Source organism: Ixodes scapularis, unplaced genomic scaffold (assembly GCF_016920785.2).
Source record: "Ixodes scapularis isolate PalLabHiFi unplaced genomic scaffold, ASM1692078v2 PGA_scaffold13__105_contigs__length_92229423, whole genome shotgun sequence".
In the NCBI taxonomy this organism is placed as follows: domain Eukaryota; kingdom Metazoa; phylum Arthropoda; class Arachnida; order Ixodida; family Ixodidae; genus Ixodes; species Ixodes scapularis.
In genome coordinates, this window is record NW_024609839.1 from 48163954 (window position 1) to 48451288 (window position 287335).

General features: G+C 46.5%; 11 protein-coding genes across 12 annotated transcripts; 6 read left to right on the plus strand and 5 right to left on the minus strand.

Annotated features, from left to right (window-relative positions):
- Positions 1-2460: 2460 nt before the first annotated feature.
- Positions 2461-26092, minus strand: LOC8031704 (retinol dehydrogenase 16). The gene is made up of 6 exons (XM_029988562.4): positions 25822-26092; positions 16725-16938; positions 14539-14751; positions 10726-10908; positions 4308-4440; positions 2461-2935 (listed from the first exon to the last, which is right to left on the minus strand). The coding sequence occupies exons 1-6, from the start codon at positions 25861-25863 to the stop codon at positions 2563-2565; spliced, it is 1158 nt and encodes a 385-aa protein (XP_029844422.3). The 5' UTR covers positions 25864-26092; the 3' UTR covers positions 2461-2562.
- A 5065-nt stretch (positions 26093-31157) lies between these two features.
- On the plus strand, positions 31158-63135 carry LOC8031703 (TBC domain-containing protein kinase-like protein). Its single transcript, XM_029988529.4, has 25 exons — positions 31158-31493; positions 31925-32119; positions 32415-32481; positions 32569-32683; positions 32945-33018; positions 33430-33538; positions 33660-33729; positions 35198-35253; positions 35862-35923; positions 38407-38549; positions 41588-41717; positions 43491-43590; positions 45301-45347; positions 48018-48114; positions 48677-48811; positions 49578-49640; positions 52470-52647; positions 54593-54676; positions 55103-55188; positions 56403-56439; positions 57091-57252; positions 58437-58549; positions 59840-59985; positions 60625-60757; positions 62965-63135. Exons 2-25 carry the CDS (start codon positions 31927-31929, stop codon positions 63082-63084), a joined length of 2520 nt encoding a protein of 839 aa, XP_029844389.4. The 5' UTR covers positions 31158-31493; positions 31925-31926; the 3' UTR covers positions 63085-63135.
- LOC8031697 (zinc finger and SCAN domain-containing protein 2) lies at positions 62886-71110 on the minus strand. 2 transcript variants are annotated; one of them, XM_042289887.1, is made up of 4 exons: positions 70736-71110; positions 65802-66101; positions 64487-64627; positions 62886-64167 (listed from the first exon to the last, which is right to left on the minus strand). In XM_042289887.1, the coding sequence occupies exons 2-4, from the start codon at positions 65946-65948 to the stop codon at positions 63091-63093; spliced, it is 1365 nt and encodes a 454-aa protein (XP_042145821.1). In that variant the 5' UTR covers positions 65949-66101; positions 70736-71110; the 3' UTR covers positions 62886-63090. The 2 variants fall into 2 exon arrangements, with proteins under 2 accessions (XP_042145821.1, XP_042145820.1); XM_042289886.1 differs by lacking the exon at positions 70736-71110 and adding an exon at positions 69773-70654.
- On the plus strand, positions 71087-85881 carry LOC8031698 (methylmalonic aciduria type A protein, mitochondrial). The gene is made up of 5 exons (XM_002406877.4): positions 71087-71718; positions 73302-73424; positions 82810-82980; positions 84088-84323; positions 85482-85881. The coding sequence occupies exons 1-5, from the start codon at positions 71415-71417 to the stop codon at positions 85779-85781; spliced, it is 1134 nt and encodes a 377-aa protein (XP_002406921.3). The 5' UTR covers positions 71087-71414; the 3' UTR covers positions 85782-85881.
- Positions 85882-87999: 2118 nt separating this feature from the next.
- LOC8031699 (tRNA-specific adenosine deaminase 2) lies at positions 88000-88780 on the minus strand. The gene has a single exon (XM_002406878.5). The coding sequence runs from the start codon at positions 88778-88780 to the stop codon at positions 88214-88216; it is 567 nt and encodes a 188-aa protein (XP_002406922.4). The 3' UTR covers positions 88000-88213.
- Positions 88781-88811: 31 nt separating this feature from the next.
- LOC8031700 (dnaJ homolog subfamily C member 30, mitochondrial) lies at positions 88812-92481 on the plus strand. Its single transcript, XM_002406879.5, has 2 exons — positions 88812-89546; positions 92028-92481. Exons 1-2 carry the CDS (start codon positions 89360-89362, stop codon positions 92465-92467), a joined length of 627 nt encoding a protein of 208 aa, XP_002406923.3. The 5' UTR covers positions 88812-89359; the 3' UTR covers positions 92468-92481.
- On the minus strand, positions 92474-120446 carry LOC8031701. Its single transcript, XM_029988512.4, has 12 exons — positions 120250-120446; positions 119869-119920; positions 116532-116600; positions 115758-115826; positions 113446-113602; positions 111811-112847; positions 109286-109511; positions 106143-106226; positions 103426-103599; positions 101419-101630; positions 94186-94332; positions 92474-92570 (listed from the first exon to the last, which is right to left on the minus strand). The coding sequence occupies exons 1-12, from the start codon at positions 120275-120277 to the stop codon at positions 92564-92566; spliced, it is 2262 nt and encodes a 753-aa protein (XP_029844372.3). The 5' UTR covers positions 120278-120446; the 3' UTR covers positions 92474-92563.
- A 13766-nt stretch (positions 120447-134212) lies between these two features.
- Positions 134213-168592, plus strand: LOC115327343 (HHIP-like protein 1). The gene is made up of 5 exons (XM_029988358.4): positions 134213-134320; positions 154346-154492; positions 155345-155492; positions 164993-165129; positions 168447-168592. The coding sequence occupies exons 3-5, from the start codon at positions 155356-155358 to the stop codon at positions 168590-168592; spliced, it is 420 nt and encodes a 139-aa protein (XP_029844218.4). The 5' UTR covers positions 134213-134320; positions 154346-154492; positions 155345-155355.
- An 8336-nt stretch (positions 168593-176928) lies between these two features.
- Positions 176929-179504, minus strand: LOC8036062 (carboxylesterase 5A). The gene is made up of 2 exons (XM_002411649.4): positions 177989-179504; positions 176929-177880 (listed from the first exon to the last, which is right to left on the minus strand). The coding sequence occupies exons 1-2, from the start codon at positions 179458-179460 to the stop codon at positions 177448-177450; spliced, it is 1905 nt and encodes a 634-aa protein (XP_002411694.3). The 5' UTR covers positions 179461-179504; the 3' UTR covers positions 176929-177447.
- Positions 179505-244887: 65383 nt separating this feature from the next.
- Positions 244888-247479, plus strand: LOC8036061 (carboxylesterase 5A). Its single transcript, XM_002411648.4, has 2 exons — positions 244888-246401; positions 246525-247479. The coding sequence occupies exons 1-2, from the start codon at positions 244930-244932 to the stop codon at positions 246949-246951; spliced, it is 1899 nt and encodes a 632-aa protein (XP_002411693.3). The 5' UTR covers positions 244888-244929; the 3' UTR covers positions 246952-247479.
- A 1875-nt stretch (positions 247480-249354) lies between these two features.
- On the plus strand, positions 249355-252855 carry LOC8036059 (carboxylesterase 5A). The gene is made up of 2 exons (XM_002411646.5): positions 249355-250856; positions 251276-252855. The coding sequence occupies exons 1-2, from the start codon at positions 249385-249387 to the stop codon at positions 251721-251723; spliced, it is 1920 nt and encodes a 639-aa protein (XP_002411691.3). The 5' UTR covers positions 249355-249384; the 3' UTR covers positions 251724-252855.
- The last annotated feature ends 34480 nt before the right edge of the window (positions 252856-287335 follow it).

The following is a 287335-nucleotide window of genomic DNA, read 5'->3' on the forward strand; positions in this document are numbered from 1 at the left end:
GTTGCGAGTCAGCGCTCTGTCCTGTCTGGTGTGTCTGTTCCTATTTCTATCTTCGCGCTGTTTTATTCCATTATGTTGTGAACTAATCTTCGGGAAAACAAGGTGGGGGGGGGGGGGGGGGGAGCACACACCCGTAGGGGAGGTGTAGGGAAATCACTGGTGGACGGCCATGTTTCGGCACTGCCGAGGTCGCGGCCGACGGTCCAGCGCGCGCTCTCGTGAAGTGACCGCGCCGCGCTCAGCTCGGCCGTGCAGCCTCTGCGGAGTTTGCCCGGGCGGGCTGTGGGGCCAGGCTTGCACCGCCGCACCTCACCGGGCCGCTGCGTGCGCTGCGCCACCATGGAGACGGCTTCTCTGGTGGCGGTTTTCGAAGCTACGCCGCACGAAAGCCAATGAGAGCCTCGTTCCTTGATGACGCGCGCCAGCCACTGGGAGCCAATCCATCAGAAATCGGCTTCACTTCGCTCCTTTTGGAGAGGTAAATTTAGCTGCCGTTTTGCGTGGCTTTTTGCGCGGATTCAAAGCTGGAGGTTTCAGATTCTGGCTTCACTTCCCTCCATTGGGACAAGGGAATATATCTGCCGTTCGACTCGGCTTCAAAGCTGGGAGCCTTCAGATCGCGGCTTCACTTCACTCCACTGTGAGAGGAGAGTTCAGCTTCCGTTTGGGGCGCGGCTTCAAAGCTGATGACGTCGGCTAGCTCCATGGGACAGCTAATGCTTTCGCATTAAAATGTCCTTCTCCGTTGCCCATGGGGGCGTTGACGCTGGTGGCGTTAGGGACGGTATCCATCTGAAGCCCCTTGATGTGTTTGCGTCCGTCTTGCAAGTATAGCGTCAAATGCGCCAGTGCACAAAGCCCGTGTCTCGAACGGCCGTTGCAAGCAAATGGCGGCGCAGCACTGAAACGAGCGGCCCTTGGAAGCGAATGGCGGCGGAGTACCCGCTCGTGCCACGTGTCTTGCGCGTTTCCACAACAATGGTTGACGGTACTTGTAAAAATGCCTTTATTGAGGGGCTTTATATATTCCCTCACATACTCCCGTGCCAGCAACAGAGAATAACCGTTTTCGAACGCTGCTCTTCCGTGTAGCTTGTCAACTTATAGATCTAAGAACGTTGGGTGTATGCGCATCATGATGATAAGAACTGTGACTAAATTACGCTGACAACGACAAATTACTTGGTGTTCAAAATTAATATTCACTCACGGCCATAGCTGTTCGCGCGACTGCTGAGCGCGTGTTGATGGCGAGCTTCTACACACCCTCAAAAAAAAAGGGTGTAGAAGGGTATACCGTTACACCCTTTGTCCCATATAATACACCCCAAAAATTCATTTCGACGTACAGAGCCCTAAAGTCGAACAGACGACCCCAAATCTTACGAGGGGCTTGATAACGGTGCCATATAACTTTTTAAATAGCTAAAGTACGTATCAAAGACGATAGAAAGAAAACACCGAGTTTTTACAGTAAGGCCGAGAAAATCCCGATTCTTTTTTTGTTGACAGTAAAACGTACATTAGCTATTTTAATAATTTGTACCTCATGGCTATAAAGTCCCTCTTAAACTTTGGGTCCGCCTGTTCGACTGTAGGCGTCGAATTGAAGTTTGGGGGTGTATTATATGGGACAAAGGGTGTAACGATACACCTTTTGACACCATTTTTTCGTGAGAGTGCAGTTCTTTTGTAGCGTGCATTCTACATCAAGATGTTAGCATTCTATTAATGTCAGCACGTTTTGAGCATACGCTCTAAGCAGCGCTCTTAAATATGGCGTCCAGTGAATGCCCCCTGCACAGGAGGGTGACAGTGTTGAAAGAGAGCAATAGTCTATCCGCTAGAAGCGACTTGGCCAGTCGACACAACTGGCATGATCACTCGGCATTATTCACATTGCAACGTTGGTGTCTTTTTATTCTCTTCTTAAGGGCGCAGCCTTTAGGAATGTTCGCCTAACGACACACGCACATAAAAAAGCAATGTACATAAATTGTCACCACCAAAACTCCACTCATTTGGATCACAGCGGCGAACACCAGCAAATTAATAGAATTGAGATCATTCAGCCTTGTGACTATCGCAGCGATTCTCATTCACATATTCTCGAATTAATGCACCTGTGGACCGTGCAACAACTGAAATAAACACATCTCATCGCTCTTCCAGTTTGCACGTGAGACTGGCAACAGTTAACTGTAGAGTGGAATATGTTGGTCAGAGTTTCCCTCTTGCAATCCGGCAGCCGTTGCCGTTCCAAGAAAGAACACTGTATGATGTCACGAAAGAAGACGTGTCCACGTTCAGTACATGTAGGTACAGTCTCCCACAATGTGAAAGACCCGTTTGCCACGGCAGTTTATGCGGCGGCTATAAACATTCTTCTGCCACAGGCACTTCATGTTTAAAGCGAGACTACAACAAAAGTTCATTTATTTCCCAACTCCTATGATGTGAGACTGGCCAAGCGAATCCAGCACAGTCGCCCGAAACTGGCTCGTCAAATGAGTCTTTCATATCGTTCGAGACTGTACATACTCACAGAAACATCAGCAACTGTCAAGACCCCTTGCCTGTGTGTCCTCCGGTTCTTTTAAGCACGCCTTTTCGGTCAGGGCTGTAACTGGAGCCCCACGTCATGGCTACCGCCACGTCCGCGAAGAAGCTGGGTAAGCTAAAGAACAGCAGGGTCAGACACCAAGACACTGTGCCGTCGCAGCGATAGTAGCGTTTGGACCTCGTTCTTGACACGGCGTCTGTCATGGCGTCCACAACCTCAGACAGGTCTGTCCGGGAGATCCGCTTCAGGAAGCGGACAATTCCGGAGCAACGATCCCGCGCGTAAAACTCGCTGTACGCAACGCGCACAGACTCCGGCAGCTCTGCGAACTTGCCGAACATGTGTTCTTCTGTCCGGGGGTTGATGTCGGTTCTGAAAAAATACCGGACAAATTTTGATTAAAGCTGTTATAGTTGCTTAAAACAAATATGTAGACACAGGTTTGCATAATTAAGTGCTCAGATTTTGCAAGACCACTCAAAAAACGCCGCGTATCTCGACTTTGCAGTTTCAGTATTTGGACAGTGTTCCCCAACGTCGAGGAGATATTACGACCTTTTGTAAAAACTTTCCCTGCAAGGCGCGCGGGACGTTTGTTTTCTCCATGGATGTTAGAGCAAAAGCTAAGATGTGCAGATGAAGGAAGTCGCCTGGCTTACATCCAGCCTGTTTTCAACAAGCGTGCGATAGCACTTGATTCGCCTTTTAGCGATCCGCACTCTCTATCGTATATGTAGGGGGCTTTCGTAGATCGTTTTCGCTGTCCCACAAGGCCCTCCGCAACCCGCTACGGTACCCGGAATCCTACAACCAATGCCATCGGCGCGCAGGCGCAGTAGCGGCCTCTTCGTTGCGGAGAGCTTAGCGGAGGGAGAAACGCGGTCTACGAAAACTTCCTTATTTCCCCGCTAGATCTAGCAGTGATATTGGGACGTCAGGTCACGTGACGCTCTGACGTCTCATAGCAACATGACGTCACGTGGCACCGTGATGATTTCCCCGCTAAAATTATCGGGAAAATTCATGTCACGTGACAAAATGTCATATGATGTCGGGTAACTTGAGCACGTCATGTTGCCTCACAATTTCCCCGCTAAATTTAGCGGAAATATTGACGTCACAATTTTAAGCCGAGCAGTCACGTAATACCATGACGCCATGTGACGTCAGTTTCCCCACTAACTTTAGCGGAAAACCTAATGTCTCTTGACATCATGACGTCGCGTAACGTTGTGACGTCATACGGTCAGACCAGAACGAAAAACAAAATGAGCTGTGTATAGCTCCCATATTGCTATAAGACTAAGCAACCGTGAAAGTGGTAGAAAACAAGCCTGGTCATGGCTTACTCGAAAGGTCGCAAATTTTATTAAATTGACCGGAAGACCGTGCATTCACTCTAAAAAAAGCCCGCGTGTCTACTTTCCCGCACAATACTCGGAGAGCCAATCACCGCAACTTAAGGAGGCAGCTCAGCGAATGACGATGCCGAAACATATATGTTTAGACCAAAAAACGCAGTCTGAGTTGTGACATTAAGCAATGCAAAACGTCACAACTCAGACTGCGTTTTTTGTTGTTGCTGTTGTTGTCTTTTGTCTAAAAATATGTTTCGGCATCGTCATTCGCTGACTCGCGGAGCTGCCTCCGTAAGTTGCGGTGATTGGCTCTCTGAGTGTTGTGCGGGAAGGTAGGAGTACGGGCTTCTTTTAGGGTGTACATTCAGAGAAAGGATAGGACTTACAGATAGTAGGTAGGTTCGATGGTTGACACAGAGATCTTCCACTTGGCCAGTTCTCGACTCAGGCCGTCGGCTAGAGCAATGATGGCCGCTTTGGTCATGGCGTACGGAACTATCCACATGGGGGCCACACGACCTGCGAAACGCAAGTAGAAGGCGGTCAGAACGCACCTTGCCGTCTTCCAAATTCGTTCTCCAACTCGTCGCTTACAGACAAGGAGCATCTGCTCATGGGACCTGAGGACACATGCAACAGTGCCCGCAACTGCATCCGCTTGTGGTAACTCTTACAAGGAGTTTGGAGTCGGAAAATGCTTTCTGTTGTGAACACAAACGCGGAAGCTTGAAAACATCACAGAAGCGCTACTTTGCATCAAGCAATAGGTTTAAATAACCCCTTCGTGTGAGTCTCGTGGACAAAGAGTCCTGAAAAAAATGGGTCACAGTGTCTCATGACCTCAGGATGTCACGTGACGTCATCATATCACGCGACATCACGATGTTGCTTATATGACCTTCACCTGTGCGTCAGTCTGGCGTAACGCTCTAGTGTAACGTGTCTCTTTTCTCATGAAACCCATCCCTACAGCATATACCGTGTTAACACTGTGGCGCCAGAAGAAGACGAAGACAAAGCTACGCATCGGACGTGTGTTCTAGTCTCCTCTATTTTCATTGAATATTTTGCTTACGTCGAATTTATATCAGCAAGTAGCTTCTCAACGTCATCGGGAGGTCCCTATAGTCCCCTCCAGGGCCTTCTGACTTTTCCATCCGGTTTTTAAACCGGCGAGGTATGGACACCACGACCGCCCCTGCAACTGCCATGGATGAAACACCCGACCCGACCGCGCAGGATGACGCCGCAAGCCTGTCCGACTCGCTGATTGAAGACACTGAAGGTCCCTTCCAGGAAGTGACATGCAGAAAGAAGAGACGCTGCAGCAGCCAGAACTCTGGCTCCAGCGACGCGACCATCGTCACCCTCCCAGAGCCGACAGTTGGTTTGGCGGTTCTGTTCACGCCACTGGACCCAGACGTGAGCATCGACTCCATTGATTCGGTCCGCGTCTCTAATACCCTGGAGACGCTGGTGCCCTCATGCGTCATTGAGGCTCGATTCAACAGGCGAAAAAATCTTCTCGCGGTTGACACCCGGAATGGCCAGACAACGCGGGTGCTTCTAGGCTTGACCACGCTTTGCGGCATGAAAGTTCGAGCCTATGAGCCCCGTGGAAAAGTTTCCAGTGTAGGCATCGTGCGCAATGTTGACATCGCTCTCTCAGACACCGAGATCGTCGGAGCGCTACGGTCAAGTGTAAGCATCCGTTGTGTTCGTCGGCTTGGAAAATCAAGCACAGTTCGCATTGAGTTTGCATCTGCCACACTTCCCCAACACATCTACGTTGGCTTGGTCCGGCATGAAGTCGACCTGTACGTTAACAACCCTCTGCAATGCCACCGATGCGGGCTCTTCGGTCACGTTGCGGCTGGCTGCAAGAGGAAGTTGACTTGCCTCCACTGTGCGCAGCCCCACGCAACTGCGCAGTGTGACGCCTCTGACCTCCACTGCGTAAACTGCAACAAGTCGCATGAAGCAACGTCTCACATATGCCCGTTCTGGCAAGCCGAGCGCACCGTGTGCCGCTATCGCTGCGAGAACAACGTGCCGTTTGCGCAAGCACGAGCAGCATTTGACAAGCCTACTGATGCGCAGGCTGTGCCGGAAGCACAAGCTGCACCAGAAGTCGTCGGCTCTTTCCCGGAACACCCACGAAGGCGAAGACATTCGCGAAGACGCCAGGCGCAACAAAATTGCGCTGATAAATCGACCTCTTCACCTCTCCCCGAGGCATCAAGTGCAGTAAACATCGAACCAGGTACCACGTCGGTCCCCGTGTCCACCGTCAACGAAAACGAGAAACGAAGCTTCAAGGACGTACTGTGCAGCAGCTCTAGAACGTCGGCTCCTCAGGTGCAAATGCGGCCTTCACCAAAGCCTGCACAGGAACTCGCAGACACCGCACCGAAAATCGCAGATTCACGTCCGCCTCAAATTTTCTCCGGCTCCTCTTCGTTCTCTAGCATCGTTCGCCAGATATTCATTGCAGTACGAGAAGTTTTACCATTCATAAAGTACTCATGGGCAGACAAGTTATTGCATTTCATTGGACTGATAGAACCTTTAATCGAAAGCTTCCTGCGATGAAGGTCCTTATCATGCTTAGCATTATCATAATGGCAGTCTGTCCCTCTATTTTACAATGGAACGCCCGCAGCATCGCCTCTAAACTACCTGAGTTGCAATATTATCTTGCCTCTACGCCAGTGCCTATACTTGCAATCTCGGAAGGCCGGCTCCCACCTGCATCTCGAATTCAGCCATATGTTCATTATAGAAGTGCCGTATCTGACCCAAACAGCCTGTCGCGAGCTTCGATTTTTGTTCACTCCACCATTCAACAAGCTGCAGAAGATGTGTCACATCTGTGTACCGAAACAGCAGAGTTCGCGGCTTGCGCTGTCATATTTGGTTCTTTTAGGATGACTATTGTATCCGTGTATATATCTCCTGCGGGTCGCTTCGATGCGAAGAGCATTCAAATTTTACGTCGACAGTTCCCCGGTTCTCTGCTTCTATGTGGAGACTTTAACGCGCATCACCCTTCGTGGGGTAGTGAACGCACGACGCCGCGGGGCACATCCCTTGCAGACGCCATTGAATCTACAGACTTGGTGCTCTTAAATGATGGCTCTCCAACATTTTTCGGCCATCGCGGGAAGCCTAGCGTCCTCGACCTTAGTTTCGCCTCGCCCGATCTTGACGTATATTGGTCGCTGGACGTGGACACGCGCGGAAGCGATCATCTCCCAGTTTTGATGAGTATACCCAGGGTGGGCCGCTTGCCGCGTCGTCTGTACCATGTAACCAGTTGGGACCTGTTTCGGAAAAGTCTTCTGTCTCTCGATCCGTCAGAGGATATCCTAAAAGCCATTCCAAGCTGCCTCGTCCAATCTACAACAAAAATCACACTCAGAGTATCGCAACCTAGCCCGGACTTGAAACTTCGTCTTCGGGCAGCTCGCCGTCGTGCCCAGCGCCGTGCGCTCCGCTCTGGCAAGATCGCCGATTGGGTGGAGTGTCGCCGTATAACGTCAGCCTTACGCCGGCACACCCGAGTACTTCGTCGCAGACAATTTCGCCAGTTCTGCTCGTCACTGACCCCATGTACACCGAAGCCGAAGATCTATAAAGTGCTCAGAGGTATGAGTGGATCTCCGACACCTCGAGACGTGTTCGTTGCTCTTAGTTTAAAAACTGGCTTGGCATTATGTCAACTTGCCGACGAATTTGCGACACGCTTTGTCGTTGCTCCACGCTCTGTAAGGTCATCGCGGCCCCTATCGCTGACTGGCCCATCGCGAAGTCCGCAGAATCTGGACCACCCCCTCACCATGTCAGAACTGGAAGCTGCTCTTCGAAGATGCAAGCGTCACAGCGCTCCCGGGCCTGATCACATAACATATCAAGCATTACGAAATCTCAGCTATCAGTCACGCAGCTCCTTACTCGAACGTCTAAATTCAGTTTGGTCTTCGGGTGTGATCCCTCAAGAATGGAAACACGCATTAGTAACACCCCTTTTAAAGCGCGGCAAGCCCTCCTCGGAGTCGTCATCCTATCGCCTGATATCTTTGACATCATGCGTTGGCAAGCTTTTAGAGCGCCTCCTTACACGCCTTCAGTGGTTCCTCAACGATACTGAAGCTCTTCCCCCTGAGCTCGCAGGATTCAGAAGCGAACGTTGCACCGCTGACTGCATTGCGACTCTCACGTCAGCATTGGAAGACGCCCGTTCCCAGGGACATACAGGCTTGGCAGTATTTTTAGACGTGGAACGCGCATTTGACTCTGTTCCCCATGATGTTGTTCTTGCGTGCTTGAGACATCTTGGCGTAACGGGAAGGATGTTAAGATATTTCGAAGACTTCCTGAACGGCAGGACTATCAGTGTCCGCCTGGGAACGTTTCAAGGTGCTGTTCGCCCACTGCTGCGGGGACTACCTCAAGGTAGCTGTCTAAGCCCGACACTCTTCAACGTCGTAATGGCAACGCTACCACTGTGCATGGACTCATCACCTCATCCTAGTGGTATGATAATTTATGCTGACGACATTTGTTTGTGGGCTTCCCATTCCGATCGCCGTATACTTCGCCCTTTTATGCAAACCTGCCTTAAGCGAGTTGCAAACATGCTGGAAGACCTCGGTCTCTCCATCTCGGCAGAAAAGACGGCTGTGCTCGCATGTTCCCGCCGTCCTCTTCGCCACGCGTTTCCACGTTTAACTTTATCTGGGATCCGATTGCCACGTGTGCGAAACTACCGTTATCTGGGCGTTGATCTCGACTCGCGGCTCTGCTTTCGTCGCCACGTAACTACTCTTGTACGGCAAAGCACGATGACAACCTCTCTTATTCGTAGGCTTCGTGGCCTTGATTGGGGACCAACTCCTCGAGCCCTAACTAACGTGCATCGAGCGCTGAACCTGTCTCGAATTCTTTATGTCGCGCCGTACTTGCCCCCCACTCGCTCTCTGTGGGATCAGCTGGAACGACGTCATCGCGCTGGACTAAGGATGGCCCTAGGACTCCCCTCTTACTCTCGAATAGAGGCAACGTGGATTGAGGCCCAGGAAATGCCAGTATCTTTGCACGCTAAGGAACGGGCTCTTCGCCATCTGGTTCGACTCGCCCAGTCGAGCAGCGGTGGTTCTCTTTACGAGGATATCCAACGGCGGCATTGTTCTCATTATGGCAGACACTGCAACACTTTGATAGAGGCGCTCGGATCTACACCAGCTGTTCAGCGTTCTCCAGCCGATTCACCGTGGAGTGAGCATCCATTCACCGTATATGATGACATCCCTGGCTTTCATGGAAAATCACAGCATTCCTCGCTGGTCAGCCGCGCCTTGACGGAAGACGTCCTGGCGTCCCGCCACGCTTCATTTAAGATCATATCCACAGATGGCTCTGTTAATCTCATTAACGATTCCGCGTCTGCGGCATACCATATCCCATCAGAACACCATTCTTGGTCAGGACGGCTTGATCACGCTGTTTCATCGACTACGGCCGCGCTTTGTGGAATTCACGCAGCTCTTCTTTATATCTTGAAAAGACCACCAGAAAACTGGCTGCTCGCAACGGACTCCCAGTGTGCAGTGCGAAGCATTCGAAGTGGCAGAGGCGTTAATGTCAACATGACTCGTGATATATTTAACTTGGGACGTCTACTTGTTTTCCGAGGCTGTAACATTCGAGTGCAATGGATACCTTCACATGTTGGCATTCTTGGCAATGAAAAGGCGGACCAACTGGCTTCCAACGCTCTGCTCCTACCTACTGCTACTTTACAGCTTCCGACCCAGACTGACTTAAAAATAGCAATCCAAACCTGGATACAGCATAGACATCCGGTTTCAAGAATTGCAGCGCATGGCCCGCCTCCCCCGGCATGTACGCGGGGCTTAACACGCAAGTTTGCTTCCCTTCTTCACCGTCTTAGATCGGATTCCGCTTACACAAACGTTAACTTGTACCGGATTGGAAAAGCGGCCAGCCCTAATTGCCAACACTGTGACCAACAAGAGACAATTGAACACATATTTTTTAAGTGCGAACACTACGCATCCGAACGAATTGAATTCTTGAACTGCCTGAGAGGGCTGGACATTCCTTTCACGCTCGAAGCTACATTATTTCCGAAGGGACCAACTTCCACGTGCATACGGCTGAGAAAATTTGTGTTTTGTTTTTTGGGCGCGTGCGAACTACTCTCAAGACTGTGACTGTGACGTGTAAGAAACTTTAGAACGGTAGCCTATACTTCGTTTCGCCATATCTGCGGGCGGGGCCGGGGCTAAGAGCGCGGGACCAGCGCTTTTAGCGCTTCTCCCCAGCTCGCGTGCTCGAGCAAAGCCTGAGCGCGCGGAGCTTTCGTGCTCGCGCTTCCAGCTTTGCCTTCGCTCGCACGTGGGGTTAAACGAAGTATAGTTAGGTCGATATAAGTACTCTCATCATTTATTTTGTGCTTGCTGGTGCGCGCTGTGGGGTTCTGTCGTGTACAGCATTGTTTGAACATATGTCATAGTTCGTCTTAACGGCCCTAATAATTTTTTTATTATTTTCGCCCACGAAACGTGTTCAGTCATTATTTTGCTAACGCTTCCCTCGTCATCCCCGGACCCCTTCATCACCATATTTCCCCTTCCCTTTCCCCGCATTCACCCTCATCAACCTAAAATAACCCAGGCCCGTGAAACGTGCCCACCGTGAGTGAGGCAAATGTCACGTCTGGCAAACAATACAACCAACCAACCAACCAACCAACACTGTGGCGCCTACTGGCATCCTTACCTGCGTAGCTGGACACGAGGACGAGCCTACCCCTGGACCGTCGGAGGAGCGGAAGGAAAGCGCGCACCACTCGTACCGTTCCATGGACGTTGACATCGAACATCCAGGACACGTCTCGCTGACTCATCCATTCGAACTCTAGGAACAGGTTCACGCCGGCGTTGCACACGACTGCCCATAGGTCTGCGGAACCAAGATCGTTGGTACCGTTATTGGCGATGTGCGTGATCGAAAGCGTCGCTGTGGTCAGCCTTCCACGATTTTCCAAATGCTGACTATGACGTCAGCAAAGGATTTCTCATCGACAGAAATTAGAGTAATGTAAGAACTTTAATTTCGACGGTGTTGGCAGAGTTGGTCTCAGGGCGCAACGATTTCAAGCTTCCACTGCGCCCATTACAAACACCATCGAACTTGTTGTTCGCAGGGTAATGACGTCAAGAGAGGTAACCTTAAGAGGGCGCCACCAAAACATCTCGCCGCTAATAGTCAATGGCAGGGTCAGAACGGCAGTGGGTCTCTGCGATGCCCGGCCTCTAACACGTGCTCCTGGCCTTCCGTCGTAGTTTGAATGCTCGTGTGCGCTCGATGCTCTCAAGACGCCGAAGCGTACTCGAAAGTAGAGAACTCGCGCTGTAGGCGGGAAAACTGAAGGACTTTTCTGCCGATCTAATCCTGTGAGGGCTATAATGCCTGAGTCCCACTAGAACGACAAACAGAAACAAACGACAGCGACAAGCCTCGAACCAGTCTTTCGCGATTTAACACGCTTTGTAGAATAAAGGAGGCTATGCTCAAACAGGAGCATCATGCACGCGATGGTACCGTTGGCAGGCCTGCAATCACTCGTGCTTACTTCACGAGCACCGAACGACTAAACGCCTGCCAAAGGTACCATCGCGAGCACGCTGCATGTGCTGAAGGGATACTACAACGATATTTCGGCGCTTATTTCTTGGTCTATTCGTGTTCACCGGAGCATTATGCCATCAGACACACCAATGTCTTGTTGAAAAGAACACGAAAAGGAATTTTACAACGAATTAAGCGATTAGCAAAGAGCACCTGGTGGATGTCGCTAACGCCTCGTTAGTAATGCCCGTCTAGGAACCTTGACAGGTGGTGACGAAACACAAAATGGACAAACCAAATCCGAAAGCTTACATTTAAATATCTACATACTGGTGATGGGGCTGAACAGACTACTTCAGAGAAAAAGGGGGTGAAGGAGGCAGAGAGGAAAATCTGGCAGGGGAGAGTGCAGGAGAAATCAGCTTCAGCAGTGTACAGGTCACGAAAGCAGGACATAAGAAAGAGAAATCTTTTTGACATTCACTGGGAAGTGCTTTGCTGTTCGAGGCAAGAACGGGAGTTTTGAGGACGATGACGTATAGGGCTAAATTTCAGGCGACAGACACATTATGTGCTGCCTGCCATAACGATAGCGAGACACTAGAGCAATTAAAATGTAATTAAATGAAAAGGTGCAAGCGAGCTGGACAAGAATGATGAAAATCATCCCTGGAGAAGGGGAATAAGAGGGACAAAGAACAAACACAAATCTCCAAACACAGCTAGGTGACTGGTGCGCGACCGAAAAAATCCGCCTGGTCCGGGTATCGAGCCCGGGACCTCTCCATTACAGGTGGAGCGTTCTACCAACTGAGCTAACCAGGGGTTAGGCGCCAGTAGAGCGTGACGGGGATTATTTTCATCATACTAGAGCACTTGGTTTTAAAGTGCACGGGGCTTCGCCCTGCCCTCCCTGAAGGGTAACGGGTTGGGCGGGGCCCTGAGTTTCACTGGCGACGATGGAAGGACGGTAGAGAAAAGGATTACGGTGACAAAGAGACGATTAGAAGATTGGTGGAAATTATCTAGGGAAAATTAAATGATGCACAACTAACTAGCACAGCTGAGAACAGGCGGGACAGAGGAAAATTGGGACTCCCTCCCGCGTGGCTCCGGCCCAAAGTCTCAACCCTGTCTCCCAGTAGGTCCGGTGCTGGGGTAACGCCAAAAAGGTTTGACCAGCGGAAAATTGGCGACTCCCTCGCCGGGGGGAAGAGGCAGGGAAGTGATGTTTTTAGTTTTTTTGCCCGATCCCCCGAAGGTCATCCTGGTGATACCCCGCACTACCTGGTGATAGCTAGAAAGAGAAAAATTGGTCTTAAAAAGGCGGGAGGAATCAAGTTTTTGTCTTTTTAGACTTAGGCTAGGTGGCGCAAGCTACCGCCTGTTACAAAGGGTATATCCATTAACAACCATTCATCCATCCAACTGTCTCGCCTCCGGCCACGACGAGAGAGGAGCTGAAGGAGGAACTTCCCTCTCCCTGAGACTCTCCTTTGTGTGTCCCAGACGTCGCCATTGTCCCTCCACAAGATTATAGAAGAATAACCCGTCACTCAAAATTCTTACAAAGACAGCTTTGGGGTTGCTTGCGGTGGCCCGATCCCTGGTGTGCTTCGACTGCTTTCACGACGAGCCATCGGGGCTTACCCAAGGCCGTGCGAATGTCACGTGACCTTGGAGAGGGGGCGCAGCGACGCGCGGAAAGCGTATCACGGGCTACGTCCACAGAGCGGAATTGGCTGGGATAGCTCGCATCGTCCGCTGCCTCCGAACGTAAGGTCCCGAGACAAACTACGTCACGATTGCGGCGGATGTGACCTGCTCTCCGCTGGCTGCTCTCCGAGCGTTTGCCAGAGTGGGCCGTTTCTAACGAAAAATACAGCCACCAGGCTCAAAATACAAACGCGCGATTGTCATTTACGGATATTGTGGATCATATTCAGCCCATTTGTGAACACGACGGGTATTTCAAATTTCGCTGAAGTATCTTTTTAAGGCTTGTCACTGTCGTTTGCCGCTCTAGCGGGACTCGGGCATAACACAAACAGGCAATCAAAGGATCTCTTCTTGCTATCTATGTACCGTTCGCGTTCTACCCGTCATGGTATTGGCGACGTGTGCGACCAAACGCGTCGCTGTGGCCGGCCTTCCAACGATTGTCCAAAGTACGATTAATCAATTTTTGTATTCAAAGAAACATCAGACTGTCGACTTTGACGGTGTTGGTTTAAGGACGTTATGACCCCAAACTTCCATCGTGTTTTTTTTTTTTTTTTACACGCATTATCGAAATTGTTGTTGGCAATTGATAACCCTGGTCGTGACGTCACCAATGGGAACCATAAGAGGTAGCCACCAAATCATCTCGTCGCTAATTTCCAAGGTGTTATAAATCAATGGGGTCAGTCTAAAATCAATAAAACAAATGGCCCCTACACGTAAGGAACTTAAACTTTAAGCAAATGTGTTTATCAGGGATGGATTTTACTTTGTAGAATTTTAGTGCATAGCTCCGTTCCTGTAAGAATTAAGAGACCTCTGACATTTTCGACCGCAGGATCCTACGCAAATGACCATATCAAGGGTGTTGTAACTTTCCGCTGGAATGAAGCTACGTCTTGAACTTTTACAAACTAAAATCTACCTCTAAAAGATTCCTTAGGTAAAAGTCCGCGCTCGTTACGTACAGGCGCCAACTTTGCAGCCAATTCTAAGGCGAGCTCATCGATTCCTGACACCCTGTTGTAATAGACGACATTAGAGAGTTTTAGTAGACCGTGTTTCCACCTCCGCTAGCCCTCCGCTACGAAGAAACCGCTACTGCGCCTGCGCGTCGATGGCCTTGGCTGTAGAGTTCCGGGTAGCGGAGGGGCTTAGCGGTGGGGGAAACACGGTCTACTAAAACTCGCTATTGCTTCGATCGCGTTCTCTGCGTGCGGCCGATACCGAAGAACTCACGATGTTTGCCCAGCATGCGTTCCAGCTCCTGGACTGCGTCCGTCACCTGCTGGTCCTTGGTGACGTCGAGTGGGATGACGCGGAGGCCCGACACGCTCCGTTCTTCGAGCGCTCGTGCTTCGACAGATTCCGGGAAGAGGCAGCCGGCGAAGACCTTGAATCCGTCCGAGTCCAGACGCCGAGCAAGGAGCTCACCGAACCCACGGTCGCAGCCTTTGGAACAGCGATGTGAAGATCGTGTTAGCACAAACAGCAACGATCTGGCCGGCATGCACGAATCAAAACACGGAAACATTTGATTGAAACGATCGCTTGTATCGTGTGCGTAACTGAACATGTGTAACTTTTTTCCTTTTCGATTTCGTTGTTTTTTTACGAGATGAATTGATGTGGCTTGTGCAATGTTTGCTGTTCTTTGTTGGTTTATTTTATGCATGCGAACTTTAAGTGATCGTATTTTACGCTTTTATACGCACCCTCTCCCCCTGCAATAGTGTCTGTGGCCTTAGCATCCTATATACTGACAAAGCCTGGCAGATCGCCATGAGAAGCTGCCGCCGAAATGGAAAAGATGGAGCAGCAGACAACGGATGAGAGGAGAGCCACGTGACTGGCGCCCCGCTACGGCGAGACGCCGAAACACACTCCTCCCGAGCGAACAAGTGTTTTTCGGGTCCTCGCCGCTGCAAAAGCTGTGCGCTGACGTCCAGGTTCCCAGATAAATGGCTTTTTGATGCTCTGTGGCACCAGATCCTCGCGCTCCAAATCTGCGACCGGGCACTCTAAGGCTCCGTCGTCGAACTGCCAGGCTTTGTGAGAATAAAGGAGGCTATGCTCTGGTGCTGCGGGGTAACCTGAAATAAATAAATATTGATGATCGATTACTGTGGGCAACTGCAGTAGTCTACTGTAAGAGAATCACAATCTACAACAAATGTATGGCAAATTGCTAAGCATTTATGTTGCATTCGTGTAACGTTCTACCAACACAAACGTTTAGCGATACTATGAGTTTCCAGACGGTAGACGCCTACGTTCACGGCGCTCTTCATCAAATAGTTCAACGCGTACCACGTGTACACTTCACAGATGGTCTTAGAATGAAGCGATACTACCGTTAATCGGGCTGATAAACCTGGTGGTCTTCCAGAGCCTTCCATACTCTCGAGCTCCTCTCCCTCAGTGAGCACAGCTGGTCGAGCTCCTCCTCGCATACCCCACTAATCACATGACCTTCCCTTCAGCCAACCTGCGTTGAGCACCTCATCCCTCTTCTCCCACTCAGCAACCAATCAGCGTCGAGCATTGCGGCCACGCTTTTATCTGGGCTTCACGAAATGCCGAACGCCTAGCCAAAGAAAGTTTCATGTTAATAATTTTCCGGCCCATCCTAATAGTTAATGCCAGTCGTGCAGAAGTGTTAGAGAGAAATGTGGGAATCTTATGCAAATATGGAAATGATCCGTGCTATAACCTCCCCTAGTTTTTGGTCTCGTATTTATTTTAAATAATATCAAAACACATATAAAATATGAAGACTAAACTCTGTTTCAGTGCGAGCGTAAACTACAAAAGCAAACTCCAAGCTTTCAGCGACATGCCAATGCCAAGCAAACGAGCTGGTTGCGTTTAAGTATTGTCGAGGTCAACGCATCTGTGCTTGTAGCTTCGGTTTCACTAGCACATAAAGTGGAACAAGCAATGGGCAACATTGTCACGTGACATGGTAGAGTGATGGGAAAAGGGACGGATTCCGTATTTTAGGTTTTCAAGTATACATCAGTCAAATATTCAAATCAAACACGTTGTTGACTGGACATACTTGTAACCATTCATCGTCTCGTCGGTAGTTGATACGACAACATTTTTAGAAGTAAATGAGGGTCATAGACGTGCCTTTCATCATTCTTCAATATTTTTAAATTAAATTATCTCTCAATAAAACACTGGAAACATTTGACAAACAAACAACTAAAACACAAAACTTCACCCCTACATAAGATGCAATAGCATTACTACGGGTCGCAAGTGTGTTGAAGCTAGAAAGAAGCTGGAACGAAGAATATACTTCAAAGGCCGCAGGCTTTCTGAGAGCCTGATGCTTCCCCTTTTCTGCTCTCGATTGTCATAAATTGAGGCACGTAAAACAAGCTGCTTAATATCGTCGAAGGAAATCGGGAACCCACCGGTGATGAGCACCGCCTTCCCCGTGGGATCTAACTTTGGGTTGGGCAGGAACCTCTCTAAAAGCCAGGCCACGGCCAAGGTCAGAGCTCCGAAGGTCAGGATCGTACCGACCCAGCCGAGCAGGAACCTTGCATCTGGCGGCAGGCATCGCCAAAGAATCAGCAGGCAGACGGCGGAGAAGACGTGCAAGACGACATCTCGACGAGCCCTCTCCTGCACGTATGGCCGCATGCACATTTGTAGAGATGCAGTCATCTATTGGAGAAAATATCCAGCCTTCGCACACCATCGGATAAAATGAAAGCTAAACCCGCGGGGAAAACAACAGAAATGATTTGTTTGTCGGGACAGGCGGGATAGAGGAAAATTGGAACTCCCTCCCACGTTGCTCTGTCATAAAGTCTCAACTCTGCAGTGCTAAACTCGTTCTAACCTCAAGAAAGAAAAAAAATGAAATTTTGCGCATTGTTTATACGTTGCGCGAAGTAGTTCTTAGCAAATTTTGTTGTTGGAGGAAGAAGCGATGTCATTGCGTTCGAAATGTGTACGTCTTGATAAAATAGCATATATTTAATCTAAAGTGCACCTACATGTGTTTTATTTCTCTATATAAATGGAGAAATTAGTAATACTCCCGGAGGAGCCGGACGTTTTTTCACTGCAGTTCTTAAGATGCAGAGAAGAAATGGCGACTCCCTCGCCAAAAAAAAAGGGGGGGGGGGGGGGGGGGTTACAACAGGGTTGGAAGCTGGGCTACTTGGTGGCGGGCAATTATGAAATAAAAAGCGCACAAAAAACCAGGACAAAAGGAAAGTAAAGTTTTTAGTTTTTTTTCCCGATCCCCGGAAGGTCACCCTGTCGATACTCCCGGTGATAGTTGGAAAAGTGCAGAGGGATAGCAAATTGGCTTCGAAGGGCGAGGGGAAGAACCATATTTTTTCGTTGTTGTTTCTAGGCTAGGTGGCACAAGCTACCGTCCGTTATAAAAGATACATCCATTCGCATCGATCCATATCCGTTCTGTTGCTGACGACGTAGTTGAACGCTGCGTCAGCATTCGGCCGGGCCTCGTGTTCATTCAGCGAAACACCGATTGAACCCGACACTGCAGAAGGCCATGATTGGAATGGTCTGTAATCGTCTTTTCTTCAGCGCACCACCATCTTTGTCGATTGGTCCATGGAACGCGTTGTGAGCAAGCGCAGAACCTCTCCTCTGCTGACTATCAGAAACTCCGTCCCCCACAACCCAATCCACGGAGACCATATCCAAGAACTTTTTGCCAGGGCGATGAACGCTACACGATCCGATAGAGCCAATCAACCAGCACCAAAAAGTGCATCGTCACGCCGCTCCGCTCGTCGTCTTTTGTGCGTTTGCTATAGCCGTCTAAACGCAGGGCGTGACGAGCAGAGCTGGCCAAATTACTCATATTTTGTAATTAAATTACATTACTAATTACTTTGCTCAAAATTTCTGAAATGTAATTAAATTACATTACAAATTACCACAGCCAGAAAGTAATTAATTACCATTACAAATTACTTTTAAAAGTAATGACATTACTTCCGCATTACTTTTGTATACTTTTACAGGCTGCGCCTACACAGGCACAGCCTGTGTAGGCGCAGTTTCAAACACTGCTGGCGGCTAAATTCTCGTGTTTTCCCACTGCATTTTGTGTTTCATGGTGCATGTATTTTCCCGAGGACATTGGGAAGCATTGTACTACATTTGAAAAAAAAAGCAGTAAACTATTTTTGTTGGGTACGCGCGTGACAGAACGAATGCGACTGGGATGTTAGTTGTTTTTTGTTTGTTTTCTACGGTAAGTTTTTACGGCGCCGTTTGATTAGCCGCGTGTCAAACGACAAAGCGTTTAGCTGTCGAAATTAATTAACAACAGAAGATAGCCGAAAGGCATGCATTTTTCACGCTCACAAATAACATGTTTACCGATAGACAGAAGAACGCACGCGACTGATCCGTTTCCCACCCCAACCCGGACAACTATTTTTGGAGATGTTTGAGGACCCTACGCGGATTATCTCTGGGAGGGGGGAGAACTATTGTCATTGTTCGCAAAATCGCGTCGAGGGCCGTTCCACCAGGGGCCCTAGTTCGACCTACTTCCCCTCCTTCATTTCCCGAGAATGTCGAGCAGAAAAGCTCGAATGGCAGAAACTTACCAGCCCTATTTCTCACAGTGGAAGATAACACAAAGAGGGTACGCAGCATGCATCAGGAAAAGTAAGCGGACACTTTTAAGAGGGGCCAGAAAACGTCGAATGCAAAACCTCAAAACATAGGTAGAGAATCGCGCTGAGCGGGTTTTTACAGTTCAAGAGAGTGGCAGAAAATGTCTAGCTGATAGCGGGCGCGAGAGTCGCACCAGCCGCATTAGCATCAGCAACACAGCGGCGGCCAAAGAGCGTTTTTTGGAAAGGTGTAGAGGAAAAAGAAAAAGTAAAATAAAAAGAAAAGCGTTCTTGTGTATTGTGGACACAAAAAATATGCCTGGTGCGAAAAAGTAATTAGGTAATTTAATTACAATTACCGTCGCTGGAGTAATTCATTACATTACTAAATTACCTGCTACAAAAAGTAATGAATTACATTACTAATTACTGGAACAAGTAATTAAATTACTGTAATTTCATTACAGTAATTACATTACTGCCAGCTCTGGTGACGAGTCCCGGGCATCTTCTTATCGCCCAGCAGCCAATGAGATTGCTGCATTAGCCGATAAGAATATCGACGAGCCAACCACGAAGCGAGAACGGTGAAGATAATAAGCCCCACCCTGCGTTCCTTCGGCTGTCATCAGTGACTATGCGGAGAGCAAGTCGTCTGCTTCTTGCGTAGGAGTTACGGTGACGTCAGAAAGACGCTGAGCTCTGATTTGCCCTAATTGACGGATAGTGGGTAGACCTTAAAGCAAGCTGCCTTGAGGTCTACCCACTATCTTTCATTCAGACCCAATCAGAGCGCGGCGTTTTGACGTCACCACTACCCTCGCAAAAAAGCAGACGAACCCTAGTAAAAAATGTTATATGTATAAGACATTTCTTCGTCCAATAAACTTATATGATCAAATAAGGTTTTATAAGAGCATACAAGAGCAATGAAAGAACAATATACTATTATATAGGAAGCTATAAGAAACTGATAAAAAGTGTCTTGTAACTTCTTATATAATCCTATATCTGTCTTGTGTATTCTTACATGGTTCTTGTATGCTCTTATATAATCCTATATTTTTCTTATATACTCTTACACGGTTCTTAAATGCTCTTATAAGATCTCATTTGATCATATGCGTTTATTGAACAAAGCAATTTCTTATACATATAAGAATTTTTCCAAGGGAACTTGCGCTCCGTATATAGCGCAGGCCGCAAAGCTCTGAGATTAGGGGGAGGGGGTCGATGTTTCCACTTAGCTCTTACTTGAGTTTGTAATCGAAATGTTGTCCGAAGTTTCCAGGAGGTACTTCTTCAAGTTTTCGTTTTTATCTGCTGCCCTCATGTTTGCTTTATTTTATGGTACAACTGCCCTGTCTCAGGAAGTAGTACTTATGAAAGAAAGATTATTAAAAAAAAAGGTATGCGGCAGAAACAAGCAGTTTCACATGTCTCAAAACGTAAGGCATTCTAAAACATACGTTGCCCAAACTAGGAATGTCCGCGTATACTTTCTTTTGCGATATGTTCGCTTTGGCGAAAAGTTAAGGAGAGTAATCTATGGTGAGAGTAAGATATGTGTGGCATCCCTTCCGAGAGAAGAATCTGTCTTGTTACTCACAGGCGCAAAAACCAGTTTTCAGTTATCGGTGAATCATCGACATGTCAGTATCTGGTACACGAAACGATATGGCACCTCGCCCATGCTTTTCCGCCACCACTATCTCATAGAATCATAGTCGACTTTGCGGACGTTTTACGCGCGTTTAAAAGATACGAGAGAGTTTTAGTAGATCCTTCCGATAGCGATACCGGATAACGATACGATGTATGCGCAAAGGCGTCGGTGGAGTATCGGGTATCGTAATTACCGGAACGATTTACTAAAACTACCTACGGTCACAATATACACCAACTCATGTTTACAAACAAACCGGAGCGCCCCTAGTGGACGTCACCGGCGCCGCGCATGCGCCGTGGATGGTGGGCAAGAAGCCCGCCGTCGCCCATAAACAAACCATTGAATTGCGTTGTTGTCGGCGTCGGTGGGAGTCCCCGTGCTCTTTTTCGCGTTGGAATTGTTGATTCTACGTCCTCCTAACAATGTCTGACTACTTGAGCGGCTTCAGCAAAACTATCGAGGCAAAACTTTGCGTGAATAATGTGAGTTGCGGCGATTCATTTCACGTGGACACCGCAGAATGGGCGCTAAAGCCTGACTCCCACGTCGAGATTCTGCTCGCTATTTTCAGTCGCGACGTCGCTCGGACTGCAAAAGCGTGGACCGTAGCTGAGATGGTGGACATCGATACTGAAAACCTCAAGTAGAATCGGGCATTACAAGTCGGTGATGGCCACTGGTAACAATGATCAACAACTTCTTGTATCTGTTTACACTTAGCCGACTTACCCCAACCAACCTTCAAAAGTGTTTTGAGGCCTGCACTTAGTTCTTATCGCAATTACCGGGTCAATGTTTGGTTTACGAGCCGCTGTCGTTTGAACGAACTGACGACAAAAGGCAGCCAAGTTTGAAAGAGCAGACGACAGTTGGAACGCACGCGCAATGGAGTACGGGCAAGAAGCACCGCGTCCCGCGTCAACAAACCATTCGAATGTCACGTTGTCGGCGTCTGTGTGAGTCTGCATACTCTTTTTCGCGTTGGAGTTGTCGATTCTACGTCCTCATCGCAATGTCTTACCACTTTAATCGCCTGAGCGAAATCATCAAGGCTCGTTACGCTGCTAAACTTTGCATAAATAATTTGACGTGCGGCGATGTATTTGCATGACCGCCGCAGAATGGACGTACAAAACCATGATGAGACTCTTCTAGCTATTTTCGGTCGCGACGACCCTCGTGCTGCAAAAGTGAAGAAGGTAGAGGCGATGATCGACGTCGATACTGAAAATCGGAAGCGGGAACAGACAAAGCGTAACAAGTAGGTGATGGCCACCGGTACCAATGATCAACATCTTGTATCTACTGCTTACACCGAGCCTACTTAAGTCTTTCGAGGCCTGCAATTACTTCTTATTGCAATCACCGGGTCAAAGTTTGGTCTACGGGCCGCTTTTGTTTGAACGAGCAGACGACAAAAAGCAGACAACTTTGAAAGAGCAGACGAAAGTTCGAACGATCAGGCGGCCGTGTGAATTTGAAGACGCACTGAATCCGTGGGTGGTCCGGACAACTTGGGGGTTTTCTCTCGGTCATGTTGGAACAAAGCAAATACATCTGGCGACTACAAATTGTGGCCCGCACACGCAATCGTAGTTCGACAGCGTCAGGTTTGCCCTTTTCACGGCTGCTATCGACGTTCTCGGACGAACGGAGGGTGCAAAAACACATGAAAACTTATTTTCAAACCTTCCCAGACTCTCTTTGTAAAGCCCCCATCGCAGCATTTTGACGAGAAGGCAGGTTTTTTGTCTCGTTTCTTCCAAAGGAACACAGGAATGCATGTCTGGCACGGCGACTTCTGTCCACCGCCCCAGACCGGAAGTGCGTCCGGCGCGCCACCACCGCGGCGTGACGTAGGAGAGTTGAGTTGGTGTATATGTTGGCACCGGAGATTTCAACTGGCAACCGAGCACACGACATGAGTGGTAACAGAGAGTTTTTGGTAGATCGATCCGTTAACCACGATAGCGATACCCAATATCCATACTCCATAGGATGCATGCGCGAAGGCACCGGGGGAGTATCGGCGGTCGCTAACGCAGTTAGCGGAACGATCTACTAAAACTCGTTAATAAATCATTAAAAAAAAAAAGAGGAACGAGGACTACTCCACAAACAGGCCGTCTATGCACGCTTATCGGGCGCCTGATCTCCGCTTCACTCATGCCTGACAGACCACTTTCGTAGCGGAGAACAATGCGGTAATAAGGATGGCGCCATCTACCAAACCTCTGAATGCAAAAAGAAAAAAAAAAAACACAAAAAAAACACGTCTGTGAGCCAGCAAGGCACAAGCGACCACTCATTTTTAAAGAAACTTACCGTATTTTCCGGTGGGTAGCAGTCATCAATTGCGCCATAGCTTTCTTGACTGTTACTGTTTCCTCACCTTTGAGGAAGAACTACTTGCAAAGTGGTCGAAACAATGAAAGTCAAACCCAGGTTGCGCTGGTTCATACGCCGCATAGTGAACGCTCTTTATTCCTGCTCGTTCCTTTTTTTCTTTCTTTTTTTCTCCCTTACACAATCACTCAGTAATTAGCCTTGCCACTTTTCTTTCAGGAGTAGAAACTAAAAGACCTTAATCGTTAAACTGGCGCGAAACGGATCTGTTGGATTTTGCAATGTTTGATAACTCCGGAGACGCGACCGACCACCAACCTGAATAGCTAAGCATACATTAGGGTGAGGATGATAAATCAATTAGAATATTATACCTTATCGGTACCGCCTTGAACATACCCGATTTAAAGCCAACTTGAAAAAAAAAAAAAAAAGGTAGTCAAGTATACCGAACGTTATTTTTGAATGAATAGCTAAGCAGAAAGAATTTGTTAAATCTCCAACTCTCTCATTTCGGTAGCACTTGGGCACCATAGCAAGTGACATAAACAAGTTTGGAACACTGATCTCTATGACAATTGCTGGATCGCGCTTCCCCTCTTCGAGCCATTGGGGGAATTGAAGCCACCGGTCGGCCATCTTACGGGTTCCGCGGAAGCGTTGTCAAAAAAAAATTGGGTTGTGTGTGTGTTTATACAGCCTAGAACTTGGTCTGCCTCACAGGGGCGACGAGTCTCCCAGCTGTAGATGAGAAATTTAGCCAGTGCGGTACAGCCGCTAGCCTGGGGTCTTTAACGTGCATCACGCAGTAGTGATACACGACCGCACGCCGAAGCGTTGTCAAGGCGGCGGTTGTCTCTGTTGTCACGTGACCTACACACGGTAACCATGGTAACTGTCTAGGCTTGACAGCGCTAGAGCATATCCCGACGGTGGCTTCATTTTCGGTGCGGGGAAGCGCGATCCAGCAATTGTCATAGAGATCAGTGGTTTGGAACACTGGTTTGGAAGGTTTGGAAGGCTCGCCGAAACAAAACGACCGGAAGTCGCTTGGAATTCAAGACATGGCTTACGTTTGTAAACAAGGAAAGGGTCTATTGGGCTAGCCGAAGCACCAGTCGGCAGGCTTACAATGTTCAACTTTATTGCAGTGGGCGTATATTATTTTATTATTTTGTAACAGCTCAGCAAGAAAGGCTATTTTGTCAGCCAGTTTTTCAGAAAAAGCAAGGCAGACTATTTTGTCAGATAATGCAAGCCTGGCTATTTTGTCAGATTTGTATCGAAAAGAAGCGACGAAATCTTTGTCGCTTCTTTTTTCCAAGAGAACATCGTAAATACTGATATCTGGACGTCGAAGTCCTCTTGCGAAAATTTATTAGGCAGCGTAACAACTAGAACCTCAATGCAGTTCGTGTCCTCCGGGAGACATACGCGTGAAGGTCGAAGCAGTGCTGAAGTTTTTCAACCTGCGTACTAGCGCGTTCGTCAGTGTGGCATCCGATAAGCTTTTAAAATATAATTCGCAGATGTTCCGCGTAATCGAAAATATATATATTTAGCCACCCTCGAGGTCCAGTCCCAGGATTCCCAGAGGAGAACGAGTAACCATAGAAGAGACGACAACCAGAACTTCCTGTTCTCTCGACACAAGTGCGAAAAAAAACAAAGTAAAGGTGGTAAAGGTGTAAGAAAACAACAAACCCGGCGACCTTGGAGTCTAAAGGAAAAAAAGCGACCGAGCACAACAAGGATGTGGTGTCACCATTTTAACGAAGTACTTCCCGCAGAAACGAGGCTGCCACAAGAAGATCCACTGTGTGCAACAGGACAGTAGTGTGTATGATATATGTATTAGCTGCCGCGACTTTAGACAGGATGACTTGCGCGTGAGAAGTCTGTCGGCCGCTATTGCAAGAGGCCAAACTGAATGCGTGTATCTAACTGTATTTTTTTAAATTTATTTATTGTTGATTTTTGTTTTGAGAGCTTGGCTTTCTTTTTCTGCGGCTCCACGGACGGTATCGCTTCAGGTTCCTCGAATTCATGACGATGTTATCTCAAGCCCCACTGTCACGCGCCTGTTGAACTCTCTGCTCTGTAACAGAAGTCGTTGTCTATTTTTCCAGGAGATTATGCTGGGAAAAAACGAAGGATCACTCATCGTATTCTTCGGCGACAAATGTAACGTGAGCTCTTTTTTTTTTTAACACTTAACTGCCATGTTTCGCTTTTCTTTCTTCTTTTTTAAGTAATAGTGAGGCGACTTTGTCACCCTTTCAGAATTAGGGAATTTTCACGCTATCAACCAGATTACCCACAGGCTTGGGCTCAACTGTGTGCACGCTTGCGGCATCGTTGGAAATGCCCACATACTATGTCGTCTCGTAATGTTCACAACTCACTTTTAGTAAAAAAAAAAAAAAAAAAACACGACATTGATTACGTTTTAAAAAAAAGATCTAGAACGCCGACTTCGTTGGGGAGGGCCAAGTCCCACAAGAGCAACAAACGACAAACACTCCAGCAGACATGTCCAACCCAACCTAATACAAACTTTTTTTTTACTTTTGGACTTTTTTGTAGCGTGTTTTTACGTGTGTTTTTTTTTTATTTGTTGTCAAAACAACAGTTAAAGATAGAAATGACGAAGAATATGGAGGCAAGCTGCAGTGAACTTTCTACATCTTAAACATCCATGACTTAGACACAAGAAAGTGAACAACAAAACTCGCGTGCACGCACACAAAAACGCACGCCACGCACGCACACACAAAGTCCACTTTTTTGTTCCAAGTCTCGGGTGTTCGAGATGTCGTAACAATGGATCTTTGTCGGGTCAGTGGAGGCTCTGTCATAAAACAAAGTCGGTTGCTTACATACCAGGGCAGTCAGCAGTCGTTCCGTGGAGACGACCGACAGCATCACAACGGGTGCACACCGGACGGCGCCGGCGCAGTGTTCCTCCCGCGCCACCAACTCCGGTGCGACGACGAAGACAGACGCCAAGCTTGACCTCCAATCCCACACCGACGGCGAACGGAGTAGAACAGAGCCGATCTCTGCGCCTCGTAGCGAACGGCGACTCCGGGATACTGCTCGTCGACGGCTCTGCGGCCGCGCGCTGACGTAATAGCCCGCCGAACTCCTAACCCGCTTCCCCGTTCCATTCGAGGTCAGGGCTGTTCCCCCTCGGCTGGCTTGCTTTCAGATTGCGAGCGGTCTTCAGTGCTAACTCGCTCTGTCCGGTTGTGTGTGTGTGTGTGTGCGTGCGTGGGAAAAGGAAAGAAGGGAGGGTCCTTCGGGTGTCCAACTTATTACACGAACTTTGCATCCGGGCAGTAGCAAGCTTTAGAAGATCGTGGTTGCATGCGCAAAGGCACCGGCGGAGTAGAGTTTTAGTATAGAGTTTTTTTAGTAAATCCTTACCGTTATTGGAGATATCGGAACGATCTACTAAAATATATCTAGTAGATCGTTCCGATGACTCCGATAACGATGCTCCGCCGACGCCTTTACGCGTGCATCTTATCGTTCTAAGGTATCGTTATCAGAAGTATAGGAACAATCAGTAAAACTCCCTAACCGTTATCCTATCCGGGTTTGCGGAATGATCTACTAAAACTCCCCAATGGTCGCAGGTCGTTTCGATATTCAAGTTCGTAAGTACCGTTATTTTTTGTTTGTTTTGTTTTCTTTTCACTAAAAAGGTTTTATGCGAGAGGTCATCCTATTGATTTGCAGTTTATTATTTTGCTGCAGCCGCTGGCCAGTCGCTTAGTCGTAGGTAAATATGTCCACCTTCTCGACATAATCCCCGTGGAGCAGAATGCATTACTCACACCTAAGCGGTACACATTTCGAGTAATCAAATTACCCATAATCGATCACTGTTTGGGGTAATTTTGTAATAATTTGATTACATATATCATTAAGAACTCGGGCAAATCATACGAATACAACGCTTCTAAACTTGTTCATAACAAATATTGATGATTCACTCCTAACTGCTGGTGTTATTGGTGCCACAATCAGTGACCCCTGGCCAATTTATTTGTTTGCCGATCTAAAAAAAAATATATATATATATATATGTAAAAAAAAGTCATCGAACACAAATTACACTTTCCACCGAGATTTAAGAAGACTCAACTATTTCGAAGAGGAAATACAACTTACGAACTGGAGTGCGGTTCTTTCCTGTCACTCACCTGACGAGACATGATATCCTTCTTGAAACGTTTACAAATATCTATAACCGGTGCTTTCCCTACAAGAAGTGTCCAGTGCATCAGAAATCACGCAAGCCTTGGGATACTTCGGAGATAATAAGTATGATGAATCGGAAGAATGCGCTCTATAATAAATTTAAGCACATTAGAGATTTAAGCGCCCTCCGCGAAGTTCGAATTCGAAGGAACATGGTAACAAACGCCTTCGTAAATCAAAACGTGAATCAAAAGTGAACATGTTAGTTAAACCTGACTCATGTAGTGACTCATTTAAAACGATAACTGTAAACGGGAAGTACATAACTGGAGCCGTGTTGGCTTACAGATCCAGTAATGATTTCGCGGACATACTAATAGCGTAGTGTTTTTCTTCTGCCCACTGCCCTGACAGTGAATTAGTATCAGTATTTAACAATTTTAGACACAGTAAAAGTAACGACGTGCATGGCATTCAAATCGGGCCTGTAAAGCGTGTACTTCATATATCGTCCCTTGTTTGACCCACATTTATAACCTCGCCCTTCAGGACGGGGTGTTTCTTCATAGAATGCAAGTGGCCAAGGTGTCTGTCCTCCACAAGGCAGGGGATAAGAACCACGTGGGTAATTACAGGCCGGCGTCTGTACTGCCGGTATTCTCTAAAGGACTAGAAAATATTATGCACATGAGACTATATGCTTTCTGTGAAAAATACTCAATTATTACCCCTTGTCAATTTGGTTTCCGAAGGGGGTACTGGATCGAGTTGGCGTTACTAAAAGAGGAAGAAATGATACTAACCAACATCGAAAACAAACTGCTAACGTTAGGCATATTTATCGATTTTTCGAAGGCATTCGGCGATTGCCTTCAACATTAAACGGTACTGCAGAAACTGGACCTTAATGGCGTCAGGGGTGTTGCTCTGAACCTAATCGAACGCTATTTACAAGACCGTTATATGTACGTTGAAATTGACGGGGAGCGTTCAAACATGCGCCAAATAAAGGCAGGTGTACCTCAAAGAAGTATTCTCGGGCCCCTTCTTTTCAATGTTTTTATAAATGACATGGTGAACTTAGATAACGTCAACTACATAATATACGCAGATGATGCAAGCTTGTTTTTTTCTGGAACTAGCATTGACGTCGTTATAGGAAGAGCAAATCTATTCTTGCAGAGTTTACCCGCAAATTCATTAACAACAAATGCTGCAAAACCTAAGGCAATTATTTTCCGCGCAAAACATACAAGTTGCACCAGCAACCTGCCGGGAGGGCTTTCGCTTGCCTCACGAGATGTGGAAATTGTAAAAAATGCTAAGCTGCTTGGCGTAACTTTTAACGAACATGTGCTGTGGGATGAGACGGTGCAGGACACAACCATAAAGCTCTCAAAGGTTGTAGGCGTTTTGTATAAATACCGTAATATCATACCATCCTCGATAATGCTGCTTATATATCAGGCCCTGTTCTGCTTATATTTCGATTGCTGTTTCCTGGTTTGGGGTACCACTACGAAAACGAACGTTCAGAGGCTTTTTATAATGCAAAAGAGGGCAATATGAATAATGTGTAATGTACGTAGCGGATGATCATTCCACGAAATCTTTATTTAAAAAGCTTGACATGTTAAAAACCACAAATCACTGTAGTTATAAGCTTTTGATGTCATATAAACGATCATTAAACAACTCTGAGAGCGTTTTTAATTCACTCTCATGTTTGGAGCCCCGGGACGCATCATACAGCACTCGTCATTCTCGAAACTGGGCCGCACCGCGCTCCAGAACCAATTATGGTGTCCAGAGACTGGCTTCTACTCTCCCAAGAATTTTAAATAACCTTGAAGCAAAGGAAATTTCCGTGGCGAACATAAGCACAAAAGAAATTCGTGGCCTATTTGAGTGATCCATTGAATAGGTGTTGTCATGTTTTGATGGTATAGACTCTAGAGACAGTTGCGTATATATTTTTGAAAGTCAATGTGCATTATAGTGTGCTCATTACTAAACTCTCGGAGCAAGCGTGTGAAATACTGAATTATGTTAACCTTGTTTAACCCTTTGCATTGTATGTAATTGACACCACTGTCCTGTAAAAACACTCGATTACCTGTCTTTATATATGTTAAATTGTTCATTCACTCATTTGTTGAGCTCCTTCTGCGGATGTAACGGGGAGGCGGGGGCTTCGTCAAGTATCGACATGCTACTTTGTTTTTTCCTGCCTTCCCCTCTCAGATGGAGAGGAAATAAAATTGTTTGATTGATTGATTGATTGATCGATATTAAAATTACTTGTAACCGTTACTCCCCCCCTTTCCCCTCCTTTTCTAATGGCACCCTTTGTTCAGTAAGTCTCCTACCAAGAAAACCTCCAACTAAATCTCCCACGGGAGGATAGATTACGTAAATCGGTGGATTAAGGAGATAAGTAGTTCGTAATTCGGCGACTCTAATCCAGTAATTATTGACACTAGAAAAGACCCATTCTTAAACCGGCAGAACGCTCTGTCGTTTCGAAAATTTGAAGTAATCGGAGAAGTAATGGTTACTTTTTCAAGCAACGGCCTATGACTCTTCGTCTCGAGTAATCAAGTGATCTAACTGAATACCTTTTAAGCAAGAGTGATTGTAATTGTGATCTATTACTCTTTTCCAGCAACGAGTACAAGACCGCGCCTACTCAAATCCTTCCAGTTCATCAGTGACCGCAAAATGGAAGCCTTGCAATTTTTTTTTTTTTTCTTTGTGGCTTTGGTTGGAGGTTTTATACACGACCAAATGTCCGTACAATCACGGCTTATGTGACGAGTCGGAAAAATGGAAGAACCTGACTAGTCGCCAGCCAATCACGGCCTCGCGTGAACGTACGCGACGCCGTGATTGGCTGGTATCAGCCTGGATCGGGTCGTTGGACGTTCTTGTTATCCTTGCAGACAGCCTCAAACCGAAACTAACTCGGCGAAGCGCGCACGTGATGTCATCTCTGCGCTTTACGCTTCCGTCGCACTGCTGACGTCACCTGCGGCGCGTACGCGCGGACTCGTGGGTTCAGGTCGACGTCACAGACGCGCCTCACCTGCCAGTTTCGGTTTGGGATCGTGTCGCCCACTATGAGCTTTATATTTCAAATTTCACTTCACGGCTAGGCTACAATGAGATCAAGCACCGATTCTCCAACTACGTTACGCCCCCAAAAATAAAATAAAAAGGCACACGTTAATAAAAACATTGTAGTCATTTACCTAAAAAAAAAATATTAACCAATAACGCCACTGTTCTAATGGCCCTCACGGCCACCCAAAAAAAAAACGTCCAAAACCGCACCTCTTTGTTGACGCGCGGGTGAATTTCTTCCTTTTTTTTTTTTAGAGGGGAGCTGGCAAGGGGAAAGGGGGGGGGGGAGGGGGAGTGAGGGAGCGGTAGCACATCTTGCCATAGATAACGTGACTGCGCGAGAGGAGACGGCGATGGAAAGTGAGTGATAGCGCGGCAGCGCTGTCACTCACCGCTGTCATTTGGGATTTTGCGTACGATCGCCGCCGGACTTCCGCGGAAAGGTGCTTTACAGCAGTGCTAACAGCTGCTGCTGTAAAGCACTGGTCGCCTGTGTCCTTCTTTTGGTACCTCTTCTCCAAGGTCCTCACGCGTGAATGCCGTATGTGCCGTCGAATGCTGATAGATTTTGTTAAGAAAGGGAAACATTTGTTTTTCATTGTACACAACCACTCTACGCTGTCAACACATGAGTGTCACGGAACGAGGTTAAACCGTGTTCAAAGTTTCGCGCTTACAATTCACGTCATTAAAGGGAGGGGAGGGGGCTTGGTTGAGTACGGGGAGTGGTGAAAAAGTGACTAAAGAATTGGTGGCTAAGGATTCAAAAAGGGGCCACGTAAAACCCACAAGCTAGGTCCCAGACACCATGGGACCGCCTACTAGGACCGCCCATAGAGTTATTGAACCGCCCGAGAGAAAAGCTGCAAATGATCATCATCATCATCATCATTATCGCAAATAATCCATGACAGTCTTCAATCGGGGGCTCACCGGCTCACTTTGAGCAACATTTACTTGTGTAATGAAAGAAAACAGACTAATAACGTGTGTAACATCAAACGCGGCAAACACGCTGAAACAGCTATCATCATCGTTTCATAGTTGATCCGTGCAGATCCAGAATCCAGATAAAGGGGCGTGTAAAAGAGCCGTATCCACCTCCGTAGGACGCGGGCGACGCGGGTGCTGTCAGCTGTCATGGGGATTTGTGAGTCAGTAAAAAGTTTGTTTGGAGTTTGGGAAGTGTAGCACGTGGAGAAAACACCAAACAAGCCCAAGTGGTATGTTTGGGACAACATTGCACTTTCCACCTCACGTAGTACATTCAAAGCTCCGTTTGCTCTTTCTGAGTGACGATCACGCGAAAATACACGATCAATGCGACTGGTTTTGGTGTCTGTAGTATTGTGCGGAGGGCCCTAATTTACATCACTTTTCACATCAAATGTTCATTCTGATGTTTCTCCAAATGTCAAAGCGCACCGTTGAAGAAGATATAAATAGTGACGCTCTCAGGGAATCGTAAACAACTGATACGTGATGAATCTCACTCGTGGACGCTTGAGTGTTTTTGGTCTACGATTCATTGAATGAATCTTCTCAGACGTGGATCATCAAACACCATAGCATGTTGTTAAAGATGTATTGAATGCACAACGATATTTATGAATTTCTTAGAAGTATATATTAGGCATTGTATGTTTCTTATCAGACATGGATTCGCTCAAGAAAACGACACTGGGTGCAAGGACCTTCTTTGCGTCGTGCCATGCCAAGGACACCTGCGGCAATAATGGCCTGCCACTCACACCAAATTCTATCAGGATTCTGGGTCTCTTCCAACTGTTAAAGAAGCTGTCGCACAAGAACCTTTGTACATACTTGGATGTGCTTCGTAGCAAACATGGTAAGACATTTTATCATACATTTTTAAGTCATGCCACCAAAACAGTAATTTATCCAGGATAGGTGTCAGGCTCAACCTGGGCTGAGGGTGATGTTAGGTTGCTGTGTATATGCACGTATGTAAATATTGTGACCACCAACACTATACCTTTTGTTGGAAAATAAAAAAAATCAACCTAAATGTTCGCCACATGCCACCCACGTTCAGCTCAAGCAGTGTGAGCTATAGTAACCACCGCTGACGAATCATCCGCAATAAATATTCCGCCCCAGCCCGTCTCTGTCTTACTTTCCAGAGAGATTGGTGGTCGTCTTCGAGCATTTCAAGACAAGCCTGAAGGATGAAATTCCAAAGAAACTGCCGTACGTTGGATCAACTCTCCTGCTTACGTTTAACCTGTCGAAAGAACGTGACCAGCGAGGATGATCAATCTACATGAATTCTTGCAGGACTGAGGCTATTGGTAGAGTGTGCAGGCAAACACTAGATGCCTTGGTCTACTTGCACGGCCATGGCATTGTACACCATGTCCTGTCTCCAAGCTCAATCCTCCTGGACGATAAGGTGTGAATACACTGTACTTGCAGCTCTACAAAGGCATTTCATAGGCCTGCTTGCTAGAAACACCGTCTTAGCCGAGACCGTGTAAAACAAAGCACTGCCGAAGCTAGTGCACGAGTGCAGTGGCTTGTGAAGTCGAGCTTCATGCATTCACGTGCTCCAGACTCGGCAGGCTTTCTTTCACACAGTCGTAGCTAAGACACTGTTCATAGCAAGCCGGCCGAGGTGTGAATATCCCACGCATAAAGTGTTTTCTTTGTGTAGGGTCATATCAAAGTTTCCAACTATGGACTCTACCACATGACCGAGCATGGCAAGACCATTCCGTTCCCGCTTGGGTGAGACGGTTCGACTTTTGCACAGCATGACTGGCTTTTGGCATTGGGTATTAATCTAGCTGAAGAATCACCTTAAAGGCTGGGTTCACACATTTGTGTTTGACTGTGATCGACTGCGTTACGACCACTTGTGATGGCTTACGATAAGAAAATATCAGTCATCATCATCACCAGCATTATTATTATTTTTATTATTACACTTGCATCGTCCATTAGGAGACCCTAAATTCCTTTCCGTCTGCGTATAATCAGCCTTAAGAACTTTACTAAAGCTTGCAAAGTTCTTGTTATGATTTAAGTAATGTAATGTAATGTGATATATTTGCACAAGATCTTGTGTCTCATGACAGTGTGTGCGGCTGAGCAGAAAGGTTACTCTGCTTGATCGGCCTCGCTTCATCCTAAACGCAGAACTCCGAAATACTTGGCACCTGAGGTTCTGACGCAGGAGAGACCATCTTTTCAAGGACCCAAGGCCGACATCTGGTCCCTAGGAATCATTGCACTGGAGCTTGCCCTGGTGAGGATTTTATCACAATTACAACAGCCGGAGACTCCCCATTTGACAAAGCTTTCTTTGCATGAAGCTCATCTTCTTTAGGCATATAAAGTGTGCTTTATTCCTTTTTTTTTTTTTTCAGGGACGTGAGCTTTTGAGCAATGCCAGCATTGAGTGCGTATTCAAGCAGCTTCTGACCTCTATCAAAGGAAGTAAGTGGTTCATTTTACGTTGTACTCTTTTTTTTCATCAGGCATACTGCACATCACTTTGTGGCTCGGGCGCACTGTCTAATATATTGTATCGAGTTCAAGCCGTGGAGTGACTTTTAATGCTGTGATGCTTTTTGCCTGTATCGGTACCCAAACCTTCACATGACACGTAATTAGTGAAGATAGAGAAAAAAAATGCAGTCAAGTTGATGAGTGACATTTATAGTATACTCGAGACAGAGGAAAAATAAAAAGACGGACAGAACAACAGTTGTTCTGTCCATTTTTTTTATTTCTATTTTGTCTCAAGTTTGCTATGTATGGACATGACATGTAGTTTTAGTTGTTCCAACCCCGTCGTATACTCTATCAGTAAGATTTCATGTTTTCGGATAAATCCACAAAACACAAAAAAACACTTGTCAGTCAGACTTTCGTCAATTCAGATTCATCCAATAAACTCTGAATTTCGAGGTCGCAGTGTAACGATAATCTACAAATAGGTTCGGAACCGGGTCAGTCACTTATCCTGAGTAGACGCTACTCTAGTTTCCTTTCAAATATCAGACCCTTCACCAAAGGGGACATACAATTTATCTCCTCGGAAGTTCGTTCAGGACAGCAGGTATTGTACTCCTGGGCCACGACAAAAGCCACTGTTCCAGTTTCTTGTTTTGACCCTACTCTTTGTGCTTCTTCAAGGAAGGAGGAGTTCAGTTTTATAGGACTGAAAGCTATCAACTTGTGCATTCCATTGGAGATGGAGAGGGGCAGTTGAAATCGCTTTAGCACTCCACCTCACGCAGCAGGCAGAGTGGTGTAATGGGATGGGAAGGAAACGAGTTTCCCAGCGACTACGTCCAGAAGTTTACTGATCCTGAAGTCTTGACGTCTATTGAATCAATACTTCTTTTTTTTTAAATTTTATTGTGTGATAGTTAGTAATACATGTGCCAAGGGCACCACGCCAAATCCAACTGGAGAAATATAATTTGGCAGAAGCGAGTTCTTGTGAACTTAATGCACTTTTATGTCCAGATATGTTTTATGTTTGTTTTGAATTTTGAAGAATTGGAAACGCAGCGAAATTAAACTCCAAATGCTCGAAAATTGGAAGTCGGAAATTGGAAATGTATGGCAAAAAATTAAACTAAAAAGAAAGCACCCTCCAAATTTCACGAAAAATAAACTTCAAAAACACGGAATCATAGCTGTAAGGAAGCATAAAATTCAAATTGAGAGTTGTATTGTATGAGTGCACAATTATTCATTTGATTAGTCCAACGGTCAAGAGCAATTTTGGGGTGCAGTAGGGGTAGAGGGGACATGACCAAGACTGCTGCCTTTCCTGTTTCATACCAAGCAATATATCCGTAAGGTCCCTCGATCTAGACTTCCTTTGGCAATGTGTTGTATAATTCTGCAACTTTTTTGAGTCCAGGATGTTGAATGTCTTGTCTTCTCACAGATGGAGACATACTGCTTGCTCTCTCGGAACTAGACAAATGCCAGAAGGAGGTTGAGGTGAGTTGCTACCATAAGCCTAGAAGTCGAACCCTTCCATTGAGTAGCTATGCATTGATGAAATAGATGCGTATTGGGCGGTATTTTGTAGAGATTGGATTAAGCATCCGTGGTTGAAGATAGATAGAGGTACATGATGTGAGAGGATATTTTAGTTGTCTACTGAGGCAGTAGGAATTGACAAGTGCTCACGCCTATCATCTGGTTACAGCATGTCGTTACCAATCGCACATTTGCTGGCTAAGCTTGCCAAATGGAGGGCTGTCTTTTCAGTGCCGTGGACGTAGACATTGTGGCGTAGGAGTTCTCGTATTTACGCGGCATTAGGCTTTGCGCAGATTTCTGCCTGTTTCAAGGGCATCTACTACAGTAGCAGTCTGCAAGAAGTGCTTGTCTTCCTGTCATAGCCAGCCTCTCGAGGTACGGTATGGTAGCAAACGTGCCGTTTTCACGGCACATTTGCCATCGTTCTGAGAGCCCAGGCAAGATTACCTTGTGCACCTTCTTCTTGCCAGCTTTTGTTACTTCAGGAATTTGTTTGGACTTGTGCCATAGCAATTATCGGTTGAACTAGCATGGTGCTTTCTTACGGGACTTGGCTCTAACAGGAATTGGATGCAGCTGTGAAGTCCTTTATTCGGCTGTGCCTGACAGTGCTGCCTAAAAACAGGTGAGTGTGTTTGTTTTTCTTTATTTTTTTACAAATTGACCATGAAAGCGAGGTTTATGGGCTCCCCAGAACCTCATATGTATTTACGTATTTGAAGAGTACTACCGCCCAGCAACTTTGGGGGGGTCAAGTCGTGGTAGAGGTTTCAATAGCATAGCAAAAACACAACATGAATATGCGATGCAAGAAATCCGTGCAATTCAGTGAAAAAAAAAAGAAGAGGAATTGGGCCTGCGAGGCAGTATTATGCGGCTTCTAACACGCTCACATAAAGACCTCTTCCTTCCTTCCCCCCTTTACACACACAATCTCGAAAACTTTTGGCACATGAAAAAATGGTTGGTTGCAAACCTAATGCAATGAAATGACACTCCTGAGGGTTAGTTTAGTTTCTATGTTCATTGGATTATCCATTAGCAGTTGTGCGCCAAAGTGATGCATCGGGAATCAATAATTAAAGTGCTCGTATCTAGCATCAATTTTGTTCGGAATGGCTGTTTGTACCATTCTCATTTTTAAGCTTTTGTTGTGCATAAAGGCCTACTTGAGGATTTGCACAGTAACCCCCGGAAGTTCGATGGATATGTAAAAGAAGAGTTTTTGCGGCTTTTTTATTTTCAAGAAGGAATCACAGTTTTTGGTTTGTGTAAAGACGCTCTTGCACAAACTCCTGATCCTGATTGCATGTGTGACTTGGCATTACTGGCTGATATTTCACGACAGCTTAACGACCTGAACGTAAGATTTCAAAGGAAAGGGAAACTTTTGGAGAGGATGGTCTCAAAAGCGAGATTTCCAGCTAACAAACAGTAATTTCTATCAACAAGGAATTTCTAGGATTTTTTTTTTTTTAAGAACCTTTGTAGTAGAAGCAAGCAGGCTATTTCATACAGAGACTCTCTGTGAGATAGTATGAGATGCAAACTGGGAATTTAGCTTTGCTAATTTCCATATTTTCTTGAAGTAATTTACAGTATGTGACAGAGCTTGACCAAGTTCAAGAGGTAGATCTCGCTGATCACCATACAGGGAAAAAGTTTAAAAATATTTTGAAGTGAACTACTTTGTGCAGTTTCAGGCTGGCCTTCTTGAATTAGTCTTCAAATCTAAGAAAGCTCGCAGCTGCCTTGATCGCCGTGTTTGCTATAGCACATCTGTCTGTGAACATATGTTTTCAGGATGAAGAACGTAAAGTCAAACATGCATTTACAAATGACAAATGAGTACCTCCAAAATGTTTTAGTATCCACAATTAATAGCTTTAATGTGAATGTTCGGGTCTTGGCAAGCAATGTATGGAGAAGCAATCATCGTACTGAAAAGGGGCTTGGAAGCAGCTTTTACAGTGATAGCTGTAATGGGCTGTTCCCAACACTGAAGTGAAACCTATTAGAATGGACATTTGGGCAAGTTGGTGGGAGTTCATGGTGAAAAAGAGTGCCTGTCCAGTGTATTTCTTTTCTTTGTCTAGCACTTGCCCAGTGTATCTCTCTTCTTTGTCCTGATCCCAGTCACGCCGTTTTTCACTATGACTAGAAATGACGTCCATTGTAGTAGTAGTTGTAGTTGTTAATGTTGTAGTAGTAGTTGTTGATGTAGTTGTTGTTGTGGGTGTCTGTCGTCGATGTTGCCGAATCCTTGAAAGAAATTGCCTGCCGCCCGTGGGAATCGAACCTGGGTCTGCTGCATGCGAAGCGGAGGCATTACCACTGAGCTACACCATGCCTTTAAAAGCCCACTCCAAACTTAGGGTTTCTGTATTACCTGATGCCCACTGCACGCACTCTTTGGAAAGGAGAATAGCCCTTAACAAAATGACATTGTAACACTGTCAAGGCCAAGAGCTCGTGCCGGGAGACGCGATTTCACATGCTCCGGAACAAAAAAAGAAACAAGATCATTCGAAACGAAATGGTCGGATGTCTATTTTGTTCCAAACGCTTTTGTTCACGCACCCGACTGTGCATGAACGTGCAGTCGATTCTTGTCGCTGTGATTTGTTGCGGCGGTCGCTGTAACTGTACTGTGGTTTAATACAGGACTGTTCAACTTTTTTATCGCTGCACATCGTGTTGAACGTTTGCCCTCTGCCCGCTGCAGCAAAAGGTTGCTGACCTCTGTGGTAGTGGAAGTGACACGGCACCTCTAAGCTTTTTTTTTGCTGGTAAATGCTTCGAGCTCTCACCTCTAATTCAAACGGAAGGCTTCTTCAATAGTTTTTCAGCATCTGCAATTGACACGTTCATGCCTTAGAATAATTCCTTATTTTGAAAAAAACTTTCCGATGTCAGAACTGTCATAAGAAATGTAGATTTCTACTTTGTTCAATATTTTTATGTGCTATGTTGTGTTCAGATGTTCATGACATGCTTTTTTGTTGTGATGAACCACCAGAGAGGCATGTTTGCTGTTGGTGGTCATCATCGAGAAATAATCGAAGTAACGTACAAATTATTTTTTGTCTATTTGTGGCTGATGTTCAGGCCCACTGCCAAGCAGCTGCTCCTTCATCCCCTGGTGGCTGGAGCAGGCACTTCCAGTGGGGATGCTATCCCAGCGACCAGTACCCAGGTGTCCCCTCTGCGGTGTGAACCTCTCACACTGACTGATGCCGGTCCCTGTCTCGGTAAGCCTACTCGCACTTCTCCCTCACCCTTTAGGGTCGTAGTTTCCATCGAAAACTAACGGCGGTAAAGTATAACAAGAAATTCAAACATGGAAAACTAGAGTGAAGCGCGAGACACATGGACGGCAGAATCGTCCGATCCGACATTCCGAACACACTCCGAATCGCCGCACGCGACATTTTGAGACACGCTTCCGACTTTGCATGCGACACGGCAATCCGTTTGGCTCTGCCCAGGAGATACAAGCACTCCAGCGGAGGTTCGCGTTCACAGATCTCTGGTCCCAGATTGACGGTTTAGCTCACACGAGCAAAGTTAGAAGCTCGTTCTCGTTAGCGCGTGCATTCTTTGCCGGGGCCATCTTTCTCGAATGGGTCAGCGGGATTCACGGATCCGGCTTCCCGTCGCCCGTCCCGCCAGACCCAGTACGTCATCATGACGTTCGTGCTAGCTGTGCCGTCATTGGCTGAACGCTTCCGACAATCCGTCCGCCGTGCGAAACTATCTGGCACGTTGGACGCACGTCGGATCGCCGATCCGACGTCTGAAGCGACCAAATTTTTCGGATCAGGCAGTCGCACTGCCGGATCGGACGTCGGATCAGATGGATTTTTCGCGCATGTGTCTCGCGCTTGAAAGTGTTCTGATGCCTGGAACGCCGTGCACCTTGAGCCAATCTTAGAAGAGTGCGCTGAAACCCGAACCAGGGCGGTTGCTCTGCCGCACTACACGGCTGCACTGCAGGAAGGCTATCATGCTGAAACTAGGGTGCCTCAATGCTTTTCCGTTTAGGAATGACATTCTTTCAAGTATCTGATGTCCAGATTGCACTCTTGTGGGAAAAATATGAAAAATCTGTGAAAACAAAGTGCTGCCGTAGCACAGTCGACGCGAAGAACACATGCAAGGGGACGCCCCTTCGCGCACTCCAGAACAAAAAAGAAAATTGAGCGTTCAAAATAAAACAATCAAATGTCATCACCCTAAGCTAAGTGCACGTAAAGACTTCCTGGTTGAGACCATGCACATTAAAGGTCAGTTTACAAATGCGATGCAGCTCTAAGATAGTGCAAAGTGAGTTCTCTGTCTTTAGTGCTGAGTTCGTGCTGCACTGTATCTGTCAACAGGCTTTCACTGTGTGACTATCTTTGATAACGAAACATACAGTAAGTATACAGCCCACACCAGCACACTTCTTGGTTATTTTGTAGCAGGTATCATGGAACTTGCAGCGATACATCCAATTGGTCATGACTGTGTGGATGTAAAATTTTATACACTGAAGATTTTGCAGTATTTACGAGATCAAATCTCCACACTGTTTTTGAGAAATGGTCTCTGAGAACGTTGTCAGAATTATTTCAAGTGTATGGTAAAAGAATGCTGTGTGAAATGTGTACATGTATGGATGGATGCTAATGGCTATGCCCTTTGAAATGGGCGGTAGCTTGCGCCACCTAGCCTAAGTCTAAAGCTAGTGAAAAGAGGGCAATGAAACTTTTTACAGAGATGTCTTTAGGTGATGCAGTTATCATTGTCAAATTTCATAAATGTGGGATTCAGGAAAAAAAAAAGAATTTAAGCCTAAAACTTCAGTTTTTTTTACTATGCCCTGGGAAGAAAACAGAAACAAACTGTCTGATTGATGCTCTGCTACTCACAAATGGTACTAGACCTGCTCGGATCTGCCGGACCTGCTTTCGGGAGCTCATCTCAAAAAAAGCTTTCACGTTTTTGCTTTGTGTTGTGGCACGTGGGAGTCGCAACGTTAACCAGACAATTTTTACCGTTTGCCTCCCAGTGCGTAGAAAAAAAAAGGATATTTTAGGCTTAATTTTTTTTCTGATACCTAGCACTTATGAAATTTGAGTATGATGAATGCACCACCTAAGGATACCTCTGTGAAAAGTTTTGTTGCACTTGCCGTATTTACTTGCATAGTCAACACACTTTTTTTCTCCAAAATGTTTGGTAAATTTTTTGCTTTTACACACTACGTTCAAAAAGGTCATATATTAGGTGCCAATATGACACGGCAAGGTACCGTGGTATGCCTGCACCGACAAAAGCGCACCCATGGCTGGTCGTGAACGCACCACAGTAGCCATGCTTTATAAATTGCAAACCTTTATAGGGCACTTACGGCGTGCCTTTTGCCGAAGGAAAAGCACCCCACGAAGCTCATTCAGCAAGGAGAGCAACGCAACCATTCTTAGGTCTAACCACTTTCACGATTTCACTCTCCTAAAGCGAACCACAGACGACGGCATGTTTGTTGACGTCAATGCATCCAATATGCTAAGGATGTCCGGGGCTGGGCAATTCCTCGATCCAAACTTTGCGAAGCATGCGCGCCGCTCGGTCGCACGGTTGATCACCCCCTCAACTACGCACTCACAGCCATTACGAGGCTGGCTTGTCTTGACTTGACCACTTGGCGGCAGAAGAAAATTGGCTTGGTGGGCTTGGTGGCTAGCTAATACCCGTGCCACACGGGCAACTCGAATGCCATTTACAACGAATGACATTTGAGCGGACGGCCAATAACCACGCGACACTCTGGGCGTGGCGCATTCCACGCGCAACCGATTGCGAGCTGATTCGCCGATCACGCCGATCGCCGATCATCAATTGTTTTAAATGGCATTCGAGTTGCCCGTGTGGCACGGGTATAAGTTGGAGTCACCCCGAGACTCGTGGAGATGAAAATTAGCATGCGTTCATGACGCGAGGGAAATAAAAAGTCAAAATATTGGTACCCGTTGTGGGGGGTGCATTTATTATGCGAGTGCATTCATTAAGCAAATAAATACAATAGTTTATTGATTTATTTGTAAGATTTTTTTTGTGCCCCTTTAGGGCTTGGAAAAAGCAAGTGTACTTACATATTTATAATGCAATTAAATGCAAAGGGGCAAGCGAGCTGGACAAGAATGACGATTTGTCCAGCTGTGTTTGTCCTTTGTCCCTTTGTTCCCCTTCTCCAGGGATTATTTTCGTCATCGTCGTTGTACTTACATGCTTTTTGTTGTCTCAGGGGAGCCCCTGGAGGAGCGCCCCCTACAGGAGCTCTACTTCCTGTGGCGCCTCGCTGGGGGAGACGCGGAGGCGGAGCTTCGGCGTCGTGGTTGTCTCAGGGCGAAGCCCCCGATCTGCACCCTGCCCTGGTAGGCCACTAGCGGGACTCTCGCCAAGTTATCCGCGGGCTCCCTAGTCTATCATTGAGGTCGAGGGCTACCATTCCGAAGTTTGCATCTCTTTGAGAGCGCAAGAGTTTTTCCGTTGCCACGTATTCGTCGAATTCCGAGGCATCCAGATGTCGAATCGTAAGAGGAAAAGAAAACCCCTTGTACACGAGCTTGCAAGACCACGCGTGATATTTTTAACTGATTGTGGCATGCGCCTCGCTAGAAGTAAATGCGAAGGCAAAAATGGTCCATGCCGTTATGAGAAGTAAAAAGTCCGAGCATTCTGGAGCCCTAAAGCCGCGGTCACACTGCTAAGTCCACAGACGCTGTCTGAGGCGTGCTTCTTCCTTGTACGAAGGTCCTGCCACATTGGTCGTACAGAAACCGTCTGCAGAGATGTTTGAAGCATACACATGTATAAAGCAAACGTGCTTCGGCCGTGCTCGAGGCATTTGCGTGGATATTTCTGTCATTGTGCCCACGGCGAACACCACATCTTTTTTACAGTAAACTTTCGTTAGTTTGACCTCGGTTAATTCGACTTTTCGTTTAATTCAATCATGTTCAAAAGTTTGGGCGAGTGCCCATACATTTCTATGGGAAGAAAAGTTCGATAATTCGAACTCGGGAAGACTCGGCTTTCAATAATTCATCCCGAGCGAATGCGCGCGGGCTCACATTGCACAGCAAAAACCTCCAGCGTATGGCGAAACACGGGCCCTTTGCTGCAAAGTTGAACACGCACAAATATGCGCCTGCTCCTCTACGCCGTTGAGATGGACCGTAGCGAATGACACGAGCCAGCACAACCAATCTGGTGTGGAGTAGCGCGGAGAACATAGCACGTGGTCGGGCGCGGAAACAGCATGCACTCTCAAAGCGCTTTTCTGTAGCATCATGTGCGGTCCATCTTGCGTGCCAAAAAGCGCACATTCTCGTTTCCTTTTTTTTTGTTGTTGACGGTCTGGCTGCTTGGCACCAAAGTCGGCTCGTAAAGCTTTCTCAGCGTGCACTCTCAAGGCGCTTTTCTGTAGCATCATGTGCAATGCATCTTGCGCCAAAAAACAAAAATTCTCTTTTCCTCCTTTTTTTTTTTTGTTGTCAATTTTTTGTTGTAGTTGTTGACGGTTTGGCTGCCCCGCGTCAAAGTCTGCTCATGAAGCTTTCTTTTTTTTTTGTTTCTTTTTCCTTTGTAGTGTGCGATTTTCCGGGAATGTGACGTTTGGTTACTTTGCTCTCCGGAGCATGCTTTTGGACACGCACGCGTTTTAAGCGCAGACGGCAGCAGACCATTCGTGAGTACTTTGGACAATAAAAGAAAGTTTAAGTTTAACCATTTCTCTGTCCTTTTTTTAATTCAATCATTCCGATAATTCAACCAAATTTCAAGGTCCCATCGAGGACGAATTAACGAAAGTTTACTGTACAATGTATGACCAGTGTGGCTGTGGAGGTCTAAATGCAGGGTCGCTAAAAGGCGTTACAGACTCGTTACCTGCACTATTTGCATGCAATGTTTACAAGGGACTCACTAGATTGTCGTAGCGCGGAGTGTTACCGAATCGCCTAATCTGCGAGTGCAAGCTCTTTTCTCGTGCCTCGTGTCACATGACACCTTTTTTGCGGTTTTCCCTTTGCTACTTGCTACACGGCCCCTTTATGAAGTCTAGCATTGTTGAGCACAGGGGCTGAATAGGTGTGAGTCGCGAAGTAAAAAAAATACATTCACTGAAGTTCACCGCCTTTTTCTAGCATTGTGTTGCTGGAAGGGGACGAACTGGTCCAGAGGAAGGATTCCGTCTTCTTCTTCGACGACACCATCGTGACACTACCCACCGAGCAGCTCTGTCAGGTGAGGTGCCACTGGGTTACGGAGTAGCAAATCTAGCTCTTTTGATTGGATATGTCACATAAACAGCAGGCATGTAGTAACCTGTAGCGCTTCATCACTAGTAGTACAGCATGCAACCTAAAATATATTAACAATGCTTTTCACGGCAAAAATAAACTGCGTCGTCGAAGGCTCATTTTCCGCCGAAATGTTGCACCAGCAGTCTGGACCAGCTAAAGTTTCAAAGTTTACCGTTTGTGACAATCATGTGGTGCCCCCCCAGCTTAACCTTTGTAGGCCCGCCAGGCTCGGAGGGTAACATTGGTCACCGCCACTGATCTCTGTGTCTATTTTCTGGATCGCGTTTGACCAGCTCCGCCTATGGACGGGAATGCGGTCACAGTCGGCCATGTTTTTGGTAGAGTTATATTATCTCTAGCCATCATAGTAATATGGCAAACAGTGCAATGATGGCAGGCTGCCATAAAATAGCCGTGGATCTAGTACACTGTACCGTGGGTGATATTTCATGCTTGATTGAAGTTGTTCGACGAAGCAGATTCTTGAAACCCGTCGTGAACGGTAGCTTCATCTTTGAGGACCTGGCGAAAGTTCTACGAAAGCACAGCACCGGGGGAAAGCAGCGTAGCTCGCATCGAAAGCAGACTCAATATCGGCGTCTGCTTTCGATGCTTCTTTCTATGCGACTTCCGATGTGTGCTGTGCTGCTTTTCCTCGGAGCTGCGATTTCGTAAAACTTTCACTGGGTCCTCAAAGATCGGGCTACCGTTCACGCTGGGTTTCAAAAACATGTTTCGTCAAACAATTTCAATCAAGCACGAAATATCACCCACCCTATTTTGACGGCAGCCTGCCACCACACATGCCAAAATGCTGTCTGCCATGGTTGGATGATAGTGGCTGCAGGAGCTGTACCTTGGCTAGAGTTAATATAACTCTACGAAAAAGATGGCCGCCAGTGGCCGTATTCGCGAAGCGGGCAAACGCGATCCAGCAATTGTCATAGAAATCAGTGGTCACCGCCATCAATAAACAGACGAGCGCAGCCACTCGCGGTCAGTCGCTGTTTGCCATCACCAGGCTGCGGGTCGTCTCTCGGCAAGTGCCTCGACCCCCTCGTCTGCGATCACGGGCGATCGTGGCACCGTTATGGTATTTGAATATAAACAGTTTTCTGAAACTTTTGACGGGAAAGTGGGGCGCATTCCCAGTAGTTTGTGTCATTCAGCCCCATGTATTTGCGTTGCTTTTTCAATCACCATTTTCCCATTGAAATTTTCCACAAAATGCTTATAACTTTCGAATTATATAACGGTTCATTCCGAAATTTTGTCGTCTTGTCTGGGCCGATGGCACTACATTTGGGTAGAGTCTGAGCATTCAGTGATGTATAGTTTATTTCTGAAATTATAAAAACACTTTTTTTTCTTCTCTTTTTGATGGTGGACATTGTGTACTATAACATTCCGAAACATGTAGTACACACTTCTGAAAGACAATCCATTTCGGTTGTTCATTTAGAAATTTTCTGCAAAAACCCTTCTGTCTGGTCACTATACTCTTACATGCACGATTACAGAAGCACGTGCTAAGTTTGACACTGCTTCCATCAATGACCAAGCACCTATACTCACGTGGCCTCGATGCAGTACAAGGTTATATATGTGTTTATGTGACCATACAGAGAGTAAGCTGTCTTTTTTTCTCCAGAGACTGAAGGGGATGGATCCCGCCCTCTACTACCCTCTGATTGAAAGGTGGGTGCTCCAATAACTTCTAAACTTGCACCCAGCTCTAGTTTGAGTCGTTTATTTACGAGAAGGGCGCAAGCGACTCTGCCTAAGTAGGACACGTGTGTAGCAAACAATTAATTTCCAAGTAAAAGAAATGTTTTGCAATATTTACTTTGTAAAGCTCGTTCTGTAATTCACTTTCTCTCTGGAAGAAGATGCTAAATTTAAGAAAAGTACAGTCGACTCTCGTTAATTCAAAATCTCTTAATTCAAACTTTCGGATAATTCAAACTAACGTGCAGGTCCCATCCTATGCGTCTCTATGGGAAGAAACTCTTGATAATTCAAACTTTGCTTTATTCAAACAAATTTTCGGCCCCCCTCGAGTTTGAATTAATGAGAGTCGACTGTAATTTTTTTTAGCAAACCTTGACTATTTTCTTAAGTTTAGTGAGTAAACTGAGGTTTTCTTTCTTTTCTTTGTTTAAATAGAAGCACATCTTGGAAGGCTATTTTTCTACTTGTATAGCATGCGATGGGGAAATTTAAAGGAAAACGCTTTTAATTAGTGATGGGCCGAACTTTTGCCGAATCGAAAGTTCAGCACCGAATCTTGGGATTCGGCAAAGCCGAACTTTTGTCGAACTTTTCTAAAAATTTGGCAAAGATTCAGCAAAAATACATTGTTACCGGACTTGTTGATATATTTTTTTTTTTTTCTGGCAAAAAAAGGTTTTATGTTTCTTTTTTTCTTAACTTAATTGCAACATGTAATGCAAATTGACATAGTTATTACTAAATAAAGTGATATTCTACAAGATAATTGTATCGTTGTCGTTTTTGTGTGTTCACTGGCAATTTTAGTGACTCCTTGCAGAAGTGACGTTACAACAAGGTTGGGTAGAAGCGAGCGTGGCGCAGTCACGAATCACGCTACGAGAGTTTCGGGTTTGAGGCATCATCAGCACAAGCCTGCATGTGTGTATACTTTGCCATTGCTAATTAAAATGAAGGCCATAACGCTCCGTTCTTGCTTTCCCTGGGAGTCACCGTTTTGTGCGCGAAAATGAATGCAACGATTGCTGAGCCTTCACCAGAAGAGAGAATAATAATATTGTAAATATCTACTTGGACGTCAGCTTTGCATGAAAGTGTGCGTCCCATATTCGCAACATCTCGTTTTTAACCTTGAAAATGCCTGTTTCTGGTGTTAGGACACACACAAACGTTTCGGAAGATAGGGAGAGTGAATGTCGGGATGTGCAACGTCGAGCATTATAGTTCTGTGTTTAGTTTTATGCAGATACATGAAAATCGCGAACTAACACTAATCGAAAAAGCAATATTATTTTGTTTTGGAACACACTACTACTGAGCCGAAAACAGAATTGTTATAATTGCGAGGAGTGCTTTAAAGGGGCACTGACACATCAAAATCATATTTTTTTTTATTATCCGAAACGGTCGAAAACGATGCCGGGACATTACCCTCAAAATTTGAAATTTGGGAATTCAGTATTCGTGAAGTAAAAAAACAATTTCCAAATGCCGAATTCGAAGTTCCCGCGCGATCGGCGCCGGTGCCTTGACGTCAAAAATTGCGGAGACCTGAGAGTCCCCTTTCTTGTCACCACTCCCTGCTGTTGCCATGGCGACCCAAAGCGAGGAGGAAAGGAGCGAGCGCCGGCTAGCGCCGGCGTTGCGGCGGACCGGTTTTGAGCGGTGTCGCCTGTTTTCCGTTGGAGGATACAAATCCAGGAGACGGCACCACAACGAACTCCCGATTTTTGGTATTTCAAAAAGAAGGGCCGTAGTGCGTTCGCAATTGCGTTAAAAAACATGTTTTAGGATTGCCGTCATTAAATGTTATAAAGATGCCGCCTAGAAAGCTTCTAAATTTCCTGATTTTTGACGTCACCGATCAAAAGAAGCGAGGAGGCGAGAGGCGGGAAAATCAAACGCCAAAAATAAAAAGGCGCGCGTGCGCGCGGGAAAATTTTTTTTCGCGTTGCGGTTTTTTTTGCGTGTCTATGGCTGCAACTTGCATCGTTTTAGACAATAAAAATAAATACGACCTTTGGGGTGTCAGTGCCCCTTTAAAGTAATTGTCGGCCAATGCCTCAATGTTTCAGAATGCACCGCATCATTTGCACTTGCGCAGTGGACTGCGTAAATTACTGGTCGATCTTGAGGCAGAAAATATTGAAGAGAACCACACTCGCTCACGAACGCACAATTACCTTGTTGCCTATTCCACATTGCGCCGTAACCGCTGGTTGTACTACACTGCACGATGGTAACCGCACGACTGCACAGCGTCCATTTGCAATCCAAGGCTCCATCGCGTCCTCACAGTGCGCAGACGTTTGTCGAATTTTTGCCGAATCTTTGCCGAATTTTCCTGCAAAAGTTCGGTATTTGCCAAACTTTGCCGAATCTGAAGTTCGGCTGATTCGGTCCATCACTACTTTTAATCAGTTGCAGGTTAAGAATACCAGGACAAGTCCCTTTCGCTAAGCTCTGTGTACGCCATGATTGTTGGCTTCATCCTCTTCACTCTCTTCCTCTCCAGCCTTTGCTCTGCTAAAGTGGAAAGGGCAGAGAACTTTGTGGGAGGTTGTCCTGCTTTTCTTAATGTACAAGATAGTATTGCTTCTACATCTTATTAATGCTGAAGTGCTCATTTCTTTTTAGCGAACAGGACGCCCCTGCCAGCCCAGGTTCAGCAAATGGCCTGAGCAATGCCGCTGCACTTCCCATAGTCATCCGTGAGAAAGACATAGAGTACCAGGTTAGTGAGAGAGATGTGACCATCTGTGAACTGACCAGAAACGAAACACGTTAGGAAAAGATAGACGTATATCTAACTCTTTCAACTATAGCAACATTGGCTTAACTTTGGAACTGCCATCATTCAGGACATCAGTGATTGCATGGAGGTGCTGATCTTCCTGGCTATTTTAGGCCGATTTAGACGTTTGAATCATGCCATTTCCAACACTTTTCATATAGAATTTTGTTTTTGTTATGGCTGCGACCAAGCTCAAAGTGGAGATGATTTCAGCCCTTCTGAAATCCGTGACCCACCACTGCTTGAAGTCTGAAAAAGCCCGTTCAAGCGCAGATTCACAATTTCATCATATTGCAAATGATTGGTAATTCGAATGTACATTACCCGTGGTAACAAACGCATGGCATACTGCTCCCAGCCACAAAAGTTTGTGCCCGCATAATATGTATTCCCAAACGATTTGCGACCCATCGAACCCAGAAAAATAAACTCTCTCGTAATATGCTGGTGCACAACGAATAATCTCGCGCAACCATCCTGAACATCTTGTGTGCTTTTGCAGCTGCAGAGGATAATCCTGTACAAACGGCTGCTGGAGGCATATCCGTTCCAGCGTCAGCGCATTGTGCGCGAGGCTAAGCTGGACATTCCTCCCCTGTACAGAGCTCACATCTGGGCTGCCCTCCTGGACGTACAGGTGATTCGCCACCACAATTCTTCGGAGCATGAGCTTTCTACCTTATTGCACAACGCTTCGGAGTCTCAATCCTCAAGCTTGCACGCACCTTTCTCATTCTGTCAGCAACTACAGAGAGGGCAGGAAATAGGTCAGCTCACACGGGCATTTCTCTTTCCTACGTTTGCAGTAATGTTCTACACTAAAATCACATCCGAATGGACCCTTTTCAAAAGTCAGTCTAGCTACTCCATCCAAAGCCAAACCTGACGCTTTGGCGACGGCATTACGCGGCTCCTTTGAGAGCGCGCAGAACAGGAAGCGGGGAATTGGTTCTAACAGGTCGGTCTTAGTATGTCGTCCTCGGTTTAGGCGATCTCGTTCTCCCGTCACTGCCGTCTGAGGAGCATCATTGGACCTTTTAAAACTGCTGCTAGATGGCTGTGACTTTTGAAAAGGGTCAGGGCCATCTTGACCCACGTTGCCCGCATGCCCGTTCCGACTTGGAGAAGTGTTGGTGACACGACGTTTGCTAAGTGGGCTTTTGGTGAATCGGTTCTACTTCGATGGGTGCTCGAGCTGAATAGGTGAAAGTTGAACGCTTCTGTAGGCGTCGTCTCAGCGTAAGCATTGAACTATAGCCGCGTTGAACTTAATTGTGCCGCCAGAATCGGTGCGCAGCAGAGAACTCCACCTTGTTTGGTTTGTGAGTGAAGCGTGCCTGCCTCAAAGTGCTAAAGGCTTCATCGTGTTTGTTTGTGACTCGGTATTCGCTCTCTGCTGGCAGGGAGACCTGTTGCGGGAGTATGAAGCCATCGACAAGGAAACCCCGACGCCTACAGACAGGCAGGCAAGTTGACATTTATATGGTGGCATACCTGTGCCCGACGTTAATTATTTTACGCTGCGTCGTTGAGGCTAGTGGGGCTTCCACAGTGCTGCGGCTCCACACTGCTGCAACAGTGCGGGTCTTGCCTCGCGTCTCATTTGCACATGGTCTTGTGCAAAGGAGTAGCCAAACGAAGTTCCTAGCTCCCGCAAGTGGCTTTGACAGTGTTGGAGCACTGCGGACTGTGTTGCCGATTCAGCGACTTTCCGAGTCGCCTGGCGGGCAAAATGGCCCTTTTGCGGGTGGTGGGATTTGTAGGGGTTTTCAAGTCGTGTTGGCGTTTTTGTGTGGCGGTCTTAAATATTCTCAGATTTGTGTTTATGAATCATAAATTACTTAATTTACGTTGCAAATTAGAGTCATGGGGTCGTCAATTTTGCTCACTGGTGGCCAAAGCATTGTCAATATGGGTAACGCTTGTGACCCCTTTGAGATATTACAGTGACAAACCTTGATATGTGCCTTCAACTCATTAGTGAGTAAATGTACGAGTTGGTTTTTAAAGTCTGCCAGATGAAACGGGACCAGTGAACTGTGCACAAAAATTTAGAAAACACGGAGGCACTAGGATTCCAAGCTTTGAGAGCAGTTACTGGAATCTCCAAGCGACATTAGATGAGCCAGATACCCTGGAACAAAGAGCTTTTTACAAAGCACACAAATTTGATCAGCTTTGAATTGCCACAAAATATTGCACTAAAGATTGATATGATGGGGCATGTACGTTGGAAGGTATGGCCGACAACATACCCCCTGCTAGCACCTGGTAACATTAAGATTATGCAATCTACACTTTTCTGTGCATGGAAGCAATCTGGGTCGAACAACGTGGCTCCCTTCTGAGTTCTTTTATTTATTGTGCTATATATTTTAGTCTAATTATGGCAGTAAGTTGTGTGGGCCTAAAATTTAGGGTTTTTGGCGGTTTTTCGGGGTTCTTACAGCGGGTTTTCGATTTTTGAGTTGGGGACAGTGACTGCGGAGGCTACAGTAACTTTGATGATGTAGCACAATATAGTTATTGCCGAGCATAGTGTTGTCGTATCGAGCCACCGTGACCTTGTTTTTGTTTGTTACCATAGCCAGTTTGGGGTTCAATACTGCAAAAAACCAGGCAAGCGCCCACTCAAACTTTGGTGATAATTGCAAAAAAATGGGGGATGTGCACTTGCCCGGTCATCAATTTTACATATAAATGTACTGTGCATATTTTCTCAGATCTTACAAATTTGGTAATGGCCGCTTAATGTGGAATGGGCGGTTGCGTGGTATTCTACGGGTATTCGTTGCAATTTACAGTCATAGACTAGCAACTGACGAGCCGCCATTCACACCAAGAATATACCTGATATCCACTGAGATTTTTGGCATGTCAGTGTCAAGGTGCAAATGCTACTGCACCTTTAGTGTTTACAGTGAAAACATTATTTGTGCCAACTCACTCAATGGCTTCTTCCCAAACATCATAACGACTGCTCGGGCCGCATGCACAAGTTAGACCCATGAGGTGTTTTTATGCAAAGGTTGCCTTTCGTTTGAGTGAATATGCCTTGTATACTTTGTGAATATTGCCGCAACTGTCAACGGGAGATTGCTGAGGAAACAAGTTGGCTTGATCCATCCCCACCTCTGATGTGATTGTATTTTCATCACACGTTTCTTGATTTGGTTGCATAACATTTAGATTGCTGTCATGTACTAGGTAGTGCTTAAAGGGGCTTAAAAGATTTTTTTTGGAAAGAAACAATATCTTATTTAAAAACAAATAAAACAAATACAGAATTGCACCTGGTGGATGTTGCCAAAGCTACTTGGAATGCTGTTACGTCAATTGTCCCCTCAAAGCAGTGGCGGTTAACGGAAATATGGCACCAAGCTCCAAGTGTGCGTAGCCTCTTAAGCTTGGTTGAACCAAATTTCCCTTCTCTTTCACGCCTCTTCAACTCTTGCGGGTGGGGAATTAAATGAAAGACAGGGAGATGGGGTGAGACCAAGGGGAGGAGGAGGTCAGTCATAGTAACCCAGGAGCAGGGAAAAAAGAAAGGATGGAAAAACAGTTGAGTCACTTCGCCTTAGCTTCTCCCGTCGCCCAACCAGTCCCCGGGCTTCTTGAACAGCTAGGTTGTAACACGTTGATGCCACCATGTGGCGAAGCTCATAACCACATAACCACGCCGTGGACTTGCCCGTGTTGGGACAAATGACCTCTTGAATGTGCCAGAGGTGCTGGATCTCTCGAGATGCATCGCGCTCTCAGATGGCTTCTCTCGGAGCGCTTTCAGAATTGGCCATTTAGAACAAAAATTATAGCCATGCATACGAAATACAAGCATGTGATTGTCATTAGCGGAAATTGTTAATCATTTAACTTATTTCTGAAGGTGAGAGGTGTATTAAAAAAAAAAAAAAAAAATTCAGTACCCCCTTAAGGAAGAAGTTGAGGAATTTGGTGATCGGGTGTGTTAGCGCACCGCAGCTCTGAGCATGTGGAGTGAAAAATCACTGCGAAACCCAGGGATCCTGGGCTCAATCCCCACCCCTGCCTGTTTTGATCTGGATGATCATTGTATTACCATTGTATTACTATATCGTATTACTACTGCGTGATGCACGTTAAAGATCTGAGGCTAATGATCGTGCTGTACTGGCAAAGTTTCTCATCAACAGTGGAGACGTTATACACCCATTAAAGCTGACTAACTTCTTGCAGTCGGAGCATAAACAGAATATGATTACTTGTAGATTTGTGTCAAAATGGTCCATAGAGATCATGGACATGCGCACATGCAGATTGAGGTGGATATTCCCCGCTGCCACCAGTATGACGAGCTGCTGTCGTCTCCAAGTGCTCACGCCAAGTTCAAGCGACTGCTCAAGGCTTGGGTGATTAGCCACCCACGCTACGTCTACTGGCAGGGCCTGGACTCCCTCTGCGCACCCTTTCTACATCTCCACTTCAATGATGAGGGTGGGAATAGAACCATATGTCACATGGTTTAAGATAATTCAACCTTTTCTAAATCTAGCTAAGCCTATCTTGTCCCAACCTCAACTTAAAGGAGCGGTGCAACGATATTCAATTGGAATGTTTTCACTTGACACGAGCTTACTGGCACACCTGGGACTCAAGGATACTCACACGCAACGCCACTAGCCAAGAAACTCCTTTGTTGCGGTGTAATTTCAAGGACAAAAGCGATCATTTTCATTCACTCTTTCCTTTGCAAAATTTGATGACGTAACGTGGGGATCGCTGTACACCCAAGTGACGATATTTGAATGCGGTTCATAGATTGGACCCGAGCATCGCGTGGGCACTCGATTTGGGCTCGTGACAATCGATAGCTCGAGAAGCATTCGGGTAGTGGCCCGTGTCCAATCGCTGCAACGACGACAACAGCCGAGCCATAACAATGTCTGGAACCCAGCGCGTGTCCTGCGTTTTGCCAACCCCAGCGCGTGGCTATGATCAACACTGGCGGCATATAAATGGCTCCAGATCACGTGGCCGCTTGTTGTGGCTGCAAGTTGAGGGGTGAACGCTGCTCGTTTTTCTTAAATTTTTTTCTGGGACTTCTATTGCGTGGGGTGAAAAACAAACGCGTTTTTCATAGGTCATTAACGTTAGGGATCCGTCTTGAGCGGTATTTGCGCAAAGTACAAAAATTGTTGCATCACTCCTTTAACTGAGCCCGGCCTTGCCAAACTCGCCTGACTTAAAATCTGTATCATCTTAGCCTAGGTTAATCCAGTGTAATGTAGGCTAGCCATAACCTAACATGTCCTATCCTAGCACCAAACCAGCACAAATGTTGTAGGAGCGACGTTGGGACATCAGTGGAACATTAGGACATCCTCGGGACGTTTGCAGAAGCAAGTGTACTGCTAAGTCAAGCTAACTATCTAATCATAATCTATCCTAAATAGAACCTAGCATACCTTTAATGTAACGTAATAGACCCAGCATAAATTTCACCTAAATGTATTAAGAGTTGACCTAATTAAGTCTGAAGAGAAATGTTTCATGCAACTCTACCGTTTTATTGTTGCAAGAACCGTAGTAAAAAGAGTTGAACTCATTGTGGAGCAGCCCTATTTTTCTCCTTTGTATATTTTTGTGTGCATTTGACATCAGTCATTTGTTATTTTACCAAAATATAGAAGTTTCAAACACAAAAAAGTATGATCTTTTTTTCTGACACCCAAGTATGGCAAGAACTCTGAGCAATGCTCAAAAGTTGCTTTTTTTTTCCTGGACTGAGTAGTGTAGTTATGGAACTGGTATAAAATCTTGCAACATTTGTAAAACCGCATCAATGCATCTTTGAGGTTTTTAAGTTTTATTACTATTCTTTGAATTTCCGGTTGCAAGAATGTAGCCAACCAATGGTGAGTATGGTTGCGTGTTTGGTTTCTCATGAGGATTACTTGACTTTGTACTATTAGTAGTGCTCTCCTTTATTTGGATGATCGTATTGTGATACATAGTATCACACATGACCTAAACCAGTGGTTCTCGAATGGGAGTCCACGGACCCTTTGGGGCACCCGAAGCCTCTAGACCAGCAATCAAACCAAGCATAAGACCCTTTTTTTTTGTGTGTGTGTGTGTGTTTATTGATGCTGGTTGTTTTACAATGCTAAAGAGACAAAACCACGTGCATTGAGTGAGTGGGGTTGATTCTGTGTCAAGGCTGCAAAGTTTGTTTGCATGCATTTAGTTTCCTTCATTTACCTTTCTCTCATTGCAATCAAAAGAAAAGATAAGAGAAGGCATATCCTCAGTTCGCTCATTCCCTTTTGGATGCTCATAAATAACTTTTCGCGGCTAATTCAGTCTTTTTTAACTCGCAGCAGGGAGTCACTCGCCTTGTTGTTGCCATCTCATCGCTCGCACATCTTTCCTTTCGCAGCCGCAGCCTACGCTTGCCTGTCCACCTTCATTTCCAAATACCTGCACGACTTCTTCCTCCAAGACAACTCGCTGGTCATCAAGGGTGAGCACCCAGCTAAGCAGTTTCAGACATCAGTCACCGACAAGACGAGAATGGCAGGACAGCCACCTCTGCGACTCCGAGGCAAAGCGCCAGCCTGGGGCTCCCCGGGTGGCGGGTTCCAATCCCAGCCGAGGTGCCCGCAATCCGACAGGGGCTCATTGCGGAGAAGGTGTTGTGTGACCGAGGCTTTGGTTACACGTCTAAAGATCCCCAGGCTGTCAAAACGAATCCTCGTTCCTTCGCTGGGGCGTGCCAGATGCCCTCTGTTGGTCTGGCACGTAAACACCTGAATTCGAGAAAGGCAGGTCGAAGGTAGGAAGCTTTGCGCTGGAGGCGGGACAGCTGAAAGACATTCCTGCCATTCTCCTCTTGTCATTGACTAGACCGCTGCATGCGCTCACCACTTGTTCCTTTTTTGACACGCAGAGTACTTGGCTGTCTTTTCGCATCTGATTGCCTACCATGACCCGGAATTGACCAACCACCTGGACAGCATCGGATTCTTGCCAGAGGTGAGTGTGTTTGCTCGTGTGAAAAGTTTCTTGCTACTGGTGTAACTCGGATGATGTTCAAAGGTGGTGAAACTGTAGGGCTCCTGCTATTTATACTTAAATACTAGTCGTTACTGCAGCACATTTTGCCGTGTCCCATTCGTATCTGTATTGTTACGGCATGATAGGTAGTACCTGTAGCTCCTTCAAGCGCTCTGCCACGTCTCCGTACCGAAATACGGGATCCGGGTTTTATTGGCTCGCATACAAGCCCATCATTCTTGGGTACTATTTTTAACGAGGCAGGGTATGTCTTCAAGATGAATTTGAAAGAATTGGGCAGTCCATTTTGCCTTTGTGAGAATACATGAGAAAACAAGGACCTCTACGAAGGTTTGCTTGCCCAGAAAATTTTAATTACCGTAATATCACGAGAGATAGCCCACCTAAAATCGAAATTAAATCGGGTGAAAATAAGGAGTGGGCTAACTTTCGGTGTGCGATAAACAAAATTCTGAAAGGTGCTAGTTTTAGATTCTGTGTTAGACTGTAGTTCCCAATCAGCAATGTTCTCATATCTCCCGCCGTGGCTAGGTAGAACTATTCCTACCGAGGTCACCATTGGCCAGGGCCCTGCAATTACTAAAAGTGGGCTATTTCTCGGTGTTTTAAAAAAAATATAAAAAATCATGCCAAAAATTTGGGTGGGTTATCTTTTAGAGGTGGGGCATCGCCCTGGATATTATAGTAGGAAAGCAACTTCTGCTTGGAGATAAGTTGTAGACTTGATCTTAATGTGTGGCTGCCCCATTATCATGCATAAATATTCTACCGTAATATCCCTAATGATGCCCACCCCCGAAAGATAACCCACCCTAATTTATGGCCTGATTTGCTATTTTCTTTTAAACACCGAAAGATAGCTCGTTCTTAGTAACCGTAATGTTTGAATCTATATGATGACCTCGGTGTAAATTTGGCTAGTTAGCTATGGCGGGATATAAGCGAACATTGCTGACTGGGAAGTGCAGTCATCCTTGCTTCATTGTCCCTCGCCGTGATAACAAGTGTACAGTGTACAGTCAGTGTACAGTCAAGACTTTTCTTGACTGTACACTGAAAGTTAAACCATTCTTCATTTTCACCCAATTTGCTGTCAGTTTTAAGTGGGATATTATGGTAATGTTATATTGGACTTTAAGGTTTGACAGCCTGTGTTCTCTTCCTCCTTGCAGCTCTACTCCATTCCATGGTTCCTGACAATGTATACTCGTGAGTTGGTCATCTTACATCTAGTCATTGTCATTTTGGCAGAAATAAGCTTAGTGTACAGAATCAAGAGACCACTGAAGCCACAGGCAAGTTGGCAAGCTTTCAACAGTGCGAAAGCACGACACTACATCATTGTGGTAAAAACAAAACACAGAGAAAGAGTCAAATTCTGCTGCAAGGTTCAATGTTCAGATGAAATGTTTTTGTAGTGCAATCTAGGAGAGTTGGCCACGCCAGCCGCCAAACGCCTCCATCGCGAAGGAATAGCACATCTTTGCACGTGTCGCATGCGTTATGAGTCGCCGCACACGACGCTTTCTTGCCCCAATCTGTGTATTTTTGGTAGTATCGCAAAAAAGAAAAGTAAGAGAAAAAGTTATGATGCAATATTTTTGGGAGCCAGCTGCGGGCGACCATCGGCCCCGCAGCTGGCTCCCAACTGACGAGGCGTAGATTCTCTTGAGTGTTCGCTTTGTTGCTAATAAAATGCAATTCTGCATATAACACTTTGACTCGTAGATCAAAGTACAGCTGCAACATTTTTTTTTTTTTGACACGATGGCCCTGTGAACATTACGACGTCTGCAGGACTGTGTGTGCTATTGAGGTGAGGGCGACGTGCCCTTGTGCGTGCGACCGTTGGCTGTGCAGACGTCTTTCCGCTGCACAAGATCTTCCACCTGTGGGACACACTGCTACTTGGACGAGACAGCTTCCCTCTGTGCGTGGGAGTAGCCATCCTGCAACAGCTCCGTTCTGACCTCCTGTCGTTCGGCTTCAACGAGTGCATCCTGCTGTTCTCGGACATGCCTGGTAGGACAGCTACTCCCTTCAAAGCTAACCCCGCAATTCATTTCCTTTGGTAGTGCTCTATGTGCGTGTGTTGACCACCGAAATGCTGTGGTGTAGTTGGGGTTGGATATTTCAAGGCGAAATCTGGGAAAAATGTACGCCCCAAGTTGAGGCACGAAACTCCAGTTGAACCAGCCACTGCCCCAGAATAAACCAGCCGGGTGCACCGTGGCGTGGTTGTACAACTATCTAGTTCTAGCGGTACTCGTTTGTCTTTGGTGCCTCTACTGGCAGCAAAACTACTAAAAGTGTGGGCATCTTCAAAATGATAACGACCTTGCGAAAAAAGATAATGTGATTTTGTTATATTTTCATGCGACTAAATTTTCTATAAGCAAGAATTTTCAGGGATTTGTTTACTATCGTGCCAGAAAATCTGAAAGGGTTTAGAATACAATTTTGTTTTTCTCCCTTTTATCAAAATAAAATGCTGTTTCAGAAAAAAACATACTATGCAGGAGCATCCGACCTCGTATGAAGTGTCAGCAGATTTGTTTTCCGGAGTCACTGAATGACCGCGGAGCACATTTCTGTAGCCGCACAAAAAGCATGGTATATTTCACTACACACATTTTGTACGTACATTCCTCGAGTCTCAACAAATCTAAAGGCTGCAATACATTTGTGCTTTCCACGTTTCCTCTCTTCTTCGTCTGTCTCCTCCAGTGTTCCTCCACCATGCGGTTATTTCCCCATTTTTCTGACCAAGGAATGTGTCATATTAATTCACTTCCATTTTCCTATTTCTTCCTTGTTTTCTCCATTCACTGTGCTTCAAACTCTGCTGTCTGAGAGAGAAGACTGAAACCACGGTTACACTGCTAAGACATCATAATAAAGACAGTATGCACACTGTTTGAGGCACATTCCTTTCATGTATGACAGTTCATTCACATTGGTCGTACAAAAGACAGTCTGCAGACCTGTTCGAAGCACACATATGTGTGAAACAAACATGCTACGTACACGCTTTAGGCGTGGTCGTGGACAATTCCGTCACCACGTCTGCTGCAGAATCCTCCCTTGTATGATGTACAAGCGGCCCGAGACTGCGGCTCAATTAAGTGGATGTTCTGCCTTGCAGAAAACAGAATAGGGGTCCTCTTGCCACCTGCCTTCACCACCATTCGTTTCCTCTTGTGCAGAGATTGACATCCAGCGATGTGTCCACGACTCCATCCGAATCTTCTGCAGCACCCCTCAGAGTGCCACATTCAGGGCCCATGCCAAGCCTGGGAGCCAGCCCCAAGACCCACTGGTAAAAAGGAGCCAAGTGCCAAAAGCTGTCTGTAGCCCAAGCCCTTGCAATGGTTGATCTCACTGTAGGGGAGCATTCGCTGGCGGCCATAGCCGAGTCCGCGGCTGCTGGGCACAAGCTGACGACGAACTTACACAGTTTTTTTGCAACGTGCATTCTACACCGTCTAGATTGCTGGTCGTGCCATTTTATAGATGTGAGCTTGTTCCGAACATGCGCAGTAAACAGCACACTCAATATGGCACTTGGTGAACACACCCAATAGGGAGTATTCACTGGCGGACCTCTGTGCGCAGCTGCTGAGCACGTGCTGCCAGTGAGCATCCACAGTTCTTTTGCTACTTGTATTACAAGCCATCAAGATTGCCGGTCGTAGCAGCCTATTAATGTGAGTTCGTACTGAGCATGTGCTATAAACAGCGCACTCAGGTATGGTTCCAGTGAAACCCCATATAGACAGCTACAGTAGCTCGCGTGATGCCCACTTTTCAAACATGTGAGTGAAGGCTGGAAATGAAAGATCAAAATTGTTGACGTCGCTGACCAAGAGTATTTGACCGTATGGATGCTGACAGCATGTGCCACTAGCCATCTCAGTGTTAGATACTATTTGTGATGTGGACGCTTGACGTCTCCCGCTCTGCATAACGGGGAGTTTCTAAGGATCCGTAGGGAAGCGTGGACTAAAGAAAAGTTCACACTATTGGTTGTGGTACTTAAGCCTAGTGGTTGTTCCCGATTTTGTGTTTGCGCGATTGGCTATGGATGGTGAAGGTGCTGCTATGCTCGTCACTACTAATACCGGATCCCTGTCGGAGTAGTACCATAGTATTGTGAAATAAATAAATAAATATACATCAAGGAAAGCATTATTCATGCACTGCTCAAAGTTGTTCGTACAAGATTTGGCTGTTGAAAGCAGAAACGATGCTTTAAGCATTTGAAACGTGTACATCTGTATAAAATAGCATAAAGCTAACCCAAGATGCACCTACATATATTTTAACTCAACGCACGAAAGAACATATTAGCAATGTTCCACGAGAAGCTGGACTTTATTTTACTACAGTTCTTGAGTTGAAAAAAAGTATGGTAGCTTCAAGCTGCAAATAAAATGAGAGTGCACCACATACGAGTTTGTAGGCAGCCATGAGAAGCTTATTAACATCCTGCCAGTTGATAGCCTGCAGGTATACCAGGAGTTTGTAGACAGTCAGGGGAGCATTTGCACACTGGAAGTTGATGACGTGCCTTGGAAGCACGACTGAACTCCTTGTCACTAACGTACAGGGGATGTCTACGGTGCCTTTGGACATCCTCAAGTCGGAGCTGTGTCCACGAATCTCGGCACAAGACCTGCTAGGGCTCCTCGAGCTCTCGCGCAGAGATGGCACCAAGGTCCGCCTCCTAGTCCTGGACGTAAGGCCAGCAGAGGAGTATCCTTGCAGCAACCTCACTGCAAACTACTTTGAAGTGTCGCCCATACGTTCGGCCATATAGCATATCACAAGTTAGGGGACTTTTATATTCCTAAATTATGTGTGTGCAGTGTTTCCGGTTGTCAGTACTCAAACTACGCTTTTTGGGACTCGGGGGGTACTTGGAGCAAAGCTATCAGCCAAACGTTGCTTAGTGTGTTATTGTAACCACAGCAGCTACTGCAAAGTCCCAAGCCTGCGCCCACTCAAAATTTGAGGAGAATTCCGCAAAACTGGGAGATGGGTGTTCCTTAGGTCAACAATATGTAAAGATATGTCCTTTGTGTATTTTCCGAATGATACAAAATTGAGGGGTGGCTTATCGTGGAATGGACGGATGCTCGGTATTTTACGGTAGTCTTCTAAACTGGTTTATTTTGCGACAGTGCCAGTGGGTGTTGAAAAGTTCTTTTGCATGATTGGTGCTATCTTTTTGTTTTTGCAATGGGTGTGAAAGTCCACTTACCTATAATTGGTTTTGAAACTATCCATGAAGTGATGCAATTAACCACTTTGTAGATTGAGAAAAGCTTCCTTGCCATTTGTCCCACTGCACTTTGCGAATGAGAACGGACATTTCCTACACCAACTAACTAGATTCCAGCGAGGAGCGATCCCAGGAAGCCTCCATGTCCCACCTGGAAACCCCGCTCAGTGGACCGAACCTCTGCGTAACGGGCACATGGTGGTGGTGGTGGGAAGCCACAAGGACCACGGTTCTGCGGTGGAAGTAAGCACACTCACTGCCAATTGATTGGGCTGCACTAGTAACTTTTTTTTTTCTCTACTTGATTCAAGTGATTTTATTGGTATCTGGCAGAAACAGGCGATCATCCTACAACTTCTGCGTGACAATGTTGAGGCAATGAGAAAAAACTAAATGGAGAGCTCTGCCATCAAGGATTCGGAACGTTTTAAAGGAGAGATTGAACAGCCATAATATCCTTAAAAACAGTGAAATTACTGGGTTTCTTTTGGTTTTTTTTTAGCTGGCACTTTTAGGACAAGCTTTTTGCATTTACGAATGAGGGAGCATGAGGCAGTTTTATTAACACTCATTGGTTTTTGCAAAAGGATCATTTTCGAGGCTCGCATTGCCTTCGCCGTTTCTAGATTTCCGCCTCACGGGTGACCCCACCACTTAAAATACCTCTTGGCCACAGATGATCCGTTCTGTTAACCCAATCATTAGCCACTTTGGAAGCATAGAGATGGTCACGCTACAGTGTCTAGAACGCCTCTCCGATTAATGTGTTGAACTCGTCCAAGAAAGTAGTCCTTCGATTTCCACCCATGTCATTGATAGATTTACCTGCGCCGATAGAGAAAAGTGTAGGGCAGTGCACTTCCAGTTGTATCTCAACACGCATACACAAAGTACGCTGCCCTCTGCTTTTCTGCACCGGTGCAGGAGGTGCCGGTATATTGCACGAAGCTTGTCATGCTGTCGCCAGCCCCAACCCTGGCGGCATCACAGCAGCGGTGTTGGATGTTGGCAGATGCCTGTTCTGCTGCAGGGTGCTTTCCGGCCCGACAGTCTGCAAAAGCTTCAGTAGCCAGTTGGTACGCCGCAATGACAGCAACACTCGCATTCTTTCAATGTTTTTTTAAAGAGCTTTTACAGATAATTGCAGCATGGCGACATCTGGCAGCATGACACTTTGGCTTTTGGCATCATTTGTCGCTACTTCAGGACTACGTTCAATAGATGGACGGGATAGGACACTCTTCACGTCGGTTGGATGCGTTCCAGATACCATAGTTGCACGCGGAAGAGTAGGATCATCTGGTTCCCTGCCATCAGCATGAATTAGCTTTTCTTTTTGGATTCATTAGAATATAGCGAGGCACGTCATAAGAAAAATGTTGCAAGTAGGCCAACAAGAATTGCAATTGCACTTATCGTAAAATCCAGAAAAAATTGGGTGAAAATCGGGAGTGGGCCAACTTTCGGTGTGCGATCGAGAAAAATTGAAAAAAATGCTATTTCTGTATTATGTGCCTCTGTCAAGTCTACAGGTAAAACAGCATGAGTAAGGACACAGGACAGAGAAGATGCACACAGACGGAGCACTGTGTGCCTGTGTCAAACTTGCTATCGCGGCGAGGGGCAATGAAGCAAAGATAACTGTACTTCCCAGTCGGCGATGTTCGCTTAGGTATATCCTGCCATAGCTAACTAGAAGCATTTATGCCAAGGTAATCGTTGATCCAAACACTATGATTACTAGGAGTTAGCGTAGATAGAATTAGGAGAGTGTGTTGGTTAAACATCTTGGTATGCAAACGCAAAAGGAGTTTTTGTGTGTCTCTTGTCTCCTTTTGCGTTCGCATGGCAAGGTTATAGGAGTGGGCTACCTTTCCGTTTTTAAGAGAAAATAGCTAAAAAAAAAAAAAAAAAAAGGGTTGGGGCATCTCAGGATTTTACGGTCATCTTATTCGTATGGCAGCATCCATAAAACAAAACTTAACCCTATGAAAGAAATTGTTCAGCCTTTCCACTCTCGTGAAGAAGGAAGACCAGCGGAGCCGTACTAGATACACTGTGTGCCTCTTCTTCGTCGTCATCGTGGTCTGTTTTTCGGGCTGTTTCCTACGATGAATTCGCACCAACACGCTCAACGATCCATTCTTCTATTATAGCTGGAAAGGTTGCCGCCATCTATGAGCGACGGCGGAAACCACACTGGTTGTGTGCTTGCCGCCGTTGCTTAAAGATAGCGGTAGCTGTCCTGGTAGGTTTGTGTCGACATACACGGACACGATCCTGGGGAACCTAGCCCTTAACAGCTCCGCTGTAAAAAAAAATATGTAGAATTGTGCATGCAGCCTTTGAGGAAAGCAGGCAGGGAAGACACTTTTGTGGGGCCAGCCTTTAATGTTAGCTACACAGAACCGACGTCTCACCAACCACAAAATCCCTTTCTGGTCGTGCAGACTGCCAACCAGCTGGTGCGGCTCAACCAGTCGCGGGTCTGCCTCCTGCACGGAGGCGTCGAGGCTCTCCGCACCGCGGGCCTCCTCGAACTGCCCCCGCGTGGCGCCGCCCAGCAGTGACTCCCCTCACTCAAACACAATCTCCTCGTTGGGATTAAACGTGTCGATGTACATGTTCTCCTTCTTGTGCATGCGGCGCACGTGCGAGCGCAGGTTGTCCCTGCGCGCCGAGCGGTAGCTGCAGTGCGGGCACAGGTGGGGCTTCTCGCCCGTGTGCATGCGGCGGTGCTGGATGATCTTCTTGAGCTGGATGCTCGCAAAGCCGCACACGTCGCACACAAAGTTCTCCCCGCTGCGGTGCTTCTTCATGTGCTTCTGCATGTCCGCCTCGGTCCAGCGGTCCTTGCCGCAGATCTTGCAGCTGAGCTTGACCGGGGCCAGCTTGGCCGCGCCCAGCACGTGGGCCTTCTGGTGCTTCTTGTACGCCTTGTACACGGTGCACGTGTACGGGCAGAACGGGCAGCGGTACTCCTCCGCGTTGTGACGGTGGCGTTGGGGGGGCGCCTCCGGCTTGTGTCGCTTCTTGCCGCACGGGTGAAAGCCCTCCTGCAGCACGTGCTTCATAATGTGCTTGTCCAGCTTGTCCCGCCGCTGGGACATGTACGGGCACGACGGGCACGAGTAGAGCGGGCACAACGAGCCGTCCTCGGAGCAGTATCCTGCGCTCCGGGCGGCCCCCGCCGAACTCGTGCCCTTGCTGCGAGAGGCCCCGTGGTGCATGCGCGCGTGTTTCTTGAAGGCGGCCCGACTCCGCAGCACGGCCCCGCAGTCCTGGCACTCGTAGCCGAGCTCTTCCGGTGCCAGCGCCATAGGGGCCGATCCGTCGGCTCCCAGGCAGGCTTCGTCGTCGTCTTCTTCGCAGACCAGCCCCGCGGGCCCCTGGTCGAAGAAGTGCGCGGTCTCTTCCACGGTCATGTCGGTGGAGGGCCCCACCACCACCTCCCCTCCCTCGATGATGTCCTCTTGCTTGATCATAGAGTTGGGCACCAGGATTATCTCGCCGTTGGCCTCCCCCTCCTGGAGGATCATCTGGCTCACGGGCGAGTGCTGCTGGTGATGGTGGTGATGGTGGTGGTGGTGGGACTTGATGGTCAGTAGGCTCTGCCCCGGCGAGTCCAGGCCTTCCAGGCCACTCATGGTTTCCTGAGTGGCATAAAAGGGGGACACGTAAGCCGTCGAACCGCCCGCACGCTTGTGCCGTACCGCTACAATGCTGTGAGTGACCCTCAAACTGGCATGTTTACCGCTCTCGGCTTTGGGACACCATGACGACAGTGACACTTGTTGCCACTTTGAGACCACTTTTGATTCGTGAGTGGTGGGGGTTACTGAACACACCAGTGGAGGATGCATTCCAGGCACCTTAGTGTCACCTAGACAAGCGAGCACACCCGTCCTCTACCGCCGAAATGCCGGGCTTTTCCTGAACCAACCCCTTTCCGTAGATTTACATTGGACTCACCTGGTGCTTCTCTCTGGCCAGGTCCATGTGGATAACCTGGTTGGTCGGGAGTTTGTGCATGTCCGGGCTGTCGTCAGTCACAATTTCGCCCACAATGTCGGGACCAATCTCGTCGCCTTCCATGATGATCCCGTCAGGGCCCTGGGTGCAAGAGGAAAAACGGGTGACGCCCTTTTAAGCCAAACACCTGCAAGCACTTTTTGTTTGCAAGGTGCAGTTAGAAGGCTGTGTCGTCGAGTGCAAAACCGGTCCTTCGACGGTTGCACTCAATGATATTTCCAGCTTCTGCTAATAGAAGAGGAGAAAACTGAAAACAAAAGCAGGTGGGTATCTCAGAATGTCCTAAAAAGACCCACGTCCATTGTGAAAATGGAGGGTATTAATAGACTACCTTTAAATTTTTTCATGCTTTAAACAATCTATTGGTGCTCGTTGCCTTCAGTTGGGCTTTGGCTGCACATGCCCACGAGATGCCGAAGCATCATCGAAAGTAAAGAGATTTTGCTGGATCTTCTGTGTTCTGAATCTGTAACCAACTATGTGCTCAGTTCATGCTGCAATTGAATGAATTCTCAACTCTACCCAGCACAACTTAACACGTCGGAGCTTCGTGCTCGTGTATTTAAGTCAAAATTTTACGAGCGTAGTTTGGGAACAAACCACCACAGGAGGCACTCTGCACGATTCTTCAACTTCTACCCAAGATATCCCCTCTACAGAACACTTTGTTTTTAGCTCCTCACCTACTCGGTAAATGTCACGATATAACTTTGAAAGCACACGTCTGCCAGCTATAATCTGTTGCAGGTAAAGAAAAGCAGGAAAGCTCGTCTCACAAAGCACTCTACCGTTTCCACTTTAGTAGGGCGAACCAAGGAGAGGAGAAAACTGCCAATCGTGGTGAGCAAAGAGCTTTGTGAGAGGGGCTTGCCTTTAATTTCCCAACCTGCAACAGGCAAGAGTATTTTCTCTAGTGGGATCCTTGCTTGAACACACTTCGAAAGTCTGCAACCTTAGGAATGTTACATAATGCACACTCTTTGTACCTCCATTGCACACTATTCTCATCCTATTCACTTGGTACACATCCTACACCAGCTGCACTTGGGTGACACCGTTGTATTGGATTTACAGGTGTAGCTTAATTTAAACAAACTGGAAGTATGCTGCCCCCCCCCCCTTTTCCTGCACTGCGCTACACTTTTCTGCACCGGTCTAAGCTGGTGTGGGTACACTGGACGAGCCCACGTCACGTTCTGTCACCAAATTACATCAAGACGCCCGTCAGCCGCAAGGGGCGCTTCGCGACGTGTACCTGCGAGTAGATGAGGGTGTTCATGTTGATGATGGAGGAGGAGGACACCACGGAGGCGGACACCGGCGGAAGCATCTCCTCCTCCGTGCCGAGGCTCTGCATGTCCTCGGGCACCACCTCCACGAAGTGGGTCGCCGCTTCCATCATCCCGTGGCTGGACTCTCGACTCCCCCGCGAGCAACCGCTTCACTCCATGGGGACTCCCAGGGGGGCGGCCCCGGCTTCTCCTCCTAGCGTCGCAACGAGGTGCTGTTGGGCCTTAAGGACGGTTTCTCTTCCCAGGCTGTCAAGCTCGAACACCTGCGACGGTAGAGGAACAAGCTTCGTCGCTTCAGCCGTCCCAACTGGCGCGGACGAATGGGCGACTGATGCCAACGTATGGGAGGAGGAGAGTTAAACCTATACCAGCGGTTCCTGAAATGGGGGTTCAAAGCAACCCAAGCGCTTCGGGGAACCCTTTGGGTTCCCCGAAGCGCTTGACTGTCAGTCAAGGCGACTAATGAAATTTTTTAACGCAGAATTGTTGTAAAGATTGGGATCCCTGAGGAAAGTGTGACGAAAAGTAACACATTTGCAAGGGCAATCTGTACAAAACGACACAGAATTGAGAATGAATAGTAATTAATCAAGAACAAAGTTCCGATCCAGACCCGACGGGAATCGAACCTATGACCCCATGATCAGGAGCCCAACACTCTACCACTGTGCCAAAGGGGAGACTGGTGGGGACAAAAAGACCCCCTCAACTAGCTGTTCGAATGCAAACGCAGGCATTCAGCATTCAAAAGTAAATAGGGACAATTGCAGCTAGCTTTGGATCTACCCACTAATCATCCCAATCAATGCTCTGCTCCAACGTCCCCGCCCGCCCTCATCTCCTCCCTGCTTGAGTTCCCATCCGTAGAACCAAGTAAATTAAAAGATAAAAAGAGATAACCGCAAAGTCCATCGCAAAGTCAATGTTGCAGAAACTAATCCTGTGCATACCAACTTGATCCATAAGATCAATATATTTATTTTTTAATTGACGTTGGCTGTCCCACAAACCTAAATAGACCAAAAACCATGAGCGCCGAGCGAGTAGAGTCGGTTATCCTCCGTTTCAGAGCTTCAAAGTTGGTTTGCACGCATTTAGTTTTCTTTATTGACCCTCTTGTGATATGTAATTGTCCAGTACCTCATCTTCCCCGCTGGACGGTGTCCCCCGTCACTTTTGCCAATCCAGACGGGTCCCCCAAACATTGGTGGTTAAGACCTATTACCTCAAAGCACTCCCATCTCCATTAATCGAGAAACCCTTTCTAGTCTCCAGCATTGATACAATAAAGCAGCGCGGAAGCCTACGGGCCCTCTAAGCAGTAAGGTGCACGCTAGGGAGTGGTTAACTCATATTTGTGTACCAGTGGGTGGGTCAGATATACAATAATGCTCCAACAGGAAAAACGCTTCACACGGGAGAGGAGACGGCCGAGGAAATTTGGAAGCTTGTGGATCCCCTGGGTGGTTAGGGACACGGTACAAGAACCCATGGCCTGAACATTTGTTTCTACTCTATGATGGGATTAAGAGCAAAAAGGCAAAGGAAGGCAAAGAGGGCCCGACAAAACGATTCTGAAGACAACAAAAGAGTCGACTCTATAAATCCCTTCCACATACTTGCAAGACTCTTGGGAGTGTAATGACAGCCCTGAACTAGCAAGTGTTGTACATAATGTTTAGCCTAGCGTGAGACAAGAGCCTCTATTCTTGAACCCGACGAGCTGTACTCGTATATAATGCGACTAGGCCGTCACAGTGAGAGTGTACTGCACAGTAAGGACTGCTAAAAGAGCCTTGTATGCTTCTGCTGATTGTTCCGTGGATGTACGTTCCACCCACTGGAACAGCCATTTATACAAAAGCACAAACCCCAAGCACTCTAAAAAAAAAAAATGTTGCATTCACACGTGGTTGATTTTTCTATTAAATTGGTATCAAAAGATTGACTACCTCGACACTGTCGCAGACACCAGAGGACATCGTTGCACGAGGAAAGGGGGTTCCCCGTCCGACAACGCCCTCTGGTCTCTATGATAGTTCTGCGGTAATCCATTTTTGATACCGATTTGATTAGAGAAGTTGGCAATGCATGAATGTGCTGTTTGGTTTTTTAGGTTGCTTAGAGCCCACAGACTTAGTTATGAACATAAAGAGACTATCGCAGGAAGTGGTTTAGTACCCCTTTAACGCAGCAGCAAAGAGACAACTGGAACCTATATCACAAAAACAAAATAAGGCAAGGACCGATACCTTCAAAACTCCCAAAGGAGATGGACTCTTAATGCCTTAAAGTCTACACTTCCAACTGCAGAGAAAAGAACTCAACCTCGTTTCCACGAGGGCGAGTGCGGTAAGCAGAGTTTGGCTGAGACAACGATTCCGGTGATTGGACCGCACCGACGAAGCAGCCGCCACAAGACCCTGTTCCGATTCATATGCATCCGATGTTGAAAATGAGTAGATTTGCTTAGCAATTCTACCTCCCATGTGGATGCACGTTTAGTCGGTGCTCTATTCAATCCTCCGTGAAAACTAGTTTGTGCCCGTGCATGGTGAACCTTAGAAAGTTCATCGGCTTAATTCCACTGCATTTAGAGCGGTACAGAGCATGGCAGCTATAATAGGAACACAAATTTGTTCTTTCTTTTTGTTTATCACCAAAGAGATAGAATGCTATTATTGAAACTGACTGCGCAGCGATATTTATGTAGGGCACCAACTTATGCGGCAAAATTTCTCGTTCTGAATCAAGACCACGAAAGTTATGTGGAAAAGTGAAAATGCCACGGGTCTGCAGATCATCTCTATGCCGCAGACTTGTCACGCTCATCTCCAGCATAGAGGTGGACACGTGGAACTGCTAACAAAAAAAATGAAGTGTGTTTCAAATGCACTGTCTACACATTGTGTACTGCCTATAAGGCTACACTGCCACTAAATGATGGGTGGGCATTTTGATTGCAAAGTACTCTAATTGAAGGCCTTTAATGGTTTCTGAAGGAGCTCCAGAGCACCTACAGTTGTTGAAGGCTTTTGTTACATGCTTGACTGTCCACCCTAACCATCATGTAGTCCAGCCTGCCACACAACACAGTTAGAACCACTCTCAGCAACAATGCTAGATTCAATGACCAAATAAGGTCAGACATGCTTCAAAGAATTTAAGCATTAGACCACTCGAAAGCAGGCCAGAAAATTGCAATCGAGGCAGTAACTACTCGCTTCATAGTGAGGCAAGTTCTTCTGCACAGACGGCATTCAAAATGCTCGCTGCAATCAACAGCACAGAAAGACTCTATCCCATAATCAACCCCTTGTATACTGTTTGAATACAAAAAAAAAAAAAAAAAAGGACATTCAAGGATTGCTTTTTAGTTGATCACAAACCAACAGCAAATCCAAGGCATCTCATTCACAGAGGCAGTAAGGAAGCATAAGCTGCTAACTCCTCCACTGAATACTAGCTAGCACAACACTCTGACAGAAGTACTTACACTGAGTAAATGTAACCGAGGGATGTGTGCTGATGTGCAATGAATATGCACACCGACGTGCTTCATCTTTCATGTACAAAGTCCTTTCATTGGTGATCAGAACGATTTACACAAATTTATGCAAAACATTTCAAAGAAAAAAAAAAACTGCGTTTTTAAGAACACAAAGCTGTCATTCGTATTCGACGTTAAAGCTATTCTGCGAACTGCTACTATCAATTTACACAATGCCTACACCGAAGTAGCTTTTTTGCTGCGATTAAAAAGCAAAAACGCAGTCAGATTAGAATTTAACTCAAGCCCATTTCGACAGAGAAAAAGTGCCGCGGTGTAAACCACAGCTACTGTTTCAAAGAGAAAATAAGTTCAAGCAAACGAAGAGAAATCGAAGGAACAATAAACAAGCAAGCGCTAATCGACAGAAATGCCTTCACAAACCCCGCAGTCTCCGCCTGCAACGTCGACCCAGCAGTCCGATCGAAAACGTCGAAGCTTGCTCCACGGAGGGTCCCTTTCAATCTTTTCGACACCCAGGCTATCAAAATCATGATGCGTGGTCGGCGTGGTGTCGCACGCTCTCCGCAGTTTTTCTCGATGCTCCGTCGGCGCACATCAGTAGAAGCGACTTTCCACGCAGTACGCGCCGGCGTTTTTCTGTCACGATCTTTTTTGCTTTTTGTCTATTTTTCATTTTTCAATTTCTCCACTGACGCGCATCACACGGTACGGCGTTGGTCGCTCGCGTCAAAAGCAGCACGCCGGAGACGTTGGTTACGTGAATGATGCCCCTAACCCAGGTTATAAAGCAATATTTCTCAAATCTCGCTAGCATTAAGCTGTAGACATCGAATACCGGCCCACCGTAGACAGATGAAAGAACAAAAAGGTATAAAATTGGTCTAAATTGTTGCTGGTTCGGTGACCTCAGACTAGAAAAAAAGGCAACATAGCGAAAGCGAAAAGGAGGGCGTTGGAATGTGAACAAAGACGTTAATCACCGCTGGTCCCCCATGAGCATCTCCGCGCCGCAGTGCTCAAACAAAGAAAAAATTCCAATCAAACGAGAGACGCCAGTTTTTTTTGTTTTACTTTTTTTTTTTCACGGGTCGGGCAATCGACTACAAAGACCCGACCATCTTCAGCTCAAAGTACGGCCCAATCCGACAGAAGTGATACGAACGACGCTCGGCTTGCGTTAGAAACGTCCATTTACGCGAAATTAACACATCACAGTTAAGTAAGAAGGGTCAAATTAGCAGTTACGATCGGTAGAACTACGCACGACGTCGGACAACGGACGATGGTTGCCGTTCAAAATGGCGACTGAGAAACCAAGATGGAACGCAGCAAGTTTTAGGCTTACAAATTACTTTGGCCTAAATTTAGGCCTACAGTACTCACCTATGTTTGGGTCATTGAAGCCTCCGGTGTTGCGAGTAGTGCTTGTTCGTTCGCAATTATTAAATAGGTCCAAAGAGCAGACAATTTTTAATTCTCCGCTAATTTGATTTTCTCTGATGCGAAGCACGCTTCGCCTCAGAACGCCATGTTACTTAAGCCTTCTTCGAGGGAAAAAGTCCGCAGAGGGATGGCGCATTGTGAGGACTAACTAGGCTTACTAAAATTTTTCTTGTTCTGTTTTTAATTTTATTAAGTCAGAAATACGCGTAAATAATTGTTCTAAGAATAAAATAAGGTCAAAACGATTTACACTAAATTATTTTTACATCCACATGGGCAGGCAGGTACCTGTACTTCACGCGAACGGCATTTTCTGGAGGTTAAAATATTGGCTCCAAAATATACAAAAAAAATTTAAATATTGTAAACGCTTATTTATGGTAGAACTAACGTTAAAATTGCGACTTAAGTAAAAACGCATGTCAAAGTTTGAACGTCTCATCTCGAAACCACATCGACATCACTAACAACTACTTTGGGGGAAAACAAGAACAAAACAGTAGCAGACGTGAGCAGAAGTTCTTTTGGCAGTTTTCGTAGTGTTTAGCTACTCACAATGTTGTAATGACATTAAAAATACTGTAACTAGGGTTACGAAGATATATAGTTCCAAGTAATCATGCTTAATCGACTAATAACTTTGAATGTCATAGCGCGGACATGTCGAGGGTGGCTTGTCCAGCCACATCGAACCCAAACCAGCAAAGTTTCTGTAGCAATCAAATCTTACGATCCTGCGCGTGCTCGGAGGCTATTTGATGGCCTAGTCTCCGGCGATAGAGCGTCCTTAGCTCAGTCTATTACGCTAATAGAGTCTACCGCCGAACATAACCGACTGGAGGCCCAAGAACTTCTGCAACTGGTGCTTCAGGAGAACAAACGTCGCAGGAGCACTGACAACCAGCTGGGAAGTTTTAGAATGGGTATCTATCACCTTAATTATTTCATTATTTTGGTTGCAATAAACGTCAACGAGGAAAGCATAAATAGAATAGGTTTGGGGCTAATTTGCAGGAGTTTTGTCTGCTAATAACTAGGAAGTCATTTCTGGATAGTCTCCCTTTGTATCATCTGCTACGGCATTTTCGGCGACGAGGATAGCATCCCCTAGTCGATTCTGTTACTACAGAGCAGGTAACACCGCAATAAAAATATGTGGGTACCTACAAGAAGTAAGATAAGCAAAGCATGGAGATAGCAAGAGCTTGTAGAAATAACTTGGAATGGAACTCCTTGGGGCACACTTTGCTTTGAAACCTCATCAGGGCCTTCACCAGGCCCTGATGAGGTTTCAAAGAAGCCAGGTCTTGATAAAATGGTGGCTGCTCCTCCGGAGCCTCTTTGATACAGTGTGCACAGTCTAGCATTATGTCATTGACCAGTTACTCACTTCCAAGATGTTCAAGCGAAGATACCACTAAAGCAAATACTATGGTCTGTTGCAGGTTAAGGAAAGCAGGACAAGTCGCTCGCACAAAGCTCTCTGCTAGCCATAGTTGGTGGTTTCTTTCTCTCCACTCTGCTAAAGTGGAAATAGTGGTGGGCATTGGGAGAAGCTTGTTCTGCTAATCCTAACCTGACACAGACTCCTGATGATTTTCATAGCAAGTTTTTTTAGCCTACTTTCACGGCTTTGCCTTTGGACCAGCAGGCGCTCGAGAAAGCTGGTGGGCAAACCTGCCGCCATAGCTTTCTGTTCTATACTCTGTCTCGCACGTGTACTTCAAAATGTGAAATACATGTCTTGTATTTGGCAACAAAACAAGGATTGACAAGGCCGGAACACGCATCGCATTTTTCGTAACAAGATGAGGACCTATAGGGCAGCCCATCTTTTGGAGCCATCCTATGTCTCCTCCTGTTGCAATCATTTTAAGAAAGGTTGCTGTACCCAGTTATAGAACCAACAGTTTCGCTAATTCATTCTTCGTTTAAACCGCGATTGAGTGGAACAATCTTCCGGAAGAGATTGTGCCGGTTGACAATAACGACAGACTCTTTTCTCACTTAACGCAGTGTATTTTAAAAGAAATCTGCTACAATAATGCCTACAGGGTGGTGTAGGTACTTTGTCAATAAATGATAAATACGACTGCAGTTAGTGCTATGTTCCGACTTTGACAAAGCCGGCCGAGCAGCGTCAGAGGTACATGGTCGTGGCACCTGTGGTCTTTGTGCATCTGCTATCAACGGCCAAACCGGTCAGGCGCACAAAAGAGCATAGGATTACTGCGATTTCACAGTGCACGAACGCACAAAGATGACGAGTGCTGTGGCGACGCACCTTTGACGCTGCTCGACCTGCTCCGTCGGATCGCAGCTTTGGCTGCAGTTGGACCTTACGTGAGGCGGAGTATAGCCCCTGGGTTCTGTCGAGTTTGCAGAAGTTGCCAGTAGTGATTGATCTTGTTTTTTTGATGGAGGTGAAAGTGTCTGTCTGTCGGTGTTGTACGGATCATCCCGGCGTTTTTTGTTTGCTTCTCCAATGACTAGTCTTCTTCGCCAGGCCTGACGGGTCCCCCGGGTGCCGGCAAGTCGACCTTCATCGAGACCTTTGGCAAGTTCCTCACCGCTTCTGGACACAGGGTTGCCGTGCTGACGGTGGACCCTTCCTCGGCCACAACCGGAGGTGACTTACCAGCGTCGCTAGTACCGCATTCTATAAACACACAAAATGCCATAGCAGGAAACCTAATACCTTCAAAGGTGTTTTATTTTTTTTTTTCCAAGCAGCACTTTGAAATAGATTGCCACTGCTGGATGTTTTGGAATGTGTTGGGTGGGAGTTTCTCTCGAGGCATTACTAATGCATCACTGTTGGCTGCTGCTAGATTGTATTCCGTTTCACCGTACGATAGACCGCAGCGAATGCTACAAACCATTGGACCGAGTTTGATGCCATATGCATGAGCCACGTGGCCTTCTGGAGGTGTGCAGTGACATGCAAAGCGTGGAGTCACATGCTGCGCTTTCAATGCTGAATTGGTTGGTACAGCTTGTAGTGTTGCCTTGGTCCATCGCAAGGCCAAATGGAACGTATTTGGAGGTATATCCTTAAAAACAGTTTATTGGTATCCATTCCTTATCAAGGGTTGAGCAATACAAACCAGTTCATTAACACAACCTGGCAACAACTGTTCGCGAGGTTGCTTTTCTTTGGGGGGGGGGGGGGGGGGAATCACTCTACTTATTTCGTTACTTAATCTTATTGATACCTCGACGTCTTACGAGTGTTTGGGTCATGCCTATTTTCCCTGAAAACTGAGAAATCGCATGCCCATATTCTGCTTTTATTGGTCTACGTGAGCCCTGATATAAATGCAGATATAATGTCCAACAGCGAAAATTAACACCAAAAAACACAATTTATATATAAAAAAAGAGAAAACTTAGTTATAGGTTGGATTCTGTGCATTCAGAGTTTATTTCCCATAAAATTTGGAGGGTGTTTTCGAGTTTCTTTTTTGCTGAAAATTCTAGCTTTATTGGACTTTATTTTTTGCTAAATTCCCAATTCTCTAAAATTCAGAGTTTAATTTCACTTCGTTACCAATTTTCAAAATTTACTAGTTCGAGATTTCAAAGAAAACTGGAGTGACCTTTTATTGGGACCACTGACCATATGCCCTTTTTAAAATTTATACATAAAACACCATCTTTCTTGCTTTTTGTTTTGCCGTCGTGACCTCGAAATTTAAAGTTTTTCGAATGAATCCAAACTAAAAAAATTTTTACCAACGAGTGTTTTTTTTTTACTTTTCCGGATTTATCCGAAAACCCGTAACTCTAGTTATAGGCTATCATTTCTCACAGGTAGTGTATAGATTTGATCTTGCAGATGCTGCAAAACCATCAATCTACATTCCATTCACCCTTAAAGGGGCGATGCAACAATATTAACTTCGAAAGAATTCACAGTTTTAAATTTTTACATTGTTTACCTTACTAAAAGGAACGGAGAAACTGCCTCATTCTTTTGGAATACTGTAAACAACTTAATTTTTGCGAAGACCTAATTTTTATGAATTTCGCGAATCGCCTACAGTTTGCAAAATATAGGTCCCAGAAACAAGCCCGGTAAACTGTAGACACATTAGAATCTATATTAGGGATGTCGCGAACCACCATAGGTTCGATTTCGAAAGATTTCAATATTTTCGAACCGAACTGGTGTTCGAATTCGAAAGGTTTCAATATTTTCGACCGTACGGAAATTCGAATTCGAAAAATTCACAACTTTCAGAAATCGTGAAGTTTCGAATTCGAAAAGTTTGAAGCTTTCACGGTTTCTAAAAGTTCGGGTTCGGTTATTTCGAATATTTTTTTTACTTGAGGTTCGAGAAATTCGAAAATTTCGAATTTTCCTAACTTAAAATTTGAGAAATTTGAATGTTTCAAATTTCTTTAGATCTGAAATTCGAAAAATTTGAACGTTTCGAATTCTATATTAGGGATGTCGCGAACCACCCTAGGTTCGATTTCGAAAGATTTCAATATTTTCTAACCGAACTGATGTTCGAATTCGAAACGTTTCGATATTTTCGACCGTACGGAGACTCAAATTCGAAAAATTCACAACTTTCAGAAATCGTGAAGTTTCGAATTCGAAAAGTTTGAAGCTTTCACGGTTTCTAAAAGTTTGGGTTCGATTATTTCGAATATTTTTTTACTTGAGGTTCGAGAAATTCGAAGATTTCAAACTTTCCTAACTTAAAATTCGAGAAATTTGAATGTTTCAAATTTCTTTGGATCTGAAATTCGAAAAATATGAACGTTTCGAATTCTATATTAGGGATGTCGCGAACCACCCTGGGTTCGATTTCGAAAGATTTCAGTATTTTCGAACCGAACTGGTGTTCGAATTCGAAAGGTTTCAATATTTTCGACCGTACGGAGATTCGAATTCGAAAAATTCACAACTTTCAGAAATCGTGAAGTTTCGAATTCAAAAAGTTTGAAGCTTTCACGGTTTCTAAAAGTTCGGGTTCGATTATTTCGAATATTCTTTACTTGAGGTTCGAGAAATTCGAAGATTTCAAACTTTCCTAGCTTAAAATTCGAGAGATTCGAATGTTTAAAATTTCTTTGGATCTGAAATTCGAAAAATTTGAACGTTTCGAATTCTTATAGACATGAAGTTCGATAAATTCGAAGATTTCGAATTTCTTTCTACATAAAGTTCGAAAAGTTTGAAGGTTTCGATTCTCTTTTAGTGCTAAATTTGAAAAAAAACAACAACTTAGGTTTTGAATTTGTTTAAAGTTCAAGTGTGCAAAGTTCGAAGTCCGGTTTTCATGTTCTGCCACAGTTTCAGTTTCAAATAACGTTTTCACGCCTCACTGGTTTTCATGAAATCAGGTTTAGAAATTTTCGGGTGTGATATTCAGATTGCGCGAAGTTGGTCAGGCAATTAAATGAGACGACGAGTGTCCTGGATGTGCTGGATTATTTGCCAGTGCAGAGTGACGTGTGCAGATCAGTAATTGTGGCCGCCAGCCCGGGGGGGGTCTTTAACGTGAATCACGCAGTAGTGATCACACGAACGCACTGTTTAACGGTACTCATCCAGTTCGATACGGCCAGGGGCAGGCAGGTGGTTATTGTCACTGAGGCCCAGAAAAACCTTGAAGCGATCTGGCACACTGCCTCCCCACCCCCTTGCACGCTGGTAGTAATCCGCTCGAACGCCGCCCGAGTGACGCTGGCATATAGTAAGTTTAGTTTGTACATGATGCAAAATCCTGAGACTGGGAATGAAATTTGAAAGAAAAAGTGTAAGAAGACAGAAAAAAGGGGACAGGACAACGTCTCAAACTCAACTCAGCTGAAAACTCAGCTCAGGAATAACGTCTCAAACTCAACTTAACTGAGTTTGAAACTTTGTCCTGTCCCCTTTTTTCTTTCTTCTTACACTATTTCTTTTGAATTTGATTCCCAGTCTCGGGATTTTGCATCATGATCAACAGACACCAGCTCGCCTGCACCTTGACATTTTTTTAGTTTGTAATTGTTTTGGAGGTTTATTTTCGGAGACGGAAGAAACGCTGAACAAAAAGCACAGAAGCCGACACAACTTGAGGTCGAGGAGCGTTCATCATACCAGCAGCGTCGGATTAGGAAAAAAGGGGGGGGGGGGGGGGGGGGAAGGGGGTGGCGCCAGTCTCTTCACCCCCCCAGATATTTCGGACTGTTAAAGAAAACAATATGGGGAAAGAGGGCATGGTCGAGCTTATTTTTATCTGAAATTATTTATGCATATCTATGGCTACTGTCGCTCTTCACTGCATAAAAGATTGCGTAGATGGTCATTGTTAGAAACTCGTTGTCAGAAGGCACTACTCGTCACATGCTTAGTGGTTCCGAAGTTCAAAGCTATGTCTTTTCAACCTAAATAACTGTGCCATTGGTAAGAAATAATAAATAAATAAACATAACAATAGATACAAAAAATAAAAAGCTGAAAAAAAAACTATCAAGAATCCGCCAGAAGTGCGGTATTCTTGCATATTCAGAGGCCCAAAACTATGAAACAAATTTCTCCTACCAAAATGTGTACAGGCTAAATGAAACACGTCCCAAAAAGGTGAAATGAAAAAGAAAAATAATAATAAAAATGTTTTTTTTTGTTTTGTTTTTTATAACGTGGGGGGGGGGGGGGGGGGCCGAATTTGAACAATATTAGAAATCTTTTTCCCTGAGTTAATTTATTCCTCAACGTGAAACGAACAAAATATACATTAATTTGTATTCTGCAGATAGTAATGATATGTACTGTCTGTGGTGTTAATTTAAATGTAATACCTCAAACAATTTCGACGAAAATAATTACCAAATTTAGGGCATAATCGCCCGTAGGTACACTAGTCTCGCGATAATTCAAACTTGGATATTTCGTACTTCCGGTTAATTCAAACAGATCTGAAAATTTTGGTTGTCCCGCTATGTTTTTAATGTATTTATAAGCCGCTTAATTCGAATGGCATCTTCGCTTAATTCATACTTTTTTGTTTTGCCCCGTTGAGTGTGCTTCTGTCCGAGCACCGGTGCACCGCAGAGAAGCAATACCCGCGGAGCTTCTTTTCGCGAGTGTTGCTTCTCCGCAGTGCACCGGTGCTCGGAAAGAAGCGCACTCAACGAGGCTCAAGCAGGCACACATTAGCAGAAAACGGCATTCACATTATGTGCTTCAAGACTATCAATGATGACCAGGACGACATCGAGGATGAGCAACAGCTCACTGGCATCATGCTTTCTGGTCTTGAAGCACATAATGTGAACGCCGAGCTGGCGGAATATGCTAGTCTTGACGATGATGTGTGTGTTTGTCGTGATGACTCATTAGAGGACATAAGGAAGTAATGCCAGCAGAGTGCAGCAGTGAGAGTGAAGATGATGATGAAGAAAGGGATGACCCACTACCAACTGTCACAGCTGCAGAGGCCTTTGAGCACATCGCTCAGCTCCGGAAGTTTCTGTCTGCAAAGGAAGAGTCCCGTAAAGAGCTACTTGCATTGGCTGGTATTAAAAAAAAAAAAAAAGGGCTAATGACGAGTCTGTTATTGATTATCTAGAAGAGCATCTAGATGGGTTTGAAGATCACAGTGGTGTAAATGAAATGTGGTTGAATTTTAAAAGTATTACTGAGCACTGCATCTTAAACTTTATACCGAAGAAAACTAAAACGACAAAACGCCACAATCCATGGATTACAAGAGAAATTTTGCAGGCAAAACGTAAAGTAAAGAGGCCTCGAAAGCATCATTCTCCTGCTATCTGTGAGCAGAGTGACAAGTTAAAAACATTGATAAAGATAGCCAAGGAAACCTATTTTACAAAGTCATTATCAGAATTCATTTCATCCTCCCCTGAAAAGTTTTGGCGTTATCTTACTCCGTCACAAACTAAGATAAGTCAGTTACGTGTTAATAACAACGTTGTGCACGACAGGGCCATAATGTCGTCTCAATTCAATCAATATTTTCAGTCTGTGTTTACAATAGATTCAACTGAATTTAGCAGCATCCCAACGATGAAGGCTCTGATGTGAGTGGTTTTGTATCGGAACAAGGTATCGTATCCTTATTGTTATCAATTAATACTAGGAAATCGCCAGGACCAGATACTGTACCAAATGAATTTCTAAGAAGATACGCTGAATGGGTTGCGAAATACTTAACATTTATATTCTTCATTTCACTCCGAGACTCTGTTTTACCGGACGATTGGTTATTGGCAAGAGTTGTGCCCGTGAAAAAGAGTGGGAAGGGTGATTCAGTTGATAATTAATTAATTATCGCCCCATTTCTTTGACCTGTACGTCATGTAAGCTACTAGAGCACATTGTGAATAAACAGCTAGTTTCTTTTATGGAGGATAAGGGCATCCTAAGTTCCAATCAGCATGGTTTTCGGAAAGGGTATTCAACAACGACCCAACTACTGGAATGCTATCATGAGATTTCTGGTTATGTTAATAATCGCCTGCAAGTGGATGCCATTTTTATAGATCGGTCTAAAGCGTTCGATCGAGTTCCACATTTTAAACTAATTAATGTTTTAATTGACTACGGTGTTCCTTCATTGATTATAAGATGGATTAGCGCATATCTCAGAAATCGCCGGCAGTTCGTCGATGTAAATGGCACTTTTTCGGAATTGTTGGACGTGTACTCAGGGGTTCCACAGGGCTCCGTGTTGGGTCCCTTGCTTTTCTTAATATATGTTAATAGTGTGTTTTCTATCTGTAGTAACGGGCGCGTGAAAGTAAGAATGTTTGCCGATGATTGTATTATATATGCTCCCATTTCGTCAGTAAACGATCAGATAGAAGTAAATGATATTTTATATCGCATCTCGTCATGGTGTAGTGAAAAGAATATGAAAATAAACACCCAGAAAACGCAATACATGCACTTCACGAATAAAAAAAATATATTTTACTTTGACTACGAGCTTGATTATGTCAGGCTTACTAAAGTTGACAGCTATAAATACTTGGGTGTGGTTATTACTAGCGATTTGAAATGGAACAAACATGTGGATTATGTAGCAAAAAAGGCAACTAAAAAACTTTGGTATTTACGAAGGAAGTTGTATAGGACACCTCCCTCGGTTAAGCTTGTTGCCTACAAAGCTCTTGTAAGACCAACACTGGAGTATGCTTCCGAGGTGTGGGATCCTTGGCAGGCCACGCTTTCTAATGAGCTTGAAAAGGTTCAGTCACTTGCGGTGCGTACGATATTTTCTGATTTCAGGGCTACGACGTCTGTGACGGAGCTAAAAAAGCAGGCAGACATGCAGCCCTTGAAAAAAAGGAGAATATGTCAACGCCTGAAATTATTTTTTCAAATTTATAATCACCTTCTCAAAATCGACAGCTCTAAATATGTAACACCCAAAAGCCACCGTTCAGAGCGCTTACATCACCCGAAAGTGCTCGAACCCATTCACGCCCGTATAAATATATTTAAACAATCATTTTTTGTGCAGGCTATAGATTCTTGGAATAAACTTCCAGGTGCTGTTGTTGCTCTCGAGTCGATTTCCGATTTCGAGAATGCTCTACGTGTGTTGTTTGAATAAAAAAAAAAAAAAAAAATATATATATATATATATGTGTGTTTCTGGCACGCCTCTGTAAGCGCATTTGTAACACCGGCTTTTTTTTTTTTTTGTGTGTGTGTACGTGTGCGATGTACAGAACGCAGTGTACATTCTTTGTTTTTGTATTATCCACTCCTGCTTTGGCCCTTAACAGGGCTGGCAGTATTGTGAAATAAATAAATAAAAATTTTGTTTTGGGATCTCATGTACTGACTAAACAGTCCACAATTGACAACTTTTTTGCCGGATGAATAAACTTAACGTCACAGTTCTTTCACCAATGTGTTATGCCTGTACTTGCTTACAATTAGGCCTATGTAGAGGAAACTGGCAAAACTCTGCTTTGTATGTAACAAATCATCCATGTAACAAATCATAATGTTGTCTAGTATCATATTTAGATGAATTTATGATAATTCAGACTTCTGGTAATTCAAACTAAAATCTGTGACTTCCTGGAGTTTGAATTAATGAGAGTCTACTGTACATGTTTGGATATTTTTTCGAAACTCGTCTTGAACAACAATAATCATATCTTAAGACAACACTTACCTAGGCTATACATAGATCATTCTTAAAAAAAGTTTAACATCTCTACCATAAATAGCTTCGGCTATAGCGCGCTTCAAATATGGCACAAACGACAATTGTCAAAAACCCGTCGTCCTTCCTCGCTCCTTCGGGAATCTACTATTTCTTTAAAACCAAGCATGCCAGATGATTGAAATAAACGGCATTGTCTTTCACAAAGAATGCGGCACCACATGTAAAAATGTGAGAAAAAAAAATTACGAATGTACCTCACTGCTTAAATCGAAATGAAACCGCCCGCCCGTCTTTCGAAGTTCGACGAACTTCGAACTTTTACCCTAAAAATTCGAAGTTCGTCGAACTTTTGACTTTTCAGGAATCGGAAGTTCGACAATTTTCGAATTCTTTAGATTAATAAGTTCGGAAGTTCGAAAATTATCGAATTTCTTAGCGTAGGAAGTTGGAAAGTTCGAAAAGCTTCAAACTTTTTAGTGCAAGAAATTTGAAAGTTCCAAAATCATCGAATTTTTTAGTCTATCAAGTTCAAAAGTTCGAGAAGCATTGAATTTTGCAGCGTAATAAGTTCGAAATTTCGAAAAGCGTTGAACTTCTTAGTTTAACAAGTTCAAAAATTCAACTTCCGTCGAATTTCTTGATATGGAAAGTTTGAAAATTAGAAATTTTTTGAACCTTTCAAAACGCTTGATTCGATCATCGAAACTTTGATTCGAAAAAAGTTTGCGGCATCCCTAATCTATATTGAGGTCCCACCGCTTCGCACAAATTAGAACCCGCGAATTGTTCCAGAGCTTCAGCTTTGACCTAAATCGCGAAATGTTGAGCCCGCGAAAAATAAGTTGTTTACAGTATCGCGATTCCGTTGAATAATAGCAAAGAAAATAACGGGAATATTTTGTGATTCGCAGCCGCGCGGTGGCGGCCATGGGAACTAAGGCATAACACAGTGCTCAATCTAATGGCATATTTCATAAATATTGTCATTCCAACATGAGTAAATATGTCGAAAACCTCATGTCATCGACAAATCTATGCTATATTCAGTTTTAGTGGCGTTATCTGCTCGAGGTGAAAGAAACTATTCCTCCCTTGAGCCTCACCTCATTGGGCTACTATGTCAGTCGAACTTGCTTACAAAAAGGCAAGCTCTTTGCTCCCCCCTCCCCCCCCCTCTCCACATCGCTGAGTCTCAGACCAACCTTCAAGGTCGCCATGTGAATCGCAAGCAGAGGCCACGCGTGCTGAAGGCTCTGAAAGAGATCCCAACTGGATACTCTCTATCCCCATTGCGCTTCACTGCTCACGTGACTCAGAAGAAGGTGCAAGAGTTGAGGGTGGTTTGGAGGCGCCCAAAACGTCAATTTTTTTCTTTCTTTTCGAAAGTACTAACGCACTTAGGCAAAATTTTTTTTCAGTTCTTTAATCTGTACATGACAAGGAATAACTACCACAAATATTCAACCAAAGTCCAAACATTGTTGCACGGCCCCTTTAAGCCGAGATTGCAGTGGTAGCTATGCGCTTGCCGGACCGGTCAGCCACCTCCCCTTTACACTGTCCCGGCTCTCTGCACGTGAGTATGGGCAGGAGCGTGACGACGCAGCGAAAAAGAACCGTACGACCGGTCCAACGAGGACGTAGCTTCCACCGCGGTCTCGGCTGAGGGGCGAACGGTGTATAGTTATACACAAATGGGAAGCGTTCCCGGGGCATACCGACAGATGTTGCCTGCATAGTTCTCTCGTCGTGAGCGGTCACGAGCGGTTGCAACGCATTCGAACGCACTCAGACAAAAGTGCGAACCAGCCTTTACGGGTGGGTGAGGTACGTTCTCACTACCGTCCGTCTGTTCCTTCGGTTCAGGGTCTCTGCTGGGGGACAAGACGCGCATGCCGGAACTCACACGCGACCCCTGCGCGTACATCCGGCCCTCGCCCAATCGGGGCCACACGGGCGGCGTCACCCGGACTACCGGGGACACCGTCCAGCTCTGCGAGTGTGCGGGCTATGACGTCATCCTCGTGGAAACCGTCGGTAAGGGACCTTCGAAATTGCCTTCTTCCCGTCGTCATACCTTTGTGCCCCGGAAGAGTCGGAGACATTCTTGTTAGAAACGTGTGCAAAAGACGAAGACAATTGGTGAACAAACGCGACAGACGAGCGCCGCTCGCTGGTCTACGGCAGAGTTAGGGCGAAGAGGTGTACTTTTTTACGGCCTTCGGATGGTGGGGGGGGGGGGGTGGTTTCTCCCTGCTATCAGAGCTCTACGTGCCTGCCATGACTCTTACCTTCCTACATCAACTTAACTCTTTTCGAGCAGGCATCAGCACTTGTTGCCTTTTGCCATGCTTTGGCTGCACGCGCACACTCAAGTTACACAACCGAAGTGTCGTTGAAGGTAGGAAGCTGGAGGCAGGGCAACTGGAGCTCTGTCCTGGCTGATCTCACCTTGCCATTGACTGCAGTTAGAACCACTGTCTAAATATGGCGAATTGCTAGGCAATTGTGTTGCATATGTGAAACATTCTAGCATCACAAATGTTTACTTTATCAATTAGGGCACGTCTAGCCTGTTTGGCCGGACGCCTACGTTCACGGCGCTGTTCATCGGATAATTTAACGTGTGCCATGAATACACTCGAAATGATAAACCTGATGATCCTCCAAAACCTTTTAACCCACTCCTCCTCTCTCATCTCACCTACTTCTCCTCACTTTCAGCGTGGTCGCACGACCTCTCCACGTTAATCAATCAGCGTCAAGCACCTCTCTTTTCCTCTCCTACACGTCAATCAATCAGTGTCGAGCTTCGCAGCCACGCTTTTATCCTGGCTTCACGAAATGCCAAACACCTAGCCAAAGAATGTTTCCGTTTGTACGCTTAGACAGTGGAAAGTCAGTCAACTTCAGTGGGCATCTGTTGTGATACGCTGTTGACGAGAAATTCAGCCAGTGCAGTACCACTGCTATCTGGGGCATTAAGTGTGCACCGCGCAGAAGTATATATGTGCCGGTACAATGCTTTTCCTTATTGAAACTGACAGGGGGTGGGGATTGATTTCAGGGTTCCACCAGTCGTAGTCGACACTATACGAGCGACCTCTGTCCAACTCCTCTAATGTGACCGACTCGATTTGTCAGGCGTCGGACAGAGCGAATACATAGTGGCAGACATGGTGGACCTCTTCCTGCTGCTCATCCCTCCTGGGGGCGGAGACGAACTACAGGGGGTCAAGCGGGGCATCGTGGAGATGGCCGACCTCATCGGAGTCACCAAAGCGGACGGAGACCACCTGCCGGAGTGCAGGCGCATGGCCGCCGAGTACGTGAGCGCTCTCAAGTTCATGAGGCCTCGCAGCCGCCTCTGGAGGCCCAAGGTATGTCCGGGCGGTCGGCCATGACCCCTCTCCTTCCCATTGACCAAAGCGGAGTGGTTGAGAGAAGGACTTGTACAGTTACTCGAGGACAATTCAGTCGCGTACTCGCTCTCATAGCGGTAGTTTTGGGGGGTTGTCACGAGATTCTTGCCGTGCACTGCAGCCGGTCGGCCAGTAATACTGCTCGTCATTAGCGACCTTACGATTAAAAGCCGGAAGGCCGGTTCGCATGTTTGTAAAACGACTTTTGTTTGGGCTAGTTGGTTCTTACTAGACATGATTAAAATAGCGCAAACTTGACAAGGACAACAAAGAAGGCACACGTACAACAGGACTGGCGCTTGATTGCAGAGTGTGGCCGACCACATTGCCAGCACTCGCGACTGCTCACAGGGAGATCTCTCACTGGGGCCCTTTGTGGGGTAGCCTCAAAACTTTTCCGTTCGAGTAGTTATACACCATCCGTTTGAGTAGTTATACGCCATCAGAAATGTTACAGGGCTTGCCGATAGATGGCGTTAGTGTGCTCTCTCGTCGTGGATGGTCGCAAGCAGTTTGAATGTGGTCGGTCATACTTGGACAGAAATGTGGAAACCAGCCTTTTACCCTTTATATTTCGTATATTAGGTGCCGTAAAAGCCGAAGCGAGAGCCCGCTCAAAACTTGGAGATGATGAGATGATCGTATAGAACTGGGGAATGATAAAGATACGGTCATGTCTCGTTTATATGGACACCGTTATATGGACACCATTTTTGGGGACAAAGTGGGGAAATGCATGCATTTCGATCTCGTTTTAATGGACAACTCACATCATGGACAATTTTTGGGGGGAACGGAGGTGTCTATATTAACGAGACATCACTGTACATCCTTTGTGTACGTTCCGAACGTTACAATATTGCAAGGTGGGCCCTTCTTGTGGAACAGGCGGATGCTCGTTATTTTACGGTAGGGCTAACCGTCGGCATTAAAAATGCTGGCTAGACGGTGCAAGCCGCCACCCGGTTCGAAAGATTTGACCATTCGTCCAGTCGGCACTCCCTCCGCGTCTTCGACGAGTGCACGCTCCTTCTGGAGCCTAACTGCCATACTTCGGGAAAGAAACATGAGACGGCGCCTAGGACGATTTTTTAGAAGCGACGCTTTCCGCTCCAGGTGATGCAACTGTCGGCCAAGTCCAAGCTGGGCATTGCGGAACTCTGGGACACGGTGAGGGAATACAAAGAGGCGTTGGGTGCCAGCGGCGAGTTGGAGGAACGCAGGAGACACCAGCGGGTCAGGTGGCTGTGGACCTACGTCAACGCAGAGATGGAACGCCGCTTCCGCACCGATCCCGACGTGGCCGCCTGCACCGCGGCGCTCGAGGATGCCGTCGTGAGGGAAAGCATCACACCGGGCCAAGCCTGTGATAAATTAATCGAGGAATTTTTCGGCAGGGGTCGGGCACGTGCGTGAGTTACCGCTCTTCCGCAGTCGACTTTCATACTCCCGAACGACTTGAGCCACACTTGTCACGAGAGATCGCTATTAAACAATTTTATTGTTTTGTTTTCAACGCTTGTTCTGCCATGGCGGGATGTGCAAGAGCACATGGCTTCCTCTGGCGTCTCGTTCGTACACACTCTCGCATGAAGGAGATGCCAAAAGCCAGAGCGCTGCGGGAGCTGTGCCAGCCTTGGCGACGTAGTGCAAAATAGTTGAAGCGTAGTACAGTCATGTCTCGTTAATATTCACCCTTTTAATATGGATGCCCCGCCATGTGCACACCATTTTCGGGGACAAATTGGGAAAGTACATGCATTTTTGTCTCATTAATATGGATGATTTTTGGGCGGAACGGGGGCGTCCATATCAATGAGACATCACTGTATTGTGCCACTAACTGAGCTGTGCTCAGATTATAGGCACTTCGCTTCCCGATCATCTTGCGGGTGTCGCTACTTTGGTGCTTGCAGCAGTGCGTTTGGAATCGGCAATAATTACTGTTTGAAAATGCAGGATACTGGGCTGTACGTACAATGTCAAAGAGGCCTAGGCGATACGGCTTTACAACGGGAATGAGCTCATCTAGCTGATTATTCTTTTGGGGTGGGACCAGCTGAACATAGGAAGGAAGGACGGAGGTAAGAAAAGACGACCGACCGTTGTACTACCAACTATTTTATTAAATCCTCCTCTTCTACTAATGTTCCTTTCCGCTTTTTCTTCATTAATCCTTTTGTTGTGTCTTCCTCCTACATCTACTGAGCAAGAGGATTGGTGCCCTGCTGCGGGGCGATTGAAGGGAAACTCAAGCAATTATCTTCTTTTCCTTCTGTAGCGAGGGCCTTCAACATCTCCCATGCAGGCTGGTTTTTGTGGTGTCTGAGGATGCGAACTTGCCCGGGGTTTGCCTTGCATTTACACGATCGACAATGGGCTGCTAGGTGCACTGTTGCCGTCTGGTTTTTAAGGTTGGCTGCATGTTCTCGTGCTCGATCGTTTATACAACGTCCCATTTGTCCAATGTAGCGGCACCCACGTGTTGGTGGCACATTGTAAATTACTTCCTTTTTGCACGGAACATAGTTTGTTTTGTGTCTAGTGTCACACTGATCTTTCTTGTTGGTCTGCGCCTGGTTGACCTTGCGGCACATGGAGTATGTTTCATTGGGTGCTGAGCACACAACTTGCGCATTTTGCCGGCTTGCAATTTTTTTTAATCTATGGGCAGTGTTGGTGGCAACGCATCACAAGTAATGGTGTTACCGGTAATGCATTACTTTTTTTTTTGTAACATGCAACATACTCATTACATTTTTCAAAGCAGTAACGGGTAACATGGTTACGTTACCCGTTATATTCTTCCCTGGACATAAAAAAATTACTTTTAAATTTTTTTTTTGTAGTTTTAGGCATCAAACCATGTGAATTTTTTAGTTTGCATATTCTTTTGCATTTTTTCCCGTATTTCGGTGAAACCGTATAAGGATAAGGTAATTATGTTGTTTCTGTGTGGACATCTTTCTTGAGGTGTGGTGCTCATGCATACCATGCCAAAGTAACTTGAGTTACTTTTTATTGGTAACGAGTAATGTATTTCATTATTTCTTTTTTTTTGATAACAACTTATTTCTTTATTTTGTGGTCATTACAATCATTTGTCCTCTTGATGGTGTGGCAATTTTTTCACATGTGGAGGCCAGTAATGGTCATGGATACCCGGCTTTGTGAGGCCTAGAATTTTGTGTTTCAAAGCTTTGTTTGACTTGGTGAGGACAGGTCTTTTTTAGGTATGCTGAAAGAGCTGCAATGGCCACCCCTTGCTCGACATTTTTATAATGTTCCGATTCATAGGGAAGTCCTTTCCCTAATCGTGCTTGGTATTTTCAACAAACATGTTCTGCTTATAGACAAAATCGCAAGGGTGCAGGTGAGCTGGTGAATATTAGCCATGTTGAATTACCCCGAAACTGGAATAGAGAAGAAACATCAAAGCGTGGAAGGGACAGAAAATAGACAGGACAACGTCTCACCTTAATGTTCTGCTTGTTCTGAAAAAAAAAAAAAAAAAGATAGGGTAGTTTTGTTTTTGCAGTGACAGGAAAGAACACTGGCAGTGGAGTGCGTGTTAACTGAATGATGAAACCCTTCCCCACACACACGTATGGAGTAAAGGTGCAAGCCACTCTTCTTTACCAAACTGTGGCATGTTTTTATTTGAGATTACATGTCCTTGTTGATATTTGTGTCACGGACACATTTTCACCTGCATACAAATGCTGGTCAACCCTGCAGCTGCAAATGCAGAAACCACCCACTTGAGCAAGAAATGATTTCTTGGTAGGAAAAGTGAGAAAACAACAGGATTTAGCTCCGGGAAATAGATAGCGCACAACAAGCGTTGCTCAGCGTTGCGTTTGCAAAACGCGGTTAGCTTTCGACTTTGGCACGGGGGCGTTGGGATTCTCACCCATGTAAAACTCCTTGAGCAAGTTAACCGCCCTCTCCGCGCGTACCCCGGCTACGACCACGGTCCGTCCGCCAGTGCCCCGCAGGACATCGAGCACCGATCCGACGCCGCCGAAGCGTTCGTTGGGGCAGCCGAACACCACACGCGACACCCTCAGGGAATCCAGGGCGGCCGCGCACATGATGCACGGCTCCACCGTCACGAAGACCGACACGCCTCGGAAGACTTCGCCGGTGTCGAGGCCACGCTCGGCGCACCAGTCAAGTACCTGGTCGACGCAGTCCATTTCCGCGTGCCGACAGGCGTTCTTGGTCTTGTTAACGCGGTTTCGACCGCGAGCGATCACCTGGCCCGCGTAGAACATCACGCAGCCGACCGGTACCTCGCCCGCGGCGAGGGCTTCCTCGGCGAGTTGGAAGCAGGCGTCCATTCCGTTGTCGTCGTCCACAGTGGCGTCGTCGGCCATGTCGCGACCGGTCGGATCAGACGGAGCGGTGATCATGACCACGGACCGGCTTTGGTTGATTTGGGCAGCAGTATTTGGGACATTTGCACTGTAACATTCGCAAACTCCCCGTGTCCAAAGCGGTTCGGTTTGGTTTCGGCCCTTGCGCCGTGTTTTGGCTTCGGCTGGCCGGGCTGGCTGTGGTGGCTGTGGCTTGAAGAAAGCAGAGGGAAAAATCCATAAAGCCTCAGAATCGGGTGCTGGCTTGCGACACCTGGCTAAAGAGTGCGCTTAAAAGTTAGCACTACATTGAGTAATGTTCAAGCTAATTTAATCAAACTAAATTTTTACCCTTCCCTTGGTTTTCACAGATATTCTTCTCATATTTTCTTAATGCGCTACGACATTAATGGCACCCTGGCGGTGGCGAGTCAAAATTGTTCAAAGATGGTTGCCCCGTCGCCCGATGTAGCAGCCGACCCGACCATCTGACCTCTGTTCAAATGAATGGACGTTGTAAATTTACAGCGTCCGTCCCCTCTTGGGCAGGACATGTAGCGCAATGCGAACTCGTAACTTCTTTGTGTCTAGCCTTCCACAAGAGGACAAACTAAGACCATCGCCTGCTAGGCGATCATGCGGTTTCGGTTGCTTTCCATTCCGCGAACTGCATGGGGAACAACTCTCAGCAGTCGGCAGTCTGCTTCGCGCAAGTCGCGGACGCTGTACGATATCCTCGAAGTGACACCGCAAGCCTCGGCAAACGAGATCAAGGCCGCCTACTACAGACTTTCCATGAAGTACCATCCGGACAAAAACAGAGGTGAGCACCGATAATGAATTTCCGACGGGACGAGCACAGCGGGAGGTTCCTACCTTCGATAGCGCTTCGGCGTCCTGTGAAGTTGGAACGTGCACGGGCGTCCAAATCACGCTAGAAGGCAACGAGGTGGTGTTGGAGGATGGTCGTGGTGATTCCGGGTTGTGCGACTGGCCGAGTATCGTTAGAACAAGAGACAGGGCGATCTGTCTACATCTCTTGGTAACGGCTTTCGGTTTTGCTAAAGTATCGGAGCCTACAGGAATCTTATCCCCATAGAGATAAACAGTTAACCTTGTGCAGAAATATGGATTCGTAAGAAAATGGAACTGTTACCCTTTCTCTCTTTGGGCAGGCCGAGCAGGAAGGGAAGTGGGGCGAAACATAATCCAGAATGGGGACAAAAGCGGGTTTGGGGGAAGCCTCTTCTGGGTCACCGCAACACACTGAGCCAACAGGATGTAGCCGATGTGTTTGGGGCTAGGTACCCCCAAACCTATATTTCTGCAAAAGGTCCATCAGTAGGCATGCTCCCTATCCTGTTCTCAAGCAGCAGAACACATGAAAATTCGAAACAACTGGCGGAATAGTGTCGAATTTCCGCTTCCATCAAACTTCCGGGGTAGAACTTGCCTGAAGACTACAGGTGCGCGGGAGAGTGGATGGGGCCATGGCTTCATCTTGTCACCGACAAAATGAGAACAACAGAGAGTCTCATTCCAATGCCAGGCTTTCAGAACGCGCTCTTTGCCCTCTGTTGTTCTTTGATTATGGACACATGCTCAAAGCTCGTGAGACACTGAAGCATGATTGAAGGCAGGAAGCTCGCACTGGAGGTGGGACAGCCGAAGGACATCCCTGCTGTTTTTATCGTCTTGGGGAATACAGAGAGGCCTTCATGAATGAGGCATTGCCTTTTCTGAAAGATCCCGACTTCAGAGCCACATGAAGCACCGGGCCGATGGGATCCGTATGCGTGTGAAATGCGCCACCGCTTACGAGTGTTGGGTAAAATACGCCGATGGGATCCGTATGCGTGTGAAATGCGCCACCGCTTACGAGTGTTGGGTAAAATACACCTAAAAAGTAAGCCAAGTACAATGTAAATGGGGGGATTATGTACTTCATGTAAAGTAGTAATTACACTGGTCACTACACTTGAAGTAAAATACTTTAAATACAATGTACTATCGTGTTCAAATGCACTACACTTGAAGTAAAATACTTTAAATACGATGTACTATCGTGTTCAAACGAAATGCGAATACACTTGAAGTAAAATACTTTAAATACGATGTACTATCGTGTTCAAACGAAATGCGAATAGCAACAAAACTTCCAGCACGACCCCCGTGCAGCATGGAAGCTTGGGTTGTGCTGGGCGAGGTTCAAGCACGTTGGAGTAGGACACACTCCCTCGCAGTGCCCTACTCTCCATCCCACAGTTTTATCAGTTTCCACAGGCCTCCAGGAAGCACAGCGTTTGTTGACGGCCACGCACTCCAGCGTTCGCATTTCATTCGAACCCCACAGTATTTTTAAAGTACTTTTTTTAGCACAATCTTCCATGATGCCCTTGCATTCCCCTACAGGTTTTTTTTTTTTATTTGTATGCATTTCCCCAAGGGCAGCTGGTTGTGCATCAGCTATTTTCGGAAATGGCGACAAATATTGAATAAAGGCTCCCTGTGACAAACTATTTAACACGATCAACTTAGAGGGCACCTATTTGCGTCAGTTTTATTGCCACCATTACGTCACTGGGAGAAATGACCGGACGATAATGCATTTTCACACAATATTCTTTTTTTTCTTTTTTGTTAAAGGTGGCTTTACTTTACTAGGAAGGCCAGGGATACGAGTGCATGGGCCTTGAGGGAGCTTAATTTCACCGTGACCAAATTTGGGGAATGTGCTTTGAAGTTGGGAGTTGTACTTTCTTCGTAAAGTACCATAAAAAATTGCTTCAAGTAAAGCACATACTGAGAGAAAGTACAAGATTCCTAAACCTACTTGAAGTAGTAGTTGCACAATGTACTTAGAGGACTTCCCAACACTGCAACTCACTATCATGTCCCTACTATCACATCGTAACTAGAGTCACTAAATGAGGTGCGCTCCGGAGTAATGACACTTCAGCCCTCTTGCTCCTTAGTGTCATGGTTGCCAGTTACCTGGAACTCAAACCGAAATCGCAGGAAACACTTTTCAGTGCTCCAGAAAACCAACGCCGTTCGTGACTGAGCAACACGACACGGCCAGAGCTCCTCGCCGCAGGAAGTTGCCTTTTCGAGCCGTGACGACCATCACTTGTGCCCGCTCCACACCAAGTAATGAAACTGCAGCGCCCGCAAGGAAATTTAAGAATGTAGTGCGGACACCCTGAGCGTAGCTTATTTTGTGGCTCTAGTCGCGACTAAACATTTGGGGACGCGCAGTCACCTTCGATGATGCTCCCCGTCCGTTTCTTTTTCTTCCCCAAAGGCAGCGACACGTCCAACCAACGCTTCCAAGAGATCACGGTTGCGTACGACACTCTGTCCAGCGAGGCCCTAAGGACAAAATACGACGAGGAAACGATTGGCACGCGGTCGCCGCTGCGCCAATCCAGAGGCCCCACCACCGACTGGCAGCGGCCGGGCAAGAAGCCAATCATGAAGGGACGAACGCCGATCTACAACTTCGACGAGTTCTACCGGCAGCACTACGGCGACGCCGTCAAGTCCTACCAGGAGCGTAAGGCCCAGTACGAAGAAGGTGTGCGCGAGGCCGCTCGGGAAAAACCGGACAGCGTATTCTACGTTAACGTTATGCTTCTGTTCATGGTCTTTTTGATCGCTTTCGAGGCCTGGCACAACGGACACGACGTTCCTAGTGCGCCACCTCCCGACGGCGGTGCGACAAACACCGGCAAGGACAGGTGAAGGTGCTGCATGGTCTTAGGTTCTTTATTAAAAATGTGAGGAAGTGTTTGGTAACGCCGCACTGGTCTGAAAGAAGCCGTTTGGGGGTGGATCCCGTCAGGCTCTGGAACGGGAGAGGAGGTACAGGTTATTAGGGACGGCACCGCACGCTAGGGTCTGCTCAAAGTTTGTTTGTGCATTGCATGCGACATCCAAAGTTGCGTGTACGTGCAAGCACCGATCTTCAAGTTCGTCTTACGATCGTCTCCTCCGACTAATAAAACCAGCTGGAGGTATATGCCGCAATATCCCAAGATGAAAGATGGCCCACACCCTATTTTTTTTTTTTTCGGAATATTATGAATGTAGCCCTCTTCGAGTAATTGCGGGGTCCCAACCAATGTCGACCTCGGCAAAAAGGGCGTTACTTAACCACGGCGGGAGATAAGCAAACACCACTCTCTGGGAAGGACAGTCGTCTGTGGTTCATTGCCCGTCCCTGCGTTTGTAGGTTTTGCGGGTTACAAAATTTTACATTTTCTTTTTTTATCGCACACTGAAAGTTAGCTTACCTCTTGTTTTCACCCGATTTGCTTTCGGTTTTAGATCGGCCATCTCTGGGATATCGCAGTAGGCATGTAGCAAGAGAGGCAACCAAATGCTGGACTATCAACTGTATATTAATAAGAACTTGTCTTTTTTTTTACTTTGGTTCTACAAGCTTGAAATTTCTAAAATGCAGACCTTCTCGATTTTCCACCACAAGGAAGGCAACACAGACAAGGGGACAGACAACAATGACTTCATGGAAGTCATTGTTGTTCGTCCCCTTTTCTGTTACCTTCCTCGTGGTGGATACTGTCACCAACACGCTTGTTCTGTACTTAATTTTATACTTAAAAATACTTAATACTTAAAAAGCGCTCGTGTCTGTCTTATCTTTCTTTCTTTCGTCTAAAAAGCGCTACCATGCCCTTGGCAACCCAAGGCCAATACCAACTAGCCCAGCATTCAGCATTGTTAATTTTTGGTTTTGTTTCAAAATTTCTAACTTGTAGGAGAACCAAATTAGAGGAAGGAAAAACTGAGCAGTTCTGTGTTCATCCACTGTACACTCGAAGCGAAGTAGTTGGGCATCGGCATCGTGTTCACGCACCGTGGGGTGCGTGAACAAAAGCGTTCGGAACAAAATACACATCCGACCATTTTGTTTCCTCTTTGTTCAGAGCGTGTGGAAGCGCGTCTTGAGCTCCTGGCATTGACTGTTCTACAACAACATCTAGATATCGGCTATTTCTTTGTACTTTTCCAGAGAGCGCGTGCAGTGGGCATCGGGTATTACAAAAACACCAAGTGAAGGGCGGGTTGTGAAAGCTGTGGCGTAGCGCTGTGGTAATGCCTCCACTTCGCAGGCAGTGGACCCAGGTTCGATCCCCGCGGGCGGCAGGCGATCTCTTTCAGGGATCAAGCAGCATTGACGACGGATACCCCTCTGCAACATCAACTACGGACATCGCTTGCAGTGGCGGGAAGACCCCATAACAGCTGCTGCTGTAAAAGAAGGTCCCCGTTAATATACAGTTGACAGTCCAGAGTTTTTTTGCCTTTCTTTCGGTATATCTGTATACGTTCAGGTGGTTTTATTCGTAAGTGTGACACAACTAGCTTGACTCCAACACATCTCTTCCATCTGTGCCGCCCTGCAGGTATCTGGCCGCACACAAACCGCACAGACTTACAGGTCGTCGAGGGCTGGGTTTGGCTTGTACAGCACCCCGTCCGGCACCAGCACGTTGGAACGCCGCGGGGCATGCCGGGAAGAGCGGCGAACTGGTGTCATGACGGCGGTCCCGCTCGACTTTTCCACAGACACTGCGGCCCTCACTCTGTAATCCCAGGAGAAACGGCAGTTCTAGTGTCGGCTTGAGGCCGAATGTGTTGCACTTTGCTGTACCGTGGCTCCGAGCTGGACGCTCGGCGAGAAAGTCGGGCAAGATCTGCCAACCGACGCGATCGGCCGGCACCGAGGTTGTACGCAGCACTTGCTAATCGCAACAGTTTTGCTGACTCTCTTGCCGAGCGTCGAACTTGGGGCCCCTGGCGTGCAGTTCATGCCTTGGGGTTGAGGAACCCCACAATCGTTTTCCAGCTGCTGTCAAATTTGTGCCAAAATGAATCTTGAAATATGGGCAACACGCATGCAAAAAGAGACAAAAAAACATGGGCAATGCCAAGGAAAAAGAGGTACATGAATAACAGCAAGGGAAAAGAAACGTGTAACATGCATGCAAGAAAGAAAAAAAACATAGGTAACAAGCAAAGAAATTAAATATATGCATAGCGGCAGGAACAAGAACAGGTAATGCACAAGGAAAAAAAGGCATACGGGTAAAAGCAAGTAGAACATGTATAACATGCATGCAGGGAAGAAAAAAAAAGTAACACACAAGAAAAAAAGCACATAAGTAACGTGCAAAAAAAAAAAAAAAAAAAAAAAAGAAAACTTGCAAGAAAAACGGTAACATACAAGGAAGAAAAGAAAGTTCAGTTACGCACAATGTTACTCGAAAATAAACGAGGAGTCGCTGGCGGGAGTGAAGCAACTCGGTGTACACCAAATTACTGGGTGATTCAAGGAGCGGCCAGGCTCTTTACATCGACCGCAAAATTTGGTTTCTTAACCTATCGCGCTACGACTTTGCGCAGCATTGCCCACAGATGGTGCATTTTTTTTGTAAAATTTGCAAAGAGCGCTTTATGGTTTAAAGACCGGTGGCTTCGCTGCGTTTCCATAGGAGCTAAACCATTTTCTTTTTTTTACTTTTTCCTCGGGTAAGTTCGCTCTTTGCAAATTTTACAAACTAAATGCACCATCTGCGGGCAACGCTGCACAAAGTCGTAGCGAGATAGGTTAAGAAACCAAATTTCGCGGACGATTTAAAGAGCCTGGTCGCTCCTTGAATCACCCAGTAGACCCTTCAAATTCCCCCGATTGTTCAGAGATTTCCCCCTACAATTTCAATTCAATGCCCTGGTCATTACAATAGCAGTAAATCTGGTTACTGGCGCTAAAATATAACGTTAAAGAAACGGTTGCTGAAATTACGCAGAGCAGAGGTCGGAACACTGGCTTCAGCGGCATTCATCTGGTCACAAAAAGCTTTTGTCTTTTTCTCAGGATTACTTTCAGCTCGTCTCCCAACGATGCTCGTGTGGAATGGGCTTCGCTGTCAATAAAGGGTGCCTCGTAAGGAGCTTAGAAATATCTCAAAGGGTGCAGAGAGTAAGTACCACATAACGGCATGTCAGTGGCATGCTGTAAGAAAAGGACGGGGCGAATCGTTCGTGGCACTAACATCTGGTAGATGGAGGCAAGAAATACTGGATACATTAACTCGTTGCGTACTAAGTTTTTCTTTCTATAGAACGTACTGCTCCGGATGTTTGTTGCTCTCACTAATAATTCCTAACCATCGGATGTGTCCATTCATTAGTTCTGCAGTGTGTGGTAACTCAAGAAGGCAGATAACAACAAACAATGCTTGAAGGTCAACTAAATGCTTCCTTTAATTTTTGCGCAATTGCCAATATTAAATATTTCGAATCGTCAGGAAGGTGGTTTGATTAGTGTTCAGAAATGGTAGAGCACCCGTCACTTTAAAATAAAAGTAACCCTTTCATCGGCTAAAGCAGACTAATTGAGGCTACGTCAACTTTCTTTCTCGGCGAAAATTCGACACTAGCGAAAGAACTCGGAAGAGGACAAAGCAATAGTATTAGCACTGCTATCTGCTGAAGCACATGAAACATGCTCCAAAATCGAAAAAAGGTGCGCGACTTCTGGTCGGGCTTTATGGTCCAAAACGAAGGGCATGAGATGCAAGAAATTGCGATTTTCGACCAAAAAACGTTTTTCCAGATTATTTCGGTGTGTTCACGTCTGTGCCGTAAAACAGCAGAAATCTTCGTTTATTGGCACGCTGGTGGCATCCACATGGCACCTCGGACCCCAAGAAACTTTCCCCAAACGCCATTTTCGAAGCATTCGCGCAACAAAAGGAATAGACCCACCGCAGAGCATTTACCCTCGTTCGAAACTGCGTTTCTTTTTCTTTTCATAGTGCATGCACGCCGCTATCGAGACTTTGACCACACGCAGGCAGAAGCTGATAACACAAATGAAAAATCTAACAATGACGCACCCTGATTGGCCAGAAAACCGAAACTCTGGCTGTAGTCGGTGGAAATGCAACATGTGACACTTTCTCGCACGTCTCGCATCGCGAGGCTTTTCAATCCCATGCCAGGCCTCGTTTGATTCTCCCCAAAGCTGGATCTGCGTGCCATCTCTTTGATGCTTTGAATTAGCATTTCTTTTGTCGCAAAATGCCCGGAACAAGGTTTTCGGTTGGAAAAAGAAATCGGTTCTCGAAGCCAAGAGGCCGATGCACCACTGGGCGGCCGCCTGCGCTTGACGATCCACCGCGACCGATGGCCTCGGTGCCTTGAGCTGCCGACAGTGCCGCTGGAGCTTTGAGCAGTGCAGCAACACGTAGAAAATCGCAATGAATGGCGCCAGTGACGACTCTGAACAGCTCGGTGGTTATCGTTTCGTTTGTGTGTCGGCAATGAAAAACTCGATAGCGCTGCTTTTATGCCCCAAGCGCTGCGAACAGTCTCTTGAACTGTAAAAGACTGGATATGGTGCAAATGTTTAGTTTGTTGTGGTGTGCGATGGGTGCGGAGACGTCGCAAAAGCTGCACACTCGCCACTCATGAAGTTGAGCCGCCAACCCGAACTGCCCGTTTGTTTCGCCGCGGTTAGCCGTGGTTGCGGGATTAACTTCACCAAGTAGTAGAATTTCTTCGATGGAATGAATGCTCCACAATCTATGCACCTGAGAACGTTCCAGGCGATTTCCGGCAAGGTCCACTGCGCTGCGATAGATGCTGTGCGTGACATGATGCACGAAGCCGCTCAAGCGTTTAGAAAAGAGAAGGGAGCAGGTGACAGCGACGGGTTGGTGGGGGTAGCAGTCAGCTTCGATGGCACATGGCACAAGCAAGGCAACACTTTGCACTTCGGTATGTGCGCAGCAATTGAGCTTGACTTTGGCCTTGTGCTCAACTACGCTGCTCGGAGCAATTACTGCCATAGCTGCAGCCTGGGGCCCAAACCAGCTGAAGAAAAGCACGAGGAGTGGATATAGACCGACTGAGAGGTGTGCCAGAATTTTTATGGCTCATCCAACGCAATGGAGGTGGAGGCCACTGGTGTGGTCTTTAGCCGCTTGGAAGAGCTCAACAACATGCAGTACATGACAGTACTGTGCGACGGAGACAGCAAGGCATTCTGCATGTTCTTAAGCTTGACCTTTATGACAAACAGATCACCAAGGAAGACTGTATTAACCATGTAGCGAAGCGTGTTTTTGCTGGTATCGACAAGCTAAAGGGCTTGGGAGGCAAGGGGAAGCTTACAGTAGCAGTTGCGAAAAACTAACGGCATACTATGCAGCAACTCTGAAGGAAAGTGCTTCAGACGTCCCAAAGATGCAGCATTCAGTGTTTGCAAGCCTTCTACACATACTCGACGGATCAAAAGCCCTGCCATTTAGCCTGCCCACAAAGTGAAGAGTCCTGGTGCCACAACAGGCACCAGGTCCTTCTCAGCGCTGGAAAACCATCCATTGCAAAGCCCCACCGTCCTCTGATCATCAGGAAGATCGCTAAAGAACTTGTGTCCTTGTGCAACAGGTTGGCCAAGGCAGACCTTCTTGCATGCTGCTCGAGGATGCAGACGCAGAACTCTATAACAAGTAATTCAATGCCTTGGTGTGGAAGAGATATCCCAAGCAAAGTCCTAGCTGTTGCGGAGTACAATGCAGGCCCAAGGGGCATTGAAAGGGCCCTGGACAAGCTAGGCTTGACCACTGGCATGTACACATGCAAGCATGTTGAGAAGACCGCAAGAGGATGCGCATCAAAGGCACGTGCGAAAGCTCTCGACAGCTCGAAAGCAGCCACGATGAAGCTATTGCAGCTGAACAGCGCCCGGTTGAAGATGAAGGCCCCACCTATGCTCCTGGGGGCTTTTCTGAGCTTGTGCACTCAGAAAATAAAGTGAATTCTGTCATGGTAGGAAAACTATCGTTTTGTTATTACGTAACTTGGATTCATTTTTGTGAGTTTTTCTGGGGTGACATTTTAAGGGGGAGATAGCTATGAGCTTGTGATTTTTATTTTTGTCATTTTGCACGCTTAAAAACAAATTTTGGACAAAGGATAAAAATTTAAAAAAAAAACGTATTTGTGTTTTTGTGGCTTTTTTGTCATAAAAAATGGTATAATATAGAAATAGCACCATTGCTATCTGCTCTGAACCGTCCTAAAAAAATGACAAATTTATGAGCAATTTCAAAACGATAGTTTTCCTAAAAGACACGCCCCCTTTCATCTTTAAACATTTGCAATTTTTTGCACAAATGTTATCAACAGAAACAAGCCCTGTAAATGTCATTTAGATCAGATAAGTAGTTCAAACATTTACTTTTTTGGGTAGTGTCCCCCCCTTAAGGGGGTTGGGACAGGAAAATTAAACGGGTAGATTATTCTCGAAATGGAATGCTCACAGGCTACTTTGTATATACAAAACACCAACCTTTGCGATTGTTAGGGCTCTAGTAATCGCAATAATCAATTTTACTAGTGCTGATCGTTTATGTCTGTCTAAATTGGGCAACACTGCCCAATTTAGATGAATGCGCTTCCATTCTAGTCACCCCCACGCTCGCCTCGCCACTGTACGATCGCATCCCCTTGTGCTACTTGGTTACTCTAGCGCTGTTCTTGCCCCTGGCCCCTTGCCCTCTGACCTTCCGCCCGACATGCACAGGTGATTTCGTTTGTGACAATCCCATCGTCGTCACCGGTCGCCAGCAAGTCAAAGTCATGATGACCAGCTTCCAACGTCTCTCGATGACAATCACTCATCGCCGCTGCAAGCGGTGCCGTAGACATCACCGTCCCGAACCGCGTGCTCGAAACGAAGTTGAAGCGTGGCACGGCAAGAGAGTCACGTCTGCGAGCGCGTGCGAGGGGACGCCACGCAGTGGCCGAAGTCCGTTGCCGATCTGCCAGACTAGGCAGCCTTCCCGAATGGGGTGAACTCAAATGTCCTGCATCCCGCGTAGAGATCGACTTGTCCACGAAACTACCGCGCCATTCACAAAACACACTTAGCAAAAAGAACATACACTGGGTCATAGCAGTACAGTTATCTCGAATTTGATTTTTAATGCGTCCTAAAGGAAAAGGCTGCCACTCTCGTCGACAAGCTCCAGCAAAAGCAAAGGTTCAACAAGGCGCAATTTGAGCTCCGTTCCTTCGGGAAGAGACAGACTCTCGGAAATGCCAACAGCATCCATACACTATACCAGGGGTGGCCAAATCGCGGCTCGCGAGCCGCATGCGGCTCTTTGCTGGTCAGGGTGCGGCTCGCGGATCCCTCGTAAGGGGACACACCCCCCCCCCCCCCCCCCCGCCCCTTTCCGCGTTTCCCCAGGAAAATAGAAAGGATTTCAGAATAAAGACCAGCTTGCGGTTTGGCAGCGTTGTGCCCTCCATATGTACAGTCGAACCGTTTTTCACTCGTATGTTTCCACAGATCCTGTTTCTTTTGTTGTTCAAGAGAGTTTGTCCAACCCTAGGGGGAAAGGCATCAAGGACAGGGACTGTCAAAACACGCATGCACTTTGACTTGATGTCGAGAAAATGTTCTGTTTTGCGGCCTTTGTCACTTTCCGGTGATACTTGTCCCCTTTAGGTAACGTATGCTCCTTCCATATCGTTTCTTGTTGAAGATCGCGGAAGCCCGGGTTCCCCTGATTCATAGCTTCCACTAGTCACAACGTTTTGTTCAAGTTCCCAAAGGACCAGGAACATTCTCATTGTTATTTTTACCGGCTTGCAGTTGTGACCCGCGAGCTGCTTTTTTATGATTTCGGAGGGGAGGGGAGGGGGGATAACCAGGCAGCGTTGTTTGTTTTGCCCCCCCCCCCCCCCCCCCCCCTCCTTTCGGCTGCTCTTAGAAGGTTCGTGGTTTCCTTTGCGGCTCTTAGGCCGGGTCAGCCTGGCCACCCCTGCACTATACTTAGAGCCCCATGTTTTCGGGACATACCGATTAACCCCCGCACAGTAACCCTTGTTAGTCGTATAAAAACGGGGTAAAACTAAGTAAACCCCAAGTCTGAGCTGCCCTTGCAAGACCAAAAAAACCTGAGCATTGCGCGAAGAAACCTTTACTTGTAGCCTTGTTCCGTGTCGACTCTGAACATAGCCCACACTGCACAAAGCCCCCAATTAAAGCGGCACTAAAGTCATTTTTGAAAAAGCTTGTTTTTGATTTTATATTGTGGTGTTAGTTCCCACATATACAAAGTCCTATATTACAAAACTGCCTATTCAGTCGGTGCAAGAGAAAAATGTGCACTCTTTTTTTCTCGCAGACTACATTTGGGGACCAATGAAAGCCCTACAATACGTGCAGATTCCGAATGATTTTATTATAACTCGTTTCGAAGAGAGGCTGATAGGGAAACACCCGTATAAGACCCCTCTTTTTCGCGCGGGCGAAGCCATCGTTTTTCACTCGCCGACAAGCGCCCTTCAACGACCACTTCAATCTAAAAAACATTTTTCCCAAAAAGGGCGTGTTGGGATCTTTGAACACAAATTAACGAGGAAATAAGCTATGCGCGATTGTAATTTCGGGTTTTGTTGGGATGCTTAGAGCTCTAGATTGAGTTGTCAGCACAAAAGGACAATCTCAGAATTGACCTCAGTGCCCCTTTAAAGGATACAAGTCAAAGGCCTAGTTCCCAGTTCCAGACACCATACTAGGACCTGCCCAGCAGAGCATCTTTGCTGCGACACTACTGCTCCTGCGTGTTGGACTACTGCTCCGACCTCACCTGGTGACGGAGGTTGCCTCGCACACCTTGTACGTGATCACCGTCGACGAGAAGACGTTGTCCATCGAGATATCCAAGAGCTCCCTAGACCAAGGGGACCGAACGATCCTCCGCGTCTGCCGCACGACGGACTCCGTGGGCGGCTCGACGTTCTCCTTGACGGACATCTTCTCGTCGAGCTCCTTCGTCATTGCGAGGAGGTCTTTGTTGTCCTTTGAAGAAACGAACGAGAATGCCGTTAATCAGGAACTACCTCTGCCACTGCGGCGGGAACCAACTTGCAGGTTTCCACTATACCCCGTCTCACAAAATAGGCATGTAGTCAATTTATTTCCACTCAAAAAAGAGCTCCGCTCATGCAAAGTGATAATGCATTCTGCACTGTTCTGTTTTCCTCTGGACCGAGTGTTGCTTTGTATAAATATTTGCTTCTCTGCGTTTTCTAACCTAAATCAACCGGAACTACAATATGTACAACTATACACTTGCATTCACCTCAAGAACCGTAGTAAAAAAATCCTGCTCCTCGTGGACTAATTTTCTCTTTTATGTGTCATTTTATCTTATTTTATCTAGACATACATGTTTCAAACACGCGCGAGCTCTTTGCTACAAGTGTGAGCTCTTCCCTCAAGGAGGCACCTCGGCTGCACGAACACTTGCTCAGCAGGAGCGACTGCAAAAAATAAAGCCACGAGCTCGGGTTTCTTTGTTGTCAGAAAGTACCTTTAAAATAGAGGCTTTGTATTATAATGCTGTCATAAAAATCCTCAGAAAAGCAAAAACTGCCGCATGTTTTTTTTTTTTTTTTTCCCCGTTGCCTGTTGAGTTTAGTGAATTGTGCAAGAAGGGCAGCAGCAGTGTGCTTGCTCTTGGTCTATCCAAAATTGCTAGCACGTTGGCATTTTAAATTTTGTTATCACATCGGGTGTGGGCCCAAAGTAATTGTACTATGCATGCAAAGAAAAATAGAGATGGCGTCGGAAAAACGGCGAGCTTAGAAAAAGAAAGCACGAGGACCCTGGGCTGTTGCTTTGAGAGTCGCCCAATTTGCAACGTGAAACACCACTGCTCTTTTTTCTTTGCCACAAAATACTAAACCATTGTCCTCAATGGGCTTTGTCTTTTTGAGGGTAGGCTATCTGGCCCCGAACTGGAACGAGTTTGAGATCACTGAAATAGATCTTTCTGGAAATATGTTGCGCCGCCCCCACTTTCTCCGTGATGCATTGCAACATTAGGATGTACACCACGCAAGATTATCCAGGAACAATTTTTTTTTTTTATTTATTACTGCCAGTTATTGAATGGCTAAGGCAGGAGTGGGTACATTGTGGAAAAGAGCACATAATCAAAATATGCGGTACGACATTACACCAGAAAATATGAGGCAATGCTTCTTTCAAACACAGATGCGCTTGGACTATTTACAATAGTTTCAGGCAAACTATTCCAATCATCTATAGATCTCACAAAGAACAGAAATTTAAATACATCAGAAAAGTATGGATAGGGATCAATATGCCTGTTATGCTTATGTCTAACAAATCTCGGGGTCGAAAACTGTATGTATTTTTGTCTGTCTAACTTCTGCCGTTCTGCTTCCAGGGAAGAATTTGGGTCCGCATGCATTGAAACAACCCCACAGTTCCCCTTGCTGCGAGGTCTCCCGGGATTTTCCGGAAAGGTCTGGATGCTCGATGAAAGGCTTGATGCTATTTTATCTGGAGTAACTCTACACTTGGTGCATGAATACCAAATGAAATGCAAGGGACTTGAGTATGTACTTGTTCATATCAAACCGCAAACAAAATCTGGGCTGTGCTCTTTCAAGAATTGTAATACATACATTCCTCTCAAAAGCCTAAGAATTGCACTGCTCCTTATTGAGTGCCATTCGGTGTAGGAGAACCTACCAGAAACACACAATGCCCTCAGTAAAGTAGTAAAGCGTGGCCAGCTAGGTAGTGCGCAACCTCCATGTCTCGTTACACTGCGACCACTCACGTCTTTGGCAGACTCTGATCCGAGGAAGAGCGCCTCGAGAGCCTTGTCGTCGTTGCCCGCATTCCGGTGACCGAGAGAGCGGCAGATCCAGTAGTCGGAGTAGTCCGTGATCTTCGGACACTTGACCACCAGCTGATCGAGCCGTGTGCAGACGTCCTGGGACGAGGTCTGGGACTGGGGACGGAACGACGACGTTGTGAAGCGAGTCCGGTAGCCCACACTAGAGCCACTAAATAAGCTGGGTTTCAAAGGACCCAGGGGTTCCCTAGAGCATTCCCATGGGTTCCCTAGGGTTCCACTGCGAGATCCTTAAGCGCGAGACACATGGACGACAGAATCGTCCGAACGCCGCTCCGAATCGCCGCACGCGACAGTTTGAGGCACACGCTTCCGACCTTGCATGCGACACGACGATCCGTTCGGCTCCGCCCAGGAGATCCAAGCATTCCAGCGAACGTCCACGTTCACAGATCTCTGGTCCCAGATTGACGGTTTAGCTCGCACGAACGAAGTTAGAAGCTCGTTCTCGTTAGCGCGTGCATTTTTTGCCGGGGCCATCTTTCTTGAATAGGTCAGCGGAATCCACGCGTCCGGCTTCCCGGCGCTCGTCCCGTTTTCTTGTTCGTCCCGCCAGACCCAGTACGTCATCATGACGTTCGCACTAGCTGTGCTGTCATTGGCTGGACGCATCCGACAATCCGTCCGCCGTGCGAAACTATCTGGCGAGTTGGACGCACGTCGGATCGCCAATCCGACGTCTGAAGCGACCAAATTTTTCGGATCAGGCAGTCGTATTGCCGGATCGGACGTCGGATCGGACGGATTTTTCGCGCATGTGTCTCGCGCTTTAGAGTACCCCACGGGTTCCCAGAGTACTTCCATCAGTACTGGGGTGTTCCCTCACGGGTTGCCCGGGCAAGTAGTAACCTTGATCGAGCTTGTCCCCAAGCGAACTGTTTTTCCAGTGTAACTCTTTCCTGGCCACAGGGAAAATGGCTGGATTGTGTGGTTTTCAGTTGCATCTTTATTCCTGAAGAAACTTTTGGGTAGGTTTACAATAGGGTGCCATACATAGGAATCAAGCTATATAAATCTTTGATTTTCACAACAAAAAGCTCTGCAAAAACTGGAATTCTAGTTTCAAGAAGTTTTTGTTTTACCAAAAACTAAGCTAACCCTTACGACTGACATGCCATTGAGCTAAGCAGTTTCTCAACATGGTGAAGAAATGAAGTATGATGATCTGGCTTTATCATGATAAGATCCACTACTGCTAAACTGAGTACCCCAAAAAACCTACAGGGGATTTGCAAGAACTGCCATACTTCCAGGCACAGGCTAGACTAAATCGCTGTCGCGCAGTAGGAAAGAGAAACACAGGAACGAAAATGGTGGTCTTCAAACTACCTACGAGATGGCACAGCGAGCGTTCTGAAATGGGCCTCCGTGCCCATTGATCACGGCCGAGTGACGCTCTATGGGTGCAGTAGGGAAAGAGTTGGGCAGTATTGAGGTCAGATGTGAGCCACCGACTGATACATAACTATCAGCCAAACATGCATATCATTCGCAAGGTCCAACAGCTATGAATGTCGCGATTGTGAAGGTTCCCTGGCCATCGCTCAAGGTGGATAGTTCCTCGGGGTAGAAACGTTTTAGGACCTCTGGCTTCAAGTACTGCTCACCTGTTCGGCCAGAGAATGCACGACCACATTATGAGCGCTGGCACCAAAGCCCTGCTTCAATGCCCGTCACGGTCGCTCATGAATCCATGGTTTTCATACCAAATCCTCTAGAACCACAATTTAAAAAAAAAAGTTTCCCCTTTGCCGTACTAGCGTGGCAAAGGCAGTGGTAACACAGAATCTGATGCGTTAGTATGGAGAAACCGTGTACACATCTGGAGACTAGATGGCGCAGAGCGGCCCTGCATTTTGCGAGGCAAGCTCGCGAGTGCTCCCGGACGTCTGACTAGTGGGTACAGCCTTCTGCTGCTGCGGTGTAAATGCGACTTTCTCGGAGCCTGTTGAGGCATGAGGCGCACTAGAAGGAGCGTGCGGAAAAAAAGAACAAGTGGAACGCGGCAGCGCTGAGCAGGGCCCTGGTGCCAGCTTACAGTAAAAAAGAATTGCACCCGATGTGGCAAAGCGACCCGTGTGCTTTCTTTTCTGCCACTCTCTCTTTTGCCCTTTTTCTCTGGGGAAGCCCTAAGCACACTTGTTTCGAGGTGCAGAGCGCCAGTGCATGTCTGAACGCACAGTGTTGTACACCTGCCGGAAATTACACAGGGCAGTCGAAAAAGAGGCTTGGCGGGCACCATTGCCCAGTCAGTGAGATGACGAGCGCTGTGCCGATGTTCGGCTGGCAGTCGGCTCGTCGGCTTCTGTTAGTGGCACTTAACTGGATATGGCTAGGTGCCAGTCATATAACACATTTTGTGTCATAAAGTGGACTGGCGATCGTTGCATTTCCAAAACGTGGCGTCGGAAAGACAGGGCCCGATAGCGTCTTGCTTTCTCGCAGACGGTTTCCAAGTTTCTGGAGGACGGGTGACCGTCTCCTGCTATTTACGACAGAGGTTCAGACAACTGGCAACAATGATGCTAAACACCAAGGCAACCGAGGCATCATTACTCTGAACCGTACCTCATTCAGTGACTCCAGCTGACGCCACCGACAGAGAACCGAGAGAGCAGAGCGACGGTCCTCAAACGTACCTCAGTCAAGTGGCCACGTAGCTCCTTCAGGACTAAGGACAGCTTCTCTTTGTCGGGAATGGCGTCTGTCTCGCTCGCGTCGACCTGCAAAGCGGTTGACCTCAGTACTCGGCTGTGTCCGTCACGACCGGAAGCTATACTCCGTTTCAGCTTAACTTTTTTTTTTTTTTTTTCAATAAGCAGCATTTGTTATTGTCAAAATGATATGCCATGAGACATGTGGCAAAGGAATCGTGAATGTATAGGGTGTCCCAAGCAGTCCTTCCACTGTAAAAGGAAGTGGAAAAAATTGTCGCCTACACATGGAAAGTTCAAACTTTAACCGAATGTACACTGAGTAGGTCAGTTTTGCCGTGTGAAATTTCAAGGCATAGTCCTCTTCCTGTAAAAAATTAGAGCAAAAACCTTGCCAAACTGAAGGTTGGACGCGTTCGCAGACCGAGTTAGCGACGCTATTCACCTGCGGCGCCATCTCCCGATAGGCGCAGTGAGTAGACGACAAAATGAGTCTTCCGCTTGTTTGACTTCGGCAAGCTTTTTGATCTTATTTTTGACGGGAAGAGAACCACGCCTTCAAATTTCGCACAGTTAAACTGACCTGTTCAGCGCACGTTCGCCAAAGGTTTGAGCTTTCTATGCATTTACGGCGGAAGGTTTACTTGTGACACCTTCATCCATGCGCCTTTTTTTCGGGGACACTGCACAATTTTTTCAGAAACGCCCCCGAGTATATCTGATCATAAAATACCTGCGCGCCAACTAGATTAGTCCACTAATACGCATTTCCTATCCTGCTGATGCTCCCATTCTTATGCAGCAAAAGGTGAAAGGGTGTGATAGTGCACTAATTACCCCCCCCCACACACAGACACTTCGCCCAGCGTTATTTCATCAGATGCACACACTACGACATCAAACCAGCAGCTGTTCTCTGTTGCTAACACTCTCTGCCACGGCATTGCTGGTTACAGTGCCACCAGGCACGTAGCCAGGATTTTGATTCGGGGGCGCCCGTCTATGACAAAATGCTGTATGGGGGGGAGGCGGAGAGGAGGCTCCAGCAAAATGGAAGATTTCGAGGAAGGGAGTTGGGGGGCCTGGGCCCCATGGCTCCCGCTCCCCCCCCCTGGATATGTGCCTGGTTCTCACACAAAGCTACTGCTTTACAAGCCGGCACAATGGCACCCTTGAGACAATCGGAGAGATGGAGCGAAGCATGTGACAGCTCTCCAAAAGAAGAGCTCCCGCAAACACTAAGTCAGCACACGCCTTGCTCCTTCTGACTGGCTTGCCTCCGCTGTCTGCAGGGTTCTCTCCACAGTGGGCGGCAGTGGCTTTACCACCCACCAGTCTGGCTGACTGTCCACCTCTACTATGTCCAACGCTCCTGCATATTTCACCTCCACTAGACAAAACAACGCTGACTTTGAAAATGACCGACGCCCCAGATTGATGTGTTTGGCGGACTTGTGTGGTGCTGCGCAACAGAAGTGCATAACCCCTACACACAAAATCACAGCTGTGCAGCAAATAAAGTGCCGAGAACACCAAAAGTTGCAGCAACCCCTCCCTCCCTCCCCCCTGCCCCCCCACCCCAGAAATTAAGGGGGGACACTACCCAGAGAAAAAAACATTTTGCAAAAAACATTGATTTTGAAAAATTACATATTTACATCCATCTACATCCAGAGAGTATTCCCAGAAATTTTCACTAGTTTACACTGCATAGTTAATTTTTTATAAATTATTTTGCTGTCCACCGAAGCTAAAGATAAGGTAGGGTTTGGAGCACTTTGAACACGTTTTTCTCCATTCCACTTTTTGGCATAAATTCCATTTTAGTCAATCTATCGTTTGATAATGGCAATACAGGGAAGGCTCTATCTTCACTTTTCCTGACTGAAATTTAATAAGGAATGCGCCTATGGAGTTTGTTTGTTACCTTACAAATGTCTTTTATAAAAAATGTTGACATTTTGTCGGAGACACAGAAGACCAAAAAGTTGACCAATTTTGCAGAAGAGAAAATTGATAGAAATCAATGACTTTTTACAAAAAAAACTTTCCATAGGTGCACCTCCTAGGCATTCTGCTACATATCTAGCGAATAAAGATCTTGAATATTGTGATAGTTTTCCGACAATAGATTAACTGAACAATGTAGGGGTGTTGCTGATAGAAGCTGACCTAATTTCCTTCCCCCTTAACCGACAAACCTGAAATTTTGTTATGCACCCTCTAGCATGACCACCAGCCTACCTTGTAAATTTCATTAAGTTTAAGCCAAGGGTTCAAAAGTTGACCCTCCCAGGGGGTGTCTCCCCTTAACAGATGTCCAGATCTCAAGAATTTCTGGGGAGAACCCTGGCAGTCTGCTCGGTTATGCTGAAACCGAGCAGAGTGTTACAAAACTGGGGACACAAGGAGGAACGAGTGGTGCTTCTATGTGCACACGCTAAAATTCAGAACTCCAGGAGTCTAAAACCTTTACAATGTTGTGACTGAGTTTCGAAAGACAGAGAACAAAAGGAGCTCCACGAGCAAATCTCGACACATGCGAGCAACACAAACTTCTATTTGCCTGCCTCCGAGAGTGTTCTGTGTCATACATGCACACACTGAACATTTATTTTTGTATTAAACTGAGTCAGCACTGCAAGGGACCCGTCCGTTCCACACTATGATATTGAGCCTCAAACAACATTTCCTATGCAAAGAAAAAAAGAAGAAGAAAAAGTTGAGTTCTAATTTGTACATATTTTTTCTCAAGTGTTCGGTTGTCGTGGGTTGTGTTTCCGTTAAGAATCAAGGAGCGTATGAGTGCGTCATTGGAGGCCCCTCCAATACAACTAACTCGCTCCACAAAAAAAAAAAAAAAAACATTGATGTTTTTGTTTATACAGCAGGGTTTGAGTTTAAGGTGTTGCGACACTAGTTCACGCTGTTGATCAGAAATTTAGCCAGTGCAGTACAGCCACTAGCCTGGGGTCTTTAACGTGCATCTTGCAGTAGCGATACACGACCGCATGCCGGTATGACGCTCATCCAGATCGAAACCGGCAGGGGTGGGGATCGAACCCAGGATCGCTGGGATCTGCAGCACAAACTTTTGCCCCGCTCCCCACCCGAACCGAAGCACTCACAGTTTCCTCCGAGGTGCCAACGTTGGGGAGTGGAGTGGCTTTGTCGGCCTCTGTATTGGGGACTGGAGTGGCTGCGGGTGTGGCTTTTGGTCGGTGCTGGCTGTTCTTCCTGGGGGTGGCCTTCCGCGTTGCCGGCTCTGGGGTGTGCTCTTCGAAGCAGCTGGAGTGGCGCAGTTTGGAAATCGAGGGACTGCCCCTGGCCTTGAGCCATGCATTGATGCTCTCGCTACAATGATGATAAAAAAAAAAATTCATTGCCAGCAGGGATGAACAAAATGTCTACTCGGCAACACTTAAAAAAATTAGATTGATATTGGCTACTAAAGGGTGGTACACATTCGCATTTCAGTGAAGGAGTTGTGCGTAAAACATAGAACACAGTGAAATATTCATGCGTAAAACATTACAAAACATGCAACGTCAATTATCGTGCCTAGAACATGAAACACGGCGAAAGAATCCTGCGTCAAACATTATGAAACATGTGGAGTCTATTATCGTGTGTAAAACAAAACACGGCGAGAGCATTGTGTGCAAAGCATTACAAAACACATGCAGTCGATTATCAGGCCTAAACGTAAAATACGGCAAAAGAATCTGGTGTAAAACATTATGAAACATGTGCAGTCAATTACACTCAAACACCAATGCATGAAACAGCTCTACCACTTTCAAAGATTGCGTCAAGATCAGTTATTAACTCGCAGTGTGGCCCAAAGGAGAACTATTAATTTTTATCTGTTTATTAATGCTGCTGCCCCCTTAGGAACTGTTACAGGTATAAGGTAGAATTTCACACATAATATAATATTCGCAACATTCAGCGGTGGTGGTACCGCGGCGCGAGAGTTGCACTCCCTAGTTCCCGAATGATCACACTTCACAATAAGGGTGCTTGCGCTTACATGTTCCTTACCACAGAAGAAAATTGCAAGACTCAAATATTGTTTGTATCTAACAAAATTAAAATTACTTGCATGTCACACACCATGCTGCCGTTCTACGTCCATCATCCAGACGACAGCAGTTCACATAAAATATACAATAGAAAGCAAAAGAAAGAGGAAAGATTCAGATTATTACTACCTATTAAGCCCACAAAAGGTGTACGAAATCAATAAAAGAAAAACTGTGCTTGAAACGCTGTACACTTCAATAGACAAAAAGAATCCAAACAGTCAACACTAGTTATCACTTCCCGTGATGAAAACAAGAAAAAAACATGCTTTACAGGTTATATTACATAAATCAGGGTGCCTAGCAGATTATTATTTTGAAATTCTCCGACTTTTCCAGGTTTTCCGACAATTTCAGGTGAAATTCCCTGACCACTGTACAGGAAGTTAAATATATAAGACCATTACAACACAAGGCAGCGAGCATTGAGCACTGTGAGGATACTTTTCCACGGGCTCAATCCCACTTGTATATTCCTAAATATTCGGGTTTGTCCAGTATGGATTAAACGAGCACTTTCTTGCCGCCGACATCGTCAGTGAAGAGGCCACTTTCGGAAACACTATGAAAACACGACGCTCAACCACACACGTCAATAACCGAATGGCAGTATGTCCGCCAGACGCACACTTTCGGACAGGATTGGGGTCTGAGACTTTTCCATTTGTTACTAAATCTAGTAGCGCTAACTGGATTTGGCCTAGTGTTGCGTCCTCAATCCAATCCAAAGCTTGGACTTGATTTGTCGGCTGTTCCCTTTCCATCGGGTAGCACACTCTAGATCGGGTGAGCAGAGCCCGTGCTTTGCTCTAAGCAGGATTTATTGCCTATCTTTCTGCCCCCAAATCCTTAAGTATTTGCTCAGGGCACTCGATGGCGTTTCCGGCTCATTTTCCCTCACTGGGCTCGCTTTTTAACAATATCCCTGACAATTCACTGATTTTTCCCGGTAATTAAAATTTCCCTGACAATTCCCGGTTTTCCCGGCCGCCAGACACCCTCACAAATTTGAAATGGCATTTGCAAAATCCCGTGGACAGTTTATTGACACAACATTCTGAAAAAGGTGTATTCCAGTCACATATAGTTCTAGGGAAAAGCGAATACCTACTATATGCATCGATATGATATTTCGGGAGTCTAAATTGGTGCTTATGATTACATCTTAGTTCTTTTAAGTTGCGCCCACTCCGCCTCGGATTAAAGTTTTGGCGTGGCACTGCGACCATCGTAACAGTCACGTTTGCATCCGTAATGGGCACTGTATGCGGCTTGACACAAAAACTTCCATTTGGTGGCACACAAGTTCTGGAATCGTGGACGTGAACAAAAGTGCTACCAAGAAAGGTGTACCCGTTACAACCCTACATGCTTTCTGCTCCAAGAAGCTTCCAGTATACAACCTTGCATTTGCTCCATTGAAAGTTAGTTTACTCGTCATCTTCACAAGACTTGCTTTTGATTTTAGGTGGGCTATCTCGCAGTTTTACGGTAGGCATTTTCCTAGATTAAACCATTTGGGAGCCCTTGAGATAGGCTTCCGTTGCAAGCAAGTACATCAAACTCACCTAATCGTGCGCCCCCTCCGCGGCGTCTTGGGCAGCCTCTTTGGCGTGCTGTCCTGCGTCCCAGTCACCGAGAAAGACACAGACTTCTTGAACGACGTGCTGCCCCTCGTGCTTTTGCGCAGGCACGACGGGGTGCCCGTCGGAGCTCCCCTCCGCTCGCGTATATTCGCCGCCGGCGCCGGAGACGCCACCTTGTCTTCGTCCTCTAGCGTGAACGTGCCGTCGAGATCGTCTCCCAAACCATCCCCGGAGTCGGTCAGGTCTCGAATGTCCTGCGTTGTCTCGGCGGCCGTCTTGAACGAGTCGCCGGATAGCTCGCCGGAGGAAATTGTCTGCAACGGCGTCCTTTTGTTGCGCAGCCGGTCACGCGGCGTCATCTCGACCAGCTTCCGCGCCGCTCCGCACGCAGGTTGGAACGGCGTGTTCCCTGCGGAGCCCACGTTGGTAAACATGCTCGAGTCCGCAGCAGAATGCTTATGCTTCTGCGACTCCGGCGTCCTACACAGCGTCGTCAGCACGTCTGTCGACTGTTTGTCGGTCGCGCCAACAAGCGGAAATTCATCCAAAAGAATGGCAGGCGTCGGCTCAACTTTGGCCGGATTCTTTTCGACCTCCTCGACGGCGGCGAACGAGCTTGATGAACGGTCCTTCTTGGCGCTTTTCACGAAGATGCTCCTCCCCGCATTCTTTTTTCCAACTGACTTGCGCTCCGGTTCGGCACGGCTTCTGGCTGCAGGCTTGGGCTTGAATTGGCTTGCCTGCTGCAGTCGTTTCAGTGGCGGGCTCCTTTTTCCAGTCGCCAGATGAGATTTCGTTGTGACCGCTTGTGATTTGGATGACAGAGCGTGCCGCTTGGGTGCTGCTGAGGAAGACAGCTCAAGTGAGCCGAGAACTCGAGGTTTGTTGTTCTTTGCTGTGCTTCGTTGCAGGGACGTCGCTCCGACTCCCTTGGTTTCGTTGTCGGCCGTTTTCACCGGAACGTGTCGGGCTTTGACCGGAATAACCTTGGCGGATAACTCTTGTGGTTTCGCTGTCACCTGTTAGAAAAACCAATGTCAGTCACATTGCAGATGATTACAGCTGATCTGGAGCTAACTAAAGGTGATTGTAAAGCCATGTTTCAAAACCCCCGACACTAGAGAAAAAGTAGAGCATATATGGTCTCACAAATCAATAACGGTATAAGGAAAAGCTCTCACTACTCAAGCATGCATGCAGTGTAGAAATCTGGGACTTCAGGCAGTATTCACCAGATGCCGTCTTTGAGTGCACCGTTCAAAGCACAGGCTCAGGTGGTGTAGAACAAGCTTGCACTTACAGGCTGCTAAGACAGCAATCTCAGGTGGTGTAGAATGTACATTGCAAAAGCACCGTGGAAGCTTGCAGTCGGCACTTGCCCAGCGTCCACGGACTCGGCTATGGCCACCAGTTAGCATGCCATATGCAGTCATGCTAGTGCCCTTTAGTAATGTCGAATGGAATGCGAGTAAGAGCGGAAGGTTCCGAAAATAAGATACAGCTTCCAAACGAAACTCTGCACTTAGTATGCAGGAATCTGGTAGATGGACGAATGATATTGGCTATGCCCTTTGTATCGGGCAGTAGCTTGCGCCACCTATAGTCTCGATATCTCACCTTAGTTGCCAGCTTGTTTTGCTGAAGCGGCTTAGTTGTGGTTGAGGGACGAGCAGCAGTTGCTTGATTTTTCTGGACAGGCAGTCCAGTTTTCACCTTGGTCGGGACGCGCGGTGGCAGCATAGGCTTTTTGGAAACGGTGTCCAAGCGTGTGGTGCTGTTGAGTGACATTGTTTTACTGTTAACTATGCGGGAACTATTTCAAGTGGTATGCATACTGTTATGCTGAACCATTCTGTAAAGAAGGTGTTATCCTACTTCATAGTTATAAGTATTTTTGACCAGTTAATTCTAAACGAACAGACGACAGGAGTTGACTTTTGATGGTTTGCTTTAGGAAATCTAAGCTCCAAAACTCAGATATGCCTAAGTGCTTTTTTTCTTTTTCTATCACTTATGGTAAGTTACAATCAAGAATGGCATAACTTTGTAAGACGATATTCGCCGAAAAATATGCTGGCACGGCACAGGTGATCAGTCAAACAAGTCTAGATAATCAACCACACAGCTTAAAAAAATTACAAGATATTATCGCACTCAGCGATAAGCTCTTAGAGGCAGGCACTGACAGGTAAAAATCATATATTTTTTTTTTTTTTTTACCATCCAAAACAATTCAAGATGATGCCTGGACATTACCCTCAAAATTTAAAACTTGGTAACTCAGTACTGTTTGTGAAGTAAATACACAATCTCCCAAAGGCCGAATTTGAAATTCCTGCGCGATCTGCGCCGGTGCAGTGACATCAAAGATTGAGTCGTCCTGCAATCAACTGCTCTTCTCCGCAGGGTGTTGGAACGAAATGTTTTTCGTTCCGTTTTCATTTTCGTTCCATACGAAAAATTTCCGTTCCGTTTCCGCTCCGGAACGAAAAAATAATGCTCCGTAACGGTTCGTAACGGTTTCTTTCTATAAAAAAAAAAAAATAAATAAAATCCCAACAAAAATTAAAAGGAACGTAACGTTTATTTTTACACAAAAATAGATAATTCAGGCGCTCCAGAGGAATCCGCGGAAACGACATTGCTTCTGAGATCATGTTCATAGCCTTGAGAATGAGATCATGATCAAGGCACCGAGCATGATCTCAGAAGCAGCACGTCATCAAGTGTGCTCGGTGAAAGGCAGGACCTCTGGTCCGATTAAAATAAATTTCAGCGCCAAGAAGGCCCTGAAGGCCCATAGGGATGAAGAAGTGCACTTTTGCAACAAAGTGTCAGACTGCCGTATCCGTAGAAAAACAAAAGATGGATTTCTACAACGCCGGGTCAAAAACTTCCCGCGCTTGCCGTGATCTGTCGTCTGTCTGTGTCGTCCGAAGAAAGCATGGAGGGAGAGGGCGCAAGTGCCAAGGAGTGCATTGCGAGCGTGTGGAGGCGTCGCGCCACCGCGCTCTCATTGGTGGGAAGCAATGGCGCCTTGAGTCATGTTTTTTGTTTCTCGTTGTATATTTTGTCTGTTTTTGCTATGCTTGTTCGCCCGGAGTTTAGACGCGGGAGCGATGGCTTGCTTGTCTTCTCTTTAATTATGGTACAAACCAACGGCAGTCTCTTCGCTGCGTGAAACGAATTACTGAAATACCTGATATTTTCCCTTGAACCGAAAACCGATAAGTAAATTTTTCGGTTTCACTCCGGAACAAAATAATAAATAACGTTTCGATTACGTTTCCGTTCCGCCAAAAAAATATCGTTTTTTTCGTTTTTCGTTTTTGGTTTTCGTTTTGTTCCGATACCCTGCTTCTCCGCGCCTGCCGCCTATCGCTGTGAGCAGACGACGCTTCACTTGCGAGCGCTGTCCCCCTCCCCCTCCGGCTTTTGGCGGCTATTTGCAGTTTTGTGGACCTAGGATAGATGGCGCCACTAAAACTCTGTATAATAAAAGTTTTGTCGAGGATACCAGGGTTTTGACGCATTTATATTTATGTTGGAACAACACGATTTATAGAAAAGTTACCTTTTATCGAGCAGGTATTTGCACAACTTGCTACCCTTTTTACAACTCCCAAGTGACGTCACGCCGCTTGTTTCTCATGGCCGCAGGTCGGGAAATATTCTAAGTTTTGCCTTGCTATTACGCGGCCGAATCGCAACATTTCGATGAAAGGAGGTGTGTTTTCTGCCATTTGTGACATAGTGAACAATATTAAAAGCAGAAAATGCCAATTCTTTTAACGTTAAAATCTTTGCACAGCTCCTTTAAACACCACCTAGTGGCTTAGTGAGCGAAAATATTAACTGCATTTAGTGGTGACTAACCGAAAACCCAAAGTATGAAGGATTCATGCCAGGAGTAGAGAAACTGTACGCACCGGACTGATCGGCATTCCGCCTCCGCCGGCTGGAGACGAGGTTTCTTTGACGGCGGAGCACCCGTGGCACTGATGGAGCGAAGAGACGAGAATGAGATCGGCGAGAAATGGCGAGACACCATTATGAGGGACACATGGCTAGAAAAATTTTCCAACTTTCAGCAATGGTGGCACCGCAGTACGACAATCGTGCCCCCCAGTTTGTGACAGACTTCGCGCAAAGACGCTTTCTTACACCTACCTGGTGCAGAAAGACAACAAATGTGAGGCTCAGAAATCACTCCCATTTGACAAATTTAAGTATGCGTCAGAGACCTAATCTTGTATGGTTGTTCAACGTCGATTATCCGAACGACGGTCATTTTGGTATTCGCTGCAGTCTTTTGCAGGTGAAGAAAAGCGAAACAAGCTCCTCCCAGAAAGCACTCCGCTCACCGCAATTGGTTGTTTCCTCCTCCCCCTCGCCTCATCCACAGCATTCTCTCCACTAAAGTGGAAAGAGCAGAGGGCTTTGTGCGAGTAGCTCGTCCCGCTACTCTTAACCTGCAAGACTACAATGCAATCCACTTATAACAATACCACGTACAATGATCAGTTTCTAAAATTCCTTGACTAGAAACGATTGGTTTCTAGTCCAGATACAATGATGATCAGTTACGACGATTGAATTTACGGATTTTTTTTCATTATCGTTATAGGTTGAATGCACTGTATAGCTTTCCCCCCCAATAGGTCAAAAAAGCTGTAAATTTCGACAGAAAACCGTTACTGCACCTGCTGTGGTCCGCAGTCTGCTGGCGTGGGGTGGAAAAGCTGGCTCTGACGGAAGTGTTCTTCTCTCGTCTGCGGGAACAACATGTAATGAAAACGAAATTAAAAAAACAAAACAAGGAGCAAGTATGAAATTGCCTTAAATAAGTCAGTCTATTGCTAAACAGCTTTTTCAAGCTCTTTTCTGGAAGCGAAATAACAGATTACAAAGGACTTTGTATTAAACAGAAAGCAGTGGTGTACAAGCAGGTTGCCTTTGGCCTAATTCAGCATAACCAACATATTGTCAGTTTGGTCTGCAAACAAACGACGGGGGGGGGGGGGGGGGGGGGGGAAAGGGGGTCAATGGTGCACAAACAACAATGATTGTGCTGGCTGACGCATCAGTTCCTTCCCATTAGGTGAAGTCTTTATAGCAAGCTAGGGGACATCGGGCCCCTGGAGGTCACAGCTGTCAGGTCCTGGACGACTGGACCGGTTCATGAGAGTATGTCGTGGGCTCGGTCTGTGTTCCAAGGCCAACGGATTCCTGAGAAATGGTGGTGGTTGCATTCCCCTGAAGTCTTGCTTTCTACCCAGAAAAGTCACCCGCCACACTTTGATCTGCCAGCTGTGGTGCTGTCTCTGCCGTTTGAGTTGTCTTCCCGATATGGTCCAAATGGAGTCATCTTGCCATTGAAACACTTTATGAGCCAGGTATGTGGACCAAGACGACACAAGTTCTCGCCGTGAATCCAGTCTGGCTTCGTCGGGAATTGTCGGACAAGTACACTCTCTCCCTTTGAAAAGTGCCCAGACTTCAGTACTGGTCTCAAGCTTCAGCAGATCAAGGAAACTGGGCACTTCTCGGCCGAACATTGCCTTTGCAGGTGTCATTCTTGTTGTATTGTGAAGAGTGGAATGTTGTCGAATAGGAAACGGGCAATTTGCCACTCTCTGCTCCCAGCTGCATCGTTGATGAGAGCCCTCTTGAGCTCTGCGACATAGCGTTCAGTCTGTCCCTTTGTCGCCAGATGGTCTGCTGCTGCTGTTACAGTATGCACTCCGTTCGATCTGTAGAGATCCTCGAGACGAACGCAGCTCCATTGTTGAATACCACCTTTCGGGGTATGACGAACGTAACAAAGAGTCTTCGTAGCACATCGATGACAGCTGCAGACGTTGCTTGCGACACATGACGTTCCTCAACCCACTTTTCGTATGCATCTACTACAACAAGGTAGGTGAGTCCGTGTGCTGGTCCCGCAGCATTATGTCTAAGGGCAGCACTGTCGGGTTCGACGCTTGTTCTGTGCTCGGCTCGAAACTGCCGTCAACTGCTAGCTTCTTCAATGCTGTAGCAACAAAGGCGCTGACCGTTTCCCCGCTCTTTCAATCGCGACATTAGAAACGCGCCCTGCAATACAGTTCAGACAGCTGAGGGTCGAAGTGGGCCTTCCGCAGTTGAACGATATCGTCAAAGGTTACTTGACTATACTTGGCGACAACTTTTCTTGGCAATGCAGTAGAGGGTACAGGCACGTGTTCCCTATCCAATTTTGAGCGCTGGATAAGGCTGTGCGCGGGCTCTCGTCAACTTCGACTGTATTGCCAAGAAAAGTTGTCGCCGAGCATAGGCTGTTTCGGTTACACAAGTGCGCAAACTTTGTCTTACATCTCATTCCCGCACTACATGAGTAAACGGGCACATTTCTTGGAAGCATTCTTGACCTTATCTGCCTCCAGGAAGAACTGTAGCCGCCCGTAACAAGACATCCATAAGCTTGTACTGCGGTTGAATTCCGATATTCAACAACCTTTGACGTAGTAGCCATGGTGCAGCGGCATGGTGGAGTGGCACATAGCAACGTAGCACTGGCGATCACTTGTTACCAAGGCATTTCTGACTGCAGCATTCTGTGAGGACGATCTGCGTTGAGTTATTCACAACTTTGTAGACAATTGTCATGCCCAGAAAAACAGGCAGTCTTTGGACTTATGTAGCACTGCCAGCATTGCATCAATTCAATCTGCAAACAAAGGATGCCCCCCCTCTCCGGTCCAACGGTGCACAAACGATGATGATAGCGCTGGCCAACACATTGATATGCAGAGTTGAAATCAATGTACTAAGGGAGCCTCCCATGCCACAAAATGTGCAGAATAAACACCGAGTCGTCTCATTGGGAGATGATGAAAGCATGATTGAGGAAGGCAGATATCCATGTCGTAACAAATTTGTTTTTAGTGCAAGGACACGGCAATATACGCTTCTGTGACATCCAGATGAGAGTATAGGTGCCTGTGTTCACCGTGTACCACCATTTAACTACTATAAAATACCGCAAAAGTGGCCATAATTAATGTGTCCCACATTTGGGAATACTGCAAATTATATATTAAGCACCCAATTTGATCGAACAAGCGCCCATGTCTTGATTAATCCAGTTTACAGTGAAAGTGGGGTGGGTGCTCCTCCGGTATTGTATGGTATACTTGTACTACTAACGTGTGACCATATTTTAAAGCCCAGGCTAAAGTAAAAAAAAAAAAAAGCAAAAAAGAGCTGACAACACAATAAAGTCTCTAAGGCATCTGGGTTCACTGCCAGTTAGTACAGGTCAGCAAGCACAGTCCGGACATGCACTGGCATGTTGCTTTTGCATGTTTGTTCGTGTCCAAGCGTTATTTTATGCTGTGCGTTTTTTTCCCCTCTTCATCCCAGGGTTTAAATTAATTTTCTTTTTTTTACGACCTCGCCTGCGTATCACTTCATTCCATAATAAACAACCTGATGACGGCGGGACATTATATGAAACACAGACCAGATAGGTTTGCATACTTTCCAAACCTGTCTCCGGTTACCTGTTTACTGTGTTCACGACTAGCAAAGTGACCCGTTTTATATCGTGGGTCCCAGCATGTTATGCGGGCACGGGTTCTTCTACGACAGGGGTTTCCAAACTTTTCAACTAAGGGGCCAGTGTAGCAATTTGTTGCGTCTGGAACGACGGGAAAGAAATGAGTAATTATAAACGAAGAAAAACTAAGTAAATAAACCTAGATAAGCGTTTAAACACAAATATGAATGTTTCAGTAAGTATGAAAAAGAAACTCGAGGTGGGTGAATGAATATACTTCAAGTTGGAAGCTTAATATTTGGCTAATGATGACGTTACACAACACTTGTGACCAAGAAAGCTCGCCAGGCATAAATCAACGAGCTGGGAACTTGGGCACATTCCCGCAGTACAACTGAACCGATTCCACTTGCAGACTAAACAATGCAACAATCAAAACATCTCCGGTGTTTTGTGCGATTTGTTTTGATTACAGTAACGAAAACCAACGGAACACTCACAATTGTTCGGCATACTGCCGTCGGCGCTCCCACGCCGACAGTTGAGCACTTCCTACGATTAAAAAAAGGAAATTGAACGATAAGTTGAAAGATCAAAATGGTAATCCGTACGATAAGAGTGGCAAGGTAAAGGCATCATTAAAGACCGCTCAAGACATTTTGGCGGGACGTAGCTGTTTGCAAGTCACATAACATCAATACAATTGCGGTATATCATCTCACGCGCTGTTACGATTATTTACAGTGTACTTAAACACAGCCTAGGTGCAATTCAGGAAGTGTTTACGTAGGACTAATGGTTGAATGGAGTTTATTTTGTCATTTGAATTAGCCCTCACACGGTTTCGCTCCCACGTAAAAATAAAGGTCGTGAAAGCTTACCAGTTTCCGTGTTCGGATGCGTCGCCATCGCTGCACTGCCACAGCTAACCTCCAAATTTAACACTTTCACTTGCTGTTTGATAATTACTATCAATCGGTAATGTTGAAACGATACGGTGCAGTAATCAAATCTCGCCCGAAGTAGTCTGAGAATTCAAAATACTCGCAACGAAAACGATGGCGCCTCCGGTCACTCTGATTGGCTAACCGTTCCACAGCTCCCATTGGCTGCGCGAGAACTCTCGATTCCAGGAAGCTCAATGTGCTAGCAGACGACGCGTTGTGCGGGGAAACCAACCTCTATCGCCAAAGCTTCGGAACCGCTTGTTCGAAATGGACGCGAAATCGCGTTTTCGTATTTTTATCGTTGCATTTGGCGCCTTAGGCGGGTTATGTCAACCAGTTCAAGAACACTGCTACGCTTTAAGAAGAATAGTTTCAAGACTAAGACACCCCATTACCGTACTTCCTGTACCGAGAAGTGATACCCATGTTCTCGTCGGAGAGCATCGGGGAATCATCTTGACTCTGTCGCTTGCGCAACCAAATGCAAACCACCGCAGGGTAGTTTTAAATATTACGGACCGAGTTTTAACCAGCAATGAACCAGCGGATGAGCGCGGCCTGCTCAGTTTCGCTTTAGACCCTGGTTTTCCGTCCCGAAGAAGTATCTTCGTCTGCTACAGTGCACCGTCCAATGATAGCAGCGTAGACCACGAGACCAAAGTATCAAGATTTTCCCTGAGCGACGGAGATGGAGACTCAATTCAGGTAAGCAATATCCCTTTCGTCAAAACAACAACAACAATTAAAACACATTTTGGGCTAAACTGCTCAATATTCAATCTTTCAAGAAAAGCTGCACCGTTCATTTTTTTCTCTCTCTATGAAACGCCTAGGGTAGGACATTATTACGGTTAGCCATAAAAACACAAGTCGCGAATGTCGCTCCTGAAAAAAGAAATATATGCGGATATCTATGAAACGATTACTAAATGAGTACAGCCAGCTGGGGCCGGCCTCACACCATGAAGCGCCCTTCGCGAGCTCCTGCCATGGCGCCCCCCCCCCCCCCCCCCTTTTTTTTCCTGATATCTACATACACGTAGAATATCGCGTTGTAAGTAAAAGTATAGTGGCCCAACACGAGAATTTTGTCAGACGAGGTTCTCGTCTGACAAAATTCTCGTGTTGGGTCCGCCCCCTACATGCTCGATCGCCGTTTGTTTTTGGAATGCGGTTCACATTCCAAGATGCGAACTTGACAGCGCACACTACGGAATGCGCTGGCAAGGTATTTGTTTAAGCAACATACCACCATCCACCTCGCCACGGCAAATCGCCAGATTGGTTGATGTATGGAGGGAAACATAGGCGTAGACTACGGGGGAGCATCGGGGCTCGTGCCCCCCCCCCCCCCCCCCCTTATAAGATCCGGGGGGGGGGGGGGGGCAGAGCCCTCCCCCTCCGGGGCCATGATCCTTACCGAGACGCGCTGTTTACGTGCCATGTAACGAGTTTCTAGTAGTGGCATGTAAACAAAATAACGCACACAGCGACGGACACATGGCGATGTACAGGGTGTCACAAAAGAAAATTTACACGGTATTTTTTACCGCAAAAATAAACTAGGCATCGCCGAACGCTCATTCTCCGCCCAAAGGCAGAGCTAGAGGTCACAACCAGATGCCAAAGTTTCAGCCCGATCCGATAACTTAATCAAAAGTTATAAGTCATTATCTGAAAATTTCAATGGGAAAATGGAGCCCATTTTTGCCCGTTTTCGGTTTCTGGTGCCATAGAGCCCCATGTGTTCGAAAACTCCGTCGGCCGCCATTTTCCCATTGAAATTTTCAGAAAATAACTTATAACTTTTGATTAAGTCATCAGATCGGGCTGAAACTTTGGCATCTGGTTGTGACCTTTAGCTCTACTTTGGGCGGAAAATGAGCGTTCGGCGATGCCTAGTTTATTTTTGCGGTAAAAAAGACCGTGTAAATTTTCTTTTGTGACACCTGTACATACGTGTACAATGGACCCCCTAAAATAGACTACTGATTATTGCCGGTGTAAAGAAAAATTGCGCAGAAAAGTACCCCCTCCACCCCCCCCCCCCCCCCCCTCCCTCCCGCCCCGGGAAAATGGAAAGTCTACGCCACTGGAAGAAAACTTCCATCAGCTTTGGAACGACTAAAATGTGTTGTGCTTGAAAAACCTGTAAGGACGGCCGATTCGACCAGTGGTCTGCTCACCGACGCGATGTAACAAAAAGGTCTATGAAGATTCCCTGATAAAAAAAAAGTAAAACGGCGCCCCCCTATCAGGGAGTTTACGTAGACCGCGTTCCCCCTTCCGCTAAGCCCTCCGCAACGAAGAAGCCACTACTGCGCCTGCGCGCCGATGACCTTGACTGTAGAGCTCCGGATATCGTAGCGGGTTGAGGGGAGCTTTGCGGAACGGAGCAAACGATCTACAAAAACTTCCTATTGATGGCGCCCTGGGCGACCGCCGAGGTCGCCCACCCCTGGGCCCTGGACTGAGTCCCCCAGAGCACACATGGTGAAGCTCTCTTTCTTTTAAAGCATGAAGTGCTTTTTAACGCTACATCCAAATTCCAAAATTTTGCCATTCCGTCCGTCCGTCTGTCCGTCCTTGCATTTCCCGCTAAATTTAGCGGGGAAATCGATGTCACGTGGCCCATACACGAATTCAGTTTCCCCGCTAAATTTAGCGGAAAAAATGACGTCATATGACCTATACCTCAATTCGCGTTCCCCACTAGATTTGACGGGAAAGTTTCGTCACGTGATCTATGCACCTTAGGGAAGTTGACGGCACGTGACCTATTCGTCAACTCAGTTTTCCCGCTAAATTTAGCGGAAAAATTCACGTCTTGTGGCCAAAACATCAATTCAGTTTCACCGTTAAATTTAGCACGAAACTGATGTCACGTGACCTATGCACCGATTCAGTTGACCACCAGATTTAGCGGTAAAATTCACGTCCTGTAACCTAAACATGAATCCCGTTTTCCCGCTAAACTTAGCGGAAGAAATTGACGTCACGTGACCTGACGTTACCTATGCAACCATTCAGTTTCCCGCTAAATTTAAAGGGAAAATATACGTCAGGCGAGACTTCTTATATTGCATTTCATGCATTGGTAGGTTTTGGAAGGTAAAGGTCGGTGCCATTAAAAAATACACTATTTTCCCATGAATTTTAGCTACAAGTCACAACCTTCTAGGGTTTTGCTCAGAGTAATGTAATAACAAATAAGAAAATCACAAAACACACACACACACACACACACACACACACACACACACACACACACACACACACACACACACAAAAAAAAAAAAAAAAAAAAAAAAAACGTTGCATGTTTTATTACGTGCTGCTGAATACTTCTTCCGCCAGCTTCGATAATCATTCGTTCCCGTTATTTATGTCTGATAGGAGCGCTCATGGCCGTTATATGGTCCTCCTACAGCGATTATCAACCTGAGTTGAAATGGTCGTTATTGCTCGTATATTTTTCTTGTCCTGTTCTTTCACTCGTTATTTCAAAACACAGAAAAAAACTAAAATGCCCCTTCTAAGTTTAAGAATATAAAAACGACGTTGCAGCAAAAGTTAATATTTTCAGGGATGTTTTGATACATACAGAAAGTATGGCAATACGTAAGATAACAATAACAAAAATTTCTGGTGGACAAACATTTGGATATTTAAATGTATTCAAAGATCTAAGTCACATTATTCCTAATAGGGTCTAGAAATCAGAAGAACGACATATTTGGTACTTGATTATTTTTCTTTTTTTCTTCTGTGAGTTGATGTGGTCGTGGACGCATAATTTTGTTCAGTGCTTTGAGGAAGGAAAAACTATCGCATATTTGAATCCCGGTAAAGAGTCCGACAAATGATGTGTGATTTTCTTAGCTCCGACTGTGCAACTGAGTACACCGAGTGTTCCGCGGTACGAACCTGACGTCACACGGCACATGATACCAGTGTTGCCGTCCCTTCGAGCCCGGCAGTTTTGGTTTCGCGGTAAGACCCGAAGCAGAAGTTTGAACTTAGATGCCTACAAAACTGTACACAATCTGAATACTGCTCGTTTTCCTTATTTTTTTCTTCTGCGATTTCTATTGTTGGGAGAGAAGAGAGCTAATGACTGTTCAGTAGGCTATGAACGCCCCAAAATATCAATTCTAAACGGGATTTCCTAAAAGTCGACCTCAGTAAACTCTGCGAGGATGTGTATCTCCATATACAGTGGCTCCGCGTCGCGTCTGTCACGCGCGGCTCCTTCGATGGCCATTGGGTGCCTCCTTATTCCGGCCGATCGCGCAGAGATAACAAGGTCGTGCCGACGACGGCCATAATTTACCCGTCGGACTTGCGACGCTCTTCATCGTGTCAGCGGGCTCATCATGCAGACGGGGGTGGAGTGCGGTCTCGTTGCTTGAGGATGATGATGATGATTAACTCTATTTTTAATAGGGTGGCGCCATGGCCTCGTTCGGGGAAGGGGAACATAGTTAGGAAAAGTTTACATTCGGCGGTGAACTCCTGTCGAGCGCGCGAACTCCCATAGGGAGAGTAGCGTCTCCCTGGCCCGTGCCTCGTGAACCGGTGTGATACAGGCCTCTAAAGTGTCGATGTGAGGCCCCAGGTGTTCGGCTCTTTTGTCTCGCAAGCCGGCACAATCCCAGAGGAGGTGTCGGATCGTCGGGCTTACGCCGGCAGTGCACGTAGTGCAGACGACAAGTGCAGCGGGCTCGGACCCTTCCGATGGCGCTTGGTCGGGTGGGCGGCCCCTCCGTGGTTTGTAGCTACGCCACCAGACCCTTTTCCGAAGAAATTTTTCCACACCGGTAAAAAGGAAAGCCTACGAGAGCGTAGTGATCGTTCCGTGTAAGAAAAAAAAAAGTTGTAAATAATATTTATAAAAAATAGTTATGCACACGCCAAGTTCCCGTAAAAATAGAATTCGTTCACAGTCGAGTGATCAAGTTGGGAGAGTATATAATACTAAAATAATGACGAAACATGCACGAACGAGACAGATATCGACGAGTCCTAGCCACAGTGGCGTAGCAACTTGTTTTTGGGTGGGGGGGGGGGGGGGCAAACCAGACCCCCTCCCCCCCTCCCCCTTCCAGGGCCGGTGTGCGGTGCCCTTAGTGTCCCGGCCAGTGTTTGCCTTGCCCAGTGGCGGCTGTTTCAGGAAAGGGGGGGGGGGGGGGGGGGGGCAAGCACATGCCTTTCCCCCTCCCCTCCCAAACTCTGACAACTGGGGGGGGGGGGGGGGGCAAGCAAGAAATCAGTTACTTTATATGATAGTAATAAAACACACGTAGTTCCCAAGAAGAGTGGTTGTTCGGGCGAGTTGGTTTGACATTTTTTTTTCCTTTACTTTTGTCCTTTTGTTGTCATTGTAACGATGGTTGAGACTATATATATACCGGAACACGTTTTCAATAAAATTCAGTTGAAAGTTGCGCCTTGTTGTGTCCTCTTCTCTACTTTTGTCCTCGTCTTTGTTGCGCACAAGATTGTATAAGTAGTTCCCAAGATTCTAGATTACCAGCCACCAGACTTTTTTTTTTAATTATTTTTATTTATAACTGTCAGTTTTGGAAACGCCCTTTCATTTGACGCTCCCCTTCCGCAGAGGTGGCCGGGCATTTTCCTGCGAAACTGTCAAGATGTCGAGGTGAAGTACAGCATGTGGCTGAAGCTGACCAAGATGGGTCGAATGCGGTGTCACAATGAAACTTTGTCTCGTTTCGAAGCACTGCGTACTGCATATGTTACTCACGGGAACTTTGGTTGAAATGCATAAATCTCGTCAAAATACTGGGTGTATCAAGGAGAGGCCAGGCTCTTTAAATCGACCGCAAAATTCGGTTTCTTAATCTATCGCGCTACGACTTTGTGCAGTACGTGTTGCCCATAGATGGTGCTTTTTTTTTTTTGTAAAATTTGCAAAGAGCGAACTTACCTGAGGAAAAAGTAAAGAAAGATAAATGCTTAGCTCCTATGGAAACGCAGCGAAGCCACCGGTCTTCAAACAACACGGCGCCGTTTCACACGGGAAACAAGAGGTCGCCCATAAACAGTTGCTATCCCAAGTGGTTTAATGGATATCTTTTGGAATCATTTCCCTAGTGAAAATCTTATTTGAATAAGAAATTTCTTGGTCCACTGAGCGCATCTATTCAAATAAGATAATGTGTGAACATATAAGAACCTTCTAAGAATATATGAGAACAATATACGATTATATAATAAGTGACAAGGAACTTATTACCAGTTTCTTATATCATCTTATATGTTCCCATGAGATTCTTATCTGTTTCATCTGATCTTATTTGATGATATGCGCTCATTGGACCAAGACATTTTCTATACTTCAGGCATGTCATATTTTATGGCATGCCCATGTTATTTTTCTTTTATATCGGAACCGTAGGTTCTACCTTACGGTTTCGATACCCGAGGTGATACAATTTAGTGAGGGGCCATGCTCGTCGTGCAAGGCCAACCTCGAGCATGTCACCATCTTGAGGCGCCATAGAAATCAGTTTGCCCGCGAGATGTTGGAGGCCTTGGCCATAGAGGAGAAAGAAGACTAGGGCGTTAGTTCATCATCAGCACAGTGCAAGAAATACATCGTGATAATCAGTCTCCCTATCCAAAAGAGAGAAAACGTTCCTGCGAGGGGGGGATCGGTGGTCGAGTGGGCTAGCGCACACCAGCTCGGAGCACGTGGAGCGAAAGCTCGCGCTGCCGATCCCAGGGATCCTGGGTTCTATCCCCCACCCCTGCCCGTTTCGATCTGGACGAGCGTCGTACCGGCGTGCGGTGGTATATCTCTACTGCGTGGTGCACCCAGGCTAGCGGTTGTACCGCATTGGCTAAATTGCTCATCTAGAGCTGAGACACCAGACGCCCACTGAGGCAGACTAACTTGCGGCTGTGTAAACACACACACAGCAATTTGCTTTGCTTTGTTTCTCGAGGTGACAGTACTTCTAACAATTAGAGAATCGAGGAGGAAGCATAAGCTAGTCGAAAAAGAAGACTCATGAAATGCAGAATACAGACAAAAAAAATGAAGAAGAAATATAGAACAAACAAAGTTTGTCGAAGAGGGAGAAGACTCTCATTAAACAATTGATAGTCCAGCTGTTGAATGCGCATTTAAATTCTTCTCTCATTGGTATGGATGGTTGATATTTGTATGTTCAGTTGGTTTCGCCCAAATACGTATCATCAACTAGCTCAACTTTTCCCCGTCGCATAAACACTTGCGCCACACAAGAAAAAGAGAAGAGACCATTATAATGAAAAAAAAAAAAAAGGTAGGGTTTACGCAGCTGGCAATTTGCGCCCGGCCCAGGTCAGACGACGCAGTTTGTGCTTGGACAGCCGGGGAACGTTGGTTGCATGCAATCAATCACAAGTACAGCAAAGCAATAGATAGATTGGCCAACCAGAAAGAATTCGTCATACCGCGAGCAGTTCTCACCGATAGGTGTATTCTGTTGTGCTTTTGTTTTTTGCTGCCTATAAATGTGCAGTTCCGATTACTTTTTTCCCGCTATATAGACAAACTTTTGTACCTTTATTTTTTTGTGCCTAGATTCCGCCGACATCAACTGATGGGTTGTCGATCTTTTTTCTTTTTTGTTCCTTGAGAAATTTTTGCAGATGGAAGCTCTGACCGTAGATCAATCTGGACTACGAACAGCGCGCTAATGAACGAGGGATCCTTTACTTCTTAATTCGCAGTCCTAAGTTTCACACCAGAGTCAAACAGAATGAAGAAAAAAATAAAAAAACAAATAAAAGTGAAGGTAGAGGCAAGTTATCTTGTAGACGTGCAGAGGAAGAACTGAGACCTTGCAGAAAACCAGTGCAGCCAGTGTTGGACAAAATACTCGATAAAAGTATTTAAGTAAAGTTACTAAATACCTGCTTCATAAAGTATTTAAAATACTACTCAAGTTGCTTTCACTGTAAAGTATCTTGAGTAGGATACAAATACTTAGCAATGTAATTCAATTACTTTTGAAGATACTTCCACGTGGGTTTGTTCCCGCGTGGGTTTCTGGAACATTCGGTGTAGAACTTCCGGCACATAGAACATTCGGAACTCAATCAAACAAGAATTTTCTCGAACTTACGAGAACGCCAAGTTGAAAGAATAAATAAAAGAACATTCCACTGACTGGAATCGAACTTAGACCTGCCGCACGAAAGCCAAGCGTAGTAACCATTCAGCCACGCGCTCGCTCGGCGACGCGCCTGGCAATGTCACTGATATTTGTTACAAACATTTTTGGGGCAGAAATAGCTGAACATCACGTCCTGCGGCGCACCTTAGGCGTATCGTTTAACTACAATCTACATTTTCTATATAGGAAGTTCACTTTAAACGAACTTGGGATACGGATATGAATGAATGGATAACAAAGAGAACCTACATAATAGCCACGGCAATGGTCGCACCTTCTTCAAGTAGGTTGCGTTCAGAAAGGCACTCAACGTTGGGGGACGCTTTGTTGGGATTTTGAGAGGTCATCCAACTTTTAGTTCGTTTCTTGTCCTGTTCTCTGCTTATCTATGTTAGCTTACAGACAGTGTTCGCGAGAGAAATAAGTAACGGACTGACGACAACCGGAAAATAAACAAAAGAAAACCTCGACGTTTTGCCGTAGTGGGGTTAAATATACAGCAAGCAAAACAAAAATGTCTTTCTTTTTGTCCACTTCTCATTTCTTTATTTGTATTTTCTTGAAACTCAAGCCTGCATTGATGTCGTAGGCCCTTTCCGGGTCTGCGTTGCGCCTCAGTGTGACAATCTTTACTTCCGTAAAACCATCCCTTTTGTTTCAGGATTTTTCGGGGGAAACTCTAGGAAACAAAAGGCGCCTTTGGGAAGGCGAGGGGACAACCTCCATTGTACGAACTTTAGGCTGAAATATGAGTCACAATCGGCAAAAAAGCGATGTTTTTTTGGTTTTTTTTTTCGAGCTTACTCAAAGTCAGCTTAGCTAATCGGAACTAGCAAAACGATTTGGTTGCTCGAGAGAATGTTCACGTTTGCTCGTGCCACTCCCACGCCACCTCATACCGGAAAATTCGGAAAATGGCGGAATGTAAAAAATGTATTTGAGATCATGAGTACAAGATACTGAGAAATGTAATTAAAATAGAGTATCAAATACTCTGGACAAAAAGTATTTGCAAGATACTAAGATACTTCAAAAAGTATTTGAAATACAGTATTTTGAGTTGAGTATCTGAGATAGGCTCAAGTCTGCAGAAAACCCATAGGAGGCAACCTCGTACACTTTTTAGAGCGCAGCTCTTAGGCACCTGCTTGCGGCTTGAGCAGCGTCGCTGTCGTCGTCGTCGTCGGCGTTGCCGTCGGCGTAACCGCACGTTGCATTATGGGACGTTCCCATAATGACGTCACACGGCGCCTAAATTTAGCGGAAAAAAATATTCCCGCTAAACTTAGCGGAAAAATTGCCTTTCTAAATTTAGCGGAAAACTTTCCCCGACAAAATTAGCGGAAAAATGTCCACGCTTAGCAAAAAACGTCCCCGCTAAATTTAACAAAAAATTTCCCTGTTAAATTAAGTGGAAAAGTTTCCCCGCAAATTTTAGCGAAAAAAAAAATTCCCCACTAAATTTAGCGGAAATAATTCCCCGCTAAAATTAGCGGGAAATTTAGCAAACATTTTTTGGTAAATGGGGGGGGGGGGGGGGGAGCAGAAGAAGAGAAGGGAAAGGGGAGGGGGGCACACCCTTTCCTCCGTACTCCCCCCTCCTCCTCAGGAGCTGCGCTCTAATTCGGCATTACAGATAATTGTAAACGTCTTTAATTTTTTGTTGATAAAGCTTTATTGGGCTGAATTCTCTGAGATAAGTACTGTATTGGAATACAAAAAAAAAAAAGAAGATATCGGGTGGAAATAAAAAATATTTTCTAGTGCGGACCTCGTGCCTAGATTGTAATTCGTGCCTAGTCCGCACGTGAAAAATTCTTATATACTGTATACCTCACAAATGCCTGCTTTATTACATCACGAACAAGCTTGTGTCGTACATAAATAATTAGTCGTTCATGAGTATTTAAGTATATATTTATAGACTTCGTCAATGACGGAGTATGCATACTCGGTTATCCAAAAATGTGTCCCGTCTCGTCATAATGAATGATCTAGGAAAATAAGAAATCGTTGTATTGTCGCCATCAAAGTTTGAACTCTGATGGCGACAAGATGATAAATGCTGTTTGGAGCACTCGGGTGTTGTCCCACACGGAGGCTTATTGTCGAATTTGAACTTCGGAGGTTAACGGCCACCACCACAATAAGCGACTAAGACTACTCTATCTCTGACAATAACGATGATGATTATCGTAACGGCATTGAATGATGACGCACCGTTTCTCCTACGGCGCAGGCGCTGTCCCACTCGGAGGAAGTGCTGTTGCGCGTGGCACAACCCGGTCAGCGCTACAACGGGGGCCAGCTCCTGTTCGGCCCCGATCGCCTGCTCTACATCAGCACGGGGGACGGCGGAGCGGAGAATCGTAGCCACCGCTTCGACCTGTGAGCATCGGGGCCAATAATGTGTTAGAAGCTCCGCCTCCAGCCCTTTCTCATTGACTTCCGCCAAACTTTGGCTGCGCTGAGCTGGGTCACGAATCGATGCATAACTGGCCCAGTACATATACGTCATTGTTTACAAGCTATGTGGGCTTCCGCAGTGCATTATCACATCGATGCTAAGACCTCGGCTGCCATTCCAGGCAGGTGGGTGTGACCATTAAGAACGAAAAGAAGTTTTGCGCATTGTTCACTCCTCGCGCAAAATAGTTCTTACAATTTTTTGCTGTCGAAGAAAAAAACGATGTTTTCGGTGTTTAAAACGTTTACGTCTCGATAAAATAACTTGAAGTTAATCTACGGGGCAACTACATATATCTTTCTTAATTTAACGCACGAAGGAAAAATTAGTGACGTTCAGCGAGGAGCCGGACTTTTTTTTACTGCGTTTTTTTGGGGGAATACGAGTAAAGAATAATAAAGGCGTGCGAACCTCCTTTTCTTCGTCTACGAAACGTCGTGACAAAAGGCCCCTCTTCAAAATTCAGACTGGCCACTTCGATCACTATCATCACTATCTCGGTGTATGGCATCTGTGCCAACCTAATGACGGACTTCTTTGACGCCAATAGAGGAAGAAGTTGAAGATACTACTACATTACTACCATGCCTATATTGGAGGCCCGTAGTTCGAGTCGTGAGTACAACACAACGCACGAATTGGATACGACGGTTGCGTAAGCGTTCATTTCGAAGTGCGCTTTAATCAATCTCTTGGCACAAGATATAGTCAATCCTGATGTTCAGACCATCGAAACTGAAACAAATCATTAAATAAGTATGAGGTGATTGAAGAACCAAGTGTCGTCTGCCACTGATGCGTATGAAAGTGACGGTGCTCGATTACATACAGTTCCATGAGCGCCATGAATTTGTTGAAAGTGAAACCGCTTCTTGAGTGACCAGGTGGCACTGCATTTTGAAAAGGGCTTATTGGACACGTGCACGATGCCGGGCGTCTTTCGGCGCGTTTTAAATGAACACGAGGCAGCGGTCATGTCCAGTCTGTGCCTGCGCTCGACCTCACTGTGATGACGTCAAAATTCTAGTGAGCAGGCCATGATTATTCTAGGTAATGTCGTCGCGCCAGAGAGACGCCATAGGAAAGAGAGCGACCTTTGGCTAGGGATAAAGATGCGAGCCTTCGTGAAAGAAGACGAGCAATGCTACCGCATTTCGACGTATAGTATAGTTGGCAGTGAAGCTTCGCAGAAACACAGCCTTATAGACGCTTTACACACGCGCCAAATTACAGCCGCCATTGCTGACCTTCTCTTGTCTTACCGAGATGCCAAGCAACTGAAACGGTCGTTGACGATCCTGTACAAAGGCCGATGCTTTAGAAAAGGACACAGTGGAATCTAATATGGCAATAACCTGGCCTGCTATGGTAATGATGAAGTGAAATAAACGAAATAAGAGGAAGCAAAAACTGAAGGTCATTTATGGCGGCGTCCATGCACAGCTGCTGCAAAGCGTCTATAGGTTTTGTTCGTTTTTTTTTTTTTTTTTGTCATTTTGTGTTGCGCATGTGAAGTTAAGTGGTGAATTATAGAGATACCCTTTTCTTTCGTGCATTCACTACATCCGAGCTTTGGGCGCTCCCGAGGTACCATCCTTTGTTTTAAAACTGAACAGCGCCACGAGACGCTGCAGTCCATGATCTGGACGGCCGAACAAAAGGCTGACGACGCTCCTCAATTATACATGGCTCTTTTTAGCGCACCAGCGCGATTCCGGCTTTCGAGGGAGTCGGAACGCGCTCGCCCTGGGGAGATTCTAAAATGACGGTGGATCGTCTGAGCGGATAAGTACAGTGGAAACAACCGCGCTGCTGTCGAAGTGAAACTCGCCTGTATCCCGGTCGCCCCTAAGGTGACAGTGCGGTGAGAGTTACGAGATCGCCAGGCCCATGAACCGCCAAGCGTACATCCCCCGACCCAGGGGGGCTATGTTGCGCTTTTTGCACTCCCAGGAGACTAGGGAGAAGGAAGTGACGTCAACAACGCAGCAAATGCAGATTGGATGTTGATTTTGTTTTCTTCTGTCAACATCCAATCTGCGTTTGCTGTATCGTTGACGTCACTTCCTTCTCCCTAGTCTCCTGGGAGTCCAAAACGTGCAACATAGCCCCCCTGGTCTCGTGGCCCAACGAACACGTGTAGCTTCCACCACACTGTCAACTGAGGGGTGAGCGAAGTAATGGGGATCTGCTTCGGTCTTTGATTAAGGTTGCAGTGGGTCGCCCTTGTTTATTCCGCGTAGCACTTTCTTGCCTGTTTGCTGATAGGGTTCCTCTTGTTAACCCGTCAGGCTTCCGGAAAAGGGCAACGTGATTGAGAGGAATAAGTGAGTAGGGAAAGTTTGTAAGGGTGGTAAAAATGAACGAATCCATGTGTGTGGGTGGTATTTTACTTTGTAGACGGGCCTTGGGAGGTTGAACACGTCGATATCCGTCAATAGTATATCGAACACGTCGATATACTATTGACCTGTGTACGAAGGGACCTAATTGGCATTGTTCGTGTCGGTTGCTGTGCTGCTTTTAATTATTAATTGTTTAGCTTATTCGAGTACAAAATATGTTAAAAAAAAGACCGGCATTCGAAGTTCAACATAGAATTACTTTCTCATTCGCGACGAAACCTCTTATGCCACCAAAGGAAAAAACAGAGAAAGCACACCTTCGATTAAATTTGAGACATATGACGAATGATTAACATAAAAAAAAGTAATGTACCTTATAAGCCAACGCAACAAAAAAAAAATACAGTGCCAGAATACGCCTTCTCACCTATAGTAGTGAACTGTCTGGGAGGGCTAAAATACCCGAGACAACATTAGTACCACAAAGAAAAGCACCTAGAAACGCCTCGCGTAGAAGAATAAGAATAAAAAGTTAGTTTCTTTGGCAACTACCTTATTTTTTTTTTATGTTCGCCTACTAAACAGCGAACACCGCTTACCTATTTCCCAGTCTGCGGTGTCTGCTATTTTATGTTATCCAAATTAGGAACAAAACTGTCTGATAACTAAGAGCAGTCACACTGTTGGCTGTTTCATTAGTCAGTGACCACTAGTAGTGGGAACAGGGAAGCAGAAAGATACTAATGCAAAAGAAAAAATGCGTCAATAATTCATTTAAATTGTCGTTTTTTTGTTTTTGTTTTGCTTTTCATCGGTGTTTAGGGGCTCGCTTCTGGGCAAGGTCCTCCGGATCGACGTGAGCGAGGGCCACGGCTACCGCATCCCCGCGGGGAACCCATTCGTCGGGCAAGGTTCAGCCGTGCGTTCGGAGATATTCGCGTACGGATTCCGAAATCCCTGGAGGTGCGCCGTCTACCGAACGGACACGGAAGGACCACGAGCAGGCGAGTTGGGAAGCACGCTTCCGTCTGCGATATGAGTCGCGGCTTCTTGGAAAACGCGTGGGATATTCTTCCGCGGTGAACCATCCAGTGCTCCAGGAAAATGCAGGGATAACGTGATGGGAGACTGAGTTTGTTAATAACAAAACGTGTTTCTAACTCGTTGTAAACGAACTCGTTGTTAACAAAATTAGTTATAAACAAACCCGCTATAAACAAGTTCGGTATAAACGAACTCGCTATAAACAGGTTCGTTATAAACAAACTCGCTATAAACAGGTTCGTTACAAACGAGCTCGTTCGTTTATAATAAACAATTCAATTTCGATCTTCATTTCCACATGGTATTTTTTATTTTTGTTTATAATGCGTAGAATTTGATAAAGAACTATATTAGCGGTTTGATTGTGTTTAAAAGGCTTATGCATTGCTACAGTTTTTTTTTTTTTTTTTATACTGAAATATTCGAGATTTTAGCGACCTTTAGGGGTCTCCACTATCGGGCAGGTTTGTCGGTCTAAAAAAATGTCACGCCGTGCCATGTGCCAGCTGAACGCACAACTCTCGGGTTTCAGCAGGCAAGCATTGGACTCAAAATGCTTTGCTTGCTCCGATTTTTATTCACTATACGTTTCGAAACGACGGCTATGTGTGGGCGTAAGGAAGCTTCCAGAGGCTCGGCCTTATTTCGGGAAGCGATGGAAGGATTGCGGTTCTGATGAACATTGATAAACGCACGATGTCTGGTTCACGCGGTTGCGTATATTGCGTTCAGAGCGACCTGGGCAACACACTGATACGGCAGTTACGACGACAGTGTGGCCGATGGAACCGTTCCATCGCGTCAACCACCGACAACTTGTAATAGCCTCAAGGGAGAAGCAGAAATCGCGAAAGAACCTGTTCTGTTCAGGTCAGTATTTTCCCTCGAGGTGCCGTCCGTTTTGCTGGAGCCACGAATACCATGGCTTTTAATTCACTTTGCAATACTTAGAATTTTTTTTTTTAAACTCTACGTATAATGATTGTTTGTAGTATATGTCAAACATATCTTCTTGGTACCCACCGTGAACCGAGGGGTCTAAGGCCTCGTCAGGACCTGACGCGTTTTGCCTTAAGCGGTACTGTACGGCAAAAAGAAGATGTAAATAATTTTGTTATAAACGAACTTGTTATAATTAAGTTCTTTACCGCAAAAACAAATAAAAAATAAAAAGTTAATGAGTTGGTTAAAAACGAGCCCGTTATGATTAAGCTCGTTAAAAACGAACTCGTTGGGAGCAAGTTCTTTATAAACGAACTCGTTATTATCAAGTATTATGATTGTGCAAATATTATTTCCAAAAAATAGTTTCGAGTTATACTCTATTTGCCATTTACTTCGAGATGAAGTGCGACATGCGTTCTTGTCGAAGTGTTGGCGCGGCGGGTTAACCCCGTTGAGTGCACTTCTTACCGAGCACGGTGCAGTGGGCAGAAGCAGCGCCAGTAAAACTCGCTTTGCTGGTGCTTCTCCGCAGTGCCCCGGTGCTCGGTGGCGAACTGTGGAGGCCACGGCCCAGGTGAACCAATAAGAGCGTAGGAACGAGGCACGTGACATTACATCGCGCGTGCGTGTGTGTCACTGCGCCAAATGTGGGGTCCGGAGAATCCGGCTATCGTCTGCTGGCCAAGAGTCGTCTGCTGCGAAACCAACGAACTTCGGATGAACGCCCACCGCCGTAACACTGCCGTCCGCTAGAATAGTGAGCATTTTGGAAACAGTTTGTGCCACAACAGACGCTCAATTTAATCGGGAATCTGTGGCAGGTGCAAAGTGCGGGGCCCAGTGCGATGTTTTGAGCGAAAGCGGTCGATCACACGGCGGCGATTGCCAACGACCACGGCGCTAACAAGCAGAAAAAAAATCGGGAGAGGATGCGGATGTGGCGCCGCTAGATTAAATATAATGGTCACTCACAAATTCCCGAATATTTATTGCTTGAATTTTATATATTTTTGATAGAGATGGAATCGCGCGATTTCAATAGCCGTTGAAAGAAAAAAGAGCCTAGAACTACTTTTGTCGTGCGCTGCCTTGGACGTCGCCACACGGTGTGTGGCAACGTCCAAGGCACGGGACAACACTCCATGGTCCAGGCTTCTGTGGCCTCGACCATGGAGTGTTGTTACACACGTCCTAATCGAGTGCACGTGCCTTGCTCCGACGCTCTTATCGGGGCGCTGGGGCCGCAGCCCCCACAGTTCGTCAAGTTATCTTGAATCGGAGTAGATAAAATACGCTATAAACAAGCGTATTATAAACAATTAGGTGCGTTTATAACAAAACAGTTTCAAATGAGTTTTTTCTTTCTTCTACGAACTTGTTTACAACGAAAGCATTGCTAGTAAAAACGCGCGTTTGCTCACAGGAGCAGTGAGCAGCGCGCGTGTGCAGGAACCTCTCTTTGAGGAACGGAGCTTCTTCGCGTAGATACTTCGGCTCCATAACCAGCGCCACCGGTTTGCCGTGGGGTCAGAAGAATGATTTGGTGGCTATTCCGAAATCACGCACCTGGGAAAATGACGGATGTCAGGCTGGGCAGAAGTATTCTGTTGAGTGTACCTGCCCGACTTTTGAAACGCAGTTATTGGTTTCTGGGACAGTGGCACTTTCCTGAGCAAAAATAAAGAAACTTTCGAGATAACATTTATACGACGAGAAACAAAAACTAGGTGTTTCTGAGGCTCGTTGATGTGGTATTATTAGGCTTTCTGGGTCGTTGGATAAAATAGCCGCTTCCCAACAGTTCAGAGATGATTACGTTATATATACATATGTATATATATATATATACGGTGTGTGGCAACGGACGATTTAATCTTCGACGTTTCGGCCGGACTCCGGCCGAAACGTCGAAGATTAAATCGTCCGTTGTTGATGTTTTCACTAAGGGTTCTTTTCTTCTTATATATATATATATATATATATATATATATATATTAAATATAGGTGCCCCCTTGGAGCACAAAGGTTTCTCATGGATGTTTTAGAATCACAAACTGTTATGCTATAAATATGTAACATGATTCCGAATGCGTAGATAGCATACGATTGAAATAAAAAACAACCGCATCTCCACGTGGTGAATGATGTTGATTGGGGGAAGCTCTCGTGGTGCTTGTCTGCGTAGACGGTGAGCCGCAGCATGCCGAGTCTTTCGTTCGTTTTCATCCATGTCACGCTGCGGTCAAGTGCTCAAATGCGTATATAACCACGTTCCATACCACACATTCTCTTTCTGACATGGATGAAAACGAACGAAAGGCTCGGCATGCTGCGGCTCACCGTCTACACAGACAAGCGCCACCAGAGCTTCGCCCCAAACAACATCATTCACCACGTGGAGATGCGGTTTTTTTTTTTGTTTTTTTTTTTACCCTACACGAGCACGGGAGCTCGTGAGCACGTGAGCGCGTGAGCTCACGAGCAGGAGCACGTGCACCCGACGGCGGACGGACATACGGACATGGCTATACTCCGTTTCACCTTATGTTGTGCCGCAGACAAGGCTAGAAGCGCGAGCTAATAGCGTTGGGAGCTACTCTTAACGCACGAGAGCTTGTGCCGCCTTGATGTGCCCTAGAGCAAGGAGCTCGCGCTTGTAGCCCCTAAGGAGCTTCGCCCCTAAAATAAAAATTGAAAGCACTGGGCGACTTACGTGCTAATTCCCAGAGGGGAAAGCAGCGGGTCATGGGCTCGATTGTTGTTGGCAGAGGTGGTCCATTCCAACAGGAACGTGATGTGAGTTTGGAGGTAGCGATTGCCCAGATCGTGAAAGCCAGTACATGACCATAGCATGTGTTCGACGGTCGGGCGAGCCTCTGTCGTGCACGTCGAGCACGTGACTGTTGGGGTGGCTTCGACTCCCTCTTGTAGTTCGTCGTCTTTGATGCGTGCGTCTCCGGTAGATTCGCCATTTGGCGAGGGCGTCTTCGGTTACCGCGGCTCCCGCTCGTTCTTTATGGATTAAAAGTTGGGCGGCACGCGGTAGTCGGTGCGGCAACGGGTGGTGGTTGACGGCTACTTGCTCCTTCAAAGGGCGTCTTTGGTCCCTTTTTGCCGCACATATGCGGGTGGCAGGATCGGGGTCGTCTGGTGAGGGCACAATCTGGGATGCCGGGTCGGGTCGGCCGTCCTCGCTCTTGCTAACCAAAGCGTGCACGGCTTTGTTGCCGATGCTACCCGCGTTTCCCGGCACCCAATCGAACCTCACCTCCCCTCCATGGCGTTGATAAAGCACGAGGCTCGTGCTCTTGATGTTGTGAATGAGCGTCCCAATCCAAGGAATATAGCTGAGCCGGTTGATGGCTTCCCAGCTATCTGTGTAAATGACAATACGTTCACCCGCCTGTCGTAGTTTCTGACGCGTCTTTTTGTGGTACACAAAGAGACGCGTACTGCACAAAAGATCGCGGACCGTTCGAGCTGGCTTGAGCTTGCTTGGTAGTCATAATGGTGTACACATTCGCAGTTCCCGAGTTGTGAGATTACTGCTAACTTGTTCTTTTGGGTGACAGCGTCCCAGGCTGCTTCTGTGAACACTGCGTTTTTCGTCTCTTCTGAACGAGGGGCCTTTGCTCTGCGCTTGGTCTGGTGGTCCTGGGAATTGCATTTCCCGGAGAGAGGCTCGGGGAACTTTAGAAAGACGTCTTGCCGCAGTTCCAGTATAGTCGGGGGATTTTGGGATACGTCTGGAGGTGATGGGAATGGTGTGAGGGCAAGGAATCTTCTAACCGCTTCTTTCTCCTGCCCGCGTAGCTCGTGGCCCTGGTTGCGCGTCTTGATGAAGGTTTTGAAAGGCGGGAGACCGGAGTACCTATAGAGTTGATCGACCCTGGTATGTCTTGCTAGGCCGGTTATGGCTCGCAAGCATTCAAGGTGTAGAACTTCCAACTGCTTTTAGCGTGTTCTGTTCAACACAAAACACGCTGCTCCGTAACAGGCCTCGGATGTGCGAGTGGTCAGGCATAGCGTTTTTGATTGTGCGCGCGCTGGCCCCGCCGAAACGGTTGCCTATGCGGCGAATCAAGTGGAGTTGCAGGCGCCATGTTGCCTTGAGTTGTGAGATTCATTCTTTTAGTCCATCGACTGCTACAATATGCTATAGTAGGTGTTTCATTTGGCCCCCGCTAGGTGGCCAGTGGCGTCAGCGAGGTTAAGGCCCACGCAATAAACATGGCTGACGAGCACACCTGTGGTTTCTTGGCAGAATAGACAAACAATGAAGATGGTGTCAGAAGTCGTCATCGTCGATACTGAGCATTGAGAAAAGGAAAACAAATGAGTCGCTGACTATCTGTGCCCCGATAAAGTAGTGATGGAGAGACTGGCACCAGCGCCAAAGTTCTCCGCGTCCGGCAACGCCGCCGAGCAAAGGCAGGTAGGGTGACCACCTTTCTGCTAGCGAAATGCGGGACACGCGGGAGGGGGCAAGGGGGATTTACGAACACGCATACCACGAACCGAGGCTCTTATAACACATTCACTATCCTGAGCTGTTTAAACACCTGCAATTGGCATTGCAGAAATTAAGTCTTTTTCACTCAACGGGATATATTTTTATGTTATTAAATGTGTCGAAGTTGAAAGCATAAAAATCATCTGCAGCAGAACTCAATGCATCAAATGATATTAAGAAACGGTAAATTTTTTTCTGGTTATTGTTTCCTGTCAACGCTTACTTTTATCAACATAGTCCTTCGCACAATTGTTTTCTTTTTCGACGGTTGTGAGGCTTTTTGCCTAGCGTGGCTGTCTTAACTAAAAAAATAAATAAAAAATACAGCAACTTTTTTTTGCACTGAAACTTTGATACGAAAATAATAACAATAACTTATATTTAAACTTCTGGCTTAAATTTTTCTTGCAATATTTTTCCACCAAGGGGAGAGGCACAACGGCGCATGCGCGTCGGTTCTCCTACAAGAAAAACGGTCGCTTCCCGCAATGCTTGGATAGAAAATGGATTCACACGATTGCCAGCGACCTCCGCGCTTCCCCGGCCGTGCCCCGTTGTTCAGCAGCACCATGAGTTGCAGAGTGAATTTTAGGACATTGTGAAATGCGGGACATCTTGAAGATTTGGGAATTTCTCGCGGGACGCGGGACACGATCCCTCAATGCGGGAAAGTCTCGCGAGTCGCGGGACGGGTGGTCACCCTAGGGGCGGGCGTTCAAGCAGGCGATCAACTTCTACGTGAAGACGACAGAAACGGCAAGTCTGATGACCAGAAAGTGGCTATACTTCTAACCGTCGGCGGTCCAGCGCTACTCGATGCCTACAGCACAATCGACTTTGGAACTCCAACAACGGGACGACCACACCCAGAGCTTGTCTACGAAAACGTTCTCGCGAAACCGGGCCGCCGTTTCTCGTCGAAGCAAAACGAAGTCTCCTCCAGGTATATGTTTCGTTGGCACTCAACAACAAGAGACGTTCGATAGCTTCCTGACCGATCTCAAATTGAAAGCAAGAGACTGCAACTTCGGGGCGGAGCGGGACAAAATGATGCGAGAAAAAATTCTCGTTGGAACTAACGACGAAAAAGCGCACGTTGACATTTCGAAGATCGACAACCCGACGCTTAAAAAGGCAGTGAAAATTTTTCTGGCACAAAAGACAACGAAGTCTCAGCTGAAGGCATTCGAGGACGGAGCTACCGCGACCGACAGCGTGCATTGCGTGAAGGGAACGCGTCTCAGGGTCAACGCCAAAAAGCCGTCAAAGGAGACATCGGAGCAACACAACTGTGAATAATGTGATTGGAACCATGAGCGAACAAAGCAAGCGTGCCCGGCGTGGAAAAGAAAAAAATGCAGCATGTGCAACAGAAGGTATTACTTTGCAGCACAGTGTAGAGCCAATAATGTGCAAGGGAGCCAGTGAGAGCACAGATGAAGAGGTCCTGGCCATACGCAGGAGTGACACGAAGAAATTGATGTTCACAACGCTGCGCGTCATCGGCAAAGATATGAAATTCCAAGTTGACAGTGGTGCTGCTGTAAACGTCGTGACAAAATTAAGAATGTGCGACCTGAACAGATCATGCTTACAAGAACAACTCTGAAAATGTGGAATGGCAGCACAGTGACGCCAGCAGAAAAGCGCAACTTAGATGCCACCATGGAAAATGACAAGAAACACCAGGTGGAATTCATTGTGGTGGACGAAAAGCTCACACCTTTCATCGGGAGAGAGAGAGCAGAAAAGATGGGCCTCGTTGCCATCGATTATCGCTTGGTGGCAGAGGTAGAAAGCAGAACTGCAAGCACAGCCACCAGAAACAACATTGTCAAGGTGCACCCAGACGTGTTTGGCTCAAACCTATGAACACACCCAGGAACGGTCCATCGGGTCACTAACCCAGAAGCACAGCCAATAGCAGTGACGAGACGCAGTGTGCCGGTCAGTGTGAAATCTCAACTTACAACCATGCTGCGGCAGATGCAAGAAAGAGGCGTCATAACAAAAGTGGAAGAGCCGACGACGTGGGTGAGCTGCATGGTGATTACAATAAAGAAGGCAGGCGACTTGCAAATCTGCATAGACCCGCAAGTACTCAACAAAGCCCTAAAAAGAGAACGGCACCCACTCCTTGTCTTGGATGACATCTTGCCAGAACTAGCGAAAGCAAAGTTCTTCACAAAGCTGGATGTCCGAGATGGATATTGGCAGTGTATGTTAGACGTCAAGCATGCTAATAACATTTCAATCCCCAGCAGGTTGCTACAGGTGGCTACGACTTCTATTTGGACTTGCGATGAGCAGCCAGATCTTCCAAAAGCGTTTACAAACAGCACTAGACGGTCTGACGAGTGTCCACTGCGTTGCAGATGACATCCCGGTACGCAGTGTAGAAGCCAGCACGGAAGAGGCAGAGCGTGATCACAATCGCAATCTTAAGAACCTGCTGCGGCGATGCCGGGGATTTAACATCAGGCTGAGCGAGGCGAAGACTGGGTTTAAAAGAAACAAGATGGTTTTGCTTGGACACCAACTGACAAAGGATGGGCTGAGGCTGTCTTCAGAAAAAGTGAAAGCCACCAAAGACATGTCGTCTCCGACAGACGTCCCAGAAGTCATGAGAGTGTGCGGTATGGACAACTGCTTGGCAAGTTTCTTACCAAATATGTCGCCGGACTTGAAACCCATAAGAAGACTAACCGACAAGAACGAACCGTGGGCATGGAGAAAAAAGCTGAAATAAACATTCCAGGATGCAAAACAGGTGGTGACGATGGCTCCTATCCTCGCCTACTACAACCCCAAGGAGGAACTGACAGTGCAGTGCAACGCAAGCGAAAAAGGACTGGAAGCCGTTCTCCTTCAGAAAAGGCAACCCGTGTCGTTTCCAGGCAGAGTCCTCACTACAACAGAGTGCAGATATGCACCAATCAAAAAGAAGATGCTGGCAGTGGTCTTCGCACTCGGCAAATTATTAGTACACCTTCGGTCGCCATACGAGTCATCACGGACCACAAGTCTCTACAGTCAATCGCTGGCAAGCAACTAGATCAGGCCCCCAGACAACTTCAAGGAATGCTCCTCCAGTCTCAAAGTTACGACATCACGATAAAGCACCGACCAGGGAAGGAACTCGTTCTGGCGGACACCATGTCAAGGGCATATTCACAAGATACTGAAACGTCGGAAGAGTTCGCCGATGTCAACGTTGTGAACCACCTTCCGATGTCAGCAGAGACAATACAGAAAATTAAGGAGGCCACACTCAAAGATCCAGTTCTACAGAGAGTGAAAACAACAACCCTAAGGAAGGGACGTCAACAATGCAGCTAATGCAGATTGGATGTTGGTTGATGAGAGATCAATCAATCAACATCCAATCTGCATTTGCTGCGTTGTTGATATCACTTCCTTCTCCGTATAGTCGCCGTGGGAGTCCAAAACGTGCCACATATATAGGGCCCCTGGTGTTTTCTTGGGACGGCTTCATTCCGGTGGAGGGAAGGTGACGATCGACGGTGTCCAAAGCACAATGCATGGTGTTTGGGACTGCTTCTTTGGTTAGGCCGGTGCCTTTTGGGCCCATCCAGAGTGTGATATCACCCCTATAAAATGGCAGGTTGAGGTGCGGGAGCTTTCGTGATTATAACGCCACGCCTCTCATCACTAGGTTAAAAAGAATCGGCGACAAGATGGCGCCATGCGGTACTCCTGTGGCGTGGAACGCAGCAGAGGCTGGTTGCACTATTTCTCCACGGAATGCGGTGCCGTCGGTGCCAAGAAGCGCTCCGATCGCAAACCGAAACTTAAAAACCCGCCGAACTTTTGCGGTTTTTTAGAAAACCGTAAAAAACCGCGCGTGTCTTCTGTCGCTCTCTAATTTGTTTATTTAGTGTTTTTTTATGGTGCTCAGCAATATTCTAATTAAAACCAAGCCCTTAATCTCAATATTTAAAAGAAGTAATTACGAAACAGTAATTAACAATTTAATTATACCGAGCTTAATAATTTTCCTAAATAGGCCCCCGGCCTAGGACCAAAGCGACGGAAGCTTTTTTTCTGGTGCGGTGCGTAGTTTTCTCAATATCGAATTTGTCCACCTTTCGTGAAACACCCTGCATGTATATATATACCGTATTTTCCGGGCTATAGTCCGCGGACCATACATGTTTAAAAGTTGAAATTTCTAACTGTGCGGACTATCTACGCGTGCGGACTATACAGGAATTATGTTTTTCAATATCGCTGATTATGACGAGACGGGACGGATTTTGTGAATAAAAGAGTATGTTATTGATAATTTATGCATATTATAGGCTTTTTTGTGAGCTAAGAAAACATACATATGCCAAGGTGTGCCGCGTATGAGAAGAATTTCGTGTCGACTAAGCACCAGGTGCGGACTATGCACTGGGTGCGGACTATACAGCGGGTGCGGACTATATAATCAAAAACTTTCATTTTTGACCCCAAATTTGCCTCTGCGGACGATTGTTTATTGTTTATTCTTATTTTGAGTGACCCACCAACAGCTTGACGCCTCCTTAGTGGTGCACTTATTCCTTCAGAAATACAACGCTAAACAGGATAAAAGCGAAACGTTAGGAAAGAACAATAGCCTCAACACACTGTCGAAATTTACGCTTTTCATCAAATATATCAAGGCTAGCATTCGCACAAATCTATTCTAAATGGTTATAAGTCAATTGTAGGCGTGTTATGGGTGCAGCATGATAAAAGTCGATAGGATAAAACAAAGTATAAAGTCTACAAGACTGACGAGGAACGTGCAAATAGATGTGGCTGAGTAGCTCTGGGGAGTCAATTATACCATTTACAATCTTATACAAGTATGTCAGTTCACGAATTGTTCTCCTGTTGTGCAACGAGTCTAACTTCACGAGTTCACAAATCCTCTCATAACTATAGAAATAATTCGGTTGAAAATAACGATCAAACAAAACACGAACAAACCTACGTTGAACACTCTCAATTAAACCTGAATTTGTCACTCCAATACAGTTCCAGACAACTGAGGCATATTCAACACGACTACGCACCAGTGAAGAAAACAAACGTAAAATACAAAGTGGTTTAGAAAAATTGCGTGTCACTCGTGTAATGGCTCCCAGCACTCGAAAGGAAGCATTCGTAATTCTGGTCACGTGATGGTTGAAATTAATTGCAGGATCCATAAAAACGCCTAGATCACGAATGACCTCAACGTGAGTAATATTTTTGGAATCTAATACACAGGGAAAACTCAGAATGTCACGCTTCCTAGAAAAGGACATAACTTTCGTCTTTGACTCATTTAAGAGTAGGTCATTTGAAAAACACCACACCGAAATAGAATCTATATCGCACTGAAGACATTTACAATCGTCAACCATTTTAACCGCTGTAAACAACTTAATATCATCAGCAAATAACAAAAACCGCGTGTGTTTGATGCAGGAAGTTAGATCATTTACAAAAACCAAAAACAGCAGAGGACCGAGGTTGCTGCCTTGAGGAACCCCAGAAGTAGATAAAAAAGGAGCAGATAATCGGCCGGACACTCGCACAAAGTTAAGCCGATGAGATAAGTAACTATCGAGGAGACGACAGTACGTAAGGGACAGACCGTAACTACAGAGTTTACTCAACAGTAATCGGTGATTAACTTTGTCAAAAGCTTTGCTCATATCAAAGTAGACTACATCCGCTTGTCCTCCGCTATGGACAGATGGTACAATCTGATGTAGGAAGGAACACAGGTTTGTTTCTGTGGAGCGGCCTTTCATGAAACCATGTTGCTCAGGAATAATTTTCTGACAAAAATATGCATAAAGGCGGGTGTGCAAAACAATTTCATAAACTTTAGAGAAACTACAAAGGAGGGAGACTAACCTATAGTTGTTAACCATGGATCGATCTCCCGATTTATGTAATGGAACAACAACAGAGCGCTTCCAAGCGGTAGGAAATGTTTCAGATGTTTCAGACTATACACCGGGTGCGGACTATAGTCCGGAAAATACGGTATATATATATAATTCTTACGCTCTCCTATTTTGTCTGTGGCGTATTTGCGTGGACGGCAGAGCGTGCCCTGTCCTCGGCACCCTGACCTTGGACGCTTCGTGTTACCGGCGCGCTGACGGCACGGACGGGCAGCGCCATGGGGTGGCGGTTTTTGAAACTAACGCGCAGCGGCCAATGAGAGCCTCCTTCCTTGAAACTATGACGGGCGCCAGCCAATGGGACCAAAGCCGAAATCCATCAGCTTCACTCCGCTCCTTTGGGATCGGGGAAACTAGGTTCCGTTTGCTAGGCTTTTCGCGTGGTTTCAAAGCTGGGAGCCGGTTTGTCGCTGCTTCCAAGCTGATGACGTCGGCTCGCTCCATGGAACAGTTAATGCTTTCGCATTAATAATCTAGAAAATGAGTGCAGGTCGCAAGGAAATATCTGCCTGACGCATGTTCTTGCATAATAGCCACAGTCCGATTCTGAACATTGCACTGCAATGCAGGTATGAGGAAGATACGTAGAAAGGGGGGATGGACAACGAAGACTTCCAACTAGCAACAACATTTATTGACCCGAAGTTTGCATATATAGGTGAAGGAGGGGAGGGTGAAAGACGCTACACTGGAAAGTGGGAAAGCGATGGGAGAGGGTGTAGAGCCAGGGAAATGAGGGACGATCCCGTGGAGTAGACATCTTATCGCTTGGAGCCGCGGAAACGAGGGACGTCAGCTCTGGCTCCAGGAAGTTTATCTCCCTCCTGGATAAGCCTATGGACGGGGATCCGAAGTTGTTGTGACTGTGGTGCATGGCGAAGGCCTCCATGATCTCTCGTCCGTATCTTGAGGCGTGACCTCCAATCCTGGTGGTCGAGAAAAGGTCGGCCGAACTGGGTTCGCTGCACTCAGAGGTGTGTTTGGCAATCGGGTGGTAACTAATCTCTAAAGGGTCGGAGGCGGCTTTCTTGACCTCGTTTGCATGTTCCCTCACCCGATCGTTCAGGCATCGGCCCGTCTGTCCGATGTATTTAGCACCACAGGACATGGGAATCGAATACACGCACTCTTTGCAGCAGGTTACATAATTGGTCTGGTGCTTTTTCTGGCACACGGGCGCTGGACCGGGGTTGTTGACCCTTCTACAGATAGAAGCTAATTTGAACTTGCAGGAAAAAACAACGTTGGTGTCGAAGCCGAGCGCAATAGATTTCAGGCGATGTGAGGTGTTGTGTGTGTAGGGGATGCATGCGAAGCGTGACTTAGGAGGGAGGGGTTTGGAGTTCTGCCCCGCGACAAGTCTTTTGATTGTTGTTTCAATCAGGTCTCTCGGGTATCCTACCTTTATGAGGCGACTAATCTGCTTGGATAGGCTGGGGGCGGAAAGGTGCTGACAGGATTTAACCTTTGCCGAAGCAATTAGATTTCGAACGATCCTATTTTTTACATTCCTTGAGTGTGAGCTGTTGAAAGGAAGAACGGGCTTAGAGGACCTCTGCTGGTGAGCCCAGCAGATACCTTTGCTAGTTGGGACCAACCTGAGATCCTACCTGATGTCTACCCCACGGGATCGTCCCTCATTTCCCTGGCTCTACACCCTCTCCCATCGCTTTCCCACTTTCCAGTGTAGCGTCTTTCACCCTCCCCTCCTTCATCTATATATGCAAACTTCGGGTCAATAAATGTTGTTGCTAGTTGGAAGTCTTCGTTGTCCGTCTCCCCTTACTATGTATCTTCCTCATGTATAATTACCGTTACCAACACGCTCGTTTTGTACTTAATTAGCAGGTATGAACATTTAGAAAGTTTCCGTTTCTTCTTAAATACACCAGGCGCGCGCATGAACCATCCTGCTGTGAAAGAGTATTTTTCTCCTATGCACGCTACTGCGATATTTGTACTTTTCAGGGGGGATCGGTAGCCCAGTGGGCTAGCGCACACCAGCTCGAAGCACGTGGAGCGAAAGCTCGCACTTCAGAACCCAGGAATCCTGTGTTCGATCCCCACCCCTGCCCGTTTTGATCTGGATGAGCATCTTACCGGTGTGCGGTCGTGTATCACTACTGCGTGGTGCACGTTAAAGACCCCAGGCTAGCGGTTGTACGGCACTGGCTAAATTGCTTATCTACGGCCGAGGCGCCAGACGCCCGCTGAGGCAGACTAACTTCCGGCTGTACAAACATGCACACAACGCAATTTGTACTTTTCAGAAACCGCGGATCTCGATTCCGCAGGTGTTGCTTCTCCACAGTTCACTCGTGCTCAGTAAAAAGCGCACTCAACGGGGTAACCCTCCGCAATGAACACTTAAAAAAAAAAAAAAAAAAAAAAAAAAAAAAAATGATCATTTTCTAATGCGCTAAACGCAAGTCTGACTGGAATTGGCGCGTGAAGTTGCATATATTTTCAAATAGAATTCTAATCGAACGCTAAAGAGGCTGTCGCACTACGTTGCACCCGTTTTGATAGGGATCGCGAAACAAACCAATAGCGCACATTCAGAGCCCGCGGCTCCGTTTTTTTTTTTTTTTTTAAAGAGCTATTTGCTTGTCGTCGGGCAAGTGTCCATTGTGATGGACACTTTATCGCAGAAGGGGGCTCAAGTTTTCGCAAATGCGTCGCAGTAGTTTTCGTTTCGTCGACTACTGACCCGTTCCCTTATTAACGGTCTCAAGCTCTCATTCCTCGCGCCGCTGTCTGTTCTTAGTTTACTGTTTCTTCGAAGAACGCATTAGGCCATTGTGATGGACATTGAGCCGCCGCGATCATTTTACCAGATTTCGTTTACTTTTTTTACTTCATACCACAGTATAAATTTGAACAATTCGGGCATTGTGAGAGTTCGTTGAAGAGGCACTGACACCATAAAGGTCGTATTTTTGTTGTTGTCTAAAACGATGCAAATTGTATTCATAGACAAAAAAAAAAAAAATACCCCAACGCAAAAAAAAAAAAAAAGATTCCCACGTGCGCGCGCGCCTCTTTATTTTGGCGTTTTCTCTCTTTCCTCTCACCTCCTCGCTTCTTTTTATTTCTGACTTAAAACAATATGAAATTTAGAAGATTTGCAAGCGAAATGTTTATAATATTCAATAACATCATTCGTAAAACATGTTTTTTAACGCAATTGCGAACGCACAACGGCCGTTCTTTTTCCCGAAAATCAAAGTCCGGAGTGATGTCGCCTCCTAGCTTTTTATCCTCCCCCGGAAAACATGGCAGCGCTTGCGGCGCTCGGCACATGTAACACTGAGGGTGATCGGTGAGTCGGGGAATCGTACGAAGGTCTCTTTTTTAAGTGCCCGACGACGTCTCAGACTTCAAAGAGGAATTCGTCAAACGGCTAAAACAACTGGGTGCACCGTAGTGTAGGCTGTGACTCCGCCGTGGCAGCCTTTCACGCAGAACCGGCGCGACGCGGCCCCTCAAGTCTCTCACAAAAGTCTACTGCGCTTTCCCTTCGAGCTCCCACCGTTTCAAAGAATTTGAGATCGCTGAAAGAACTTCAAACTCGACAGTGAAGCGTCGTCTGCTCACAGTGATAGGCGTGTCGGTGCGGTTCGGGGGCGTGAGAGAAACTCGAGTTGCCGGACGACTCGATCTTTGACGTCGCTGCACTGGCGCGGATCACGCGAGAACTTTAAATTTGGCTTTGGGAAATTGTTTTTTTACTTCACAAATACTGAGTTCCGAAGTTTCGAATTTTTAGTGTAATGTCCAGGCATCTAAACACGCACTACAGCCCCGGATGTACACGGCGGCTCTGCGGCAGAGTGTCGAACCGAAATTTTTATCGGTTCGGTTCCGGTTCGGGTTCACGGCTTTCGGTTCGGTTCCGGTTCAGTTCCAGGAAGCAAAAAATAACGGTTCAAACCGGTTTAAACCGGTTCGAACCGGTTTGAACGGCTAAATTGAGAATATATTTTCCGCGTTGTTCTGGCAAAATACACTATTTACTCCGTGAAATGATTAACTATATAGTTTCTTCGATAGTCCGTGCAATTTACTTTTGTTTTAGGTACCAAAAATGATTAAATTCAGTGATTTAATTTCGACGCAAGAGTACAAAAAATCTACATTAACATACATAACGTCGTGTTCATACGACTCCACATCCTTTTGTTTACCAGTAACATATATTTTACCTGAATCAAAATGTTTAAGTACAAGAGCAAAGAGTTGAACTGGTTGGTACATACCTGTAAATAGATCAGCTTCAAATTTAGAACTGTACTGTATTTTATTGTGCTTTCTTCGGGTTTAAGTAAAATTCAAAATTACAAGCTGATCTATTTACGCGGTATAAAATGTTGTCGCAAAGTGTGGTAGGTCGCCTAAAATACCCGTGATTGGTACAACTTTGTGTCGCAGTGCTAACAATGAAATCGTGATTGTGTCCTTGAACTAAGGAATTAATTACATCACATAAAATCATGAAATAAGCACCTCATGCTCATGCTAATTATGAAATAAGGTTCACGAAATACACTTCACAATATATATGTATATGATGACGACCCAACTGAGCTAAAAGCAATGAAATCTTCAGAATGTAAACCAAAGTTTTAAGATAATTCCTTTCAGTCTATTTTTTATAGAAACACCGAGCAGCAATCCAAATGCTTGTTGTTCTAACCAAACACTGTTTACACTCAGCACCGCATGCATGCCACTAATCATGCAGCAAGAAGTAATCGCAATTTTCACTTTAACCTATACGCACCTTCGCATTCAGATCGAATCTGGCCCAAAATAGCGCTTGCCGAAGTGAACATTTTCTTATGCAGAATAAGCTGGCATTGCCTGGCTGTTGAGGTTTGTTCTCGACAAGATGCCGGTCAATTTAATTTGCAAATGAGCATCACCTTTGCTAACTGATGATTTTAACTCGATAGCGTTAAGGAGCTCATGTCGCAGAAAAGCCGATGTCGGTGGCGTGACTGGAAAGTCCTGATTGGTCGATAGGTTCATGACGTCAGAGCTACATACCCTCGTGCAAGAATTTCAAGCAACCCACAATGCTCACGTGAAACGTGACATCACACGGGGAATGAGAGTGATTAAAACATGACATGTAATGCGAATCAAAGGTCGCCGTATGTCTTAAATGATTTCACCTTTGAAACTGATTATTTTGCCTTAAAGAAAAAAAAAAAAATTTAGGTGGGATTCGAACCCACGACCCTTTAGTTACCAGTCGTCAGACGCTTTTCAATAAGAACGGCGCGAGCCTTTGGCACGACAGAAACGTGCTTTTTGGTAAGAGCATTTTTGCAAGCAAAGTAGTTTCCGGAGTCATGCTTTTTGGTCTGCGCCAAAAATTCAGGGAAGAGGAACCTTTACAACACAGTATGTTTTTAAAACGTCATGTTAATAAGTCGCATTTGGTAATGTCAGTACTTCTATTCTCGGGGACATCTTTCGGATGCGGTTCAGCAAACACGAAAAAAATATTTGGGTGCCTCAATAATGTAAAATCGGTCTTGCAACATTTTTTTTTGTACGTTCAATAAATAGTGTTAAGAAATAACCCCTAACGTTGATATAGCTTGCGGAAACATCCATTAGTCTTCCCCTAATAGCAGATGCCGAAAAAATAAAGGAAAGAGACAGCTGTCGAAATCTCCTCAACTCGAAATTTAAACAAGCGGCCACGTGATCTGATACCGCCAGTGTTCATCACAGTTATGCTCTAGGCGGCTAGGGTTTGCAAAGCAAAAGCTTGGGCTGAGCTTCAGATATTGTTAGAGTTGGGCTATTATCATATTTGACTGAACATGAGCCGTTACCCGAATGTTTGGCGGTGCTGATTGTCATGAACCCAAGCACTCGACTAGGGGTTATGAAAATCGCTTACGTATAGAAAGCACATATAGAAAGCACAGTCGCCAATGCATCAAGGAAACTGGGTTTCTTGAAACACCACATTCATTCCGCCCCACAATCGACAGAACTTCTTGCTTACAAAACTATTATCCTTCCGAAGCTAGAATATGCTAGTGTAATATGGAATCCTCACCAAAACTACTTAACGCTACAATTAGAAGGTCTACAGAATAAAGCTGCACGCTTTATCTGTCATGAGTTTTCGCCCCTAACAAGCGCCACTGGTCTAAAAAGAAATTTGGGTTTATACCCGTTAGAAACGCTGCGCAAAATTGCTCGTTTATGTTTTTTTCATCAAATATATTACGACGAAACACTATTTAGCAAATTCTTATGTTCGCCCGCACAGTTCACGTCTGCTAGGCTTGATCACTCGTGCAAAGTGGAACCCATTAAATCACGCACCAACTTGTTTACGTTTTCTCCACTCGCATTATCTATAAAAGACTGGAATAGTCTTCCTAACGACGTTGTAATTTTATCTGACCCGAATCGATTTAAGCAGAGGTGTGAAGAACTGTTTTGTTAATTTGTTGTTCCCTGATATCCTTTTGTATTTTTAATAATCGCCTTCTATCCCATTGTTATTTTTGTTGTATTTTAGAGTACGGAATTCGCTTATGTTCATCTGTTGGTTTACATTCTGTGTGTATGGCGTTTGCTGTGTTTTCTATGTGAAAACAAGCCCAAGATCATTCTTTACTCATGTAATGTGTATATCGCGACTTTTCCCCATTTTTTGCTATCCCCCCTCATCTAACGCATCGCCAGATGCCTTTGAGGACAATAAATGAAATGAAATTAAATGAAAGTCACGGTGTCACGTGACTCTCGGTGCGAAATCGTGATGTCACGTTATGTCATGCTGTCAACAATGTTATAATATCTAGTGACTTCCTCAAACTAAATCGAGTTGACGCAGTGAGTCACGTGACGTCACGTGACATTACTTGACAACATGTATTGACACCATGACGTCACGTGACAACGTGACACATGGTTAATCATAGTGCCATGAAAACCCACAACTTACCATACTTTTCAATTCTGTATATGACGATTTGATTCATAGATAGAAATACAGCCGCCAATTTTTTATTTCCATAGGTTCAATCTGTGGTACTAACAAAAAAGAAAAAAAAAAGAAATATTACCTTGAACCGTTTTGAACCGGTTACCGCTATATTTTTTTTCGGTTCGGTTCCGGTTCAGTTCCAAGATGGCGGTGAAGATTTCGGTTCGGTTCAGTTCCGGTTCGGCTAAAAATAACGGTTCTGCTCCGGTTTTCGGTTCGGTTCGGTTTTGGTTCGACACCCTGCTCTGCGGTAGCGTGGGCTGGATGATTCGGGCGTTTCGAGGGCCTTCGGCGAGCAGGTTTGGCTTGGCGGTTCGGCAGCGGGAACTGACTCCCGTAAAGATCTTTCCCCCGTATTTTCTGTCGCTTATGTCGAATAAAATGCAGTGCACAATCAACGAATACAACGCCAGTAGCGCAGCGAATGCAATGCGAGACGCCCTGGCCACCCGCTACATTCAGCCCATTCTTGAGTGGCTCCCTTTTGTGCCGTCGACAGGAAGTGCGGCAACCGCGAACCCTCGTTGGGCTTTAACCTGGCTCACTTTAACTCTCGTTGGGCTTTAACCTGGCTCACTTTAACCTGGCTCAGCAGCTACAAACATCCGCAGTGCAACTGTAGTGGCCTAAGTCACTGTAGTTCGAGAAAAGCGTGGGTACGAGCGCGTGACTTCGGAAAGTGCCTCTTATGCACAGGTTCTCGTACAAACAAGAGAATTCTGGTGAGCTATGCCTCACACGCCCCTGCCTTTGTCATTACTGCAGACATATGGGAGATAAAGTATAGGTGGCGCTCACTTTTGAAAAGGGTCTACGCTCGCATAATGTAAGGGGGAATTTAAAAAAAAGAGAGAACGACGTAACCGCCATTATTATATTTTGCGTCGGTAAAAATAACACCAGAACGGCAGTAACAAGGTTAATTTTATATTCTTGTTGTTATGGTCGTAATATGGAGATTATATTTCTGACAATATGTACTTTGCAAAGCGGTGAGCGCCTTCCGAGGCATCGAAAGGAATGCCGGGAACTCAAGGTAGAACCGGTTGTAGCAGACGACGGAAGCGACCTTGAAGGCGACGGCGAGCGGGCAAAGAATGAAGAGCAACTGCGCTACACTCCCGCTTCCTTCAGTGTCACGTGGGGGCAAGGAAGAACGTAGAGGACTTCGCGCGCGATGTTTTGGGATTAAAAAGGGGGAAAAAAAGGTTCGTTTAATATTTGAGACGTACTCCTTTTTTTGCTGATTAGATTTTGTTTCACATGGAAATTATGATAGGACTATTTCAGTTGCAATCATTTTAAGGGTGGTGCGTTGCGTTTAATGTATGTCGGACAAAACAAGAACGAAAGGAAATCGAGAACATCCGGGAAAGTATTTTCTTTCCTAACCTTTCCAGACTTTAAAACCCTACTAATTAAAAAAAAAAAAAAGACGTTTTAAAGAATTTGGGCAGTATTTCGCGTCATCTGGTGGCCACTTTAAACGCCGCCCCTGCCTGCCCGGAGGTCCCGGACGTTCGATAACGGAGCAGTTTCTTGCGTCTGCCTCCAGATGGCGTGAGCCTCCTGTGTGGCGACACTGGCGTCGAACCGGACCGCCTTGAAGAAGAGGTCTTCCTGGTGCAGAGTGGATACCGCTACGGCTGGACCGATCTCAACAGAGCACCGTGCCTGTCACACGACGCCTGCGCGGGAACCGGTAATAATAATAATAATAAGAATAGTAATAATAATAATACCCAACCTTCTTGGACATCTATGCCTCAGGATGTGCACTAAATGAAAATTTCAACTGAGCAACTACAGACATCGCAATGTTACCTGGAAATATTTCAAATTGGAGTCATAAAATATCATTAAGCTGTAATTAAACTTTTGTACGCGTAAAGATTTTATTCCACGGCTCTACAAACGTTTTTTTTTTGCATTGAATGGTATTGGTAACGTTCACAAAATGATTAATTTCTGCTTTTCTACAAAAAGTCGTAATGTTACCGATGACTGTAAGTCTGTAATTGCCTGTGTATCATAAAACGGAAATCATAAAGAATTAAAATATTTCGTTGAAAACCTTTTTGCCACGGAATGTCCCAGAAAGTTGGTCATTGATAATAATAATAATAATACTAACAATAATAAAGTTTATTTTCCATAAACTATAATAAGGGACCCAAGGAAAATAACTGGTGTACAGATTGACAAGCTCTGGCATGGGCAGTGGTCACAAAGAATATACCGTGTTGCTTCGCACTGATGTTGAACACAGATGAACTTGGTACGCCAAACAATATCGCCCCATGTGAATCAGGCGTAAGTCAGGTTATGTCCTAGCGCACCAAAGGAGGAATTTAGGTGTACTGGCGCAGAAGCCTTTTGAATCATACTAGAAACTCTTCTCCTAAAAAAAGAAAAGAAAGTAATGAAGCGGAGGGAACGGCGTTTGACCTATACCGTGATCCCTACCCACATGAAAGTTTCAATTGTTCAATCATAAACGCGTTGAGCGTTAATTTAACTGGAATCCCCATGAAAGGCATATGGCTTCGTCCAGGTCCCAATGGTATGGTGAAAGACGATCTCCCCGTGTTCCGGTACACACGGGAACAAGGACAGGCCATCGTCGGAGGCATCGTGTACCGGGGCAACGCGTTGGATTCCACTCTGCGAGGGAAGTTCATCTATGCGGATTTTGTGCACGGGTGAGTGAAAGCTCCATGCCTCTGGAGCTCACGGATGTTGATCTCAAGGATGTTGGTCGCAAAGGCGAATAGCCCCACTATACATAGCTTGAATTGTCGGCCATTGTGGAGACCTTGCAGCTCAGCTCATACCTACCTGCTGCATATATACCGCGGATCATCTAATTTGGTTTGCTTGGCAAGAAAGGATATGAACGACCACAAGTATGGCGCGACGACATCACGTGCGAGTCATTTGCATACTACACAATGAACATGGTAATGAACAGCGTACAGAAGACAAAGACACAGTGAAAAAAAAAGAAAAGAGAGGACAAGCTCTTGTCTTGTCTGTTTTCTTCTTCTGCGTATTTGTCTCTTGTGCGCGGTTTATCACATTGCTCGAAGTGTACCAACTCGCCCAACTCACCACATTGCTACATATACTATACAGGGTGTCATCGAAAACCACTAAATCAGTCAATTTTATGGTGCACTGAATCATGCGGGAACCCAAGGGTGCACCAGAGTCACCACTAGTGAAACATTTAAAGCTAGCGGGGGGAAAAGGCGAATTATTTTATTATCAACATCAATAATTATATCATACGGGTTTTTCCGCCACTAGCTTTGAGCCTGTTGCACTAGTTGTGACTTCCGTGCACCCCCGCACTTTCCACGTGCTCCAGGTCGCTCTAAAATTGACTGATTTATGGTTTTCCACAACAGTCAGCAAGTTTTTAATTCGAACGATGGGCTTATTTTCACTAATTGAAGGGTCGACTAAAAATATTTTGTTAATTATTTGACTTATCGTGGGGATTAGCCCCGTATATTATGTCCCCTTAGACGTGTAACTCACCTGCACAAACCGCAGTACTGTACCTTTAACAGACTTTTTTGCTATAAGTCCGTTGTAATTAAAGGTTAAACACCCTGCATAATGATTGAGAGGGGTTTTAATAACGGTGTAGCATAGGTATAATCATAAACAAAAGCTATATTGTTAGGTTACTTGATTATTTCATCTGGAGATCAATCGAAAATCTTACTTTAGAAGTTACGGTTGCTTTTCCCAAGTACTTAGCGTCTGCGTATGAAGTGCCGCAAGATAAGCACACACAGTGCAAGCTTGTCGCACCTTCTTTTTTATTTGCAGAGCTCTCGAGGAAGTTAGCTTAAATTTCTAGATTTGTATTATGTGACGAACTGAAAATAAAAACCAGAACGCGATTTCAGTGAGAAAGAACAGTATGCTTGCTAGGAACTTTAAGTTGTAACCTGAAACGTCTGGTCGGAACATTTCACTGTTAACTTCGTACGCTGCGATAAAACTGCTTCAAAACTACCATAACGAAAGACAAAAAAAAAACAAAAAAAAACATTGTTTACGATTGCTCTTGTTTTGTTGCTCGATCGTGATGTGTGTTTTCTAACTCTGCAATAACGTTTCTTAAGGTTTCTTTCAGCGGATGTTTCTTTCTTAAGACCCGTTCACACACTAGCGTTTTTCGTAGGACCGCGTGCCTTCAAACCTCTTGAAATCTCCTAGGACGAGAGAACACACTAGCACACTGGCGACATCTATGAGATGAGCATGGAACTCCATTTGACTAGAGCAAAGGTTTTTCGGTATTTGCAAGATTAGATGTACGTAATCTCTATAAAAAACAAAACAAAACAATTGTTTATAACATTGTCAAAAGATTTTCAAGCAAAAAAAAATATGCGCAAAAAAGTTGTACAAAAACTGAGTTTTCCACGGCTACCAGATAGATTGCGCCAGTGTGTTATCCTGTCTTAAAGGGGCACTCAAGTGCTTTTTGGAGAAGCTTGTTTTTGGAAGCATATTGTTTGTTGGGCTTCAGTCAATAAAAATGACCAGTTCTAAATGGCAAGGCGCCCTTGTAAACTCACAGCAATAGAAATACACAGGCACTATATCCTCTTGCGGGGTCCATCCCGTGTCTCCACCACCTCCATAGAATTCGACCAATAGAAATAGCGAACTGCGAAAAGATTGCTAAAGTTATTATTATTGCTCTTTTTAGGCACATGCACATTATATTTTGACAACAACGTCAAATCTTTGGCTGTAGGTGACGTAATACAGCTATTATTGTTTGAAAAAGAGCGAACTACGTTTTCTCCTCGCCTTGTTACGCGGGAGTGATGTGCCCACGCACATCACTCCCGGGTGTGCTACAGGCCAGCTGTAGCACACCCGGATCGAGGCACAGCCCCTCGAAATCCGGGTGGCTTGTCACGCAGCTCTGCCGGCCCGGCTGCTTGCGAACGGCGGCCGGGTAGTCACGGCAGCAGACACACTCTGCGACGGTTTCCATCGGCACGCAGCAACTTCATTGGCACCTTAAAACAGAAAACCAGCATCAGCTGTACATATGAGAGGTATAATAAACAGCTCATCACCTACCAGTTGGTGTTCCCAAGCCGCTGGGTTGCGTCGTCGGTTTCGTCGTCTTCCTCCGGTGTCGACATTGAGCATCGCGAACTGTCGTCCGAGTCCGTCGCGTTGGAGGCATCGGCGTCGCGCGTAGGAAAGGCGTCGTAGGAGATTGAGCTGATATCTGCCGTCCGCCGAAGAATTTCCACCTCCAACGGTGTTAGATTTGGCAGGTCCATCTCCGCACGACGCAAGACCCGAAGTAAACAAAATGAGTCCCAACGAGAATCCATCAAATACGCGCACATTCGGAAGATCACTCCGCCGGTTCGAAGGATCAATCCGCCGGGAAGCCGTCACTCGTGATTGGATGGCGCACGCCCTTCCCTGCTGCCTTCCCGTCCGACAGCGCCCCTGACGGCCTCCGCCTAGCTGCAGAACAGCGATCTTTGATTGGATTTTTAATAGGGAAATCGGCCGCCCTTGAATGTAATTTTGGGATTTCTAGGATGCTTAGAGCCCGCAGATTGAGTTATGACAATAAATAGACGATCTCAGAATCCACTTGAGTGCCCCTTTAAGAGATTTTAGGAGGTTTTAAGTCGCAAGTGTGCGAATGGGCCTTGAGTGTACTCAAAGGTTTAGGCTGCGTGAAGTTGTTCAGTCTCCAAATGGCTTGTAATATTTTCACCGTCCAGGGGCGGATCCAAGGAAGGGGGGCGACGCAGGCGGCCGCCCCCCCCCCCCAACGAAGTCGACTCCCCCCCCCCCCCCCCCCCCCCCTTCCCCCTTCTCGGATGGCGATTTGACATGGGTGGACCCGCCCGTGCACAAGAAACCCCCAATGGGAGAATAGTATCTTTACGAATTTTCCGCCCCCCCCCAAAAAAAAAAAAAAAAAAAAAACAGAAAAAAAACAACAAAAAAAAAACGAAGTTCTGGAACCGCCCCTGCCGTGGGCACAGTTCGGCCGATACAGTACAACTGCTATGGTCACTGACGGTATGAGAAATGCAGGAAGGAAGGAAGGAACATACTTTATTTACAGCAGCTCATTGTCCGAGCCGCGTTTTTTGGTTTTACCGCTTCTATATGGTGTTTGTAGTCAGGTTACGAGAAGTGTCCGTCCTAGCTTGCATGCTCGTTGTTGTTGCATGATGTTAATCCGAGGACATGTTCGACATGGTTCTGCAGTTGTTTCCATAAGGTAGCTTGCAGGTCCTGTGGCGGTGCTGCCCAGCTCTCCCACGTGTGGGGGATGTGGAGTGGTAGCTGAGTTTCTTCAAGAATATATGGCGAGTTCTGTGCCCTCGGGCACTCCCAGTATGTATGCCTGTTATCGGGAGGTTGTGCTCCGCACACTTGACATCTGGGCAGTCCTCCGAGGTTGTGTATGTAGTGTAGCGTCATATCACACGGGAGTGAGTTTGTTTGTGCTTGCCGTATGAACGTGGCTTGTCTGCGCGGTGTACTGTGTAGTGGAGTGGGAAATTTGCGCTGCTCCTCTCTCATCTCCTTGAGGAAGGTCCTTCGTTTTTTTCTCTGCTCCGCTCTGTCTTCTCTTGGGTCGTAGGCCTGCGGCCAACCGATTGGTACGCTCGGTTCTGTGTTATCTCGAGACAGGGCGTGCGCCCTTTCGTTCCCTTCGATTGCCTGGTGGCCTGGTACCCACTCGAGGTAGATGCGCAAGTGGGGGTGATTGGTCATGTATTGGGTGAGGAGTCCTAATATGTGTTCAGGTAAGTCGTTTTTAGCGTAAGCCCTGAGCGCGTCCTGGCTGTCCGTTCTAATCGTGAGCTCATTCGTTGTGTGTGAGTGGAGGGTTGCGGCTTCGGCGATCGCCTGTATTTCGGCTGCTGTCACCGATGGGACGTTGGCATGACGCCTGACGACGTGGCCTTTGGGACCCACCGATGCGGTGGTGGCATTACTGTTCGTGAAGCTTGCGTCCGTGTAGTAGATGTCATGGCAAGGGTCTTTTAGATGCGTCGCTCTGCTCTTTCTTCTTTCTGAGTCTACTTCTGGGTGCATATGTTTGGGGATGGGGCGTACTGTAAGATGTGGGATGGACTCCCACGGTGGTGGCGGGGTGGGGATCTCTGGGAGTCGCTCAGTTGAGTATCCAAGACTGCTCAAGATTTTCCGCCCTTGTTGGGATGTGGTCAGTCTGTGTCTCTGAGCCTCTTGTTGGATCTCGGACTTTTCCTCAAGGGTGTTGTGGATAGCTGTGGCGTTCACTAGTGCAGTTGCTGCGTACTTAGGCGTTCCTAGTTCTAGACGGTGACATTTCCGCAGCACTGCTTTAATCTTCCTCTTTTGCGTTTGGGTTAGTTGTGTGTATGGATAAGAGTACATGACTCTGGAGTACGCCGTCGCTTCAACTATTTTCCTGAGTTCGTGCTCTTTCATTCCGCGATTGTAGCGCGTGATACGTGCTATCATGTTGTAGATCTGATTGAGTTGTTTTACCGTCTTTGCGGTCCACTCCGTGCTTTTGCCGTCCTGTTGCCAGATAAATCCTAGTATTTTTATAGTTGGCCGACGGGGTATTAACGTGCCTCCTATGTGGAGGCTCATAAGTTTACGCTGTTCCTCTGCCATTTTCTGTCGTGGGTGGTTTATAACTACAACATATTCCGATTTGTCCGGTGAGCACTGGAGCCCTATGGCGTTTGCGTGTTCGTGGATGATGTTTAGCCCCGTTTGTATTGTTTCTTCTTGTTGTCCCGGGTTGCCTGTCGTACACCAGATGGAAATGTCATCCGCGTATATAGCGTGGTGGAGATTTGGGATGGCGTTGAGTTTAGTCGGGAGGTTCTTCATTGTTAGATTAAAGAGCATCGGCGATAGTATGGAGCCCTGTGGTGTTCCTCTACATAGGGGATACGGTTCAGAGGGTTGACCCTCAGGATCCAGTATTCTCACCGTTCTGTCCTTGAGGAAGTTCTTTACGTATCTGTGCATTCTATTTCCAGGGTTCGTTTCGCGAAGGTTTCTGAGGATAGCCTCGTGCGTGACGTTATCGAAGGCTCTTTTTAGGTCCACCGCAACTATGGTGCGCTGTTGAACCGTGCTGGGGTTGTCGTACACCTGTTCTTTGATCATTTTTGCTACGTCTTGTGTACTGACGTGCTTTCTGAACCCCACTAGGGTGTGCGCCAGCTGATTCGTGGCTTCCAAGTGCCATTCTAGCCTGTTTAATGCCATCTTTTCCATTAGTTTCCCCATGCATGACGTCTTGGATATGGGTCGGAGGTTTGCTGGCGTGTTGGGAAGTTTGCCTGGTTTGGGAAGCATGATTACGTGCGCTTCTTTCCATTCTTCTGGTAGCTCTCCCGTTGCCCACACCTCGTTGATGTGTCGTAGGAGCTCGTCGAGCTTGTTGTCAGGGATGTTTCTGAGCATTCCGTATGTTATTTTGTCCGGCCCCGGCGCCGTGTTGCGCTTTAGCTGGAATAAGGCCGTTTGTAGTTCTGCATCGGTGAAGTCCGAGTCTATCCCTTTGATCTCTTCGCTTTCTTGCGCGGTTTGGACTTCTCGATCTAAGCGGGTTTCTGCCGTTGGTAATTGCTGTGCCATTGTCTGCGTTTCGTTTGGGTAGAACGTGTCCCTGATTTCTCCTATGAGGTCCTTCACGGTGGCTCCTGTGCTCAGCATAAGTTTCTTGAGCGTGTTCCTGGGTTTACGGTGCCCCATGATCGCGCGTAATATGTGCCAGGCTCTGACCGTGTGTAATTGACCGTTCATGTCATCGCAGAGTTGCATCCAGTTTTGGCTGGCCAATTTTTCCGCGTATTCCTGGCTCTCCTGAGTTAAGGCCAGTATTCTCGCCTTGAGGGTTCTGTTGTTCTTTCTCTTTTTGAGGCGTTTTGTGAGGTTTCGTCGCTTCGTCCATAGAGTCATTAGGTGTTGATCGACCGTTGGGTGGTCTTCTGTGTTCGCAATGTGTTTGGTGTGACGGTTGACCGTCTCTTGGATCGCTTCTGTCCAATCTTTGCATCCGAGGTGCTTCCAATCCACCCCTTGAAGTTCCTCTCTGACCTTGTGCCATGCCGTCAGCTTCGTCGTTCTGAGACGTTCTTTCCGTCCCCTTTTCCTTGGAGTGATTTTTATTTCTATTATTTGGTGATCGCTGCCGAGCGCATCTCCTGTGTTCTCCCACGTCGCCCTGAGTGGGCCCTGAATCCACGTTAAGTCCGGAGAGGTGTCCGTTTGGTGCGGTCCACCAGTGCGCGTTGGCTGCGTCGTATCATTTAGGAGGGTCATACCTTGATTGGTTGAGAAGTTCTGTAGCTTTCTTCCTAGTGGCGACGTGACCGCATATCCCCAGGATGGGTGTTGACAATTGAAATCTCCCAGCGTTACCACCGTGTCCTTATCTCTGTTGGGTCCTAGTTTCATGTCCAGGGGCGGGAGGCGTGCAGTAGGTTGGTTAGGTAGCCAGTAACTGTTGATTATATGTAGCCTTTGCTCTCCCAGGAGTGTGCTGGTTGCCACATGCTCCATTGTGGGTGTGTTGATTGCCGTTGTATCATACTGTATAGAGGGAAGGTCGGCATCTCGTCTCCTGATGTACGTGGCTACCATAGTAGGGGTTATCATCACGTTCTGCCCGGTAACCCGTTGATTGTGTTGGATACTCGGTTGCGTGTACATGTCGTACCCCTGTATGGCGTGAGCTCCGTTTGTTTCCTGCAGGACTATTATGTCCGGTTGTGTTCCAATTATTTGCATATGTTGCAAGAGGTGACTCCTTTTTCGTCGGAACCCTCTGCAATTCCATTGCCATATGATTATTTCGTCGTTTTTGTCTCTTGAGGTTGTTTTTGCTTGGTACGTCGTTGGTGTGCTGTTGTGTGGCGGGTTTGATTGTTGTCCCGCGTTTGTGTTATTCATTGTCATGTTGTTCCATGTTCGCGTTGACGGGTGCGGGCATAGCGGCGCGCTTGTGTGGTCTGAGTTGCTCCTGGTGGGCCGCTAGTTCTGCTTGTATTGGTGCTAGCGCCAGTTGGATCATTTGTTGGAGCATCGGGGCAAGTGCGGTTAAGATGGTGGGTATGGACTCTGCTATTATACTGGATATCTTTTGGCGTAGTTCGGTGTAGTCATTTGTATTGGTTTGCTGGTATTCTTGCGAGGGCGGTGGGCTTGGTGCTTGTATTGTGGCGGGTTTTAGAACCGTTAGTGAGGAGGGAGAGGGTTGTGAGGCCGTGCCACTCAACTGAGTGTCCATGGGTTGTGCCACTCCCTGCATGTTCGGGACCACCCGTGGGTGACTGCTACTGCTATTTTCCTGGTGGGCTCCTGTTGTTTGTCCTCCTTGGCCATGTGTTCTGGATGCCTGTTTCTGGAACCACGGGTTGTGTGAGGGTTCTTGGAACCTGGTCCGTTTTTGTTGGTCGTGTTGTAGATGTTGGGGTTTTCTTTGATTTGCCCTACTGCGGCTTCTGGCTCGTTTGTCGAGGGTCACATTTTGCTTGGCAGTGTTGGATCCCCTACCCCTGCTGTAGCTTCGGCTGCGGCTCCTGCCTCTGCTGAGGCTGCGCGATGGGGCATCTAGTAGCTCAAACCTGTTGCTTATTGGGAGGTCCGGCCATTCCTGCGGGTTCTGCTTCGGGTTTGTGTCTGGTGATGGTTTCGTGTTCAGTTGGTGGGCTCTTGCTTGACGTGCTTGACGTGCTTCGAAGCGTTCCTTTATAGCTTCCGCTACCGCCTGTTTGGCTGGGCATTGCGGGTCCGTGGCGGCGTGATCACCTTTGCAGTTGGCGCATCGTAGCTCGCAATCGTGCGGCGTCTCGTTTGGATTTTGTTGCGGCGGGAATTGTTTTCCGCATGCTGTGCAGCGTGTGTAGTCATTTTTGCACGGACATACGTCCGAGTTATGTTGGAGACTGAGGCAGTGCGCACACTGCCTATTCCGTTGTCGCGGTGGGTACATGCGGTACACTCCCGAGTCGTATATGGCGTACCTTGGAAGCGACGGACCCTCCACGGTGATGAGAATGGTTTTCGTCGTACCGAGTCGCCTGAATCCCAAGACCGTTCGGTTCTGTACTCTAAGGTTCTCCTTAATGATGTCGTCAGTTGCGTCCAGCGGGATGCCGTGAATTACTCCTCTCGCGTTTTCTGCAGCGTTCGCCACGTATGCACTGATGAAGTGTGTAGTGCCCACTACTTGAATTCGTTGCGTTGTCAGGATTTTTTGTACTGCCGTAGCTCTGTAACTGTCCACGATGAGGAGATTCTGCGGCGCTCGGAGTTTGAAGTAGGTGTCTGCACACTCTTGTTTGGTGAGGGCTGCCGCCATTTTGAGGGCGTTGGTTAGTGCGGCGAGGCCTATCGAGGCGAGGTGCTCGTTGTTCGTCAGCTTCAGCACGACCGTCGTCGCCTTGATCTGTCTTGGTGCCGGAGTGGCGAGTTTCCACTCCGTTGTTCGCGAAGTTGAAGAATCCTGCACGTCCATGATGGATAGGTGAGCGCTATCGGCGGTGCGGACTGTTATAGATGTGCGGGGGACGCCCTGGGCCGTCCCGGGTGAAGCTCCGTTGGCGTTAGGCCTCGCTGCACAGCTGTGCAGCTGCCAGGCTTAGCTTGGTGGGCCGGTGTGGCCAGTGATCGAGGGCTGATTACTCACCCGAAAGTGATCGTTGGGTCGGAAGTTTCAGTTTCTAGGTTGTCGATGATCTCCACTCAACTCCCTGCTGCTTTTCTGTAGATTCCGCGGTGTCGAATTGGGAATATTCGACCTTGAATCGGGAACTTGACATGGGCTACATGTTCCACATCGCCTCGTCGTCGTCGTTTTCTGCAGGAAGCCTCTATCAGACGCCCAGCCTCCAGCACGCGCTCGTTGCCTTCCACCGTGCTTTGGCTGCGCGTGCACTCTCGAACCCGACGTGCCTCAGAAGCGTTATCGAAGGTAGGGTGCACGCGCCGAAGGCGGGAAAACTGATTGAACTTGCTGCAGTTCTCGCCCGGTGAATGACAAAACTTGGGATCTTTAGCATGCACCACGCAGATATCAGTCGCTTTAATTAATGCACCTTGTTGTGGAGCTGGTCTTTGGTGGCAAGCAGAGCTAAAAAGTGGAAACCTCCTTCCGTGGCAACCGGCACAGTTCACTGCACGCTCTGCAGCCGGGGACACCGGGACAGCGGTCTTGGTCGTCGGAAGACATCTGCTTGAAGCCGTGCGACGAATCCGAGGACGCTTTCTCGTCTTTCTACGTCCTGGGGATAGCAACGGACAGCGTAGGTGAGGCACTTCTGGCCGGTTTACGCGACTGTCCGGTCCCCATGTGATCGACCATGTAACGCTCTGAAAAGATGGCGTCATGCTCAAGGTTTTATTTGTTTTTGTTAGTTTAAAACGACGCAAGTATTGTGAAAATCAGCTTGGAACTTGCAGTCCTAACGATGGTACAAAAGGATCGTATCGTCTTGTTCCACTATGGTTTCTAATAGCTTCAGAAAAGCAGAGTGGAGTGAGCCGCGAACATTTTTTTTATCGCTCCATATAGCCGATGACGATGACATTGCGGCATTGGCCGATTGGAATATCGAAGGACGAATCGATAGGTAAAAAGCATAAAGCATGACCATAATAAACCACACCCAGCGTTTCTTAGGCCCATCCCAGCATTTGTCTGACGCCACAACGTAATCAACTTTGTTGGCTATTTAAGTATACTCTTACACAGTACCGTTCGTATACAAATATTCTATCTTGTGTGATGCTCAAGTCTAAGAAAAAAATATTTATAACTAATGGTGTGTATTTGACGTGGTTGCAAACAGTGTTTGTTGTCTGTTGCTACGGTGAGACGAGGTTAGGGAGGTCACATGTGCGCCTTTCTCTTCGTGCTTTTCCGCATGTTGCCTCCAGGATTGTTCGTCGTGCATTGAACCGTCAATAAGGCAGGATTTTTCACTAGCGTTCTTGCTGAAAGCGAACGGTGCCCTAAGCCGCTGGGCGCCTCGCTGCTGACTGCTGTGCTAACTGCTTTGAGCACGGCTAGCCAAGACACAAGATGAACACCTTTCAAGGCTACAGATCATATACCAGGGGTGGTCAGAGAGTTATAATGCAAAGAGACATAAAGTAGCAATTTTTAGTGTAGGGCCGTATTAAAACTAGAGCGTGGCAAGTTTTTATTATTTATTTTATCTGTGGCGGCACGCTACAACGAGCAAAGAAGACGAAGTACACCAGCACGTGAGTATATAGCCACTGGCACGCAGGACCTCGAGATGAGTGGACAATCGGCTACGCAGTCTACATTTTACAACCGATAATTACTTTGGCTCTTTTGTGAATAATGTAAAATATAAATTTGTTAACAAACGGGAACACCTTTTTGTTACACACCTATAAAGCGATTGCTCATTATGCTTATTTATTGTGTGTCCTCTTGGTAAAATAAGCTCATTGGAGTTCGGCTCGAATGACGCCGGAGCAGCCATGAGCAGATCAGTTAGGTATTGGTCTTTCAAGTTGCTGGCTATTTTTTTCTTACTGCCTACATTGCTGAGGAGAGTGCCTCACAGCAGTGCCACAAGGCTGCCAAACCTCAAGCTGTCATTTATTCTACATCTTTTCGTTTGTGGTATTGCGGGAAGGAGGAAAAGGGGGGGGGGGGGGTTCGTTTACTAGAGATCCGCAGGTCGCACTCGGACCCGCGAGAAGCCGCATGCAGCTCGAGAGCTGCAGTTTGGCCACCCCTAATGTTTACGAACACTGACAGCAGAATAAACGCGCATCCCCACATAGCCAGAAAAAAGAAGAAAAAAAAAAAAGGGGAAGGGGGATAAGCAGTTGTTACGTTCAGAAAATAGACGACGTATTATCCAACAGAGAGCACACGTAAGCAAAGACACATCGTGCGATAAATCTAGAACCAGGTTAGGGAGTTTCAGATTGTTTTTGCGGCCACGATATCAGTATCGGATAGCGCGTTTCTACCAATCGGAAGTGTGCTTTGAGCACTCGGCGAAGCGGTATCGCAGCCACAAAAAACTTCCAATAAACTTCCGCTAAAACTTCCAGTAGTGTTCTGTTTCCACCCAATGGGCTTGAACGACGTGACTGTCACGTCGAGCACCTCACGTATCAGATAGTTATGTAGATGTCGCAATCGTCATGAAGTACCCGTTCATTGCCGTCTGACGTAAGGAGGCAGTGATTGTGATAAAATAGTAAGGGTGCAGGCGAGCTGGTGGATGTTAACCATGTTGAATATACCTGAGACTGGGGTAGAAAGGAACATAAAAGTCGAAGAAACAGAAAGATACAGGACGACGTCTCAAAGTCAGCCGAGTTTGAGACGTCGTCCTGTCCCTTTCTGTTTCTTCGACTTTTATGTTCCTTTCTACCCCTGTCTCAGGTATATTCAACATGGTTAGCAGTGATTGTGTCTACTTCAGGTCAGACAAGTCGCACAGGACAATTGTCACCAAGTGACACTGCCAACCATGTTACCAATGTTAGCTTGTGGCCTTTTTTTTTCTTCTTCTTTTTGTGTACGTTTTCACAGGCGAGCTGAAGACCCGAGCACCTTGGTGTGTATGCGCGTCTATCTGTGTCGGCACTTCTCCATATTCTTAAATTCTCGACGCCTACTTGAAAGGGCCTTTGGCCTAGGGTCAGTGTAAATGAGGGCCACTAAAGTAATAATTTTATGAACCATTGTGCCTTGAGGCTGGAAGGCTCTAGCAATGTAGCGGCTTTTATGTAATAATGTAACCGTGTATGGTTGGTGTTGCTGCCTTTGAGTTCACCACCAGGACACGTTAACATACTGTTCTTTTTTTATATACACTTAGTTCTCGGGCACGGGAAAGAGCATTTACCGGCACACGTACACCTGTGAGCGATATGAAGATGAACAGCCCTCTTCTTGTTTTGTCCCTCCTTCAACTTTTGGAACAACCTCTGTTCCAGAAGCGGGCTAGAACGCATAGTTTAGACCCCAAGGCAAGTACCATCTGGGACGTTGAGAGTTAATATAGCCTTAGGGAGCCGTAAAACAGGCAAGAAACCAGGTAAGGTGTTCACCTTCATATTGCCGGCGGGTGTACACGTTTAGGACTTGGGTCGCTCCAGCGTTGGTCGGTGCTTTACCGCCATGTTGCCAGAAGCTATATTTTAGAATTATCCCTCCTCTGATTGAGCATTGTGGGAGTCGGGTACTTCAAAGAGTGGCAACATGGGACACCATATACTAAAGACGCAGACGGTGACGGCTAGGAGCACAAGTGATTAGCTACGAAAGCCGCTTCCAATGCACAGCCTACCGGGTGAGTCAGCTCCGTCCAAAGCTTGAATCTCGTTCCCAGCGGCCGTCATGTTGTAAGCAAAGGTAAAGCGCATGATACAGCTCCACCATCCACCGCAGCGTTTGCCACGGCCGAATTCCGTCATTGCAAGTTGCAACAAAAAAAAAAAAAAAAAAAAGCTACATTTTGAAAGAAATATAGCGTATGGCCACCCTACCTTATGTTCGTATTTTACTAAGGTCTACACTCTCCATTCTCTTCAGTCTCATCTGGAATACTTCTCTCGGTATTTCGCAGGCGAACCGCTCATCATGACAACAACGGATTTGCGAAACGACGCGCCAGCTGGAGTCATCTACCGACTGGAAACGCCCCACTGTAACTCGACTTGGAAAGACCCAGGTGTGACTTTGTTACTCGTTATTTTGATAAAGAACGAATAAAAAACTGTTTTAAAACTATTCTGTAACTGTTTAGTAGTTACCAGAGTTCGTATCCATGGTTTATCGCTGCCAAATGATGATAATCAATTCCAAAGTAGCGCTTGTTTGACATAGAAAGTAACGGTATTTCTCTACGTTTGCAGGACTGTAAGGAACCGCAGGAACGTGTTAGGTTTTGACGAACTAGCGAATGATATTTTGTGAAATATTTTAGGTAACGTTTTAGGTATCAATCATGATAACGAGAGGAGAAAGACCTAAGATAATAGTGTTGTGTGTATGTTTAGTCAGCAGGAAGTCAGACAGAACCAGCGGGCTTCCGGTGTCTCTGCCGTAGATATGAAATTTAGCCGGGGCAGTACCAGTGCCAGCCAATGGACTTCAAGGTGAATCACGCAGCGGTGATACACGACCGCACGCCGGTACCAAACGCTCTCTCTAACCTGCATTATGCTTTGAAATGTGTGTATGCTAGCGGCGCTTTTTGTACAGAAGAGCCCATAGAAAATGAGACAAACACACAGAAAAACCCTGAGTCTGTCCTCGTTTCTAAACTCAGCAAGGGACTTTATAATTGTTAATTTATCTTCTTGTTGCGGGGACGTCCATCTCGCTCTGGGCCGATAAATGGAGGGACACTTTAATGCGCCTCTACTGCCTTCTTTCATGCGCTCTGTAAAATTGGGCAAGTGCGCTTTCCCGCAGAGCACTGGGGAGAGTCAATCGCTGCAACTCGCGGAATAGAGCTCGGCCAATAACGAGATTGAAAGTATTTCTAGACCTCAAACCAAAGAGTTCGCGTTGTGGTGACACCGTGCATGACGTTTTACGTGGCTGCGCTACGCTATAGGTGCTCAGCACAAACTGTTTTAACGTAGAACGGTTTTTGCCCAGGTTCGGCCTATCATGAAGCCAAAAAGTGAAGCCTGGATAAAAACGTAGCCGCGAGGGTCTATACTCCGTTCCACTTTAGGGCCGGCCTAAGCCGAAGCTACGACCCGGTGAAGTCAATCAAGAGTGATATAGCAAACCCACAAAGACAACGGGCGTCATGGCGATGCCCTTTTTCCGCTCCTTGATTGTCTTCATTGGACCTGTGATTGGACTTTGAAGTGAAACGGAGTATGGAGGATGTGCTGTGCAGCTGAAAGAGATGTGGGGATAGGGGAGCCGTGAATCAAGGGGAATTTGTTTTTTTTGTTTGTTTTTTGTTTCGCCCACAGGAAGCAACTCAGCTCACCTGGGCCCGGGAGACACGCTAACGATCGTCTTCTTGTGGCTTCTCGCGTTCAGCAACCTGCTGCTTGGCGGTACCTCAGCCCTCATACGCTGATGGCCGGTGAATCGTCTATGCACGGGGAATGTCCCTGAGAATCTCGTTTACGCTAAGCCAACATTTAGCTACTTAACCTTTTGACAGTCGAAGTTTTTTCCCCAAATAATGCTTTGCAGTGATTCAGTTTTGTTTCCAAAAAAATATTATTAAACAAAAAAATTCAATTCACAGTTTTTTTTTCTTAATTACCTGGCGGAAGTACATACAGTGCTTCTCAATTTGTTCAGGTATTGAAGCATCGAATGAAACTGTCGAAGACGGAAAGTTGTAACGTTTCTTTCTTTCGGTTTTATTTTTGCGCATCATGCTACGGGCGACATTCCGGCGGTTTCAGATTCCGAACCGGAATTGCAAGCAGTGAAACCGGAGATGCTTTAGAGAAGCATCAGAAGCCTGTATCGGAAGGCCAGAAAAGGACATGTCGCTGGACAAGCGGAATATTGTTCTGGCTACCAGAAACCTGCTGTTTGTTTATGTATGTATGTGTGTATGTGCGTGCTGCCGTTTTTTGGTGAACGTTGTTGGTGTTTGTCGAGGCAATGTGTCAAATCTATGAAAAACCATCTTACCCCTATTTTTCATTCGCGGTAACGGCTTAGCCGAGCTGGAATAATACTTCCAAACTGCTTCATTAAACCCAGTAATACGTCTTTGATAGTTTATAGTGGTTCGCTATGTCTACGCTTCGACTGGCTACATTTAGCCATTGAAAGTTTATAAAACGGCAAAGAACGAAGCGAGAAGCTTGAAGCGTGAACCCTGCGCTTTTTACATCCTCAGGGATTGTTGCTACTGCGGGGGGGTATTCACCGGACGCTCTGTTTGAGTGCACTGTTCACTGGGCATGCTCAAAACGAACTCACATTTATAAGGTTACAAAACCGGCCGTCTCTATGGTGTGGAAGGCATGCTGCAAAAGCACCATGGAAGCTCGCCGTTAGCGCGCGCTCAGCACCTACGCAACCGCCAACGTTAGCTGTGACTAAACACCAATTACGTTTTTTTTATTTTTTTTTTTTTTTTGCAATGCGCGTTTATGGCATGTCTCTTACGAGTGGAACTGTCTGGTTATAACGTGGCGTGTGCGGCATCAAATGCTCAATAAAGCAACAAAAAAGAAACAACAAACATCGAGTGAGGAAAGCAGTCGGAATTCCAAGAACTCGCAGTCTAGAGATTATGACATAGACAAGCCATGGTAGAGAGGTGAGCGAACGAGACAGGGTTTTTATTTATTTGTGAACTTAATTAGCAACTTCGACACGTGGTCGTCGCGCTGCACAAAAACTGCAGGTGGCCCTAATGACCTCGTCGGCAAACATTCGACGAAAATCGTTATGATCTGATGCTGCCAGTCAAGCTGTGTCAAAAGCGCGTCGTCACGTCTCCCAATACCTTCGTGCGTATGCTATCGCCGGCCACGCCTCATCCATATGACTCTTTTAAGCACTACGATATGTAGCTGGACACGAGTGTAGCGTGCCCCACCTAACTTACATATCTCATTTAACCCTACATATCTCATTTAACGCCTACAGCTTGCGGCACGACTTATCCATGGACTCTTCCTCAAAGTGGAACTATATCCGTGGCATTCGTACGTTGAAACACCGACACAGCCAGTACTTAAAAGGAAGCTAAAACACTTCTTTAAAAAAAAAAAAAAAGTTAGAGGTGAATTTTGACGTATTTTTATTCCATGGACCTGAATATCTCCTTCGTTTTCCCCGAAGATGTAACTAGACTCGAGAAAACCCGAAAATCCTCCGACCAGTCGTGACGTCATACTAGAATCTTTGGGCCACCAAGCGCGTGTCGCTCGTGTGAGCAGCGCTGGCAATCAGCTTGCCAGGTGTATTCCCCTGCACTAACGCCAGTCGTGACATCTCGTTTTGACCTTTTCGAAAATAGCAAGAGTGCGTGTGCATAGCTAGGACAGGCGCTGAAGAAGCGCGAGAGCGAAGATTCAAAAAACTCCTAATGTGACGTCACGCCCCGGGAAGGAGGGGCTTCAGCGGTACTTTGGAAATTAATTTCTGCAGCCTCCGTGCTCCAAATTGAAAAAAAAAAAAAAAATAATCTCGATATTCGTGATTCTGGAGGCCAAATAAAAACGATTTAGGTCCTTTTAACTACTTCGTACGAGTTGATGTACACATAAAACCCGTGGCTCCTAAATAAACTAGAACGGTTTTCGTAACATCGTAATAACTGCAACTGTTTGTTCTGTTGATGTTTTTTTTTTCGTATCCATTTTCGACACATGTTAGCTATCTTTTCGCTGTTGTTGTTTTTGTTGTAGCTCGTTTTACCAAGAAGACGGGAGACCAGAACTTGGCAAGCCAACAACTGTTGGTTTTTATTGTCTCCCTCCTGGCATCTGTACTAATAGAGATGCAAATAAAATGATCGATTGATTGGTTCACTGACTGGCTAAACCAATCACGCACAGAAAAAAGCGTAGGCTCGAGGCGCATTCACTGTTCATGATTGGTCTAGTCGGTAATATGAAACGTGCAAAGGCGGCGAGCGCCATGACGATGCACTTTTGGCGCTGCTCTCTACGGAGCGCAAGTTCGTCTGCTTCTTTTGCGGGGGTTGTTTGTAACGTCAGAACACCGAGCTTTGATTGGCCCTGATTGAGGGATAGTGGGTAGTCCTCAAGGCACGTCATAACGCCGATCTCCGATTGGCTCTGGTTGAAGAATACTGGGTAGACCTCAAAGCGAGCTTCCTTGAGGTCTACCCACTGTCCTTCAATCAGAGCCAATCGGAGCTCGGCGTCTTTCTGACGTCACCACAACCCCTGCAAACGAAGCAGACGAACTTGCGGAGCGTCGGATCGGGCACGTCGTCTGTCAGTCAGTCGGTCTTTATTCAATTCGAGTAAAACATTTAATATGCTGCAGTCGCATCTGGATCCTGTGACTATTTGGCTATAGTTAGGAATCCATATACCTATATACACAAAAGAGGAATGCCGCTTTATCCTGGCAGGTCATCCTTGTGCCGCGCCAATAAAATTCAACTAATTATGTTATCTTTTCATAACATTTTTAATACAGTTGGTATGCACGATCTCGTTTCTTTTATGTGCCGGCTTAATGAGTTGTAACGTTTTGTATTCGTATACTGCGTTAACCGTTTAGCATATATCAGGCGCGTAGCCAGGATTTTGTGTCGGGGGGGGGGGGGGGGGGCGCCCATGACAAAATGCTGTATGAGGGGGACGGGGGAGAGGCGGCCACAGCAAAAATGAAAGATTCGCATGCCCCCCCCCCCCCCCCCCCCCCCCCTTGGCTACATGCCTGGCATATATGCATTGTTATAAGGTGGAGTATTAACATTAATTATTATAACGTTTTTCCTGACTCCACCTGATTGTATTATTGCCTGGGCACCTGAATTACTTTTATAGTCTCTTAAAGGTGTACTGGACTGAAATTCTGGGCTCACAAAACAAGGTTGGAGCTACAGGCGGAACGCTGCAAAACCTCCGAAACATCACTCATACCGCGATATATCTCACAGTTGGCTGTATCTTCGGAAAAGTGCGCAACTGAACACGGCCGACGAGACATGGCACGTCTCGATTCTCACTCCCTCTCCTCTTCGCTTCGTCCCCTCGTGCAGGTGAACCGAAGCAAGGAGTAGAGAAGGAAGGCCTCTTCCCCTCATTCTCAACTGTACCAAGAGGATCGTGACGTCACAGTCCTCGCTTGATCGCGGTCATTTTTCCTAAAAATACGGCCATCCGTTTGAGATATGTCGATGCATGAACGATGTTTTGGAGTTACTAGCGTTTCGTTCAACGCTTCTGCCGCCTTATTTTGCGAAATTTGAATTTTGGTGAAGCATCTCTAACATCTTAAATGGCACTATTAGTTGTTTTTTTATTAAAGGAGATGAATTAGCGTTATGACTATTATATTATTCGCAATTCTCGCTTCTGAAGCGTTATAATCGCTTGTAAAAAAAAGTTTCATATCTAAATCCCCAAGATTCTACGCAATATTCTAGATGGCTGTAAAAATGCTAGTCTTTTTCATAGTTTTCGAATCAAAGTAATGCCTAATCTAAAATAACCCCTGAAAGGGGAAAAAAAAAAACACATTTTTTTTAAACAGTCGAGGTAGGACACGCGTGTCAAGAAATAAATTTTACGCAAAAAAAATTATTGCAATATTGACGGCGCGGGATTTATTTTAAATTCTGGGCGCAAAGTTCATGACGTCACGGAAAGGCCATATACTCTTTCCACCTCAACGAGATGGTCATACACTCTCTCCACTTCAACGTGATGGCCAAGCCGATCCACCTCTCCTCTACGTGCCCGAAATGCCGAGGGGGGAAACAAGTGGAAAGGAGGTGTCTACCGGCTATATCGCGTCTCGCACTATCAATATTGCTCCAAACATTTTTTTTGCTTAAAATTTATTTTTTAACGCGCTTGTCCTAACCACGTTGTTTAAAATAAACTTTTTTTTTTTTTCAGTGGCCCTTAGGTAATCTTTAAATCGAATATCCCTATTTTTCACATGCTGTTGAAAGGAGAATCAAGAGTCACTCCTAGATATTTAATAGTTTCTACATTTTGGATGCACCCATCTCTCAAATTTATATATTGTGCCTCTTTCGGCATGATGTTGTATGGGGAAGTGAACCCTATATATTTTGTTTTTTGATGGTTTAATCATAGCTTATTTTTTCGTACTAATTATCAATCTGTTTAAGCTCCTGATTAATTTCTACTTCAAATAAATCCCAAGAGTTCTCAGATGCGAATAATACTGCATTATCTGCGTACATTACTGTATCTGATTTTCTCAGTAAATCATTTATATAGAGGGAAAAGAGAATCGATCCCAGCACGGATCCCTACGGCGCTCCTGCTAACACCGTCTCACTGGTAGAGTACTGACCCCCGATACAGACCAGCTGAAAGCATGATGACAAATAACTCCTAAATCTAAAAAAAAAACAAAAAAAAACACGGAACTTGTATTTTTTTTTTTTTTAATTTTCCGATTAGTATTTTTTGATGAACGGTAACAAAATATTTTTTATATATAAAAATGCCAACTGTTTTTTTATTGTTATTTGATGGTCGAGTTGGTGAATTGACTTACATCTATTAGTTTTTCATATATAGTGTTTATACTTCGTAATACTGAAATTGGTCGGTAGTTGGACAGTTGGTTTTTGATTCTTTTTTTCTGTATATTGGTATTACTCTTAGTACGCTTAGCATGACTTGTAAAGTGCCACTATAAACCACTTGGTTAAATATTTTTTTTCTAGAGGTTTACTAAGAATATCGATATTGTCCTTCATAATGTAGATAGATATACAATCGTTCGTGAGCGTCTTATCCCCTGGCATTGTTTTTTTTTTTACCACCATTATCATCTCCCATCACTTGCTATATCATAAAAATCAAAAATAATGTGGAACTGGGCTTGTAAGGTCATTTACTGTTCGTTCGTCAGGAGTACCTGCCAGTACACTGCCTATCGTGAAAACAAAATATTTATTATATTTTCTTCCAAGGTCACATTGATTTTCAGAGTCCGGTAGCCCCAATTTTCGGTAAGATTGGACTTTGTACAGTAGGCATAATCATAGGCGTAGACTACAGGGGGGCATCAGGGCTCGTGCCCCCCCTCCCCCCTGCCCCCTTGGTGGGATCCGGGAGGGGAAGAAGCAGAGCCCCCCCCCCCCCCCCCCCCCCCCCCCGCCCCCCGGACCATGATCCTTACCGAGACGCTCTGTACGTGCCATGTAACGAGCTTCTAGTAGTGACATGTAAACAAAATAACGCACACAGCGACGGACACATGGCGATATACATAGGCTGTAAAATGTACCCCCTAAAATACACTACGGATAATTGCCGGTGTAAAAAAAAATTGCGCGAAAGCAGAGGCCCCCCCCCCCCCAGAGGACTGCTGGGCATTATGATATAATTTATAATGGACCATACCTGTTTTGTATCATTTCCACACTTTTGCTATCATACTACAGTTAGTATTTTTTTTTTCCTGCTTCGTATATGAGTGGTTTACATATTTCGGTGTACTTTAAAGAGGTGTGGTCGGACTTCAAGTGAAACGGAGTATAGAAATATCAAACACCTTTCTCTAAAGAAATCTAGAGCTTCTTCTCTCATAAGTGCTCTGCAGGAAAGTACACGCTTGGATTTTTTAAATAAAAAAAGCAAAAACAGGTTGCGATCTGACACTGGGTGTAACTCTTTATAGGTATAAAAATCCTAGCGCAGACTGTTTTTAGAGATCTAAAATATATCCGGCCTCCGGTCATTCTCGGAGTTCCCCCCTTAATGGTTGCAGCGATTAACCATCCCTTGTAGTTCTTTTTTGTAGAAAAGTAGATGCTTTAATTTTCTTGAAGTGTTTTAGCAAGTTTTTTTTTACCGATTGAACACAGTATAGTACATGTTTGTGAACAAGCTGTACGCTGCAAAAATTTGTTCATGTCACCAAGAAAAGCTGGTTTCTTTCTTCGTTTTCCTTGAAGAAACTCGAAAGTTGTCGCTCTACTAATAAAATACTAGATGTGACAGCATACAGAAAACAAATTTCGCGTAGTGATATCTGCTTTAGATGAACTTGGGTCTTTTACTAATTAGTGGCATGTCTTCTTTCTTCAGAAACAATGAAGAGGAAAAAAAAAAGAAGTTATGTCCGACTTGTGACACTCGTATATAACAGGTCTAAAGGCCAATTGCGATATAGGTACGGTGGAGGGTTTATTGTAGGCTATCTGCCTTGAAACACGATTACGTCGGAACGACGATCCAAGCAAGCAGACTTGCGGGCTTGGAGGCTTTGGTGAAGTGTTCATTTTCATAACTGAATATGCACAGTAATGCGACATAGCCAATTTTCAACTAAGCTTGCAAAAAAAAAATTACTAAGTTCGTCTTTATATTCAAAATCTTTGCATTTTGTAGAGGACAAGAAGGGAACAAACAAGACGATTTCATTTGTCATAAATGCGATGCAGTTTTTATTTCGCATGGAAGATGTCGATGATCATATGTACAGAGAGCGTAGACAACTCCAACAAATTGTCACAACAGATCTTGAACTTCGTTTCTTTCTGGTTTTGATGGCAGGACACGCGTTCTCGTGTTGTGACTAGAAGGAACACGATTTCGTACGACGGATGGGTATTTTGGTACTCGTGCCAGTTGAATGATGAATTTCTGTTTCTTATTTACAATTCTATATACAATGAAGAGTTACTTCTCAAATGCCGTTGTATCTACAATGCTACAGTCTTCATTGCGACGGCTTAATGCGGTCGTAATAAATTTTCAAAGGGCCCACGAAATGATGTTTGTTCATAAATAAAGATTGTACGAATCTGCACACTGGTCATGCCCGAAAAAATGGTTCTTCCCAGGAAGCCTTAATGTTTGCCGCACAAATGAAATGACACACCTATATACATAATCTCAAAACTCCTGAAAGGGGTGGTAACAAGAGTTAATGGCTCAGTGTTTTTGTAAGTTGTGATACCGGGAAAGAGGCCTGCATAGCATTGTGATACTGACAACCGACACGACTAGCAAAACGACATTGCAGACGGCCATGGCTACCACGATGTAAATTGCTGTCTGCTTCGCTGCCATAGGACGCTCCGGCGAAGTTAACATTTCAGACAGTTTCGATGAGCCCAACTGTTCTCGTTCGATTACAAAAGACTTAGATGAAGTGATGGCCATAGCCCGCCCGGAGATGGCTGGCTGGTAGATGGCCAAGGAGATGAGCTTGGACTCGACCAGCGGTACGATCTCTTGCCAAAAGGAAGTGGCTCGATCCAGCTTGGAACGCCTGGCAACGGAACGTCCTGTGGTGAAGTGCATCACGTGCTGGCTTTCTTGGTTGTACTCGGGCCAGTTGAGGTCATCGACCAGGCTTGGATTGCTGAAAGAAGGAATAAATAAGTTAGCGATGTTAGCTAAGCCTTTCTTCAAGGTTTAAGTGGTACACCAGTGAAAGACCGCGCGAAAAGAATGACGCAAAGATGCTTACCTTTTGAGAGCAAAGCTTCCAAGGGAGAGGGACATCCTTTTGCTGAGGAGCGCCTCCTGTTTGGTAATATCACGCTGCTTGAGGACAAGACCCATGGAGAAGACGACGTCGTCACCGTGCGCAGCGCCTAGAAAGTCCGGTTGTGCCGAGAAAGATGGCCGGTGGGCAAACTGGTACAGGTAGACCGACCCTCTTTTGTGCTGGGACAGGAGCCTGGCCATCTGTTCCGCTTGGGATGCGATGTACATATCACCGCAGAAGTAGACGTACTGTGAGCGCAGGCCTTCCTTGGCGTGCTGGTAGCGGTACTCGTGGAGGACGAGCTTGGCGAGGGCTTCGTGCTCGTTCTTAGTGAAGTCGTGCACATGGTAGCGAACCATCTCGTCGAGATCTTCGATCGTCAGCTGATCCTTGACAAGGCGGTTGTAGAAGTTGGACTGGAGGTGCTGCAGCGTGAGCAAGCACAACGACCCTTCGTGTTGGTTTGTACCAATGATGACGTCAACCGCTTGGTGGCGGCCCTTCTTGACAGCTGCCATGGGTTCTTCGACAATCAGTTCGCCATCAAAGATGGGTCGGAAGGACAGCCCGGTGCGGAGCGAGTTGTTGAGCAGTTCTGCAGCAGGGACGCCTTGAAGACAGGTGACCATGTCGGCCACAGAGTCTCTATGGCAACCGACTGCGTGAGCGAGTTTGCTGGTGACGTTCAGGGGTGCAGAGTCGAAGACATAGTCACCGACGGCAATACCGCTCTGCAAGACGACCTTCTCGAAAAGCCTTTCTTTGATGGGACTTGCCAGGTGGATGCTGGCGCTCATGGAACCCGTGAAGCGGCCCATTAGTGTCACCTTGCCGGGGTTCCCGCCGAAGTGCGCGACGTTCCTCTTCACCCACTTGAGAGCCATGCGCTGATCCAAGAGCCCAACGTTGCCAGGAGCGTCGGCGGTGAGCGCGCTGAGGAAACCGAATGCCGAGACACGGTAGTTGACCGTCACCACGATGACCTTCCCCTGCAGGGCCAGGTAGCTGCCGTCAAAGTGACGAGCCATGGCGTAATCGAAGCCTTCTCCGGGCAGCCAAACAATCACCGGCAGTCGGTCGGTGACCTTCACCTCGGGAACGTAAACATTGAGCGTGAGGCAGTCCTCGCTCATCTCGTCCGAGTCTGTGTCCAGGAATTCGCTGATGACCTCCTTCATGTGCGGCGGCTGGTAGCAGGACGGTCCGTGCCGGCTCGAGTCCAGGCGTCTGCTGGCGGCATCTTCTCCGAGGGCAAAGGGTGGGGCGAACCGCAGCTGGCCGATGGGGGACTGTGCGTACGGCACGCCCAGGAACTGCCGAACGTAACCCAGGTTGGAGACCTTGGTGCGGACGCCATTGAGAAGTCCGGAGGACGTCTGCACGGACTGGTCACTGGCCGTCGTGAAGACGGAAGAGGCACCGAGGAGGGCAAGCACGAGGGCAAATCGCATGGTGGCTTTTCTTTCTGGCAGAGGAGCCAAGAAAGCTAAGAGATGTTCTGGTCGAGTCGGCGAACGCCGCTGCCTTATAAAGCCGGTTGTGGGGGAGGGGGCGCGAGGGAGGGTATCTTGGGGAGGGACCGGCTTTTGAATACGATACGCTGTTATCGCGGGGGGGGGGGGGGGGGGGGGAGGTCGGTGACAATACGTAGCGTATGAAGTGCTACGTGCCGCCGTGACGTCAGGTCGCGGTGGCAGCGCCCTGTCGGTTTTTTTTTTCTTTTCAAGTGCGCTTAGGGTTTTTTTGCACATGAGTAATCACAGTGGTTTTCTTTTTCGGTGGAACAACATCTAAGAGGGCTCAACGCCCGCTGTGAAAAATATTTCCACTTCATCTGCTTGATCAGTGCACGTTTACCTTTCCTGTGCAGTTTTTTTTTTTCTTTGGGGGGGGGGGGGGGGAGATTGATGCGGAATTTAGTTTTCTGTGCATTATAATACTTTGAATAGCTTATGCATTGTTTTGTGTCTCTACAAAGTGTGCAATTTGTCTTCGAATCACTTGCACTGATAGTTGCCCTGCTAGAGATTTTAAAAAAGCCTTTGAGGAAGGCACATAACATGCTCTATGACATTAAAATGATCTATGGGCCTAGTGCTCTATGACACTGAAATACACTCTAACTTTACTTTTTTTTTTTTGCGTCTTTTAGTTTTGACCTTTAGGGTTCGCGCACTAGTGAAAACGTTTAGCATGACTCAATATTTCACTAGTTTGGCACTGCTACAAGTTCAGTGGTTTCAAACCTTTCGATAGATGGCGTTAAAGCTTGAAGAGTGATAGTTTGGGTACTGTAGACATTTTTATGACCAAAAATGGATTTGATTTTAACATATGCTGCAGTCATTTGCCTTTAGATATAGTTGTTAAGAGGTTCAGTATGAGAGGTATCTTTATCTGGGGGTCATAAAAGGTGGTCGAATTCGTTTTTACTTGTTAGCTGCATCAGAGTGACGCCACAGCCCTACGCTGTTATATAATGTGAGTTTCAGAAATACTGTGCAGTTTCGAATAGTCTTCCAAGCACGTCTTCCGATCGAGTCGCTGCTGCTTCTGCGGTGTCGATTGAGCTAGACACTATACAAATAGATATCTGCAATTATACTAAACCACAGCGTCGTGTAGTCAAAGTTCAACAATCCTCACAGCTTGAAAAAAAAAAAAAAAACTTCTAAAAACGCACATCGCTCCTGTGAAGCTTGTCGTTTCTTCGAATTTTGGTGTTTAAAGAGCACTCGGCGTTATCAGGGTGGCTGCCCCAACTTCTCGTGAAGCGAACCCAGAGGCAACAACCCAGCGTACCGAGAAATCCGTTGGCCGGTGTCGAGATCCATTCACGCGCTCGGACATGTGCGAGAGAAACAAGACAGATTTCGTGGAACTTGGGCTCACAGCATGCCATCTTTGTCTTACACAAGGTTTAAGCCCGTGCAACGCAAGATCTTTGGTTGTTTGCTGAGACTTATCTGTATGTCTTGTACGTTAGCTCATTGTAAGCGTCAAATCAGAAATTTTTAGCAAACAGTTACCGTGTTTCGCGCGCGCCAGGGTGATACCGTGACCGCGGTGGCGCGCGCTTGAAAGCATGCTTCAAGGGCTCTGGTAGTGCGGTACGCGGAACACGGTAACGGTTTGCTAACAAGTCCCTGTTCTCAAAAGACGTTAAAGACACTAGGGAGTTTTAGAATAACGTACCCAATTTTAGCGCACGCTAGCGCTAAGATTGAGCGCTTGTATCAGCGCACGCGGCGCAAGAGAGTTTTAGAATAGCGTTTCTCCGTCGCGACGCAAAAGCCTAGGCATCTCGCGCTTGCGACGCCACCAAGATACAGTCACAATTTTTATTTCACACACAAAACGCTGTAACTTCATAAAAAAACAAGTTTTCTGGTCCAGAGTATCATTTTAGATTTGTTTAAACGTGAGAATGCGACGCGAGCGGTTGACCGGTCGTGTCCGCTTGCGTCGCCTCGGCAAGAGAGGTCTCGTGTACTGACCTTCGCACATCGTACCTTCGCCGAGAAATGTTCGCGCGTCGCAAGCATAAAGTTGCCGGTGATTATTGCCAAACGGAGCACAATGTCTTCCCGTATTCAAAATCGCAGTCGCGAGGATGCTGCCGACGTAGGGCTCACGACGCCGCCAAAGCAGCCGCCGACATAATCCTGGAAGCCGCCATTTTTTAACTCTGCTCGTCTTGACATTAGCCAACTTCTCATCACGAACACTCCTTGGAGAAGCGCATCGGCTCTTTGCGTACGCACGCTATTTCCGAGAAATAGCGCACGCTGAAATTGCGCGCGCAAAGCGCAAAACCTGGTTTGCGTTCGGAGCATGCGCAGTGGCGACGACACTATTCTTTGCGTACGCAAAGCTTTAGCGTGCGCTGTATTAAAACTCCCTATTATCTCACGCGAGGAACCACGTGTCTGATACGACTCTGATACTTTAGCCACTAAATGTAAGGTTGATGTGGATCTTGATATTATTAAAGACTGAACGCAGGCTCTCCAGTGATCCAGCCCCAAGATGCATTGTTATAGTCAAGCCCCTTAAAGGCACTGTCTCACGCAAAGGATCAGGCGTTCCCGGCCGCGACAGGTAAGGTTCTCTGGTATATTTGACACAAAATCTAAGGTTGATGTGGACGTTGATAACGATCGGAACTAAGATCATCCGGTGACTCAGACACACGATGCATTGCTTTTGCAAACACATTAAAGACAGGACGACGCACATCAGGCCGGGCCAGATAAATTTCTTTGTTATATCTGACACAAAATATAAGGTTGATGTGGACGGTGATATTGCCAAACGGTTGAGCTCAGACTTTCTTGTGACACAGACCCATGATGCATCGCTGATTGCTCGAGTGCCTTGTTTTGATTGTTTCTGGGCTACACAAGGCCGAGAGATTGTCCCCTGCAATCGGTAGGCAAGGCAAGCATGCGGTGGTCACGCTAGATGTCACCAGCAGCTCTACGCGTTGTTGGGCGTAAACGTCGCGTCAAACTCGCTCTTTCTCTCTCCCCCCCCCCCCCCCCCCCCCCCTCCTCCCCGAAAGTCTTTTGCAGATGGTTCATGGAGGCGCCCCTTAGCGAAAACTAATACGTTTGAAATATACCACATTCTAATTTGAGTATATTTGAAATACAGTTCATAATTTTAAGTACACAAAAAATAGACCGAAAATATAAACTTCTTTTTTTTTTACTTAGTACTAAAATATACTTCTAAAATCATTTTAAAATACCTTTACTTAAACTACATTTGAAGTTCCCCTCATGCGTTTTGAAATATGTAAATACTAAATTAATAGGCACAAAATACCTTTCACGTATATTTCTTGAAATATTTATTTAATTCATGCAAAATATACTCCAACCCTAAAAAAATGGAGCAATCAAAAATACGTGCAGAATACTCGTAAAATACCTGAAAATCGTAAATACTGTTGTGTTATACTCGAAGTACCTTTTGACTTCAATACTTTGGTAGTTTGACTTAAACTACCAAAATATTAAAAAGCTCCCCTTATAGAAGTTCACTTCAAGTAGATATGGAGTACACTGAAGCGCCTAAATACAACATTTGATTAGTTTGTCAACTGAATTGCGGAGCATCGCACTGATAAATCAGCCCAGTTTATGTTATTGTTTCCTTTTTTCTATCAAGGACACACCTGATCAGTTCCTTGCACACCAATCACAAACGGGGTTCGGGGACTACAACTACAATATTTGCTGATGCTGGAAAGCTTCAGCAGGTGCTGTGACCAGATACGTTTGGAGTGGTTTTGTTAGCACAATGTTAGTTCACTGAACGTGTATACTCACCATTGTACGTGATGTGAATAGTGACTTTAATATAGTGATATTAACTACCATATTAAATAGTCAACTACTAAAATGGAAATGCAAAACAACTACTGTAAAATATTTATTTTTTGCGGGCTCAATTTCGCGATTTAGGTCAAAGTTGGAGTTTTGGAATAATTCGCAAATTCTAATTTTCGCGACGCGCTGAGATCGCAATATAGATTTTAATATTTTTGCATTTTTCCGGAATTGTTCTCGGGACCTATTTTTCGAAATTGTAGGCGATTCGCGAACTTTGCGAGAATTAGGTCCTCACGAAAATAAAGTCGTTTACAGTATTTTAATGTGAAGATTATGCCTTGATTTGCTTCGTCCTGAGTGGTGCTACGCAGAGAAGCAATAAGATGTGTTTTATGAGCCGTTTGTGTGGATATTGTTTTAAGGACTGCGCCGAATTGTTATTAGTTGTACCAATGCCTTTTACTAAGAGATATCGTCCACGAACTTCAAAACACTGTTTCCCCTTTGACAGACTCCCGAGGAGAAGATCGAATACTTGGAACCTTAATAAGCGCAGAGGTGGTCACCGAAAAAATGATTACCTTCAATATGTAGGCTATATAAGGCTCTAGAGCAGTCAACGGGACTGTGAATGGGCTGTTCAGTGCGTCATGGTGTTTGTGTTTGTGTTCGTTTCTAATGTACCTTGGTGAGATGTATCTAGTAGTGCCTTCAAATACCACAGGGACACCATTTGCTGACAAAATCGAAAATAAAAAAAAAATGTCTAGCCGGTTTTTAATGCACAAATGGCATCTTGAGTGTGAAGGGATAATATTTTTGGTATATCTAAAATATTTTTTTATTCATATTTATAATGTATTTTGAATACATTACGCGCGTATTTCGAATGCGGCCAAAATAATACAGAATAAATACAAAATGAATATTCGTACTAAATATATTTCAACTACGTTTGAAGTACGGCCTCTTTTTGCTAAGGGGCGAATGGATCTAAGCGTCTTCAGCTTCGTAGCTCAGAGGACGAGCGTACACTGATAGGTATCAAGGTCCCCAATGACCGTTCCCGAGAAAGCTCTATGACCGATAAGGCGCGGACCTACGAGGCGCCGTTAAGATCAACAACGCTAAGGCCATGGGAACGGCGCCAGAAGGCTTCTCCTGCAACCGACGGCGTACTGTTCGATAACAGCGACGAGGACACGGGACAGCGTGGAGGTTCATCCACAGGATCGTGACTCCATTGGGCCAGTGGGTTTCTGGGGTATCGCGCTATATTTTTGTTTTTCTTCAGGGCCGCTGTGCAGGAGCGCGCTGGCAAGGTAGTTGGCTTGTTTTCCAGTGGGTACCGCCAAGTCCTTCAGATGGCGTACATGGAGGTTCTTGTGGGGAGGTCTAGATAGTGCCACTAATTTTAGTTGCAGCTCATTTAGTGGCTCTAGATCTAAGTAAGGTGCCCTAGTGCCACGTAGAAAAACGAAGACTTCTTCCTCGATATAAAGCAGCAACGCGAAAGGACGAGGACACAACTGGGAGAGAAAGACATGAAAGAGAACTACCAGGAATTGGGGTGTGTGCAAGTTTATGCAGCCTAGTACTTAGTCTGCTACAACGGGCGACTTGTCTCCCAGCTGTAGATGAGAAATGTAGCCAGTGCGGTACAACCGCTAGCCTGGAGTCTAACTTGCTCCACGCAGTAGTGATACACGACCGCACGCCGATACGATGCTCATCCAGATCGAAACGGGCAGGGGTGGGTATTATCCCCCAGAGAAACACCAGCTAGTAGAATTCCCGGCCAAACACTTAGTCGGTAGGTGGCAGTTGGTTCCACCATACGCGGTCTTTAAGCTTTGCGCAGGTAATCGCCGCATGGCGTTTGAAAAATTTCTATACGTTGTGCTCTTTCACATTTCTTCCCATAATTGACAAAAGTTGGAGCTGGTAGACAAAAAAGAAAATCCGAAAAACGCTCCTGGATGTTCAAGAGGGGCAGCCTGCGGACTGCTACGTGATGATGTGTCTTAGCGAAGCGTTTACTGCCGCTCCGAAAATTATGACTTTTTCTATTATTATTTTTTTATGAACATTTACATTCTAGGCTGCGTGATTTTGCGAAGTCGATGATGAAAGCAGGCACCAAAGGTGAGGGGTGAGGGTAGGTAGGTAGGGAGCTTAGTAAAATAGTCTTGTACTTCATTCACTATTCACACACGCACTTCAAAAACGTCTGAGCTGATGCCGTGGGCTCATCATTGTGGGTACTCTGCTGTTCAAAATATTGCTGAGCGGAGGAACGGGGGCTCGAACCAAGCTCGGTCGCGTGTGAGCCTCACGAGTTGCCAACTCCGTCACCCACGCGGCAGTAGGGTATACTAGGTGCGCTTCGTGTCCTCAATTTAGTTTAGGCCTTAAAGAGCTATAGTGCGATTGTGCGCAGCCTATATAGCGTAAGATTCAGCCACCACGTGCCCGACGGAATGAAGGCTAAACAGATGTGCGAATGAACAATGGTAAATCTCACGAAGACTGGAACATACGTAAGTCCTAGCTTTCATGCTGTTTTCAAATAACGTTTCATGTGCTGCACGTAAATCGGCCACATCATTACGTTACAAACATATTTGTCGTTTCCATATATACTTATCGAACACGTTAGAACGCGTTCCGGCGTTCTAACCGGGTCCGGCGTTCGACGTTCGATGAGTGCAGTGGAGACTAAGGCAACCAGCTTTATGCCTACCCACTCTTCGTACCAACCAGAGATCGGCGTCCTGACGTTCCCTCTCGCCTCCTCCTCTCCCTTAGTTTCTACCCGTATTGGCGACGTGAGCGATCGAAAGCGTCGCTATGGTCGGCCCACCACAATTGGCCGAATGCTGACTACGACGTCAGCAAAAGATGTCTCATCGACGGAAATAAGAGGAATGGAAGAACTTCAATTTTGACGTTGTTGGCAGTGTTGCTTTGAAAGCGCTATGATTTCAGGCTTCCACCATGCCGATTACAAACACCATCGAACTTGTTCACAAGGTAGGGACGTCACGAAAGGTAACCAAACGAGGGCGCCACCGAAACATCTCTCCGCTAATAGGAAAGAGGGGAACAGGCAATTCACCTGTGGCTCTTGAGAAGGGGTAAGCCGGGGTCACACTGCTTATAGTTATACATCATACAAAAGACAGTCTGCATAGAGATTCGAACGCGAGTCACCACCGCGAGGTTCGTGCTTCGAATGCCGCATGGCAACGAGTTCGAGAAACAAAAACATGACACGCGGTATTCGAACCACGGTTATTGCGGTGACTCGTGTTTGCAGACCGTCCTTTGCAGCGGCGTAGACTTTCCATTTTCCCGGGGGTGGGGGTGCTGCGCGTTACCTTTTCGCCTGAACTGGAGATTGAAGCTAACGAGAGCACGCTGGGATTCCATTTCCCATGTATTTTGTCAATAAAGGCAACGTGGGCGTTATTTTGTTTACATGGCACTACTGTAGAAGCTCGTTACATGGCACGTAAACAGCGTCTCGGTAAGATTCATGGCCCGGGCCCAAGGGGGGGGGGGGGTGGCTCCGCCCCCCCCCTCCCAATTTTACCAAGGGGGGGGGGGCACCAGCCCCGGTGCCCCCCCGAAGTCTACGCCTATGGTCCTTTGTATGATGTATGAACAGTGTGATCCCTCCTTTAGGTGGATATTGGTAAATAATTCTTTTATGTTATCTTGCATCGCCCAACGCGGGCATTATAAGAGGAAAGTGACAAAAGTATTTTTATTTTTGTAGCAAATAAATTTTGCTCGGCAACACAGACATGCAGACATTCATAAACAACACTGCTCGGAGAGGACCACTAATAGGATATCAGGAAAGTACGCGTTAGTCACGTTCGTTTAACGGATATTAAAGAGATGAAAAAATTGCCTTTAAGATCAACTTCATTTTTTTTTCTGCACAACTCTCGCGTATCCAGTCACTGGAAGCAGGGAAAGGATTCTAGGCAATGACGAAGTTCAGCATGCGATCACACCCGAAAAATACAGTGTGAGCGGGGTCAATAATCGAGTCAGAGGTCATGGACGTTGACCCCGCGTATATAAAAATTTTCGGCCTCATAAGTTACGGCGAGGTTGAAAACGGCAAAGCGGTCCTACGGTTGTTTTGCAGCCTCCAGCGCGAGCTGTCTACTTTTGAGAAAACTTTGCCATCGCGTGACCCTCGAGCGCGTACACGCAGCCCTGGCAAGGCAGGAAGCAGCGATCGATCGCGTGGAGAGGCTGGGCATCAGAAAGACTCTATTCGAAATCTTACTAGAATAGATCCGAGTTAGTCTGGCCATAGCCGCCTCTATACTCACAAAGCCTGGCAGTTCGTCGACGAAGCCATAGAGTGCCCGGTCGCACATTTGGAGCGCGAGGATCTGATAGGAGAGAGCATTTCTTGAGGAACCTGGACGTCAGCGCACAGCTTTTGCAGCGGCGAGGACCCGAAACATGGTTTTCAAACCCGACGAGAAAAGAAGCGGTAGCGCGAGGAACGCGAGGACCCTGAGCGGACATTCCATCGCTCGGGAGAAGTATGTTTCGGCGTCTCGCCGCAGCGGGGCGCCCGTCACGTGGCTCTCCTCTCATCCGTTGTCTGTCGCTCTACCTTTTCAATATCGGCGGACGCTTCTCGTGGCGATCTGCCAGGCTTTGTCAGTATAGAGGAGGCTATGTTTCACTTTACGTGATAGTGAAGTTGAAGCTATAGGTACAAAAGCATGTTCCCCTGAACGAAGCTCGCACTGCACGAGCATGCATGCTTAGCAGGACAACTGAAAGCTCGGAGCTTGCTCTTGTAACCTGTTCTACACTGGCACTTAATGAAACGGAGTATAAAAAAACTGTAGTTGGGAAGCGTAATGACGCATGTTCAAAACGCGAGCCACAACTATATTTTGTTCGCATAGAACGGTACTCAAAACTTGAGAGCTACGGACCTATGGTATTGTCATACTACGTCTTCCGCTGGGACCCTTCGGTTGTTTGCTATATTAAATCATTCATGCATTTTAAGCAAAGAAAAAAAACGTTGAAAATTTGGTTGGCCGTTTTTCAGCTCTACAATTCACTGAATCGGATCTGCGAGGTCCAGGAGCGTCTCCAAATTTGAGCTAGAGGAACGACGCGCCAACCCGACACCTTCCAGAAACTAAAGCCTGCAAGCAACGTTACTAGATTACCTCAGTCGTGAAACTCCCTCGGAAAGGTGTGCCCCCGTCACCCACTTCAGCCCGCCTCCCGTCGTTCAAAGCGCCATCTAGATTTTCGTTTCATAACTGTGTGTTCCATAGAGTACGGTGGAACGCCATCTAGAGGCTGTGCTTCGACACTTTCGTATTCCATAGAATATACTGCAGTTACCATAACAGTCGTCCGGCGCGTCAAACACCGGTAGGCGAGTCATGGTGAGTGAGGAGAGTTTACCATAACAGTTCAATAACTGAGCTAATCTAATAACGTTGACTACGAGTTTCCTCTTGTGACGTCAGTTACGTCGCTTTTGCTAGGTCAAACGAGAAGAGACAGCAGGGGCCCTAAACTCGTCAAACACAAGTTTAAGGCCGAAGTTTACGGAGCGCGCCGATTGGACCATCACGACGATGACTTCGCGCTTTTATCGCCGGCGTCCAATTGGCGCGCTCCGCGAACTTGCGGCTCCAACTTTGTGTTTGACGAGTTTAGGGCTCCAGAATGTTTTCACCGCCAAACATTGCGACGAAGCTAGCGAAGCACACCGGATAACCCGGGAAAATATTTTTTTTATGCATCGTCATCGTAATTTTTGATGTGTTTGGTCTGAAGGTTAAAGATGTAAGTGTGTTATAGGTTCTACCTATTAAAACTAATGAGAAATAATAAAAAAGAAGATTACACGACGTGACAACGCAGCTTGTTCAGTCTGCAGGCGGATCGTAAGCGATGCAAAGCCAGCCATTAGGTGTGCGAACCAGCAACGTAGGAAGTTTTTAGAAATGCGGAGAACAAGACGCCTGAGTGTTTACTGCGTCCGTCGGCGGCCAGAATCTCCGTTCTTGCGTGTGCGCGAATGTGAGGATCAATGCCTTACAAGTTTTGTGTGCCGTAGTGTTGGGGAACTTAAACCGGAGAACGGAAGGTTCGCACATTCTCCCTACAACCGACGAGCAACGCCGTATCTAATGAATTAAGGTAATCCGGTATAAGAAGTTCAAGTTACAAGGTGTTCGAAGGTATGTTTGTTTGGCAGCTTTTTGTTTATCCTTGGACTCTTGTACTTCTGGGTTGTCATTGTGCCCGGAAGGATGATCGTATAGTAAACAACTTCGATGTCCTCTGTAGTCTCAAAAAGGCCTATTAGGTATTTTTAGAACGAGTTACCACTTCCAAAGTGTTTCGACGTATTTTATTGGTTTTAGCGCCCGAGTCGCCTGCACAAAGTATTTTGCTTTGTGTTTTAGCCTTTGCATTTAACAACGCCGACTATGGTTTAGCAGCTCTGTCGTCCAAGACTGCTATTCAGACCTACGTAGCTGGATACATTGCCCCTGTGCTCGCGAAGGAACTCCAGTGTTAATGCTGCAGAGAATACCACAGACCTCAAGCAGTGCTTCAACTCATCCCGTTGATAACGCGCGTTACACGACATCACACCTTTTCGACTAACGTCCTTGTCAACAATACGTGCAAGGGGTAAATTGACGCCTTAGTGCAGAATGAAAGGAAGGTCTGCTCAAGCCAAATAGCGACTGCCCGTGTTCGCAAAAATATTGACGTTCTTTAAAAATAAAAGAAGAAACTGGAGGAACCGCAACATTTCTGTACACACTAAACCCCAAAACCGAGGCAAAAAGAAAGTTGTCTCATAAGACGAACTATACACTTCGCCAACTCGGCTTTCTTTATGTAAGCAACCAGGAAACAAGAAAATAGACCCAGTGCTAAATTACCCAAGCATCAAGGAGAATGCTGGGAATGTAAGTACACGCGAAGCACCCGTTCGCCTTCCCCGTATAAAATATTCGAAGTAAATAACCAAAATAAGGAGTTGATGAACGCGCCTGCACGTCATTTTTTTGGCTTTTGCTTTAGAACAGTTACTGCTCCCATAGCCTCCTATATACTAAAAAGCCTGGCAGATCGCCACGAGAAGCGGCCGCCGAAATGAAAAAGGTGGAGGGAGGGGCAGACAACGGATGAGAGGAGAGCCACGTGACAGGCGCCCCGCTGCGGCGAGACACCGAAATACTCTTCTCCCGGGCGAACAAGTGTGTTTTGGTTCCTCCCCGCTGAAAAAGTTGTGCGCTGACGTCCAGGTTCACCGAGAAATGCTGTGCTACCAGATCCTCGCACTCCAAATCTGCGACCGGGCACTCCATGACTCCGTCCGTCGTCGAAGTGCCAGGCTTTGTGATTATATAGAGGAGGCTATGCTGCTGCAGACACCAGCACGTGCAGCGCGAGTAACTACCCCCGCAGCATGCTCCCTTGTGCTCGTATAATTTAGCCAAATGTGTATTGGCGGCTGATGGTTATTTCACGCATTTAGATAGGAAGTATTCACTGGCGGCCATAGCCGTGTGCGCGTCTGCTGAGCGCGTGCTGATGGCGAGCTTCCACAGTTCTTTTGTAACGTGCATTCCGCACCCTCAAGATTGCCGGTCTGAGCAGCCTGTTAATGTGGGCTCGTTCTGAGCATGCGCTCTAGACAGCACCCACAAATATGGCGCCCAGTGAATACTCCTTATACTCCGCTTCACCTTATGTTGTACCGCAGCAAAGGTTAGATGCGCGAGCTGACGGCGTTGGCAGCGACACTTGGTGTACGAGAGCGTGTGCCGCCGAGATGTGCCCTATAGAGCAAGTAGCTCGCGCTTGTAGCTTTTCCTGCGGTACAATATAAGGTCGGACGCCATATTTGAGGGCGCCGTTTAAAACGGATGCTCAGAACGAGCTCACATTAATGGGCTGCTAAGACCGACAATCTTTATGGCGGGGAATGTACGTTGCAAAATGAATGGAGGTTCGCAATCAGCACGCGTTCAGCAGTCGCACACACAGCTATGGCCCGCAATGAAGACTTCCTAAAGGCGACGTGCGCAATCGAAAGCGTCACTGTGGTTGGCCTTCCACGATTGGCCGAATGCTGACTATGACGTCAGCAAAGGATTTCTCATCGAAGGAAATATAGAGGAATGTAAAATCTTCAATTTCGATGGTGTTGGCAGTGTTGGGTTCAGAGGGCTGTAATTTCGAGCTTCTATCAAGCTCATTTAAAACAAAATCGCACTTGTTGTTTGCAAGGTAATGACGTCACGAGAGGTAACCATACGAGGGCGCCACCGTAACATCTCGCCGCTAAACGGCAGCGGACGAAGTCTATCATATATATAAAAAAGTTTTCGTGTAGAGCGTTTACTTTTCTTTCGTCAGTGGGACCCCCTGTGCTCAAGCAGGTGCAACTTAAGCCTGAGCATGGCTTTGGCAAGCTTGCACTTAAAAGCCTTGTCCGCACGAGCAGACATGGCGGCGGCGAGTCGCCTACCTTTTCCAGAAGGGCGCAGCCACTTTGAATTTCGTCACTTCTGGTATGCGTTAAAACATAGTTTTGATCTCTCCGCGCCGCTGGAAGGTGTTCACGAAAAATATGTGATTGTCACACATTCTTGTTTTGCTTCACTTATAGTTTCTCGAGTATCCCAGGTTGAAATCTCTTATTATTTTTCGCGCCGCGAACGAGATACGGAACCTACGTAACTGAAAGCGAAAGGAAACGAAAAACATCTATAGCAAGCGCTGCATTGAGAAAAACACAAAGGCACGAGAAAGCCATAAAGGCGTTACGAAAAGCAAAGAAATGCAGAGTGGCATCCTAGGGGGGTTGCAAGAACGAAAATTGTACACCCTTGTGAGAAGTGGGTATGCGTGGTTACAACGTGTATTTTGTTTATAACGAAAAACGTGTATAGCAAGCGCTGCTTTGAGAAAAAACAAAGGCATGAGAAAGCGCTAGAAGCTTTGCAAAAATACAAAGACAACCGGACTGGCTTCCTAGGTGGGTTGCAAGAACGAAAATAGTATAATCTTGTGAGAAGTCTGGTATGCGATGTTACAACCTGTATTTTTGTTTATTTTGTTTGCTCCGAAGCCTAACACGACCTCGCGTTCGTATGTTCACGATGTTTGCGTTTATGTAAAATCGCTGTCTGTGTACGAATAATGATTCAAATCGAATAGTGCAGCGTAATTTATAGCCTCCACAATGCAAAGGAAAGCCGCGATATAACGGTCCTTTTTAAACTATCCAAACTAGGAGTGAAACTGCGCTATTTAATATTAAAGAAAATGAACAATATTCGCGCACCGCTCTATATCATAGGTTGTGAAGTCTGAAATTTCCGCGCTGCCCGACCATGACGCAGCGATTTCGCGGTTTCATAAACGCGTGGCGGCCGATAACGCTAAGATCACACCACTCCCATCCACAGGGCTGTGGAAGCTCCCGTCGCCCTTCTCCCTCCACGGGTTTTACGCGCGCGCCCGCGCGCGGTCTTTATCAGTTCGCGAAAGTTCGGGATGTTTATCTGCTCGTCCAGACGTGGGTCAGTCGCCCGAAACGAGAAAGACAACAGGCCAGGACGCGTCAAAACATCGCCGCCCCGGCTATTCAGCTTCCGGCCGTAGCTGTTCCAGGAGACGAGAACGATGGCGGCTTTTGGTCGTTGAACCTTTCTCCGCCTAAAGTCACGGACAGCCCTGAGCGCAGCGCGAGGCGAGACGCGTGCATGCTATACGGAGCGAAAGTTGGTCTGCTTCTTAAGAGCGCAGGGGTTGCGCAGAGCTCTGATTGGCTCTGCTTGGAAGGATAGCGAGTAGACCTCGAGGCAGCTGCAGCCATGCAGTTGGCATTGAGGTCCACTCATTATTTATCCAATCGGAACCAATCAGAGCCTGGCGTTCTGACGTCACTGCAACCCCTGCGCAAGGAGCAGAAGAACTTGCGTTTCGCATTATCGCCCCGCAGCCAATGAGATTTCCGCATTACCTGATAAAAAACGTCGAAGTACGAACTACAAAACAGGAAGCGTGGACACTATAAGCCAAGTCCTGCGTTTCTGATGTTCTGAGAAACTACATTTCTCCTTTTGAATCCAAAAGCAGCTGACGCAGAAAAAAACAAAGCGCAGGGTTACAGCGTATTTATAGTGCGTAGTAAGTTCAGCCGGAGGTAGAAAACGAACAAAGAGGACCAGGCGCCGTGACGTTGCACTTCTGACACTGTGTGATTGGCCTCGTGGGACGGTAGCGTTCCCTCCGCTCGCATTTAGTGTGAAACAGTGTCTCCCACTTGCAGTCACTAGCTATAACCACTGTCTACGAGGCGACGCCTCTCGGAAACCTTCTTATGTTTAGTGACGTCGTCGCAAATAAAACTTCAGGCTGCATCGAGGAATGCGCAGACCCTCCCCTGTTTTCCTTTCTTTCCGGTTGTTGTCTTGTCTCGGCCGGGGTTGCATCACACCGATCGCGCCGTTGAACTCCGCCGGCGGCGTTCGCCGCACTGACCGACTCAGCGGCTCGCATGCGCCGACCAACTCGGGCCGTGCCAACGAACCCTGCTGCAGCGGACACACGATTGCGCGACGGGCAACCTCCTCCTTCTGCTCTGTCAACAGTCTCTCGCAACCCCACGGGACGTTGACCTGGCGAGCCGTCGTCGTCGACGTCGACGTCTGCCTACGTGCGCGAGCTTTCTCCTTCCATCGTCGACAACAACGACGACCAAATTTGCAACTCCAGGACGCGTCCTCCGACGTCTACAACCTGATCGTCGGCACGCCAGCCGCTCCCCTCCACCAACGAATCGAAAAAAATAGGCACCCTCTGGGCGGGATTTCCCGGCCATGAGGGTCCTCCTGGTATGACGTCCACAGGAGGGGCCGCTGCTGATGTCATAAGGGGGGCGCTCGCGCGCCATCAGGATGCCCGGAGGGCACCATCACCCATCTTCCGGGCTTCCTGTCTGCATTTTTGCTTTTATTTTTATTCCTCTCCGCGTTTTTTTCACTTTCGTCGGTTACGTCAGTCCGGTCATCGACGCGTGTTTACTTCGCACGCGCACCGTACCGCACACACGCGTCATATATCGGATGAGCTTGTCGCTACGAGTTGGCCGTTGGCGTGCGTCATGAAGTGGTAATTCTGAGAATAAAAAAATTTTAAAAAGTAGACAAATCATCTCGCGTGCAGTCTACAGTGAGATTCAAACCTTTTGGATTGCCTTGTAAAGGCCAGATGGCCTGCCGACCCTAAAGCCGTAGTCAAACTCCTAAGACATCATGCAAAAAAAAGTTTTTAGACATCGTTTGAGTCGTGCTTCTTCCTTGTACGGCGGTTCCGTCGCGCTGGTCACGCAAAACATATCTGCAAACATGTTCAAATCATACATATGTACGAAGGAAATATGCATTGAACTTGCTTGACGCGTGTTCGCAGCTACCTCTGTCATCATGCCTGCAGTGAACATCCTATCTTTTGTACCTTGTATTAGCATATTGTGGCTGCTGAGCAAGAGGAATTCTCCCTTGGGTCCAGACGAACACCGGAATGTGGTACTCTACAGCTGCTCACTTGGCCGTTCAGGGCAGTCTACAGTCACTATCTAAATGATTGATTTTTTATAGCAAGAAGAGAGTCGGGCCCGGGTGATTGCTTTGCGAAGGTCAGTAGCCAGTCGAGCCTTGATGGAATTTCCCTCTCGGCCCCAGGTGATCGCTGGCATGTGGCACTCCAGAGCCGCTGACTCGACCGTTTATGACCGGACTTACGAAACCTCAAGCTCGCGGGCTTGTACACACACACACAAATAGAAAGATACGGGGAAAAATTCAGAACTTGCTCCAGAGAGTCATTAGCAGGAGTTACTGATGAAGGAAAGCAGGCGTTGGGCATTTACACGAGAGGCGTTGCACGTGTTCACGAGACAGAGGCAGGGGGTCGATGACGATATCCAATTATGGCACCGGAGCTCGTTGCTAACATTCTTTGCCGGGAAGTACGAGCGATTAAGAGGGCTGGCGTCGCGGTGCAACATCTTGTTGCAAGACATGCATGCCGACGAGGAAAGAAACAAACAGGCAAACACTTGGAGGCAACGGACTCTGGCGACATTGCTAAGCGATGCATGCAGTCGGGTTCTCGCCCTTGTTGCGTGATGTCCGAGGAACGTGACGCAAGGGGTTTGTCGCCGCGGTGCGCGCTGAGTTCAAGGTGAAGTGAACCGTCTGGACGACGCTTAGGCTTATGAACGCCAACAGATGAAGCCGGTTCACAGTTGATTAAAGCTAATGCTTGGTCATCAAATCCATGTTGAAGACTTCAATGTAAAACGATTTCGAACATTTCTTTAGCTTTAATGTGTTTTTTTTTTCTCTGTTAGGGCGTGCAACATTGTAATCAGAGCTGACGGCCTATATGTCGCAAGCTACCGCCCGATTCAAAAGGTATACACACCATTCATCTATCGATCCTGTCTCGGACTTAATGAACGATCTGATCAGATGACATCCGAAGCGCATAATTCATCAAGCTCCCTAAAATTGTATCATATTTTTATTCTTATGTTGACTTCATGAACTCCACATGCCAGCATAATCAGAAAGACACTGAGCAGTTTGCCAGCCATCCGGTTGATTGCGTCACACGAGGTATACTAGGGATTTTCATCAACAGAATGGTTATGTTTGGTTGTCGTTTTTCTAATAATTTCTGCCAACTGCGGAACCCCAGCGCGCTACAAAAATACGGGGAGCTGAGTGGACGACAGTTTGAGGAAATGTCAGAAATCGTGAAACTCAATGTCGCGCACTATATTATGCTGTGCAAAAAAAAAAACGACTTCAGCAACTCCTTTTCGACATCAGGTATGTCCTTCGTTATCAAAGATGGCCAGCGCCATGGCAAAGCTGACGTGCGTTGATATAACCAAGGAAGCTTATTATTGACCTACGGTTTCTCATTAAAACATGCAGCGAAACGGGCACAATATTATTGTTTTGTCATTTTTTAGGATAGGTTGTTGCCAAATGATCTGGTGAACAACGTAGCAGAAAGTTGGGCGAGTCGGTTGATCATCTCACAAGGTGGGAACAGCGCGACTTGACAAAGGACAAGGAACAAGAAGTGCACAGACACGGCGTTGTGTGTGCGCACCTCTTGTTTCTTGTCCTTTGTCAAATCGAGCTGTTCCTACCATGTAAGAAGATCCTGCAAGTCCTGTTTGTACTTTTTATTTATTTCTTAGGCAATCAAAAATTATATATATTTTTGTCGACTTCTATATTTATCTAAAAGCTCCGAGTTTCTTACCGAAAAAGGAAAAGATGGCACTGGCTACGCCATTGTTTCAGTTAAAGCGTGAGGTCTTTAGGTTGTTGTGCAACCAGTTCAACTTCCAGGTTTTTTTTTTTCGGAAAACTAACTTTCCTGGGCCTAACTTGACGTTTTGCAACGACTTCCAGTTTGATCAGGCAGCCTGTAGACACCCGACGTGACGCCGTCCCTACAACAATTTAACTGACAAAAAAAAAAAAAACGCGTTTCACTTTTAATGGCAAGGAGTTTTCGGAGTAGAAAGCACAACAGGCCGACCACTGCAGTGGCGCTGCTCTCGGTACTGGACATGCGCAGACGCTTTAATTATCTGATGCCAGTCTTGTTTCTGCGCACGCGCAGCTAGTGCACCCCACCTGGTGTGTGCAAACGCGGGCGTGATTGTAAACAGCGTGTAGATATACACTTCGTTTCACCTTAAGTCCAAGTGGAACGGACGAGCCGAAGGGGCCAATCAAAAGCGCAACGGCGCGGCGTTCGTCATGTTTATATATGTACGTGTTCTGTTATCGCTAGACCAACCATGCACAAGAAAGGCCCCATGACTTGCCTTTTCAGTGGGAGTGCTCGTGGTTGGAGGTGTTCGTGTTTTTGATTGCATCCTGACATGATGAATCAAGATACGCGGAGGGCAAGGTGGTCTGCTTCTGGCACCGGGGTTGGGGTGACGTCAGAACGCCGAGCTCTGATTGGCTGTGATCGGAAATGTAGTGGGTAGACCTCGAGGCAGCAAGCTACTACGATCCTTCCAATCAGAGCCAATCAGAGCGCGGCGTTCTAACGTAACCACTGCGCCCTGCATAGCATTATCACAGTCTCTCACTGCGAGCAAGTAGAAGACAACGCTTTGATGTCAGGGCGATGGGGAACCATGTACATATCGACTCCTCTTATACTCGCGGACAATGTTCTCTGGTATTTCAGAAGAAGTGAAGATTGCGTGTGTACAGCTTGGATGGCCGCTCAAAGTACGCGACCGCACGTGCCTATCTATAGCTTTGGCTGCATAGCCACGGAAAGTTTTCCGCAAGTGTATAGGTAACCAAGTTGACGATGACGTAGAATACTACGTCATCGTTTGGCAGGGACTCCTGTTTTCAGTGACAGGGCTCGAGTCTGAGCCGAACGCTAAAACAGCCCTCGTGTCCAGTCTGCGATCCCCGGAGGCCTTCTTTAGGTGACGCGAAATTTCAGCACTACAGCCTCGTTTTCAGGGATGCGTTAGACGAATCACATCTGTTGCTGTTTCCACCAAAACGTAAATAGGCTGTAATCAACTGCGTGGTGAGGGAAAGCAGGCACGCGTGACGCAATCTCGTCAAATTTTTTTTCTTATGCATTTAGTGCAATGATTGAGTGTTAATAAATTATGAATAGGCTAACAATGAATAGGAGTATGCATAAAATAAGTGTCAATTTAAAATAATAAAGTAATTAAAAGAAAATTTGCCTCGGTGTGCCGTTTCTTTATTATATGTTTGTCTCCGTTTTTCAGGTATCTCTTATTTCCAGTAACTTGTCTTTCTCCGTAATTCGCCGCGACTATTTCAGGAATCCAAGAGCTACGCTCTTCTTATCAGCTGGACGAGTCTTCGACTGAAAGTAACGGTTATTGTTGAAAAAATACAAAAGAAACCCCTCATAATCGGCAGCCGACCCTATTCGCATCTGCAATCAATTCCTTCCCATCACAATAAGCGAAGCTACCTAAGCGTTTCTTGTTAAAAGAAAATATATCTCACAATTCACGACACACTGGCGTGTGAAGAACGCAGTACCAGAACAATAACAAGACGCTTCCCACCTCCCCCTCTTATCCTTCGTTGACTCTTGCCCCACTGGGTAATCTGCCCTCTATGGCTCATTTCTGCTACGTCGTATTTTGATTTCTCGGAACTTTTGGATAAGGCTGCTTCACCCTCCTCCCCCTCCCCACATTGTGCTCTCTGCAAATGCTGACGCTCAAATGCTGGGAACTCTAGGGGGGAGACTTATCGAATCCGCGAAATGTTGCTCGTCCCGCGTAAGGTCTCCGCTTATCGGCCATTCCTTCCTCCTGGCTGGCCTTCATAACAAAAGCACCTTCAGGGTGGGCTTGCCAAGGAACTATCTGTCCTTGACTCAGTTCCTGGCAGTGTCAACAAGGCGAAGGATCCCGTGCTTTCTTTTTTTCTTTTCTTGTCTTTACAAAGCGGCTGATGGCTGGGGTCCAAATGCGCTTCGGATGAACACGATTGGAAATCCGTGTATAGTAACTCTCCGTTCAATTACCGTCACTGACAGTTTAAGAAAGCCCAGGGCGTTTCTAGAGCTGTCAATGACTAGAGTGACGTGCTAGGTCGCGTTTGCGTAGAACGTGCCACCATGACTAATACCTTCCAAGTGTCTTTCCAGGAGCCCCTTATAGAAAAGTATAAGCATCCTAGGGCTACTCATTATGTAACAGCCTGCTAAGGACATCCTATGGGAAGGGAACTGAGGATGACCATTTTGCTCCTAGTGTTTTGTGCTTCGGTGTTTTTATCGGAGAACGCAACAACCTTATTGGCTAAGGAAGGATGATAAGGTGCGCAGAACTCGCAAGGCCCTGCCTTTCTTAATTTAGCTGTCTGCGACTGTACAGGCTGGACTAGGCAGCTGCACGCCTACGGGCCAGCCCGAGGGCCACGGGCCGGGCTCGGGCTTCACGGCTACATTCTTGAAGGGCCCGGTCCGGGTACGAGCGTGGCGTTCAAGTATACAGGGCGGGCCGAAACGGGCCGAGCCAGGCATTACGTTTTTTTTTTCTTTTTTTTTTTTGTAGCAATGCTTTTGAGAAGTTTGTTGGGGGGGGGGGGGGGAGAGGGGGGGGGGGGAGGAACCACAGTGGGGGAGACCCAAATGCTGAAAGGCTGTGCGTGTGTGTGTATGTTTTTGTACGGTTCGGTGTGCGTGCAGCCGCTGCAGCGAATGCCCTTCCAAAGCCCTAGAGGCGCGGCGTTCCTTTTCGTCACCGGCAGCGCCGCTGTCGCACCATCGCTTGTACCCATCAACACGCACGCCTCGTCTACACAATGTTCACTTTCGCCGACGTAAACAATCCATACATACGAGTGCGTGCATCCACAATATGGGTAAAGAGGTTGTTCCCCTGTGAAAATCGTTTAGGAAAAGCACCCTGAGGGGTGCTTTTCCTAAGCGATATCTCACACACCACCGCAAGAACGAAGAAGTTTTTTTTTCTTTTTTTCCGTTTGTACGCAGCAAAAGTGGGCAATCTAGAACTGTGTCCATCTTTTGTCAAAACCGGTCCCGACGTTTCCCTCTCATTTAAACTTTGACACGTGGTTTTGTTTATTTCTGCTTGCATTTCTGTATTTCAGTCTTTTCCGCTGGGTTTGATCGCAGAGGAGGTCGATCGGGGTGTTTTTTTTTTCTTAGCGATCTTCTTAGGCCCGCTGATTGGTCCGACTAATCATAGCAACAAAGAAAAAAATATATATATGCTTACTGCATTGACTATCGGGTACCGGAGTCAACGTAGGTGTAGCAGTGACAAGCCAGCTGCCATGCCGCGTAATTTGGGAGCTATTCATGCTGGGCTAAACTAGTGCGGGCCTTAGCGGGCCCATGAAAAATACCGTCGGGTCGGGCAAGGCCGGGCCGACTGTCGGAAAGGAATAACGGGCCGCAAACGGTTCCGGGCCCAAGAGACCGGGGGCTGGGCTGGGCCGGGCTTCGAAATGTCGGCCCGCGCAGACCTCTAGGCTGGACCAGATAGAATATACGGAGCTCGAAGTAGAAAGCTTCAGTTACGTTTTGAACAATTTAGGTGACGTATTTTTCATTGGAAAAAGCTCGATGAGTAGATCTGCAGTTAAGTCGTTAAAGGTTTTTTTTTTTCATGAAAGTGTTTTAGTAACGTCTGTCTTTCCTACAAGTCGAAAGCTGGCGCGGTCTCCTAGTGTGGCTTTTCTTTTGACTAGGAATAAAACTACAGACAATTAAGTGGACGCACGTCGTCCCGTTGTGTCAGTTGACTTCTGAATGTTGTCAGGTGGACGTGAAGAAGAAACAAGTCTGCTATGGAAGGCGTGAAGAACTAACCGTTGCACATTGCGTTATGCTATATCTCCTACACTGTCAGATCACCTTTGATGCTGCACGACATGCTTTTCGCATGTTTCGATGAACTGATAGATGGGAAACTGCTTCCATATTCTACTAGCCCTGAGTGTAATGTCGCGTATATGCTGGACAAAATTTCTTCAATTAAAAGCAAATCCGATGCCTAACATGTTAATGTTCCCAGACTGAAACCTGATAATACGCTGATGGTTACCAAACAGACTTAATAAAAATTCTACCCTTTTTCTACAAAACATAAACCCAGCGAGTTTAAAACGAATGCACCTGCCATATATACGTCTTGTTGAGGAACTGGGCCTCAAAGAACAACCATAGGCAGACGTAGTAACCCTGAAGCGAGGGGACAAAAAACAACCATATATGCACGTGGTAAATTTGGATCTACCATAGAAAATTGCACGATATACATACAAATGTCTTTCTGAAGCCTACACAAACAGCCAGGTGACACTGTCATGTCACTGCTCTGTAGCTGACTGCTTTAGTTCTTTTTAAAGAATCTCCTTAAGATTTCATTTGATACGTGTTCAACCTTGGAGCGCACGAGAAACACGTCTGTTTGGTTGAAGCCTATTGAATCCGGCGACTTTGTCATCTGACTTTATTAGGAAATAAGTTGTTTTCAAAGAATCTCCTTAAGATTTAATTTGATACGTGTTCAACCTTGTAGCGCACGAGAAACAGGTCTGCTTGACGAAGCCTATTAAATCCGACGACTTTGTCATCTGACTTTATTAGGCAATTGAATCACCCTGTTTTTCTTCCTCAAAATAATCCACTTTAGATTTATTTTAAAACTTCTCTAACCTTGGAGCTTCAAGAGCATCATGTGAGATGTCTGCTTCCCAATCAGGTTTTGATATTGTCTATAATGATAGCAATCTCCAACATCGTTGTTACCCTCACCGGTGCAGGAAATCACGTATCAAATCCTCGTCCCGATGCAAGGTGTACAATTGACCGTTTGTTGCGTGTTCTGAATCAAAGAAATCCACTCTCCTTCCGATGACGACGGAAGATGAGCGTGCTTTGGCATACGAAACCTGGGTGGTCGTCACGCGGCATTTAAACTGCAGACATCACAATATTTGCTTTATGCGGAAGTTATTTTTTCATCCCTGTGCTCACTTTGCGCAATCTTTGTTTTTGGGCTCTGGTGTGGATTTATTGATACACGGAACAAATATGGTGTTGCAAACGATGTTTGTAACAACAATATTAGATGTTTTTCAGAACTAACTTTGCTGCATAACATGGAGAGTTAATGAAGTGATGTTTGGAGACGCTAAGATTAGCCTTTATTGTTTCAGATGTGCGTACAGACGGGAATTTTGGCCACTGTAGTGGAGCACCCGAAGTATCCTCTTGTAAAAATCTAAATTGCATAAAACTGTTGTCTATAGCGTGCTAACTCATTCTGCGCACTAGCTTCTATATATGGTATTTACCAGTCGCCATGTTTGAGGGCGTTGTTTCTAGGGCATGCTCAAACCTATAGCTCCCATTTATCGTACGGCTAGAACAAAGATCTTGACTGAGTGCAATGTACATTCATGCACGTTCGGCGTGCTGACTACTCTTTCAGAATTGTTGTTCTTGGCAGACAATAAATGATACCTTATGATCGTTCCACAGCCTATGAGATAGCGGCATTAGACGTAAAGAACGCAGAAGAACGACTCGTCAGACACAAAGCGTGAAGATAATGCGGAGCGCAAGTTCGTCTGCTTCTTTCGCAGGGGTAGCAGTGACGTCAGAACTCCGAGCTCTGATTGGCTCCAATTGGAAGGATGGTGGGCATAGACCTCAAGACACCTGTGGTATTGAGGCCTACCCACTATCATTTCAATCAGAGCCAATCAAAGCTTGGCGTTCTGACGTCATCCCAACCCTTGCGCAAGAAGCAGACGGGCTTGCGTTCCGTATAGGCCACACCCCGCGTTCCTAGGCTGTCACTGGATAAAGTGCTGAGCATGCACTGCGAATGACGTGTTCAAATATGGTGCCGAGTAAATGCCCCTATCTTTACATCGCACCGCAACGGAACTCATTGTAATCCATATGAAACGTTCAACCAAATTGAAGCCTCATAGAAGAAGCTAGATATATTTGACCTTGGCTGCACGCCGGGAAGGAACTGAATGAAGTGAACCAGTACCTCTAGCATCAGCATAAACTTATATGCCCCCCCCCCCCCCCCCCACAAAAAAAAAATTATTTTGTTCACGTTTTGCTCAAAGAGATACGTGCTTTCTTGTATTGCGAAATCTCGTATAAACTGAAAGCAAAGTGGACTTTTTACACCCGTAAACAATTAACTGTCTAACGCACAAAGCTCCAGATTCACTCTCGGTTCTTCTCGTGATATATGTAGATGTTTCCCTAAATGCCACAGCGACATTTTCGAAGACCTTCGTCAAATGAAACGTTCGCTCAATCATTGCCACAGATTTTGATCCTCTTTATATAAGCAACTATACTCGTTTTCACCTAAAAAGAAATAGGAAGTTTTGCGCATTGTTCATACGTCGCGCGAGAGAGTTTTTACAAGATTTGGTTGTCGGAGGAAGAAGCGATGCTTTTGATGTTTGAAACGTGTACGTCTACATAGGATAACACAAATATAATCTAAAATACATCAACATATATCTTAATTCTCCACATAAAGGAGGAAATTAATAATCCTCCGCGTGGAGCCGCACTTTTTTACTACGGTTTTTAAGGTGGAAACGAGTATAGTTGCCACATAAAAAAATGTGACGCATGCTCTACATGACCTACGTCAAAGCTATCCACAGCTCCAGTCGTTTTCTAGCATCGCCACATTTCGTTTTATCCTATTGCTTGACCAGCGTTTAGATGATCGGCAATGACGTCTACACGTACTTTGTGTCCTAACTTCTTGTTGAGACGATCGACAGCGTCTACACATAGTTTACGTGTCCCAACCTTCTGATGGCCAAGGACATTTGATTACGCATTGGTGGCTTTCTTGTTTCCTTAAACTCTGGTATGCGAATTCTAGTACCAGTTCACTGCGCGCAAGTAGAAATGAGAGTTCAAAAATTTGAACACCTTGCGCCACAACCTGATCGTCATCAGAGGGTCATTGAAATGAGGCGTAAATAGTTAAGTAAAGCAAAATAACCAGGCGTTAATCAAGTTAGTTTGCATGTATTGCTTCGATTTGCTGATACATTCTTAATGTGCTTACTTTTAAAATTTAAATACGTTGCTTTCAGTCAACTAAATCTCTGGCTACCAAGGAGAAAAAAAAAAAGTCCTCGAGAAGGGAAAATTAATAAAGATTTAGGCCGCGTCATAAAACCCTGCTTGTGCTCTTGTGATATCAAACCAAACTAAATCTCTGGCTACCAAGGAGAAAAAAAAAAGTCCTCGAGAAAGGAAAATTAATAAAGATTTAGGCCGCGTCATAAGACCCTGCTTGTGCTCTTGTGATATCAAACCAAACTAGTGTGTTTAGAAGCATTTCAAAATATAATTAACGAAAAAAAGAAAATGTCTTTTTCAGAGTTGCAAAATGGTAGCCGTCTTTTTGGTAAGAGTCTGCCTTGTTGCACAATACTAGCATTCACCTCAAGAACCATGGTAAAAAAAATATATATATAAGAAATCCTGCTTCTCGCGGAGCATTACTGATTTACTACTTGATGTTGTGAATTAAGATGTATATGGGTAAATTTTAGATTAGCTTGCTGTTATTTTTGTCGAAACATACACGTTTCAAACACGAAAAGCATAGTTCATCCCTCCGACAACCAAATCTTGTAAGAACTACTTCGTGTAGCGCAGAAATAGTTCGCAAAACTTCCTTTTTCTCTTGATGTGACTAGTACATACCTGCCTTGACATGATCGGACTTGTCCCAAAGACCCTTCATGTTCGTGATGGGTCCTTTTCAGGGTACACTTATGACATTCCTATTCTCTTTTCACTTTCCGCCAAAATACCCGGCCCAAATGCTCGTATCTCTAAAAGCTGGAAAGAAATGTTAACAAGCTCAAAGAAAAGGGCCAGGCCACCTTTTCAGCCGAGCAGCTTAGCTGTCAATCTACCTTAACTCCAGCCACGAGGGGTTATTGAACCACACTCAGCCGCGTACGGACCACTTTGCGAGAAATCTGTATGGAATTTCAAGCATCCGTATCCAGCTTTTGCCCAAGAGACGGTACGCTGTCCCCATCGGCAATTTGAGAACGTCAACGTTTCTATGAGCTCTAAAAGACGAATTTTCACGCTATGTACAGCCTTTCTTCAGACAGCTTAAGAGTATGCCGGGTCTTTTAAATCCTTTGGAAGCCGTTCGCACATCCGGTGTTTTTGCCCGTGAGCAGAGCGTGTCCCTTCCTGCGGAGGCTCAACCGAAGAGGAAAAGCCACAGGAAAATGAGCGTGAAGCTGTTACTATTCTTTGGAACTTCCCCGATGGAGAAAATAGTCGGGGCTCTCAAAATTTGCTTGTAGTATTTTCTTTTTCGTTATTCTTGCTGGCGGTGATGCAAGGTCTTAGCGTCGCTGTTGTTACCATATGAACAATAACCATTCAAGCGCAACAGGCCATCGTTAAGCATTTCACGTCAATTCTCCGCCTTCCCCGTCTTTTTTTTTTACAAAAATTTACCCGGGGAATCACATCTTACCGAATATAAGCATAATCTGGCAGCGTCTTCTTCAGTCGTGGCTTTGTTTAAGTGGCTTGCTTCATCTCGACTCTATATGAGGCGAGACTTGAAGACGTCGTCAAGCTGCAGCGTTAGGTTTCAGAACGTAATGTCTTTGCGCGTGGTTCTGTGCGTATATTGAATCATTATCTTTAATAAACCAGTTACATGCTACTTGTCAGAAAACACCTTTCTTTTCCTCATCTTTTTCCCGCATGTGCAAATATTATGCCTGCCTGAGGAGGACATCGCGGTGCGCGCAGTTTTAAGTACTTAAAGTGTGATTTTTCAACGTTTAAATGCTGCATACAACGAATGAGTATCAGCATCGCAAAAGCTAACTGCGTCATTTAATTCGAGCAATCTAGATGTTGATTGCTCCTCATCGGACAATCTCTGTGGCGCTTCAGTTACTTATCTCTGTGAGGCATATGTGTTGCCCCATTGGCCGTATTGTGATGCTGTTTACGAGAACCATGAACTTCAGCCCTTGAGAAACTAAGGCAGAGAAAGAGAGAGAGAGAGAGGGGGGGGGAACTGGATCCTTGGGTCGTATTGCAAGAATATTTTGAGCAACTTTCAAAGTGTGATCTTGTGATAGGTGTCAGCAGCGCGAAGCCAGTTGCGCCAGTTAATTCAATAAATATGTATATTGACTACTCACCACGGGACACAATCTTTATGGCAATTTAATATTACCTTTGTGCGACATGTGTGTTACCCCATTAAAGTAGCGTGTTGATGTTTACAAAGACCTAGAGATTCACCCGTTGGAAAGACAGGGCAGAGAAAGAAAGAGAGAGAGAAAGTGATATCACTTTGTTTTTGGGTCTTATTACGGGAATTTCATACGAAACTTTGCACTTGTAATCTTGTAAAATTCAAAAACTACCTACAATTTATAGATATCATCAGCGCGAGGTCAACTGCGTCAGTTCATTTGAACAATCCGTATGTTGATTTATCATTGGGCGTAATCACTCTAGCACTTCAATACTTATCTCTGTAAGACATGCACATTACCCCATTGAAGCTGCGTGATGCTGTTTACAAGAATCACGAGATTCAGCCCTTGGAAAGCTAGGGCAGAGAAGAGAGAGTGCGCGCGCATAGGGTCCTTGGGTCTTATCACACGGGTCTCTTGAGCAACTCCGCAGCTTCCTTGAGAGGCCAACGATCCCGGCAGGAGAAACCTTGAACGCCGTTTCGCGGCCGCCCGGGCCCTCCTTCCCCGAAAGGGCCTTGGACATGCGGCCTCGCTTCCTGGACCCGAGCCATCACGAGAGGAAGGTGAAACTGCCTTCCTCCGTCGTAGACGCCTGCCAGCCGATGCTCAATGGGGCCTCAGAAGATGCCGGGTCCGAGAAAACCAGAAAGGGCCGGTTGCGTCTTAAATCACAAAATGCCCGATGGAGTGCCGTTCGAGATATATTTCTGCAGACATTCGCCGTCGTAATTGCCTTTCTTTACTTTAAAGCAAGCACTAAACCTTTCTTAAAACGCAGTCACTTTGCTGGTACATCATACAAAAGAAACGGTGTTCGTTGTAGGCATAATGACAAGATGATCTGCGGGCACGGCCCAACCATGTCATAAGCACGTTTGCTCCACATACATGTGTGCTTGGAGCTCGTCTGCAGGCAGTTTTTGTATTACGAATGGGACAGTGTGACAACCGCTGTAGAGAAAGCGCAGACACGCTGTAGTGTGCCTACACTGAGGGAGGAGAGACGAGAAGAAGGCAAATTTAACGTCTGCAAATTTTAATAGGAGAAAATAGTCGTTGCTGGTGGTGCCCGCTGCATGCTCACAGCCTCTGCAGCACGACCGCTCTGTAGCAGGGTCCTGGACAAGGGTGCCTAGGGCAGTCCGTCCCAGCTGGTGACGCCTCAGGGAGAGGACACGGGCGAGGCTTAGGGAAGGACGGCGTCCACGTGTACGGCATGGCTTGGTCCAGTCTGACGAGGTCGGTCGAGCTGGCGGGTTTCCCGCCGGGGCTCTCAGTGGCGGAGGTCCGGGCTTGTGCCGCGCTCGGAGGGTTTCTGGAAACTCGGACTGCAGGACTTCACTTTCCGCGTTGTGTTGTCCGCCCCCCCCCCCCCCCCCCCCCCCCCCCCCCCACCGTTCCGGACTCACATGCCAAGGAGAGCCCACCGTCCTTCGTCTTTCGCAGTGTGCTCGCTTCCCAACAACTTCTTCCTCCCCATTACTCCAATCGGTTTTCTCTCTTTCCCCCTTTGTCGTTCTCACCGGTGCCTCCCCATCTCCCATGCCGTCGTCACCCCTCTTACAACGCATGTAGGAGCTTCTTGCCTGCGCTTCGTGTCCTGGCGTGTCCCCCGCACCCCCACGGAGAATGTCACGACGTGACTGTCGTAATAGCCTCGTCCCACTAGAGCGACAAACACCGGTTTTTGTTCGACGACACGACAAAGTTCCATGTCGTCGATGCTGTCCCACTGCAACGACCAACACCCGCGACAATCGCCGACAAGCGATCGACGAAAGAGGGGTTCTTGTTTGTCGTTGGACTTGAAGCGCAGCAAGCAGTCCCACTGAGGAACATCTCTCGGAGACTAACTTATCCTCCTCGCCCGTTTATGCCTTCCGTTGCCTCCCTTCTCACCCTTCTACCGTTTCTCCCGAAACGAGAAGCCCTTGGCGGTCACTCCTCATTCCCGCTGTTTCGGTCCCTTGAGTGCGCGTAGTCGTCGCGGGCGCGGCTCGCTGGCTGGCGCCGGGCGGTCGTGTTGCGAAAGGGAATTGGCTGTGGCTGGTTTTGCTCGCGAAAACTTGGTGCGCGAGGTGGTGCTTCAAGACGCCGAAGTCTACGCCCCTGCATCAGGATGGATACACCCATGTGCGAGGACTGACCAAAGTAAGACCGCTCACCACGAAGTAGGACAGACGTTCCGCGGCAAGCCATTCCGGCAGACGAGAGACGTCATCACGTTCTGTGATAATCGGGATGCCGTATTGTCCACCAAAAAACGCCTGCCCTCGATCATTTGAATATGAAGTTAAAACATCCTCAAAATCGGCGTGAACTTCCATTGCGCTAGCCTAGAATGCCTCGAACGGCCCAAAAATAGAACGGTTCGGGTATTCTAGTTCGGATAAAGTTTGGTGTCGATTGTCACGGCTGTTTGTGGAAAGTCGCCAACGGCACAGGAAGAGAAGCGGAAGCTTTAATCAAGAAATAAAGTAATCGTCTCCACTTTCACCGTGTTTGTCGGCGCATTTTATGCCGAAAGAGCAAAACACGAAAACCGCGTTACCAGACTCTGTTTGTCTGTGTATTTTGGAGTGTTTTGTTGACAACTCCAGTCCCACTAGGAAGCAAGTTTCCTTGCCCCCGTCGTCCCCTTAGGTGGGACGGCGGACTCCGACAAACAGGCTGCCTGTTGGTGTCGTCTGTCGCTTGTTGTCGTGTGTCGCTGTCGTTGGTTGCTGTCTGCCGCTCTAGTGGAACGCGGCTATAAAGGGAAGGAACAGGCCTCTGGTAGTGTCTGCAGACTGTCTTTTGTAAAATGTATTAGTTGTGCGAACGCGGCTTTCCACGTTACTAAACTGGAAACACAGGGACGGACAAAACGACACAAAAACGGATGAAAGATGTGCTCTTTGTTAGTTCTTCTGCTAATATCTTCAATAACGTCTAATTGGAACCAACGTGCTCACATTCTACTTAACCTTCCTTAAAGTTTCTTGTTTATTTATTTATTTATTTGTCTATACTGAATTGGCATTCTGCATGAACGCCAAACGCAAAAAAAAAGAATTATAATTTAATTATTCGCGTTTTTCCACCACTAGCCTTGTTCTTGCTGCCCGAGGTGTAACTTTAGCGCCCCCCAAACGCTTCTCACGTGCTCCTAGTCCACCTAATATTGACTGCTTTAGAGGTTTTCCGTCGACGCTCAGCGAGTTTCTAATTATATCTGAATGTTTATTTTCACTAATTAAAAATGTGACTAACAAATTCTAGTTAATTATCCGACGTAGCGTGAGGAATAACCCTCTATATTATGTCGTCCTGGCCGTTGAACTCACATGCACAACCCGCAATGTACCCACCCCGAATTTCTTAAAGGAGCTGTGCAACGGTATGCAATTGGAATTTTTTCACTATACACGAGCTTACTGGCACTAGTGGGAGTCAAGGATACTCGCACGCAACTCCGCTGGCCAAGAAACTCCTTTGTTGCGGTGTAATTTCAAGGACAAAAGCGATCATTTTCATTCAATCTCTCCTTTGCAAAATTTCATGACGTAACGTGAAGATCGCAGTACACCCATATGACGATATTTGAGTGCTGTTCATAGTTAGGGCCCGAGCATTGCGTGGGCACTCGATTTGGACTCGTGATAATTACTAGCTCGAGAAGCATTCGGGTAGTGGCCCGTGTCCAATCGCTGCAACGACGACAATAGCCGAGCCATAACAATATCTGGAACTCAGCGCGTGTCCCGCGCTTTGCCATCCCCAGCGCGTGGCTATGATCTACATTGGCGGCACGGCATATAATCGGCTCCTGATCACGTGGCCGCTTGTTCTGGCTGCGAGTTGAGGGGGTGAACGCTGCTCGTTTTTCTTTAATTTTTTTCTGGGACTTCTATTTCGTGGGGTGAAAAACGAACGTGTGTTTCATAGGTCATTAAAATCAGGGATCCGTTCTAAGCGGTATTTGCGCAAAGTACAAACATTGTTTCATCGCCCCTTTAAACTAAATCTGAATTAGAAGCAAACATCATGTGCATGATAAGCGCTAGAGATGTCTAGGCTTCGTTTTAAAGTGCCAGGCGGGAAGTTTGCCCTGGGTCTTCTTCTACATTGTGGTTCTACGGGAATAAGACTTACGATAAATCAAAGCGCCGTAGAATGTATGCATGGCGATGCTGACAACATCATGATTTTGAGAGTCTGGGTATGGGCTTGCGTGTCTTCTTGCAATGTCGCGCTCCGACTGCGGTTAAATTACACATTCGTGACAAAATATCATCAATTGACCGGACGCAGCAAGTTCCCCTAAAAGCAACCGCGCTCATAGGTGTTGGCGCCATTACAAACGAGAGCCACACAAAAATTGTCTTCCTTGCTTGATGATTCTTTGATTTCAATGCATGCAGAAAGCATCAAATGGACACACAGAAGTGAAAAAAAAAAAAAACTATTTTGTAGGGTTGTTTTTGCGTAAACGATTTTACTTAAATCATCACAGTAAAACTGGTGTGATCTAAATCACAAATCACGTGATTTAAATTATCGTGATATTTGTCTTCCACCTTGGCTGGTAGTAATTTTTACTTCTGTTTGCGAAAGAAACAAATTCGATAGTGCCAAATGTATGCTCCTGAAGTTACGCTGTCCGCATCAACGCCACCACAGTGGCCGCAAGTATGACGTCAGAACAGCCAACGCATAGTAGGTTTGACATAAAGATGTACTGCAGCGAAAGCTAGATGCCTGATTTCACAGCTTTGACAGTTAATCCTGCTGTGTGAAAGGTTAGTGTGTTCGAGGTGCGTCTTCGAGCAAGCAGTTGGTGCTTGTTTAAAGTAAGTGATCGCGCATGTCAAGATTATAACAGATTTGTTTGTGTAGAATAGATGGTGGAAGCCTGTTTCAAGAGCTTTCCACGTTCGTGAGAGTGTTGGATGGATTACCAGGCAATCCGCGTGTCTCCATTGAATATTGCACATATGGCATGCTGCATACTATCAAAAGTACAATCGGAAGAACCCACCCTTGAAAGAGGTTTCCGCAGTACAGTACCTTCTAGATGGAATTTATAGTTTTGCGTGGGCGTATCTTCTTTTTAGAAATCGATTGGTCCGGTAATATCACAGGGAAAAAAACCTCAATATTACATGGGTGGTTGTGCATGCCTTCGACAAGTTACGGCCGTCCAGAGCACATGATTCGCAGACCGCGGTCGTCCTTAACGCCTATCGGAAAACAAAAGCACAAAGAAAAACAAGGATAGAGCCACAGGTGCTGCTAGCTGTCCTTGAGGAGAGGCGGGAAACTGTCGCTTTCCAGGGTAACGGTACTCCGGTGTGAACGAACTCTGGAGCGCCGACGTCACCTGGAAAGGAGAGCAACATAGCTCGGTGTCCGCCCAATACTACAGCCGCCATCGCTGTTTTGGCAAAGGGCCCTGCCCGCCGCACAAGCGGCCCCTCACGCAAGAGATTCCCAGCGCCCACGCAATCGCGATAACCACAAACGGGCGCGACCGGCCCTCGATACAGTCCTATAGCGTTTCTCGGAAACAACTAGGGGAAGAAAAAAAAAAAGAAAAGAGGGCTGGCAACTCGCGCTTCTGGTCACCGCGCGCATGCGCGGCGAGCGCGTGGGGCTCCCACCGATAAGAACCAACCCCGCGCTGTGCGGCAATAAAGGGTAATCTCGCGGTTTGATAGCGGCTTAGCCAGAACCCCAGGTCACTGTCCTTTCCACGTACACTTTACGCCTCCACCCTGTGCCCGCGTGCGCCGCGGCCACCGCTATCATTCGATGCCTGTGACGACGATAAGACGTGAGAGTTCCTTCATGCAAATAGGTGTTTTTCAATTCCAGTTCTCGGAAGCCGGTGCCGTCCGAGGTCTGACCTCCGACCTATAAGAGCCAACCCCGCGCTGTGCGGCAATAAAGGGTAATCTCGCGGCTTGATAGCGGCTTAGCCAGAACCCCAGGTCACTGTCCTTTCCACGTATACTTTACGCCTCCACTCTGTGCGCGCGCGCGCCGCGGCTAGCGCTATCATTCGATGCCTGTGACGACGATAAGACGTGAGAGTTCCTTCATGCAAATCGGTGTTTTTCAATTCCAGTTCTCGGAAGCCGGTGCCGTCCTCCCTCCCCCACGAGCCCTATCAGGTTGTCGGGTGAGAAGGGTATAGTGTTCTTCTCGCGCAAGCGGCGGAGTGTGTTTCTTCTACGGTATGCGTTGAACCCGCGGCTTGCCGATAAGGGCCGCATTTCCGAGAAACGACTCTTCCTTTGCAGTATCTCTGGGGGCGATTTTGCGCGTTCCAGGATTGCAATACTGCTCCGGCTGCTATCGGACAGGGCGGGGTCGGACTCCTCTGAATTCTGTGTACGGGCTGTCGTCGGGTCGGCGCGCTCCAAGGGCTACGCGAGAAGTGTCTCCGCCGCGATTTCCAGGAGTGCTGACTCCGCGCCAGCCTGCAACGCGCTCTTCTCGGAACTCTCTAATCGGAGAGCACTGAAATAGACTTTAGAAGTCTATATGCGTAGGTCGACTCGGCGCACGATTGATTTATGCTGAATCATGCGTGGCCAAAGGCTTTAAGCGGCAATCGGGTAAAGGTGCAAATCGGGGACGTGTCCTTGTTGATGGACACGTCCCCAAACTCTCTTGGATGATGGGACCGGTGGAAGAGCGTGCTAGCGCACCGCAGCTCGGTACATGTGGTGCGAAAGCTCACGCTGCAGAGCCCAGGGATCCTGGACTTTATCCTCATCCTTTTCCGTTTCGGTCTGGATGTCTCAGGCGTGGATATCCAGGAACTAGTGAACAGAGCCAAGCTATCAAGATGAAAACGAATGTACCAAATAGTAAACAACGTGGTAAATATATGAGGAGTCAAGTACCTTACTTCACACGACAGGTGAACGACCCGTTCAAATCATGGGAGCAACTCGTTCAAACCGAAGAATTCCAGCCTAAAAACAATTGCTTCAAACTTTCGTTATATCCAATTGCCCTTGATGGATGGGTGGCAGTTTGCCGGAACACGTTGTCCACGCTAGCTCGCTCTCCCTCTTTGTCAGCGACGTTGAAGTGCTTTTAATGTAACGACACCTTTGTTTTAAAGCATGAAATGCTTTTCACCGCTAGTTCACCAATCCCAAGATGTTGTTAGTCCGTTCGTCCGTCCGTCCGTCCGTACATTTTCCGCTAAATTTAGCGGGGTAAGTGACGTCACGTGACCTGTGCGTCAACTCAGTTTTCCCGCTACATTTAGCGGGGAAATTCACGTCTTGTGACCAAAACATAAATTTAGTTGCCCAGCTAAATTTAGCGGGAAATTGACGTTACTTGACCTATATACCAATCCATTAACCCGCTAAAGTTAGCAGGAAAATTTACGTTTTGTGACCTAGACACAAATCCAGTTTCCCCGCTAAAATGAGCGGAGGAAATCGACATCACGAGACCTGACGTCACGTGACCTATATAACTCTTCGGTTCCCTGCTAAATTTAGTGGGAAAATAAGCTTAACGTGACACACCGAATTCCTCGCCAATTCCTCTACCTCTAAAGTGAAGATCGCTGCCAATTTTTTTTTTGTATTTTGTTGCGGTTGTGCATTTTCGCGTCTAACCACCCTACAAAAATCCTCAAATGAGGTGTTGATAAATAAATGAATTAATATAATGTGCAACGTACCTTCGTGCGGTCGTGTGTCACTTCTGCTTGATGTACTCTAAAGGCCAGTTCAGACAGTTGCGTTTGACTGCGTTCCAGTGCGGTACGGCATGCTTGCGGTCGACTGCAGAAGCGGGTCGCCTAGCAACCGACGACGCTTGGCGTTCCGCAACGCACCGCAGCAGAGTTGGGCCAGGCTGAACTTTCCAGTGCGGAGGGGCGTGCGGTGGGTTGCGGTGGACCAATCACAATTCGCGAAAAAAAGAACGCCGAAGCGCATGCGCGGCGCTGGCAACTACATCCGGTTCGTCCCGTTTTTCCGGTTGGGGACGTCTGCTTCTTCGTCTGCTTCTTCGTCTGCTTCTGAAGTTTCTTCTACGTACTCACGTCTGCCTCGTCATACGGAAGTATTGAAAGAAGTCCTGGCCGTTGTCCAGGCGCATGCCGCGCACCAGATGGTGGTACTCTCCGAAAGTTTCACGGGAGCGCAGGAGTGAGCGCACCCACACGCGGCCGGGGTGACGTCGCCGGTGGAGCAAAATCATCGCGGTGGTAGCCGCACAACCAGGGGCCAGTTCGCCTCACTGCCCGGCTGTGCAATGTATCCCCGCACGCAGTCTAGGAATAGATTCCTCAGGTTTTCTGTTTCTTCCAGTCTCTACAACCCCGACGAACACGGAGAAGTCGCGGCCATACCGACGCTACCGTCGGACGCCGCCATGTTCGTTGTGATCATAGTTGCTTGACTTCATTCGCTGGAAGTCGTGGTTTTGATTGGCGCGCCGCAAGAGCCGATAGCAAGCTCCTATTGGTTCTTGACTGCGGCGGACGGCGCTTCGACACAACTGTGTGTACAAGCCATCCGCAAGCGCACTCCGCATCGTTCCGCAGTCGCGCTTCCGTAACCGAACGCACCGCAGTCGAACGCAAGTGTCTGAACTGGCCTTAAGACTCCCGGCTAACAGCTGTACTGCGCCGGGCTAAATTGACTATATACCGCGGAAATATACCGGACGCCGCTTGGGCTAACTTCCAGTTGTCTAAACATGCACACAACACAATCACAAACTGCTCAGCTGTTACTCTACTGTCGCTTTCCTGTTCACGAGACGGACGCGACAACTTGCGATCTATACAGCTCCTGAGTTTGTGGTTGCGAGTAGAAATAAGATAAATAGGTATACGCAAGAACCGCGGTGCAAAAAGTAACCGAGACAAAACTGAAATGTACATAATAATTGAGTAACAAAAGCATAGCATATAAAAAGAAACCCTGGGGAATATAACGCTGTAAAATTTGAATAAAATCGAGTGGAATAAAATATTGAGAACTAAGAGAGCTATGATCGAAAACAAATATGTAAAGAAAACAAAAGAATAGAAATTATTGACTCACACAAAAAATCATTCCTATCGTACTCCCATAAAACAAGCCGCAGAAAACAACCATAAAGACAAGTGATCAACATAAAATCATCAAAATATGTGTATGTGATTTAAAAAAAAAAACGGTGCGTAGTTTCGCGAAAGTGTAGGGCTTAAGTTTCTCCGCTTTTGAGTTAAATTTGTTCACTGACTGTTTCTGTTTTGTACTGGCAATCTATAAGTATTCACAAGAAAGTGTTTCATAAGAGACCCCGAGTGACGACAATGTGCTCCGGATGGGGAGTATATTCCAAGTTTCACCGATTCTGGAAGTCGTCTGCTTTACATTCACAAATCTTTATGTCGCCGTCTTTGTGTGCCTTTTTTGTGCCTTGCGGATAGCGTCGCTAACCATCGTCGGGGTGCCAAGGGGTCGTGTCTTTTCATAGGCCCTCCTCAAGTTTTAATGCAACGCTCTATCTAAACATCATCTCCAGGTTTTTCTGGTAAGAACCATGAGGTTCTGGTATATGGACAACCTGGGGTTCTGGCAAGAACAACCTGGGGTACTGGGAAGAACATCCTAAAGTCCTCGTAAGAACAACTTGAATTTCTCGTAGGAACAACCTGTAAGCCTGGTAAGGACACCCTGGAGTTCTGGTAGGAGTAACTTGGGGTTCTTTCAAGGACATTTTATAGTAGTTGCAAAAACAATCTGAAGTTCTGGTAGGAATAACCAGTAAGCCTGGCAAGGACAACCAGGAGTTTTGGTAAAGAGAACCCGGAATTCTGACAAAACAAGCTACGTTTCAGGTAGGAACAACCTAAACCTGGTAATTAGGATAACCTGGAGCTCCGGTAGGAACAACCTGAGGTTCTGACAAGAACAACCTGCAGATCTTGTAAGAACATCCTAGAATCCTGGTACGAACAATCTGTAAGCCTGGTAAGGACAACCAAGGATCCTAGTAAGACGAACCACAAGTTCTGATAAAAACAACCTGCGGTTCTGGTAAGAGCATCCTAGAAACCTGGTAAGAGCAACCTGAAGTTCCGGTAGGAACAACCTGGGCATTTGACAAGAAGAACTTGCGATTCTGGCAATTACATCCTGGAGTCCTGTTAAGAGCTACCTGAAGTTCTGGTATAAACAACTTGTAGTTTTGTTAAGAACTACCTGGAATTCTGATAGGAATAACCTGTAGACCAGTAAGGACAACCTGACGATCTGTTAGAAGCAACCTGGGGTTTCGCTAAGAGCAACCTACATTTCGAAAAGGAACAAGTGATGGGCCTGGTAAAGACAAACTGCAATTGGGCATGCATTAATATAAAAAAACTGCCCGATACTTTATGTGCAGTCTGAAGATGCACTCTTCGGAGTCTTCTTTAGCGTGCCGGACAACTAACACTGCGGGCAACTATTTCAAATATACCTTGTTAGTAACCTTTTGTTACGCTGGATCGTCATTGAGGTAACCGAAGAGAAGGTTTGAGTACAAATAATATTGCGGAAGATTTATCGGGTACAACAGTCTGATTCAGTTTAGTCGTTGGACGCAAATTGGGATTCGTCACCACAGAGGGGAGAAATCGTTACCACGGCCGATGAAACATGCTTCGACAAGCTTCAAGTTTCGGTGTCGTGCTGTGCTTACAACTTGTCAAAGTTCCGCCGAGGCCAGCGCGCTCGCTCCAGTCCCGGCGAGGGAATTCCAAAAGGCACGCCCTTTAGTTAATCTTCCGTCAGCTCCCCCCTCTACTGTTGACTTCAGGTGTGAAGTGAGCACCGTGGGCAGCAATACAAATGGGAACTGGTAAACAGCTTAAAAGGTGATATGACTCTCCGTAAGGTATAAGCGCAAAAGGAATGCTGCCTTCACTGCTGAGACATCCAGGTTTCCAAAGGTGCCGGGTTTTCTCTCGCACACCTAAAGATCTTGAGGTCTCAGCATGGTACCACGTCTACTCTCGGTTCACCGCCACGATTTGGGAACAAAGCCAGCGTTTCTTCCTACCTACCTTTCAAAGAAGAAAAACTATGCGCGGACGTTTTAAAGAAGTTTCTGGTTCCGTGCGTAACGCCTTTTAGCTTACGGGGTTGCGCTTCGTCATGCCTACATTACGGTCACATTAAGGTGGGTGTAGAGGCGCTCTTACCTTATTGAAGGTACGAAAGAACGATGTTATGCGTGTCATTAATGCAACTGCAACATAAACTCTATATTTTCCTCAACGAAAAGGTACTTGAAATACATTACGGTTTGCTTTATCCCAAACACACATACAAATGTGTCCAACCTAAGTTACCCCAATATTCTTCTTCGGTTTCTGTCTTGCGGTTGGTAGTGTGAACAATACTTTTCTCGGTGTGCTATGCACGTGTTTTTCGTAGTTTTCTTATAGCTAAGTTACAGCGATTCTCAAGAAAGTTGTGCCAGGGATTGGAGCACGTGAAGGTATGACTGAATTTTCTGAAGGGCTAGCGATTCCAGTGGAGCACGTGTGATCAGCGACGGAGCTATCACGGCATTCGTTTTCATGTACCCCCCCCCCCCCCCCCCCCCCATTTGGAGACTTTGCGCTTTACCGAATAGTTCTTTGACGTAATTATTAGCAAGATTATATATATTTTAGATAAAAATGTTCACAAAGATGACTAACTACGGTGTTGTGGCATACAAAAACTAACTGCGTCGCTTTACTGTGCTGGTTTCACGCTCTGTACGCGTATCACAGGCTTTATCCCCTTTTAGTAAGATAAATAACGCATTCAGTGTCGGCTGCATTCGTCCAATATATAAATACGTATAACGTACTGAAGTAAGATAACATTTAATGTAAAGTGTTTGTCTTCCGTATATAGATTTTCTCTCCGAATGCCATAGAGTCAAGGCTTACAAAGCTAACGCGCTGGCAGAAAAAAAAATATACAAAGCGTATAATGGTGTACAGATGGCAAAGAAAATATGAGTTAATGTATCGCTAAATCTGTCTGCAAGCAAACACGCACGCAAAACCGCATACACATACCGTCCGCACGATTTTCTCTCATATCTTGGCTAACAACTAAACTTGGGTCAATTTAGACCGACCAGGCAACGACGCCAGAACAGATAGTTAACTCGGGGCAGGGTCAAGGTTTGCGCTAACCTCCCCAATCTCCAAAGTTGCAATCTTCTATGCATGCTCAAGGCCTGCAGCAGCGAAGAAGCGGAGCAAAATACGAGGTTTATTTTTTTTCCTGCCACACAACAGCACGAGGAAAATAAACGACGAATAAACAGGAGGCGCTTCTATTTCTTGGCAAGAGTTTGGGAGGCCGGGAATGAGCGCCAAGAGGCATTCGGTATATAACCCACTCTGCGTGCACTTGCGAAAGCGTGTAGATACATATCCAGGCATGCGGTAGCATAACTTGGCAAACGGTAAAACATACGCGTCCTTCGGAGAGCCATTCAAAACGTCAGAATGAAGCACGTGAAAACGTACTGTCAAATAACAAGTACTTCTGTAAAAACAAAACAAATATTAAAGTGAATGTTTAAGCATTGTAAGGTCAGCCTGCCTTTGTGGTGGGGCAACTATGGTTTACGGAAATTTAGTGAGTGAAGTACTACCGCTAGCCTGCAATCTTTAACGTGCATCACGCGGCAGTGATACACGACCACATGCCGGTACGATGCTCGTCCAGATCGAAAAGGGCGGGGGTGGGGATCGAACCCAGGACCCCTGGATTCTGTAACAGCTTTCGCTTTGCGTGCTCGGAGCTGCGGTGCGCTAGCTAACACACTCGGCCCCCGGTTCCTCCTGATGAAAGCTGTCACGTGTTTCGTTCCGTTGCTTTTGATTGGCTCACCCGGGCTGTAGCGTTTTGCCCTTTGCCAGGTTGGGCCGAGGCGGAACATGGGCAGTTTTCCAAGAGGACGCTGCGTGTGCTGGTTTCGCCTACGAAAAATGACCGCATCTGATGCCTTGTTTGTGCATAGGGACGCGTTATTACGATGGGAGTCACGCGGAAATTAACAGGATAAAAAATAGGAAGCAAAAATAAATCGTCTTAGGTGCAAGTGGTGTTCAGGAAACCAAGGACGGAGACGTTCTCGTTTTAATGTTGCATCATATCGAGCCGGATATGTTTGATCATTCGGAAAGTTTGGTGGAATTCAAACCTTTCTTTCAAGTTCCATCTCTGAATCGTAATATCTACATACTAATATTATTTCTTAACGTGATAGAAGGTTTTTAGCTTCATTTCAGTTGTCAGGACTTTTATGTATATTCACGGAGAGCTTGAGAAACGCAGGACGCGGTTAATTACGTTCACGTTTTTTCACTTCGTGATTCGTTTTTCGGCATATTTGTTATTGTTTAATGCAGCAATCCAATGGGCTCCTGAGCGACCACAAAGTGCTAAAGACACGCCTCTGCCACTGTTTAAGCTGCTGTTTAAGATGCTTTCTCAAAAATGCTTTTGGAGATCTTTTTGGTTCTCGAACATCTTGCCCATTCAAGATCCGCACTCTAAAAGCTAGTTCACACGCTTGCGGCCGCTTACGACCGATTCCCTTAGAACCTCTTGAAATACCTTACCACGAAATAGCACACTGGCGCTATCTATCGGGTGGCCGAGGAACACTTGGGTCCTATTATATTTTCTCTATTTTCGCGGGCGTCATATGCCTTCCTTCTTTGCTCGGAAAAGCTTTTGACAATGTTAGGACGGCGTATTTCATTGAAAGTACTACCATTTTGAGTTCGCGGATACCGCAAAACCTTGGAACGGCCTATAGTGAAACGCGGTTCTAAGGTTACTTCATAGACAGTACTAGAGCGCCAGTGTTGTCCTCCCGTCGTAAGGGATCGCAAGAACACGATTATAAGCAAGCGCAAAGGTGTGAACGGGCCTTTAGATGGAACTCCAATGACCCGTTGTTGGATTGAATTGCGACCCTTCATGAAAAACGGATTTTTTGTGACAACAGAAGAGGTCGTCCACGTGGTTATCCATATCACCTGACGAGTTTCTAGAAGCTTCGCTAGGACCAAGGTGACGAAAAAAAAGATTATGGTCGCTGTCTGTTGCCCTACCGCGGATAAGTTGCGATTTTATTTCTTTCGGCCAGGTTGAACCATTGCAACAATGTCGCGCTGGAAGTAATAAATGGACTCATGGGGAAGTAGTAATTGGAAGGGTAAAAGATGGAATTTAGGGAAGGGCAACGAGCATTCGTCAACTTGGTGAATTCCGATACTCCTGCACGACAATGCGCACCCACACATTTCACGAATCGTCGCACAGATGCTGAATGCTTTGAGCCGAGTCAAGCCCGATTCACATGACGCGATTTTGCTGGCGATTTCGCAACTACGACGTCGGACACCACAGCCTTCAAAATGTTGTTGTTGTTTTTTTGCCGCACGAGTGACGCCGCAACTGCGAAATCTCAAGTGAAATCGCACCGCGTGAATCATCAGCCTTCACACCGCCCATTAGTCACGCAAAGAAAAAATTATAGACGTTTACAATTCTCTGTAACGCCGTATTAGAGCGCAGCTTTTGAGGGGGAGGAGGGGAGACTATGGAAAGGAGGGTATTCCCCTCCTCCCCTCCGTACCCTCCTCTCCTCCTCGCCTGCTGCCATCTCATTTAGCGAAAAATTTTCGACCAATTTCACGCTAAATTTAGCGAGGAAATATTCTCGCTAACCTTGGGGAATTTATCGAAAATTTTCTTTCTAAATTTAGCGGGGAAACTGAATTGGTGCTGAGGTCACGTGACGTCAATTTCCCCGCTAAATTTAGCGGAAAACGCACGGACGTACGCATTTCATGCTTGAAAAACGATGGTGGTGTTACATTCACCGACGCCGACGCCGCTCAACCCGGAAACAAGCAGCTAAAAGCTGCGCTCTAAAAAAAAAAAAAAAGCAGAGGCATCACCTTTACCTTTCAAGTTCTAGCTATAATGCATGCAATGCATTATTTGGAATTGGTGAGGGGATTGGTGTATCACGTGACGTATATTTTCCCGCTAAATTTAGCGGGGAAACTGAACGGTTGTATAGGTCCTGTGACGTCAGGTCACGTGACGTCAATTTCCCGCACTAAATTTACCGGGGGAACTGAGCTGGTTTGCGTCCAGTGTCACGTAACGTATATTTTTCCGCTAAAATCAGCGGGTAACTGAATTGTTGCGGAGGTCACGTGACGTCACTCTCCCGCTAAATTTCGCGGGAAACTGAATTGATCTTTGTTTGTTCACGACACGTGAATTTTTCCGCCAAATTTAGCGGGGAAGCTGAATTGACGGTATAGGTCACGTGCCGCCGATTCCCCCGAAGTCACGTGACGTTCCTTTCTCCGCTGAACTTTGCGGAACATGCTCAAACGGACGGACGGACGAACGAAAAAAATTTTGGGATTAGGAGTAGCGCTAAAAAAAAAAAAAAAAATTCCGAGGACACGTAAGCACTTTTTATGAGTTGTAAATGCGAAAGCATTCTCGCCGCCGAGAGGAGCAGAAGCGGCCGGAGCGCTGGCCGGGAGTGCGGCGGTACGCCGCACAGACCGCCATGGCTCACTGGCGACTGCTGCGCCGCTGGATGAGACATTGGCGGGAGTGCGAAGCTCGGCGCGGCGCGTGCTGAAATCACGCGTCCTCTCATCATCATCATTGCCCTAGCTGCGGATACCGGTATATGACGTTAGACCTCAAAGCGTAACGTTAGGCGGTAATTCCTAGCGTTAGGCCTAACGTAAGCCCAACGCAGACCCGCGTCTCTCTCTCTCTCTCTCTCTCTCCCCCCCCCCCCCCCCCAACAGTTCGGCTGGCTTCTTAGCAACGTTGCTATGGAGTCACATGACGCGGCGCAGCCAATGGGAATATAGGCGCCGTTTTGCTGCTACAGACGGCTACAGACGACGACGGCTTCGCTCCATGGGACCCAGTTAATGCTTTCGCAATAAAAAATGTTCAGAATATCTGCGGACACATATCAGGTATGTTGCAACCATGTGTGCTTCATACTTATTTATGTTTCGAACATATCTGCAGGCAGTTTTTTTTTTTTCTAACGACAATGTGACAGGACGATCCTACAAGTATGTAACATACCCCAGACAGTGTCTGGAGGCTGTCTTTTGCATAATGTATTAACAGTAGGACCGCGGCTTTGGGTTTTCGAACTCTGTACAGTCAATGAGAGCTTAAGGAAGGCGTGGCCTGATTTATTACACTTACGCGTCTCGCTTCGTCATCCTTTATTGCGGGCATTCTTGTCGGCCATTGTCGCAATCTGATTGTCTGCGAAGCGAGAAACTGGGAACGCCCTGCGTTTCTTGTACCCTCCAGTCCCTCACAGCAGATAGACACTTTTCGAAAGTGCGTGCACCATTTAGTGGCACGTACCCCGAGCATGTATGGGACACGAGGGTTGCGTCAGCGTTGGCGTGAACTTCGCTTCGTGCTAAACACACGCTTTATGTAAAAAAAAAAAAAAGGGCGACTTTTAACGTTGTTTAGCGGGCGTGTGGAAAGGGCCTAATGTCTGCCGTATTTTCGTCTACTACTTTTTTTCTTTTTTGTAAGACAAGAAAAGTGCAAGACGCAGGATGATGTGAAAAACCCGTTTCAGGATAATAACTGCACCTTGTCCCGTATGCGGAACGCTAGTTCGTCTGCTTGTTGCACAGGGGATGCGATGATGTCCGAACGCCGAGCCCTTATTGGCTGAATATTGGCTGATTGCTTTCTACGTATTAAATATTAATCCAACACGATCGTCAAACTCATCGATTACGAAAGTGATCGATGAGTTTGACGATTTCGGCAGTAACACCATATAAAAGCACTAAAGTGCTTTATTCGGTGTTACTCTCAGTTAAACTAACTAAAGAAAAAACGCACAGCGTGGTGTACCTCTGGTATCTTATCACTGCTTTACAGTTTCTGTGGTTCTACGGCGTTAGCCGTTAAGAATTCTAAAGGAGAAATCATAAAGCGAGTAGCGCGAGCATAGTATTAAGCTAGGCCCTGTGTTTCTTGAGCGGCCAGTGACCTTAGTTCGGTTTTTCTGTCCACTTAGACGGTGCCCCTGTGTTCATGTTGTAACGATACAAATAAATCGCTCGACAGCAGCACGTTTCCGTGAATTCAGCCGTACCAAAGCTTCACCAGAAGAAAACCAATTACTTGTATCTTACTGCCCCGCAAATCATAGCGCCAATATGGGCGAAAGAAAGGTTTCGGCCTTCGACAAGCATAAGTTTATATTGAGTGTTTATTTTTTGTGTGTATGTGTGTGTGTGTATGTGGCACCAATCAGCGCTCCGTCTTCGGCTTCCCAGTGCTTCCGCCTGATGCCTCTCTTATTATTTTACAGTCCAACGAAACAACCTTCAGCCGGGAAATACCTGAGTGACGCTCATACAAGCGCATGGTCATATCGGTCTCTTTCCCCGCCGGTTTCGGGGCCGTTTTACGACGTAGGGCTTAACTGATTAATCGACGTAGACACCGCCCATAACCTATGCTCGTTTTACTTTTCGTTTACAGTCATCCCACCTTTCACAGCCACATTCCTCGAGCTGGGGTATTTCCCTTTTCAGGTGTATTGTATAACTTTGAAGCAGGGACAGGAAAACTACAGTATATTTTTACGCCTATGTCTATGTGTCCGTCTATCTCCGTGAATGGCTTTAGAGACGCACGACGATTGTCGGCTATTATAGCATGACAAACACTGAAGTTTTTATTACAGCAAAACCACCGCCTGCATCTTGTTTGGTCGACCCGCCCAGAGTGTTCTACGGTACCTCGCTTGTTCACAAGTGAAATCTTTCAGTGGTTATTTAGCGGGACTTGAGCGTTGAGGAAAAAGAAAAGAAAGTTTTTTTTAACGGTTTAGACGATTACAAGCCCGGTGACTGGCCGCCGTGCTGTCTCTGTTCGTGCGGGCACACCCGTGCAATAGCAAGCTCGTCAAAGCTACGTTCACGCGCACGCTGCTCGTGCTTGCACACACGGCGAACCAGTCGGGCCTCCATGTTCGCAATTGTCTATTGGACGCGCGTGGAAGCAGTGTTCGTTTCTCGCCTGGTGCGATCAAATAAAATCCTGTCCATACCTACATACGTGGCCCTCGACCCCGTCGCGGGCAAGGTTTTTGTGTGTGTGTGGTTGTGTGTGTGTGTTGGGGGGAAACGGACATGACTTTTCTTTTTCAGCGCAGTTTTTTTTTCCCAACAATTTAAAGCGTCAAATGTATTGGGAAAATGCATGCATGCTTGTGGAAGGGGCTTGAAATGAAGACCACCGGACTTTAGCTTCGTGACCAGCGCTCTGTAATCACGCCAAAGCGGTTGCAGAAGAAGACGAATTCCCCGTCGTGTCCATAATCTGCTACTACTTAGGAACAAAACAAAACCCCCACAAAGCCTCCGTTAAGCCTTAGTCATGCTCCTCAGACATCATACCAAAAACAGTCTGCAAACACGAGTCTCCTCAACATCCGTGGTTCGAATGCCCCGTGGCAAATTTTCTCCTTGAACTCGTTGCCTTGCACGGCATTGGAAGCACGGATATCGCAGTGACTCGCCTTCGAATCTGTATGCAGACTGTATTTTGTATGATGTATATAAGCAGTGTGACCCCGACTTTAAGGCTGGATCACGCAGAGCACCGCATTCTTTGTATCTCTTACATTAAATCTCTTACATTACTTTTAATCTAAGCTCCCTATGACTTAGTGTGGCCTGCCGTGATTTTGGCGGTGGCGCAACAGCGGAGGTGAATGCGGCAGATGCCTTTTATGCTGTAGGTCGCTCTCTTGCCTGACAGTTCACGTAAGCTTTAAGCAGCCAGGAGTTGTGACGCCGCGGCGAGTGCGACAATCAAATTCGCTCGTCCTTGTTGCCGGAACATCCCCGACCAACCGCCAGGATCGCGACGTCCGACGGTATAACACGCCGGTTTCTGTGACGCCATTTGTGGCAACTTCAGAACCCCTTTCGATGCATGGGCGGCACAGGACGCTAAGTCCACCAGATGAAGACGCATTTGAGATACCGTAATAATGCTTCGCGCTTCCGAATGCAATTTGGTAAAACACGTGTCGATAAAAAATAAAGAAAAAAAACACTGCGTCTTGGCTGTTTTACGAGGCACGAAACGTGACCATGTCCCACCGCAAGCGTAAACAATCTCGTAAATCTTATTAGGGACGGAGAGCCCGTCCCAGAACCTCCGCACTATTTGCAAGGACGGACTGCCGACCGCCTCTCACTAATGGAAATCGAAGCAGTACGAAAGATGCCAACCGATCAACGCGCAAACCATCGCGAGGCGTGCGCCCGAAAGACGTCTCCTGAACGCGGACTGCACTTCGTTCACCCCTAGGCTGAAAGTGCGGTGGTAGCTACTCCCTCGCCTGACCAATCAACCGCTTTCCTTTCGCCACGTGACCGCCGCATCTCTATGCGCGTAGGTACGGGCATGAGCGTGATGGCGCGACGAAAGATAGACGCAAGACTGGTTCTTACGGGTACGTAGCTTCCGCCGCACTTTCAGCTTTGCGGTGAACGGAGTTTATGTATTCCGTTTCACCTTACGATGGACCGCAGTGGGACAGTACGAGTCGTCGAAGCCAATTACTGGCGTCCGAGTGTCACGTGATCTTTGAAAGTGGCGCTACGACGCGCGGAGCGCGTAATCACGGGAGCGGTATGATTGGCTATGGAATAGTTCGTGGCGTCCGATGCGGTCCATGGTAAGAACAGAATGTTGAGGCGCGCGTTCCCGCCCCTTTCTCCCGTTGTACACTCGGGGAGGAGGTACCTGCGGGCTTACAACAGCGCCAAAAGTGATGAGGACTTCATTTTTCTTCCTTTTCTTATTTTCTCTTTGTGTTTTTGTCTCATCCACCTCCGGCTTGAGAAGGAAAAAAAGAAAGAAGAGTGGGTGTGAATTGTTTTCGGAGCCTCCGCTCTCGGCGTTGACGTCAGCGCAGACTGTTGATGTTCAGTGGTGCGTGATGGCGCGTACCTGATCGACCAGCTCCGCTCCTGTGGGGTTCGTCAACCGAGCCGACAAAAGACTGACGTGCTTTCAGAGGCGGCGGCTAAGAGATTGAGGCGCGTTCAAGGTTTGTTGGAGGAACGGGCCCTGAAGAACTGTTAGAGAGCGGCAACACGGCGTAAAGGTCGATAGATGATGGAAGGTCTTGTCTGTAAGTTGGGTCAACCTTGGGCCCCCATTTTGGATTCCTCTGGAAAGTGGGCGCCTCTTCTTTTGTGGGTACCGCGGTATGCGGGTCCGGTTTTGCCCCTGGGACATCCTTTTGTTTACGCGTGAAGGTTAAGGACAGCTTGTATGTGTACATTGCTTGCCTTGACGTCACCCCAGCAGCCATTATGGTGGTCTTGCTGCAGGGCACGTAACTTCTGCAGCATACATTTCTCACCATCGAGTGCGTTTTTCCCTGCAAGGACAAGTAGAAATGGCAACCAGCATGATGCGTTTGCGTCACGTGCAAGCCACGTTGTACGTAGGGCAATGGGACCGACTGAACATTTTGTTTATTGGCGAACGCTGCGTGGTTATTTGAATATATCGTTTTGCTTGTACAGACCTTTCTAATAAACCGGTTTTGGTGCCATTTTCAGCGTTTGTACGTATGACGAGGGGAGTTTCTTAGTGTTGTTTTTGCGTTCAAATTAAGGCTCCCTGAGTTCGGCTATATTCACTAGACGCCATATTTAAGTGTGTTGCTCACACTTGCTCGCACTGCTCGGAGCTAGTTCTTGTTCGTCGTCTGTCAAAATCGACAGTTCTGTCGTGCGAGAAAGACGTTGCGGAAATGTTAAACGGCGCGTTGCAACGTGATTGGCCTCTGACCGCCGCCATCTTGTTTAATCAAGCACATGCAAACCTTCCAAAGTTACCTTCATGATTACGATGTACGTGCCTACATGCTAGAGGGACCAGGGGCGTCGACCAAATCGCCACGCTTAAAAAACAAAATCTCGCTGGGGCAGCTTTTGTTTTGGTGTTTCGCATGCACCTGTACCTTCTCTTTGCTTTCACACACCATGAGCGGACCTTATAAGGCGAACGAAACGAGCGTTAACGAAGTTGTTCACTTTTAAAAATGGCGTCTCCAACAAGTGATTCTATCCTCGTGGTTACACGATGTACTCTCATTAGAGGCACTGAACAGACGGCAGTGCTTGGAGAGGTGGTTCATAGTGATTACAATCAGGTACGTTTGCGTTGAATCGTGAAACCGATGTATATCCGACGTGACGACGGAACCACCATCTACCTCATTCTCCGGTTCGCCTCTACGGCCCGGAAGAGGATCAGTCAGACCTGCTATGGGGATGTTACGTTTTCCCTTAAAACCAACGTTTTCTTCGCCACTCTGTATCGAAAGATCATAGACAATACACGGGCAAAAACCCACCGGTACGCTTAGGGTGTCGGCGCTCTGTTCCCCGATGTCCTTGTGAGCGCCGCCATCTTGGGTCTTGGTGCACGCATACAGATCGACAATGGAGACTTTTCAAAAGCCCATCAATCAACATCTGAAGTTGCCATTTCTCGGACACGAAGAGTGCGACTGGATTCGAAGAGCCGACTCCTCACCGAAGCCGTTCTCGGTGCGAGCCGGGCCGAGTTCACACCAAACGCTGACGCGGCCCTCGTGTCCAAAACGTGATCAGAGCGCGTGCCCAAACAATGGCGGACTAGGATAGTTTGCTCAGCGGCTACCAGATGGCGCGCACTTTAAAAAAAAGAAAAAGGCACTAACTGCGTGCACTGAGCACGTAGAGCGGGCGTAGCAGACCCTTTTCAAAAGTCCGCCCCATCGCCTGTCCGCCGTTACTTTGGGCACGTATTTCCTGAGTTGAGCGTTCATTGGACCCGAGGTGTATACGTCAGCGTTCGGCGAGGGCTCGGATTCAATCAAGCGCTTCCTGCCCAAGAAATGGCGTCTATCAGTGTTGCTCGATGGACTTTTGGAAAAGGGTCTAATGGCTATCCTTGTGATTCAAAAATGTGACTTTCTGATTTTAGGTGCGGTGCCGGGAAGGCTCAGCAGAAATCCTTTTCCGCTGTCGTCGTCTGTTTTAGCATTCCCGAAGGACAGCAAATCGCTTCCTGCAAGTTCAGATGGAGATATCTTTAGATAATTGGCAACGATCACTTCGAGCACTCGAGTGACTGACGGGTCGTCACTGTGAAGCGTAGCTCGTGCTCTGACTGGGCACTGTACTCGTGAGGTGGAGATCCGGCTTGCAACATTCCACCTAATGGCTTTGTTTGTTTGTTTGTTGCTGTTTTTTTGTTTTTCTTTTTTTTAGGGGGGGGGGGGGGGGGCACTGGGAAACCTTCATGCCCGCGGATGGACCCTACACGCTCTGACGTCGGCCGCCTTCTATTGACGGATGCGAGTTCATCTCTATCGGTGAGCCGACAGAGAGGGCGCTCTCTATTTGGCAGGAGCCGACAGCCTTGACCCGCTGAGAGTTCGAAGAGCTGGGACCCGGGGAAAATTCCGCTGCCTCGCTTCGATCTCTCCAACGGCTATACTCCCACGACGGAGAAGAGGTCATTGACCCAAACTCTGAGAAGAACGGCCAGCATTGGGACGTGTGCGACTTTTCTTTCGTTCTTCCGGACTCCATCACCGGCATACAGATGCGTGCACACCACGGTCACACTGCCAGTGTACGCCGTACAAAAGGCAGTCTGCGGGCTATGTCCGTGGTGTGTTTCTCTCTCGCCATGCCGGTCCTGCCACATTGATAACACAAAAACTTAAGTCTCCTGACATGTTAGAAACGTGTACGAAGGCAACATGCTTCGAAGATGCTTGAGGCATACGTGTCCGCAGACAGTTCTGTCATCATGTCCGCGGAGAAACTCCGTGTTTTTTGTATGACGTACGAGGTTTTTTTTTATTTTTTTATTTATTTATTTATTTTTTTTTTTTGCCGAGGAGTTTTTAATTTGGTGAGCTTCCCGTGGAAAAGTATTTCATCCTTCCAATAAAGAAAGGAGGGATTCGAGTCAACTAAAATGGAGGTTACGTGTGCGCCATGTTACCTATATAGCACTGCTTGAGTTCGCGCTTCATCTCAGGATTATAAATGACAGGCTGCTTTTTGAGAGCGATCGGACCTTTACCTTCCTTTAAGATCTTATAATAAAAATAAATTACAGCGACCTTAAAAAAAAATCGAGCCACCCGATTTACACGCTCATTACTTGTAGGCCAAAAACATCTACCGGCTACAAAGTTTTTCTATTGCATTTTTCATCTTTTTTGTTTTAATACAGGAAGGAAACGTCGGACCTTAAATCTGTAGGCAATTTTCGAGGCCCTTCGCGACTTATTTGTTTGCACGAGGTGCGCCAAAATTGGTACCAAGGGAAAGGAAATACTTTCACTGGAGATATATATTCAAGTACAATATAAAGATAAACTGAAGACAAACCGAAATGAGTTTGAACTGAACACGCAGAAACGCACGAAACTAGTCTATTCGATACGACCGAAGTTGATTCGCGGCCTTCAGGTGTCAGTGAGTTTCGTCGAGCTGGAATCTCAGGCATGAGAAAGCTCGCTTTCATGCCGGCTACTATACGAAAACACAAAGATAAGCCAATACACAGAAGGAAAAGAAGAAAACATCCCGAGGATTTGTTTGCCGACAACCCACACCGGCGAGGTATGCGTGCGTCATTACAAAGGTGGCCCCTCGCGAATTTTTTTTTTTTTTTTTTGACCCGGTCACGTGGTATTCTGGCTTTTGTGGCGTAACCGCTTGCCTTTACTCTGCGAGCCAGGAAAGAGGTGTGTAGGTTCGCCTTTAAAAGCGTGAGCTTTATAGACCAACACGTTGTTTAGACAAAAGGAAGTTTCTGTAGACCGTTTTTCCCCCCATTCCGCCATACGCTGTCCGCAATGGAGATGCTCCGACTGCGCAGGCGCGCCGCTGGCCTTGCCTTGCAGCGTTCCGGATCCTGTAGCGGGTTGCAGAGAGCGTTGCGGGTCCGTGGTGAAACGATCTACGCAAACTGCTCCATATTTTCCCCCACTGACGTCACAGTTTTATGTCGTGGAGCCACGTGACTACATGACGTCACGTGACTGACATCACGTGACGTCAGGTCACGTGACATAAATTCCCCGCTATATTTAGCGATTAAGTGTAACCGCTAAATTCTGATGCTCGTTAAAAAAAAAAAAAAAAAAAAAAAAAAAAACACTATCGGGGATTTTGTATCTTGGTTGCATTTGACTAAAGGAGTGATTCTTTCTTTTTTTTTCTGCGTCGAGTTCTTGGTTTTTGCACGAACCTCCGAAAGAAAAAGAAGGTTCTGTCTACGCAGCGTTCCTAGAAACGGACGCCTCTTGACGCCATGTGACGCTCCGTGGCCTTATCCCACCGTATCGCGGGGAGCGGTTCCCCCCCTTCGTCGACGTCGTACACCGGTTCACCCCATCTCGAAACGAGGAGCGCAAACATTACCGCGAATCGAGGCAGCGTACGATTTGGAGAAGGGTGGACCGTTATCTCGGCGGGGGCGAGCGAGAACCGCTGAGCGTCGCTCCGTGTCCGAGGTGTTGGAGGCCTCCTTGGCCAGCGGCCGCTGGGCTGCGCGGTGCCGGAGAGCAGTGACACCCGCGGTGGACGATAAGCCAGTGCTTGGCTTTTCCAGGAATCGCTCTTCCGATGTCTCTGAGTACGCTTTCTCGGGAATCAGAGGCCCATGAACCCACGGTTGACCGCACTTTGAGAATCGTGGGGAAAAAAAAAAAAAATAGTGTCGTCGAGGGGTCTTGGATGTCGGGCAACGCGCTAGGGTTACGGTTCCGTTAACAGCTTTGGGGTTCTCGGTAGAGATATTAATAGGTATGCGAGATGACCTGACGTGGTGAACTCGCCTGGGCGAGGCTGGAGAAGATCGGCGACCTTTCGGGTTCGAGCGTCGCGAACGACGAGAAAAACTACTGTAGTAGCAGACGCCTTTTGGTGTTGTTATTATTAGAGTCACCGACAAGCCGAAAACGGCTGGACGAAGTTTCAGTTGTCCCTCCTCCAGCGCGATATTCCTACACCTTCGACAGTGATTCGGCGTCTCGTGCTCCTCTAGCGTGTACGCGCAGCCAAAGCAGGACGGAAGGCAAGGAGCACGTGCTGGAGGCAGGGCTTTCGAAAGAGACGCCGTGCCCTTTTCATTCTATCCGTGACTGTACTATATTTATTTCTACTTGGGACAGAGGCGACGCCGCAGAAAGGTCAATGGCCCATGTGCCGATGAAGCCCAAAGAGCCACGTAATACGATACGCAGAAGATGTGGTGAATATGCTATATATACAAATAAATAAATGGTGGTGACGAGCTCGTTTCTTTGACTATTGTGACGGACGCCATGTTTCCCTCATTTTGAATTGATATTACGTCGAAATATATCCTTCGAGGAAATTGAAATACGGGCGTATGGAAGTATTTCCTTTGTTTTAAAGTCAAATCCAACAGAACAGAAAAGGAGGATGTAAGAGCCATGATCAGTCTAGCCGCGATGTGTTTATAACAAATCAATCAATTGTTTCGATCAGGCTATAATGCGAAGAAACGTAGTTTAGCAAGATAATTCATGCACTAACACCAAGACTCAATATTGTGTATAATGCTCAGGAAACGTATAAGCGCAAACTGAGACGGATACGAAGAGACACGGACAAGTGCTAAGAAAGGTTTGTTTCTCCCGATCGGAGTTATGAAAGCAGCATGAATACAGATTTTGAAGACGTGTTTCGGCTGTGTCACTTTGAGCACACCTCGAAAGACCCAAAGGAACATAAAACCGCTGACCGTCGTCCGAAACCTTCTCATAGAGGTCAGAGGCGTTGACCTCTCGCGTAAAGTGCTCCTCTTCAAATAAAAAAAAAAAAAAGGAAAGGGAGGGGAAGGGGGGGGGGGGTGTCCTTTCCATCTAAGAAACGCAACAGCAACCAGCTCACGAGTTCCCGACTCTCAATAGACCACTTCGAAGCTGATAGATTAGTCTGCATTCTTCGTCGGTCTTTGACAAGAAAGGTCCAGGGACCCCTCCTTGACAGTAAAGAGGGGAGGTTGGGAGGGGTTCCACGAGCGTACGTGGTCTACGCCACGATGCCATGAATGAACTGCCTACTTGCAGGGCATATGCTTCTCCTCTCTCCACATTCTTCCCGCTCGTGAACGGTCAGCCAGAGAGGAGTGAAAGGACAGGAGGGGGGTCTCCTGGTCACAGGAACGACCCGTGGGGTCAAAACCCAATGACCCATCTCTCCCTCCCTCTACTTTCTGCCCAATGGAGAAAAGCAACGGAACCTGCTGCCACACGAGGCTGTCGTCGGTGACCGGCTACCTCACCCGCCGGGATCTCCAAAGAAAGGAAAAGTGGTTGCCTGTTCCTCTGCACGGCGTAGCAGGAAAAGAAAAAGCGCCGGCTCGGCGCCAAGTTTTCCGAGGAAACGGCTTTTGTGCCCTTGTGGAAGCGTGCGTTGACCCAATGGCCCCCGCGGTGGTGGGGGAGAAAGGCGGCGGTCTGTTCCTCCATGTCCGTGACCTTGAACTGCCACCGATGGCCTCTCCCCGCCCGGTTGCAGAAAATGAGCTCCGCAGTTCTTTCGCAAGATATTTCAAAAGAGCGAAGCGTAACCTATGGCCACTGACCAGCAGGCCAGGCCCGTGGCGGTGGGAGAAGCAGCTGCAACAGGTCTGGAGATTTCACTTTCGTCTGATGCGTGACAAGAAGACGCGTGTATACAAAGGTGCCTCCAGGTATCTTCTCGGCCGGGGAGGCGGTCTTTTACCTCCGGACAGGAAGTCCCGAAGCGGCAGGCGCGTTTTGTCGCTTGTTGCTTTGGAGGCCAACGGATTACCGCTTTCAATGCGCCTCCCCTTTGTCGGCTGTTGGACGACGAGCGTTTGGCGTGCACGGTCGGTTTCTGATGGCACTAACTCTTGGCTAACGATAGGTTAGGGTCACAAATTCTCCTTGAGGGATGAGATTCCTTGCGACTGACGGGAATATTGCATTTTTTTTTTTTTTTCGGACAAAACGTTTTGAAGGACTAGGGGCCAAATAATACAAGATTGTTTCCTGACGGGGCCTAGCAGATCTGGCTACAGCCCTCGGCCGAAAAAGAGGAAAAACAAAAGAGCACCAAAAATCGCTCACGAGTTTTATGATCATGACAGTCACGTTGCGTTTAAGAAACGCAGGGCACTTAGCTCATTATGTTCACACTTTTTGTTTCGTCAATCTTTCTTTGGCGTTCTTAAGGTTAATACCACTGTTGCATTAGATTTGGTGCGATAATATAATGGTCGGGACTCGCCGCGCCCTTATTTCTTAAATTGTCAGTGATTATAATAGAGTGGACACTCCGGAATTAAGTTTGCCTCCTCCCTTTCGATGATCATATCATGTCCGTCCTTTTTCGACGGACGTGATCTGCAAAGGGTTGGTCTGCTGTGAACGCGTCTTTGTCTACCGACTCTTGCCGTCACGGTCTCCATGTTTTGAGGAACGCAGTTGAACAAACATGTTTTCTTCGTTTAATCCTCCGCCACACAGTGAGCTAGTTAGGTTACTGGTCGCGCAGAACGTCCGCTTTAAACAATCAGATTTGTGTAGGTACCAAGACTACTATTTTCTTTCCGGAATTATTGTTACCGTTCGCTTCTCCAGCCTGTTATGGGACTCGCAGCTAGCACAAGTAAAAACATAACAAAGTACTGCCGATGGTGAAAGTGCCACCGCTGAAACAACCGTACGCTTCTTACGCCTCTACAAAATCAAACCCTCCGGTCCTTTTCGCTTGTACAGCCTCTCCTGATACGAAATATCCCTTCGCTTAGACCGTTTATGTGGTGGTGCTAAACACCATTTTGTGCAAAGGCAATTTATTTTTAGAGAGAGAATAGTAGAAAAGTTCGTTCCCTACCCCCGCCCCGCAATCAATGTGTACCTGGCCAAAGCGAATTCCTTTTGGAACTATCTCATCAAATAGGTCTTCAATAGCGTTGGAGTCTGTACCTGATGTATAATGACACAATACAGAGCAATATCATGGGCTAGACCGTTGCTTAAAAATGTCTAGGAATTGTGGGAACCTTCGTAGGTATTCGCATAAATTACTCTAAATTCGCATTTTTCTTATCTCCGTCAACTCATTAACGCGGTCCTACTTCTGCTGAGTGACATGATCGAGGAAAAAGAAGAAACAAAGATTAACACAAACACGTTTTAGCTTTTGCATTCGCTGAACGACACGGCCGATGAGGATACATTCTAGCGCCTAAATCCCAAATAACATTCAGGTTCCCCTGTGATAAACATCTTTGGCGCGCTGTAAAATCCGCGCGCCTGCGAGAAGTCTGCAGTCCGGGGGAGGTCGACGACCTGACAAGTTGGTACGAGAGTCGCTAGCCACGGTACACGCGCACGCACAACAGAGCCATAAATTTTGTTCGTGTCTAAATACCCGACAAATTGCACATCCGCGGAGATTCCACCTTGTCTGGTTTTCTTTCTTTATTTCTTTTTCGTTTTTCGGCTCCCTTATTTACCCCGGTTGCTATTCCAGCGCGATCCTGGGGAGCACTGCTCGCAAAACATATAGGCGCCGATCCTGTCTTCACACACTCCTAGCTATGGCGCAAATTACAGTAAACAACAACAACAAAAAGCTATCTCTTTTAACCAACAACTATACTGCAATGTCCGGGGGAATGCCATCGAGAGATGTGAGTACAGCATTTTACGTCTTTGTTGTTTACTTCTTTTTAATTCTTTTTTTTTTTTTTGTCTATCCTTCGGTTATTTCCCCCAACTCGAGTTACTAAGAGCCTGCCCTTCTGGGGGGGAAAGTGAAAAGCGATACCAACCGCTCGCTAGTCTCGGGCACGAACTCGAAAGCGGGGCGGGCGGAATGTCAAATTATCGAGGAATTTTTTTTTTTTTTTTTCTTTTTTTCAATTTTTTTTTTAATCTTTCGGGATCTCGAACGCGTCGTTTGGGTGGAGGGGAGAGGGAGGGGGGTTGGGACCAATACCATATAAGAGACTAGGCCTTTGCCTTTGCCTCCCAAACATCACCACTATAGTAGTGAGTCTAGTGACGCCGGCGACGCCAAACGCACGCGTCTGCCGTTTTCCGGCGACCCACGTCGCGCTTCGTAGTGTTTGCCGCCAGGGGTGGGTTGGGGCCTCACTAAGGATGACGTCACAGGCAGGCCTTGCATTTTAGGTGCTATTGGCTGGACACATAGGCACACATTCTGCGACCGCGTAGTGGCGCACGGCGTCGCCTGATTGTCATCTCGTCATGTCCGCGTCCCTGTTCCTCGGCGCCTCCCAGTCCCTTATGGACCTGTCTACGGATTCGTCTAATGGAAACCTATCGGAATGCTCGGAATCTCTTTTGGCACGACGGCGACAACAGCAACAACGACGGCGTGCTCCGGGTAAACGACACTTGGGGCTCTTGGCTCGCAGTCGGGAAACAACCCCCCCCCCCCCCCTCCCCTTCCCGGGGGGTCGACGTTCCCCCCGTGGGTTCGGCATATTCCAGTGGCCAGTAGCCTGTTGCCTGATAAGGACGGCCATTTCAGGTTTACCTTTCGCTTCCCGTCGCTCCTTTTTATTCTTTTTTTACGCGTGTGCGTGTGGGAGCGAGTGCTGTTCTGTGTCTGTCATAACTAGTTTGGTGTGTTACTGGTGAGATCGGCCCCCCCGCGCGCGAGTGAGCGAGCAGGTCGACATTCGCTAGGGGTCGTCTCGGAGGGCAAGGACACCGGGGCCTAATCCGGTCAGCGAAATGTCCCCGGCCCCGTCCAGAGCGATATTTTTAGACCGGAGCGGTTTCTGTAAATAGATCGAGACCGATGGGAAAAGGTCGTCGGAACTCTGGTATGCCGGGTTTGATACGTTTTGTATGCGCTCGCGGTCTGGTTTTTTTTGACGGGGAGCCTACGCGGGCGATGAAAAAATATACGGAACGGCCGCGGTCACTCGCTAAGGGACTCTGGATTTGATGCCCCAGGAATCTAACCTCTTTGAGATGGACGTTGGCTACAGCTATTCTAAGAATGCGATGCCCGTTTTCACTTCTGCAGCTCGGCAACGCTTCGTGTGATCTAGCTGTGCCATGTCTCACTGTGTGGTTACACATGGCTTTCAGCGTTATATCAGAGCCCATTGAGACGGCTTTTTTTGCCGAGTGGGCTGCAGCATACAATTCGCACTATCGAATTTGTTTTTCTCGGCAAAAACACATAGGAATTACAACTAAGACAATGCGAGGACGTCAAATGCAAGCCATATGATAGTTCCTCAGATGCACTGCGACAATACGGTGTATGGGTTATCGAAAGCGCAGAACAAAGTAAACGAAAAAAAGCAGGAGCCAGATTGACCACGCCCGCTCTGTTTAGCAGTTCGGTCATAATAGTGGAAACAGACAAACGATCACAACTCTTAAAACAACGCGGTTTATGAGCCCTGTATTGTCGGGAAACTGCTTTTCTCTAACGCCAACCAAAAGTCAGATTGATTCACTGGGTACCCCTAAGGACATATTTCACGATAGAAACTTCAGAAGCCCAGAAACCTTACTGAATTGGTAAGACTTGAACACCACCTAACATTAGACAGCCTCACTGGGTACCAAGTCAGGACATGTCCCATATTAGACGCTTCAGAAGCTGATACCTCTGAGTTGGGAAAAGCTCAACACCACCTAAAGTCAGGTATTCTTACTGCGTGCAAACTCAGGACATGTCCCAAGATAGACGCTTCAGAAGCTTAGACACATCATTGAAATGGGAAAACCTGAACACCAGCCACGATTTCGTATACTTAGTGGGTACCAACTAAGGATATGTTTCTTGATGTACACTTCTGAAACCCAGACGCCTCACTAATTTGGAAAGACCGGAACACCCCTAGCTGAATGCTAACGTAAAACATGTCCCACTGGACACTTCAGAAGCTTACACACCTCACTGAGTTGGGACGACCTGAATTTCGCCTAATATCAAATATGTTTACTGGGTACACGTAGAACATGTCCCATGATGAACGCTTCAGAAGCTCATGCACCTCACTGAATTGGGAAGGCCTAAACATCACTTAAGCTTAGATATAAGTACCGGGTACCAAATTAAGACATGTCCCTTGATGGACACTTAAGAAGCTGAGACGCCTCTCTAAATTGGAAAGACCTGAACACCAGCTAAGGTCAGATATCCTTACTTGTACTAACGTAGAATACGGTCCCATGCTGGACACTTCAGAAGCTCATACGCCTCACTGAGCTGGGGAGACCTGAACACCACCTCAAGTGAGACATCCGTACTAGGCACCATCTTAAGACATAGCCAATGATGGACGCTTCCAATGCTCAAACGCCTCACTATATTGGAGAGACCTAAACACCAGCTAAGATAAGGTATCCTTACTGGGTACTAACGTAGAACATGGTCCCATGCTGGACACTTCAGAAACTCATACGCCTCACTGAGCTGGGGAGACCTGAACACCACCTCAAGTGAGACATCCGTACTAGGCACCATCTTAAGACATAGCCAATGATGGACGCTTCCAATGCTCAAACGCCTCACTAGATTGGGGAGACCTAAACACCAGCTAAGATAAGGTATCCTTACTGGGTACTAACGTAGAACATGGTCCCATGCTGGACACTTCAGAAGCTCATACGCCTCACTGAGTTGGGAAGACCTGAACACCACCTAAGGTCAGACATCCGTACTACGTACCAACTTTAGACATATCCCATGATGGACGCTTCCAGTGCTCAGACGCCTCTCTAAATTGGAAAGACCTGAACACCAGCTAAGATCAGATATCCTTACTTGTACTAATGTAGAATATGGTCCCATGCTGGAAACTTCAGAAGCTCATACGCCTCACTAAGTTGGGAATACCTGAACAGAGACTTGAGTTGGAAATTCCTCATTACGTCTAATCGAATTACTTGTAATCGATTACTTTTACGGCGAAAGCGCGAAAAAGTGGCGGCGTTGTGCCCGATAGATGGTCACACCAATACGTCATGAAGCACGCGCCTCAGAAATAAAACACAAAGAAAAGCACAGCAACGCAGATGCTTCGTCATGGAAACCTGCGGGGGCGCTTAAGGTTAAAGCGGACGCGCCTCAGAAATAAAACACAAAGAAAAGCACAGCAACGTGGATGCTTCGTCGCAGAAGCAATGCGCTGCGTGTAGGAACGCGTTCGCATTCCTACACATAGGCAGTCTTAAGTGTTTTATAGTAATTTTGTAATCACTCCAGTACGTTTTGTAGGAAGTAATCACAAGAGTTATCTGATTACTTTTGTAAATTCTAAAATTGCTTCTAACCGTGTCTATTTTTCCTGCCCATCCTAGTGGCGCGCTTGGTTTGTACAAGTTTCATACCTATCCTCCAACCAAGTCCTCGACAGAATGGTCTACTGAAATTTGTGAATTAAAACAATGAGTAGTTTATAATTTGGTGATTCTAGTTCAATGATGGGCAGTACGAGAAACCCGTTAAAGGCAGAAAAATATCTGCAGTTTTGACTATCTGAAGTAACCGGGAAAAAAAAAGTTACTTTTTCAAGTAACGGCCAATGGACCTTTTCCCAGTAAGCTTCTGCGCATACATCCTCTGGCGTTGCCTCCCGCAGTTGCCATTTCCGCAGGGCACAGTTTCCATCGACCAACATATTCGGCACCTATCTTTGCGCGTATTTCGTCTTTTTTAACCATTCTTGTTTGAGTACACGCTAGTATGGGGCATAAAAGGCAACGAAGATCAATGCAACGGCACGATGCTGATGTATTCTGATGGGAGGAGGAAGCTTGGGCTGCAATTCATTTGTAGTTCGAAGACAACTTCGCAGACGGCGCTGGTTACTGGAAAGAGGTCCATTACTTTTCTTCACAAGTAATCGGGTAATCTAATTGAATAATTTTCGCCAAGAATAATTGTAACTGTATTCGACTACTTTTTTTCCAGTGAAGTTTACAAGACCGCATGAAAACCACCTAAGATCAAAACATCCTTACTGGGTACCAAAAAGTTAACATATATGTCCCATGGTGGACACTTCAGAAGCTCAGACGCCTCACTAAATTGGGATGACCTGAACGCCAGCTAAGATCAAATGTCCTCACTGGGTGCTAATTTAGAATACGTCCCGCAAAGAACACTTCACAAGCTCAGACTCTTAACTAAATTGGAAAGGCCTGCTCGTGTGTGCCTGTAAGTTGGACATATGTTAGGCTATGCAAACGATAGAAGGACCATAAACGTTGCTGATGTAATCTCGTGTTACTTGGAGTTGCTTGCTTTGAGACTATTGGAAATTATATACTTTATAGTCGGTGACACGGTCAGATCCCGCGGTAGTAGCTTCGCTTCCAGCACGCGCTCGTAGAAATTCCGCTGGGCTTTGCGTGAAGTGTTACCAAATGACAAAAGATCGCGTACGATGCAGGGCATCTATTTTGGTTACCTGTCAACGTCTAAAGTATACTGATTTCCTGCGGCTTGGAAATAGCACTCAAACCCTTTTCGTTTAGTGTGTGTTAGACAGCCAAATTATGAATATTGGTGATTGAAATCCGTTGTTTAGCTTACTGAAATGGCGTTGCACCCGAAAGTAGAAATATTCACTGACATGGGGTTTGAGACGTGGTACAATTGACGCCGTCTTGGTTATATCATCCTGTCAGCCGTGCTACACGGAGACGGCGTCTCTGTCGTAGAAACCATCTTAGTTCGGTCAAGTTTATTTTAAATTTTGATTCGACGGATAAGCGAAACCGGTGAAGCCCAGCCACCCCCCGTGGGTGTAAAAACTGAGGTGCGCACTTTGCAGTCATGCAAACATAAATAGAAACGTTCTAAAGACGCTAGCAATCCTGCTCATCCGTGAACAAATGCCAGAGGAAAAACAAACTCAAGCCGCAGCCCCGATCAAATGGTTGGAACTCCTTATCCTGCTGCAATATCGCTAATTGGTCGATGCTAATAATTAACCGAGACTGTAGAACACTACATGCGTCATCAGACGTCTGTAATAGTGAACGACTGCGAGAACGTCAGAGGCGGCGACGGTGACGCAAATCTGCATGCATCGATAGCATCGGCAACCGAAACGGACGCCGCCTGTGTTACCACCCCGCGATAGTGTCACCCCTTTGATCCAAATAACCAAAAAGCCAGTCTTTTTCTTGGACACGTCGCAAAAAGCCATAACGGCAAGCGGGCCACATTTCAGGGGTATAGCGTTTGTGCCATATGGTTCCACTGGAACGTGCACGCAAAAGCATGCGCGCGAAAGTTTTTTTTTTTTTTTTTTGCAAGCTTGCAATCGCTTTTGCCTGTTTCATATAGGCACCGAGACATTGCTAGCCTGCCAAGGATTCTTTCTCGCGCATGCTGCATGCACGTGCTGGAGGTTGGTCATTGCCGGCTGTTGCTGTTTGTCGTTCAAGTGTGGCTACATCATTCGGGGACAACTTTCCTTGGCAACGCAGTCAAAGGTATCGGTCCGCGCGCCCTCTCCCATTTCGAGCGCTGACTAAAGCCGTGCGCGCGCTCTCCTCTCCATTCAAACGCCATGAAAAGTTGTCCCCAAATATAGTGTCCAAGTCCCACTAGAGCGACAAACAGAAGCAACCGATGGCCACAAGCCCCAAACGCGCGCAGCACGCATTGACGCGAAGGTACCTATGCCACGCTTGCACTTTCTCGGTGCTCGTGAGGTAAGCAAGGACCACTGCGCGCCTACAAAAGATACACGTGCCCGGTGCACGCGTTTGAGGCTTTCGGTGTCGATTGTTTCTATTTGTTGCTCTAGTGGGACTCAGGCATAGGGCATTACTGATACTCGAGCGTCACTATTGGCGCCGAAATGTTTCGGTGGCACCCTCCTATGGTTCCCTGTTGTGACGTCATTGGCTTGCGAAGAACGAGTTCGATGGTGTTTGTAATGAGCATGGTGGAAGCTCGAAATCATTGCACTCTGAAACCAACACTGTCAACAGCGTCAAAATTGAAGTTCTTACATTACATTTATTTCCGTCGATGAGAAATCCTTTGCTGACGTCATAGTCAGCATTCGGCCAGTCGTGCCAGGCCGACCAAAGCGACGCTTTCAATCGATCACGTCGCCAGTAGGGCGACGAACGAAATCAATAGACCATTTCATCAAGGAGAATGCAGAGATTGGTGTTCCACGCGGCACACGCGCACGCCTTCCCCGTATAAAAGATTCGAAGTAAATAACCAAAATAAAGCGTTGACGGACGCGAGTGCAAGACGTTATTTGTTTTAGGTATTTGCTTAAGAAAATTTACTACTGCTAAGGCCAGCACGTGCGGCGCGTGGAACACCAATCCCTGCATTCTCCTTGATTCTTGAATAATATATCCATATATCTATTGACGCCTTCCAGCCTCAGGCACGAGAAGCATGCGCGCGAAGCCTCCCGAGATACCTTCGCGTTCATGCAGCACGCGCTCGAGGTTCGTCGGTGTTGATAGTTGTTCTCTGTCGGGACCCTGGAACAAAAGGACATCCTTCCACTTGTTGTCGACTGTGGGGCACAAAACGCCACTGAGTGGCCAGCAAGGTCTGCGTTTGCATTACTCCGACGTGATTTAATGAATAGGGTGTCTCCATATTACGTTAATCACTCATTTGCTTCTCTGCAGTCGACATTTGATTGTGTATACTCAAGCATCGAACTGTTCGCCTTCGGCAGACACCAAGCGGCTCATAATAACAAAATAGGGGACTAAACGAAGTGGATGAAAACACGTCATCGAGCCTGGTTCTTTCTTACTCTATTGTTTCTTAAACTGTGGTCTGTACACTCTACCGAAGACGCGATCGCGATGGGCCTACAACATTTCTCTAGGGGTACCTTGGTTACACGAGAGCTCGCGTAGGAAATGACCATTGCTACACACCAACACGCGGATCCGACGTTACGCAGGTGCGGTGGAGCTTCTGTCGACGCTGCGCATGCGCAGACGCATCACTAGGCGCGGATCTAGTTCCCGCGCACGCGCAGTGCAGACTTTTCTGTACACAGCCTAAGAAACTCAGGGCGCCATGATTAGTTTTGTTATCGTTCCGCAACCGATGGGTTTGCGGCATGTAGCTGATAATAACGCCGCAGAACCAATGACGAAGTGCCATCATAATAGGCTACGCCCTGCATTTCTTAGCTAAAGCACCAGCTTCCATAAAGCGGCGAGCTCGTTCCTGCGCCCAGTACAGCTTCGAGTAAAAAGTCGGTCAGGCTTTTTGCTTTGTTTTTTCCTCCCTTGTTTATTCAAAGCTTCGCAACTTTCGCTCCTTCCAATCCACGCTTTGTGGCATTAATGTAGCCCCATTCTAGGTCCTCTTTCCTGGCTTCTATGCGCCAAGATCCGCAGGCGACCGTTGGCAGTATTATACTAGGCCACACGCGAAGGCGCTATGAAGGCTTCGGCTGTAGTGCATAAATCCGCCTCGCTTTCTGACAGCGGCTTTGGAAGACAAATGCGCGAGGCACACATCGGAGGACGGTTGAATGACCGCGTGGCCTCCAACGCCGTGGAACACGACCAACGGTAAGAGATAAAGGAGAGTTGCGACAGGCGCTGCACGAGGCGGACGCGGAGAAACGCCCTTGCCGCGCAGCGGCGGCAGCCAGCGCCAATGCGCGCCGCTAAAACCACAAATCCCCGGCGGCGGATAATCAAACGGGATGGGGACAAAGAGTCAGCGACCTGCAACCAAAACGTCGTCCCACGCATTTGCTGCCACCGTGCGTAATCCTTGCGCAATCCTCTATGGTAATGATCCGGATTGTCAGTCTGCCCTCGGAAACCGGTCTATGGAGGCTCTGGGGGGTTTGCCGCCGGAAAGCTCGCACGTCACACACACGCACACACACGGGGGGACCCTTGTATCCGCACGCGCTGTGCCCTCGAGCAGAAAGCGACCGAAGAACTGGAAACGCGGTAGCCGCTGGCTTCCTTTCTGGAATTGTGACACCGCGACTCACTTTCTAAGGCCAGTGACCGCGGCGAACGGGACCGGTGTGCGTGCGCAGTTTCCAACTCTGTTCCGAGCGTGAAAGAAGCGATAAACACGGGGCGGTGCGTTGCCGGCGATGTTGTTTTGCACACCTCGGCTCGCGGTGAAGATACCGAAGGGGGCATCGTACTTTTCCTTCTCTAGAGTGCATATTTCCCGCGTTCCTTTTTGGTTTGATTTGAGATTTTAGGACGCCACTTGAAAGGGTCAACCTGCGGAACATTGAAAGCAAAAAGAGGCGCCATAACCTATCCCCTGCTTTCTTATGTGGTGATTCGTTGCATGTTTGTTTGTCTTTTGTTTTCTGTCAAATATACGCGGAGTCATTTTGGTTTACCTTTACAATAAGAAGGTCAGCAGGCGCTGAACGTTTCGCACTATGTAATCATACTTACGACGTTTCCTGTGAGCCTCTTGGTTTTTCATCTTGGAGGGTATAACGGGATCAAACAGAGGTCTTATGGTGCGTAGGGAGTTAACACGGCTCAAAGGAAAGCTTCACGAGTCCCCATGAGCAGAACACTAGGACAGTGTTAGAAAAGTAGGTAACCGGAGACTACCTGCGCCATAACGAGGGAAAGCGGAAGTTGTCCGTTGACGGTACAGGTAATCGTCGTAATAAACATCACCTTAACGCGGATACATCCCCAAGTCGTACAGTCCAAGCGCGTGCTGCGAATATCCGAGCTAGACAAGTAAAGGCTACGTGATTGCTCCAAAAAGTGAGGAAGCGTAAGGTATTGCGCAGCAGACAGCACAGCATTTCATCGTCTCGGTGCTTTTTATTGACTTTCCAGCTGCGGTCATGACTACAGAAGCGCGAGAAAGACGAAAAACTAAGAAAGCTGGAATTCCTATCCAACCGTCAGGAAGTGTACGGTTCTATAGTGCAATCCACCAATGTACCAAAAAAAAGAAAAAAAAAAAAAACGGGTGTAGTTCTGCCATCACCCGTGCTAGGACTTTCTTTAGTCCTGTTTAAATGTAGCTAGTTTCTTTTATTTTATTTCGGTTTAAGCATCTTGTTACAAACAGAGGCAAAAGCCACGGAGAGGTCCGGCGCTCCACGTGGGCCGCTAACTGTTCAAGGTAGCTTTCCGTTGTCACCCCTGCGTTTTCACTTTCCCGCGGGCCGCTCACGGTAAAGGCGACACGGGAGCAGCCCCCCCACCCTCTCCCATCACAAAAAAAAAAGGGGGGGGGGGGGGCGGTCGAGTTCGTCCACACCGCTGCGCTGAATGGGGTCACTGGCAGAGACAGGTATTCTTCTTTCTCCTCGCGCGAGATAGGCGCTCATTCAAGCTGTCCCCTCTCCCGCCAGCCTCTCCCGCTCCCTCTCCGAGCGACAGCCTTTATAAGGCACCGCCGTTTGCCGACACGATCAGAACAGCTCTTGCTTTCTTGGCTCCTGCGCCAGAAAGAAAACCCACCATGCGATTCGCCCTCGTGCTTTCCCTTCTGGGCGCCGCTTCCGTCTTGGTGACGGCCAGTCACCGGTCCGTACAGACGTCATCCGGACTTCTCAGCGGCGTTCGCTCAAAGGTCTCCAACCTCGGTTACGTCCATCGCTTCCTGGGCGTTCCCTACGCTCAGGCTCCGGTCGGTCAGCTCCGGTTCGCGCCTCCTGTAGCCCTGGAAGAAGACGCCGCCAGCAGACACCTGGACTCGAGTCAACATGGACCGTCCTGCTACCAGCCACCACACCTGAAGCAACTCATCAGCGATCTGCTGGACACCACGTCAACGGAGATGAGTGAGGACTGCCTCACGCTTAATGTTTACGTTCCTGAAGTCGACGACGCTGGCCGGCTCCCCGTCATCGTCTGGCTACCCGGCGAAGGCTTCGATTACGCCATGTCTCGTCACTTCGACGGGAGTTACATGGCGTTGCAGGGGCGGGTCATCGTGGTGACGGTCAACTATCGAGTGTCGGCCTTCGGCTTCCTGAGCACGCTCACGCCAGACGCTCCGGGCAACGTGGGACTCCTCGATCAGCGCATGGCTCTCAAGTGGGTAAAGAAGAACGCCGCGCACTTTGGCGGAAATCCCGAGAAGGTGACGCTCATGGGTCGCTTTTCGGGATCAATGAGCGCGAGCATCCACCTTGCCAGTCCCATCAAGGAGAGGTTGTTTGAGAGGGCCGTCTTGCAGAGCGGGATTGCGGTTGGGGACTACGTCTTCGACTTTTCGCCGCTCAACGCCACCAGGAAGCTGTCCGAGGTCGTCGGCTGCCAGAAGGACTCCATCCCTGACATGGTCAGTTGTTTGAAGAACGTTCGGGCTTCGGAGCTGCTAAGCAACTCGCTTCGAATTGGACAGTCTTTCCGGCCAGTCCTTGATGGATCCCTGATCGTTGAAGAGCCCATGGAAGCTGTCAAGAAGGGTCGCCATCAGGCTGTGGACGTCGTCATCGGTACAAACCAACACGAAGGCTCGCTCTGTTTGCTCACGCTCCAGTACCTGAAGTCCAACTACTACGACCGCCTTCTTAAGGACAAGCTTACCACGGATGATCTTGAAGAAATGATTCGCTTCCACCTGCAAGACTTTACGAAAACTGGGGAAGACACTCTCGCCAGGGTGGTTCTTCATGAGTACCGTTACCAACACGTCAAGGATGGCCTGCGGTCCCAGTACCTCCAGTTTTGCGGAGACATGTATGTCTCCTCGCACGCCGAGCAGATGGCCAGGCTTCTGTCCCGGCACAAGAAGGGTTCCGTCTACGTCTACCAGTTCGCGCATCGTCCATCGTTCTCAACGCAACCGAGCTTCGTTGGGGCTGTTCACGGCGACGACGTCCTCTTCGCCCTGGGTCTCGTTCTCAAGCAACAGGACATCTCTAAACAGGAGGCCCTCCTCAGCAAAAAGATGGCGCTCTCCCTGGGAAACTTCGCTCTCGATAGGTTCGTATCTCCTCTGTTTTTCTCCTAATCTTTTCAGGCTATTGCCGTTATACAGCAGGCAGCTTATCGATTGATACAGCTCGAATTGGGTCACTAACGGTTTTGTTTGTTTTTAATCTACAGTGATCCGAGCGTGGTCGATGACCTGGACTGGGACTTGGACTGGCCCGAATACAACCAGGAGAGCCAGCACGTGATGCATTTCACCACCGGGCGCCCGATGGCGAGGCATTCTAAACTTGACAGGGCCACCTCCTTCTGGCACGAAATTGTGCCCCTGGTCGAACTGAACGGCGTTGTCCCGGCCCTGCATCAACCTGCCATTGCTGGTCACTCCATGGCTCTCACGTCATCCAAGTCTTTCGTGTCTGCTAGTCGCTCCGCGTCGACGGTCAACTTGGAACATCAAACACCGTCTGCAGGGCAGAGCGCGACATACATAATCGTCGCAATGGCAGTTTGTAATATCGTTTTGTTAGTGGTGGCTGCTGTGAGCATCACCAAGTTGTGCAGGCCTGACTCGAGGTATCACACGTTACAGAAATTTTAAGCCGCATCGAAAGTTAAGCGAAAACTCGTGAAAATAATGTACATAGACTTTTCATCGCATTCTCACGTGAAATAGTTGTCCCTCCAAAAAAAAGCAAAAAGTGATTCAAGAGGTGTTTTACAAGGATCCCCACGGTCAGAAACTCAAGTCGATGTTATTTATGAAAAAAAAAAAACGCACTTTTCATGCCGATGGAGGGCTACGATTACCGCATTTAATCATCGCTGTAACGACAGCAGCATTGTATATAGATTGACATTCATTAGGTCAAGACATTGTAAATAGCACTGTAAATATCGAATTGCATGTCATTCTACACTTAGAAATGTTTCATTGTCATCGCTGTATATACGAATCGTGTTCCTTCTAGTCACAGTTTGAGGGCACGAATTCCTTACATTGTCAACCTGAGAACAAGAAATGATGATCTAACGTGGAACTCTGTGAAGTTTTCTACGCTCTTTGTACATATTTGCATCGACACTCTTCATCAAAGATGATAATAAAAGCAATCTTTTTTTACGTGAATGTGGTGGGAGCTGTTTTACTCTTATTTGCTGCTTGCCAAGCGGATCGTCCTTATATGAGAGTTGCTTCTAAAGCCCTGTGCTATTTTTTATTGCTTTTCATTACACTTGTACAAAATACGAATTGCCTTTAATTAGGTTATTGTAGCATTACTCAAAAGATCGGCCAAGCTTATGTCGCACATAAATAAGCAAAATAGTCTTGTTGCCCGGAAAAGAAGTACCAAACAAAAATTAAAAACAATACTTGAAAAAAAAAAAAAAAACTTTTTTAAAGGCAACAGTGTCTTTTGTTTTACTACGGTGTCAACAAAGAAAGAATGGACTCAGCTTTAAAAAAGTGTAAATCAAAAAGTTAGACATAATATTAAAAAAAAAAAACAGCACACAAAATATATGCACAAGAAGATGCATGCACTGTCTGTCCAGTCCTTTTGTGCGCTGTTTTTTTTTTTAATTATTATTTTATTTAACGATCACCGACTCACCCAGAGTACCGCCTACTGCAAAGAGTGTGAATGTATATCGTAAGGTTTACTTGCTTGATTTATTCCACACGATCAAGGTTTCTGGTCTCAACAAGTCGTTTTATACTGCATGGTATACGTGGTGAAAGGCAACTTTCACCACGTATAGTCGATGTGTCTATATTCACGCACACCACATGAGCGCCCTTTCGGAAGTTCAAAACGGGTTATCATAACAGAGATATCGATAAAAGATAATCTGCTTCCCGCCTTCCTCCTGATATCTGCATAGATTATCTGACTACTTTCCCTTTTTGAGTCAATCCCATTTATCGGTATGGTTCCACCAACCAACCCTATAACCACCGAATGACTAACGGAGTATGCGAGTAAGACCGTCCAGAATGATTTGTTCGCGTTGACTAAACTCGCTTATACAAGAGTTAACTAGGTTTTGAGTAGCTCGTATTGACAGAGATAATGACCTTGCTATATTGACGAAACCGGGAAGCACGAACATAAAAAAAAACGAGCGCCATCATTATATTTTTGTTTGTTTTGTTTTGTTTTTATCTTGCACTTACTTTTTCTTTTAATTAAAAAGAAAAGGCCCGCCTGTTAGACACGATGAGCGCGTAAAATCCGTGCCACAAGTGCGACGGTCGTGTTTTGAGGATTGTGTCAAATTTAGCTTACAATGCTAAGCCGTTGAGCCCTCAAGCGGTATTAAGGACACTATAACAGTGGCTCTAGTCATAGGGCCAGTTTCACGCAGTTGAAGCGGGAACAACTTGGTCACCAAACATATACGGCCCTTAAACAGTGCCTAAGCGACACTGCGTTTTGCTTCGTTTCCGGGAAATGCAAAGCCATTTGTCGCAGTCACAAAGTAGACGATCATTACCGATGAAACATAAGGCTATCAAATTAAGTATTGACCCAGTTGCCCTAACAGGTTGACTTCCATCTATTGCCTGTGGATGGACACGATAAGTAATAGACTTTACATGAGCTTAGCCTGGAAGTCTCGAAGCGATCAACAATGATCTCTAAATTGAGGGTCGAAGCAGGTAATTTTGCTAGATGGATACGGGTACTTTCATAGTGTATATTTGCTGCAGTTGGAGGCTTCTGGATCAGTGCGTGTTAATAATGGACGCTTCATAGGCAACGCAATTGCGTCATTTGAGCTACCACATCATCAGCACCACTGCGCCACCACAACGTCGTGACGTCATCGCGTAGTAGAGATCTATTCGGTGCATATTTTCAACGACCTCGATAATATGGTGTCCTACTCAAAGCCTCTCTCCCTCGCTTTCAGACACTCGCACGCCCCCTCTCCACGCACGACCGCCTTTATAAGGCACCGCCGTTCGCCGACACGATCAGACAAATCCCCCAGCTTTCTTTTGCTCCATCGCCAGAAAGAAACCAGCATGCGACTTATCCTCGTGCTCGCCCTGCTCGGCGGCGCAGCCGCTCTCGCGGCAGTGACTCGCAGAGCCGTACAGACGTCGTCCGGACTTCTCCGCGGCGTTCGCTCCAGGATTTCCAGCATGGGCCACGTCGAAAAGTTTCTTGGCGTGCCTTATGCCAGAGCTCCTCTGGGTCAGCTCCGCTTTGCTCTGCCCGTTCCAATAGAAGAAGATGCTGCGAGAAGGCAGCTGGACACCGACAAGCACGGCCCGTCCTGCTTCCAGCCTCCGCATCTAAAGGAAGTTATGAGCAACCTCTTGGACACAGACTCAACAGAGATGAGCGAAGACTGCCTCACGCTCAATGTCTACGTTCCCGAGCTGCAGGACGCCGAGCGGCTACCCGTCATAGTTTGGCTTCCTGGAGAGGGGTTCGATTACGCCGTGGCTCGTCACTTCGACGGGAGTTACCTGGCCCTGCAGGGAAGGGTCATAGTGGTGACGGTCAACTACCGGGTGGCGGCGTTCGGCTTCTTGAGCACGCTTACCACCGAGGCCCCCGGCAACGCGGGACTCTTCGACCAGCGCATGGCTCTCAAGTGGGTGAAGAAGAACATCGAGCACTTCGGTGGAAACCCCGACAAGGTGACGCTTATGGGACGCTTCACGGGCTCCATGAGTGGTAGCATCCATCTTGCTAGTCCCATCAAGGAGAGGCTATTTGAGAGGGCCGTCTTGCAGAGCGGAATTGCGGTTGGTGACTACGTCTTTGATTCAGCACCCCTGAACGTAACTAGTAAGCTCGCCAATGCCGTCGGATGTCAAAGAGACTCTATTGCTGGCATGGTCAGTTGCCTGCAAGAACTGCCTGCTTCGAATTTACTCAGCAGCTCGCTTCGCATTGGACAGTCTTTCCGTCCAGTTTTTGACGGCGAGCTCGTTATTGAGGAACCCATGGAAGCCGTAAAGAAAGGTCGCCATCAGGCAGTAGACGTCATCATTGGGACGAACCAGCACGAAGGTTCGCTGTGCTTGCTTACTCTTCAATATCTCAAGTCCAACTTCTACGACCGCCTCCTCAGGAACACACTGACTTCCGAAGACCTAGATGAGATGGTTGACTATCACTTGCATGACTTTACGAAGAAGAAGGATGATGTGCTCGCTAGAGTGGTTCTTCACGAGTACCGCTACCAGCACGCCAGGGAAACTTTCCGCCACCAGTATATACATTTCTGCGGGGACATGTACCTGGCGTCACATGCGGAAAAAATGGCTAGGCTTCTTTCGCATCACAAGAAGGGCTCTGTTTTTGTCTACCAGTTTACACACCGGCCGTCTTTCTCAACCCAACCGGGTTTCATTGGTGCCGCTCATGGCGACGATGTCCTTTTCGCCCTGGGTCTTGTTTTGAAACAGCAAGATATTCCTAAAGAAGAGACACTCCTCAGCAAAAAAATGGCCCTTTCCCTTGGAAACTTTGCTGACAATAGGTACGTATTTATTTTTTTTTCTTTCTTTTTGCACTTTTTTTGAGCCAGTCGTGTGGTTGGGCGAGTCGGTACATAATAAAAATAAATAGAACAGAGCAAAAAAACAAAAAAACAAGGACCAATGGAAGACACACACAAACACAGTGCTGACTCACGACTGTCGTTTTCTTTTTGTAACGAAATGCATTAACAGAAATGAAGGGATGCTATGTCTTGTTTCTATTGTTTCGTTTGCTTTTGTGGCAATACATTTCGTTACAAAAGAAATGAACTGTCGAGTGTTAGCGCTGTGTATTCTTTTTGCTGCTGTATTTATTTTTTATCAGAATATAGAAACTAATGTATCGCAACAAGCTCATCGAGGGAAATGGGTCAAACCATGCTCTCAACTGTTCCACATTTTTTTCTATTCCGAATAGCGATCCGAGCCTGGTCAATGACCTCCGTTGGGACATGGAGTGGCCAGAATACAACCGGAACAGCAAACACGTGATGCATTTTGTCACTGGACATCTCACGGCCAAGCCTTCCAAGTTAGACCGAGCCACGTCTTTTTGGCACGAAGTCGTCCCGCTGCTCGAAGAGACTAGGACCTATAGGACCGTCCACCAACCCATAATGACAGGTCACTCTATGGCCATGACGTCATCACGGGCCTTCGCCTCCGAACCAGGCCCACTCCTGTTCTCAAGTCGTCCTGGAATCGCGTTGAGTTTGCCAGAACACCTTTCCACGACAACGCGAGGCACAGGGTTTATCATCGTTGCCATAGCTGTTTGTAATGTAGTCTTGGTTGTGGCATTGACTGTGAGCGTTACTCTCTTATGCCGACCACAGGCTCGGTACCACTCACTGGAAAAGCTATAGGGAGTATTCACTGACGGCCATATCCGTGTGCGCTGCTGCTGAGCGCGTGCTGACGGCGAGTTTCCGCAGTCCTTTTGGAGCGTGCATTTAGCACCATCAAGGTTGGCGGTCTTAGAGGGCTATTAATGTGAGCTCGTTCTGAGCATGCGCTCTAAACATCGCCCTCAAATATGGCGCCAGTGAATACCTCCTATAAGAAACTGTGTTCCGAACATCGAGTGTATAAACCAAGTGTGGCCAAACTGCGGCTCGCGAGCCGCATGTGACTCTTTGCGGGTCAAAGTGCGGCTCGCGGCTCCCTGATGAGTGATCTCCCACTCCCATTCAGTGTCCCCAAGACGAAAATAGTTCGAGAATTGAAAAAAAACTCACAGTGCTGGCAGCCGTGTACTACACCCCGTACATACAGCTGGACTGCCTTTTGAAATATAGATATGTTCATTGACCCTGTTTCTTTTATTGTTCACGAAGAAATTTCGAACTTTATGGGCAAACAGCACCAGGGCCAGTGGCTGGCTAGCGAACCATGCATTGATTCATGCTTAGCGCTTGAAGAAACGTTCTGCAGCCTGGTGTTATTTGTTGTAGTCGACAATTATACGTGTCCCCTCTGGAAATGACTGTTCCCTCCATATCGTTTCTTGTTAAAAGTATTCCCCCCCTTTTTTTTTCTTCTCCGGTTTTTTGAACTTTTGTAGTTATGTCTCCGGCTCTAAGCCCCTGTCACTCTGGCCATCCTTGGTACATTCCGACCCACTGTTATATTTTTGTGGCGATCAGTTACGCTACTGCAGTGTTGAGGCCACCTTCTGTGCGTGTGTTTGTTTTGAAGACCAGCGACTTGAAGAATATCACACTATTTATAAAATAAGACATTTCGTTCGCCTGGAAAAGTAGGATTGTCAAGTTCTGTTTGTGTACAGCTTAGAAGAAGTGAGTGAATTACGATTTCGTAGGCGGTATTCAACCGCCGTACAAATTCTAAACCACGTGAACATCGCGTGTCTCAGTATGTTGTTTTCTGAGACAGCATGTGTCAAGGCTCTCCTGAATAGGGGTACTTCTAGTCATTATGCGCACTTTTTTGTTGTTGTGGGCACTTGGAAATAAAATGCACGAAGTTTTCGTGGAAGGAGCTGTTACAGATTTTGTACATAAGTGAATTACAACGCGTTCGTGCCAAATAAAATTTAAACAAATAGTTTTACGCCAAACAAATGTCCTGTCATTATTGAATCGAACTCAGCAGGTTGGAGCCTGCGATGGCCAATGAAATCCGCGCTCTTGTGTGTATCAAAAGAAAGTGGCAATTGAACTGCGCGCAAGGGGAACTCCACTTACTATCGAATGGCTACCGGGACACATCGGCATACCCGAAAACGAGAGGGTCCATTGAGCTGCAGTGAAGGCAGTCAACATAAACAAATCCGCTCAAAGCCCAAGGTATCGGGAGGAGAAGACGAAGGCCGGAGTAGTGGACCCGGGTCCCGGAAGCCGAACTTGACAGGCAGGCGAGAAAGGCCTACCTTTTGGTTTGCTAGCAGTAACAGATAATAACTACGGTATACGGAAGATTGCAAATGGTCAATATTCATATGATCAGGACCGTAACCTTACTGCCTCAACCGCAAAATAATTGTTTTTTTGTACAAAGACGGTGATTTAACATGCAAGACTTGCACCAATGGCATTCCAGCGCAGCACTCCAACACTTGTTTGGAAACTGCAGAGGCCTGGTAAATCATAGACGAGAAGTCCTGCCTACCATCCAAGGAGAAGAAAAAAATGGACAACAATAGAGAAGTGGGCCTGTCCGGGGCACATCAAGGCACAAAAAGGAAATACTTGACTTTCTAATGTCCTGCGCCAGGAACGACGTATTCACACTGGCCGTTGAACCACGTTCTCAAAGCGGTTGCGTAGGCAATTTCTTCAACATCCAATACAATTTCACGCGCCTTTGGCGACGAAACGAGTGGACCCGCTTGGAGGTTGCAATTCGAACGCCAGTATGAATGCATCTGAAGAGGGAAACCCATCAATTCATCTAGATTTCGCCCGTAGTCATAAGCATTTCTAATTGCATGAGCCCCCTCCCGGAGCGGGGTACAAATCTAAATCATGTGATCCCTTTCATATTAAAATGACACTTTTCCCTATTTCTCTGTGTCTATGAAGAGGCACATGTGCACACATATGCTGACGCACGTACACACGTGGGTCGAAAATTCGCTTCACGCGCTGTGTGATGGTTCATTGGAGACAACGCACTGTGCCATTTCCGACGTAGTGAAGGGTGCGCGTGGATTACTTTAATCGTAGCTAGAGGAGTGCGAGTGAGCGGGAATGGATGAATGAATAAAGCGTTTATTGAGAGCGTGGTTGCTGCCCTGAGTATCGGCCCTTAGCAGAGCGCTAACTTAGATCTTAAAGATGCTTGTGGTGGGTTGCCAAAAGTCACCGATTCCGGCGGCCTGGTCGACAATGAGGTCTAGGAGCGGGTCCCAGAAGTCCTCGTCGACGGTGGGCGCTGGATGAATAGACTCCTGAAGGGATCCTGCTTTGAGTATTCTTTGCGTCAAAAAAATGAGCAGCGGGCAAGATAAGAAAAAGGTGCATTCATTTTTTATCCATCGCTTTGTAAAAGACTGGGCTGTGTTCCAGCGGTGCTTCTCTGTAGACTATATTGAAATTCGATAGCGTTGCTTGTCTTCTAAAAAGGCTACATTCTGGTGTCTACGCCTTGTCCCGAGAGCCGCTCATGCTCGCTTACAAGGAGAGGGGGACGACGTGTGTGAATTATTCTCCCGCGAGGGCGCATGCGTTTAGACAAGGCGACCGGTATTTTTCAGGGGGTGACCAAATGCTGGCGCATTTATTAACTTGACGGTTCGCCCAAAATGAAGGCTTTGACAGAAGGGTCATTCCACGCCAAACAACCCAGGCCTATGTTCGACCCTCACGGATTCCATCTAAAAGAATGTACGTGTTATTGGTTATGTAAAAGTATATTTTTCAATATAGTTTTGTACAACTTTTTATATACAGCTTTACGACACTTTGAATTTTGTGGAAAACAGGCCCCAAGAGGTAGAATACATAATTTTTCGAGAAAGGTTCAAAACGAGACTTTTGTTTGACCATTTATTATAGGAAACCTAGTATCACATTCTTATCAAAATATCTTATTTTTAAATATAATTTGTTTCCTTTAGTACTACCACAAAAAAGTTTTAGGTATTATTATGGTAGCGTGTTTTTTTTTTTTTTTTTTTTTTAAATATAGAGTGAAAATGAGCTTTCATGGCTTTTTTAACGCATCTGCACCGTTAATAAGAATCAGAAATGTTTGAAAAGGAACAAAAGAAACTATTGGATGATTGAGAAGACTGTATTGACCTACTAAAAGCGGTGCTTAATGTTCAGGCTCTTTTCAAACCTTTCTAGAAAAATGTTGTATTTTTCTCCTTGGAACCTGCTTTCCGCAAAATTCAAGGTATCGTGAAAAATATAATAAAAAAACGTTAAAAATACATTGGAAGAGGAACATCACCAATAACACAGACAATATTTGCAGCCCGAACCCGTGATGGTTGAATTTAGGCCTGGGTAGTGTGGCGTATGGAACGATTCAGCAGTAAATGAATCGAGTAAAAACACGCAATAGACCTTTCGCTAAATGACCCAAGCATCAACGATAATGATGGGAATCTAGGTACACGCGCTGCACGTGATCGCCTTCCCTGTAGAAAAAAATTCGAAGTAAATAACCAAAATAAAGCGTCCGTGAAACGCGTCTTCGAAGTTTCATTTGTTTTTGATGTTTGCTTTCGCACAGTTGCAGCTGAAGACGCCAGCACGCGCAGCGCGTGTACCTACGTTCCCGGCATTCTCTTTGATGCGTGGGTAATTCAGCAAAAGGTCTATTTCATGTTAAAGAAATTTTATGCGCAGCAAGGGCGGCCAGTGAATATTTTTTTCTTGCGTATCCTGGGTACCGCGTGTTTACTGTCGAAGTGCTCAGGGGTAGTGCCATAAGCATGTGGGCACCCAGGTTGATGAGTATAGTTTAAAAAAAATTGGCGACTATTCGTGAAATTTCAGTCGAACTTGCACATGTGCATCATCAGGTTTACTGCCAATCTTGAGAATCATGAAGTATAGGTATGGCAGAAAAATTATTTAAATACATTAATACCTTGATAGCGAACAAAGAATAGACGGCACTAGGCTAACGAGCGGCAGCGACGTTTTCTTTTAAAAGCATCCTATAGTAATAAAAAATGGAGATCTTTCCCCAAGCGATTGACGTCGCAAATGAAAATGGCGGCATTTTACGCCATGTTCCATGACTTGTTCTGTAGGCTACGAGCGCTAGCGGAGGAATTTGCAGGGAGAATTTTCTCGTAGGAGAGTAGCAGGCAAACTAAGTGTTGAGCAGAAGTATACTCTGCCTCTAGATCATCTGGTAGCATATATAGCCGGTGGCAGGTTAGGAGTTCCACTAAAAGCTCCTTTTATCTCATTCTACTTTAGCAGACCAAATTGCGGAGGTCGCGACTGTAGACAGACAACTTGGAAGATGTAACGACGTAAGTGTATACATTCGTGTAAACCATGCTACACGATGCACTTTGCAGACCCCGGGTTTGCGGTTGAACTGCAATGGGTGAAATGCCCTTCTACACGCAAAGACAGAAGTTGACAATTCATAACAAATCATTTAGAAAAAAAAAGTATGTCACAACAGAACTTCGATCTGTTGTGACATACTCTTAAAAAAAGACTATACTTTTAACCCTGAACGCAGTTACCAGCCGAGTTTTGAGTGACCAGCACCATGCGTTTAAATGTGGCGTTGGAAGGTCAATCTGCTTTCGCGGTTTGGTGATGCTCGTTTAGTGGGAAGAATGATGGCCGGTTCGGTTCATACGTAGAGCGCAGCGCCCAATCGATGCTGGAAAACGGCGCTGATGCAGCTCTGACTTGCACTTGACTTATAACTGCTGAGGTTCCACAGTGGTACACGTGACTTATCGCCGATGTGCTGTTACATGATACAGCGCCGATGCATCGATGCTAAGACGACAAGAATCAGTGCACTGCGGCATGCATTTCGACGTAGTTATGGTGCACCAAGAGGCAATAGGTGCTTATTCTAGATTGTACGCCGAGGATGGAGGGCCCTGTGGAAGTATATACTGTACTCAGTCTGTGCTCAAAGTGAAGCCACATTCCCCCGATAGCAACGCAAGGTTCTTGCGTGCGATCTACGAAATGCTCCAAATAATTAAGCATCCCCATGCATGCGCATGCCAACCAAATGTTTAGGCGGCAATAAAATTAAGGCTACGTTCGGGGGTCCCTTGCGTTGGTGGTTCTTGGGCGGCGAGCAAAGCCAATACGCGCAGTCTTCACTTTTCTCATATATAATTACCAACATTGAGACAAAGGAAGCAAATAGGACATACGAAGCACTATCTCATAATCGGTGAGTCGGTGGATTGTGCATCCTTTTTGTTGCCTTTGCCTCAATGTGTTTTTAATCATGATAGTGCACCAGCTCGGCAGCGCTTTGACTCTTATTTCAGTACTTTTTTTTTTCTCTAGATGACACATTTGGCGCGAGCGATGGCTCCACACGTTTTTTTGCCCGCACCGGCAACTTAAGTAACAAAAAGCGTGGTGGGTCACGATAATCTAATATTCTCTCCTAGGTCAATGGAATTGCGGCATTCGGTGTCAAAAACACCGAAGAAAGGATCAAAAAGCAGTAATCATGAAGACAGTAAGCGACGTCATGTGTTTCTTAAATTGTCGGTGCACGTCTCGTCCCGCGTTTCCTAAGCTGCAAGTAAGTTCATTTATTAGATAGGCGTATTGCTTAATAAATGCTTGCCAAAAAAAGATCTTTGGGGATCGGAAAATAGACATAATAATTGCGCGAACAATGACCAATCGAACACGGGACGCTTTGTTCACGTTGGTACGCGGGTACACTTGTCTATTCTCCCCGCCCAGCTCGCGGATATTTCTTTCTCGCGCGACCTTGAGCTATTCTTATCCCGCTCTTATATATGCGTCTTTTTGTCTTCGGAGAAGCTTGCGGAGTGTTTGTGATAGGTGCGACCTAGATATTCGCCGCAACACACTCCGCGATCGTTGGAGAAAAAAACGACTGAGGCTGCGGAATTGGATAGGTTGAAAGATGTCCTGCTAGGTGGCCAATTGGCTTCTGTCCGAACCAGAGCCCCCCCCCCCCCCCCCCCCCCCCCCTTATTTCCGAGCGTTTTTTTTTTTTTTTTGTCCGTGTCGATTTGTCTTGTTGTAGGAGCCGGTTTACATCATGAGCGAGGGAAGGCGCGCGCGAGTATTAAAGGGGGGTCGCACGGGGAGAACAGGGCTTCATATGGGCTGTTTGGAACACGATGGGCTTGAGGTTCTCCGGAGGCAGATAAAAGGCAAACATCCGTTTTAGATGGTTGCATAAAACACCGAGCTGTCTTTTTGCAAAAAAAAAAAAAGAGGTGAACTCGCGTTTTACTTATTTTCAAGTTTGGCGCAGCTCGCAGTAGACGCCGCTGTCCAATGTCTCCACAAACCTTGATGCCTTACGAAACTCGGGGCACTCCCGGGCTTCTTATTATCGCATTGCAGACAATTAGGTTGTGGCACTAGCCAATAAGAACGTCGGGGAACCAATCTCGAAGCCAAAAACTTGAAGTCTTAGTGAGTATAGTTAGGAAAAAAAGAAAGAAAGAAACAAACAAAACAGAGTTTCCGTAGTTCCTGGAGAAGCACCCGTTTTGTTTATAGTAATCAATTTGTATTCATCGCGCTAACTCTGGGTGTCTCGATTCTAAGCGCAGAAGCTTATGGTCTACCAGATACCACATGGTCTCTCTTTAGCCCGTTGCTCTCGCTTCAACCCGACCCATATTTAGTAGAATTAACCCTCACGCATTATTCAAAGTGTCGCCGCCTCGCCGTCGTGCCAAGGTTGTTTCATTGATATGTGTGCCGGACGCCAGGAGAATACGCCACCCATTGCAATCAGGATGACTGGAGGTGGCTATTGTCATTGTTGGCAGGGTAACGGTGTGAGCGTCACGCGGAAAGAGAGCGACGTTATCGCCGCTGAGAAAAAGAAGGTGTACTTTATACACTGTCCACCCACAAGTGGACGGTGCGGTGGAAACTGCGTGTGCTTGTTGAACCAGTATCGCGTCCGTCTTTTGCCATGTGCTCACCATCCTACTCACACTCACGCGCAGTGTACGGGATCACGTGACGCAAGGGAGGCGGGTGATTGGTCCGACAAGTGGGTAGCTCGAACCGCACTATCAGCTTAAAGGTTAATGCGTTTTTTGCGCTTGTATTTTTTTCCTTTTCATTTTCTTCTGCTGCGAACAAGTCTTCTTTGAGGTAACTTTTAAGATATGTATACTCGGAAAACATGACAAAGTCTTTCTTTTGTTTTTTTACGGCGAAGGCGGGGCACGAACTGATACGGACTTTTCCTTTCTTGGCGTTTTGAGATTTCTTTTATGAGCGTAATTCTTTTGTGTGCCTCTATACGGGCAGAGTGGGGTGTGTGGTTTCTGTAGTTGCTCTGTCCGTAAACCGGACTTCCTTTATCTGTCTTCACAAAGAAAGACGACAGAATGGCTTTTTCTTTTCTTCTTCCCGGGGAGCGATTCTAAAATGCGACGAAAGCTCGGGGTGTCGCTGTTAAAAGACAGTGCTTACGCGACGGTCGCGTGCCGAATTGAAACGCGGTCGACTGGGATTGAGTGAGAGGATGACCGGTTTGAGAAAGAAGAAGCTTCATTGGCCGAGTTGGGCTAACACCACCTAGAATGATCAAAGCCTGTGCACTAGAATTGCAACGTCATCAGATTGAGATCGAACGAAGACGCGGATTGGACGCGACTGTTACGTCAGCGTTCGGCTGAGCCTCGTGGCCAATCAACGCGTCGAAGGACGCTCGGCAACGGGCTCGGGTCCAGTCGTCGAGTTGGCGCCATCCAACTGTGGTGACGTTCCATCAAGGAAGAAGGGGGATGTTCACAGGCCGTACCTTAAAACCCCTTAAAGTGTCTTACAAAAGAGAGAACAGATTGAAACACTGGCGCCATCTATGCTTTGACAATGGAACTACATTTCACTATAGCCAAGGCTTGGCGGTATTTGCGAAGTCAAATGTACGCACTAGTTATGAGAAATGTTTTCGTTTATAGGTTGTATTCGTGAAGCGGTGCATGCTGGGACCAGCGCCATCTTGCCGTCCTCGAGAGCAGACAGCCGCGCGCGCACTCCCGTAGCGCCCAGCGACAGGTGACGGACGCGTTACGCACGCACCGTTGCAGTGCGACGTATTTATGGTGTTTGCTCGCCCGCTAACGTGAAGATGTCTTCTTCAAGTGGTTCTCCACCGCTGGGTTTATACGGCCTAAGTTTAAGCGGACGGGAACGCACACGTTACGAGGAAAAGGTTAAAATGTGCGGCGCGGATCCGTTCGCGCTGCCGCCGATGGACCTAGTCCGGAACAGCAACCTATGGCCGCAGGTAGAAATGGGCGACATACACAACTACCTGATCCTCAAGACAAGTTTCGTGACGCGCAAGCAGCTAAAAGCGTACAAATCATTAGACGCCCATAATTACCTTACGAGCGGATGGGTCCAGGAGCCGGCAATGAAAGCAGCGAACGCGGACAGCGTGATCATCGTCTCGAAGGTGAGCCTAACTTTTCATGTTTTTGCGGACGCGTATCTTCGCTTAATTTCGTTTGAAACGGCGAAACGGTCTGTTTCAGGAGCGTGTAGTAGCCAGTGATAGTGATAGCGCGAAGGAGATGATGGTGGCCTAGCGCGTCTTAGATCGGAGCACGTGGAAAGCTCGTGCTGCAGGACCCAAACATCGTACCGGTGTGCAGTCGTGCATCGCTACTGCGTGGTGCACCTAGTAAAGACTCCAGGCTAGCGGTCGCGCTGCACTGGCGAAATTTCTCAACAGCGTGCGACATTGTCGCCAAAACCAGACAGTCTGGATCTGTCTAAAACAAGGATCTTTTTTGTTTTAATGCCCGAAATTCACTTCGTCATGCGTGCAGCGTGGGCGGATGTGAGGAATGCAATGCAATCGAGGCAGAAAGCGCGGCTGCGGCTTCGCCTGAAGTTTGAAAAGGTAGGATGCGGTTGTCCGTACGCGACTGTGCGACTGTCTGCTCCCGAGGACGGCAAGATGGCGCTGGTCCCAGCATGCACCGCTTCACGAATACAACCTATAACATTGATAAAAGTATTTTCAAGCCAGGAAAGAAAGAATGATGCACGAAAGAAATTGAAAATATACCGGACCACCCAGTGTTCAACTGTGGGGTGCCAGTGTGTCCTGTCGTCGTAAGAGGTTTCAAACCTCGCTTTTTCTATAAATGATTTGCCTGGCATTAGCGACCACGCTATATCGAATTTCAGCCTGCTTACTACAACATGTGTTGCTAGTAAATCTAGGAAACGCTTTCTAGAATCTAGATTATAGCAAAGCAAACTTTGACGCAATAAATATTGAGTTTGCTTTTTTTCTTGACAAATTTCTGCCTGCGCTTTCAGAACGTACGGTAGAGACTAATTGAAACATGTTTCAAAACAAAATACATTATCTTATTAATTTTTTTATCCCGTGTAATATTGCATCCAACCGCGTGTCTCCTTGGTTCAATACAACCCTTAAACGTCTTTCTAATAAAAAATAAATAAATAAACAAAAAAAAAACCGCATTTTTCGTGAGGCGAAATTGTGTGGCCTCATTGAGCGTTGGGAGTTTTATGAACCTGTTGCAAATGTTTATAAAGCAGCTGTCAATGAAGCAAAACTGACTTTTTATTGTTACGCTTTCATCAATGCTATCAAACAACACTAAACAATTTTGGAGTGTTGTAAGCGGGCCTAAACGACTGGTTGTACCCCTCACAGGTGTTGAAGGTATTGACATTCCAAAAGCTCAGTGTGCATTCGTTCGAAACAGTGTCTTTGTCAAGGCTTTCACTGAACATAATAGTTTAGTTTATCCTATGTATTCAGATTATGCTTTCTTTCGGATGGATCCACTGGTTTTTGAGTACGATGGGGTTGTGAAACTGATTGATAATTGGAAGATTTGTTCCTTGTGTGGAGTTGACAACATTACCTCTAAATTTCTTAGGAATACTAAAAATTACATCTCAAATAATCTAAATAATATTTCTGAGAATTCATTAAACCTTGGTGTCTTACCGGATGATTGGAAAACAGAAAAGGTGGTTCCATTTCACAAATCAGGTAACAAACATGATCCTCTTAATGACAGACCCTTTTTGTTAGCCATCACCCCGGTTAAGATTTCAGAACACATTATTTATTCTCATTTAGTTGACTTTTTAGGGTCAAACTGTTTCTTTTCACCTTCACAACATGGTTTTCGCGGGTCTCTCTCATGTGACACACAGCTTTTGTCTTTCACTAACGACCTACTTTCCAGTCTTGTCCGTGGGTCCCAGGCGGACTGTGTATTTCTTGATTTCCCCAAAGCGTTTGATAAAGTGTCTAGTAAACTCTTACTTTTTAAACTCTGCAATCTTAACATCAATGCCAATGTTTTGTTGTGGATTACATGTTCCTTAACTAATCTGTGTCAATATGACAATGCTAACGAAACTAATTCTTCCCTTAATCATGTTACCTGTGGTGTTCTACAGGGGTCCGTTTTAGGATTTCTTTGTTTTTTATTTACATAAATGGACCCACGAATGTGTGTATTATTCTCAATAAGTTTTTTGGTCGATGACTATGTAATTTATTGCGAAACAACTAACGAATCTGATTCAACACTACTTCAATGTGACCTGTGTGCTGTATTCGAATGGTTTAACTTGTGGAAAATGACTCTTAACATTAACAAATGTAAATCCATGAGGGTTTCATGTCGGAACACGTCCATTGCACCCTACTCATTTTCTTACACACTGCTGCAGTCCGTGACGTCTTCTCAATATCTTGGTGTTTACATTACTTCTGTACAAAACTCCAGTCCGATTAAAAATAGAGTACGCCTCATCGATCTGGGACCCTTGCGTTTCTTAAATTCTCGGTGACTATTGCTTCCGCCCTTTGCCAGTTAAGTCGCACTCACAGTGTTCACACATCATACAAAAGGAACGGCGTTCACTGCAGACACGATGGCAACATTATCCGCGGGTACACTTCTAGCAGGTTTGGGCAATGTTAGTTTTGTACGCATGTATGTTCCGAACATGTCTCCAGACATATTTTTTGTGTGACCAGTGTGACGGGGCCACCATACAGGAAAGAATCAGCTCTCAGTCAGTAGGGAGTTTTAGGGAACCGTTTTTGCACATCCGATACGGTACCATGGGCCTTCTGGTACGAATTGCGCATGTGCGAGTCTTCTGCAGTTAGCGCATGCGCAGTTCGTACCGGAGGGCCAATCGTACCGTGTCGAATGTGCAAAAACGGTTCCCTAAAACTCTCTATCGTCTGCAGACTCTCCTTTGTATGTTAATAGAGTTAATGCAAAAGGTGCAAGCGAGCTGGACAGAATAAGCGATAATGATTCATGGACAAGGCGCACAAAAGACAAACAGAAATCTACGAACACTGCTAGGTGACTGGAGCGCGCTGAAAAAAATCCGCTTGGTCCGGGTATTAAACCTTTGTCCCCCTTGTTACCCTTCTTCAGAGATTATTATCGCCTATTCTGTCCAGCTCGCTTGCACCTTTGGATTAATTGCATTAACATCATAACCTTCAAAATGCCGGCCGTTCACCCTTCTTGGTGTTAGACTGGTGACGGCGGATAAGACCCGTTTGCTCTACTGACGTCTAACTTTTGGTTAGTTCAGTTGGTAGGGTGCTGCACTGGAAATGGGGAGTTCCCTGGTTCGATGCCAGGACCAGGCGGAATTTTTCAGCGCGCACCAGTCACCTAGTTGTGTTCGGAGAGTTGTGTTTGTCCTTTGTTCCCCTTGTTCCCCTTCTTCAGGGATTATTATCTCTTTTGCATGTTGTATTATAGTAGTGCGACCGCGGCTTTCAGCAGTCAGTGTCAGCTGTTTTCTATTTTGCCCTCAGCCAGTTATGCTGAAACAGTAGCAATAACTCTGTATTTTTTATATTATCATCAGCTGTCTGGATACCGACACATATTTGCCTATTTGCGACTCTAAATAAAACGACAAAATGAAACGCACTAAATGGCACTCGCTAGGTGGCGCAAGAAGCCGCCCGCTTAAGAGAGCTCAGCCGTACGTATCCATCTATCCACAAGGTCTACTGCTCCTGACTCTTCCTGGTGGAACGCGATGACGGCTACGGCGTCGTCGTCGTCGGGGTAGGAAGCCCGGGAAGTCCGTGGCGGCGGGTGACATCTGCCGGGGGAGGTGAGCGGGTACGATCGGGTCGTCCCACAAGGCCGACCGAGGCTCGTCGAGGCCGCCGCGACAGACCGGGCTCGCGTGGAAGAGCTCCCGCCGAAACGGGCCCAAGGTCGGGCCAAAGTCAGCCTCTTGCACAACCCGCCGTCAGGTATTCAAAGGGGGCATCCCACTGGCTTCGCGCCTGCTACCGCCGATAAATATGGAAGGCTGCACGCTGCGAACCCACCCCCACGTGCTGAGACTTTTTTTTTTCTTTATTATTCTGGGGTGCATTTTGTCGCTTATTTGCACAAAGTTCTTGTTTTTTGCGGAATCCATCCCATTGTCCCTAAGGGGCTTCCTTTTTCTTCCTTTCTCATATCCAAACTCGTCAACAAGCTTATTTGCCCCTTACTTAAATTAAATCACCGCGGTTGTACGCAACACTATCAAAGACACAAGCGTGAGACAACATGCTTTGTTCGAGCAATGGTGATAACCTCAATGCTATACGGCGTGCAAGATCGCCTGCTCTTCGCGCACTTCCTCGAAAAGCGTCCAAATTCCTTTTTTTTTTCTCCCGCCCTGAACCAATCACGGCTCACGCCGTTCAGCTGGCTTCAGCTCTACCCACCATCCTTCCAATCAGAGCCAATCAGAGCCAATCAGAGCTAGGTGTTCTGAGACGTCACCGCAACCCCTGCCCAAGAAGCAGACCAACTTGCGCTACGCATATCCTGGAGGCCTGCGGAGGGAGATCGGACACCGGTTTTGTGATACCCACTGATTAGACTTCGTGTCCAATCACTGGATACAGGAGCGCCGCGTCAACTTTCGGCTGGCACTCGTCTTCAATCAACGAGTACAGAAGTTTCAGCCGTCCGCTGTCGCAGCACTCGTGTGACATTCTTCCGTTGCAGGTCCGCGTTACAGAAAAATACTGGGGGTCAGCCACGGTTACTTTTGACACATTCTGTGTCAAAAGTAACCGTCAGTAAGTTTAGTTTTCAGGTAAGCTTGGGACAGTTTCTCAGTGCTCGTGGTTGAGTGTCTCACGCGTATTTCACACCCGATTAGGTTTCGGGATATTCAGAGTCAGGACACCAGACGACAAGGACACGAAGTCATGAACCAGCACTGCGGATGGGCAGGTGGTACCGGTCCTTGAGGGTTTACTGTTCTATAAACGTAAGATAGCGTTGTAGTTGGACAGGCGTGTACGGAGTGGTTCTTACTAGATCAGAAGGTCCCTCGGGGAATAGCACATCATGAAGAAAGGAGCGTGGTCCTCCAGTGTCACGCAAGCTATCGAGAAGATTTGTGCTCTTTGTAGCCCCAGGTGACGCGTTTAATGACCACGTGCAATATTTGCTTAAGCAGACCGCTTCTGAGTAAATACGGATCTCGTGGAGATGCACCTCAGCGGATGCGCACCCAGTTCTTTTGGACGAAGTAGACGAGTTTGATCCATACATAGGCTACAAGGATCAGAAGAAACTGCAGAGGGGCGGTGCTTTTGGCTGTCGCAGCTAGAATCTGAATGGATGTCACTAGAGAAAAAAATGCAAAACAAGATTCATACGAGAAAAAAAAATCCAAAACGCGCACCTTCCAGCAGGTCGTTACCCCTTTACTCCGTAGCCGGTCGAGTACACCCTGTGGAGTACTTTTCTTTTCGTCGATAACTCACCTGCTGACACCAGAATGAGACCCCGTCATGACCTTGTGACCTTTCCTTGTCCCGATAGCCCGATCCCCCGTCCCCCTGCCCTCCCCCCTCCCTTGAATTGGAGGTTTGGCCCGGCGAAAGGGGTGCATCCCCTCCCTCGAGATCTCGGAACGTAGCTTGACTTCTTCATTCACAGGTCGGAGTCCTCCTTTCAGACGACTCCCTGCCTCTCACTTTACCGTCGACCTCGCCTGCTTTCTTCACCCCCCTCTTTTTCTTTTGTGTGCGAAGAACCGTTAGCTCGTGTCACAGTCTCCCCGATGCACGTGTAAAGAACCATGGGTTGGCAAGGTCAAACCCAGAAGGTGTTTTTTTTCTCCCTCTATCTGCGCACTCGCAGGGGTCGCAGCTGCTGCTCGACGAGCATCCTAACTGTGTTGCGCTGCAACACAAAAAAAGAAATCCGCGAGCAAATAAAACTTTATATATATATGTGGACTAGGTCTCTGACCTCCTCAAACTTCTTTCATGTCTTTTTTTTTTTTTTTTTTTCTCACCGACCACCGTCTTATAATTTAAGAGAGAAGTAAGTGATCGGGTACACCATATCAGATACATCAAACACAGCTAGCACACTTAAAGCTATTTTTACGTGAAAATTAATTTAGACAAATATATAATGATTTCTCAATCTATTTGAGATCTAATGTAAAGCATTACGATGAAACAACACGAACTGTGCCTTCAAGCAAACTGAAGCTGATACAGCTGCCCACTTCCTCCCTACAAAAGTGCAGTTTCGTGTAATGAGCTACAATAATAGTGGTGGTTATGAAGCGCAGAAATAAAACAGTAATTGTGTTGCGTGCATTTTTTTGACAGCGGGGAGTAGACAGACCCAATATGACACCTCCGCTCTAGATGACAAATTTAGCCAGTACTGTACGGCTGTTAGACAGGGGCCCTAATGTGCATCATGCAGTAGTGATACATGACCGAGTGCCAATGCTCATTCAGATCGAAACGAGCAGGGGCTGGGATTGAAGCCAGGACCCCCATGTTTGGCGGCGCGAGCTTTCGCTCCACGTACTCCGAGCTGTGGTACGTTAGCACATGCGGTCACCAAACCCCCGGTAGGAAACAGGTGAAAGAAAACAAAACATTGGTAACTTATGCAAATTCTGGTATTGACGATTTGTGCGTTTCCCCCGCTCCTACCATTCAAAGTTTTAACTAATGAATCAACTTGTGTGCTCGCTTGCATTAATATGTTTTACTTTTAAGATAAGAGCTGTTGAGCTTGCACTATATTCATAAAATAACTAATTTCTACTCTCCAACGTGTTCGCCGAGTCATTAGCCCATGCACACTGGTTCCAGTGCCGGATACGTTTTGGTAGAAACTTTCTGTATATTATAATCTTCAAACTCCACATCTCTGGGTGTTCTTCCTTGACTCAAAGGTGCACTCAGTCGTAAGTGAGTAAACAAAGTGCGCATATTAAGCTCGTTTACACAGTCACGCATACTCGTTTAACGCATTAGTTTAAGGATGTCGAGTAGTTCTGCGATGAATATGACGACATTGTGGGGTTGCTGAGAACTGTATGGCAGACAAAGCAGCCAGGGACGCTCATGAGAGAAATGTAACCGTTCTCATTCCATCTTCGAGAACTGATTCTACCGGTAATGCTAGAAATATCGGTAATCAAATTACATCTTCTTTACGGACATATCCCCGTTATTACAACAGATACATAAAACATATAGATTCAAAATTAAAAATCCTATGCCTCGATGGCTTTTAAGAGCTAGAGAAACAATAATTCACAGACTGCGTCTCAATGTAGAGAACACAAAAAAATTCCTCAATTTCATTGACAACGAAGAATCACCTATGTACTCTTCGTTCTCTTAACTCCAAGACAGTAACCATATGTTGCGTAACTGCACTACATATGACTTTTAAAAACAATAAAGATACAACTGGAGTCTCAGAACAAACGAAGAAATTGTACCGCACCACCTTTTTGGTACTTGGTCAACTTCCAAGGCCACAAAAGCACCCATTAATTAACTGTTTAATATTTGTTTACTGAAAAACACTCTAAACTTCGGTGTAAATAGTCTGTTCCTGTTTTTGTTTACAGCATATATTCTCCTTTAGCTCTCTTTCATTCCTCCTAATCTCCAAAATCACTCTCTTTCTTCCATTTTTTCGCGAAGCCGTAAATTAGCTCTGAATGCAGGTTGACCTCTTCGTGTCTTTAAATAAGAGCATGCCCTCTTTTCGCAAGCTGGGCGGTCACAAAACGGGCACGGAAGCAAATGTTCGTGAAGAGCTCTCAGTGCTGAAGAGTGTTTTTCGCTCAAAGCAACTTCTGTTACTTCGGGGTCGCAGTGCTAAGAAACGGAGGGTGTGGCCTATGATGTTTACGCTTCTTGCTTCGTGATTCGTTGTTCGGGGCTCTTATCAACTGATGCGATGACAAGATGCATGGGACTTGCTCCGTCCTGCCTTTCGTAAGCTGTCAGTGGCCCGAGTCCCACTAGAGAGACAAACAGAAACAACCGACAGCGACAAGCCCCAAGCACGAGCAGCGTGCACTTGAAGGTAACTTTGGCAGACTTGCAACCACTCGTGCTTACTTCACGAGCTCTGAGAGGGCTGCAAACCTGTCCAGGGTACCTTTAGCGTGCACACATGCTGCACGTGCTTGGGGCTTGTCGGTGTCGGTCGTTTCTGTTTGTCGCTCTAGTGGGGCTCGGGCATAAGCATGTACTCTTTCTCGTGTACCCATAATTTCATAAAACAGTGTATTATAACCTAGTTACACTAGCGCTCTCAACAGTCATTAAGCCAACGGTCGTTGGCATCTTCCAAATGTCACTGAGCTCAACTAATTTGTCCGGTGTTACATGGTACATAGGTCTAGCAACCCCAGTTGAGAGGCGCGTCAAGGGGCACAGTTGAACCCGGAACGAAACCAATTCAGATGTCACATTACCTGTTTTTTCAAACGATTGATGCAAATAAATATTGTCACGGGTGGTGACCAAAAAAAAAAAAAGACATAAATAGAAATAAACGTTTAATGTGGCGAACTTGTGCCAAAACAAAAGGCTATAGAAAATAATAACCAAGCGTCGCGAGCGTCAAAGTCGGCGAGACAGCAGAGTCGAGCGCTGGGACGAAAACTGACTCCGACTTGCCACGCGGAGCCGCTTTTGTACACGCGTTGGCTTCTGGAGCATTCGACGTAGAAGGTTCGACGCGTAGAACATTCCAAGCTCGAATCAGCTAGACGGTTCTCAAATTCACCAGAACATCACATTACAGTGTCAACAAAAATACGTAGCCGCGGCCAAGAATCGAACCCTGGCCCTTCGCGTGAGAGGCAAGCGCGATAACCGTTAGGCTACGGCCGCGCTTTTTTTTTTTTTTTTATTTAAAATTGATCTTTATGTACATGTTTAAAAAAAATTCGTTCACACTTCCTCATGCACTCAAAGTGCAGAAAAAGCACAAAACAGCATAACACAGGGTGCAGCGTGCAAAGTAACACAAAGCGGCACGTTCACGTGTCTAATCCACAGTTCCAAGGCCGCAAATGCATAGGCAGTACTAACCCTGGAGACCGCCGCAAGGCAAATGGCGTGCCTCTACTTGGTGATGGCAGAGAACCCGCGCACTCCGAGCCGAGCCTTCAGTGTTTCCCAACACTCAAGCCCATCCTGCTCTTTCGTCGCTATCAGCGAGCTGGCATACACAAAACCATCCAAAAAATGCCTCCACGCAGGTTTCCCTCCTTCGACAACATGAAAGTGATCCGTTCTTGACCTCCACAACGCGTGCAAACCAAGGATGGTCAGAACCTCAAAGGCTACGGCCGCGCTGCCTACTTGGCGCGCGGCAATATGATATGCACGGATTTCATTCATTATAAAGGCTTAAAGCAAAATAAAATGAACTTTCTTTTAAAGTAGAGAAACGATTCTTATAACGTTTCCCAGAAATTCAAGTAAGAGAAACATAACGAAAGTCTTATCGGCACCGACATCACAATGGCCGCCCCCGCCGAGCTTTGGCTTCAGCGATGTTCCGTGATCGTTCTGGCGGCAGATATATGGCCCTGAATCATACCTTTTCCGACAATATTTTCTGCTACGGTACTTCCTAGATACTTCCCCCTAATCTTCCGCAATTGTAAGTGCTTCGCGGACGATGGCCATGGGCGGCGATGCGTCGAACGCCGGCATCTTTAGCTCTATTCGGGCGAAACCAGCGAAACCCCATCAGTTAACTGAGGTAGGCCAGCTCAGTTAAACTCAGTGATTGTTAGCGGCTCAATGACAGTTGACCCTGCCGTGCGATTCCGGCCAATCGCGATTGAGTCCACTGTCGTTGGCTTAATGACAGCTAAGAGCGCTAGTGTAACTAGGGTATTAGTGCCACTTCGGTGAAAAATTTCTTTTACACTCGCTCAAAAGAAGCTGATTTAAAATCATTATAACGTCCGTCGTGAGAACCGGATCGTTGAGCCAAGGCGGCCACTGCAGCTCGGACAGTCTTTCCTGACAAGCCCTTGATCGACAAGCGAGGGCAGCCTCTCCTGTACCGGGAACATTGAAGTGTCACCAGAGGGGGCATCCAGATCACGCCGACGGTCCCACAGAGACCTCGTTGAGTATCCCTCTTTACAATTTAGACAGGAAGCCCACGGACAGTCACTGTATGAGCTACGTACATAAAAAGCAGTAGAATTAATTCGCTAGTTTTCTGCGGTCAAATGGACAGTCCCTCAGTCGCCATTCGGTGAGTTTGACAGACAGTCGAGGACCGTCAAGGCTGTTTTTGAAAGAAGGTGTGCTGAAATGGTTCTCAAATAATACTGCACAATTGTCTTCACTCGAGACTTGACCGTACTTGCGATTTTGACGAGAAAAAATCCGGCACTTTGATCTAAAGTAAGTGACTGGAGATCCTTAGGTCTTCGCTGCGGACAAAATAGGGTTTGTAGGTTGCGCTATTTCAGGTGCACAATGCATAGGCTTGTCACTAACAACCTAAGAAGCGCCGGGTATGGTGAATTTTGTGCATCTTATCAGTGCTCCTCAGCCCAAAACTATATAGTTCTACTAGATTAGTACCAGCATATTAGAACGCGCTATGTGTTCGTCTACGATCTCCATGAACTGGGATGATGTAATGCGAACAAATTCGCACCCTATCACAACATACCACTTTCAACGACAAAGGAAACAACATATTCATCATGATAAGGATTTCGGCGAAAAGATCCCCTTTTGTGTGAGTGTGTGCGAAGAACGGTCCACCATCATACTGTCGTCGTGTTCCCGAATCACCGACCGGTTTATCTTGTGGTAAGATTTGCTTCAAAGATAACATTGGCAAATTATGAGTTGAGACTGCATTCGGCAATTCGAGAAATTTCTCCAGTTCACTGACTTTTCCGCAACGTCTACAGCCTACTTGACGAACGCCAGCAAACGAAAATACAAAAAAAAAAAAATACGCAGTTGCGTGCCAAGAGCAATGTCAATTGATTTGCCATACCGATAGGCGAAGCAGTGACTGGGTCCTTCGAGTGATTCTGCACTTAACATCATACTAAACATTGTACAGGTCTGGTGTCATATGTAAGATCTGGAAATATTTCTGCGGTGAACCCTGTTTTACAGATTAACGCGTCATAATATATGATTTTACACTCGCAAATTTCCCAGTATCAGAATATTGTTAATGACTTCTAAAATACGGACGTGACCTTTCGAAAGGGCCTTACAGTCAACTCTTTAATATTTTGGTCCCATCAGACAATCAATAAGCAAACGCTACTTACTTGCTTATTATATTCACTGACAGTTTAAGAAACGTAGGGCGTGGCAAGCCCGATAATAACGCCGAAGAACACATCAGTCAGCAAGAGGCGTGAACATGGTACCGTTTCTGAGAAAAGAGAACTGTGTTTTTTGGTCCGGCTAAATAAACTATGCATCGCAAAAAAGCTCGAACATTGTGAGAATTTGGCTCTAGCAGTTAGAATAGAACGCGAAAGTTTGAAAACATGACCGTAAACATGGATCAAAAGATAATTGAGAAAGACGAAATTTCTCTATACGCCGATGGGCACCTAAGCCTAATTAGTATCGACAAAACAAAAAATGACATTCTGGATGCTTGTGGGATTTATGTCAGCGAAAAGCACTTATCAACAAGAAAGATATAATTTATTTTCTTTCTTGCTGACAGGTGTGTGTTTTTCACTGAAATCGCTACCACCGCCCATAATGCTTTTTTTTTTTTTGACAATATTAGGCTTAGGTGTACGGCGGGTCATAGAGAATTTCATTTTTTCTCAATTTTCTTTTGATTCAGGTAACGATCATGCCCTGAAACTTTCGCGTCCTTGCCCAACCACTAGTGTCACATTTTTACGAAGTTGGAGCTTTCTGCGATGAATAGTTTATTAACCCGGGCCGGAATGACACGGGTTCTTTTTCCTCGGAAACACTCTGTACTTCACTTCTAGCGTTTCCCAAGCTTTCAGCGACTATATTCCCCTCGAGCATGGCGAACTGGTGACCGCCCACATACCCCTTAACCTTGTTCAGCTCGGAAAAAATAAGAACAACGCTAATCTTGTTATGTTTACGGAAAGTGTTGGTTAGTAATTGACTTAATTGGGACTATAGTCGGTGGCAGTAGAAGTTCCGCCTCCAGCATGCGCCCTTTGCCTTCTCCCGGGTTCTGGCTGCGCGGTCGACAACGTGTTATCAAAAGTAGAAGCGTCGGGCTGGAGGTGGAGCGTCTAAAGTTCTTAACCTGTCAACCGACTATAAATCATAACGAGGTAACCTTTTAGCACAGCATTGTTCGCAGTACCAGTACTGTGCTCAGAGTTGCGAGGCCTTGCACCCAAAGCTCCTGGTACCATCACCGACTCCTTCGGTGCTCTAAGAACTACCACCGACTGTGTACGCCTCCGGATACACTGCACTCGAAAATTTCCGCGCGTCTTACTTTCGCCCGCTATCAGCGTAGCGGAACTACCACATAATGATATACAGAAAAGAAATGAATGGATAGGAAGGAAGAGGAGAAAAAACAAACAAAAAAAATAAAGAAAAAACGAGTTGCCGTGCAGAAAGTAAACAGAGGAGGATGTCAATATATGCAAGCAGCCGCATGCGGCAAGCTTTCGCCCAAGGTCACGATCGGTGAGAAACGGTGACAGAGCCTCCCGATTAATGCAACTTGGGCGCCCTTGGCGATGTCTCGAGGCTTGAGGCCAGCGAATAGCAGCGGGTCGCCCCCCAGCCGACCCTGGGGCATACTTTTCCCGCCTCTAAAAAAGAGCCTAGATTTAAAAGAAGGAACTGCTCAAAACAGGGGACAGCGTTTGCTGTTTAATGGCGGACCCCTCCTGGGCTGACTGGTCGTAAATGCGCATGCGTTGCATTGTCGCGTGGAGGGGGGGAAAGAAGACGGAGAGGTGGGGACGCTTGTGGACGATGGACGCGTTCGTCGCCTCCTTGCAGTCTGAATTGCAAACGCGACCCGTAAACCACCTGATCCAGATGGAGCTGGTTGGAAACACTCTAAAACTTGGGCACACTAGCCGTCTTTCTTCCTGCAGGGGCGAAGCCGGACGGCCAACTGTGGACGTCGTCGAAGCATCGGAAGCTGTCTGGCGCCGTCTTTAGAACTGGGTGAAGGTGACACCCTCCCCCGAACGAGGAGTCTGAGTCGAGCACCTTGGAAGATTGCCATTGCCGGCAGCAGCGTGCACTCTCGTGTCCTCAGGGGGCGCGGATTAGCTCGCTTGCACGAGCGGGTGATGCAGTGTTACGATCGATTAGTCAATCAGTGTCGGCCGCCCTTACCAAAATATTTATTTAGTTTCTAAAGAATTTCTATAGAAAATAGTTTATAGAGGTTAAAGAAAAAGTATCCCCTTTTTTTCGCGGACTTTCTATAGAACCTAGTGTATAGAGATTGGAACGTTTCTATCGTTTTTCTAACGACAATAAATCAGTTCCTCGCAGTACAAAAAATGAATATGAATTTTAGATTTGTCACTATACATTCATGGTAACATGCTCTTGCCACTTGCCGTGCGGTGTGTCTACATACCCAAACATCACAAATACACACGCCACGGAGCACTTATAACACTAGTAATTGCATATAGCGTCGACTGCTCCACCGCTAATTATGCCCTACATTTAAAAGGTAATCAATAGAATGAGGACCATCCCAGAAGATAAAAAAAATACAAATATGTTGCTTCTTTTTTTTTTTTCCCCACATAATTTATACGAAATGGGGTTTATAAGGGCAGGAGAACTTCATCTCGAGCTATAAGGCATCGCAAAAAAATAATATTAATTTTAGAAAAAAAGAAAAGGAACAACATCCGCGAGGAGGTTTTAAGTGGGCTTGATGCCGCTTCTCCGCACTGCACCTATCATTATGTCCATTCTAGTCTATAGAAATTCTATCAAAATATTGCGACAGAAAGTCTATTGAGACGTGGGGATGGAAATTCTATAGCATGTCTATCGTCCGTACTCTACAAACTTCGGATGAAGTCTGCAGAGTGCAGACGAGAGGCGTGTAGAGTCCGTAGAAAGTCTATTGAAAATTGTCGACGCGACATGTGTGGATAGGAAGTTGAAACAGTCGTTAAAATGTGGACAGGATTTTTGTAGACTGCCAGAAAAAAAAAAATATATATTTCATTCCATCATTGGAATGTTTTTTTTTTTTGTAGTCACTGACATAGCGTGGCTTGTCGTGTTCGCCCCTCTTGCTTTGTGATTCGACTTTTAACGCGATATCGTTAAGGGTCGCTGAAAAGCCGGTGTCGGTGACGTTATGAATGAAAAATACGGCGTTGATCGATAAGGTCATGACGTTACAGCCACATGACCTCGAGCTGGAATTTTAAACAACCGGCCTCCAGTACGCGCTCGTCGCCTTCCACCATGCTTCGGCTTCGCGCGCACGGTCGAAGCCCCCGCGAGATGCCGAAGCGTTACGGAATGCAGAAAGCTCGCACTGGGGACGGAGCAACCGAGGGGCCTCTCCGTGGTTGTCATTCTCTCAGTGATTATAGAGACCGTTTCGGCACGATGGCTCATGTATCCCGCTGTTAGTGGCATTACACTGAAAGTATTTTTTATTGCACTCGTATTCCCCAATGTTGTTTATATGCAGCGAGCGAGCAGTTTCTTGCTCACTCTCTCAGGCGATACGGAGATGCATTTTTCTGCGGACAGTGCTCGAGTTAAGGAATCTCTTCCAGGGTCAGTTTTAGTGTCACCATCGAGTGGTCATTGACAGGCTTATCTGTCAGTGTGCGCAGGAAAAGTTGCAACGGTCGTTGACATGTTTGTTTGCCATCGTTTCTCGCTGCATTTCGATAAAGTGAAGGGCTTATCCTGTAGGAATGCGCGCCGTTTTAGAAATCGACGGAAACTAACAAGATGCATATACTCTGCGTAGATTATTTTGATTCTTCGGATGACACTCTGGTTTTTGTTATATCACGTTTACCTGAAAAAAAAAAAAAGGAACGAATAAACGCTCTGCATGAACATAAAAACTGTTTCAGGCAAGACTTTATTTAGACCTCTTTAGTAGGAAAGAGGCCATAAATTGGCACGGCAAGGATCTCAGGAAATATTTATTTCCAGTATTCAATGCGACGACACCAGCTCCCTGCTGCCGGGTTTCTGTATCGACATAATCACATGAAATGTCCTTGCTCTACTCTACCACTTACTCTGGCGTTAAAAACGATTTGGGAGTATATAATCTAAAAACAATCTAATGCGTCTAATTTCTCGCAAAGAACTTGGAAGAGAGCCAAACGTCGCAGTCTACTAAGGAAGCTCGGCGAATGGTGACGCAAAAAATATCTCTGGGCATTGAAAACAAAAAACAACAAAAAAAAACATCTGCCCTTTGACACTCAGCATGGCGTAACCACATAGGAAAACATTTAAGCACGGAAATGAATGTTAGAGTGAGCATTAAAGAGAAACCCAAAGTAGATTAATAAATATTCTTCATATTGGAGTTTGATATCTAGCTAATTATGACATTAGACGACACTTGTAGCCAAGGAAAATCGTCATGCATAAATCAAAGCCCACGGGAACATTGGCACATTTGAACAGTGCAGAAGAGCCCATTGAGAGCGATAAAACTATTGCTGACGATATGCAATGGCTGTGACAGAGGACAGTAAGTGCAATGTACGGGTGAACAAATTGACATTCTAACGTTGTTACACAGACATTAAGCAGGGGACTAAGAATGGTAATACTAGTGATGAAAATGTTTATTTAATAATAGGCGAAAGGTCCGATCTTACGCTGCAGTTTCTCCCGTTCTTTCTGGTTTCTTAATTCACGCATTTGCCAGCGCGTCGCGGCGTCGTTTTTATTTACGCGCACTTCCTTTTTGCGCCGCTCGCAGCGAGTCTGCTGTAAACGGGCCGCCGGCCGGGAATCCTTGGAAAGACCGTGGCCAGCCGCGGACTGGTCGGAAGGCTTTCGCGGGACGGCTCCGGCCCGCGGGCCGAAGTTTGGAGACCACTGCGCCAGACCATACAAACTCCCTCCTCACTTCAAAAAAAAAAAAAAAAAAGTGAGGGGACTTAAGCGAAATACGAAAATAACCGATTACAACGAGCAATATAGCGACTTTGCAGCAATGACAAAATTCAAAATACGATTGACCAAAAACGTGACATGTGCGCAGGGGCTGCGACTACGACTTTTCATTTGTTCGTTGGACTTGCGCCATCTAGTCACATTTGCATTGCCCTAAACTAATAAACTCACAAACGTTTTTTTTTTTTTTTTTTATGGTTGTCTTTACGCTTTTTCAGAACAAGAACGAAAGCTCCTTTCTCTTTCCTTTTCAATCTTGGAACGAGTTCCTGTTACAGGTCCCGGTGGTCCGCAAAAAACTCGTTCCCGTTGCATCATTTTTTTTTTTTTTTTACAGATTAGAGCGTGTCGTAGCATTAACCTTACGTGTGCGTATTTTAATAAAACTATTTTTCTAGAAAATCCGTAGTTAAAATAAAGGGAGCAAGCGAAAATATCCACATCGAACAACGTGTTGAGTTGCCACGATCGCATTTGTTCCAGTTCTTTTTGTTTTCGACTGTCTCTCGGACACTTTCCCATCCATTAAAGCTGGAGCTTGAAAGAGTCCATCATTAAAGAGCCTAAATGCCTTCTAAATTAAGGTGAAATTGCAAATAAATAGACAAAAAAGGGAGACCTTCGTTCTTCCTGCCGTTTCCTCGAAAATGTAACGAGTTCTCGTTCCGGTTCCACCGATGCAAGAAGAAATGGCGCCGTTTCACCGTTCCTCCTGCAAGTAAAGCGTTCTAGAAACGTCGTTCCCTGTAACGCCGTTCCGTAAAACACATTTTTTAAATATCTTTTTAAGAGTGTAGATTGCAACGATTGACTTTTTTTCCAAGTGCTTTCCGGTAATGTAGACGCACAGATTTAATTTTATTTCATTCTGCCTCTTCTTACAGTTATTTATACACCAGCTCAACCCTCTGACATCACTCCACCGCGGTGGCGCTCCTGTCGGTACTGCGCATGTGCGGACGCTTCCTCTCACCTCACGCGAATGTGGTTTCTGCGCACGTGCAATTCACACATCTGGAACACGGTAACGGTTTGCTAAATCTCCCTACCCTCCCCCCCCCCCCCCCCCTATGGTCGCCATTTCGGTCCATAATATAGGCAGTTTCTTTTTGGCCCCTTCATTCTTGGTGATCCGATCCGAATTCCCGGTGACGGGTTGCAATTAAGCCGGCGTTACACTGGTCATACGTCATGCAAAAGACAATCTGCAAACACAAGTCGCCGTAATATCCGTGGTTCGAATGCCGCATGCCCAAGTTGTCTCCTTGAACTCCTTGCCAGGTTGCATTCGGAGCAAGGATCTTGTAGAGTGCCTTGATACACACGCGCGCTTCTGCTTCAGTGGTGACATCTCAGCCATTTTTCTGCTTAATCGTTTTTTTATGCATTTTGAAGCGCGCGCAATCTGGTGTCACTCAGCTCGAGGGCGCAGCTTTGACTAATGCATAGACGCCATTTTACCGCCCAAGTCACGCACCGAGGTCACGCGCTGTCACATTCAGGGCAACAATGCATGTCTTCACCTTGAGACAGACAGAGATGTAGGCACCCTAGGGTGATTCGCGTTCAAGTCTGCACACAGATTGTCTTTTCTTCTTGTGTACAACCAGTGCGGCCCCGGCTTTATAAAGACATTGTTTGCATACCGAGGTTTCGTTATCCACACGCCGGCGAAACAGGCGCTCATATTCGTACCACCACCCCATGCGGCGTGGATGGTTGGATGCATTAAAAAATAATTTACCTGTCTTGAAACACACAAGAATAACATCATTGTAAGAGATCCGGGAAAATAAGTATGATTGATAAGTTGATTGCATGCATAATACCAAAGACGCTAATAGACGCTTTCAGGTAGCTGTGTCTGAGCCGTATATAGAGAGTGTTTGGTCAACGCGAGGAGATGGCATAGCCAGGACGTGCACCAGACGCAGAAACAGGGCTTGGCATGCTCTCTTGCCCAACCAGAAGCCGAAAATAAACCCCTAGTGGTGGTAGCGAGAAACGGTTTTAATAAGCGCTTAAGAGTTCAATCTAGTAACTCTTCACGGTTGAAAATATGGCGCACGTCATGTTTCGATTATGATCACGCAAAAAGATATAAGAATCGAACGTGCCGCTCGAACTCTATTTTGCTGAGACGGAGTCTGACCGCTCAGATGGCAGATTTTTGGCCCTCGACGCCTGGCGTGCGGATTGCGTAAATCGTTCCGCTAGACTTTTTTTTTTGCATGACTGTGATCGAACATTTACGCGCATCGCATTTTCAGTCACCGAAAGTTACTCCGACGCACTTATTAATTTTGTTACTCGCGACCACCGCCAGGGTATTATTCGTGGCTTCTGACTGGCCACAGTCAAATTTTTGAAGACAGCCTGGAACACGTACGCCCAGCGGCGAAATGTCTCGGTGGCACCCTCGTTTGTTTGCCTTTCGTGACGTCATTACCTTCTGAAAAACAAGTTCAATGGTGCCTGTAATGAGCATGGTGAACGCCTGAAATCATAGTGCTCTCAAAGTAACACTGCCCACACCGTCAAAATTTAAGTTCTTACATTGCTCTTATTTGCGTCGATTCGATATCCTTTGCTGACGTCATAGTCAGCATTTGGCCAATTCTGGTGGGCCGATCGCAGCGACGCTTTCGATCGCTCACGTCTCCAATACAATGTGTGGCCAAACTCTCTATGTATACGGCTCTGAGCTGTGCATGGGCGCCGCCATAACCGGCCTTCAGTTTTTGTTTCCTCTTACTCCGTTCGCTTCCTTTCATCAATGCCACAGCAGGACAGTTTATTGCAACTTTGGGTGCTATTCTGTCTTTCTGCCCAGCATAGGCCTTTGTGGACGCTCGTCAACGCCCACTTCAGTGGCTCAACGTCTCGGTCAGACAAGAGAAGGTCGGCAATGGCAGCTCAATCTGGCGCGTGTTAAAAATGTCCATACGTATGGGAAGTATTCACTGGACGCCATATTTGTGGGTGCTGTTTAAAGTGCATGCTCAGAACGAGCTCACATCGACAGGCTGTTAAGACCGGCACTCTCGATGCTGCGGAATGCACGTTGAAAAAGAACTGTGGAAGCTCGCCATCAGCACGCGCTCAGAATTCGCGCACACAGATATGGCCGCCAGTGAATACTCCCTCTTGGCGAGGGCTGCTTTCAGTGCGACGACGCTCCATGGCCATTTTGGAGGGACTGGTTCAGACCCACCCTTTCCAAGCTTCGAAGATCTAAAAGAACCGAAAAAGCAAGATTGCCATGGCAACAGAGACCGGTCAGCCAATCGCCTTGCGAGGTTTTTGGTCGTCTGTATGTATTTGTATGTGTTCGGCTAGCAGGCAGGAAGGGCAATGGCGCTGCTTTCCCAGGATCCACTGACAGTACCATTGCCTATGGGCAACGTGCGCGGTCGAAAGCGTTGCTGTGGTTGGCCTTCTACGATTGGACGAATGGTGACTATGACATCAACAAAGGATGTCTCATTGACGGAAATAAGAGGAATGTAGAAACTTCAATTTTAACGGTGTTGGCAGTGCTGACTTCAGAACGCAATAATTTCGAGCTTCCACCGTGCTCATTACAAACACCATCTAACTTGTTATTCGCAAGGTAATGACGTCACGAGAGATAGCTATAGGAAATAATCACTTGCGTCCATAGCTCTGTGCGCGACTGCTGAGCGCGTGCTGATGGCTAGCTTCCAGGGTTCTTTTGCAACGTGCATTCCGCACCGTCAAAATGGCCGGTCTTAGAAGCCTATTAATGGGAGCTCGTTCTGAGCATGCGCTCCAGACAGCACCCTCAAATATGGCGCCCAGTGAATACTCCTTATACGAGGGTGCCACCAAATCATCTCGCCGCTAATAAAGGCAGACCAATAGCCGAGATCCGGAGTGCGTCGCGCATGTCGTATGCACGCGCGCAGGGCTGGAGTACGTGATTATGCGGCGCATGACAGCAGAGCGAGGACATGGACAACAACGGCGCGCACCGGTTGAACGGCCGTGACGACAGGTTCAATGACGACGCTATCGTTTTTCCTGGAATGGACAGTATCAGTCGGCGGTCGGGGCGAGCTTCGACGCGGGTCGCCGAACTCGGGATGACCGCGAGGCTCTCGCCGCGTGTGATGACCTGCTTCCGGTTTCTCTCGAACAGACGCGTCGCTCGGAGTGCCGTCTAGACGTGGCGGAATTTACAAAACAGAAAAGCGCTCGGTGGACGCTGACCCATCCCCGTCAACAAAACGGAACGCACGGATTTACCGTCGCAGGAAACAGAAGGCTTTGACCCGGTCGCTATCAGTCAGCGCTGAAAAGTGAAAACGCGACTGTTCTCGAGTGGCGGGATGGAGGCTTTATCCGAGCTCGGCGATGAGCCACGCTGTCTGTGACGTTACCCACACCCCGGTCACGGACGACTTGAGTTTTGAGCGGTAAACACTGGCTGCGAAAGCTATCAATGGCCGGGGTGTATGGGATAAGGTCTTGAAAGCGACGGACGGTATGCAGTGGGTGGGACGGGAAACAGCGAAAAACATTGCAGTTGGAAACAACAGGTGTAAATTTGGTGGCAAAAAGAATCCGAAAGGATATTTTTTTTTCACTTCGGCTAAGTGGCGCACAAAATAAACAGACGACGTTCATTAGTGGACTGGAATACATGTTTTGGCTACACGCTCTTGTTTTTTTTTTTTTTTTCATGTTTGAATTTTATAATTTCTTGACTCCGCATGAATGATCATTTCGAAAAAAAAAACCGAGACTGGGACAATAAGGGACGGACAAACACAAAGTCTCAAACACAGCTGAATTTTATTTGACTACGAAGGGTGCTTATATAGGCGTCAAATCCTACACAAATCCAAAGAGACGAAGGAAAGAGAGGGAGAAACCTACACAACATTAAAGGGACGAAATAAAGAAAGGGAGAATCGGGGAAGCCCGTGCCACAAGCAGTACAACAAAAAAACAAGTATTACAAAAGAACTGAGAAGTGGTGAGATTGTTTATACAAAACAAAAGCAAAGTAGAAGGACTAAAGTGCATTAGTCGTTTATACAAAAACAAAGTAGAAGGACTGAATTGGAATAGTCCCCAAGAAACCCCAACACTATAACAGGAAGGACGAAACGAACAAACGACCAGGAAACAATAAAGCGAAATGACTTAAAATCGGACAAAATCCTCACCAGAACAATTCACAAGACGCGCAGACATCAAATTTGTAGGAACTTTCTTTGTTCTTTATCTATTATGAGGGATGGCTTATTTACCGCATTTCCATGATTCATGATTGTTATAGATTCTTTTATCAAACGCTTCCGATCATCCTTTTAAGATGACTGTTGTTGAGTCCCAGTTAGGTAGACAATTATTGCATTCAACTACATGTTTTGATACTTCCGAATAAGGATCTTTGTTTTTGACACTACGTTTGTGTTCGGTGAGACGATCGTTTATACAGCGCTAGGTCTGTCCTGATATGTAGCATAATCCGTAATCAAACAGGATCCTGTATACTACTCCCGACACGCAACTGACCTCTTTTTCCTTGTGTTTTTTAGTGCACCCTGATCTGGCGGAAGCGAACGGAGTCTACCGATTCAGTCTGTAATCATTGCTGAAAACCGTGCTAATACCATACTTCTTACCGGGCGGCGGCGAAAAGCTCACCGGAGAAAAGCTCACCGCAAAACCGGCAGATGCGGAGAAAAGCTCACCGAATTTTTTTAACTTAGCGGATTCTGCATCAAACGTGGCAATTTAACACAATTCGCATTCGTCACTTCATTACAAATATCTTCTGTCTTTGTAATATTCTTGAAGATCATTGGGCATATTTACTAATTCCTCAGAGATTAGTAATCGCCCATTATGTATATTAAATAAGCCGCAAGTATAAAATAAGAACATCGTACACTGGTAAGAAAAGACAACAATTTATTCACAGCTGACAGTGCGCCTTCGGTAGCTCTGTCAGATAAAGAGGTTTGTTCTTAGCGAGCTAATATGAACAGCGGTGTGGTGAACCAGGGTGTCGAACCGGAACCGAACCGAACCGAAAACCGGAACAGAACCGTTATTTTTAGCCGAACCGGAACTGAACCGAACCGAAATCTTCGCCGCCATCTTGGAACTGAACCGGAACTGAACCGGAAAAAAATATAACGGTAACCGGTTCAAAACGGTTCACGGTATTTTTTTTTGTTAGTATTACAAATTTATTATTATTGGCACGTGTATTCCTCTACGTATTGATCAAATCGTCATATACAGAATTGCAATGTATAATAAATCCTGGTTTTTTGCGGCGCTTTCTTATTGGCACTCTGATTAGCCATGTGTCACAATGTCACGTGACGTCATGATGTCAAGTTATGCTGTGAAGTAATGTCACATCACGTGACCCCGTGACGTCACGTGACTCACCGCGTTAAGTCGATTCGAATTGAGGACGTCGCTAGATCTATTAGCGTTGTTGATACCGTGACGTCACATGACATCACAACTTCACACTGAGAGTCACGTGACACCATGATGTACCCGATTGTCATGATTTCGAGTCAAATGCTCTGGCTCATGACAACCAGTATCGCCAAGCATTCGGGTAACGCTCGTGTTCAACTCAAAGATTATGATGGGCCCGAGTCCCACTAGAGCTAGAAACAGAAACAAACGAAAGCGACAAGCCTCAGACACATGCAGCATGTTCGCGATGGTACCTTTATACGGCTTTGAGTTGTTCGGTGCTCGCGAAGTTAGCACGAGTGTTTACAAGCCTGCAAATGGTACCATCGTGTGCAAGATAGTAGTGTTTGAACATAGCCTTCTTTATTCTACAAAGCCTGTCAAATCGCGAAATACTCTGGTTTAAGGCTAGCCGCTGTTGTTTGTTTCTGTTTGTCGCTTTAGTGGGGCTCGGGCATTGTAGCCCAACTAAAACTATATCTGAAGATCAGCCCATGCTCTCTGCTTTGCCAACCCTGCGTATGACTATGATAAACACTGACGGTGTATATATTAGGATCAGATCACGTGGCTGATAGTTCTAATTGTGAGTTGAGGAGGGGAAAGCTGTTTCATTTCTTTCTTTCGACTGTCTGCCATTTCGCGGAGGGGCAAACTAATGGATGCATTTGCAAGTTATCAACGTCAAGGATTACAACTTAGCGGTATTTATTGAACTTAAGGTAAAAAAAAAAAAAATGCTGCACGACCCATTTTACATGTAGGCACATCATTGAGGCTCCCAAACATGTTTTCGTTATTGCTGAACTGCCTCAGAAAGTTGTCCCGAGAATAGAAGTGTTAAAGGGTCTAAATGTGACGTATTAGTCGGACGTTACATGGAACTATTAGTGTGTACGGGAGGGATACCTGAAAAGAAGATCCTAGTGGCCTTACGGGGATAGCCGAACGTTGGCAGCCGCTCTAAGTCTCACAGGAGTGTCGCTCTCAAGTTCTCCAAGTTTCGACCGCCCTGTATTTTGTTTAACCTTCACAGTTTGGTGCAAAGTTAAAGCAAGGAAGAATTACTGTTAACAAGTGACACAAATATAATTGTCGAGTGAACACCACTCAATACGGAGCAGGCAATCCCTGAGGAATAAAAAGTATCTTGAGGAGCAACTAAAAAAAAAAGGGAGTGGGGAGGGGGGTAGTTTTAAAGCATACTGTGTCGTAAAGATTCCTCTGCCCCACATTTTCGGCGCAGACTAGAAAGCGTGGCCTGGAAACGATAGTGACAGATGGGTAGTTGGTACAACTTTTATTTGTAAAAACACTCTTGCCAGAAAGCACGTTTTCGTCGTGCCAGATACTCGCGCCGTGCCTAACGACGATGTACCAACAAGAAAAATGTGTGCCTCTCAAATACATAGCTTGCACTGAGCGCGAAACTTTTGCAGCTTGCATTTTGCCAAACCGGATTTGATTTTCTCAGCAAGAACAACTCGCAATGACAACCAGTATCTAGTGCGATTACGTCACGTGCAAAACATGTTAAATACTTCAGCTTTCTGGTGAAGTGCGACGTTCGCAACACCAGCACTAGACGTCCAATGTGTAAAGTTGTGTAGTATTTATAGTAGTCTCGCGATGATATACGGCAGCCTAATGAAATGTTGGAGCACATGACTGATAAAGAGCAGTGTCATGAAGTAAGGTCTCAAAACAAGTGCACGTAAAACCTAAGATAACATTAGCCTCCAGAGGTAGTATACCGCGACGTTTCGAGCTGAGGCAAGCTGATGCCCAAAAGTGATTTATATTAGGACTCTAAAAAATCTTTGTTTGCCCTGCGCGGAATCTATGTTTAATTAGGAATATCATTTTATGCATTTCTATGCATTTCTTTTTGCAGTAAAGCGTTGTGTAAGGGATTATTTAGAAAAAAATTGCGTGTCATCTCCTTATTTCTGCACATTTCGTGTATTTGCCCTCCGATATATCATGTGACCACAGTGTTTTTTGGCATGCCCTGCAACCCACTATTTTACACTGCAAAACAGCTAACAAAAGCACGTTGCCGAAGACACAACAGCTGGCGTATTTTCGAGTATCGTCCTTCCGTGTCAGTCTCAGGCGGTTATGTGAACTTCATAAAGTCAAATTTATCGATGATAATAAAAATATTCTTAATTCCTGTCTGAAGATTTGGCAGCATAAATAGAAGATTCTCACCTCCAAGATATATAAGTAAATGCGCCTTTAAATTATCTGAAAGATGTTCGGCAAATATTTTTCGGCGCTTTTATCCTCTATAGACACGTTATAGGTGATTTTGAAAAGATATAAATGTTTTTTTTTATTATTTTGAAGCTAACTTAATTAACTATATGTGTTCCTCACGCATATATAACTTCTCAAATATATAGAAGTTTATTATCGCGTTTTTTATGTGTTTTTACTATCTCCTTTTTTTACTGGAACGAGTGGTGGAACTATGACGATTGCACACAAACTCTCAGAAAGTGTCCAATTAGGTAGCTTCCGAATTGAGTAGAGCATGAAATACCACTTTGTTCTATTTAACAAAAATCATCAATTAGCGAGGGTGATGCTTATTTGCAAATTAAATTGACCTGCATTTTGTCAAGAGCAAACCTCAACATCCAGGTTATGCCAGTTTATCCAATATAAGAAAATGTTCACATGGGTAAGCACTGTTTCAGGTCAGATTCGATCTCAGTACTAAGGTGCTCATAGGTTAGAGTGAACAATTTCAGCCACTCCTTTTCGCATGATTCGTCGCCCGCATCATGGTGCTGAGAGCAAACAATATGCTAGTTAGAAAAACAAGCATTGCGATTGTCGCTTAGTGTTCCTATAAAATATAGACTGGAAGGACTTGTCCCGTGACTTTCGTGACATTTTGAAAATTATATTCCCTTAAGCTCAGTCGTCTCGTCATCATATATATATTGTGAAACGTATTCCGTAAAACACATGTCATGATATATATGGCGACAAGGTTCCCATTTCATGATTGTATTCACTGTAATTAATTCCTTAGTTCAAGGGCAAAACCACGATTCAACATCTAATACTGCGATACAAAGTTGTACCAGTCACGGGTATTTTAGGCAACCTACTTCACTTCCGAAAACATTTCGATTCAGGTACAATATATGTGACTCTGGTAAACGAAGGGATGTTGAGTCGTATAAACACGACGTTTTGTATGTTAATGTAGATTTTCCTTTCTTGTTGTGTAGGAATAAATAACAGAATTTTATAATTTTGGTACCTGAGAATAAAACTGAATTGAACAAACAATTAAAAAAAACAACTATATACTGTAAACGACTATTTTTCGTGGGCTTAATATTTCGCGATTTAGGTCAAAGATGAAGTTTTGGAATAATTCGCGGGTTGTAATTTTCTCGACGCGGTGGAATCTCAATATAAATTTCAATCTGTTTACATTTTACCGAAATTGTTCGCGGGACCCATTTTTCGCGAATTGTAGGCGATTCGCGAAATTCTCAAAAGTAGGTCCTCGCAAAAATCAGATTGTTTACAGCAGTTAGTTTCACGGCCTAAATAGCGCCTATTGACAGAACAACGCGGAAAATATATTCTCAATTTAGCGGTTCAAACCGGTTCAAACCGGTTCGAACCGGTTCGAACCGTTATTTTTTGCGCCCCGGAACTGAACCGGAACTGAACCGAAAGCCGTGAACCCGAACCCGAACCGAACCAATAAAAATATCGGTTCGACACTCTGTGGTGAACCGTCTCAGCTCCAAATTTTTTGTAGTGCCTAATAGATAAGTAGGTATTTGTTGATGTAATCAGTGTCGGCTACGCTGTTTTCTTTCTGTTAATTTCACTAATACCCTTGTTACACGGGCACTCTTAATGCAGTTAAACTAAGCCATAGTTAGCGCACAATATTTGCGGACAACATTATGCGGCTATGCAGTCAAAGCTATGTGAGAACGTGCGCTTGAGCATCTTGAGCAACCATCAAAACAGTGCACGCGCGCTCTTCACTTCTTCTGAAATAGCTGTCCGAGAGTATAGTGCGGTAACTGTGGTGCCGCGTAACAGCAGTTAACGCTGAGTTAACCGCGGTTAAGGGTGCCCGTGTAATACCCTTGTTACACGGGCACAATTAACTGCAGTTACGCTAAGCCACAGATAGCGCACAATACTTGCGGACAACATTCTGCGGCTATGCAGTCAAAGCTATGGGCGAACGTGCCCTCGAGCATCTTGAGCATCTATCGAAGCAGTGCGCTCGCGCTCTTCACTTCTTCTGATATAGCTGTCAGAGAGTATAGTGCGGTATCTGTGGTGCTGCGAAACA

Excerpts from the sequence above, each read along its gene's own strand:
- LOC8031704 (XM_029988562.4), bottom strand. The coding sequence starts at position 25,863 with ATGCTGTCGGTCGTCTCCACGGAACGACTGCTGACTGCCCTG. Across the intron at positions 16,939-25,821 it reads AACGACTGCTGACTGCCCTG|GAGAGGGCTCGTCGAGATGT; the intron begins GTATGTAAGCAA and ends CCATACGTGCAG. Across the intron at positions 14,752-16,724 it reads GAAGGCGGTGCTCATCACCG|GCTGCGACCGTGGGTTCGGT; the intron begins GTGGGTTCCCGA and ends GCTGTTCCAAAG.
- LOC8031703 (XM_029988529.4), top strand. The coding sequence starts at position 31,927 with ATGGATTCGCTCAAGAAAACGACACTGGGTGCAAGGACCTTCTTTGCG. Across the intron at positions 38,550-41,587 it reads TGATGCCGGTCCCTGTCTCG|GGGAGCCCCTGGAGGAGCGC; the intron begins GTAAGCCTACTC and ends TTGTTGTCTCAG. Across the intron at positions 55,189-56,402 it reads GCATCGGATTCTTGCCAGAG|CTCTACTCCATTCCATGGTT; the intron begins GTGAGTGTGTTT and ends TCCTCCTTGCAG.
- LOC8031697 (XM_042289887.1), bottom strand. The coding sequence starts at position 65,948 with ATGATGGAAGCGGCGACCCACTTCGTGGAGGTGGTGCCCGAGGACATG. Across the intron at positions 64,628-65,801 it reads ACACCCTCATCTACTCGCAG|GGCCCTGACGGGATCATCAT; the intron begins GTACACGTCGCG and ends TCTTGCACCCAG. Across the intron at positions 64,168-64,486 it reads TGGCCAGAGAGAAGCACCAG|GAAACCATGAGTGGCCTGGA; the intron begins GTGAGTCCAATG and ends TATGCCACTCAG.
- LOC8031698 (XM_002406877.4), top strand. The coding sequence starts at position 71,415 with ATGCTTAATCGACTAATAACTTTGAATGTCATAGCGCGGACATGTCGA. Across the intron at positions 71,719-73,301 it reads GCTGGGAAGTTTTAGAATGG|GCCTGACGGGTCCCCCGGGT; the intron begins GTATCTATCACC and ends CTTCTTCGCCAG. Across the intron at positions 82,981-84,087 it reads CATCCTCGTGGAAACCGTCG|GCGTCGGACAGAGCGAATAC; the intron begins GTAAGGGACCTT and ends TCGATTTGTCAG.
- LOC8031699 (XM_002406878.5), bottom strand. The coding sequence starts at position 88,780 with ATGATCACCGCTCCGTCTGATCCGACCGGTCGCGACATGGCCGACGAC.
- LOC8031700 (XM_002406879.5), top strand. The coding sequence starts at position 89,360 with ATGCGGTTTCGGTTGCTTTCCATTCCGCGAACTGCATGGGGAACAACT. Across the intron at positions 89,547-92,027 it reads CCATCCGGACAAAAACAGAG|GCAGCGACACGTCCAACCAA; the intron begins GTGAGCACCGAT and ends TCTTCCCCAAAG.
- LOC8031701 (XM_029988512.4), bottom strand. The coding sequence starts at position 120,277 with ATGGCGACGCATCCGAACACGGAAACTG. Across the intron at positions 116,601-119,868 it reads CGGCAGTATGCCGAACAATT|ACGAGAGAAGAACACTTCCG; the intron begins GTGAGTGTTCCG and ends TTGTTCCCGCAG. Across the intron at positions 103,600-106,142 it reads TACGTGGCCACTTGACTGAG|TCCCAGACCTCGTCCCAGGA; the intron begins GTACGTTTGAGG and ends TTCCGTCCCCAG.
- LOC115327343 (XM_029988358.4), top strand. The coding sequence starts at position 155,356 with ATGGTGAAAGACGATCTCCCCGTGTTCCGGTACACACGGGAACAAGGA. Across the intron at positions 155,493-164,992 it reads TATGCGGATTTTGTGCACGG|TTCACTGCACGCTCTGCAGC; the intron begins GTGAGTGAAAGC and ends CAACCGGCACAG. Across the intron at positions 165,130-168,446 it reads GATAGCAACGGACAGCGTAG|GCGAACCGCTCATCATGACA; the intron begins GTGAGGCACTTC and ends GGTATTTCGCAG.
- LOC8036062 (XM_002411649.4), bottom strand. The coding sequence starts at position 179,460 with ATGCGATTTGCCCTCGTGCTTGCCCTCCTCGGTGCCTCTTCCGTCTTC. Across the intron at positions 177,881-177,988 it reads GGAAGCTTTGCTCTCAAAAG|CAATCCAAGCCTGGTCGATG; the intron begins GTAAGCATCTTT and ends TCCTTCTTTCAG.
- LOC8036061 (XM_002411648.4), top strand. The coding sequence starts at position 244,930 with ATGCGATTCGCCCTCGTGCTTTCCCTTCTGGGCGCCGCTTCCGTCTTG. Across the intron at positions 246,402-246,524 it reads GGAAACTTCGCTCTCGATAG|TGATCCGAGCGTGGTCGATG; the intron begins GTTCGTATCTCC and ends TTTAATCTACAG.
- LOC8036059 (XM_002411646.5), top strand. The coding sequence starts at position 249,385 with ATGCGACTTATCCTCGTGCTCGCCCTGCTCGGCGGCGCAGCCGCTCTC. Across the intron at positions 250,857-251,275 it reads GGAAACTTTGCTGACAATAG|CGATCCGAGCCTGGTCAATG; the intron begins GTACGTATTTAT and ends TATTCCGAATAG.